The 287,661-nt window shown below is 43.8% G+C and overlaps 8 protein-coding genes and 1 long non-coding RNA gene across 27 annotated transcripts in view; 3 read left to right on the top strand and 6 right to left on the bottom strand.

Annotated features, from left to right (window-relative positions):
• The window catches only part of LOC310677835 (uncharacterized protein), a 22,991-nt gene extending 20,981 nt beyond the window's left edge, over positions 1–2,010 (bottom strand). The window contains exon 1 of the mRNA XM_083441023.1: positions 1,554–2,010. Within this exon, the coding sequence (XP_083297149.1) occupies positions 1,554–1,730 (177 nt within the window). The 5' untranslated portion in view covers positions 1,731–2,010. The remainder of the gene's footprint in view (positions 1–1,553) is intronic.
• An 11,025-nt stretch (positions 2,011–13,035) lies between these two features.
• LOC310678614 (glutathione hydrolase-like YwrD proenzyme) lies at positions 13,036–42,673 on the bottom strand. Of its 4 annotated transcripts, XM_083442768.1 has the most exons (12): positions 42,569–42,673; positions 39,623–39,720; positions 39,065–39,218; positions 34,554–34,707; positions 33,842–34,048; positions 26,995–27,147; positions 21,618–21,705; positions 20,302–20,473; positions 17,254–17,416; positions 15,646–15,816; positions 14,869–14,953; positions 13,036–14,284 (listed from the first exon to the last, which is right to left on the bottom strand). In XM_083442768.1, exons 2-12 carry the CDS (start codon positions 39,717–39,719, stop codon positions 14,046–14,048), a joined length of 1,683 nt encoding a protein of 560 aa, XP_083298894.1. In that variant the 5' UTR covers position 39,720; positions 42,569–42,673; the 3' UTR covers positions 13,036–14,045. The 4 variants fall into 4 exon arrangements, with proteins under 4 accessions (XP_083298894.1, XP_083298892.1, XP_083298893.1 ...); XM_083442766.1 differs by lacking the exon at positions 42,569–42,673 and having other exon boundaries at positions 26,995–27,177; positions 39,623–40,539; XM_083442767.1 differs by lacking the exon at positions 42,569–42,673 and having other exon boundaries at positions 39,623–40,537.
• Positions 42,674–48,530: 5,857 nt separating this feature from the next.
• Positions 48,531–56,615, top strand: TM4SF4 (transmembrane 4 L six family member 4). Its single transcript, XM_083443038.1, has 5 exons — positions 48,531–48,949; positions 50,023–50,112; positions 50,663–50,799; positions 52,207–52,393; positions 54,756–56,615. Exons 1-5 carry the CDS (start codon positions 48,779–48,781, stop codon positions 54,771–54,773), a joined length of 603 nt encoding a protein of 200 aa, XP_083299164.1. The 5' UTR covers positions 48,531–48,778; the 3' UTR covers positions 54,774–56,615.
• Positions 56,616–58,401: 1,786 nt separating this feature from the next.
• Positions 58,402–147,871, bottom strand: WWTR1 (WW domain containing transcription regulator 1). Its single transcript, XM_083442907.1, has 6 exons — positions 146,307–147,871; positions 93,017–93,153; positions 77,169–77,374; positions 68,022–68,158; positions 66,159–66,271; positions 58,402–65,084 (listed from the first exon to the last, which is right to left on the bottom strand). Exons 1-6 carry the CDS (start codon positions 146,729–146,731, stop codon positions 64,900–64,902), a joined length of 1,203 nt encoding a protein of 400 aa, XP_083299033.1. The 5' UTR covers positions 146,732–147,871; the 3' UTR covers positions 58,402–64,899.
• Positions 147,872–150,384: 2,513 nt separating this feature from the next.
• On the bottom strand, positions 150,385–160,055 carry COMMD2 (COMM domain containing 2). The gene is made up of 5 exons (XM_083443039.1): positions 159,640–160,055; positions 156,873–156,950; positions 155,424–155,506; positions 153,591–153,764; positions 150,385–150,890 (listed from the first exon to the last, which is right to left on the bottom strand). The coding sequence occupies exons 1-5, from the start codon at positions 159,704–159,706 to the stop codon at positions 150,693–150,695; spliced, it is 600 nt and encodes a 199-aa protein (XP_083299165.1). The 5' UTR covers positions 159,707–160,055; the 3' UTR covers positions 150,385–150,692.
• A 1,851-nt stretch (positions 160,056–161,906) lies between these two features.
• On the bottom strand, positions 161,907–183,607 carry ANKUB1 (ankyrin repeat and ubiquitin domain containing 1). 8 transcript variants are annotated; one of them, XM_083442772.1, is made up of 7 exons: positions 183,481–183,607; positions 176,526–176,702; positions 174,617–174,760; positions 171,700–171,916; positions 168,724–168,877; positions 166,853–167,782; positions 161,907–162,422 (listed from the first exon to the last, which is right to left on the bottom strand). In XM_083442772.1, exons 2-7 carry the CDS (start codon positions 176,613–176,615, stop codon positions 162,323–162,325), a joined length of 1,635 nt encoding a protein of 544 aa, XP_083298898.1. In that variant the 5' UTR covers positions 176,616–176,702; positions 183,481–183,607; the 3' UTR covers positions 161,907–162,322. The 8 variants fall into 8 exon arrangements, with proteins under 8 accessions (XP_083298898.1, XP_083298900.1, XP_083298903.1 ...); XM_083442774.1 differs by having other exon boundaries at positions 168,724–168,838; XM_083442777.1 differs by having other exon boundaries at positions 176,526–176,610; positions 183,481–183,515.
• On the top strand, positions 182,971–230,896 carry RNF13 (ring finger protein 13). Of its 7 annotated transcripts, XM_083442922.1 has the most exons (11): positions 183,549–183,638; positions 184,302–184,435; positions 193,498–193,624; positions 196,702–196,782; positions 202,455–202,580; positions 210,377–210,464; positions 212,324–212,411; positions 212,658–212,763; positions 217,975–218,068; positions 227,870–227,950; positions 229,426–230,896. In XM_083442922.1, the coding sequence occupies exons 3-11, from the start codon at positions 193,511–193,513 to the stop codon at positions 229,794–229,796; spliced, it is 1,149 nt and encodes a 382-aa protein (XP_083299048.1). In that variant the 5' UTR covers positions 183,549–183,638; positions 184,302–184,435; positions 193,498–193,510; the 3' UTR covers positions 229,797–230,896. The 7 variants fall into 7 exon arrangements, with proteins under 7 accessions (XP_083299045.1, XP_083299051.1, XP_083299050.1 ...); XM_083442919.1 differs by lacking the exons at positions 183,549–183,638; positions 184,302–184,435 and adding an exon at positions 182,971–183,166; XM_083442925.1 differs by lacking the exons at positions 183,549–183,638; positions 184,302–184,435 and adding an exon at positions 183,009–183,166 and having other exon boundaries at positions 210,377–210,474.
• A 7,969-nt stretch (positions 230,897–238,865) lies between these two features.
• PFN2 (profilin 2) lies at positions 238,866–246,579 on the bottom strand. 2 transcript variants are annotated; one of them, XR_014511882.1, is made up of 3 exons: positions 245,863–246,467; positions 241,962–242,926; positions 238,866–241,588 (listed from the first exon to the last, which is right to left on the bottom strand). XR_014511882.1 is itself a non-coding variant. In XM_083443056.1 (3 exons), the coding sequence occupies exons 1-3, from the start codon at positions 245,992–245,994 to the stop codon at positions 240,799–240,801; spliced, it is 423 nt and encodes a 140-aa protein (XP_083299182.1). In that variant the 5' UTR covers positions 245,995–246,579; the 3' UTR covers positions 238,866–240,798. The 2 variants fall into 2 exon arrangements, 1 of the variants encoding a protein (XP_083299182.1); XM_083443056.1 differs by having other exon boundaries at positions 238,866–240,896; positions 242,734–242,926; positions 245,863–246,579.
• A 4,657-nt stretch (positions 246,580–251,236) lies between these two features.
• On the top strand, positions 251,237–265,618 carry LOC310678764. 2 transcript variants are annotated; one of them, XR_014511948.1, is made up of 2 exons: positions 251,237–253,946; positions 265,384–265,618. It is a non-coding gene; the product is annotated as an uncharacterized lncRNA (long non-coding RNA). The 2 variants fall into 2 exon arrangements; XR_014511949.1 differs by lacking the exon at positions 251,237–253,946 and adding an exon at positions 264,134–264,680.
• The last annotated feature ends 22,043 nt before the right edge of the window (positions 265,619–287,661 follow it).

Raw genomic sequence — 287,661 nt, 5'->3', positions numbered from 1 at the left:
TGCTGCCACCAAGCTGCAACCCTCCCTGTGTCATGTGTAGTACTTCTGTTTCCATTGTAAAGACAGATAACCGGCTGTATTTATTTAAAAGTGTCAACGTACCAATTCAAGCTTGCTAGCCAATGGGCTACAGGCTAAATCAAATATGGCCTAATTTGAAATTAAACTATTCCACTTCTTCCACCTCCTTCATTTGCCCCTCTCCATCACTGCACAAGGGAGAGGTGGCTGCTGAAAAAACTATCCGGCTGAATCAGCTGAGAGGGGATGTTTAGGTCTTGTCATAACGATGTCATGAAATACAGTAGAAGGGATTATTAGCCGACACCATCCTAGGCACCTATAATTCTAGGACAGCAGGGAGGGGTGCCACCACAGACCTGGCGTCTTGGCAGCAGCGTCACCACCAGGGACAGTGGGAGGGCAAGGTTCAGGTGCATCAACAGGGGCATTGGATTGCCCCTTTTTTTGCCATGCCCAAACAGCCTTGACCTTGCTACTGCCCCATTCCTTGGCTGCTCCAGCACACAGCTGCCCGGAGGCCATGTCTGCAGGTGCATTCTTCCCCATTGCCAGCTCCTGTAGCAAACGAAGGTTGCATACCCTCCTCCAAATGTCCTGATTTTCCAGGAACAGAACAGTCCCAAAAAAGTGAAAGCTTCTGTTTTGATCCTGGAATGTCCCTATTTTTGTCAATTGACTCTAGAAAGGCACTGTGTGTGGGTGTGTGTCTAAAAGACATCACTTTTGAGATTTGGAATATTTGGAATATTTACGTGTCAGTTTTGAAAGTGAAAGGAAGGCAGGGGGGAAAAGGGAGAACAGAGGAAAAGAGCAACTTAATCTTCTCAATACTCTGACAATATATAGTAAGTATATAGTAAGTTTTATAGTAAGTATATAGTAAGTTTTATAGTAAGTATATAGTAAGTTTTACTATATACTTCCCGCCATAAAATAGAATTCGTGCTCAGCAGGAGAAGACATCAAGTGGGTGGGTGAAATATCTTTTATTCCACTCCTTATTTCTGAATCTCCCACAACCACCTCACAGAGGCCTTCAAGGATCCTGTTCTAGGCTGTCTGGAGATCTGAATTAGAGTGCTCCTCTCAGGAGGTGGGGATACACTGCAACATTTTGTTGCAGGCCCCACTAGTATCATTCTGGTTAAACTTTCTGGTTTAACTTCAATACTTCAGCAGATGTCTTGGTGGCTTCCAAGAGGTGCTAGCCAAGACACTTTGGTCTTGACTAGAGCAACATCAGTTTAGGAGTCTGAAAGGACAGCGAAAGGACAGATCGTTCCACAAGGTCAATTTTGAAAATGGGAAAAAAAACTTGCAGTTATTTTGTTGGTTTATTGTTCTGCAAAAACTCTGAATTTTTGAAACTTAAAAAAAAGTAAACATAAAAAATAAAAATATGGCAAAGATTCCAAATCCAGTGAGGCCATGTGGAAATTTTTCTGAAACATGAAATTCAGCAGCTGAGGGAAGAGAAGCATAAGAACATCCATTGTGAGAAAGGAAACATATAGTGATTTGTTACTCACCAAGATACCTCCTCCTACAATGCCATGAAGACAGCCGACGTATCTGCTGAGGTGATTGTGTGAAGCGTATCTTATTTCTCCATTGGGAAAATAAAGCAGGATGTTTGCTACGATGCAGAGCACAGCAAGAATCAGCAGCTTGTACCCAACGTATTTAATGCATCTCCCGTAACACATGTTGCTTGCAGTTTTGTAAATGTTCTGTCAGTCGTTAGATCTGCTTGCAAGTACCTATCCAAGAGCGAAAAGGGGGAGAGAGAGCTGTGCTCATTCCTTCTTAAATACCTTGGGCTACCTAGTTACCTGGATGATTATTACACATAAGCGATGAATGGACACTGGGACTGAAGAATGTAGGACCTGGGAGAAGCACAGTCTCATTGGCCATTTCCAATCAAGCAGTTGCCAAATTGCTACAGCGCTTCAGCTGGCCTGAATTTTAACCTTATAGGAATGACTAATGGCATAGGCAATCCCACATGAAGAACAGGTTTCTAGACATAAAGGCAGCTTAAAAAAAAACCTGGAAAGGGATGAGAGGAATAAAGAAGAAATGCAATGCTCTGCTAGGAACAATATAAAATTGTTGCTTTTATGTCGAAGTGGTTTACACAGTGCTTTTTTCTGGGGGAACGCAGACCCCTAAACATTTTGTGAATCTAAGTGTGGCCTCATTGAGGGGCAGTATGTCAATATGAGTAGGAAAATGAGAGTACCCCTAAACATTTTTTTTTAAAAAAAAGCAAAGCACTGGGTTTACGACACAAAAAGGCTGGAATCGTAAAATGCCACCAAATAAACCCATTGCTGAATTTTAAAACTACAGGTGAGTGAGAAACCTTTCAGAAGGAGGACATTTATAGAGCATTGGATAACTAAATTTAAGTGAAGACTAATCACATTGATTTCAGCTGGGTTTATTACTATTCTGTCAAAGAGTTAAGGACCACAGGTTGCCTTGCTCGGATCAGACCAAAGGTCAAGCACGCTGGCTCCTACAATTGCTACTATTCCCCTTGGAAACCCAAGCAGAACATAGTGAATAATGTCATCTGTGGTTGTTTCTTTCTAACATTATTTTAGTAGATTGTTTAGTCTACCCTTCACCACAAGGTTCAAGTAATCAAAGGTATTGATGGAGTCCTGTCATTATTACACTTATGTTTTGCCTTTCCTTCAAGGAGCTCAGGGATGGCATACCTTGCTTTCCTCCTCTCCATTTTATCTTCGTAACAAGGTTTTCGTTTGGTCACGTTGAAACAGACTGTGACCGACCTAAGGCCACCTGGTAACTTCGTGGCTGAGTGGGGATTTGAACCCTAGTCTCCCAAGTCCTAATGTAGAGCTCTAACCATTATATCACACTCGGTTTAGGCAGAGGAGGCCCAGAATGACTACAAAGGTTCTGTCGTGGCAGCAAAGCTTCCAAGCCCACATTTTGCTAAGGAAATTACAAGAAAACGACCCAAGAAGGCTTGCCAATGACTCATTCTTATGCCCACGGAGGCAGTCAGAGAGCGGGCAGCAAACTAGGTGCGAGTGGGAAAACAAGAGAAGCATTTTAGGACTTTGTAGTCATGAAATAGGCAGCTTTAGTTTGTCCTAAAATAAATTTATGGTTTAATTAAAGGTAAATGGGCTCTTGTAATGGGGAACACCAGGACATGAAAAGAGCCTTGCTGGATCAAGCCAATGGCCCATGTAGGCTAGCATCTTGCTCTCACAGTGGCCAACCAGTGGAAGCACCCAAGCAGACCATGAATGCGGCAGAAATCTCCCCACTTGGGATTTTCAGCAAGTGGCCTTCCAATGACAGAGGCAGGAGATAGTCACCATGTCTAGTAGCCGTGAACAGCCTTAAGCTCTGTGAATTAGTCTAAGCTTGCTTAAAGCCATCCAAGTTGGCCATCTCTACATCTTCTGGGAGTCAATGTTTAACCATGCACTGCATGAAGAAGTCCTTTGTTTTGTAGGTCCTGAATCTTCCAACATTCAGCTTCATTCAGTATTCGGAGTTGCTCCATCCCCTTGATCATTTTAGCTGCTCTTTTCTGAAACCTTTTTTTAAACTCTGCAATATCTTGTTCTGGGATGAGGAGACCAGAACTGTATAGGAAGAGTTGTAGGCCAACAGCCAAAAGAGACAACCTAAGATTTCTACCCAAGCCAAAGGGACCATTTGAAGTAAAAGTGTGATGAGGAACCTGTGACCCTTTAGCCTTGTTGGACTACAACTCCCATCATCCCTGACTTGTTGACCACACTGGCTGGGGCTAATGGGAGTTGGGGGTCCAGCAATATCTGCTGGGAACACAGTTTCTCCCTTCTCTGAAGTTAAAAAAAAAATCCCAAAAGAATACAGGCAGAACAGTCCTTTGCAGGGTGCGGCAGGGTGTGGGTGTGTGATCAATGATGGATCAAATGCCAGCTCCCAAGCCAGCTGGCTGCATCCTGGTGGGAAGGTAGAATGCATTGGCTTTTAAAATAATCATTCCCCCCCCCCCCTTCTGCTTTAGTTTCTTCTACCGTCACTTGCCACTCCCATAAATTGTATCAGGGAGGAAAAAGCTACACCAGCTCCAGGACAGGCATGGTCCTCCAGTTCTTTCAAAATCGCTAATATTAGAGCTGTTGGGTGAGGGCACTGTCTAGAAAAGACCTTGAAACCTGCAGCCAGACTAGTAATACAGAACTAGATGGACCAATGACCATTATAGAGCCTCTTTGTATGAATATACATCCTCACCTCTTTAGTATGAACCATCATTGTGAGTCAGTGGGCTTGCCCTATATAGCCCTGATTTATTGATCTGCAGTCTGATCTTACATTTACTCAAGTACAAGCTCCACTACAGTGGTACCTCGGGTTACAGACACTTCAGGTTACAGACTCCGCTAACCCAGAAATAGTACCTCGGGTTAAGAACTTTGCTTCAGGATGAGAATAGAAATCGCGCAGCGGCAGTGGGAGGCCCCATTAGCTAAAGTGGTGCTTCAGGTTAAGAACAGTTTCAGGTTAAGAATGGACCTCCAGAACGAATTAAGTTCTTAACCCGAGGTACCACCGTACATTTAAAGGACTGCCATTTTTAAGTTTGGCAGAACTTTAAAAATGGAAAGCATAATGCTGGTGGTCAACAAAAGAAGTTTAAACGCAAATCTAAAAAAAATGTAGTATAAACACCGACAACTGGGAAACACTGGCCTGCGAGCGCTCCAATTGGAGAACAGCCTTTGCCAAAGGTGTCATGGGCTTTGAAGATGTTCAAACTCAGGACCAAAGGGAGAAACATACTAAGAGGAAGGCACGCTTGGCAAACCCTCACTGTGATCAACTCCCACCCGGAAACCAGTGTCCCCACTGTGGAAGGACGTGTGGATCCAGAATTGGCCTCCACAGTCACTTATGGACTCATTGTTAAAACCGTGTTTATGGAAGACAATCTTACTCAGCTACAAGTGATCATCAAAGAAAGCAGAAAAGGTCTGCCTTCCAATATGTGCTTAGAATGGCAGCCTTCACTGGAAAAGGATTTATTTTATTTGAAGTCAGGTTTTGATCTTTCACCAAATGTTACGACAACACTTAGGAACATTTGTCTGTTCTGTTCTGTAGCTGTTGGCCTCGGCGATTTCCTCCAGAACATGACCATATCCTCCCAACCTTATCTGATTAAGCAGGATTTAAGTGACAGGGTTTGGGCTTTGATGAATTTAAGTCAAATGTAAACATAGCCACCGGGTTTCCTCCACAGAAGTGGAAGCTGATATTCTATCCAGCTGAATATCCAATTGGCGAGAATTTCCTTTATTATATTGTGTGTGCACTTTTTTAAAAAAAAAAACCAATCCCTTCAATTGCTGACGTCAGAAATAACTTGCTTCAGTATAAGATTTCAGTGACGTCTAAACATCAGAACTGGTTTTGTTTAGCTAGTTATAACAAGATCAGGCTTCAGTTACGTTGAACGAGGTGAAAACAGTGAAATGATTAGTTGTAAAAACAGATGAGAAACTGCAAGGTTTTGGTGGCTACCTACCTCTCATCCACTGCAAAGACAATCATGGTGAAGTATCAGGATGCTATTTGGGGAGGGAATTCTGATCGGGATTTCTAATATGCAGGGCTTCTGCATTACATATAAGTAGCAGAAACTATAAATCATGCTCAATAAGAAAAACATATGGAAGTAATTTATACAGGTTGCAGACTCTTGCATTTCTTGGTTAACAATTTAAAGTATAACATACTGTGCAATATTGTTTTCATTGGGACTTACTTCCAGGTACGGTGTGCATAGAAGTTCAGCCTAAATCATGGGTGAGCAAACTAAAGCCCAGGGACTGGATCCTGCCCAATCGCCTTCTAAATCCGGCCCACGGAAAGTCCGGGAAACAGCGTGTTTTTACACGAGTAGAATGTGTCCTTTTATTTAAAATGCATCTCTGGGTTATTTGTGGGGCATAAGGATTCGTTCATTTCCCCCCCTCAAAATATGGTCCGTCCTTCCCCCCCAAGGTCTGAGGGACAGTGGACCGGCCCCCTGCTGAAAAAGTTTGCTGACCCCTGGCCTAAATGTATAATATTGTTAGGTATTTGGCAGTAGCTGCCTGTTTTGTAAATCTTACTTTTACTTTGTGACAGCAGAGGGCACTCAGTCTGTGTAAAAAAAATAAAAGTCCTATAGACTGATTGCAGCATCATAAAATAAAAGCCAGAGCCAAGAAAAAAAAGATCGGTTGGAAAATGCAAGTAATAATAATAGTTCATTTTCTTGGCTAATTGGACATTAACAGCCACAAAAGCTCAATAGGACTATTTATTTATTGCAAGGTATTTTGAAGCCACTTTTCTGGGCAAGCCCATCCAAAGAGACTTACAATATTTAAACCCTCCTACAAAGGGACATGGGTGGCGCTGCGGGTTAAACCACAGAGCCTAGGACTTGCCTATCAGAAGGTCGGCGGTTCAAATCCCCGCAACGGGTGAGCTCCCATTGCTCGGTCCCTGCTCCTGCCAACCTAGCAGTTCAAAAGCACATCAAAGTGCAAGTAGATAAATAGGCACCACTCCGGCGGGAAGGTAAACGGCATTTCTGTGCACTGCTCTGGTTCGCCAGAAGCAGCTTAGTCATGCTGGCCACATGACCCAGAAGCTGTACGCTGGCTCCCTTGGCCAATAAAACAAGATGAGCGCCACAACCCTAGAGTCATCCGCAACTGGACATAACGGTCAGGGGTCCCTTTACCTTTACCTTTTTACAACCTAAGCATAGGATGGAAGGGTTGCCTCCTTGTTAGGTTTCTCAGAGACAGTGGCGTAGCGTGGGGGGTGCCAGGGGTGCGAGCCGCACCGGGCGCAACATTTGGGGGGGGCGCAAGTCCAGAGGGAAGGAGGTAGAAGGCGGACACCCTTGGGCGCCCCCAGCCGCGGGCGCGCTGCAGCCGCGCGCGGAGTTGGTGCTGCCACAGGATTCCCAGCGCCAACACGTTGCCCAGCAGGCCGGCCGCGAAGAGCAGCGAGCCCGGCAGCGCCGACTGGCCGCCCTCCAGGTGCCGGTTGGCGCGGCAGCGGTAAGCGCCGCCGCCGTCCATGGAGCCGGCGGCGGGCGAGAGCGTGCGCCTCGACGGGGCGGGCAGGGCGGGACGCGTGTGGGGCGGCGCGGCCGAACGAGCCGTGCCTATGAAGGGGCGCGGGGCGGGGAGGGTGGCCAGGAGGGTGGAGGGCCTCCCGCAGACGGGGCGGGGGCTAAGAGAAGGAAGCGCTGGCCTCGCCGGGAGGGCGGAGAAGGGGCCGTTTGTTCCCACGGGGAGCCGGGAAGGAAACGCGGCTGTCTGTGGGAAGGGGGCGGGCGGGAGCAAGCGAGAGGGATGGAGTCCTTTTCTAGACGGCAGGCGGCAAAGGGTCGAGGAAAGGAGAGGTACTGGGGCTTAGGGTTGCCTGGCAAGGCACCTCCTCTGCCCCAGAAACCCTCACCTGCAGCGCCGAGAAGGTTGGGTACAGTGGTCCTGCCGAAAGGTAAGACCTGGTTTATAATTACTTAGTCCACACTGAAAAAGACTCATTATTCTTAAGGCATGTGTGGTGAGACACAGCCAACCTCCTTACAACGCAGTCTGCTAGAGGCAGACTTTCAAATTTCAACGGCGCCCTGCGCAACACAACAAAAATTGGCACCCCCATCCACATCTCTCGACTTTCATTATAAGCCATTGTTGCAGCCCCCCTGCAGTGCCCTCTCACTAGTGTGATAACCAGTTGCGCGTCCCTTAATCCACCTCTGTCACTGCTCCATATTTGGACAGCGTTGGGACAGGGTGATAGTAGCGAGGTTGGGGTAGGGTGGTTGCACCAGTGGGAGCATCCAGTGGCGTAGCGTGGGGGGTGCAGGGGGGGCCGGCCGCACTGGGCGCAACATCTGGGGGTTAGGGTTAGGGGGCGCAAATCCACAGGTTAGGGGGCGCAAATTACTTGCCTTGCCCCGGGTGCTGACAACCCACGCTACGCCACTGCTCAGAGAAGCTCCACTCAGCTTTGGGTTCACCAAAGAGCAAGACATATCTCTTGTTTTTCTGGCTTCCAGCATCAGCAAAAATGCCCATACAAAACTCCCTGGCTATTGTTCTGCTACCTTGCAAGTTGATGTTGCTTCCAACTGGGTGAGAGGAGGTACCCTCACTTGTTTCTATTGCAACAGGGTCACTTCTTTCTAATGTAAATGTCAGTACAGTAATTAAGTGGCCAGCTAAGGCCATTACCATAGGAACTGGTTTGTCTGGTTTCCTCTTATATATTCTGTCTTCACCTACAGAGGATCATGGGTTTGGAAGGGACTCCTGCGTATCATCCAGGCCAACCCCCCCAAAAAAATATTTTGACAGCATAACCCCCTTTTTTGTTTTCTGGGTTCAACAACAACCAGCGCCAAGTTAATGGAGTCAAAAGAAAAACAGGGTGCTGTGATGAAGAACATTTTATCTGGACCATAGAAACCTGGGCTTGAATTCTTGCACAGTGCTACTGTATTTTTGCATGTGTTTGCACATCTCCATACAAACCCTGGGTCCTGCACATCCCAACTCTAAGGAAACAATGTTTTGTTCAGTAGCGAATAATGGCTTGGGCATTGTCAGTGCTGTTGTGGGAAGAGGATTTTTGCTACTGCTCAAACGTCTGTTTTACTTTTTTTACAAAAAAGCTGGATGGTTGCTCCCCAGCAGACAAGAAGTCCATCATTCATTTGCCAAATGAGATTTGCACAGGAGATGGAAATTAATTAGTGTCAAGGCGGTCTGGAATAGTTCCTTTCCAGTTCCTTCTTGGCAGCAACCTCTGCTAAAGTGTGGAGTCCTATGAGCCTGGTACCATGTCTGCAATGCACCCAATAACCAAACAATAGCTCAAGCAATCAATGTTCCTTCAGAGACTTCAGCCATGTAATAGACAGGTGGAGCAGTCAATACAGAAATGTGTTTTTTAAATAAATACAATAAAATAAAAATACTAGTTTCTCCCATGACGCATCTTAAGGGGTTTTTAACAGAGTTGTTCATATTTTGCAGTTCTGCGCAAGCAGCAATATTAGCCTTGGAGGCATAATTCAGCATCCTGAGAACCTCATGTTTCATTATTTACTTACACTAAATTAAAACAAGTTTCTAGCTCTTCATAAACCACATGCCCTTGGAGATAATGTGTTGGGGGCCTGCATTGTCATGGGCAGGGCCAGGGTTATGCTAATCATAATTTACAGCAACAGTAGAAATAGTCATAGTTCTTGCAGCAGCGTAGCATTGGTTGCTGGTGCCCAGAACAGACCAGCTGCCAATGCCACCGGAGCCCCCCCTCCTGAGTCAAGCTGCGTTGCCTTCCTGCACAGGGGGGAACCTGGCTGGCTGACGCCTTATCAAGTGATTCCCCGCAGTGCCTACACTGGGGTCACCCCTTGTCTCCTTCCTTCCCTGCCCACTCACTGTGCACCTGAACTGCTCTGCCATCTTCTCCAGGGCAGAGTAGGGATCCTGTGGAAGCCAGCTCCTGCCTGGGGGCACCTGGTTGCACCCCCTCAGAATTTTGTGCCCGGGGCCATGGCCCGCCTGCCCCCAATGCTACCCCATTATGTCCTTTCCATCCTCCCCACTCCTGAAAGCCTTTTGGCAATGCCTGCTTCTTGCTGCTGTGCTTTGACTTTAGATGGATTTATTAATTTTCCTAGCTGTTCCATGATTTTGCCTTCTGGTGTTAATGGCTAACTGTGATCTACCTTAAGTTTCAGAAAGGTGGGGTAGAAATAGTTTACATAAACAAATGGAACCCTATGCAAATAGTATGGACGGGAGGTGGGGCTCAATAGCAACTGATGCTCTTCGGTGACTGCAGCAATCTTATCATCTGGACCACCTGGGGTTGGATGCTGTACATGCCACATCTGGGCATAGAAAAGAAGAAGAATCAGGCAAGTTAGTGGCAAATCCAGAATATGGTCCATTGAAATAGACAACTCCTCAGCCCCAAATTCTTGGGAGCTTGTTATTCATTGCTAGAAGATATTATTGAGGTCAAAAAAGTAAGCAAGAAGTAATTATAATAAGAGGTCAAATGAATAAGCAGCTCTCTCTAGTTCATAGAGAGAGCCTATGCCTCCTATAAAAAAGGGAAGAAGCTAAATATAACCAATTCAGCAATTGACTAATTATTCCACAATTGCCCATCATAATACCAGCCTTTTAAGCATCTTTAAGTATGGACTAGCACCTATAAAACAATGATAGGATAATGATCGTGGGACTCAGTTGCTGACAGCTTGCAGCGGCTGGATGAATTTTGATCCTGAAAAAGTAATTGATGCATCCTAGCTGTAAACAGAAACAGAAAACAGAAACCAATACTGTGCAGAGAAGCCAATAAATCTAACTCCCTATAAACCTGATGCACTCACCTTTATTATTGATCGTTTTTCATCACTGGCCTGCCCAATATGAGTTAAGGCTGCATTCCCGCGTACACGTATTTGGTGTACGCATAATTGCAGTGAAACATATTTACATGTAAACAAGCATAGGAGCAGTTTGCAGATGTGTCTAGGAGGGTTCCCCCACCGCACCCCACCAGGATCTGTTTCCTAAACAGCTCCTAATGAAAATGTTAAAATGACTGGCTTGTACTGTGTCGTCAAATAGGAGATCCTGTTGCAGCTGCAGGCTAGCTACCTCAGTCAAGAGCTGAAATGCCACAATAATGGCCCAAAGGGCTCTGAAACCAGATTGACTTTCCCATATACAGTGGTACCTAGGCTTACAGATGCTTCAGGTTACAGACACTTCGGGTTACAAACTCCACTAACCAGAAAGTGGTTGCTCCAGGTTAAGAACTTTGCCCCAGGATAAGAACGGAAATCACACGCCAGCAGTGCAGCGGCAGCGGGAGGCCCCATTAGCGAAAGCACGCCTCAGGTTAAGAACCGTTTCAGGTTAAGAACGGACCTCTGGAACAAATTAAGTTCTTAACCCGTGGTACCACTGTATATTCAAACAATCTCCATTATGGATCCATTAGATCACTGAGATATTGGAGCAAGCCTTCTTAGTTGTGCCATGAGACCAGCAAAAAGCTACCAGTCAAATGTGCACTAATAACATTTTACACCTGTATCCAGAGACATTCATTTTTGCACATTTGTGGGGAAGTTATACATCACATTAAACAGCTGTTATTCCACACTTTCCAGCTAATTGTCCCATCACTTTCCTTGATGGAAAAAGTCCCATTTTTGGAGGGAGGTGGATTTATTGTGCAAGTGCACCAAATCAACTGTAATTCCACAACCTGAATTTGTCAGGTGACTGAATGCCACTCAAAAGCACTGACAGTCTGGAAGCACCCTCTGATACAGTGTAGCTCAGAGAGAGAGAGAGAGAGAGAGAGAGAGAGAGAGAGATTCTTTCAGGCTAATGCAACACTGTATTTTTTCCCATTCACTTACACTGATTTAAATAAATCTGTTCTTTTAATTTGATGTTTTTGTCTAGCCACAGTATCTGCAACCTAGCCATTTTCCCAGGCTCACAACTGAAAAGGAAATGACAGCTTGGACAGCTATAAACAAGCGGTTGTTTACAAAGACTCTTTCCACTCTTGTATATTGCGAAGGCAAAAATAAAATAAATAAATGTACAAATAAGGTGCTTTTAAAAGGGGAAGTGGTGGCGTAAATCACCTAGGTGTACATCATTTGAAAGGTTCCCTCCCAGCTTCAGCTTCCTCAAAAGCAGCCCACAGTTGTTGATTTTAAAAATAAATAAAACTGGATTTTAACCCTACTGGTGCTGTTCACCAAAGGCAGATCATTTCTGTGTCCATTAGTTTATTAAATTTATATCTCACCTTTCGTGGAGCTCTAGGGGGCATACGTAAAGTTCCCAGGCAATTTCCCATCTTGACACTGCTTAGTTTCAACAAAATTGTTGCACCATGTGCCTTCAGACATGGGAATACTTAATTATATTATTATTATTATTATTATGGTTTGGGGGAAGGTTCCTACTGTGGATGGTTGCAACTTGAGAATTTCAGGCCCCACACTCCTGTGGCTGCACAAAGCTGGTTAAGCTGTTCCATTGTTGTCATCCACACAAGCCCAACAAACTGCTTATTGCAATAATAACTAGATACACGCAGCACTATTAATAGAACGTTCTTTATTAAGTAACAATTGTGCCAAAACATGCTATGAAACAGAAAGGTTACGTTAAGAATCATGGACAAATCAATGCGGAAAGGTTTTGTAGCAGATTCATTATTATTATTATTATTATTTGACTGATTGGATGTGCCTTAGATATTAAAATTCATTAAGTTAAAACAGAACAAAACAAGGAGGGCTGTGTAATAATCAACAATACCAAAATTGTATCAAAATGCAATAGAAGTGCATGAACTGTTCAACAGTGTAATGGACTCGCTCAGGAGGTTGTGGACTGTCCTTCACTGGAGAGGCTGGATGGCCATCTGTCATGGATGCTTTAGTTGCGATTCCTGCATTGCAGGGGGTTGGACTAGATGACCCCTGAGAGTCCCTTCCAACTCTGATTCTATGAAATATATGTAAGCTGTAAACATGATTTTTTAAAGTTTAAGAAGTCGGGGGAAGAAATTGCCAGTCAGTATTAATAATGTCGGTATCAATAGAGGAGGGAGAAAGGTTGTTTTCTGCTGCTCCAGAGAAGCGGACACGGAGCAATGGATCCAAACTACAAGAAAGAAGATTCCACCTAAACATTAGGAAGAACTTCCTGACAGTAAGAGCTGTTTGACAGTGGAATTTGCTGCCAAGGAGTGTGGTGGAGTCTCCTTCTTTGGAGGTCTTTAAGCAGAGGCTTGACAACCATATGTCAGGAGTGCTCTGGTGGTGTTTCCTGCTTGGCAGGGGGTTGGACTCGATGGCCCTTGTGGTCTCTTCCAACTCTATGATTCTATGATTGCCCTTCCTCCTGTCTTTATTAAGAATTTTACACATTTGCCACGAGGGCAAAACTCGGGACTATTGTAAAAACAACAACAACAATAACACAAACTTTCTGCCCTAATTTTAGGTTTTAGGCATCGTTTTTAGCTGCCAGAGCAAACCATGCCAGAACAGGCACTTTCATAGCCAGCCTGCCCAAAGTGCTTTGTTCTGCAGGAAGGACAATCTTTTGGTCCTTCCTGGAGCTAGGGAGAAGGTGGGCAGGCAGCAGCACAGCCGGGTGATGGGAGGGCTGGGGGTGGGGAGTCAGCAATTCACTGCCACCCATGCCAACCATCGGACTGCCTCTGTTTGCCTAATGGTAGGAGCAGCCCTGGTTGCAGAGCTGTGTGACTGAGAGCCAGAATATAGACACCTGTAGGAGCCCCGTCCATAGCACCTTCGCCTCTGGCCAATCAGCTCCCCTGGAAGGCTGCCTATAAGGGAATGCAAACCTTGGCTACATCCCCCACCCTTCATCCAACTTGATTGGCAGCTGAACCATCTTCCACAGTCACAGGCAGAGATGCCTCTGACTATCCCTGAGAGAAGAAGAGGAGGAGGAGGAGGAGGAGGAAGAGGAGTTTGGATTTGATATCCCGCTTTATCACTACCCAAAGGAGTCTCAAGGCGGCTAACATTCTCCTTTCTCTTCCTCCCCCACAACAAACACTCTGTGAGGTGAGTGGGGCTGAGAGACTTCAGAGAAGTGTGACTAGCCCAAGGTCACCCAGCAGCTGCAAGTGGAGGAGCAGGGAATCGAACCCGGTTCACCAGATTACGAGTCTATCGCTCTTAACCACTACACCACACTGGCTCTCTACATGCGAAGAATTTGCTCTATTACCAAGCTATGGCTCAAGCAGATTTTGATCCATTTCCCCCTTGCCCATATTGTCATTGTTTATACCCTTTCAGATTTGAGCTTCGATTTGGAAATTGATTTTTTTTTAATCCACTTAAAACACAGCCAATTCTTTCTTCCGTGCTAATATCCTGATGCACAGCCATCAGCTCGAGGATCAGACCCTGCCCAGAATACATTGCTAGAAGAAGGCAGGATTCTCCAGTGCCTCCACCAATCTCCTTTGGTGATAATTTGGCCCCGTCCAAACATGCTCCTGTTGTGCCCAGTTACGGGTGCCACGACCCTATGTCCCTTGGCTATCAGTGCTTCTGTGATGTTCTGAGGGACGCCATCTTCCAAGGACACGAGCCATGCATCCACTGTATAAAAGAAACGCATTCAAGGATTTAACTGGACGTGCAATACTGCAGGAATACTATTCGATTTCATAAATGCCATTCAACCCAAAAGACTTGGATTGAACGAAAGCATTAATTCATAGCTCTAAATCAGGCTTCCTCAACCTCGGCCCTCCAGATGTTTTTGGCCTACAACTCCCATCATCCCTAGCTAGCAGGACCAGTGGTCAGGGATGATGGGAATTGTAGTCTCAAAACATCTGGAGGGCCGAGTCTGAGGAAGACTGCTCTAAACCATGGTCCCTTGAAAGGCAAAGAGAATATTCCAACCCATTTCCACAGGATGCAAAAAAAGAAATGTATCTATGTGTGAGAAAGAAAGAAAGAAAGAAAGAAAGAAAGAAAGAAAGAAAGACCATAGTGTGACATTTGTTATTTGTTGCATCTCTGTCCATGTGTGTACCAAACTAGATGCAGAATAAAGCACTTCCCTGTGTTCCTGATTCTGATGAACTACATATTTTAGATTTCCCACAGCTATTAAAATAAGATGAGGTTGTACGGTGTCCGTATGCTCATTATGTGCGTTTAAAAACATGTCTTACCCTTTTTGTCATATTCGACACAAAAACGAGGCACATCTAAAGCCTGTTGTGGGTTCATTCCAAATTCCAACATGTTGAGCAGTACCTACAAGGGGTACAGAATGGGGTAAGATGAACAAGGAAAGACAAGCTTCTTACATAAATTTGATACATCCTTAGGAAGTCACAGAGCAGCAACAGCCTGGGCAAAATAGGTTTTTTTTTTAATCCACATAAATGGTGGAAATCACAACATGACTGACAAAGCAACTGAAGATGAGTAATATTTTATCTTCATTATGAAAAACAAAGACAGTTTCACCGTACTGAAGCAGCACTGCAAGCTAGATCAGACGATACACGTACCCAATCATGGGGGAAGACGGCAACAGAAGGCTTGCCCTCTTCAACAAGTCAGATGCCCATTCATTGCCATAACATTTCAGTAGGGCACAATTGCATGAAATCGAGTACACCCAGATTGTGCAGCTGATTTCATCTAGGATGTCGATTGTGAAGTTCACTGGATTTTATGCCGGATATGCTGTATTCAGGTATTCTTGCATACCCACGTATGGGTCTCAGAGGTGAGACAGGTGTGTCAGGTGGAGAGGAAGGCATGCAGTCGGGCAAGCCGACAACAACAACAAAAACCAAGCAAATCCCAAACCCTGAAACAGCCTCAAACACATGAATTCTAAATGTTTGCAAAGACGCGTCTTGAACTGCAAAGGATCTTCTGTAGGGTTTGCAAATGGCACGCTTACAGAGAAGTAGTTAAAAGATGCAGAGGCTCACCTGAACATGCCCTTGTGGCTGCATGAATCCACCCATTACTCCAAAGGAGCACAGAAGCTCCCCTGAATCAGCGTCAGTAGCCAGAGCGGGTATAATTGTGTGATATGGCCTCTTCCTAGGTGCCAAGCAGTTTGGGTGACCAGGCTGTAGTGAAAAATTGGCTCCTCTGTTCTAAAAAACAAGTCAGTACAGTAAAAGGCAGAGGTTGGCAAAACTGCCCCGTGGGCATTAATAGGACAATTCCCTAACAATTTATGTACCGTATTTTTTGCTTTATAAGACTCACTTTTTCCCTCCTAAAAAGTAAGGGGAAGTGTGTGTGCGTCTTATGGAGCGAATGCAGGCTGCGCAGCTATCCCAGAAGCCAGAACAGCAAGAGGGATTGCTGCTTTCACTGCACAGCGATCCCTCTTGATGTTCTGGCTTCGGAGATTCAGAATATTTTTTTTTCTTGTTTTCCTCCTCCAAAAACTAGGTGCGTCTTGTGGTCTGGTGCGTCTTATAGAGCGAAAAATACGGTAGTTACCTAAGGCTGTTAATAAAGGCAATAGCAAAACAAACCCACATACACTGCTAAAATAGCAGCCAGTTACAAATTATGAAGACGCTACTGCAAAATGTACCAAATATACAGTTTTAAAATTAAGGTGAAAAATTGCCAAACTCTGAACCACCTCCCTAGTGTAACCTCCTAGGTAAATATACCTCCCCAAACTACTGCACAGCAAATAAATAAATGACTCCCTCCATTAATGTAGGGACAACCCTTCCCATATTCCACTTATTGTAACAAGATCTGATTTGATTTAATTTAATTTAATGTAAATAACATTTTAAAGCCAACCAGGATATGAAATAGCAATATTATATACTAGATAGCACTGTGTACCAATTAATATTAAAGCAATCTTCGCTCTCTCTCCACTATGGACGGAGGAGAAATTCGTTTCAATATGTATGTCAAGATGAATCTATCTACTTTGTACTTTCTGAAACAATGTGCAAACTGAAACACAGCTATTGCTTGTTATTTGCACTCATCCCTATTTGTCAATGCAGCTCTCCAATCAAACAATATTTAAAATGCATATACAGTGGTACCTCGGGTTATGAACAGTCCTGCTTATGAACGCTTTGGGTTACGAACTCCACAAACCCGTAAGTAGGTGTCCTGGGTTGTGAACTTTGCCCTGGGATACGAACGCAATCTGCTTCCGGGGCCGCGGGAGGCCGGTGTAGGCAATGCACGCCTCGGGTTAAGAACAGACTTCCGGAACGAATTAAGTTCGTAACCCGAGGTACCACTGCATCAGGGGCAAATGTGTATTAGTAAAAATTACATACAAAATGCATGGCATTAGGGGAAATTGCTTGTAAACATGTGTACCTTAGACAAAACAGCATATAAAAATGTGTTTATTATGAGAAATTCACGTTAAAATGCTCATGAATTTTCATGACGATCGTTAAAAAAAATTTTTTGCAGTTTGCTGCAAAATGTGGAGAACTGAATTTAAGAGGGGAAGAAGTAAAAGTGACAGATCTTTCCATTCCCACTCTCCACACGTGTGTACACGCATGCACACACGCTTGAAAGTATTTTCTCACTTGTAATGTAAATCCACAGCCATCTGGTACCAGCCCTGTGCCAAATCCCATATAGTTGCTGTTAATGAAAGAGCAGGCATTGCCTTGGGTATCCACCACTGTGAAGTAAACAGTGTCACTTCCAACCGGGAAAGGATTTCCTTGATTATATTTGGCAGTTGCCCTGAAGGAAACAACAACAACTCAATAACTTCACACAGGAAAAAAAAAACACCACAAACCCAAATATCTGATTTCATAGGGGGTTTTTCTGAGAAGGCCCACCCCAGAGCCCAAAGAGGATGTCAGTGAGGGCAGAGGAAGCCGCAAAAAGACTGGAGGTGCAGTGGGGCTCTGTTTCAGTTGCTCAGCCTCCCCACCTAACAGCTGACATGTGGGGTAGCGCAGCCGCAGCCGCCACTTCCTTGTGCTGCCTCCGGCTGGCCATTTTGGTTTGGATTGAAGACACAGCAGCAGGGGACGTGTTTAGAGGGTGCTCCCCATTTCACATAATTTTACTTATGCGTACGGGGCCCCAGAACATTAACCCCTGCACAAGTGGGGAGTTCGCCTGTAAGCCGGGTTAAACAAGGTGTGCTTATTTATAAAGAAGAAGAAGAGTTTGGATTTGATATCCCGCTTTATCACTACCCTAAGGAGTCTCAAAGCGGTTAACAATCTCCTTTCCCCTCCTCCTCCACAACAAACACTCTGTGAGGTGAGTGAGGCTGAGAGACTTCAAAGAAGTGTGACTGGCCCAAGATCACCCAGCAGCTGCATGTGGAGGAGCAGGGAATCAAACCCAGTTCACCAGATTACGAGTCTACCACTCTTAACCACTACACCACACAGGTGTACATTACATTACATCCTGTTGTGCTCATGTCACGTTTGTGGGCTTCACTTTTGAGCATCTGGTTGGCCTTTGTGAGAACAGAAGATGCTTCTTCTTACTTTCTTAATGAGCCCATATGCAGTAACGCATGCGACCGTGCGAGTTTTACGTTAGTAGGATAGAGATTGTAGGTTCCCCCCAAGCAGCCTTGCATAAAGTTCCTAGTGAAGTTCCCTGCTCCCTCCCCCTGGAAACAGCAAATAGCATGTTACAGAAAGATAAGGCAAAAGCAACACAGGAAAGGAACTTCCTAGTGAAGTTCCCTGCTCCCTCCCCCTGGAAACAGCAAATAGCATGTTACAGAAAGATAAGGCAAAAGCGACACAGGAAAGGAACAGTGCCTGTAAGTCTTTTTATGGTCAGGTAATACCAGATCAAATAAGGGGTTACCGCATTATTTTATGAGGTGAAACCCAAACACAACGCTGCCAACAAATTTAAACAAACATTTTTATCTAAAGTACACAATAGGAGGCTAACACACATGGGTACTTTAAAAATGCCACATACATATAATCAGGTGTGCCCTACTGTAGGTACTTAGTCCCTTGGGTTTTCAAGGCCTGTTGTTTTCTAAGTATATGATTGAAGACATGGCGGGACTTAGCTATACAGCTGCAAATAAGTGTGTTTTAAGTGCAATATACAATGTGACATTAGACGGCAATGGTGAGCCTTATGGAAAATTCAAAGTATTTTTTTAAAGCATTTTCTGAATTTTTTTTATATGTGTGTAGATTCCACCTTGCTGTTGTGGGCATGAAGGCTCACCAATTTACAACCGTGAGAAGTTTGTTTATCTAACATTAATCTCAGGGTCATGGGTTCGAGCCCCGCGTTGGGCAAAGGATACCATCCTGGCAACATTTTTTGCATGGATTTCTCAATAGGCATTCCTCCCTGCAACAGCATACTCAAGTGGCGAGTGCCAATATTTATGTAGCCAGGGTCGCTGAGAAGCAAGAAATAGGTTTTCGTATGCTTCATGGAAGAAGTAAAGAAAACGAAAAGAAATGACACAGAAGAGGCATAAAACCCCAAATAGCCCAATGAAGACAGTGCATGTGCAATAACTGTGAAATAACCACAGAATGTTGAGTGTTGGTTGGAAAGGGAAAATCGTGGTATTTAGAGTGGAATGCACCAGTTGGGAGGTAAGAAATAGCAGGCTTGAACCTCGATCAGAAGCAATTCTCCCCTCACACGTACATACACACTTCCACTTGCTTCCATACAAATAAACAAATGCCCACAAGCATTCTGCAGCTTTCGTCAGGCTCTCCTATAATAATTTATCTTTCGCCTGAATGCCTCACCCGAACTAGGTAATCCATGGCCATGACTTCATAGGCTGGGGTCCAAAGAACTGTGCAACTATTTCTGGATGCTTACAAAAGTTTGGGCTTGAGTTCCCCATTCCACAAAAGCCACTTTCAAACAGAACGGGTTTTCAAAAGCAAGCTTTTCATGCTGTGTTGCAGCCTGCTGTTCAAAGGAAAATGTCAAAAATCCCATTGGGCAAGCCCAAATGCCTGAACTAATTCTCTGGATCCTGGCCACTGCAAATAAAAGAGGGCTATAATCTGATGTGTAAACATCAAGAAGACAGCAGCTACTTTGAAAGAAAGGCAAGGCCACAGAAAACAACTGTTCCATATTTCAGGATCAGAACACTATAGAAGTATACAGGTTAGAGCTTCGTATTCTGACCGTGGAGGCCAGCGTTAAAATCTCCGCTCAGTCACGAAGCTCACTGGATAACATTGGGCCAGTCACCAACCCTCAGCTGAAGTTACCTCACTGAGTAGTTGTGAGGGTAGAGCCATTTAAGTCACCTTGAGAGCCTTGGAGGGGAGGTGGAAGATCAATGCAATAAGAAATACTGTATTTTTTGCTCTATAAGACTCACTTTTTCCCTCCTAAAAAGGAAGGGGAAATGTGTGTGCGTCTTATGGAGCAAATGCAGGCTGTGCAGCTATCCCAGAAGCCAGAACAGCAAGAGGGATTGTTGCTTTCACTGCATAGCGATCCCTCTTGATGTTCTGGCTTCTGAGATTCAGAATCCCCCCCCCCTTTTTTTTCCTCCTCCAAAAACTAGGTGCATCTTGTGGTCTGGTGCGTCTTATAGAGCGAAAAATACGGTAAATACAAGCAGTCAAGAGATGACCCCTTACCTCTGTAAATCTATCAGCTTCGAACGGTCTCTGGCATAAGGTTTGGAAAGGAGCTTTGTTGTGGGTACAGCTACCTTTTCTGGATCTGCACAGAACCATAAAGTATCGGCAAAGCTAACTTTGACAGCTTCGATGAGGACGTGCAAATAGTGAGCAGTATTATGGCCCATTTCTAGAAAAGTAAACCAGCACAAGCATCAGGTCAAAAGAATCACTCACCCATGAAAACTACAATTGACTACACAAGTAATAATTGCACTGAATTCATTCACAGACTATGTTCTAGATATAAGGGCCTAAGAGACATTGCAATATGTGGAGTGTGCCAAAGGGAGAAATATAACTTTTTTCCCCTGCCTCTATTCTCTTCCTCCTTCACCATCCACATTTGGCTATGTACACATTATTGGTTTAAAACGCAGTGAGGCTATTTTTTCACCTGTGTTTATAATCACTTTTGCACATTGTTGTGCATATCAGTTTGGCTGCATGTGCCTCCAAGTAGTCTACTGTCTGTTCACGCGGGTTTTGAAATCTACCGGTAATAGAACACATCAAAACGCAGTATTCCTCAATAAACTGCAGGATAGATGTGGAATATGGCAAATGTCATGTACAGAGTAAATGTGAGTGTGTACCAGTGGTGTAGCATGGGGGGTGCAGGGGGGGCCGGCCGCACCGGGCGCAACATCTGGGGGATAGGGTTAGGGGGCGCAAATCCACGGGTTAGGGGGCGCAAATTCACGGGTTAGGGGGCGCAAATTACTTGCCTTGCCCCGGGTGCTGACAACCCACGCTACGCCACTGGTGTGTACACAACCGCTGCCTTGCCCTCCCTCCCTCCCCCTGCCCCCACCCCTTTTCCTCCCCAAGCCAGTCTCCTTTCTGCACCCTGAACATGTTTCATCTCATGTGCTCCTGAGCAATGCCACCTCCAAGGCCCCTGGGACTCTTCCAGCAACCAGCGCTTCAAGCTAGAGGGCATGGACTCGAAACAATTGTTTGAGGGCTATTGTGTGACAAGTTTGCAGAGTTTGGATTGCTTGTCTAAAAGTGTCTTGAGACAAAATGGTGATGCAGAGTGAACAGAAAACATTCACACTTCCGACCCTGTTATTTATTTTGGTACATAAAAAAGGTAAAGTCACCTGCAATTTAAAAAATAACAACAATTAACAATTACTGCAGTGACTAACAGTAGTTTTGGTTTCAAATGGAGGCTTTTCTTCACCTAAAGCTGAAACAATTGGAATGTTTCTTCCCTATTTCCCCCCCCCCCCCCGAAGCAATAGGACTTTTTAAGATGCTGGTCATACCTTTCAAGTTGAAATTTTCTAAAATGTTCAGGGCTAATAATGCTGTTATTCCTTGCCCGTTCGGAGGGATCTCCCATACATTCAGACCCTGGAGAAGAAATAGTGGTTACTTCTCACACACTGAACACCAGCAAGGGAACAATAAAGAAAAGAGAAACTTTCCATGCAAGACACTGATGATTTTCAGTATAAAAGTCTTTCCTGCATTGCTGAATCAAGACCAAGACTGTGTACACACAAAACATTGAAAGCACCGTACATTTAAAGTTTGTTAAGGGTGCTGGGAGTTGTAGCTCTGTGAGGGGTCAGTGACTGTTCTCAGAATTCTTTTTTGGAGTATGATTTAAAAGGTAAAGGGGCCCCTGACCATTAGGTCCAGTCGTGACCGACTCTGGGGTTGTGGCGCACATCTTGCTTTATTGGCCGAGGGAGCCGGCGTACAGCTTCCGGATCATGTGGCCAGCATGACTAAGACGCTTCTGGCGAACCAGAGCAGCACATGGAAACGCCGTTTACCTTCCCGCCGGAGCGGTACCTATTTATCTACTTTTGCACTTTGACATGCTTTCGAACTGCTAGGTTGGCAGAAGCAGGGACCGAGCAACAGGAGCTCAGCCCATCGCAGGGATTCGAACTGCCGACCTTCTGATCGGCAAGTCCTAGGCTCTGTGGTTTAACCCACAGCACCACCCGCGTCCCTTGGGGTATGATTTAAATGCATGTAAATGCAGTAGCATATAGCAGAGGTGACTTCTGTAATTTGGCAAGCAACTTCACTTAAGTATGCAGTGGTTCAAAGCTCAGTTCCCAAATGCCTCTGTTATCATATGTTTCGGCTCCCGAACGCCGAAAACCCAGAAGTAAATGATCCAGTTTTCAACCATTTTTCGGAACCCGAACGTCTGACACGGCTTCCGCTTGAGTGCAAGAAGCTCTTGCAACCAATGAGAAGCCGCGCCTCAGTTGTCGAACATTTCGGAAGCTGAGCAGCCTTCCAGAACGGATTATGTTTGACATCCAAGGTTTGACTGTATACTATTTTAAATAAGTTTGATTTGCCCCCATACCTTCACCACACAAATCCTTTCTTATAACAACTGCCCTCGTCTACATCCAATTCTTAAAGCTAAAAAAAAAATTCCAGACCATTTCATACGCACAGTATATTTGCTGGTGGGAAACAATAAGGGGAAAGTCATAGTTCAATGATCAAGCATCTGTTTTGCATAAAGAAGAGGTAAAAGGTAAAGGTACCCCTGCCCGTACGGGCCAGTCTTGCCAGACTCTAGGGTTGTGCGCTCATCTCACTCTAGAGGCCGGGAGCCAGCGCTGTCCGCAGACACTTCCGGGTCACGTGGCCAGCGTGACAAGCTGCTTCTGGCGAGCCAGCGCAGCACACGGAACGCCGTTTACCTTCCCGCTAGTAAGCGGTCCCTATTTATCTACTTGCACCCGAAGGTGCTTTCGAACTGCTAGGTTGGCAGGCACTGGGACCGAGCGACGGGAGCGCACCCCGCCACGGGGATTCGAACCGCCGACCTTTCGATCGGCAAGTCCTAGGCGCTGAGGCTTTAAACCACAGCGCCACCCGCGTCCCATAAAGAAGAGACCCAGGTTCAAATCCTGCCCCAGAACTGAAATCTACGGCTGCCAGTCAGGGTTGACAAAAGCAGATCAATGGCCTGACTCAGCATACGGCAGCTTCCTACATTCCTAATATATCTTTCAAAAAACGTTTCAGAAATACTTAACTAGAGTGAAAGCAATGACACAAGATTTTCGAAGGACTATGGGTCTGAGTGAAGATACATAAATAACTCATGTATATTTAACTTTTGCTTCTTTGTTTAAACACATTACTCACTGTTCTCTCTGTGTGTGTGTACACATCCAATATGACTAATAGGTTTATTAGTAAGTATGGGCTTGGAAAGGCACTATTATTGGCAGTACTGGAATGGCACGAGTGCAAAACGTGACACACCTTCACTAATAATACGGTATCTGAGCTTCTCTTTTTCTTATGTGGGAACTCTGGCATCACAAGTTCCTCAGGCACAGACACTCTCAGAACTGCCCTGAGATTATTTGACACTCATTGAGTGTCACACAGGTATCAATACCTGATGACATTTTACTTGCAGTGTAAAGAGCTTTGACCAGGTTATATAAATGCAGGATTGCAATGTCTCTCCTTTCCCCGCTACCCAGTCAGAAAGGGGTTCCAGAGGTTTTGCCACTCAGTGATGTATGTCTATGTGCAAACATCTCTTGTTTGATCCATGCTCTCTTTCCATACCGCCGCTCACCTGTGCTGTGTGTTAAGAGATGGACTTCTTAACAACCAGGTAGAAGCTTGAAGAGGGTTAAACACCAGCTTCTGAATACTACAGGAGTTTTAGACTGCAATCATCTACTACAAACCTATCGGGGAGTAAAGACCCATTGAACTCAACATTTCACTTAAGTGGGTTGCCTTGGACTATACCAATTTTCTGAGCCCTGGGCCATGTGGCAGAGCTCCATTTATTTCAATTTCGACAGCAAGCATCAACCAGTTTTCCACATTTCTGCAGCAATTTGGTGTTTTTTTAAAAAAAATTCATTGGCATTTTGGTGCACTTTTCTCATAAATTTCTCTCTGTCTGCAGTTTTAACTAATATACATTTAGTATATCTGTCTGCAGTTTTAACTAATATACAACTAATTTCACATTTTTTGGAAGCAATTTTCCAAATACCGTATAATGCTTTTTTGTATATTATTTCCCCCAATATTTACATTTTATGTGCATTTCACTTTAATATATGTTTTTTTGTAAACACTGCTTGGTTGGAGAACTGCATCGCAAAATCTGAATAAGTGAAAATTTCAAAGGGTAGCTTTGCTTCTTCTTTTGGAAAGTGTGGGTTTGACTTTAAATGTGAACAGAACTGAAATTCTCCCTCCCTCCTAGTGCAGAGCATCTACAGAACTAACTAATTAAGCTTGTATTGGGGAAGTACAGTGGTGCCGCTTAAGACGAATGCCTCGCAAGACGGAAAACCCGCTAGACGAAAGGGTTTTCCGTTTTGGAGGTGCTTCGCAAAACGAATTTGCTATGGGCTTGCTTCGCAAGACGAAAATGTCTTGCGATTCCTGGGGTTTTTTTCCCCTCCCCCCCTTTTCCCCAAGCCCCTAAGCCGCTTAACAGCTGTTAGCTAAGCCGCTTGACAGCTGATGGCTAAGCCGCCTAACAGCTGATCTAAGCCGCTTATCAGCTGATCTAAGCCGCTAATAGCCTTTTAGCAGCTAATCCGCTAATCCCTTAAGCCTTTAATAGCCGCTAATAGCCTTTTAGCAGCTAATCCGCTAATCCATTAAACCTTTAATAGCCGCTAATAGCCGCTAAACCGCTAATAGCGCTAATCCGCTAATGGGCTTGCTTCGCAAGACGAAAAAAACCGCAAGACGAAGAGACTGGCGGAACGGATTCTTTTCGTCTTGCGAGGCACCACTGTACATGTTTCTATTGGTAGCTGCTACCGAAATTTGGCTCTCTCCCAAATCAAGCAGCTAGCAAGGGAAGGGGGCTTGGGGGGGGCGATAATTGCCAGAGGAAAAGTTAAGCATTGGTTTCCTTTCTCTATTCCAATTCAACTTGTCTTCTCCTTCCCACCCTCTCTCCAGTGCAAATGGCTCTCTTTCAAAGGAGTTTTGCAATAGTGAAAGGGCTTCCGTATAATGTGAACTTGTTTCCTTTGCATTTTAGGATGTACAAATGTAAAATAATCCAAATCTTTCTTTTTGTAATTGGGGTGCCTTGGACCATGATCGCTCCCAGACAGTATTTTGTGGCAAGAATTCACACAAGTACTGGAAATTTAGGTTTGTGCAACTGAAGTGGATCTGTTGCCCTTGCACAGCAGCAAATCCCCTTTTTTAAAAAATGAACTCTTTGCACTTAGGAAAGTGATGGGGAAAAGTGCTAAAAAGCAGGAGAGGAACAGATGATTAACGGGGAGTGTGTATAATTACTGCACAAGCAAATCAAGATGTATTCAAGATGAACATTCTTATCATATAACTCCCTGAAAACAAATAAGAACAAATGCTTAATAAGGACAGGACATAGTCTAACCTCCACATAAGCAAATCGAGAGGGAAGTGAAGTAAACAGGTTGTCTGTATGAACCAAATTTCAGAGGCCTAGCTCCCTGGGAAGTACCATGAATTTTAATAGACCTGTGATTCAGTCAACAAGCCCTAGGTGCCTTCATATTACCTACTGACTAGAAAAAAGAGGGGCAAAATTCACATGGTATGCCACCAGATTATACGGCACTTAAATTGAATTTGTTGAGGGTACACATAAAGAAAGTAACCACCTCATCAGATATTTCAATCATGAGCCCAATATGTTAGAGACACAAATTAGTGTTTAAGTCGACCTCTCAAGAACACTTCAACTGACCTCTTCTCTCTCGCTCTCTGCACACATTCCCTCAAAAAACTGATCACCCCTCAATGTATTTCCCATTATTTTCAAAGGAAACAACCACAGCCAAGTTCAGTTTTGAGAGCCTGTATTCATGGCATGGGTGGGTCTGGGAGGAAGGTAAGAGTCTGCCAGGCAATTTTATTACTGTATGAAAATTACAGGATGAAAAACAGAGGCTACAAAACAAAGGGGAGGGGGGGAAATCCCAAGAATGACCTGGCAAGGAAACCCCATTTTCTTTCCAACCTTGGCTGTGCCACTGGAAAGTACCGCTTTGAAGTATAAAGAGAAACACATTGAGTAAAAAGGCATTCCCGTTCACAGAAAATTGTGTGGGAGGGACAGAGAATGCAAAAGCTGGACCACCATTGTAGTGGATACTCCCAATTCTTCCATTACTGGAAGAATTCAACTGTGTGGCTGGACATGTGTCCAATTTTTAATATAAGCATTAGATATCAAAGGCTCAAAGCTTGTTAAAAGGTACTTTCAGATGCACTGGGAAATGGAACAGAGGCTTCTCAGCCATTGTTCCCTAGTTATGGGATGCTTTGTTTTGAAGGCTGCTGGAGCCTGATTCTTTTTTTAAATAAGGAGACTTAGGCTCAAGTAAGGTGTGTGTGTTTTAAGATGGCCATTTCCAGTGTGAGGTTGGACAGCAAGGCAAGAATATTTCTATGGTTCAGATTGAAACTCGGAGAAGAATTCAGAGTTCCTAATTATCACACTGAGGAGAGCCTTACAAACCTCGGAGGCTCTGAGCTCTCTGTATCTAGGTACCGTGTATCCAAGTTTCACCAATATCTCTGTTAGGGACTCACGAGACTGTGCTCTAGTTGCCCGTGATTAATTCCACAAACTCCATTCATTTTGGAACATTGCAATCACTGCCTTACCTTGTAATTTGTGACAATAGGTTTGACTTCTTCAGTGGCGTGGCTTTTCAGGTCCTCCAAATCCATCACTCCACCATTGCTCTGAATAACATCCACAACAGCTTTGGCCACACGGCCTTCGTAGAAGCCTCGTTTGCCAAGTTCTGCCAGCTCCTGGAAGAAGAAAATAATCTGGATTGGAAACTGCAAAAAAGGAAAAGCGTGTTTTTGGTGGGGGCAGAAATACTGTGCAATGTGACCTTGGATTCTGACAGTGACGCTTGCTTGCCTGGGTGGAGGGCAGAGCGGGGAGGGGGTGTCTATGAGTGTATATATAAACCAGGAAACAAGAACAAAGATAAAATTTACATTTGTTGCACTGTGCCATTTGCTGCTTATTAGCTGGGTAATTTGGCTCTCAGGTGTCTGGTTTGCCGAAGGAATGCACTACAGACTTGAACATCATCTTAGGTCACAGTTCAGTAGCGGAGGTTAATAAAAATAGTAGAGGCTTAGAAGAAATTCCGATGAAAGAAGAATGGCAGACAAAATTAATGGACTGTGCAGAATTAGATAAAATGACAGGAAGGATTTGAACCCTGCGGGACCAGAGATTTACAGAAAATTGGAATAAATATACGAACTATTTGAAGAGCACCTGTAATCAACAAATTACGCTGGTAGGACTACAAGAGGTTTTGTAAGGAGAAATATATGAAGCATTGCAAAGTAGAGAAAGAATAGAGATATTAGTTATGAGTTAAATGTAATTGTGGAAGTAAGAAATGTATATTTAGTATATGTATATGTATATTTAGTGAATAGATTGGAAAATTTTCAGATGTGATTGATGGAAGTCAAAAAAATGGTATAAGATATGAAAGTATGCTTAACTACTGTTGAAAATGATATGTTGAAAAACTAATAAAAATTATATTAAACACAAAAAACCACACAAAATAGTCAAGCCTTAAATCCACAAATAATTTGAGCCATTATTTAAGTAACTGAATGGAAAGCTTTGGTAGTTAAGAACATAAGAAGAAGAAGAAGAAGAAGAAGAAGAGGAGGAGGAGGAGGAGTTTGGATTTGATATCCCGCCTTTCACTCCCTTAAGGAGTCTCAAAGCAGCTAACATTCTCCTTTCCCTTCCTCCCCCACAACAAACACTCTGTGAGGTGAGTGGGGCTGAGAGACTTCACGGAAGTGTGACTAGCCCAAGGTCACCCAGCAGCTGCATGTGGAGGAGCGGAGACGCGAACCTGGTTCCCCAGATTACAAGACTACCGCTCTCAACCACTACACCACACTGGCTCTAAGAGTAGCCTGCTGGATCAGGCCAATGGTCCATCTAGCCCAGAATCCTGTTCTCACAGTGGTCAACCAGATACCTGAGGAAAACCAGGACAACAGAACATGAGCGCAAGAGTCCTGTCCCCTCCCAGGGCTTCCAGCCACTGTCATTCAGAATCATCACTGCATCTAGTTGTAGAGGTAGAGCACAGCCATCATGGTTAGTAGCCAGGTGTTTTTTTAAAAGCAATGTAGAAATAAGCAGAGGAATAAATAAGCCTCAAAAAATTGCTTATGCAGTCCTTTGTAGTCTTTTGGCAAAAGACAGCAAGAAGTTAACGGTGGTGGTATTGGTATCATAATTATTTCAAGAGTGTTTTCTGAAAAATCAATGGCTTTCATTAAAAGAGGGCAATGACTAACCAAGAATCTATGTAGATGGAAGCGGGAATTAGTAATCCTGATAGTGGAAAGGAGGGAGAAATCATTTTTCTCGATCCTTGTGCACTGTGTGTGTGTGCACGCACATGTAAGGCTGTTTCAGTTAGGCGCTTAAATAACTATGGATACCAAAATGACGAGATGTTCAAAAAGGGTGCCATGACTGTCTCGGCAAAGCCTTGGTCACTTGTAACACACATCAGCTGCACATTACACTCACAGCCTGCAAGTATATTCCTGCATTGTAGGGGATTGGAATAGAGGGCCCTCAGGGTTAAGCAATTTGCCCACCATGGAGCTACAATTCTCAGAGTTGTTTACCAATCAACCCCTCTTCCCAGGGAACCCTGGGAACCGAGAACAGAAGCTCTGTGAGGGGAATAGGGGTCTCCAAACAACTCTCAGCACCCTTAACAGCTTCCAGAATTCTTTGGGGGAAGCCGTAGCTACAAAAGTGGTATCGCAGGGTGGAATTCAGTGTCACATTATTATGGAAGTTCCATCTCCACAAGCGTTGCAGACTGCCGGACAGAACAACCCTGACCCCCATTCTCCCTCCCACAAGCTGTTCCTGCCCACCCACCCCCACAGTTTGGAGGGGCACAGGGCACATGGCAGAGGAGAAGGGCGAAGTCTTTGTGCTGATGGGCTGCATTAAATGAATGCTGCCCATTGTGCTCTGAACGTTTGGTGGCCCAAGCCATAGCTGGCAAGACCAACTATTCCAGAACCGTCCTTTCATGTGGTGGTAAAATGTAGTAACTTTATTAAAGCAAGGGTGAGCTGTCGCTTTAAAATTATAGCATGCACAGTAAATGAGTAGCTTCAGAAGTAAAGAGAGCACAATTAGGCACTTATGTACACAAAAGGAAACTGCCTGTCACTCCTGACGCGATTTCAAAGAAGAGCAACTTCAACGCCAGTCATTCAAAGGGGATATTAAGTTGTTGGTACCAGGCACCAACAAGACAAAAGGGCATGTGTCATTCCCCGTGTTTAAGCAAATAGTGTACCATCCTCTATGTACCAGGTTACCACCTGGCACCAATTTGTTAAATATTAACAGATGAAATTGGCAGGTCAAGAAAGGCTCATTCCTCAAGTGAGATAAACCCTGTAGGAGAGGGATCTCTCTCATCTAACGCACTGACTCTTGAAAGTCATATATCCTTTGTTGTTTATGTGTCATTTGTGCACTTATTATCATGTTAGATGTTTGTCTTTCGTTGTACTCAAGAGCCGTGGTTTCCAAAATTCCCAACAACAACAACAACATTGCTTATGTAGCAGAGAAATGCACTGTATTCCCTGCTGCACTTTTGAAACATCACCTCCTGTGACAGAAAGTAGATGCCTAAGACATTGTTGTTTACGCACACAACACCCCCTAGTGAAACAGAAATACCTGAAGTTATTGGCTAGAAACAAAGAGTTCTCTGCAGACTGCTTTGTATAATTATCTATTTCAGCATGCATAGACAATATGTTCGACACACATCACAATGCACAGTTTGTGTACTCCCAGCTTCATTTGGGAGGAAATTATCTCATGTGAAGTGTATCCAACAGAGGCTAATTTCATCATTTCTATACAGTTCTCTGTAAGAGATCCAAAATCGGCCTCAAAGATATTCAAAAACAGGGATGGAGGCCTGGACTCCCTTAGGTGACAGCTGACTTTTTCAGATGAAAACAGGGTTGTATACCAGGTTGCTCACTGTTCACAGCTTTCATCCTTTTGTGAGTGAATAGCATTTCTGAATTCAAGCAGTATCAAGCACCGCACACATCGATCTAAGCAAATGTGACCAAGGCTATGGCCGGCAAACAAGAAGCTCACAAATCATTTGCCATGGCAACAGCAATGTTGAACTTCTATTTCACATTTAGTTTCCAAAGGAGATTGTAACATGGAATTCTGTTCAAAGAGAAAATACCCCCCCCCCCCAAAAAAAAAAATTTCACTGGACATGCTCTTTGGATCTATGTCAATTCTCTTCACACATTCGCTGTTTTAGGGTCATGCATTTGTGGGATTTGAGTTTTTATTGAGCATAACATTTCATCTATCTGCTGGGTGACTCTGCTCACTGCAAGGCTCTGCAATGAAGTGGAATATTTGTACCAAGAACATATAATTCAAGGCCCATATGTGGTTTAAATTTGCTGAACGTAGAATTTATGTGCTAAGATCTTTTCATTTCCCCTTTACGTTCAGCTACCTGGCCCTGATCCCTCCCAGTTCTCCATGCCATCACAGCAGCTAAGTCAATAACAGCTACTGGGGCCATTTGCTATCACCAGTGAAAGCCCAAGGCGACATCAAAGTAGCTCAGCCAGTGGCATCAAGAGATACAGAAAGACAGAGGGAACTGTCTTTCAAAGGAGTGAACCGTTTTGAGGAGAGGACCAAATATACCTGCAACCCATGGTCTGTGCATATGTTCATCGTATATTAAATTATATTTGCATGTTTTAAAACTGTGGATAAATGTTATCCACAACTCTTGAGTGTAGGGAAATGAATACATTGTGGGTGGAGGAAACAACCCAAATTGGTTATGAAGTATAGGTTAAATGCGTTACATTAATCCAAGTTGAACAATGGAAGGGAATTAAGCATGACAAGTGATTAGTTTGAATCCATCTTCTCAGCCTATAGTGTTCTGTTTACTGATTTCTATGAGATTGGACTCTGAACAGCTTCTCAGCCTTACATTAGCTCCTCAGTAAGGTTAAGAGGCAGTATTTGTTAGCCCGCAGCATACTGACATTTATAACTATCAGAAAAAATGAAAAAGGGAGATGCTGCTGAAGAATATTCAGATACAGCCTCCAAATCTCTTATGCTTAGTGGAAACCAAGTTAACCTGGAAGCAAATTCAATTGCTGCGGAAATAAAATTAAATTTGATGTACATTACTGTCATTCCCCACTAACTTCCTTGCATAGCGTGAAACATTTCTCTTTGGATAAATACCAGCCTTCATCATTCCCATGGACAACACGTCTCACTTCCTCTCTAAAAGCACAGATGGAGAAGGGGGCAAGGGAAGGAGCATGGGGTCTAATCCCACAACGAGTACTGCCCTGATCTGATCCTGTCTCTGTTCAACATGTCAGCAAAATACCACTTCCTAGATGGCATGCGCCCAACATCCCTTCAAGATCAGAGCAGGAAAAGGATATGAGTCAATTACCTGCACCAGGGCAGAAACGAAGGGTCAAAGAAGACACAACATGAAATGCAGCATTGGAAAGATTGTATAGAATCGTAGAAACGTACAGTTGGAAGGGACCACGAGGGTCATCTAGTCCAATCCCCTGCAATGCAGGAATCCTTTTGTCCTCGAACCCACAACCCTCAGATGAAGAGCCTCATGCTCTACCAACTGAGCTATCAGATTAGGATTTAAAAAGAAAAATAGTAATAGGTGACAGAAGAGACTGATTCTTATTGGGGATGCAAGGTATGAGGAAGGAAGAATTAAACATCAATTTAATTGAGACCATAGAATGTAGGGAGGGGAGATTTAGTCCTTCCCTCACCCCCTTACTGCTCTTACCCCTCCTAGTGGTCCCGCCAGTGTCAGCTACAGCTTTCTTTCTAAGACTAATAGCAGTGTGGGTGGGGTGGTTTTTCCCCTTAAAATCATGGTTGGGGAAGAAAGGGTTGAATCTCACCTCGTGTGCTGCAGTCCCAATAAAACTGGCCCCTCTGTGCCAATCCTATATATATATGCAGTGTTTTCTAATTTTAAACCACTTTGAAGTTTTGTTTTTGTTTTTACAATCAATCAGTAGATGCATTTGGTATAACACCTAGTTTGACCCTTGATTTTCTCCTCCTTTTTTGAACCAATCGTGTACTTAAAATACTGAGATTTGAGGCAGAACACCTTGTAGGCTTTTGTATGGTAAGTTCCATGACACCAAACAGTTTTATTCCCTCTACACCACACTGAATTATATGGAATTCAAATTGCCATACAGTAAAACACAGTGTATATGAAATAGAAGGAGTAAAGATACAGTTAGAATTCATACAGCATCTAGCAAAGCACATTACAAGAGGCAGAAAATAATTAAGTAGTCTGCCAAGGCTCTTGGCACTTTTCAAAAGATCTGGGGCGGGGGGTAAGGCAGTTTGGAAATCACTGTTCTAGAAGAGCTTGGAAGAAAAGCTTCTTCGTGATCCCTGAAATCTCTCAAGTGATTGACCAAGAAATACTTCAGGCACCAAGAGTTCATCCACCAGCAGTTCCACACTTGCAAAGGGTTGCCAGTATAGTATCATAATACAGTGGTACCTCGGGTTAAGTACTTAATTCGTTCTGGAGATCCGTTCTTAACCTGAAACTGTTCTTAACCTGAAGCACCACTTTAGCTAATGGGGCCTCCTGCTGCTGCCGCGCCGCCGGAGAACAATTTCTGTTCTCATCCTGAAGCAAAGTTCTTAACCCGAGGTACTATTTCTGGGTTAGCAGAGTCTGTAACCTGAAGCGTATGTAACCTGAAGCATATGTAACCCGAGGTACCACTGTATCAGCCAGCCAGCATTGACATCAGAAGTTTCCACACTGCATGGCACCTGATATCTTCTTAGAACACATTTGCAGGACGTACAGCAATACGCATCCCATCTCATCCATGGATACAAGCAGTCACCTGAAAGCGATTCCTGAGATTGCAACAGCTGTAAAAATGGGCTGCTGCCACTGCCCTGGTTGCTGCCAGGGTTTCTGTGATTATGGCACTCAGGCTACATCTACATGGCAGTTTATTCAATTTTCCTGACATTTCCCTACCTGTTAATTTCTGCATCGTATCTGAGTTTCTGCACAACGTTAAAAACCACTTCTGGAAATATAGTGGAACATAGATCTGGTTTGGAACTCGTTTCCATGTTATTTCTGAACAGATCTTTTTCTGGAAGCAAATAACATGAAAACGAACGCTGAATTTGTGCTACATTCCGCTGTATTTCTATAAGCAGATTTTACACCGTGCGAGAGCTCATATATAATGCAGAAATGAACGGCTGGGGAAATGTTGGGAAAACCAAATAACCTGCTGTTTGAATGCAGCCATAGTTCTGAGCTGAGGACACTGGGCTCAAGAGAGTTCAGCTCACCTTAAAAGTGTCTGCCAAAAAGGGATTGCAGAAGACTTGTCCGTGATCAGGTGCTTGGCCATCAATCAGCAGGTCCTTCCCATGTGGGTTGCCAGGCGCCTGAAGAGCATGAGCATTTTTCTTCCAGCAGTAGGAAGCAATTTCTGAGACTGGGAAGCCCTTCTCAGCCAGGTCTATAGCTGGCTGCAGAATTTGCCGCATGGAAAGCTGGACCGGGAAATATGCCACAATTACTTTTCCATCTAGATGTAACATTTGAAATGTACGCGTGTCTGATTAAAAACATTCCCAAGGCCCTCCTCTTTACAAAAATTAACCCTATAAACAAAGCTGTTCAATAGACTATCGATAAATAGTAAAGTGGGAGAAAATATTAAACGACCAAAACACTCCCAGGTCTCTATGACTGTGAATATAAGTTTGAAAATAAGCTGACAATCTGGCAAAATCTCAGAAGTCAGGTGGGGAGGCAGAGTAACAATTCTAGTGATGGGGGAGGAGATTCCGTGGCCTGTATTTCTCCTTGCATTTCTGTATATCTGGAAGGAGTGGAAGAAATTGTGCATAATAAACTAAATCAGCAAATTCAGATTATTATTATTTTTTTAAAAAGCGCAAAATATAGTTGCTTTAAAAGAACAAAAAATCTGACAAAAAGAAACAGTTTGGGTTATGCTATATTCCTAAATCTGCATGTTCATTTGGGGTTCACCTTTTTGCTTCCATGCAGAGCAACAGCATCACACCAGCCAGCTGCCGCACCAGGTACGGTGACGTTGTGTGCATGTAGTGGAGGGGGACGGTTTGCCTCGCTGAAGCCGTGCTCTTTTAGCAGCTCAAGGGTCAGGGCCTGCGGAGACCGACCGCTGCAAAGCAAACAGAGATCCACATGGAAACCGAATTACAAGCATACTGAAAAGATAAAAGGGGGGAAAAGAGAATCCATTTGACCTTATTTTAAAAAGTTTGATGATGGTGCTACAGTTTCTAGGCACGGCACTGTAACAGTGCTTAGAAGCCTCCTGGCAACAGCCTGGAATAATGTTGAACATTTTCCAGGGCATTTTCACAGAAATGATTCATCAAAGGCTGAAATTCTGCCATCTTTATTTCCAGAAACTCTTATTAGATACACCAACCAATTGCTTTTCTTAAAATGGCCTGTTTCAAACCACTATTCTCAAGATATTACATTAATTCAGCAACACAGAAACAGATGTTCTTAACCCATACAATGCTCTTAACCCTACGAACTAGAATTGTTAGGTCCAAACCCTCGAAGAGCTTCTGTACCAGTAATATACGGGTCAGGAACTGCCAGCCTGTGGGCCAGACATTGCCCCTGGGACCTCCCAGTGTCCCCTCTAGACTTGGAAAAAAGAAGTCTTTGGCTGGAGCCAATAGATATTTTCAAGCCTAACAGTAGAGCATGGAGGCATTTTCAGAGTGTGTTTCACAGCTGGAAGGGGGGAAAGGTAATCGTTTTCCTATTACTCATGCTGCCAACAATGCCCCACCAAGTCCCCAAATGCCCTGTTGGCCTGAAAACAAATCTATTGGCTCCGATGGGCGGCTGCCTCCCCATGCCTCATTGTTGTGGGTTATGGGTGATTAAGTCTCCCTTCCGCAGCTACAGTCTCCAGGAAGATCACCCCTTCACCATGAAATAAGACTTGGGGATGAAACGAAGCTACTTTTCCCCAAAACCTAATTGCTGGGGGAGAAACGGTATTTACTTATGTATGCATGTGAGTTAAAGTGCAATGTGTATTCCCAGCACTTGCATGAGGCTCCCAGAAGGTTGGTCAAGATAGAATGCAGCCCTCTAGCTGGCCTGCTGTAAAAGCTACTCAAAAGGGTGGTATCTTCTGTCACCATAGTCCTTTGATCTGGCAACTGTGGCTATTGGCTGACTATTCCTGTCTTAGGCACATAGCCCAGTTTCGATGGCTGATAGAAGGCGGTTTGCTGATAAGTGGGAAATCTCTCCCATGTGTTTGAATGAGAAGCTTGAAGAAGGCAATACACATACACACACACACTCCAGCTAGCAGAGAGGAAGAGAATGTATGAGCTTTTAATAGAAAATGTGTCTGTCCCTGATGCACAGATCCCCACAAGTCAGGAGTGCTCTGATGGTGTTTCCTGCTTGGCAGGGGGTTGGACTCGATGGCCCTTGTGGTCTCTTCCAACTCTATGATTCTATGATTCTCTGCCCTTCACTGCCCCACCTTATAGCTCCTGTATACATTAAAAAAGCCACAATATGTCTTGTTGCACTACCCAAACCCAGATTGTGGTTTGTTTCAAACAAATCATGAGCGATAAGCCAGAAATAAACCAAGAAACGAACCTTCAGTTGAAGGTTCAGTTGAAACAAACAAGTCTTGGTCTGGGTTCGGACAACATGACAAGCCATACTATGGCTTGTTTGAGGTGCGTGAGTGCTGTGGGAGGAGGGAGGATTTGCATAGGGCCTGTGCAGCAGGAGGGAGGCACACTCATATTTGAAACATGGCTTAATACATAAACTGTCACAGCACATGAACCAAGGGTGGGAGTCAACTAAGTTATTGCATTTGCAAAATGAGGTCCGCTCACGCAACAAGACTTCTCCCTGCACTGCCTAAATCTGCTCTGCGAGTTTGAGGGAACCACCAGAACAGGTTTAGGGGTCATGTGGGGGAGAAGAGGGTGGAAAAGTCTTGTTGCAAAAGTTGACCTTGTTCCCCACATGCACGCGCCACTTAGTGCAATGTTGCTCTAAGGAGTTTCCTGTTTCTTTGTGAAAGGTTCCTGGGAGGGAAAAAAATAATCAGAGGAATTTCAGCATGTCCTGCTCTCTGCCCTTGGACTACAGCAACAGGAACTGAAGAGCACCTGGACCTGATACTATCCTTTTATAGCATCTTCCTATTAATATTCAACTTAGCCCTAAAGGGCAGCTATTCCTCTGCAGCGGCGAAAAGTTGAATAGCATATGAATGTAGGAAAATCAGAACAAAACGAAAAGGAAATGAGGTGCAAAGCTGGATTCTGACCTCCTGGTTAAAATGAAAGTCTTCCCCATATGAAACCAGAACTGCAGACACTCTGTCCACCAGGATGTTTGCACAAAATCATTATCAAGTTCAGCTTATGCACACAAGCCTGAAGGCACACACTAAAACTGGACAAACACCATTTGTAGACATTGCAAACAGGCTCGTGATAAGTGTGGCAAGCCTGAACAAAACCACTAAACTGAGCCCCGTTATATATGTGGAATTCCATTGAGAAATTCTGTCCAAGTAATCTGTATCTGCTTATTTTCCAGCAGTCGAGCTAGTGGCAACAAGCTGGTTTGCTGCGCTTTAATGACTCTCCATTTGCCACAGTTTCCAGCCACTCCCCTTCCCAAGCTTCCCATAGTTGCCAGTGTGATCCAGCAGATAGAAGGTTGAGCTTCAGTCCGGAAAACCTGGATTCAGACCTGTGCTTTGAATTCATTGTGTGTCATGAAGAAAGTCACATAATCTTGGCTGGCCAACTGTCCTACTTCAGTGGGACTTAACCCCAGGAAAGAGTACACAGGACTGCAGCCCTAGTCTAGCATTCTGTTTCCTGTAGTAATATCACCTACAATAAAATGTATGATGTCAGAAAAGGAAGTGGCATCTCTTCACTCTACAACCTGGCTGCCATTCACAGAGGAGTGCTCTTAGGACAGTGATGGCGAAACTTTTAGAGACCGAGTGCCCAAACTGCAACCCAAACCCCACTTCTTTATCACAAAGTGCCAACACAGCAATTTTACCTGTATATCTCATTTTTTCTGTGTGTTTCACGCTTCTTCTTTATGACTGATGTTGTAATAAATAATCCTTCAAAAATGTTATTGCATTACATTCTTCATTAAATTATCTTTTCATTGAGATATAATTTTATGGTATAACTCGGTGCTTTTTTTCTAAAAAAAATGTTTAGGGATACTCTTGTTTTGACTCAAGAAAATCACCACCAGGGGAAAAATAAATACAGTGAATTTCTTCTCCCATTAAATTCACAAACTGTTTAGGGGTATGCGTCCCCCTGTGTCCCCACAGGAAAAAAGGACTGTTATTACTCCAAAACAAAGTGGTGTTATGAGCCATCAAACCTCAGAAATACATTTTTTCTAGAAGGTTCCACAATTTTGGCCGCTAGTGTACACTGGAGGGCTGTACTAAGAGCCACCCTCTCCCAATTTTTAGTATGAGAAAATAATGGTTGTCTGTGTGTGCACATACAAACAAACAAACAAACCCAGACAGATGGGCAGGGTATAAATAATAATTCTTATTATTATTGTATTTTGCCTTTTCTTCGGATGCCGTTTGATTGCAGTCTCCACGAAATGAATTTCTCTGTTGGCTTCTGCGGCAAAGCCCAGCAAACATACAAACCAAGCAGCCCCTTCTTAGGCTACCATCTTTATATGCTTACTGACCCTGGGAGTTAAGCCCTGCTGAACTCAAGGTGGCTTACTCCCGAGTAGGAAAAACAGACTGGTGGGAGGCCCAGGCACATCAAAAGTCAATGACTGCTCAGCCCCTCGTTCACTTGCCAGGCCCTGGTGCCACAGGTTTTGAATGGTGCAAGCCCATTCTCCTGCTCCCCCCGCCCTGGCACAGAAGCTATGGCCCTGGTGCCACAGGCTTTGGGCAGTGCGCATGAGCCCTCCTCTCCTCCTCCCCTACCCCCGGAACAGAAGCGACGGTCCTGCATGCCCAGAGAGAGGGCTCTGAGTGCCCTCTCTGGCACACATGCCATAGATTCACCACCACTGTCTTAGGACTCAGCTACATTACGGGTTTTTTTAAAGCGTTTTAAATACTGTATGTCATAACACTGTTGACACCAGATGGCGCTGTGGAGTCCCATCTTTTGGCAATTATGAGGTTATAACACGTTTTCCTGAAATGTTTTTTTGATGTGTCTAGATCCAGCCTTGGTCCTCTCATTTCTCGGCCCCTACTCTCAAACCAGCAGCAAAAAGGTGGTTTTTGAGGGTGAGTGGGGGAGTAGAAATTACAAAGAGAGAAATCCTAGATGTACAGCTTACCCCAGCATGTAACTGAATACAACTATATTTTCTAATACGTAACACAATACAACAACTCTCTGCCCTAGTACATAGCAGAATACAACAACTGCTCATGTGCACGCACTCTCTCGCTCTCTCTTTCTCTCTCTGGTACTTACCTTCCATTGAGACCATGTACCTGTTTTGTGCTTGCGTCATAATAGAGGCAGAAGCAGTCTCCACCTATGCCGGTACTGCATGGTTCAGTAACATTTAAAGCAGCTGCTACTGCTACAGCGGCATCTGCAGCATTGCCACCATTCTTTAAGATATCTGCAACAGAGATATGCTCATTAAAAAGAACAACAACCAACAACAACAACTCTAAACTAATAGTGACTCGCAAACCAAAACAGGGTGTGTCACTTTAGGAAGTGTTAGAATCACAGGATCCTAAGAATTAAAGAAAGCCATGTGAATGCTCATTTTCAACTGTAATTGAAATGATTTCAGAATGGTTTTGTATGCCAGAAGAGAGGAAGCACGAGTGAGTTACACTTCCTAAATTGTGGAAACCTCAGCCAGGAGATCTTCAGTATAGCCCTGCAACCCAGATTAGTCATAGGGGTCTAAAGAGGCACTGACTTAAGTCTGGAGCCAACCCACTGAATGTCAGATACGACCCACAAAGGGAAAACCAACATTTCACCCATTAAAATAAGAGCGGAACTAATTACCGAGGCCTATATTTGTTGCGAGAGGCTGGCTTGACGCAACGCAAGCACTACTGCAAACCACCGGGGACCTCCGAGAACAGAAATTAAGATGTGGCATCCTTTTCGGAAGAATATACAACATACACAAAAAGAAATGGGTATTAAAAGGAAAACCTGAACTAATGAACAAAAATAAATGTGAACCCCAAAATCAAATGGATGCAAATGGACCCATATAAAACTTCACAGAGTGCTGCAAAACTCAAATTGTTGTGTCCAATATACCTTACACTTATATGTACTGAAGTTACATCATGTTACCATATTTTATGTAAATCCCTCGTTTTCATTTGGCAAGTGAAATTGAACTCCCCAAGCAATATCATTCTTACTCCCAAATTCCCTTGAATTCAACAATAAAACAACTGTTAATTAAATGAGTATAATCCCCCCCCCCCAGGTTCAAAATTCAAGTTGAGGAACAAACTTGATCCACAATTTCTCTCTCACACACACACGATTTTCACCAACCGAAGTTAGGCTGTGTCAGATTCAAAGCCATCCTGATGGCTTCTTATTCAAACCTGAGAATTCTGAACACGGGAATGCTGTTTTTTGTCTACCAAAATTGGACTTTAGCAGTAACACAGTGCAAACACAGTTGCTTATATGTGCTGATCCAAAGGCTCGGATTGTGGTTCTGTTGCTTGATATAGTGCAGCACATCTGTCCATGCAGAGGGAAAGCTCAGTGAGTACAGGATGAGACTCTTAATCTCAGGGTCAGGGTTCTGAGCCCCATGTTGGGTAAAAGATTTCTGTATTCCAGGGGGTTGACTTAGATGACCCTCATGGTCCCTTCCAACTCTACACTTCTACAAATCTGATTCTATAACAACAACAACTCCCATTGCAACAGTTTGTTAGAGCAGGCCCCACTTGTTCTGTAATAATGTGTGTATCCAGCAGAAAGGTGCAGGTACTTGCTGAGAAGCAATTGCAGCCCCTCCAATAATCCTTCATTTCAGGACAAGGAAGGTATCAGTGGTGCCATATGGACAGGACCTTGGGGGCAGAGGTCCACAGTCCCACTCAGCAGAATAGGGAGGGGCAGAATAAGGAGGGGCACATTATTACCTAAAGAAGAGAGAGAATAATAATAATGTAACAATGTAATAATGTAACAATGTAATAATGTAATAATGTAATAATGTAATAATGTAATAATAATTTATACCCCACCCATCTGGCTGGGTGGCTCCCAACAGAACACTAAAAACAGAAAAAACTTCAAACATTAAAAACTTCCCTAAACAGGGCTGCCTTCAGATGTCTTCTAAAAGTAAGATAGTTGTTTATTTCCTTGACATCTGATGGGAGGGCATTCCACAGGGCAGGCACCACTACTGAGACGGCCCTCTGCCTGGTTCCCTGTAGCAATGAGGGAACTGCCAGTAGGCCCTCGGAGCTGGACCTCAGTGTCCGGACTGACTGATGGGGGTGGAGACGCTCCTTCAGGTATACTGGGCCGAGGCCGTTTAGGGCTTTCAAGGTCAGCACCAACACTTTGAATTGTGTTCAGAAACGTACTGGGAGCCAATGTAGGTCTTTCAAGACCTGTGTTATGTGGTCTTGGCGGCCACTTCCAGTCACTAGCCTAGCTGCCACATTCAGGATTAGTTGTAGTTTCCAGGTCACCTTCAAAGGTAGCCCCACGTAGAGTGCATGGCGGCAGTCCAAGCAGGAGGTAACCAGAACATGCACCACTCTGGCGAGGCAGTCCACAGGCAGATAGGGTCTCAGACTGCATACCAGATGGTCCAGAGTCTACACACCACTCTTAGAAATTAGTCACTAGTGATTAGGCTCACAGGTGTGGGGAACCTTTGGTCCTCCAGATGTTGCTCAATAGCAACTCTAATCATCCCTAACCCTTGACTCATAGGAGTTGTAGCCTGGCAGCATCTGAGGCACCAAAGCTTCTCTTGCCCTGAAACAGTACCTCCTCCCTACTAGACAGTCCTGCCTGGGGACTTCTGCCAGAAGTGGAGTTTTGTGCATGAGAGATGCTGGATAAAGCATCTCAGTTGGATGGTACAACATGAATACAGTGGTACCTCTTGTTACGTATTTAATTTGTTCCGGAGGTCCGTTCTTAACCTGAAACTATTCTTAACCTGAAGCACCTCTTTAGCTAATGGGGCCTCCCGCTGCTGTCGCTGTGCCGCTGGAGCACGATTTCTGTTCTCATCCTGAAGCAAAGTTCTTAACCCGAGATACTATTTCTGGGTTAGTGGAGTCTGTAACATGAAGCGTATGTAATCTGAAGCGTATGTAACCCGAGGTACTCTTAATCTCAAGGTCATGGGTTGAAGCCCCACGTTGGGCAAAATATATATATATTAAAAACATCCTATACATTGCAGGAAGTTGGGAGTTGATGATCCTCGTGGTCCTCTCCAACTCTACAATTCTGCGAAGCGTTTTCGTTTTTGAAACGTCCAACTTCTCCGGCTTAAATAGCAGCTGTCCATCGCCTTCCGGGCACAAAAGGGGCGGGGGGGGGAGCGCGAAGGCAGCATTCCCCCGACAGGCTATATACTCAATTGGATATGCTGAGCTGCTGCTTTGGGGTTTTCTTTCTGCAGCTAAGTAAACGGAGGAGAAGCCTCAGGACTGGGCGGCGAGGAAGCGGAGGCGAGCAGCGCTCGGGTTTCCAAGGCGTGGCTCAGCTGAGCCTTGCCAGCTGCTGCTTAGCCGCTTCTCGCGCCCCGAGGGCAAAGGTTGCCCCTCCTTCTGTGCCTCGACGCCCAGGCAGCCCCAGCCACGCGCCCGTCTACTTTTTAACGGACCTACTTCTGACAGAAAACAGAAAGGGGTGAAAACAAAAACGGAGCCAGCCGCCAGGGATCACTTTCATGCGCGCGCGCGCGCTCTCTCTCCTCGCCCTCCCAGACGCCCCTCCTACCTGGAGCGCGCTTGGAGAGGAGAAGCAACAGCAGCAACGTCGTCCTGACGGAGACGAAGAAACAGCTTTGGCTCGCCTCACGTGACCGCGGAGCACGTGACTCCGAAGCCAAGGTCCCTTGGCACTTTTGGTACCATACGAGGAGAGGAGAGTTGTTCTGAATCCATTTGGTCCGTTCGCTAGATATTATTTGGGCGCAGGAATGGACGCTGCTTTGCAACATTTAGGGCTATTTGTGGGGTGGGGGCAGGGCCGGATTTAGATGAAGAGAGGCCCTAGGCTATTCCATTTGTGAGGCCCCTCCCAATCCCCCACCCTCACTACTAGAAGAAAATGAAACAAAATTGAGTGAAGCCAGGGATGATGATGGGTATTTAAAATTCTGCTATTCTCAATTTCTCCTCTAAAGGACATAAGATGTTATTGTTAAATACCATGGTGAATTTAAAAAATGCATAAAATTAACACTGAAAACTTTTGCAATAACTGAACTTTGTAAACCTTTTGTGGAATAAACATTAATTTTTAGGGGAATGAAGTTGTAATGTTATTCTTTAAAAAAAACCACACACAAAAATTGAGTTTACAAATTATATTTCCTGGGAAGTGTAAATAACATGACCATGATTACCTGGCAGTGTGGCACTTTTAGAATCTACTTTATGTTGTCATTAAAAAGTCAGTTTTAAAATACATATTAAGAAGTAAACTACAACCATCAAATACTGTAAGGCTAAAATGTTTTTTTCCTAGCCTTCCTCATAGCAAAATCATCCACAGCTTCAACACAATTCGTTTGTCTCAGTTTCTCACTTTCCGTGTACAGAATGCTCAGTGCAGACAACCTCTCTTGAGACATTGTGGCCCTTAATTCATTTTTAATTCTTTTGAGTCTTGAAAAACTCCTCTCTCCGAGCAGTTAGTGACCATAAGACTATGGGGTGTGGCGTTCATCTCACATTTCAGGCCAAGGGAGCCGGTGTTTGTCCATGTTCAGGTTGTGTGGCCATCATGACTAAATTGCTTCTGGTGCATAGAGGACCATAATACATCTCTACAGTTCTATGATCAGTCCAGAGTGTGTGCTTGGGGCAGGGAGAGGGTGTCTGAAAGGAGCATAGTTAAAAGGCACAGCTATGGCAATGGCTAACCTCTCCAAAAGCATACGGGTGAATGTGATGTTAACATCCAAGAACTAGATGAAGGTCTACCAGGCTTGCATGTTGAGCACACTACTTAGTCATGGGCAGCTTGCAGCTGTCAAGAGCAACACCTCAATGCCTTCCACTTGTTCTGTATCATTTGGGCATCACATGACAGGACAGTCTCAAACTAAGATATGCTCTCCCAAGCCCACATTCCATGTTCACACTCCTGTCTCAGCGAAGTCTACGATGACTTGCTGATGTCCACAGAATGGAAGATGACTGGATCCCCAAGGATGTGTTCTTTGGGGTGATGGCTTCAGGCACCAGGCCCGTTGGCAGACCAACTCTGCATTACAAAGACGTGTGCAAACGTGACATGAAGGCTGGCAACATCAACCCCACCATGTGGGAATTGCTTGCAGACAACCACATCACCTGGAGACAATGCGTCAGGTTGTGTATCTACAGCAGTGGCCAGAGGAGGAACAATGGCTGGGAAGAGTGCAGAAAGAAGTAACGTCACGGTACACCTACATCAGCACAACTGGATGCCTTCATTTACCCCAGCTGCAATGAAACACACCTCTCCTTTATTGGTCTCTACAACCATGGCAGGCACTGCAACTCTCCCAACCGCTTGACTTCACCCCCAAAGGTGCACTCTTCCACTGTCTCCTGAGACAGATGGATACCAACCGAGTGTAAGAAGCAGGGGCCTGAGAAGAAGAATGGACAGGAGAGACAGAGAAAAGGGTGGTGAAGTAAAAGAGGATCTAAAGAGAACGTAGGAATAAGGGTTCACACAGGAGCAAAGAACAGAGGGCAATGTGTTCTTTCAGCAGCTTTGGAGACTAGAAATTGTGAGCCATAGGGATGAAGAAAGCCACCATTATAACATAACCCACATTGGTGGTGTGGCTACTACCCTAGATAAAAGGTAAAGGGACCCCTGACCATTAGGTCCAGTTGTGGCCGACTCTGGGGTTGCAGCACTCATCTCGCTTTATTGGCCGAGGGAGCCGGCGTACAGCTTCCGGGTCATGTGGCCAGCACGACTAAGCCGCTTCTGGCGAACCAGAGCAGCACACGGAAACGCCGTTTACCTTCCTGCTGGAGCAGTACCTATTAATTTACTTGCACTTTGATGTTCTTTCGAACTGCTAGGTTGGCAGGAGCAGGGACTGAGCAACGGGAGCTCACCCCATTGCGGGGATTCAAACCGCCGACCTTCTGATCAAGTCCTGGGCTCTGTGGTTTAACCCACAGCGCCACCCGCGTCCCCACTACCCTAGATACTTCCATGCTTTTCCCAGGGCACTTTCAGGGGACCTTCTTATTGAGCATTCATCTTCATTTGTTCCCAGGGAGATCAGGTGATGTTTGCTATTTAAGGATGATTCACTCTGACTGTAGGAAGCTAGATGATGCTGCATCAAAGCAAATGTTTTCCCGCAGTTTCCAGTGCATTTCCCCATAGTTAATTGTAAGAAGTCCGGTCTTTTGGAAGCGGGTTTGTCCGTGCAAGACCTCAGCCACTATAATTGTGAGGCCTGAATTTGCTGGCGTGTGATTGAATCCCACCTGCAAATAACCCCAGTAAGGTCTCATTTTAACTTCCAGGGATGTGGTTAAGGGAACTGTGTCATACTGGCAATGTGTTTTTCCAGCAGGGTTTCTAAGCATGCATTCTGTCCTATGTCATTGGAAGTTTACAGGCATTCCCAGGCGTGGCCAGGGAGTCATCGCAGGCTATCAGCAACCATATCATTCCTCATCATTTATGTACAGGGTTAATGCTGGAAGTCCTTGGGAGGTTTCCTGTATTGATCGATGTCGGCTGCCAGGATGGGAAGACCACAGCAGCAGATTAAATATCTAATACACAGGGCAGGGAGTGTGCATCATGATTTCATTTATGAATCATAGCTTTCTAAATGCAGGCTTCTTGTACTGAAGTCTTCGTGGCCATTTACAGATCCCTTACGTTTTCAGTATAAACGTACCTGCTAATCTACTTTCCAAACCTCAGGAAAGTCTCCTTGGGCTTTGTTGCACTGAGGCCTGTGACCTTAAGAAAACGGTTGTATTCTTGGGAGCAAACACAATAAAATAGGAATCAACAGATGATATTTCCCTCATGTGTGTAAACATTGGTTGGAGTACTGAACCCCAAAATTCAGATACAGTGGTGCCTCGGGTTAAGTATTTAATTTGTTCCGGAGGTCCATTCTTAACCTGAAACTGTTCTTAACCTGAAGCACCGCTTTAGCTAATGGGGCCTCCTGCTGCCGCCGCGCCGCCGGAGCATGATTTCTGTTCTCATCCTGAAGCAAAGTTCTTATCCTGAAGCACTATTTCTGGGTTAGCGGAGCCTGTAACCTGAAGCGTATGTAACCTGAAGCGTATGTAACCCGAGGTACCATTGTATGTGGAAATTTCAAAGGATAACTCTTGTTTCTGCTTGCACAGTTTTGGAAAGTGCAAATTTGATAAATTTGCTTTTAAACACGAACTGGAACAAATTTCTCCCCCATCTCAACCAGCACAGCCATTGATGAAAGGTGACATAGAAAGTTCACCCAACCATTATTTAATGTTACCTAAAGAGCACTGATCTTCGACTTTCACTGTTGCTTGTTTGCTATCTTTTGAAGATACCTTTCTGCTTTATCAGAAAGCACTTATCCTTATCAGAGTATATATGCTTCATGCATTAATCAGTGGGTGTTTTCCATTTTGTCCTTATCTAATGTTTATAGTGGGTCACTATCCAGTATCATGTAACAAGGCCTTGGGTTTTAATATTCCACGCATTTCATACAGCCAGTGGAATTGATTCCCAAGTGCTTTTTTTTCCTAAAAAAAATGTTTAGGAGTACTCTTGTTTTCCTACTCACATTGAAATGCTGCCCCTCAATGAGGCCAAACTTAGATTCACAAAATGTTAAGAGGTATGCATACCCCTGCGTCATCGTCCCCTCCCCAGAAAAAAAACACTGCATGCAAGAGATAAAACCTTGCAAAGATTGAAACAACACATTGTTACCTCCCAATAATCACATTATGATTATGATTTACAGCAGACTCTTCCCCACACTGTTCCGAGACAGCAGAACTGATCGATATTGTCAGCTAGTATACAAAAAGGGAGACCTCTAACTTAAGGTTACCAGATGTCCCCGTTTCTTGGGGACAGTCCCCAGATTTACAAATCAGTCCCTATACAAAATCCATTGAAGTTGAAAAGTGTCCCTGGATTCATTGAAAAAAATCTGGCAACCTTACTCTAACTATATATGGTGATGTTTTGCTCTTTTCACATACCAAGGTGGTGAGAACAACATTGAGGGAGGGTGTGAAAGATAGGATGCAATTTGCTACTTTTGCCCCAGAGAGTTGAAGCACGTATGAAATGGGCATCATTTTTCATGGGGTGTATGCATTCAACCAGCCCTCACCTCTAGAAAACAGGTTTCACAGATCTCTGTATTGCTTCAAACACCTGTGGAACCCTTGACGAGGTGGCAGTGGAACAAAATAATGTAGGATGTACCCCGCAGGTGGTGATTTTTCTGTCTTTGCCCCATCAAGTCTGCTAAAAGCTGTCATCTGAAAGATTCACTACAGATTAGTCCACAGAATACGATGTCATGTCATGGGTGGGCAGCCTGTGGCCAGATGCAAGAGAAGGCAAGGTCCCTACACCTTTAATTTCAGCAGGTGTCGTTTGTGAAGCTGCCCCATGCTTCCATCCTACCTACATAACCCTGCTGGGACACGGGTGGCGCTGTGGGTTAAACCACAGAGCCTAGGACTTGCCGATCAGAAGGTCGGCGGTTCAAATTCCCGCGACGGGATGAGCTCCCATTGCTTGGTCTCTGCTCCTGCCAACTTAGCAGTTCGAAAGCACGTCAAAGGGCAAGTAGATAAATAGGTATCGCTCCAGCGGGAAGGTAAAAGGCATTTCTGTGCGCTGCTCTGGTTCACCAGAAGCGGCTTAGTCATGCTTGCCACATGACTGTACGCCGGCTCCCTCGGCCAATAAAGCGAGATGAGCGCCACAACCCCAGAGTCGGTCACGACTGGACCTAATGGTCAGGGGTCCCTTTACCTTTACCTCCCAAGAATATAATGGGTGACTTTGCCAAAATCCTTGCTGAAATCAAGACAAACTACATCTGCATCATTCCCCTGATCCACCAAGCATGAAACCCTTATGCCTATCAAAAAAAAGAAACTTGGCATGACTTTTATTGAGAAACCTATGCTGGGTTTTAGTAATCACAGCACCCTTTTCTGAATTAGTTATAGTTGTGCCTGGTTCTATCCATCGCCTCTAGCAGGTTGCCCTTGAGCGAATGCTTTCCAATAGAAAATGGCTATTGTACCCTGCAGAGATGATGATGACCAAACTTTGCTCTGCTTACACAATTTCCATGTTTCATCTGAAAGTCATGCATTGTTTGATTTACAGCTTTTATCTTGTTCTTACTCTCAAGGTAGCATAGATTCATTATCAGGGCACTCACCCATGCAAACGTATTGGGGACTCCCTATGAAATCACCTAGGCTGGGTGATGCAATGAAACACCAATGAATTGTTCATTTTTATTTCTGCCACGACGAAGCATTTAAAGGAGGGGGCGGAGGGTCAAAGTACATCACCCAAAAGAAGTCTGCATCCCTGGAAAGGGCATTTTCCAATAATCAAGCTCCAAACCACTGGCTGTCTTGTCCATGCTAGTAAAATATTAACAGACGTATCTGGTTGTCATGGCAAGATGAGAGGTGGTTCTGGACGTAATCTCATTTGGGGGGTGGAGGGGAGATGCAGAAAAATGAGATCATGACAATGTCGGCATATAAATGATCAGAGCACGAGTTAGCTGGCAGACTGCAACTTCTGTGAAGGAGACCGTACCAAGTGGGAATTGGAGACACAAGCGGATTGGGTTAAAATAAACCAAGAAGTTTTTGTCTTTCAATACTAAAGGGATCCAGGGAAAGTTTTATTTCTTTGCTCATTCTTCCCTAGTGGTGCCTGCGCTATAGTTTTGGAAACATGTGTTGTGGAGGGTGTGCAAAGTGCCTTGGAGGTACTCTCATTCCTCTGGCCGTGCTATGTACCCTTGCTAATATTTTGTTGTTTTTCCCCGGAGGAGAGGTCGAAACCAGTGACCATATTTCAGATGAAGTTTGGTACTTTGGAGGGATCTTGGGTTCTGGTGTACTGGTGAGTAGGACAACGCATTATGTTCTTCTCCTTTTTATTACTGCCTTGAGCTTTACAGTGAGCAGAAATCCGACTACACTATGGGTGTGGTGGACAGATTGCCAATGCGTTGAGTATGCAAGCTGGAAATTCAAACAGATTAACTTGAAAACTAATTGAATAGTCTATTACGAAAGTAGACCACTTGCCTATTATGTTAAAAACAAGACAGACATGTATTGCTGAGTTGCCTCTAATAAGTCCATAAGCATTGCTCTGCGAGATTAGACCAGTGTTTCAATTGATTGATGGATATTGATTGATTGATTGATTGATTGATAGCTTTTATATGTTTGTTTGTTTGTTTGATTGATTGATTGATAGCTTTTATATTTTTAAAGATCTTTCTAAGTGATGGAAAACATAAAAAATAATAAACAATATCATTAAAAGAAATGATACAAAATAAAACCAGTAAAACAGTAGTATAACAGCACATGAAAATAAATAAAAGCAAGAAATTGGGGTATTCAAATACAAATATCAGGGTCCGATCTTATGGGTCAGGCAAAAATATATGTTTTTCCTAGAGGTTTGAAGCAACGAATGGTTCTTTCTTTGTCTATGGCAGAGGGAAGGGTATTCCATAGTACAGGGACAATGACAGACTAATGCCTGTTTTTGGGTCACCACCCTACAATATTCTTGGACACAGAGTTGAATTTCCTGAGACAGTCTTCTAGGTGACCTGGTCTTACATTCCTACCAGTCCAACTTTACTTAGTTTACAGCAATAGCCAATACAGCTGAGGTTTCTTAATTAAAATTACTTCTTTGGGTGCTGGGACATTTGCAGCCGAGCTTTGTGCCTTGTAAAATTTGGAAGTAAGTCCCAGTGCATTCCATGGCACAGATATCTAAATGAAATTTGGTGAGGATTCCATTGTTGCGCTACAGTGATCCTGCTGCTTCCTCTGAGAGTAGACCTGCCAGATGCAAATGCTGGGTCTGGAAAAAGACGGTAGACATTTTAGAAGAAATACAGTGATCTTAGGAACGACCGAGCCTCAAAGTGCATTTTCTGTTGTCATCAGATGGTATTTCCTGCTTTAGTCTTCCTGGGTCTTAAGAATAACGATTGCTGCGGGTGCTGCGGTAATGAAGGTTGTGGAAAGAGGTTTGCGGTAAGTATAAAAGCAATGCCCTCCAACAACTCGCTGTCATTCCTCACCCCACCCCTAGCATTTGCCTCCTGAGTCGGCTGCCTTACTCTTATCTAATGATAGGGCTGGCCCTTAACATCACTGAAGCGACTCTCTCAAGGCCAAAGGGTTGAGAACCTCACTTGTGACTTCTGCCAGCGTAGGAAGCTGGCCTGGTGAGGTGGAGACACACAGCAAGAGTACTGGCACAAATGCAACTTACTGAGGGGGTGGGGGGAGCAGGGGTAAGATCAGGGTTGTGCGTGTGCCCAGGTGGTGCCACTCCTTTCGTTCCGCTCGCACAGTCCTGGCCTCGACACCATTTATCTCCTGATAAGCAGGAAAGACATTGGTGTTCCTGGCGCCAGGAGGTTGGTGCTTGAGCCACTCCTGCCCACAGGATCAGGAGAAGTCTGTGGATTTGAATAAGGTGACTCTCTGATGCACCATCTGTGAGTCATCAAAACTGCAAACATGCCAGATGGATTTTTAGGATGGACTTTGGCTTTGACCTTTTGCTCGTTCTTGGCAGATGTTTACTTCCGTAATATTTGCGGCAGTTGGAGTTGTGGGGGCTGGATACTGCTTTGTTGTGTCGGCTGTCGCCATGAACAGAGGCCCTAAGTGTCAGATAGCAAACAGCACCTGGACGTATCCCTTTGAAGGCGGGTAAGATGTTTTTTTTCAACCTCTGGATAGATTCTCCATCTCTGCTGGAAGGGTTCTTGCTTTCTCGTCTTGATCTATAACTCCTGCAGCAAAGTGCTTACCAAATATTATGAGCCCCTGGATGGCCTCCAACCATCAGTGTTTCAAAGAGCAACTTGTAAGGCTGAGCAATCACATTTCTGACTGGCGGTAGGAGTTTTCCTCATAGTCTGGGTGGACAAAGTCAGCAGAGCCTTTTCAGTGGTGGCACTCAAGATTATAAAAATGCTTCCATTAGATGTTTACTTGCACAATGGAACTTCTCCTCTCCTGTCCCCATGTGCCCTCTCCCCCCCCCCCCATAAGTCTGCTCCAGAAGGATGAGGACCAGACTGAAAGGGCACATGAGGAGAGGAAGGGAAAGTTCTGTCATGGGCTACTTTGTTAGAGACCACCCAATGCTTTTAAACATTTTAAGACAGCAAAACCTGTGTCTCTTCCATCCTTGTTTCATAAATTGTAGTGTTTGATGTTGTAAGGCACCTTGAGTGGCGTTTTTACAGTGCAAGGGTGAAACGAGCCATTCCTACAGGTGGCAAGAAGTTCCAGAGGAGCAGTGCTTACCCAGCTTTGGATACCTATGAGAGGAAATCATTGGAGCAGTACTCCCAATTAATATATATATATATATATTTCATTTACAAGTGTTCTGCTTGAGTATAGTTGAGGCACAGCTTAAACAGCCAAAGTTCACTGCTCCCAGGTCAGAGAGAGACAGCCAGCACCCCAAATCCTTCCAGAATCCAGAACTCACTTATTTGTGTGTCTCTCAGTCTCCGTTAGAAGTGCAACCTGCCTCTTATTTCCTTTAACCTACCTGAGACACATGACACACCACTGAATATTACAGGATAACAATTTGCTTGCATTTTAATGAGAAACTACTTAATTCTGCATTTCCTGAAACAATATGCAAACTAAAGCAGCTATCCTTCAAAATTCGCACTTCTCTCTCTCTCTCTTTATGCAGCACACTTCTCCAAGGCAAACAATGTGTACAAAAATGCATATCTTACAGGGAAGCGTGCATAAAAAGCATACGTGCTTGAAAATAACATATAGGAATGCATTATGGTACGGAAAGCGTATTGCCAAAATGTGTATATTAGGAGAAACTGAACAAAGATGTGTTTATCGGGGGAAATTTGCACTGAAACGCAGGAGTTTCATGAGGATTAAGAAAAAATTGCTGCAGAAATGTGGAGTGCTGAATTAAAGATTGACTGGGGGGGGGGAATATGAGAAACTGACAGTTAAATTGAGAGGTTTGTCCATTTCTGAAAGTGCTGGCCAGGTGTTCCCTCACAATGATAGCCTTACTGACAGAAATATAATAGAAAATCAATAAAACTTCTTTTTCGGGCACAGGGAGTATCTGACGGACCATAAGTTATGGGAAGACTGCACATTTCCAGAGTCCATCGTGCCCTGGAACTTGACTCTGTTCTCTCTACTGCTGATAATGAGCGGAGCTCAATTGGTGCTGTGTGGCATCCAAGTTATCAACGGACTCCTCGGAACGCTGTGCGGGGACTGTAAATGCGGATGCTGTGGGGTAAGATGCTTTCGTTGGTAGCAACATGTATGAGCATTCCTGGTTCCTTTCCCCCTTTGCCAATTGGGTTAACCAACTGCTTACAGTCAAGGCCAGCCTAAGACATTTTGCTGCACGAGGCAAAGTAGACATACTGAAGCTGACCCAACCAACAATTTGACCTTACTTCGCACTTCCCCCGCGGTAGGGAAACTCTAGCTTGCAGGCCAGTCTTGACCCATACGGAACCCCGTTTCACCTGCAGTGCCTTCCCCCCTTCAAAACATCACCCACTTGTCAATCAGCTGGCATCACTCTGAATGATGAGAGTCAACGAGCAGAGGGTGAGATTCAATTCTTAAGTTGTGCATGCCAGTTCCTCACAGGGAATTGACTCACGCAGCCAAGGCACCAGGATTTAACTCCCCCCCCCCCCACTTAACAGCTGATGAATGGGGGGATTAAATCCTGCTTCCTGGTTGAGGTGGTGGTGGTTTACATCCTGCTCAGTTCAACTAGGATTTAGTGAAATCCTTTTCCTGGAACAGGACGTTGTTTAATTCAGAGCCCATGATAAAACAATTTTCCTTCCTCCATTTTAGTGACATGTGATTGATGGCCCTGCAAAACTGTCAATATGGCCCGCAAGGGTTAAAATATGGCCCATGGAGCAAAAAAAGGGGGGGGGGCTCCCCACCCCTTTCTACTAATGATAGAGCCGGCCCTACCTATGGTGTTTGTTAGTATTAGCCATGCATTTTCCAATACAAACAAATGCACAAAATGTTCCCCATAGCCTTGAAATTGCAAGGAAGGAGGGGATGAACAAGCTGTTCTCTAATTCCCAGCATACTGTGGACCTTTATATGGGAAGCAGACTTATCCATCATTTAACAGTTGGAGGGGGTCTTGTCCATGTAGTCCAACCCCTTGTTTGATGGAGGAAACCCAGAGCTAGAGCCTCCCTAAGAAGCAATTGCCTGTCCTGTGCTTGAAGACCTCAAGCAACCACCTTGCTAGGAAATTTGTTCCAATGTCACACGGCTCTTACCGTCGAGATGTTTCTCCCTTCGTGAAGTCAATATGCATTCAGATAGAGGTGATCCATTCGATACACTGTATGCTTAAGATTTGGGCTGTGTATACATGGCTGGCTGGTTTAGGGGGAAACTCATCAAAATACAGAATTTTCATAAGGAACAACAACAAAAAAGATACAGAATAAATATGCACCAATGTCATGTGCACACCACTTTCCAAATCAGCTATGGGAGCATAGAGTAACCCCCCCCCCAAAAAAAAGCTTTAAATTAAAAAGCTATAAATTTAAGGCAACCTAGTATGAGAGCCCAAACTATGGAGAAGCTGGGAGCTTCAGCTGATGGATTCTCATCCTGAGTAAACTTAGCAGTCATGGAATAAGAAGCGAGGTCCTCTTATGGTGTAGTAAGTGGTTAAAGATCAAGAAGCAGAGAGCAGGAACATATGGGATAGTTCTCTCAAAGGAGAGAAGTGAGAAGTGGGGTCCTCCAAGGGTCAGTATTTGCAGCCATGCTTTTCACCTTGTTTCTAAATGACTTGGTGCTAGGGGTGAGCATTGAGATGGCCCCTGTTTGCTAATGGCACTAAAGTGTCCCAAGGTGGTAAGGACTAAAAAGGGATCACAAGGAGCTCCAAAAGGATCTTTCTAAAACAGTTGAATAGGCATTAAAATGCACGTGTGGTTTAGTCTCTCTGCAATCAAGTATAAGAGACGCGGGTGGCGCTGTGGGTTAAACCACAGAGCCTAGGACTTGCCGATCAGAAGGTCAGCGGTTCGAATCCCTGCAACAGGGTGAGCTCCCATTCCTCGGTCCCTGCTTCTGCCCAGCTAGCAGTTCAAAAGCATGTCAAAGTGCAAGTAGATAAATAGGTACCGCTCTGGCGGGAAGGTAAACAGCGTTTCCGTGCGCCGCTCTGGTTCGCCAGAAGCGGCTTAGTCATGCTGGCCACATGACCCGGAAGCTGTATGCTGGCTCCCTCGGCCAATAAAGCGAGATGAGCGCGCAACCCCAGAGTGGGCCACGACTGGACCTAATGGTCAGGGGTCCCTTTACCTTTACCTTTAATCAAGTATAAAGTGTAAGCTGGGGAGGAATAGAAAATATGCACAAGCAGGTTTGTTGCAAACTCTCAACAGTCATTTAAACAAAAAACAGAACCCTGCCGGAAGACTTAACAGCATGGGAGTATAACTGGAGGCTGACTGAGAAGTGTCAAAATAAGGCTCCTCCTAGCTTTGCCAAATAGAGAATGAAAGATATGACCAAATATCATGATGATTAGCCTTTACTCTTGTCAACCAGTGTATAAGAATTCATTTACCTCTTATCTTTTCTTTTAGGGAGATGGAGCAGTTTAAATATACAGAGACTGCAGAAATCACCTCTTACAAGGCCGAAAATGCCCTACCAGACCTTGATATGATGGGCCAAATCAAGTCCGCACAAAGCACATCTAGAATGAAGGGTGTTAGAAAGAACCCTGATGGCATTTTCCCTTCACATCTCCCAATGAGTTTTGCAACTGTTTGGGCTATATAGCAGGGGTGAGAAGAAAATGTCCAGCCCAAGGACTTCGTTCCCTCTTGGCCAACCCTACCAAACCACACACACATGCATGCAGACACATCAGCTGTCTGCCCGACCCTATAAAGACATTTTAGCCCTTTTCAGGTCTCATTGCTGGACCCGTGGCAGAAATCTTCCTGGAGACTGCCACTGGGGAAAGAGGTTTAATCTTTCCCAGCTGCCCCCAACTATGCCCTCCATACTGCAAGGAGGCTTTGTCCAAGCCTAATTGCAGTGAGGGAGAGGCAGTGGGAACGGGGGGTGCTGGGTGGGGTGCTTGCAAGAGCAGTGGTCTAATTAGGGTTGCTGTGTAAGGACCCGGGCAGCCTTTTTAAAAAATGAAAAGCCAGCCAGTTGATTTTTGTCTACTTTGATACAACCCCAAAATTAGAATTTATGGCCTTGAAATTTTGGCAGCCCAGAAGCATCTCTCTGCTCCTCTTTCTCCCCAGCTGGGGGAGTTGCTTTTACGTGAATACTGACCTCCCTATCACCACTTATAATATAAACCTGGGATGGGGAACATTGTTCAGCCTGAGGGCCGTGTTTTATTCTGTGTAACCTTGTGAGGGCCAAACGCCAATGGGTTGAGGGCCAGAGACAAAAGTGGGTGGGGTCAAGAATGTAAATGCCGTCTTTGTACAGTTTCTACAGCCACCCCTCTGTTCTCCACTCAGGCGAGGAAGAGACCTTGTCAAAGGTCCAGGGCACGTTCCAGCCAGGCACAAATAGTAAAGGAGGGTGTGAAGCTGGCCCAGTTGTGACCTGCAGAGTCCCAAGGGCCAGAGAAAGAGGTCTGAAGGGTTACGCTTGCCTCCTAGGTCTGAGGTTTCCCACCTCTGCTATAATTATGCTGAGTCTTGTTTGCCACGTGGAAAGATGACAACCTCCATGCTTCCAGAACTGAAGCATAACTGTAGACTTCCTGACTGGATTTGGGGTGGCCAAGAGAGCCAATATTTGTATACACCACATCCCAATGAGGCTTTTGTGCTCTTGATTACTACATGTCAGGAGAAGTTTAGCAGAGGCAGCTGTATTGCAGTGAGAAAAGCTGCTGCTCCTCCTCCTCCTTTTGGACATGTCTGTTATAGGCACAGAACCTTCCTTTGAACTGAATTTTTGCTCATAAGGTTGCCAGATAATTTCTGGGCTTGCTCCTGTGCTTCTAAAAGCAGCGTTGCAAAGAACTTCTAGAAATAGCACAGGGATTGGAAAGCTATGGTCCTTTGTTGTCTTCCCTGGCCATGGTCCATGCTGCCAGAAGTTGATGGGAGTTGCAGTCCAACAACATCTGGGGGGTCATAGGTTCCTCAGTCCTAAAGCAGAGGTCTTCTTTGGCATGATGGTTTAAGTGCTGAAGGAAAGCTTCAGCTTTCTGCATCTTTGAAGACACGGGAGCAAAACTAAGGGGGAAAGCTGTCCGCTCTGGCCAAACATATTTGTGAGCTCCTGTTGATTATTAGCAGCTAATACAAATTATGATGTTATTTTAATGATTGCCCCCGATTTATTTTATGCTCATGGAATTACAATTCTGTGACACAAATATTTCACTGTATATATTAAGACCTTTGTGCTGGGGTGGGGTTGTGTGCATGATATGCAAATAATTAAAGTGTTTTTCAATTTTCTTTTTCGGTATAAACTTTGTGTGTGTTCTGAATGTTGCGACTCGGGTTTCTTTTTCGCTGACATTCGGTATCCGTCTTTCTGAGAGCACCCCATACAGTGTCTTCATGGGATGATGACTTTGAGCCTGAAGTTCCATCAACCCTGGTTTCCCATTCAAATTAGTCAGTGTAGACAATACAGAACTAGCTGGTCCAATGATCTGAATCAGTGTAAGGCAGCTGCCTCTGTACCTGGGTCCCTAATTTTGTTGACACCACAGGCTCACTGAGCATGGAAAGTTCAATACAGATTTATTGCCAGCTGTTTCTCTCCATGGTAGGTCCCCAAAACTGGCTGATCTTGGAGTAGATTGGAGGTGGCCTTGCTGGATCTGAAACCCCTTCATTCACTCAAAAGGCTCCAGGGCTGAACCCACCATCTATGCCTAACCAGAGCTGGGATAGTTACCTTCCTCACACTGGTTTCATTGGGGGTGTAGTGTTTAAAACAAGTATCTGCTAGACCTTTTCCTGGGACCACACACACACACACACAATATTCTTGCCATGGCTAGTGCATGGCAGCATAGATTTGGGAGTAATGGGACTCTCTGCCACTTCACGCACATCCCCCCAACACAGGATTGCTCAGCCTAACATCAAAGTGGACCACAGAGATCTGATATCTTGAGAAAGCCCATCCTCCTTGTCTAGGGCTCAAGCGTGAATATCCAACATCTTCTACAGAAGAATGGGGAAAAGCAACCCATTTTTCAATCTGTTCCAGCATTCGTGTTATTCGGACAGCTATCCATGTTGGCAAGCAAAGCACAGAAACAGACCTGAACAGGAAGGTGAAAGCCCATTGCCTTCAAAAGCAGATTCCCTCAGGTCTCAGGTTTTCTTTGCATGGTTAAGAACTGGGTTATCTGAGGCCACGAACGTCTGTAGTCAAGTTCTCAAATCACAAAGGCAGCTAGCAAAACCATTTACAACAGCAGTGCCACAAGGCACATAACCTAGAGTCACCGAAATGCTCCCAGAAATATCATCTGAGCAATAATGATCTCAGAAATGCCACATTTCGAACATTTAATTGCAATACAGCTGGGAAGGAAGAAATGTACTGCCCTCTTGTGACTTGGCCCCATAAATAAAAATGAAGTCAGTTTTAGCTTGGCGGCATCTTCTGGTGCTTTTGGCTTTCCTGAGTGTTCTACCCCTGGGAACGTACCTTGTTGAGAGAGCACAGGAGTCGTTCCAGCTTGAACAAAGCCATCTCCAGGCATGTCTTGATGTATTAGGGAAACAGAAAATAGTATGAACAAGTTCGTCAAGTACATATTAGGTTGCCAACTCTTCTCTCCCAGTCTCATTTTCTGTGCCTGTATAATGGCAACCCGCCACGTACAAATTAACGAGATGCTTTCCCCCTCTGCCAGGAGAAACTTCGGACGATTGTTTTAATCGTCATGCTCTCGTTGCTAAAACAGAGGTATCAGACCTTCATGCCAAATGAAAGAACCATTATCTTCGTTTTCTTTCTAGTCACAATATACAAGCTCAATTAGAGAAAGGAAGGACTGGACCTCGTTGGCTTTGCATGCCGGACCTCTCTGGTAGGCATCACTAGGTAGTTAAGAAATACACCTGCCTGTAGCAATAGAGAGCAGCAGCTGCCGGTCAGTGTAAGGCAATACCAAGATAAATGGGCCAATGGTCTGATTTGATAGAAGGGAGTTTCCTATGAAGTTCTACCCCCATCCCCAAGAGTGACTGGACGCCATTACATCAACAAGTACATAGATTGGAAGTTTAAATCCATTTCTATTTTATTTTATTTTTTTTCTCGTACAATATTAAAAGAAATATTTTTTTTTTTAAAAAAAGAAAAACCAGAACCAAACTCTGGATACAACCGTTTGATCTGATTGAATTTTGAAGCATACGCTATGTATGCAAATCATTCTACATTGAAAAACAAATGCTCACACAAGATGGCATATAGCATAACAAACTGATGTAAATAAAATAAAAAAAGTATTAAAGTATTAGCACATAACATGGATGTAGTGTATTAAGAAAACCGAAACATGTGTTTCACCACCCATTTCCCTTACTGAAAACAGAGACTAGTCCCTCCCACCCAACTCTTAAAAAAACAACACAAAAAAACCGCATTTGTTTTCATGAAGCCTTCTTTCCCAATAGTTACCTTCTAGTACAGCGGTTTTCAAACTTCTGCCTTTAGGGAATCCTTTTTTTCATTGGCTGAGGGACTCTGGCAAACCTGCTACATAACCCCTAGTTGCTGCAGAGGATTTTGGGGAAACATTCTAGGGTGTAAACTCAGTGAACACGGGGCACAGACTAGGCCTGTTGGACCTCATTGCCACTTAACATGACCTGAGAACGAACCCTAAAACTCATCCAATACTCCTCTGTTACAGGGGGAGGGAAACGGAGGGTTAATTTTTTTACTACCCTTCCATCCCAGTTGTCTTTCAAGAAGCTTCCCTCATAATGACCCTGAGATGTAGGTTAGGCTGGCCCAAGGCCACCCCTGGTGCTTCACAGCTCACCAAAGACTCCTGAGCAAGCTTAGCAGTCAAGGAATAAGAGGCAAAATCCCCTTGTGGATCAGGAATTGGTTAAGTAACAGGAAGCTACTAGCCATGATGTCTGGGCTTTCTATCTGCACAGTCAGAGGCTGCGGTGCTTCTGAATACCAGTTGTCAGAAACCACAGGAAAGGAGAAGGCTCTCATTCTACTCCCTGGTTTCTCATAGGCATCTGGTCGGCCATTGTGAGAACAGGATGCTGGACTAGATGGGCCACTGACCTGATCCAGATGGCTATTATTAAGTTCTTATGAAGCAGGGAGAAAGAATAGATGGATAAGTTTTCCATATGGAAGGATGTAGGAAGTGGTGACCTTCAAAGACCATATACAATCTAGAGTTAGGAGTGAGCAAGTGAGATGGCCTAGTTTGCTGATGATATTTAAGTGTTCAGGGTGGTTAAAACAAACAAACAAAAAAGGGTGTGTGTGTGAAGAACTCCAAAAGGACCACTCCACACCAGTGTGGTGTAGTGGTTAAGAGCGGTAGACTCGCAATCTGGTGAACTGGGTTCGCGTCCCCGCTCTTCCACATGCAGCTGCTGGGTGACCTTGGGCTAGTCACACTTCTCTGAAGTCTCTCAGCCCCACTCACCTCACAGAGTGTTTGTTGTGGGGGAGGAAGGGAAAGGAGATTGTGAGCCGCTTTGAGACTCCTTTGGGTAGTGATAAGGTGGGATATCAAATCCAAACTCCTCCTCCTCCGTGGTAAGATGCCAAATGCAATTCAATGTAAACAAGTGGAAAGGCACAAAAACGTATTAATTTCACATATGTACTCATAGGGTCTGTACCGGAGCAGGACTATGGATTCATAGTGGATAGCTCCATGAAAATGTTGACCCAGTGTGTGGCAGCTGTGAAGAAAGCAAATTCCATGCCAATAGGTCAATAGGAAATGAAATGAAACCTGCCATTATAATAATGCTGCTACCTCAAAAAGGTTGGGAAAAGTTCGAAATACTTGGAAAAAGTTCAGAAAAGGGCAGACGGTACGATCAAGATGATGGAGCAAGAGCCCACCAGGAAAGGTTACAGCATTAGAGCCTTTTTAATTTGCAAGTAAGAGGCGACATGATAGAAGTGCACAGCATGGAGAAAGCAGATGGCGTCAAGTGTTTCTCCCTGTCTCCTAACATTAGAATTTGTGGACATACAACGAAGATGAATGTTGAAAGATAAGAGAAAGTTAAAACTATGAAATCCGCTCCCACATGAGGCAGTGATGCCCATCAACTTGGATGGCTTTAAAAATTTAGGCAAATTCATGGATAAAACTATCAGTGGCTACGAACCCCAATGTTCTGCCTCCGAATACCAGTTGCTGGAAATCCATGGAAGGGAGAGCACTGTTGCTGTCAAGATTTTGCTTTCCTGTGGACATCTAGTTGGCCACTGTGAAAACAGCTTTCTGGACAACATGGTCAACTGGACTGCTCCAGTAGGACAATTCTTCAGTTCTTATGGCTGAGTGGGGGTTTGAACCTTGGTCTCCCGAGTCCTAGTCCAACACTCTAACCTCTACGCTGCGCTGGCTCTACACGCAAGGTGGCAGGTCTTCTCTCTTTCATGCTGGGTCATCCACCATTACTTATGGTCTCATTGAGGAGCTCCTGAAAGGTACCCCAGGCTTCCCTTTAGCGCCGTTTGAAAACCACTGCTTTTAACAGCACAACTGGGTGACAAGTAATCAGCACCTCACCATTTGCATATAAATCAGCATTTACAAATGAAGTCACTCAACCTTTCTGATCGACTCGGTGCCACTCGCATATCCGTTCATTGTCGATACAAGTAGTGTAGTGTAAAAAAATTAAAATTGGGTTTCACAAGCCAAAAGTCACATGTCAACGTTTTGTCAAATAATTAACAATAGATTCCATTAGAACAAGGCTGCCTGTGTCTGCAAGCCTTTTTTAAAGTTAAAAAAAAGTATTTGAAAAGAGGGCTTCAATGAAAGCCCCTGTTCTCTCCCCCATCCCTAAAACACACACACACACACACACACTTCTCTGAATATTAGAACAACACCCCCCTCAAAATCTTCACTATCGTTTGGTTCATTACTTATTTTTTTTAAAAAAACAAGTTTCTGGCAGTTGTTTTACAATAGTAGTTAATGTTTTAACTGCAGCTTTCACCATAGCATAACACACACTGCCTTTTAAATCACAGTCACAGGGAACCAGAGGTTGTAGAAGCCCAGAAGGTCCCCCTCTCAGGCCTGATTCTTAGCTCTCACAGTATAGCTCTGAATGAGACTCCCCCACCCACTGGTGGCCTCCAGACATTGCAGGACTCCAGCTCCCATCAGCCTCAGCCAGCCTGGCTGATGCTCAGGGATGACTGGAGCAAACATCTGACAGCCCCGAGGATGGAGAAGGTTGCTCTAAACTCTCCAGTGGAGATACTCCTTATTCTACAATCCTAAGCGTGTCTACTGGAAAGTAAATAAGCCCCACTGAGTTCCACAGGACTTGCTTCCAGGTAAGTGTGCTTAGAACTGCAAACTTAAACCAAGCATACTTTCCTAATCAAAATGTGCCCCTCTTCACTTTAAGCTACTTCAGACAAGAGGGAAGTGGAGCAAAGAACAGCATAATTACTTTCTCCCAGGCTTTCCCATGTTCACAGCCCCCCGTCCAAAGATCTGGAGGTGCTCCAATAATAAAATGAACATCCCCATTGACTTCTATGGAGGAGTTCACTCTGCTGGGTCAAAGGGATGCAGGGATAGAATCATAGAATCATAGAATCATAGAGTTGGAAGATGTCCCTTCCACAGAAATGAATGGGAAAGACCTTGGTGCATACCATGTGGTTCACACACAGGATATGCTGCTTCTAAATCAGGTTTGTTCTAGAAATGGCACCACTTGCCCTGAATTTTGCCTCCCTCTTTGGGATGGTGTCCTTGGCACAAGGCAATACATTAATTATCCTTGCTGTTGCAACCTCTGACCCGGAATTTCTTGAGCACCTCTTCTGCCACCAAGTTCCTTCTCCAACCTGACCCCCACTTTATATAGATGTGAACACTTTCTGGGAAATGAGCGAAGGGGATTTCCCACTCCCTGAAACGAATTGTTGGTGGGTATTTTGGATGTACAAACCGGCACGTGAAGTCCTTTCCCCTTTTCCTATGGCTAATGAAAATTTGGAGCTGGTCTTTCAAGTCTAAACTTATGTGGTCAGATCCCCACCCCCCACGGATAAGCCAGACCCTCTTCATTCAAGCCTCAAATCTCAGATATGATCGTCCAAGTATGGCCAGATCTTATCTGGGATGCAGCAGGGAACCATGGGGTTGTTTTCACATATTGTAAGCAAGCACGAAGCCCCTAACTGGAGAACAATCATTTACATTAGATTTGGAGCTGGCCCTGGATATTGTCTGCTTTCTGAGCATTTTCAGGCCCCCCCCCAAAAAAAATACTAAGAGAATAAACACCTTAGGACTGCCTGATTTGCATTTTATGGCCGATATCTATAAATAATAGGAGAACCCAGGGTCACTGTTTGAAGATGTGCTTTCTACTTTGTTAATAACCAACTATATATGGTAAGCCAGCCAAGGAGAGAAAAGCCCTTTAAGAAAAGGGCACAGGGAATGCCCATTAACTGAAAATATACTCTGTGGGTGCAACGATCTGCTAAAATGAACGGAACTCACAAATGCCTAGCTTTCTACCTGTCTTCTCACCCACCCTGGCTCTATGAGTCAAATAATGAACTTTTTACCTTTCATCATCCACATCTTAAAATATTTATAATAATAATAGTAATAATAATAATAAACCTAACAAGCCTGGTGCTGTCAGATCAGCTACCTTCAAGCAACAATTCTCCCATAAGGTAGTATTCACAGGTATTGATTTGATCAGTGGTGGTTCCACGTATAGTCAGTTTCCACGACCTGCACTTCTTAAACACTCCAGCACTGCTATTTTCCATTACAACCAATCTCCTTCCAAGCCCAAATTCTGACGACTTCAACCTCCCCACCCATTTCACCTGCCTTTTTTCTTCAACTAGTCTAAAGAGAGGGGTGGGCAGAGGGGACCCATCCACTGTCCAACATTGTGCTGTAGCATCCCTTCGCCAAGCTGGTGCCCGCCAGGTGTTTTAGACTAAAATTCCCATTGGCCTCAGCCAGCATGAGTTGGCAAAGGTTAGTATGCTACAGCAATGGTTTCTTGCTCTTAAAACTAATGCACAGCAAAGTGCTATGCCTCTTGCCTGCCCTGCCTATTGTGTATTAAGAGGCTCGCACGAATTATAATGCCTTCTATAAAAAGATGATTTTTTTTTCAATATAAAAAAAGCTTAAAATTCATAATTATAAATAATATCAGTTAAAAATACTTAAAGATCTCAGGACGTCATTTGCATTTCAGGGGAAGTGGAGATTGAAGTCCTTGATGCATTCTCAGTCCCACATATCAAGCTGTTTTTAATAAAGCAACCCTATATATGAATATTATAGGTATGGAGTACAACATGTATAGTGCTTTGTGTCCCATTAAGTCAAGAATAAAAAAAGCCATTGGGTAAAGAATCCTCAGCAACTTTGCCAGGCTGACAAATAGATGCTGGCTTATCACCTATATGATAATGTGAGACTCCTGTTTCTAGCTTCTTTAAAAATTTCAACGACAAAATAATTACTAAAAATAATGAGGCTTTACAAAATTAATTCTTACTGCATTCAGAAGTGTCAAACTTGTGCCGTATTTTTATCCTGAATTTTGGAGGGGGAGGGGGAAGGTGTTTTGTTGAGGGTCCGCTTTGTGCAGACTAAAAGCTGCAAGAAAACCATGTACTGTTGCAGAATTGTAGTGAATATTAAGCAGCTACATATAAAGTGTACTTCTTAGGGGGAAAAACACTTTCATAATCACATTTTTAGTGTTTTATATATATATATATGTCTGTGCGTGTGTATATATAAAATGGCAGCAATTAGTACCAAACTGGTCTATTTTACAATATTGTAGTAGTGTAAAAAAAATAATTGTAATTAAAACATTTCACCTACAAACCATTCAATAATATATTGTGGGGGTGAGGTGGGGAGGAAATGCAAATAGTATTGTTTGTGGATTTGCAACAAATCTGGATCTGGAGCCTTGTGGCTAATTAGGATTTTTTAAAAAAAATCTGTTTTCCATACAGCCCAAGTTCACTTTTAAAAAATGCAATGATTTTTAAAGCTCAAGTTATATAAGATGAGAAGCATTTGGTACTATTGTCATAAATACAGCTGTAGAACTGCACTCAACCTGATAACGTGCAGGATTTTTGGAACTAAGCTGCCTTCTTACAATCTAAAGCTTCTTCTGGTCAGATTTATTTTATTTTCTTATTATTTGCTAAACTTTGTTGTGTGTAACTGATGGCTGTTAAGTTCAGCTATGCACCAAAAGACAAAGAGAACCGCTCATATGTAACTAAAGAGGAAAGGTTATAGATGCATGTATAAGCAGTTCTACTTTAAAAATATACATATATATCTATATATTTCATACTTAAGTTACTGTCAGTGAAATCTAGACCGAGATTCACTGATTAAAAGGGTCTCGCAGACGTCGGTAAGGCACCAAGGATGGCTAACTGAGAGGCTTGAGGATGCTCTGCCCTTATTTTTTGTTTTGCTAGGAGGAAAAGAAAACGTTGCATTATCAGTTACAGCCAGGTGAGAAAGGGCTCGTTTTTGTTGAGGACCGATTCTACATCGTTGAGGATGGGGATCAGGTCTTCAGATTCCAATGTCCCAAGGTCAACGTTTGTTCCTGGAAGACAGTCAAGGAAGTCGGGGAAACGGGTCTGTGGTGGGTTGATATTCAGGGGAGTCTGTGCTACATTATCTCCTGCAAAAAAAGAGAAGGAATCAGTGAGGTGGGAGCTTCTTAACCAGGAAACTATTCGGCCTTTGATGGCAAATCAGCCGCTGTTAGCTACTGGTAGACTTTGTTGCTCTCTCAGCTTCCATCTCCCAATCCAGACTCCCTGGGTACTTTAGTGTGGCTTAGTGGTCACAGTGTTCGACCTCTGCTCAAATCCCTACTCAGCCATGAAGCTCACTGGGTGATCATGTAGCTCAACCTACCTCACAAGGTTGTTGTGAGGATAAAATGGGGAGGGGGAGAACCATGTATGAGCTCTTTGGAGAAAAGGTGGAGTGCCAATGTAATAATAATAATAATAATAATAATAATAATAATAATAATAATAATATTTGGTGGGGCTCAACTTTCAAAATGATATAGCTCACACCCTAATCAGTGCTTGGATGGCAAAACCACACTTCACTTCTCACTAACACCAAATGTAGTTACAGGACAGAGGTTTCCCTGTGTCGGTATCTGTGAAGACCCGTCGGGGATCACATTTCCAAAAGACCATCACAACTTTTGTTTTCTAGTAGGCCGGAGAATACCTTCCAGAGGCAAACCCTCAAATCTGTTTCAGAAGTTCTTGTTGAACATGGAATCAGGTTCTCTCATGTAAACGACCAGCTGGAGAAGAGAGCACCTCTGATCATGTGCAGAGTACCTGTTCTGCACTCCTGCGTCGCCAGTGCCAGCCCCACCCATGCCAAGGGGTTAATGGAAGGACTGATAGCTCACATTACAGGTGGGGTCAGAATAGGGTTCCTTCACCTTTGCAATGGGCCCCATTGCTCTCAGTTTTAGAAGGGTGTAGGGAGCTATGGTTTGGTTAAAACTGGAGGGAGTCAAGGAGGGACACTTGTGGGTTTTATTAAGGGCCTCCCTACCTCCCCCCCCAATAATGAACCCCAGAACCCCACTCTTCTTGTGCCCACACGAAAGCATGTGCTCTGCGCAAATGCAAAAGTAACATTGACAGTCAAGCGGATCTCTTAGGGCGTTGCTAAGAAGTATATATATATTTTCAAAAATCAAAATGCTTCTCATTCCTACCTGTGTCCATCTCATCTACATTGCTGAGGTAGTCTTCAGGTGTAGTTGGTATGCTGTAACATCCTAAGCCTAGGCCACTGTCTGTGCTCTGCTCCCTGGAATGGTATGGCCCACTATGAATCGAAACATGAAGAAACCTCGGTCAAGGAAGCGCTCATCAGATATATGTCACCAGAATGGCTTTAGAGAAGGACAGCCTGCAGCTAGGCCTGAATGCCCTAGATAGGCCTGAATGTACTCCCATTTGTTTGTGGGTTCCAGCTCGCCAGCCTAAAATCTGCTACCTAGCGCAGAATAGGGCAATAAAAGCAAACCTTCTAACCCCTGTGGTTTAGGCAGGTGGGCAGAACATGGCGAGAGCTCAGAAGCCAAACGGAGCTACTGTAAGTATGCGTTAAGGAGAAGGATCGTAATTCGGTGCTTTGCATGCAAAAGGTTCCAGGTCTGATCCCTGTAATCTCTCTCGTTCCTGGCTCTCTTCAGCCTTTGCCAGCACAGTCAAAGGTCAGGGATGATGGGAGAGGCAGCCCAACAATGTCTGGAGTGCCACAGGAGATCCCCATCTCTGCAGTAGGCCATTCTGGGCCAGATGGACGTATATTCTGACCTGGCATAAGAAAGCTTCATATATTCATATACTGTACTTTGTGCACTGCACAGCTCCCTCTCCATACCTGCACTGTCCCAATTGCTCTGACCAGGCTCCCTCCTTCCCATCTGTCCTCCCCCTCCCACTCTTTGCCAAGAATTCCAAATTTATCAATTTATCTTGGGAGAAAGCTTATCCATAGAATAAGTAGGCATTGCAAGCAGAAGTGCATGGTGATTTGCAAGTAACCAAATCTGTTCCCAGCCATTCTCCTCTTGGCAGCAACAAAGGCTTTTTTGGGGGGCGGGGGACACGCCACACCCAGTACTTAAACTGGGAGTCAATAGCAATGATCTCCATGCTAGGGAATCACACCTCCACAAATACGAAATGATGCCAACTGTTGAAAAGCAGCCATGTTGGTCTGCTAAAGCAAAGTTCCCAGCAAGCTTATTAGGACCAGCCAAGGTTCTTAATACGGTGTACATGCTCCCCAGTTACACCAAAGTTGTCCTCAGAACGGATGCCAAACCTGTCCTGTCACACTGGAATGTTCCCAAATCACAAGGATCTTTGGCCAGTTTCTGGCTGATATTTATAAGGTGCAAGTCATACACAGTAAGATCGGAATTGGTCATAGAGGCCTGGTTTGTATGTAACGTCAAACCATAGTTAAAACTAAACTATGGTTTATTGTGAATGTGCAGCATGCTTGTAGACGCTGCTGAAAAGATCCCGCTCCACTCCATTCCTCACTTGCTGCTGGGGGAAAAGTCAGCCTAGCATGTTGTGATGCCAAAACGGCGGGTCATGGTTTGTATATTTCCAAACAAACCTTAAGTACTAAGCCACGAACAAGCCTTAGTTACTGCTTGTTTGGAGAAGAACACACCACAAACCCAGGTTTGAATGTCATGACACAAGCCGGACTCTGGCTTGCTTCTCAGTGGCCTGGCTGTAACAGGAGCTGGGAAGGATCAGAGCGGGAACTTTTCAGCACTGAGCACGAGCACACTGCACTGCCACACTAAACCGTGGTTTGTTTTTAACTATGGCTTAATGTGATGTGGGAACTGGATCAGAAGGATCAAACAGCTGCTTTATCAAAGGGTTTGCATCTTACAAGCAAAGCTGGTGGCTTCTGTCTCGGTCTACAACCCAAAAAGCTAAATGCTTTTGCTAAGAAATCACATGCCTTAGCAGGTATGAGAATTTCAAATGCGGCCTACGCTGCAGAATATAAAAAAATGTTTGTGAGCAAACAGTGTACTTGCCTGTTCAGGAAGGGATCCGACCCATTATTTGTAACAGACCTCATGTCTTGTGTCATGTTAGGAGGTGTGCTCACAGCAGTCTGAACTGGAGCCATGTTCTCAGACTCCATGGGAAGTTGTCTGTACAAATCAGCTTCCTAAAGTAGAAAACGAATACATAACTGTCAGTGCTGGGGCCGGGGGGGCCTGGAAAACAGGTTTCTAGAGGTACGAGTCCCATGGATGCCCCATCCATCCCTATTTACCAGGGATGGTGCCTATTTCCTGCAGCCTGGTCTAGTTTGCTTTGGGGAGGTATTTTGTGCATGTCTTTAAACAAAAAATTTTAAAAACTGCTGGCAGGCACACATGTGCTTGTAGAATTCTGCAGGGTTCGGCTTGCCCCACATCTCCAACCTCTAGAGGATAAAATGTCTAACTCAGGAACCAAGGCACCTTAGCTCTAGTGCAGGTGGTCTGTGGATCACCAGTGGTCCACAAACTTCTTTCAGGTGTTCAGCGGCATTGTCTGCAAAAGCACCATTTAAAATCATAGCACTGCACCTTACAATTGCTACAACAGGCAAAAATAATAATCAGTAAGCAGTCCATTAGAAATGTTCCAAGCGATCCGTGGGGACAGGGGGAGTTTGGGAACGACCGCTCAAGTGTACAAGGCATACACATGCATAGACACAAAATTGCCGTGACTTACTAACGGCCTGCAGATCACAAATGTTACAAGGCATTGCAAATATTTTAAGCGGCGATCCTTAACTGAATTTAATGGGCCCACTGAATTCAATGGGCCTTACTCCCACATAAACTGTGTTTAATGTTGCATTTTAAATCGTTGTGACCTTCCCTAAGACTGTGTGGCAAAAGGCGGGTAATAAATCAAATTAATAACAACAAACAAACATGCAACAACAAAATGAGGTTAGGATTGCTGGATGTGCCCAGTTTCTTTTTCCAAACCCTGGCCCCTTTTGCTGGAAACAAATACCCCCCCCCCCCCCCCGTTATTTCACAGGCTAGAAAAGGAAGGCAGAGGGGTTGGGGAAAGAGGTGATTCATTACATTACAGAATTTCACTAACACAGGCATAAGCTTCTCAACAGGCAGTCCCAAAGAAGCAGTTAAAAAATGTCCACATACTGATCTCAGTAGGTGCATCATTATTTCCTGGAGCGACTTCTGATTTGCAGTGATGTAAGACAATGCAGGAAGCCCATGATACGAAAGTTAAGACAGCATGCGGGCATCATTTGATTCAATACACGGAGTTTGCCGCTCATACCCAGGAACTAGCAAGTGGGTACAATTTGTGCCAGGATGACCTACAGTTAATGTGCAGCAGCACACCTTGTTTCCTTTCCTTTATTTGGAATATAATAACTAACTAAAAGAGGAAGTAAGCATGCAAAACTTCTATACAGGAAGTACATGAGAGAATGCCAGGAATGTCTGTGTTGTTGTTGTTTTTTGCAGTGTGACAGTGACACCAAGTGGGTGAAAAGATGATGGCACAGGGTGTGTTCCCATTTGTACTTGTATTCCCTAAGGAAAAATACAAGAGGAACTTCTATTACTGTAATAGGAAAGAGCAGAGAATCCCTATTCCTCTTGAGAGTCGTCTCTATACAACTGATTGCATACCGATCCAACTACAGATTGTAGCAAAACAATTATGAAAAGTTAAAAAATATAGCACATTGCAATTCTAAGTTTACAGGTCTGCAAATTTGTCTGTGGGCATAATCCACTGGGAATTTCTCCTGCATAAACTCACAATACCCAGAGTTCCCTGTGAATGGATGATGGGAATGTGGGCAATTGAATACTTGTTATTGCTTCACTCCAGATATAATCTTACGCTTGCACCCGTTGACTAACAGCAGCAACTGTCATGAAATAACAAAAAACCTGCCATGGGGGGGGGGCAGTTGCATGTGTCTCTGTACCTTTACATTCAAGCTCTTTGCCACTTCAGGACAAGGTAACTATCAAACAATTAAAACCCGCTTCCCCCTTCTTTTCTCCCAGCACAAAGGAATATCAGACGGCTCACATTTGCTCAAACCTGCTGTGTGTACTACACCTAATGAAGTGGCAGTAAGTATCACAGTATGTGTATGAAATATAATATCACTGGCTATTTCCTGTTGTCCAGCCGAGCAGATTTAATTACTTCTCACCCTGGAAATCTAATGACGCTGCTTCTGGAATGCAAATGGGAACCAAAGCTAGTTTGGGATGCTGATGCGGCACATGTGGCAGCCTCCTCTCGGATTGTTAAATTCAAACTGTGCCTGTCGTTTTCATGCTTTCACCAAAATCACTTAATGTATGTCAATAAGTGCTTGTGTTTTAATTGAAGGGGGCTAGGCGATATATCATCCAAACTGGTTTGAAGTCCACATCATGATATCGGTTTCATATTTTTTTGACCTGGCAATATATTGCGAATCATGATATGTGTGTGTGTGTGTGTGTGTTATGCAAAAGCCACAATGTGGGAAAAACCGTGAAGCCAGCCAATGCTTCTCTCGATTCCTGTAGCCCCTGTTAACTCTACCAGTTCAGTTCTCCCCTGCCTCCTTGCAGTGGGCAGCAAATCACAAGAGCAGGGACTGGCAAAAATCACGATACGGGGAAAAACTGAAGCCAGCCAATGCCTCTCCCACCCCCACCCCACACATTGATTTTCCCTTCCTTTGCTCTTCTCAGGAGCTCTTGGGGAAGCTGTGGCCTAGGATCTATGAGCAGGGCTGTTGCCTCCGTTGCACAGATTTGCAAAATTGGAGAACACACAAATAATTTGCAACTGAACACGTGGAATGTGGTGTAGGGCTGGGTTACTCGCTTGCATCGCTGGCAAGGCTAGTCTGTTTGCCTGGGGCTGCTTCACACAATGATGTTCAAAGGCTGCCACCTAAATTTCAGCTGGCAGACTTCCTTATTACGTGCTCCCCATTTAAAGTAAGGGTGGGAAATCTTTTTCCCTGCCAGTGGCCGCATTCTCTCAGGCGGCGATGTTTCAGGGGGTGGGCACATGCCAGAGATGGGTGGGGCCAGAGGAGAAAATAGGGCAGGGCACCCCCCCCCTTCTGCTAACCTTTTCCCCCTCCTCAACTGCCCACATGGAATTAGGTCATGGGCCACAGGTTGCCCACCCCTGTGGCTATAAAGCTCAGGTTAAAACACAGAGCCTAGGACTTGTCGATCAGAAGGTCGGCGGTTCAAATCCCCGTGACAGGGGTGAACTCCCATTGCTCGGTCCCTGCTCCTGCCAACCTAGCAGTTCAAAAGCACGTCAAAGTGCAAGTAGATAAATAGCTCTGGCAGGAAGGTAAATGATGTTTCCATGTGCTGCTCTGGTTTGCCAGAAGCGGCTTAGTCATGCTGGCCACATGACCTGGAAGCTGTACGCCGGCTCCCTCGGCCAATAAAGCGAGATGAGCGCCGCAACCCCAGAGTCGGTCACAATTGGACCTAATGGTCAGGGGTCCCTTTACCTTTACTACACTGACTGGCAGCAGTTCTCCAGGTTTTCAGGCACGATTCTCTCCCAGCCCTGTCTGAAGATGCCAGGGATTGAACCTGGGACCTTCTGCTTGCCAGACAAGATGCTCTACCCCTGAGCTAATTTACTCCCTGGCATAATTTACTCCGTGCAAAATGATTCTGGAAATCTCCAGCCACATTTCCTGGACCCTTTCCCTGCAGAAATAGCTGCAGATGCGCCAGCCGCTGAATTGCCCCTTTGAGAATGCGGGAAGGGTCTGGTTTCATGCTGCTCCTCACTGTACTTCCGTCTCACCCGGTCCTCTGATGGAGGGCAACAACAAAAAACATCCAGATCACACCCCACCTCCCCAGCATTTGTATTCCTCAAATTCCCCTGTTCTGTAGTGCAGCACTCTAAGTCACACCCACACCATACATTTGAAACTCATTCAGCGCACATTTATAGCAAATGGCTTACCCCAAAGAATCCTGGAAGGTGTAGTTTGCATGGGGTGCTGGGAACTGCAGCTCTGTTATGAAGTAAATCACAGTCCCCAGGATTCGTTTTTGGGAGGGTATGTGCTTTAACTGCAAACCATTCTTATGCTGCAATCCTACAGTCCCTGGACAGGGTCTCAGGAGCCCTAAGACAAACCAGATCTTTGATGCCAGAGAAAGAGAGACTGGATACCAGATTCCCCCTTGCCTGCTACTACAAAAATATTTGATGCTCTGACCCAGCCGACATTGGAGCTGCGATAGGTGTACAGATGAAAGTGGTGGTGGTGTGAATTGTCAGGGTAGTATTGGGAAACCGATTGGAGCCAAAGGATGCAAAATATTTCTGGTCCAGCAACACCCCACCATTACCACCACTGAACTGGGGCGAAAATTATACCAGCTGAGGAGCTGATCTGAATGTCTCCCTCAGATTTCCCTCCCATTGCTCCTAATGGGAGGGGGAAAGTCATTTAATATTAGAAATCCTGATGGGTTTTGGCTAGGTGGTTAAGCCGTCCTTTTGATTTACTCCAGGCTTAGGACTGCATGGTGAGATGACGATCTAAAAACATAGGAAGTTGCCTTATACTGAGCCAGACCATTGGTCCATCGAGCTCAATATTGTCCATACTGGTTGGCAGAGACTCTCCAGGGCTTCAAGCAGGGGGCATTCTGGGAATCACACCTGAGATCTTTGGCATGCAAAGGAAGCAGACGCTCTTCCCATTGCGAGCTTCATCAAGGAAACTGTTCGAAGCCCGTTTGCCCATTTTAGATCATGTTGGCTGCTGTCCTCAATGTACTTACTAGGGAGTAAACCCCATGGAGCAAGTCTTAAAATTCAGGGGAGACGTTCAGGGGATGACACTGTTCATTTCCGGAACAGATGGGGAGAGAGAGCAGAAATCAAATTAAGTTACAACTGTGCACATGAAATATGAATCACATGCTAACTGATGAAACTAAGGCAGCTCTCTCAGCTCACCAAACCTCTTTAGCTGACAGCGTTTCCCAAACTTGTTTTTGGACTACAACTCCCATCACCCTTAGCTAGCAGGACTAGTGGTCAGAGATGATGGGAACTGTAGTCCAAAAAACAGCGGAGTCCCAAGTTTGGGAAATGCTACTTGAACACATATGAAGAGCCTGAGAAGTCAGGTCAGCGGGCCACCTAGTCCCAACATCCTGTTCTCACAGTAGCCAACCAAATGCCTATGGCAACCCTGTAAACAAGACCTGAGCACAGCAATGCCCTACCAACTTGTTACTCCCAGCCAGCGGGCATTCCGAGGCATACTGTCTCCGACAGGGGAGGTAGACCACAGCCCCTGTGGCTAGCAGACATCCCTTAACCTCTGTGAATTTGTGTGATCCTCTTTTAATGCCATCCAAGTTGGGGGCTGTCACTGCTCTTCGGTGGAAACAAATTCCATAGTTTAACAATTAAGTGATTAGTGATCAAACATCGTCCCAACCTTCTAAAACTGCAGCGGGATATGGGGAAGGAGAAACCCCAGAGAGCTGCTGGGCGTATCTCTCCAGGCAGGGCAGCTGCCGAGTCGGAAATTTCTGCAGCGCAAGCCTGCTGTAAAATAGCCAGGCAACAGCAGCTGCTGTCAAGTTGGGGACTCGGTACTGGAGGAGAAATAATTCCACTCCCTTTCACCCAAACCCTTTCCCTCCTCCTTTCAGTCGCCTAGCAGCCAACCCCCCCCCCCCGCCCCCCAACACACATCATTTTTCCTCCCCTTAAATGGGTTGCATAATTCTACAATTCTATGAAAAGGCAACAGTAAAGGATTCAGGCAGCTGGGTGGGGTCTGCTACCTTGAGTCGACCATCAGTACCGCCCAGACTGCAGACAGGAAGTTCATAAAAGTTCCTGCTGATTAAAGGCTGCGGGCCAAGGATTGCACCACAATTTCTTTTTTTAAAGCTGCTGGCGGGGGCAAAAAAAAATCTGCTCCTCATTAAAATTAGCACGCACAACTGCGACACGGAAGAGCTCGTAAGGTTTGAACAGCTCCGTCCTCCCAAGATCAAGCGACTTGCCTTGCTCAGCTAAGGATTTTTCAGGGTGCAAAAGCCAACAAGCGACTGAACGCGGCACAGACCACGGAGTGTCAAGGAAACACAATTCTGGGTTACTGGAAGCAGTCTTGCCGAGCCAATAATCTAAGGCTTCCGAAGTCACATCCGTGCCATGCATTTAAAGCACACAACTTCCCCCAAAGCATCCTGGGAACTGTAGCTCGTTCAGTGCACTGGAAACTGTGGCTCTGGGAGGCATAAACAACAGTTCCCAGTGTTCTCTGGGGCAAGCCGTATGCTCCATAAACCATGGTTACAGCAACCAAAGCTTGCCATTTTGGGGCCAGATGGCTCCAAAGTTGTATTTTTCAATACAATCGTACCTTGGAACTCGAACGCCTTGCAAGACGAGTGTTTCAGCTCCCGTACGCCGCAAACTCGGAAGTGATCGTTCCGGTTTGGGAATGTTCTTCGGAACCCAAACGTCCGTTGCGACTTTTGCGGCTTCCAGTTGGAAGCCGTGCCTTGGTTCCCAAACGTTTTGGAAGTCAAACGGACTCTCGGAACAGATTCCGTTTGACTTCCAAGGTACGTCTTTTTGGTTTCTGAAATTCATTCTGATTATGCAGTTAAAATATAATGGATAGACTTCTACAGGATGCGTTGCTAGCGTGTGAAAACAGTCAAGACCCAAGGATCCCCAGGCGTGCTCCTCCAGATGGCGGAGAGGTCTGGCACCATCCTGGTGCCCAGGCACCTTCACTTGGTCGCAAGTGGCCAGACGCCAGGAACAAAATGCGCCTGGAGAATTTCAAATGCTGATATGAAGGGTACCCAGTTAGAGACTATGCCCTGCATCCTTTTTGCCATCTTGTGCATCATTTCATAAACAAAGAAGATGTTTACCGTATTTTTTGCTCTATAAGACTCACTTTTTCCCTCATAAAAAGTAAGGGGAAATGTGTGTGCGTCTTATGGAACAAATGCAGGCTGCGCAGCTATCCCAGAAGCCAGAACAGCAAGAGGGATTGCTGCTTTCGCTGCGCAGCGATCCCTCTTGCTGTTCTGGCTTCTGGGATTCAGAATATTTTTTTCCTTGTTTTCCTCCTCCGAAAACTAGGTGTGTCTTATAGAGCGAAAAATGCGGTGTATCAAAATGTAAGGCTCAGTATAAACTGATCAGAGGCAGTTAACTTCTCAACAACAAGACTGAGAAAGCCGCTCCATTGGGATAACTGCCTACAGAAGAACTTAACGTCACCAGCTTGCATTCATGTCAATGAAGATAAAACGGAATCCATTTTTATATTTAATTTTACTATTATTGGCCTTTGAATGGACACAGCTTTCCGATGAGGGAGATTTGACATAAACAGCTACATATATCTTGGGCTAGTTATTTTAAAAGCAAAAAAGATGGGGCTGTGCGGGGGAGGGGATTTTGCAGCCCACGCTTTGATATGTCCTGATAGGGTCAGTGGCATCCTTGGTACATCTGACGGAGCGTTAATAACCCGCCAGAAGCGACATGCCAACTGGTGTCACTGCACAAATAGAAACCATACCTCTGTTTGCTGCCAAGAAATTCGATACCGCCTTACTAAATACAGTATAAACAAATGTTACCCTGGAATAGCCAAAGGGGGTTAAGGCAGAAATCCCAAAGGCAAAAGGACACTGTAGGCAGGAGAATTCCAGTCCCACCCCCATTCTAGATCTTTTGCATCCCTGTCCCATGCATATTTACCCGGAAATAAACCCTGTCGAGTTCATTAGGATGAGCTCCTAAGAAAATGAGCACAGAATAGCAACCTAAGCTGGGTTTTTTTAAAGTGTAGACAGATCACCATAGGGAATTGGTGTGATGTGTTTGTAACTTCGCTTAACTGCGTATGCTGTTAGGGCAGGCAGCAATGTGGGTTTTCAATTTTTAAAAAAATGAATTAGAAAAATATCCCAGAATGTTTTGCCTATGCAAATTAGGATAATTTGGCTTGGCCCTCCAGATGATACTGAACTGCAACTGCAATCAATGTTAGGCAATAGGCATGCTAGCTGGTTGTTGGAAGCTGTAGATCTTCACCGTTGCCCTAGAGAGCGATCTAAATTCTTACGTTTATTATTTTGCTTGTATTTAGTAAGCAAAGCTAAAAACTTTGAAACTGCCAAGCTTATCTAATACTGTGTATTTACAGTTGGCATCCATTCATTCTTAGAAATGGACCTGCGCAACTGCAGGAAAATAAAGCACTGAAAAACATACGAAGACAACTTTCACTCAATGCCGAAATTGCCTTCATAAAACTAGACCATACTTAATTCCTACCCACATTGCTCCTTGGAGTAAGTGGTTAATTGTGTTAGCTAGGGAAACTGATTAATATTTGGGGCAAAATACAGTATCTTCTAAAGGGAGCTGCTCCCCAGTTTGTGAAAAGCATTCTTTGGTTCAGAATGCTTTCTTCCTTTGTGTATTTCGTGTTTTTATGTCGTGATTTTATCTTGTGAACCGCCCTAGGACCTGTGGGTATAGGGCTATATACAAGTTTAGTTAATAATAATAATAATAATAATAATAATAATAATAATTCCTTAAAGCCATGTAAAGGAAGCACCAGATGTGAGGCATTATAAAATCCAAATCTTGTATCATAAGTGAAGTCCAAAATTGTGCAACAAGTACATGATGAGGAAAGTCTCCAGGCAGTGTATAATTGCTAACAACATTAAGTCTAAGATATCTGTAAATGCAAAATGGCATCAGTTTCACAGCTGGCCGCAAACTGCTGAAACAGACTTAAGAACTAGCCCTTGGGAGTATTTGTAGCCTTTGTCACAGGGAGGCTCTCCATGTGATGGTCATGTGGGCAGTAGCCACCAATAAGAGCAAAGCACATGGGAATATTAGTGCCCCATATACATCCTGCCCCCTGCCTTCCTGTGAGTCTGTTCATACGCCATTTGGAGAAGCTAGGAACAAGTCTGCATGCTCCCTCACTGTGTGAGGGAGTGAACACCCAAGCCAGGACACTCCATGTGTTCACCCAACTCTGCAGAATTCAGACCTCTTTAATCTTCCGAAGAGCCAACAGCACTAACAAGGTGTGCCTAAAAACATAGCAATACCTGACGCATGAGTTCCTCCTGGCGCATGCGAATCCTCTCTCGTTCCATCTGGATCCTCTGAAGCCTCAGCTTCTGTTGCTGCTGCTGCTGGGAAGTCAAGGCATTCGGCATGTTCAATAAGGCGGCTTGAGGGTTTGGGGTAGGGTGGTTCTGCTGGGATATAGTTGTGCTGGGTGTCATTTGCGGCTGGTGCTGGTGATTCATTACTAAGGAGAAAACACAGTTTAGAAAATTATTTGTATATTATTATTATTAGCACCTGCCCTTCAACAGAATATTAATTACAGCTTTAAAAACCGTCCAAAATAAATTACAGGCCAAGGCAAAGAGGCATGTCCTCAGCATACACCTCCCTTCTAATCTAGGCTTTTAAACACCAGTGTTAACACTTTGAATTTGGCCCAGAAACATGCTGGAAAGCAATGCAGCTGTTTTAAAATCTGCAGCTTTGGAACAACACTGACAGGTCCTTACTACTGTATGCATGATACTTCCCCATTGATTGTTCTGAACATAGGAACAGAAGAATGGTTTCCTGGATCAGGCCAATAGTCCATCTTAGCCCAGCATCCTGTTCTCACCCAGATGCCAGTGGGATGGCGAGCAGGATCTGACCTCAAGAGCCCAGTTCTCCTCCTGTGGTTTCCAGAAACTGATGTTCGGAAGCATCACTGTATGCCATGATAGCCATCGTGGCAAGTAACTATTGATAGCCTTATGCTCCATGAATTTGTCCTTTAAAGCCCTCCAAGTTGCTGAGACCATCGCTGCCTCCTGTGGGAGCGAGTTTCATGGTTGAACTTGGTGGATCAGTGCCAGTGGATTTGCCCCGAGCTATCCATTCAGATTCATAACTGAACTGCGACTTCAAACCACGTTGAAAGCCAACGCTTTGTGAAAGCCATATTAAAAGTCATTGACAAGTTTTCAGTGGGGTGTTACAATCACCACCAACTTACCGTAAGTGACTCGGTCTTTTAATTTAAAGTCCCCCAAAGTGGTTAATTAAATCTGACAAACAATGTCCAAGTCAAAAATCCACAATGTCCAAGAACTCCTAATTTAATAGTTTAATAATAATAATAATAATATTAACAATAATAACAATAATAACTGAACATATTTTGCTCTCAGAGCTCAGGAATGCCCCTCTTTCTGAGGTCCTCCATGCTCCCCTTTCATGCTCAGCTGCCTCATAGATCCAACCACGACGTAAGAACAACAGTCTTGTAGGTAGGAGTGTGTGTCTTCAGCAAAATGCAATCATAGAATTTCAGAGTTGGAAGGGATCTTGAGGACCATCTAAGTCCAATCCCCTGCAATGCAGGAATATACAGGGACTGAACTTGCAACCTTGGTGTTATCAGCACCACGCTCTAGCCAACTGAGCAACCCAGGCAACTGAGTTTGTAGACACCTGGCTGATGGGCTTGCTTGGTGGGTGGTAGCGGTAAGCAGAGGACAGATTGCAAGAGTTAGGAGGTTCAAGGAGAAAAAGCAGATAATGGAAACACAGGCATCCATACCAGCAGGCGACAGGTAAACTAAGTGTTTTGGAGAAAGCTAGACAACTTTTCAATGCTTCTGTTTAATCTCTCTTACAGTTGACATATCAAAGTCGGTAAAACAATAATGAACTCGGAGTGAGGAAGTGACTCGGAATCTATAGGGCTTTCATAAATAACAAAGGAAGAAAAGGAAGCAAAGCAAAAGAAAGGAAAATCAACACAAGCTCTGTGGCTGACCCTTGCCAACTTTCCCCTGAGAAACTTGTCTATACCATCTGAACAAAGAGCGCCTTCCCTTCCAAATAGCCTCTACAAGGTTTACTTTGGGTTGCAGTCAGTGAAAATCTGCCCATCTGCGATTACAGCATGCAAACTGCATGAATAGCAGAATGGTGCGTTTGACAAACTGCTGGTATGCCATACCGATTCCTTTTCAGTAATGTCAGCAATTCCTTAGGTATCCGACTATTCCCCACCCACTCGTGTTAAAAGGTAAGTTTAGACTGGTCAATTTCCAGAGCCATCAGAGCCATCAGTTATAATAGCTGCAGATCCCTCTCTACGTGCCTACTGTGAAAGATTTGGCGTGGTTTTAAAATTTAGCTTAAAGTGTGGGATATCTGGCTGGTTTCAGTAACAGAAGTGTGGGACGCAAGAGCGGTCTGAAGTTATCCAGTGCAATTCGGTTTCTTAAGCTAAGCTGCAACCCGGATAGACCATCTGATATGAGCCACCGTGATCACCTTCGGACTACAAATGAGATGCAAATATTACCCCTCGAAAGCAACCATTCATGAGTTACCTTACCACTGGGTATCCTATTTTTGCAGCAGCTCAGACATTGCCCCAGGAGCAATTGGCTGAAGCAGTGCTGCTAATAATGAACAGCAGAGTGTTCCCTCTGATAATCATTCCACCTGGAAGGAGCAGAGAGCAGTTCAGGCCTTCATACAGCGAGAACAGCCTTCTTCTTTTTTAAAAAAGGGCCACATTTCCACACAACCCACAGATGTGTGCCTTATTATGAAATGGCCCAGATACACTCTGTGTGACACCATATGTGTACTGCATCCAACATGGTGCTCTCCAGATGTCGAACTACAACTCCCATGAGCCACAACCGGCACGGCAAATTGTTAATAGATGATGGAGGGCATCTCGCTGGCTGGCTGGCTACCAATGTCCTCCCCTTGCCTTTCTGCAGGCTACGAGGTGGAAAGGAAGAAGGCTGCCTTTTCTAAGTTTGGTGCATTCAGCAAATCTGCCCACATTTTTGCCCTTGTTTCTTGCTGGCTATGAAGCAGCACAGATGGCTTTAAACCCAACTTGAGACTTACAGGGGCTCAAAAGCCCCATGAGTTTCAAGTGTATTTTAAGAACGTCAGGAGATCCTGCAGGATCAGGCCAGTCACAGTGGCCCATCTTGTCCAGCATCCTGTTCTCACAGTGGCTAACCAGGTGCCAGCTGGAAACCAGCAATCAGGACCGAAGCACAAGAGCACCTTCCTTCCTGTGACTTCCAGCAACTGGTTTTCAGAAGCATTAACTGCCTCTGACCTTCCTGGCCCCCTGACTCATGAGCAAGGAAAAGAAACAGGGAAGTGATCTCATTTGGCACCAGCTGGAAAGCGACCTCACTTGGGCTACTTCCAGATAAGCTATTTATTTAGCATTCGTTCTGACTTGCTTACACAAAGCTTGTGGGGAAGTCAGACAACGTTGGCTATTTATCAGGCAATCGTTCCCACTGATTCGCAGGGAGGGTTGCACAATGCACAGAGCCTTTCCAGTGTGTTTTCTCATCACCTTCCTTATTGCAAAAAGTCCAGCTTTAGGATTCAAACCCTACTTGCACAATGGAGGAGCGGAGGAAGGAAAAGTAAGATGAACCTGAGCATTCAAAGGCATTCAGCGCCATCAGTAAGGGCATGCAAATGAGATCACAAGGCCACAACCACCTTCACACGAGACAACCTGGACCTCTCTAAGTCCCAGGATTAACGTGTGATTTGTGACCATCTTTGTTTTCGTTTTGCGCTGTAAACTGAAGCAAGATGATTTTTCTTCAGTCCACTGGGAAACTCAGCTACGCTTACTTTCCAACTAGGCCTCGCACAGGCCCTTGCTATATTCTTCGTAAGTTTCATGTACAAATTTACCACAGAGCAGGGTTAACAACTATTAGCAAGAATGGTCCTTTGGCAGCGGAAAGGGGCGATTTATTTGCTGGATATACGCAAAGCGGAGGCTACAGGCGGAGGAGACACCCATCACCACAGGTGTAAAACGTCAATGACGCATTTGTTAAAATGGCTGGCGCAGTTTTTATTCTTTTGGCCTCGGCAGAGTCTAAGTACAGTTGTGGGTTAGCCCCCATAGAAAAGGTACTCCACCCCACCCCCAGAATAGTTCATTACGAACTGGCCAGCGTCAAGTGTCATGCAGAGCTGTCTGATGAAAAACACATGTCTGCAGAAGCAAAACCCAGCCACATTACACTTTTGACTTAGTCACGACATTGTGAGGGGGGGGGGGGAGAGTCTCTCTCTCTCTCTCTCTCTCTCTCTGCTCTTGCCAACAAAGAACTGCCTGTTTCGTTTACTTCCCAGAAACAGCATTAGCCTTCCAACAAGGTCAGCAAAAATACTGCTTTTCAGTTTGGAGCATGCCATGGTCCAAAAATCTGTAAAGTATTAAATAAAAACACACTGCACTGTCCTACGTACACAGAGAACCTTCTCCTCTGGAGTTCTGGGTGGAGAATAATAACCATGCCGAAAACTCCCGTCCATTAGGAGCAGATACCTAGAGAGGTCTAGGGCAGCAAACACTCAGCATCCATTTCCTATCCTCATTGGTTGGTTGTTAAAACGATGCCGGTGCAATGCCACTCATTTGGATTAATTGCAAAACAGTTTTAACCAGGTGGTTTTTAGAGACTGCAGCCATATTACCTTTCACATCAAGGACTGGATGGATCCCATCAGTGTGCAAGTGTGCACCTTGGAGTTGCCCTTCTGCAGTACACCTGCTTCCTGCATATAGCAAACTGTGGTCTGACATCAAAATCCTACACATGTTTACTTAGATGTAACTTCCAGGGTGTTCAATCGGGCTTATAACAAGCATAGCTTTTTTAGGATTGTGGTCTTCATTGCACAGGTGGAGCTGTGGGATGTGGGGCGGGGGGCGGGGTAGAGACTAAGACACTGGCATGCAGTTTTATGAATGGTATTTTTGCACTCTCTGGATTGGACTTCGCAAACCCTATATAAGAGTCTGCATTGTGAGACAAGGTGACCTAGATTCTGTGCCAAACAAAGCTAAGTTTTGGAGCATGCGCATCTTTTGGAAATCTAGATAATTCTGCTCATACTGCACAACTTATTTTGATTCCACAAGCCATGGTGAAGGTGGAGACATAGAGGGTGTTGGAGCCCCACTCACAGAAAAAAAAAAAAAAACACCACTCAGTCCATTTCCCACCCTGGCTTCTAAATTTTCACCAGGCATTGACCACATGCTGTCATGCCTCTCTTTTCAGACTTATGAATCAACAGCCTGCTTTTAATATGTATTTCTAAAACCAAGGTGCTCAGGATGCTAAATGTCTCCCCAAAGAGCTTGAGGTCCAGCTGCAGAGTCACAGAATGCACACAGCCCTTCTAAGAGAAAACATGATTTTCCACATCAAGGTACATGCAGCATACATAGCTTCAAATGACTCAAGTAAATGAGCCAAGCGGGAAGATGGAAGCAGGAATTCCCTTCCAAACCTGAATGTGGCAGACACTAGAAATTACTACCCAAAATTACTCTAGACCTTACTTTGCCAAATTAGTGCCACCCAAAAACCTGTTCCCCACAAAAGTGATGTAATGTTCAATTCCTCCTTCCAACAGGGGCTGGTAGAAGTTTAGGGTTTTTTTTTGAAGAATCCACTGGTACATTTCTGGAAGATTTGAAGAAGATCAGTAAAAAGTTTCCTACTCCCAATTATTTAACACACAAAATTGAAAGGAGGGGAGGATTATCCATCATGGCCTTCTGCCAATCATTTACCTGTCAGCTTCTATGGCCCTCACCTGCAAAACATGCATATTAATATTGCTTTTGGCCAGGTCTGTGTGGTGCTCTGATGGTTGGTTTTAAGATTTGTGTTTTAAGTTGTGTTGTGTTGTGTTGAGTTTTCAGGTGCAGATCTGTATTTATAGATTTTGTATTTGTATGGCTCACTGAAGTGGGGTAGATAATTGGCTCTGTCCCCCGGGAGACCTTTTCTCGCCTGGTTCGTTGTTGGTGAATTTCCGGATTTCTAGTAATCAAGAAGGAAGTTCCCACAAGTCTAAAGTCTGTCCATCTCTGTTTTAACCTTCTAATTGTGTACACATTTGCCACCAGTTCTGGCCTGTCTCTGGTGACAGTTCTGACATGGATAGGCTTCATGTAATTGCTTGATGCTTACAGTATGGTGCGCTCAAATTTATGCAATTTGTTCTGCGCTCAAGGTGTCTCCACCCTGAGATGGGGTTAGGTCAAGAGAAAAGACGACTGGTCCAAGATAACTGAGTGGGGATTTGAACTCAGGCCTTTTTCTCTCGGGCTGTCTCTACCCACTAAACATCACACATATATTGCCGCTTACATCTGGAGGATCACATTTGAGAAAGTAGGTATGTCTAAAGCCAACCCTCTGATTGTGAAGCAAAATCTTTTCAGCCTGGTCTTCCATCAACTGGGTGAAAGGAAACACATTTCTACAATGGTCTCGTAAGGTAGCAAAAGCATACTGGGAAATGATATATATTAAGCTGGAAAAAATGTTGAAAATAATATTTGTTTAAAAAAAACAACAACCCAGAAGCTTTTTTCTTAGGAATAATAGGTTTGGAGATACCCAAAGAACAAAGGAAATTATTTATGGAACAAAGAAACAGTTCCAACTAAGGAAGACTGGCAACAAAAACTGATGGTATATGCAGAAATGGCATATGCAGAAGATTAAGAAACCAAGAAGAGAGATGTTTTAATATAGAATGGGGAAAATTTATTGATTATCTGGAGGATTACTGTAAACAACTGAAATCACTAGCAGGACTGATATAAAAATGTGCAGTGAGAATAACTTAAATAGAACATAAAGGATGATTAGCGGATAAGATATGAACTGAATATGATGTGGGGAAAGATGTAACAAAATTAACCACAGAAAGGGGGGTCATTGATGACTGGATATTTCAATTGGGTCTGCTAACTCAGATGTGGGATTATATTGTAAAATGTGAAAATGAAAAATAAAACATTTTTGAAAAGGAAAAGCCTTTCTACAAAATGGGGCAGAAGTTGATTCAGGTGCCTCAGTAATTATACATCCATCACCTGAAAACTGTATTATTCATCACAATCCCCATCTGGCACCTGCCAGTTCATTTCAGGATCTGCAGTGATCAAAGACAGCTTGAAACCGGAAGAGCTTTCACAGCGCAGGTGAAGCTACGATAGAGCTGAGGCTGCGGTGTGCTCTCTCAAAATCTCAGGTCTGTTGTAGCGAACACCAGCTTTGGCAAAGGTAAGTTCATTCTCCTTATTTCTGGAGGTTCCACATGACTAATGTACCCATATCTGAACAATCGCCACCTCTTGAAGGTCACATCCCATATTATCACAGCAGGATGTGGAAAGTGTGGTTCACCCACTCATTGTTGTTAAAAGCACTATGCTTTTATCTGTAGGATTTCCTGGTGACTTGAAGAAAGAGAAAAAAATAAGTCAGAATGGATGGAAAGTATTAATGGAGCCAAGCCTGAGAAAGCCTGCCCTATCTCCTCCACTCGAGGTGGGCACTTTCAAGGCAGTTTGGAGGGGCAGTAGCAGAGGCTTGTGTTTTCCTTGCCTCTCCTTTTTTCCCACCCGCTGTGAAAAATGCAGCATAGGCAATTGTAAAGTGTGCTTATGTGAAGCAATGATTCTTCAATACCAACTTCGTTGGACTGGTCATGTTGTGCGGATGCCTGATGATCGTCTTCCAAAGCAACTACTCTATACCGAACTTAAAAATGGAAAGCGTAATGCTGGTGGTCAACAAAAGAGGTTTAAAGACTCTATCCAGGCAAATCTTAAAAAATGTAGTATAAACACCGACAACTGGGAAACACTGGCCTGCGAGCGCTCCAGTTGGAGAACAGCCTTTACCAAAGGTGTCATGGGCTTTAAGACACTCAGGACGCAAGGGAGAAATGTGCTAGGAGGAAGGCACGCTTGGCAAATCCACATCGTGATCAGTTCCCGCCCGGGAACCAATGTCTCCGCTGTAGAAGGACGTGTGGATCCAGAATTGGCCTCCAATATCACTTACGGACTCATTGTTAAAACCGTGTTTATGGAAGACAATCTTACTTGGCTATGAGTGATGGCCAAAGAAAAAGAAGAAGATATATATCACATCATACATGCACACACACACAAATATATAGCACACGTATCTTGCACATGTGCGCGCGTACACACACACACACACAGCCTAATGTGAGCATGCTGCCTCCCAGAGAGGAGATGGCAGGAGTAGTCTTCTTCCTCCACTTCTCCTCCTGCTGTGCTGCTGCAAACCTGGTAATGGAGAGATTTCCATTTGTCTGCATTCATAAGAATGCTTTTTTTGCAAATTCAGTTCTTATTTATCAGCCAAGAATCAAGCACATCAAATCGTAATCCTAGCTGGGGGGGAAACCTCATACATGAATAGCAGTGTGGGTGGCCACTTGAAATGCAGCTGCATGAAGGCAGATCTATGTCATGATTGCATTTATGGGTGAAGCAGCTCCATGTGCGCCGATTCTCATTAAGATAATGCCAGCCATTTTTAATGCAGTTTGTGCTAGCATAACGCAGTTGCTTGAAAACACTGCTGCAGGGAGCTGCCAGAGAGGGTGCCCTTTGCATTTCATGGACTTCTGATTCCACTTACCCCACATACCTGTGAGTGTGTGGTTATGTGTATATAGGGTTGCCATATTTCAAAAAGTGACACAAAATCTCAAATAATAAATAATAATGAGGTTTTGAGCTTTTTTTAAAAAAACGAAATTCACCCGTCTACACTTTCTACATGGGCTGCCATACGTCCAGATTTCCCCGGCCATTTCAGCGATTTCCACCCGGACACTGTTTACAAGGGCCAAATACCGGCTATGTCTGGGAAACTCGGAACATATGCCAACCCTAGTGTATATCTATCTATCTCCATTCGCAAACAGTTTGGGCTGTATCCACAGAGCTGTGTCCTTCATGCAAGGATTCCAGCTTGCTCAATGGGACCTCCTTTATCTCTTCTTCCTCCACATGCCCCCAGATCTGTTCTGGGAGTTCCCCCAACTCTCTGGAGCAGATTTTGCAGGGAAGTACCATAGTGCTGGGATGCAGGTGGTGCTGTGGGTTAAACCACAGAGCCTAGGACTTGCCGATCAGAAGGTCGGCGGTTCGAATCCCCGCAACAGGGTGAGCTTCTGTTGCTTGGTTCCAGCTCCTGCCAACCTAGCAGTTCGAAAGCACGTCAAAGTGCAAGTAGATAAATAGGTACCGCTCCGGCGGCAAGGTAAACGGCGTTTCCGTGCGCTGCTCTAGTTCGCCAGAAGCGGCTTAGTCATGCTGGCCACATGACCTGGAAGCTGTACGCCAGCTCCCTTGGCCAATAAAGCGAGATGAGCGCCGCAACCCCAGAGTCGGTCACGACTGGACCTAATGATCAGGGGTCCCCTTTACCTTTACTCCTGTTTAACATGTGAACTGGGCAAACCCAAAGCGGCTTAGTCATGCTGGCCACATGACCCGGAAGCTGTACGCCGGCTCCCTTGGCCAATAAAGCAAGATGAGTGCCGCAACCCCAGAGTCGGTCACGACTGGACCTAGTGGTCAGGGGTTTCTTTACCTTTACCATAGTGCTAGAAGGTGTCCTTGCAACTTTATTGGTTACCACCCTTACTGTGTGTGTATGCAATCTGCCAACAGAGGGGAACACTTCATGCAACCGATACAGTGGGCTCTAGTCCATGGAAGCTTATGCTGCTAGTCCTGAAGATACCATAAGACTTTTCTTTTTAAAGGGGAGCTCACCAACCAGAGCTCTCTCCAAGTGGCTGCACTTCAAAGAGCCACTCTGCTGTCATTTGCACATGAGAACCAGGCCAAAAATTCTGCACTGCTGTGCCAAGAAGGCTGACAGAGAAAGAGTGGCCAATACATTAGTTCAACACTGCTGGCGGAAGCCAAAGGATAAAATACTTCGGATATGGAAAGCTGTCCCAGAGAACCGGTGTGGCATGGTTCTTGACTCAACGGCATCTCATCGGGCCTTTTCTCCTTTGACACTTCTACCCCTTGCATCCAGCTCAAACACCAGACCAGCTTTTCTACTTGCCGCCCATCAATCACGTCACAACAGCAATTGCAGAGGCCTACAGCCTGTCTGGCAAGCCAACGGTGCAGACTGCCAAGTAGGAAGGTCAGATCGGAATTCCTTTTCGGGTGGAAAGGATAGAAAGGGGAGAGGGAGCACCTTCTTCTTATTTTCTTGTGGAATTGCCAACTAGAAGGAAAGGCAAAGTAGCATTAACGGGAACAAGTTGGTGTCAGCAAGGCCTCTAGGAAAAGAAACCAGGAGGTACACAGAGGAAGGGCCATAGCTCAGCAGCAGAGAATCTGCTCTGCATTCGGAAGGTCTGCTTGGATGATACAGTGTAAAGGTAAAGGACCCCTGGACAGTTAAGTCCAGTCAAAGGCGGTGCTCATTTCGCTTTTCAGGCCAAGGGAGCCAGCGATTGTCCGGTGTGGTGTAGTGGTTAAGAGCAGTAGACTCATAATCTGGTGAACCGGGTTCGATTCCCCGCTCCTCCACATGCAGCTGCTGGGTGACCTTGGGCCAGTCACACTTCTTTGAAGTCTCTCAGCCCCACTCACCTCACAGAGTGTTTGTTGTGGGGGAGGAAGGGAAAGGAGAATGTTAGCCGCTTTGAGACTCCTTAGGGTAGTGATAAAGCGGGATATCAAGTCCAAACTCCTCCTCCTCCTCCTCCTCCTCCTCCACAGAAAGCTTTCCGGGTCATGTGGCCAGGATGACTAAACTGCTACTGGCCATTTACCTTCCTGCCACAGCGGTACCTATTTATCTACTTGCACTGATGTGCTTACAAACTGCTGGGTTGGCAAAAGCTGGGACAGAGCAACAGGAGCTTACCACCGTCATGCGGATTTGAACCGCCAACCTTCTGATCAGCAAGCCCAAGAGGCACAGTGGTTTAGACCACAGCGTCACCCGTGTCCTGGAGGATACAGAGGTGCATGTGGGTAGAAACTAGCTTATTGCACAAAGGTAACATTTACACTATTGGCTCCACCCACTTTAACCACTGGCGCCATCCACCATTAGCACGTGGCCCTTGGAAGGCTCTGTCATGAACTGGCTGGAGACAGAGGAGCAGTGGGAGGCACCCAGGGGAACCCCCAGGGGAAGACGGCTGAGAGCCAGGCGATTGTTGGTGGGATGACAATGAATGGTCATAGGGAGAGGAGTTAGCAGACTGGGAGGAGAAGGTATCAGAAGCTGAAGGCACAAGAGGGTTTGGTGAGCAGGAAGAGGCTGTGGCAGAGAGCAGTCCAGAATCAGAGGCAGAAGTGGAAGCTGGAGAGAAGGGGGGGCGGGCAAGAGACACAGATAAGGCAGGCTGCTGAAGGAGCCAAGGAGTCTCACTCTCCTGCCGCAACCAGCTCCCCTCCCACCAAATCTCCTAGAACATGCAGAGAAATGAAAAGAGCAGGGCAGAGATGGGTTGTGTGCAAACACAGTTTGTGACTATTTGGGAAAGGCCCTGGGGAGGAGGAGCCGAGGAGAGAGTGGTGGGAAGGTGGGGACCTTCAGCGCTTGCAACTGTTTCATTGGGGCAAGACCTACTGAGAAGAGTTGCTGGGATCACCAGGCCTGCGCTGTTGTGTTTCTCTGCATAAGGAGTTATTGCGGACTTGTCAAGTTTGTTCTCGTTTTCAAAGGAACAGACCATTCCATAGATAAACCATGGAATTTGCTCCCATAGGAAGTAGTGAGTGCCGCCATTTTGGATGGCTTTAAAAGAGGTTGAGACAAATTCAAGGAGGATAAGTATCAATGGCTACCAGCCAGTGTTCTCCCTTCACAGTCAGATGGGCCACTGACCTGATCTGGCAACTTCTTCTGGTGTTCTTATACCATTTTTCTCTTTAAGAAGGAATACTTTCACCACACAGGTGGGGTTTTTTTTTTAATAATAATTTAAAAAAACCCAAGACACACATCTTCTTGTAGTCTGGGAAACTGTTCTTTGCATATAACCATATTAGGTGAAGGAATCAATCTAGACCCAATGTAAGACAGTGACAGTATCAATACGGATTGTAAATTAAATGCACGCAGTTAAGAAGATGGTCCTGCCATAAGCACTAGACGTCAATACATCATGAAGAAATACAAGAGATAAACACACACCGGAAGGGATCTCAGAAATATTGAGCTGGGAATATGAGATCTTTAGCTCATAAATCTACAGCATGAGTCAGAGACTAGAAAGCAATGGGAGAAGCAAAACCAGGCAGAACAACTGTTAATTTCAATCATTTTTTACCTCAAGACTTATCTACGGGGTTACTACCGTTTAGTTGCATTATTGTTGATAGATCCTCCACAGGTACTTTTGTGTGCTTCCCTGCAAACATAGATGCAGGGGAGATATAAAGCAAAAGCAACATGCCGTATAGGAAGAGCCAAACTTTCCATCTCATCATCGGAAGCAGTGCAAGATAAACACACACAGACACACGTGTTTGTAATTGGAAGTGCAGGCCAGGACACAGACCTGGAAAAAAACCAGGCCCCCACCTTGTTCATGGCACAACTTCAAAAGAATTTTTTAATTCCTCTGGTGCTGAATAACGCGAGGGCAACAGACAGAGGTGTAGCCTGCTTTCACTAAAAGGTTTTGAACCAGCTATTGCCAGAAGGGTGGTTTTGACTTCTTATCCAGTTTCCATTCTGCTTGTGTTGTCTGGTGGGATGTTGGCACAAGAGAACTGGCTTCGGGGCTCAAGCAGCGTTCCAAAAAATCTGCTTGCTTAAATACCTGACATGAACTCAACGAAACAGATTTTACAGCGTTGGGATATGACCGGGGGGAAATGGGTCTTACTGCCACTGAACTGCAAACACCGGTGCTCTGAAAACCAGAATTTGCATATTAGGAGACAAAACATAATTCAGCAGTAGAGCACAAGCTCTACATACACAAGGTCCCAGGCTCAATCCCAGCATCTCCTGCTAGAGCTGGGAGTGTCCCCTATCTGTAGAGCCACCATCACTGAGAGTAGACCAATGGACCAATGGTCTGATTCAGTATAAGGCAGTTTTCAATGTCTGGGAATGTATGCTGTGGTCCCCCACTGCCAGCATGAATCTCCTCTTCCCTTGTCAGCTTTATCTCTAGCTTAGTAGTCACATCCATGTAGGTATTAACCATGGTTAATGCTAATCAAGTTCCCTCTTAACCAGGTTTTATAAATCCAGTTCGGATCCTGATTTTACATAGAATTACGATTCCCGAAAGAAAAGCGTGCAGTGGAATTATATGCATATCTACTCAAAGAAGCTCCAACTGGACTTACTCTGGGTAAATGTGAATGTTGTTGTAACTGCTATGATTAATAAAGAGAAAGTCACTTCTTTTTTCAAATAGCACGCTCATGTGATGAAATGCCATTGCACTCAGAAATTGCTTTTGGGCTTCCCATAGGCATTTGGTTGACCACTGGGAGATCATGTTGCTGAACTAGATGGGCCATTGGCTAATCCAGTAGGTTCTTCTCACATTCTCAATGACTACATTGGCCCAGGCTGCAATACAACAGGCAAACCATTCAGGAAGCATTCTCCATCAGGCTTTCTGTGCACTTGGAATCGCAGTTTGTAATTGCATTGTCTAACCTGAGTATGCATGGGACTATACATGCAACCAACCAACCAACCAACCAACCAACCAGAGCCCTATGTGAATTACAGCCTAGTCTTCCCCAATCTCATTTGCTCAGGTGCTGTATTAATATTCACTAATTCAAAATAACAACTTTGCATTTGTCTAAAAACTTGAATACCTCCTCATCTGCTTAGTTTGGTTAGTTTTGGCTCATATAATCTGAAGCATACTACATTCCACTTGCTAAAAAATACCCTGCGATTTTCTGTCATAATCTCTTAAAATGGTCTTAACACTTTGGTCAGTATTAGTTATTTATTAAAACAATCTCTGTACTGCTTTTCCTGTAAACATCACAAGGCAGTGTACAAAAAACATTAAAAGTACATTAAAACTTAAAGAATAAATACAATAGCAGCCAACATTAGGCCCAAATACCTGGGCACACCTAGGTTACAGCTTGTGGTTTATCTGGAGAGAGGTAAACCATGAGCCTTAATTCATATATACTGATATACTGAGCCAAACCATGGCTTCACTCAGTATAGCACAGCAAGAAAACCACTAAAGAAAAGAAAAACAGTTGCAATCTTCTTTCCACGAGTCTGTATATTTGCTAATTCATACTAAACCATGGTCTGGATTAGGGTTACATATAAGCAGGAGAATTATTACAGTCAACTGGCCTATGAAAAATTCATTTTTAGCAGACACCACAATGCCATCAATCTAATTCAAAGGGGAGGTGATTCTAAAGAGAACCACTTTGCAAAGAAGTATGCAAGTATCTTAAGTAAGTACATACACCAATCTGGTCAGGGAGGCCGAGAGGTGCATCTGAGGGGTGAGGATCTGTCAGTTATGGGCTCTCTCTTCCACTGGGGGCTTACCATTTTCACTATATTTTATTAGGCCAGTTCAAACCTCTGTATAGGCAGCTATGTCATGATTGGTGTGAAGCAATAAGAGTGTTAATTTCAGTTTTTAACAACGTATTACTCACTCTGATCCTTAGGATATTGCAGGAAGCAAGCTCACTATTACCATTTGGTATGACTCACTTAATTGTCCCCTAGCCTTCGGGGATTTGCTCAGGTTTATTCTTTATATTTAATTCTCATTATACATTTGCCACTGTCCAGTGACTCAGAGAGCAATCCCACACTCCCCCTTTATGCTCCAGATAAAAGTTGCTGAGAGAGTTGCCAGGAGAAAGCAAACAGAAAGGAAGTTTATCGTAGCACAAATAATACTGATTTGGTTCAGCATTGCAAACACAGATCCACAAAGTGAACTTGAAGAACTCCCAAGTTATCTGCATATGGTTATGCATACCATCCACTCACAAGTTAATGTGGTTTCTCTATCAAAGTAAAACATAGCACAAACTCAGACCCTCCAATTGTCCATATTTTCCAGGGACATCTCTGATTTACAGAAGTCGGGGCGGTTTCTGATTTGATCCCAGAATGTCCCGCTTTCCCTTAAAAAGGTAAAGGGACCCCTGACCATTGGGTCCAGTCGTGACCGACTCTGGGGTTGTAGCGCTCATCTCGCATTATTGGCCAAGGGAGCTGGCGTACAGCTTCTGGGTCATGTGGCCAGCATGACTAAGCCACATCTGGTGAACCAGAGGAGCACGGAAATGCCATTTACCTTCCCGGCGGAGCGGTACCTATTTATCTACTTGCACTTTGATGTGCTTTCAAACTACTAGGGTGGCAGGAGCAGGGACTGAGAAATGGGAGCTCACCCCGTCGCGGGGATTCGAACCGCCAACCTTCTGATCGGCAAGTCCTAGGCTCTGTGGTTTAACCCACAGCACCACCTGTGTCCCTTCCACTTTCCCTTAGGACATCCCTATTTTCATTGAAGAAATGTTGGAGTGTATGGAGTTATCTGACCCCCTGAGCAGCCCTGTATAGGAAAGTTTTTTTAATGTTTATGTTTTATTATGTGTTTTTATATGTTGGAACCTGCCCAGAATGGCAACCCAGTCTGATGGGTGAGGTATAAATAGTTTAAAATTATTATTATTATTAGATAGGTTGTCCCTATTTTCATCAGAAAACTGTTGGAGGGTGTGCACATTTACTATGACCTGATACCAAGAAAGACTTCCAGGAACAGCTATCAATGGGAGGGGGGCCCCTCTGATATCACCCTCACTGCCTCCCAATGTAGGCCTTAACCCAGAAGGGGAAATACATCAGTTTATGAATCACAAGAAGTTAGGCATCATCCCCCCACCTGTCATACTGAGTGTCCATCAAAGGGGAAGCTTTTTATTATTTGGAATAGTGCTGCTGTTTGCACAGAGTCCAATGCCCTTTCTAAACATCCTGTTACTCACCCAGGTTTGGCTGTGACATTGCCATGGATCTCTGCGATACAGGGGTGGAAGCGGCTGAAGGATGATGGCTCATGTGGTTCAATGGCTGGGTCATGGTCTTTCGAGGATCTTGCCACGTCGTAATCTTCTCTATATGGCTGCAAAACAGAAACACAGGCATTTTAGGCTGAGAGGAACTGAGGAGATTTCAGTCACAAATATGACCCAGAGCTCCGATTGTCCATCTGTGCACGTCAGCCATTCCCCCTAACTTTTGTTAGGCCTTACAACTGTAATATTTATCAGTATCCAAAAAATGCCCATCATCCCTGACCGCTGGTCCTGCTACCTTGGGATGATGGGAGTTGTAGTCCAAAAACAGCTGGAGAGAGACCCAAGTCTGGGACACCCCAGTTTAAACAATATGCCTTTGTTCTTCCCCCACTATCCTTCTCTCGTGTTATCTTCATTTCCCCTAATATTATGTTGGGTTGGTTTGTGTGCCCCCTAATGTAAATGTCTTATGAATAATAATAAGAAAAATAGAAGTCATTCGAATATGAAAAGATATACACTCTGTCAAACAGAGTGTCAAACATATACACTCGAATTACAAGTAATTTGAAGCTTGGTTTCACCTTTACCCTACATTTTCAAACTTGGAGCTCAAGGTCACTTTCACTTTGTACGTCTCACATGCCCTTCCTTCCAGCGACTGACTCACTTCCTCACTTCAAGGTTTCCTTCAATACTAATTCATTCTCCCTTTCTATGACACCATGCAATGTTTGCCTTTCCTGTATTCTTTAGGTTCCCAAGCCGCCCGCCCCCTTCCCTCTAATTTTGACTCATTTCAGAATAAAGACTTGAATAATATATTGGGCTGAAAGAGTTCCCTTGTGAAAATAACCTGAGAGCGATTCTTTCATTACAGTCGTACCTTGGATCCCGAACGCCTTGCGAGTGGAACGTTTTGGCTCCCGATCGCCGCAAACCCGGAAGCGAGTGTTCCGGTTTGCGAACGTTCTTTGGAACCCGAATGTCTGATGCAGCTTCCGATTGGCTGCAGGAGCTTCCTGCAGCCAATCGGCAGCCGTGCCGTTGTTTCCAAACGTTTTGGAAGTCGAATGGACTTCCGGAATGGATTCTATTCGACTTCCAAGGTACAACTGTATTAGGTAAAGGTAAAGGGACTCCTGACCATTAGGTCCAGTCGTGACCGACTCTGGGGTTGCGGCACTCATCTTGTTTTATTGGCCGAGGGAGCCAGCGTGCAGCTTCCGGGTCATGTGGCCAGCATGACTAAGCCGCTTCTGGCGAACCAAAGCAGCACACGGAAACGCTGTTTACCTTCCTGCCGGAGCAGTACCTATTTATCTACTTGCACTCTGACGTGCTTTCGAACTGCTAGGTTGGCAGGAGCAGGGACCGAGCAATGGGAGCTCACCCCGTCGCGGGGATTTGAACCGCCGACCTTCTGATCGGCAAGTCCTAGGCTCTGTGGTTTAACCCACAGCGCCACCTGTGTCCCAACAGGGTTATGTAGGTAGGATGGAAGCATGGGGCAGCTTCACAAACGACACCTGCTGAAATTAAAGGTGTAGGGACCTTGCCTTCTCTTGCATCTGGCCACAGGCTGCCCACCCATGTCATGACATCGTATTCTGTGGACCTTCTGATCAGCAAGTCCTAGGCTTTGTGGTTTAACCCATTGCGCCACCCACATTATGACCTTAAATGAGAATGCTTCTAGCAGAAATGAGAGTAGGTTAATATCTATTTGACTGCTGGGTAAAGTTTACAAATTTGGCAAAGGATAGGTTCCCAAAGGCATGTTTATGAGAATAATTGCGATGACGCTCTCCATGGTTGCCCATTTGGTCTTAGTGCCTTAAATTAGCCATGCCCATATTTTCCCCACAAACTATTTCTTAGAATCAGAAATCCAACTGTTAAATCGGAATGCGTATGCATGCACAGACTTTATCATCTAGCTCAGCAATGACTGACTGGCAGAAGCTCTCTTGATTCTTGAGAAGAGATCTTGCTCATATTTAAGTGCTCGCCCCCAAAACTGGGAATGCCAAGGATTGAACCTGGGAGCTCCTTTCCAAAAACCAAATTCTGAAATGAATGGATAAACTGGTAGTTTCAAAATGTAAATACAAGTTTACACTTAAATTCCATTCATTGAGGGCGGATGCACATACAACAGCTTCCATATTGCAGTGTTTCACCATATTCTTTTGCCATACTAGTTTTAGCCAGTAATTAAGCAGATATAAGTGTACTCTCCTTTCTGCTGCATAAAAAAGATAAAAGCTGCAGGTGGTGACACGCTTGGGATTTTAGGAGAAATTAGGAACGTTCCTGAAAACATACAACTTGGCTGCAAGTTGTAAATCACCAAACTCAGTTAGGGAAGCTGTCTAAAATCCAACTTAGCACCTCCATTCAAAACTCAGCTTTCTTCCTGAGGTCCAAAATGTAGCTGAACCTTTTACCACAAGGGCCGCCAACATGGTGCCCGTGTGCACAATGGTGCCCTTGAGGTCTTCCCATGGCGCCCGCAAAGGATCTAAACGCCCCCGTCCCCCCAAGAAAAGAACATAGAAATTAAGGAGGAAGCTGGAAGAGCAAGACTTTTCCTAGTTCCTCGTTCAGCTCCTACCTGTTCCCCAAGACTTAGATTAATTCTAGTAGATTTTACTTTCACCCCAATCTCTAGGGGGAAATAATGTGAGTATGCACATACTTTCTCTCTGTTGTTCAGGATGGGGCTGATCTGAGGGGATAAGTGACTAGAGGGTGTGGTGCCCAAAACCCAAATGTGCTGATGGGCCTTAAAAAAACGGTGAGCACTGTTTTACTGTTTCACCTGCCTATTTGCAATAAGACCTGCACCAGCTGTTGGTACTTCCAGGAGGCTGCGGAAAAGACTTGCCATCATTGCCCACCCTGCCATTTGAATTTTGCTGCAAATGGAGGAGAAATGTGAGAGCCTATGTCATCTAGCCTGTATGCCAGCTGTATAGCTCCCTCTGAACTGCATTTATGAAACATTCCTTGGCCAGTACCAAAAACTTTATTGTTGCTTAACTTTCATTTTTGCCTTGTATTTATGCAATTTAAGCCTAGATTTTTGTTGTTGTTATAATACTGGATTTATTCTGTGTTTGCTAAATGGCTGATTTTTGTTATTTTGAATTTACTAACATGCTCAGTGTTTTGTATATACAGTATGTATTTCCAGTGTTCTGATGTATTGAATGTTTGCTGTAGCACCGCTTGTTGTGGGAAAGCGACATACAGTATAAGTAAAATCAATCAATATTTGGGCAAGGTCCAAAATACTAGACCTACCTCCAATAAATGCTAGAGGGAGCAAACGCGAAGGCTTACTTTAACAACGCTGCCACTTTAAAAGCAGCCATTGTTTTCGGCAATAGCCTCTTCCTGCCCCCACCCCGGGTTGCTGGCATGCTGTAAATGTCACAGCGCCAAGTGATATCTACTCTTTTGGGAAACACATTTGTCACACAGCACTCCCTTGCTGCAGCATTTGCTTTCTTGCTCACCAATTGAGAATGAAAGGAACCGCAGAGCCTGGCGTTTTGTTTTGCTCCTCTTTGCTTTGCCAGCCAATACTCTAAGCCTTCATGTAATCTGGACCAAACCCACTGGAAATGCCCCTGTTTTCTGCAAAGGGATTTGAAAGGCTGAGCCCTGCCAGCTGCTTCCTGTCCCTCCTTAGCTACTGGGGGTGGGGGGAATAAGGAAGCAAAACAGCACAAAGTACAGTGGTACCTCAGGTTACAGACACTTCATGTTACAGACTCCGCTAACCCAGAAATAGTACTTTGGGTTAAGAACTTTGCTTCAGGATGAGAACAGAAATCGTGCTCCGGCGGTGCGGCGGCAGCAGGAGGCCCCATTAGCTAAAGTGGTACCTCAGGTTAAGAACTGTTTCAGGTTAAGAACAGACCTCCAGAACGAATTAAGTTCTTAACCCAAGGTACCACTGTACTGAAGCTGAGGTCACACAGAAAGGAAAAAGCAAGAGCGGACCCATGAAACACAGAGATAGATTTCAGGTTGTTGGAATGAGAGATGTTCCAACTTTGACTGTCATGGCTTCCCCCCAAAGACTCCTAGATTGTTAAGGCTGTTGAGTGGTTCCTTGACAAAATACAGTCCCTGGGATTCTTTGGGAGAAGCCATGCCTGTCTAAGTGGTGGGAGAAGGCTTTAAATGTGTGGTTTGGATGTGACCAACGCCACCCAGTGATCTTTGACGCTGATTCGGGATTTGAACTCTCATCTCCCAGCTTCTTGTCCAACACTCTCTGTCAGGTATATTGGGCTTCTCAGAACTTTAGTTTTCAAACACCCCACCTCGAACATGTAATTGCTGAGCTTCCAGTGGCCTCATGAAAAGTTTGAAAGCATGTAAGCAATGATTCTTGAAGTTTCACATGCACGGGCATCGCTCAATCTCTCCTCACTCGATTAGTCAACAGAGTGACTCATGGTTAAGCACATAAACTGCCTTCACTGAAAAGTCCTGAGAGGTGAAGAAAACTATCTGTAGTGTGGTGTTTGCGCCACAATGCCTCTTCCCAACATGAGAGTCATTACCTGGCGTTGCAGTCAATCAATCAATGACCACGCTTGCATCCACAGAGAGCGCTCACTTCCAACAGATTTGCACAACAGACAGAAACAAGTAACTGGGCATTGCTGCAGAGATTTCCAGATAAGATGCAGAGCTCAACTAGAGGGAACAGGGACTCAAATATGCCAAACGATGCAACAGAAGCTATTCGACGCTGCCTGGAAAACTGATCAAAAGGTGCAGGGTGCATAAATCTGAAACTCTGCAGCTGCACAAGAGAGAGAGGAATGTTCTATGCAAACATTAGATGTTCAAACTGCCTGAAGCTAGAAGCCAGGGAGTGCCCTGGATTGCCCTTCTGGTGCCATCCTGGCGAAGGAAAAGCATTTCAACTTCATTCAAGAGCATGGAGGTGGAATCTATTTGGAGGGGCGGCCTCACTCTGAGATACATCTAAATGTGCTCCGAGTTCAAGGAATTCAAGGGAAAGCTGCACTTAGCAAGCATGGCTTAACTTCATAAGGTGTGGAAAGCTGCTTATTTATTTTTAAAGACTGGTTTATAATTAGCCCCCAAATTTCAGCTATCCCTGGAAAAAAATGTCTAAGGCTTTTTATAGGCCAAGAAAGCTGAAGCTAGTATGAAAAAAAGGAGAGTCTTTTTATACTTGGATTCAAGAGAGTCATTCACTATCCATGTATTCAGACACGTAGAATAATTGCTCCTTGCTTTCTTTGGCGAAAGTAAGTATTCTATAGACGGCTATAAACAAAGTCGGTACATCGGGTAAAACCAACTTCAGTTTGTGAATGTACAGATTTTGACCCAAAATCTGACCATTATCATGCACACACCCTGAGTATTTCTGCCTAGCTGGAATATGTCCTTAAAGGCTGAAAATGCTTATTGCTTGCCTGGTTGTGCGAGTGCAAGGTCTAATGTACCAAGCTAAAATTCACATTTGTAACTCTGGCCACTTTTGCCTCTTATCCCTACAGCCACAGGAATGCGGCCTCTGTTAGCCTGCTCAGAGGGGAATGTGGCCCCGGGGCTGAGAAAGGTCCCCCACCCCTGATTCGAAGTCTCCTGGAACCAGGACATGCCAGTGTCTCTGAAAAAGAGAGGTCACTGAAGCAATACGAAACTGCCACATTATTGATTGAAAAAGAAGGCAAACATATGTAGGGATTAAATCCTTTACGGGGGTAAAAAGAGGAAGCGGGGAGTACGAACCCAGCATAATTCATGGCAAACTTTAAGAGAGAACAAAATATTCGCGTAAGCTTACGGAAAGCTTAAGACAGGTAAATCCTGAAGTTTGGTCGGTGACAGCAATCCGCAAGCATTGTGTCAGCAGCAGGTTAGGCAAACCTGCTCTGCAGGCGTGTCAGGCTTCTGTCGCAGTTCCTGGTTGCAAACAGGAGCATGTGGTTCTCAAAAAGGGGTTTCTAGGCCAGGTAAGTGAAGGCCAGTACAGTAAGGTCTCAAAACAACAATGACAGGATGCAAGAGTACCTTACTGCAAAGTTATTTACAGCTTCTGACATCCTTAAACTAGAATGTAGATTCTGAAAAACATCCTATTGTCATTTTATTTGTCACAAAAGAATATTCGGCGCTGCCTCTATTAGTGAGTTCATTCATTTATTTATCAAAACATTTCTGTACTACTCTTCATCCTATTTGGATTTCAGGGTAGCATACAAAATAATTTTGCAAACTAAATTGCATTGTAATGTAAATGTAATAATAATAATAATAATAATAATAATACCACCTCAGCAGACCAGGATTTGTAGAAGATTAAAATTCCTGGGTTAAATTAGAAAAATAAAAAATAAAATTTGGCCTGACTCCAAAAAACTTGCACCATACGCAGGCCTCTCCTTGGTAGTGGTGCCCGCCCTGCGGAACTCCCTCCCATCAGATGTCAAGGAAATAACTATCTGACTTTTAGAAGACCTCTGAAGGCAACCCTGTTTAGGGAAGTTTTTAATGTTTTGTGTTTTGTCATGTTTTTAATATTCTGTTGGGAGCCGCCCAGGGTGGCTGGGGAAACCCCACCTGTCTAGATGGGTGGAGTATGTATGTATGTATGTATGTATGTATAAATAAATAAATAAATATCATCATCGTTGTCTTTGGGAAGGACATTCCCTGATGAGGGGGTCACTACTGAAAAGGCCTTGCCTCTTGTACAACTTGTCGCTGATAAAGAAAGAGCCTGAGCAGATCTTAAAGCAGATATTATTACTATTATTATTATTATTAATTGAATTTATATACTGCCCTACACCTGGAGATCTCAGGGCAGTTACTGTTGTGCCAACAGGACCAGAACCCAAAGCGGGCTGCTGAAACCCTGACAGTAGGTGTAGTAGACCAATATACTTTAATGGTCCGACTTGGGATAAGGCAGCTCCCTATGTTTCCATGTAACTGGTGATAAAGGGGAGGTGGTGGAGACATGCCAAAACAGACTGAAGAGAACTGAGCATGCTCACTAGCCATGGAAAGTTGACTTTAGGTTGGAAAATGAAAATGGATAACAGTGAGACACGGGCCGCCTGGCTTGAGCTCTGAACAAGAGCACTCCTGTTGGGTCAGTCATACTTGTGTATATATTTTGGGAAAGTCAGTGTGTCACATTAGTCCCTAATGCACACTTAGTTGAATGTTCAACATAGCTGGGAGGGGGCCGTGGAGCAACAGCAGCACCCCTCTTTCTCTCCCTCACGCTATGGGGAGAGCCGAAGCTGCCCGGTCCCCCAATGCTTGGCTGAACAGCTGAGGGTTGGATAAGTGAAAGGCTAAATCTCTATCACCTCTCCCTCGGTCTCTTAGCCGTTCAACCAAACAGCTACAGTGACAGCTGTAAGGAGGGAAGGGGCAGCAACGATGGCTGACACTGCCTCTAGCCGGATGAGAATTTTTTCTCCGCCCTTCGACTCTGGTTAGTGCAAGTTAAGAGCAAGGGGTCTCCTGGTTGGACCACTTTGCAGAGCGAGCCTGAGAATCAGAATCGAGGCAGTTTGGGGCCAAAGTCTACATTCCCCCGCGGGGTTACGTTTCCTTTCGGAACTTCCCACTCGAAAAGATCGCATGTCCTCTAGCATTTTGTACTAATGACACACACGCGATATTTTAAAAGAGTGACTAGCTTCTAATCCCTCACTTCCACTGCATCCTAGCCAAGAGAGGGAGAAAAAGAACCAGGGCTGGTGTTTTTTCTCCCCACAACCAGCAGGCAGGCAGCAGCATGAAAAATATTGCCGGTCCTTTTCTACTGCTCGCCAGCTGTAATGATCCATCTCTCTGCACCAGTCTCTGTTTCCTGGATTTAATATTATACAGGCTCATGAAACCAGATAGGAATACATACTCAACACCTAAGCATTAATTGTTTTATAATAATAATAAAAAAGAAGCAGAAGAAGAAGAGGAAGAAAGGAAACGTAGAGATTTGCAAAAATCTCCTATTTTTGTTTAAGGGGCTATTATAAATGTACATATTGTACACAGCTATCACACGGGGGTTCCTTTATCAGGGCTCTGCCCTGTGTTCCTGGGACTGAAGGGAGAGTGGATTTTGCGGCTGGGCTACATCAAAGGAAAGCTGCTTTAGAGCAAGTGGGAAGTTGATGACTCATCAACTTCAGCAACCCACATGTTTTCACTCATTTACTGCTCTTCACAGGGTGACAGCTTACATTGTCCGGCACAATAACCCCGTCAAACAGCTTCCACCTCTACAGAGCCATTACTAAACATTGGGACATCTGTTTACAGAAAACCATTGCTCAACTGCTTTTGTTGTTCTTGTTGCCTTCTGAAAAAAAAAGAGGTGTTCGTCCCCCCCACTATTTCTCCCTCAGAATCATCAACACAAGCTTTCCTTTCTTCTATGGCAGGGGTGGCCAACTCCCAAGAGACTGCGATCTACTCGCAGCATTATAAATTGGAAGTGATCTACCCCCTTTTTTGACGTTCAGGTTGAGCTTTTTTCTAAGTTGTTGAGTGATCTACCTGTTGGACATGCCTGTTCTATGGTATTACTATGGTGATGGTTGGCAGGCAATTAAAGGCAACATCTCTGGAGCAGGTAATTGACCTTAAGGCCAAATGCTGTGAGTCAAAGGCCTCAACTCTATCAGACTTTCCAGCACTTGACAGATATATTAGGCAGAGTTGTGAGAAAAGCAAGAGGGAACAAGCTGGGATGAGAGAGGGAAGAAGAGGAGGGATCTTGTGGAATGGCCTTCCCTGGAAAATAGCATTTGGAAACATTTACTTTTCTGCATGCACAAGTCCACGTGAATATCGTTCTCACCCAGTCTCCCAGTCTCAAAAAATACTTTTAATGAAACAGCGGCATCAAATGAGGATACATCTGGGGTCTTTCCTTTGGTGGCGCTGTGGTCTAAAACACTAAGCCTCTTGGGCTTGCCGATCAGAAGGTCAGCAGTTCAAATCCCCGCGACGGGGTGAGCTCCCGTTGCTCGGTCCCAGCTCCTGCCAAACTAGCAGTTCAAAAGCACGCCAAAAAGTGCAAATAGATAAATAGGTACTGCTCCAGCAGGAAGGTAAACAGCATTTCTGTGCGCTGCTCTGGTTTGCTGCGCTGCTCTGGTTTCACCAGAAGCGGCTTAGTTGTGCTGGCCACATGACCTGGAAAGACTGTCTATGGACAGACGTCAGCTCCCTCGGCCTGTAAAGCGAGATGAGCGCCGCAACCCCAGAGTCGTCTGCGACTGGACTTAACTGTCAGGGGTCCTTTACCTTTTTTACATACCCTTCTGACCCTCTCTTTTCCCTCCAGGACTTTGTGATGAAAGACAAAGATGATGGTGAGGAAAGTGGTATTATCTTGCTTACTGTTGCTCTCAGTTTTGCAAGGCAAGCTCCAGCCTGCTCTGTATACAATGCCCTCCAGCCCTTGTGACCACTCCCTTGACTGAAAGGCATACAAACTCGCTCACCTCAAGTGCTAATCTCTGCCTCTTCACCTGCATATATCGGTATATCAGTGCCTCACTGGGCAGGAAAATGCAGCAATAGACCCCCTCCAAGTACCTCAGGAAAAAGACCAGCCCTTTTGCATTTGCAGCTCCACTAGAATTCTATTCACTGCATTTCTGAAATGCATGTTAAGTGGTTGCTTCTTTTTTTGGTTTTTTTTTTTTTTGGTATTTCATTTTAACAGCACTTCAGAGAGGTATATAGTATCACAGAAGGAAGTGAGACTGGAAATATATGTACATTGTTATTGGGACCAGTTCAGGTTACTTGCAGTGGTGGCATACCCTCCAACATTTCTCCGGTGAAAATAGGGACGTCCCATTCCATAATGATAATTTCACTATTTATATCCCACACATCTTAGGAGACGTGGGTGGCGCTGTGGGTAAAAGCCTCAGTGCCTAGGGCTTGTCGATCGAAAGTTAGGCGGTTCGAATCCCCGCGGCGGGGTGCGCTCCCATCGTTCGGTCCCAGCGCCTGCCAACCTAGCAGTTCGAAAGCACTCTCGGGTGCAAGTAGATAAATAGGGACCGCTTACTAGCGGGAAGGTAAACAGTGTTTCCGTGTGCGGCTCTGGCTCACCAGAGCAGCGAAGTCACGCTGGCCACGTGACCCGGAAGTGTCTCCGGACAGCGCTGGCCCTTGGCCTCTTTGAGTGAGATGGGCGCACAACCCTAGAGTCTGTCAAGACTGGCCCGTACGGGCAGGGGTACCTTTACCTTTACCTTTATCCCACACATCTTACTGGGTTGCCCCAACTACTCTGGGTGGCTTCCAACATACATACAGTGGTACCTCTGGTTACGTACTTAATTCCTTCCGGAAGTCTGTTCTTAACCTGAAACCGTTCTTAACCTAAGGTACCACTTTAGCTAATGGGGCCTTCTACTGTTGCCAAGCACCGCCTCATGATTTCTGTTCTCATCCTGAGGTAAAGTTCTTAACCCGACGTATTACTTCCAGGTTAGCGGAGTCTGTAACCCGGGGTGTTTGTAACCCGAGGTGTTTGTAACCTGAGGTACCACTGTAAAAACACAATAAAACATTAAACATTTTTTTTTAAAAAAAATCCCTGTACAGGATTGCCTTCAGATGGCTCGGGGTCGGATAACTCCATACCCTCTAACATTTCTCCAATGAAAATGGGGACATCCTAAGGAAAAGCGGGACATTCCAGGATCAAAACAGAAACCAGGACGACTCCTCTAAATCAGGGACGTCTCTGGAAAATAGGGACACTTGGAGGGACTGTGGTGGAAGTGTGCAGTAGATGACACAGCATAAGGGGCATTGTGGGAAATTTAAATGGTGGCTTGCTGGCCCAGACGTCAGGGCAGGTATCTGGGCCTGTGGGCACTGTCTGGGAGGCGGGGTCCCAGCAACCATCTAAGAGCAGAGATGGGGAATCTGTTGCCCCTCAGATGTTGTTGGGACTACAGTTCCCATCCTCCTTAACCATTGGCCATGCTGGCTGGGGCTGGTGGGACTTGGAGGCAAGCACCATTGGGAGGGTCACATGCTCCTCGCCCCCTGTGTTATATCCCTACATCTACAGTTCCCAAGATTCAGTGGGGAGAGGAAATGAATGTTCCGTGTGTTTAAAGCACTGGTGCAGATATTCCCTGAGAAAACTGGCTTTCCCAAGGCCAGCCAGTGTTCATGTGGATGAACTGGGGGTTCTCATCTAAAAGCTGAGGAAAGGGCACTAGTGACAATATAGTCAAGCGGTAAGACGGCACATCAGCCCTTTGAGAACAGATTAAAAAATTGCCAGAAAGACCAAGATCTATAGGATCCTAAGGCTACTCATCCCAGAATATTGCTGCGCCTTATACCACACAGTTAAACTTATTTAACGAAGCTACGAACATGAGTTTGACCAAACTGCGGGAGGCAGTGGAAGACAGGAGTGCCTGGCGTGCTCTGGTCCATGGGGTCACAAAGAGTCGGACATGACTAAATGACTCAACAACAACAAAACTTATTTATTACCACATTTAAGGGGCCTTTGACACAGCAGAACCAGCAATTCCTCTAAGACAGGCAAATAGCTTTCATGGTCTGTATCTGTATTGGAACTGTTTTTCAGATGTTTTTATTGTTTTATTGTTTGGTTTTTTGCTCTCCTGGGCTCCTTTGGGAGGAAGGTTAGGATAGAAACTATACTACTAATAATAATAATCATCATCATCATACAAATTTTCTGCCTGCTGCTATGAATACATAACCTCGATTCATTCATTACAAAAGCGGTGTTGGCTATAGAATGGGATGGTTGGTGTGGAAATAAAAATCCACCAAGGAAGTGGAAATAATAGAATTTTCTGCATTTCATTTAATCCGATCAGGGAAAGCATTCTGAGCCAATTTCACAATCGTACCCTTTTTGACAGCTGCTGAAACCAGCATAAGGCTCAAGTGGGTGGGGGCTTCCACTTTGGCTCAGAACGCTCCCCCGGACCGGATCAAATTCAGCCTATCACTCTTCAGAACAGTCCCTGCTTCTCCAGCATTTGCAGGGACATTTTATATCCTACACCTGTCTCTTTAAATCCACAGACTCTGGTCGGCACATCCATTATTGTCGTCATCGTCTTAATCCAGGCAGGGCCAAGGCTGTCTTATGTTCGTTTGAAAATATTTGTATTGTAAAAGTAGCTCTGTGATGATGGCGGTGGCGCACATCCAAGAATTATCAAGTTTTCCCGGGTATCAAGATCTGCTTCTTTCTTACCCGTGATCGAAAAACACAGTTCATTAGGCACGCAAGCTGACGGGAAAGTCCTCTGTGAAGGTGCCGCTGAAATAAACAGGGATGATGGAGGTGCACAGCCCATGCAAGAGCTGCAATTGTCCATAAACGAACACAAAGAGGAAACATCCATGTTTTCTCCTTTGCGAACTAGTCCAGCTCTCATTTGCATCCAACACCCTCCTCTGGGTGCTGCTGCCTTCAGAGATTAGGCAGCTGGCAACAGAGGAGAGAGAGTCTTTCAGTGGCAATGCCTTGCTTCTGAAATGGCCTTGCCAAACAAACATGGGAGATGCCAAGACTAGCAACATTTAGATGTCAAGTCGTGACTCTTTTGCTCTCTGGGGATTTTAATCGTTAGCGACGATGACTCGCTTCGTAAATGAGTTTTTACTATTTTGATTGGCTGCTTAATTGCTCGTTGACTGTTGCTTCTGTTTGTGTTTGGTTGGTTGGTTGTGCTATGTTTTATAGCTATTTATGTAAAACAATTTTTTTTCTGACATGGATTTTTATTGCTTTCGCTTCCTGCGAGCTGCTTCATGGACTGGAAAATGGGACAGTGGCAAATAACAGGGGTTGTGTAGGCGAATTCCGCTGGTGAACTTCCACCAGCAAGTCACAGCTTCTATTCTTGTCCTGCTTCTCAAGAGTGCTCGTGTGCTATTTCAATCGGGCCAGAGCGCTTGAGTTTTGGTAAAGTGACAATTTTGAATGCAATAGGGAACAACGAATATAAGGGGCCCGGAGATGTCCAGGTTTCAGGTATGTTTGATATGGACAACTAAGAACAAAACGAATGAAGTCAACACATCTTGGTTTGAACATTTCCAAATCAGAGTATGCATTTAAGAGAAAATACTTGCTTAAAGCTGAAATCCTAAAGCTGGCCAAGCGGCAGCTGGGTGGGGTGGGGGGGCTTAGGAAGAGGGCCATTCTGTGGACAGAAAGGAGAGGACTGGGAAAGCGCCATGTGTAGAGATATATTGCCTGTCGCTGGCAATAGGTCTTGGAAGATGATGTGTTAGGGTGAGTCATAGAAGACTTTGGGTCCACTGGGAAATTGGCCAGAGTGAGTTGGGAAGACTTGGGAAGTGGGGGCTCTTCTGCCACACCCACCAGTCCTGCAAAACCTTGGCATTGCTTGGTAAGTAATGTGACAACAGGATGGTGTAATTGTCACATCTTTGATCTAGGCCCTGGGAGGCCAGGGTTCAAACTCTACTCTGGCCATGAAGCTTACAGAGCGACCTTAGGTCAGGCACCATCACTCAGCACAACTTACTTCACAGGGTTATTGTGAAGAGAGAGAAAATAGGGAGAGGGAGAAGCATTTATGCCACCCTGATCTCCTTGGGGAAAAGGTGCAATATAAAATAAGATAAAAATAATCTCCAAAACAGGAAGAAAGATTTGTTATGAAGGCTGGCTTGGCCTTATCATTACGTCCAGCAAAAGAATGCTAATGACTTCTTTAATGGCTCAAGAGCTTGCCCCCCACAACCAGTAAAAAACAAAACAAAAAAACAGCTAATGGTTGAGGTGTACGAAGAATGCATGGAATGTGAGAGCCATTTTGAAGAAGGCTCTCATTCCCTCACTTCTTCCCTTCCCCTCTCATCTCACAGGAGCTGGGTGGTTGGGCTTGTCTGGTCTTACAAACCTGTTAAGAGTTCTTTGGGAATATCAACAAGCACACACACACACACACACACACACACACACACACACACATATATCTGGTTGCAGTATTAGAAACAAAGATGTAAAAGCCAAATGGCACCTTAAACCTAGGTTACAGTCGCAACAATGGTACGTCTAGCCACATTTTTTTACACGATTACAAAGGAAATGAAGACAAGAGGGGAGGGGATTTAGCTGAAGATGGGATAAACGCTGTGCACAAAAGACAAGTTTAAAAAAACAAAAACCAAAGACGAAATCAAGTGGAAACGCAGTCTAGAAGAGATGTGGCTGCAGTTTCATTCTAGCCAAAGTAAAAAAAAACCACCCCAAACCTCTTTTACTCAATTAGAGAGGATAGTTTGCCAAAACCTGTAACTTTATAAATTTGTGAACAACTTTGCATAGAGAATTTATTTGGTTGTTTTTGCAATTTGTGGTATTTGGAGGGTTGTAATCATAGGCCTTCAAACTGCTCACACACATTTAACTATCACCTAATAGTTATATCCAACCAAGTCATTCCATTTGCACAAGGACTTTCACTTGTGCAATGAAATTGCTCTCCCTTTCCTCCTCCTTATGTGCGCCCCCCCAAATCTATTCTGGGGGTTCCCACAACCCCCAAGAGCTGATCTGGGGGTGTATGGAAATAAAATGAAATGAAATTAAAGGGAAGGCAAGGTCCATCGTACAATCAAGAGTCCTTGCACTAATGGAACCACTTCATTAGATACAATCTTAGGAATCTCTTCATGCAACTGCATAGAATCATGAAATCTTAAGAGCTGGGGTCATCTAGTCCAACCCCCTACAATGCAGGAATCTCAGCTAAAGCATCTGTGAGATAGCTACCTAACCTCAGCTTTAAAACCACCAAGGACTAGAGTCCAGAGCGAGACGGTTCCACTGTCAAATAACCTTCGACAGTGAGACCTCAATTCCAGTCTCACATCCCTATGAATTCCTGGTCACAGAGGAACACCGGTTTGCCCTTCTGTACATGCCTGAAGCTTCATTGCCCCTTAAAGGAGCTGTCTGATTATGTCTATCCTTAACACATGATCACAAAATACTTGTCGGCCCCAGACAGGGTGTTATAGCAGACAGGGGACCGAGTTCAAATCCCTGCCCATCCTTAAAGCTTGCTGTGGTCACCACATCAGACTAATCCGTTGCTGCTTTGAGTTCTTTGGAGGAAGGTCAAGATAACAAATGTGATAATAAATACACACACACCAACGCTAACTACCTTCTCATGGTTCATAGTCACAGCTGCGGCAAAGCACTGTGGGTGGCTTGACTCAATACCGCGGAACAACTGATGGGAAACCAAGTCCCAAGCATTGAAGAAAAGAAGACAGCTGCTAGTTCTTATTATTTGCTAACTTTAGCCAGCTATTCATCTCCTGGTAACACATCACTCACAGTTAGGAGTGCAAGCTAGAACTTCCCAAAATAACAGTGCAATCCTATATGTGTCTACTCTGAATTAAGTCCCGTTCAGCTTTGTGAGCCTTACTCCCAAGTAAGCGGGTAAAGGATTTCAGGCAAAGACAAATGCTGTGGGGATGTGGCGTCCGTTATATCGAGTTTGATAAAACGGTTGCGTTCCGTGACAGGTTCTGCCCTTTATGCTTTTAGGAATTTGATCGTGAGCCGGTTGACTATATGGCCTTCCAAACAAGGGCCACCTGTCGAAATTATTCACATAGATAAATGGAAGAAAACTCAAAAGGAGCAGGAAAGGCTATTTATGTATGCAACCATGAGTGTACAGATGTTACTGGCCCAGAGATGAGAAGAAGATAAAGTTCCTACCAGAGAAGAACAGCAGATTAATTTAATGGACTATGCTAAAATGACTGGAAGAGTCAGAAATCACGAAGACCAAAATTTTAATAAGGAATGGGGAAAATTTATAACTTAAAGACCACTGTAAACACTTGAAATCATTAGTAGGATTGGAATAGAACTTGTAGTTTGATTTTGGACATAAGGGAAGAAGTAAAGGGTTTGGATAATCATAAAACATGCAGGAGGAACTGATTAATAATAGGACCCACATAGAAGAGGATGGAAGTCTAGGAGATTCCTTCAAATCTCGTTTTTGTGATTTATGCTTGAGATACCTCTGTAAAATTTGAAGCTGAAAAATCAAATAAAAATATTTTTTAAGAAAAGAAAACTCAAAGCAATTTAAAAGGAAAATATAACTGTATTTTACTGAAATTCGTTGCTCCGTATGAGGCATATTTAAGCAGAATAGAGAAAGGTGCCTGAGGAGAAACAATTGAACTTTTGGTATTTTCTGTCAGGAGCTGGTTGGACATAGAGGAACGGTGAGAGGAGCCAGCCAGGGAACCCCCAAGGCTTAAAGCCAGGGGATTGGGGGTGGGATGACTGTGAGTGGCCACAGGAAGGAGAGGAGGTGTCAGAAGCTGAAGAGGTAACAGGGCTCAGTGAGAAGGGAAAGTCTGTTGCAGAGAGAAATCCAGAAGCTGAAGCAGGAGAGGGCAATGAGGGAGGCCAAGAGGCAGGGATGGGTAAGGCTGGTGAACAAATGCAGGTGCCTCCCCCTTCTGCTGTGATAAGCTCTCCTCTCCCCTGGTCTCCCAGGACCAGGAGAGGCAGGAAATGGGAGGAGAAAATACAGGCATGCTGGTGTAGTCTCCAATTCCTTGGGGGGGAAATCCTGGAGAAGAGACATAGGAAACTGTGGGGGAAGGGGACCTTTAGTCTCAGCAACTGCTTCACAGGGGCAACATGGAAATGAGTTGCTGTGCTCATTAGGCCTCACACTCCTGTCTGCACCCCGTTTTGCTAATAAAGAGTTAACTACAACTCATTCAGAGCGATTTGCTGCTGCTCGCTCCTGCCATCTTCGCACTCTGAACGTCAGAGCCCCTTTTGTGTCACAAGAGGCTGGGCCTATTTAACCAACTGTGTCACAAGTCCAATTTCTCACTCAATTAACTGTCATGGCAAGTTCTTATTCTGAAGTGGAACATTACTGAATTGCTTCAGCATCTATTCTCCTACACAGACTACTAATTAAAACCATTGCTTTTCCAAAAGAAATGCTCTTTTCCTGAGCTAATTTTAAGTGCATCTGCAATTATGAACTTTTAAAGAATGCCTCAGTAATTTACTGGTTTCATTGTTGGTCAATGCTGTGGACTTAAAAACATTAAACTAGTTATACAAATGGAAACAAAACATTCTTTGAGTTCTATTGACAACTTAACCTTTAAAGTTTGGATGAAATCCCAATTTTTCAGAGAAGAGGAGGAAAAGGGTATTGAATGACACTATATAGCATTCTAGCAGGGGGGTTAAAAGTTAAATGCTCACAGCACATAAGTTTAATACATTTCTTTGGCCCACTGATTTTTGTGTAATACATGATGAATGAAGCTTTATTACCATCCTTAGAGCTGTCACTTGATTGACTAATCAATTAAAACTCATATAATTAATCCACACACATTATATAAACAAACAAACAAAATCCATCTGTGTACTCAAGTGTTCAGCGGCCTCTGATATTTCTTTATCTGCTTTCAGCCGTCCTTAGATCATTCCACTATTTATTGAAAAATATTATCAAAAGTATATTTGCAGGTCTCTATGTGCCTTTTTCAAACAGTAAATAAAATAATAATTTGCATGTGAACAAAACAATTGTTCTGAGGTAAAGAGAACCTGCTCTCTTTGTCTTTATGGCATGCATTCACATCTCGCAGCAAGAACCAGATTAAAAGATGGACCAATTGTGTGAAACCGACAAAGCACATGGCATACCCCTCAAAGAATCCCGGAAACTGTAATTTGATAATTGTAGCTCTGTGGTAGGTAAACTACATTTCCCAGGATGGGGGGGGGGGGGGAGAGTCATATGCTTTATATGTATGGTGCACACAAAGCGTTGATATAAGCCTTCTTATGTTCCTGCTGCACCTGAGAGAATCAGTAACACCTCTTTTTTTTGTAATGACAGTGGTGCCTTGCTTGTTGAACATCTCAGTTGACGAACATTTCGATTTTGAACGCCGTAAACCCGGAAGTAAATGCTTCGGTTTTCAAACACACCTCGGAAGTCGAACATGCCACATGGCTTCCTCTGAGTGCAAGATCCTGAGGCCTGGCTGTCAGCTATAGTGGAACCTCGGTTTATGAGTGTTTTGGGAGCTGGGCATTTTGGTTTTCGAGCTCCAAAAACCCGGAAGTAATTTATTCCGTTTTTGAACACGCCTCGAAAGTTGAACGGCTTCCGAGGCGCATTTCAAATTTTTTTCAATGGATTTTGCCGACCGCCCATGGTGCCTTGGTTGTCGAACGTTTCAGAAGTCGAACGGTTTTCCGGAACGGATTACGTTCGACAACCAAGGTTCCACTGTACTTGCCGACCAGCCCTTCAGGAAGGGTTGTGGGTGGGCCCATTGCACCTAAAGGTTGATGACCCCATGTAGACATTAACACAATCCTATGTTTACCAAATTCAGACTTCCGAATTTGCAGTACAGTGGTACCTCTGGATGTGAACGGGATCCATTCCAGAGCCCCATTCGCATCCTTAGTAGAACGCAACCTGCACCTGTGCGTCTGCGGGTCGCAATTCACCGCTTCTGCGCATGCACATGACGTCATTTTGAGCGTCTGCACATGTGCGAGCGGTGAAACCCGGAAGTAACCCGTTCCGTTACTTCTGGGTTGCCACAGAACGCAACCTGAAAACGCTCAACCTGAAGCGTATTTAACCCGAGGTATGGCTGTACAGTGCTACCTCGGGTTACAAACACCTCGGGTTACAGACTCCGCTAACCCAGAGGTAGTACCTCGGGTTGAGAACTTTACCTCAGGATGAGAACAGAAATTGTGCGTCGGCAGCGGGAGGCCCCATTAGCTAAAGTGGTACCTCAGGTTAAGAACGGTTTCAGGTTAAGAATGGACCTCCAGAACGAATTAAGTTCATACCCAGAGGTACCACTGTATATTTCGATTACGCCTGCAAAACGAAGGTTTGGAGGGGAGGCATGGCCTGCAAGAGTCTGTTTAAAGCTCCATCCTGAGGGTACATTTATCTTCACTTTGTTAGGAAAGCCACAGAGAAGGCTTGCTATACAACTTGTGAAGCAGCACCAAGCTCATGGCTGGTGGCAGCAACTTTCCTCTCCGGGCAGCTGCCATGGTCCTCTTGCCCTTTTTAACTGTGTGGGCTTTGGAGGAGGCTGCTTTTGTCAAGCCTTTGACAATACGTGACTTTGTTACTTGGCTCACAGGCTGCGCAGGCCTGGTCAGAGAGGGGCAATGATGAAACAGACTCCGGAGGATTCCACAATGCCGTTTCTGCAAGAAGGCTGCAGAGCGCTGGTCAGACTTTCCTGTGACAAAATCCTCCTTTCCTCCCCATTCTGCTCAGATTTTCCAAATGCCAACACAATGGGCTTTCAGGAATTCCATTTCTTTAACAAACAGTTTTGCTTCCTTAGATGATCAGCGCGATTGCTCCAGAGCCGTAGCAGCTGTGCAAAACAGGTCTTGGTACTAACCAGAGCTCCGCTTTTGCCAGCAAGTCCTTCTCATGCAGCTCCAGATTTCAGGATAATTAACTGAGAAAATGTGGGGCAAGGAGAAGGGGAGAGACCGCACTTCTACTCTGGACTGCTCTGAACTAGAAAAGCATTTTTCATGAGCTCTAACCGTGGTGTCAGCAAGAGAGTTAGGCATTTAAAAAACCTGAGCTGCAAAGCGTGCCTCCTTCCCCGACAAAATATATATTTTGCAACATGTTGACCTTTAGCAATCTGCACAGCAGTATTTAAACCGAGAGTGGGGAGCCTCTTTTCTATGAAGATCCATGGCAAGGGTGGGAAACCTTTTTTTCCGTCTGAGATCCACATTCCCTTCTGAGCTAGGTCACATGCCAGAGGGGCTGGGCTGAGGCAAAAGCAGATGGAGCAACTGAAGTAGTTTTTTTTAGCTTTGAACAGTTTACGCTCTCTGTCTTCCATCAGGGCAAGCGAAAGGTATTATCAGAGTCCAAGGAGGCTGTGAGAAAAGCAATGACAAACCTAGACAGCATCTTAAAAAGCAGAGACATCAGCTTGCCAACAAAGGTCTGTATAGTAAAAGCGATGGTTTTCCCTGTTGTGATGTATAGAAGTGAGAGCTGGACCATAAAGAAGGCTGATCACCGAAGAATTGATGCTTTTGAATTATGGTGCTGGAGGAGACTCTTGAAAGTCCCATGGACTGCAAGAAGATCAAACCTATCCATTCTTAAGGAGCCCTGAGTGCTCACTGGAAGGACAGATCCTGAAGCTGAGGCTCCAATACTTTGGCCACCTCATGAGAAGAGAAGACTCCCTGGAAAAGACCCTGATGTTGGGAAAGAGGAGGAGAAGCGGACAAGGCGAAGGGGACGACAGAGGACGAGATGGTTGGACAGTGTTCTCGAAGCTACCAGCATGAGTTTGACCAAACTGCGGGAGGCAGTGGAAGACAGGAGTGCCTGGCGTGCTCTGGCCTATGGGGTCACAAAGAGTCGGACACGACTAAACACCTAAACAACAACAACAAAAGGAGGCTGTGAAACAGAGCCCATGAAGAAGGGCATAGCCTGGGGACAGGGTGTGGGACTGGCATGGTATAGGGAGCGTCTCGAGAGTCAGATTGGGGGGCTTTGTAACGGCAGGTAAAGGAAGTGCACACCTGGCACATCCAGGTTGGGAATGTAGAAGCTGGAACTGCTCAGCTTGGGAAATGGAAACAGAGATGGGGTTGGCTCCAAAGTCTACCCTACAAGCTGGCAAAGTGAGAGGACCTGGCTGAGGGTTGCAGTTGCTAAGGAGGTGGCTGAGTTGGCAGAAGCAGCCCAGGCAACCAGTTTTTGCAAGGGGTAATGGGTCTAGTTCCCCATAGAAGAGCTGTGATGGCAGCTAGAGAAGAAGGGGCAAAGTAGCCCTAGGCTTTTCCTTGCATTACACATCTGCCTTCCCTGGCGATAAACTGATTGATTCCCATGTGGGGTGGGGTTGGGGGGGAGAGAGAAGAGGGAGTACAAATAACTAGACTAATCTGCGAAGTTCAGAATGTTAGCCTTTCACAATCTCAAAAACTACTGTGTATCCAGGAAATCCTGCCAGACAGTCACTGTTTGCAAACGGCTGGGAAATATGGTCTCTTGCCATCGAAAACAGATGAAAGGCAGGCTCTGGTTAAACGACCAAGCCTTTGCCCAAATGAAGCCTTTCCAAAATAAAGAGAGTGTCTGCTGGCTGCTAGCTGACCTCAAATGAAGGAGGGTGACGGGTCTGTGCCAACACGGAGCCTTACCTAATCAAAGCGTGAGGAGAAGGAGCTGAAGGAAGGCTTGTACCAAAGAGACGAGGACGCTCTTGCCAGCTTTGACACTGCGGTGGAGACCCAGCCCTAAACTGCCTCCTTCTAAAGAAGGGTTGGTGAATCCCCCACCAGTCTCTCTAGCCGACTACCACCCTTGTTCTAAAGCAAAGCCGTCTTTTACAGTGATACCTCAGGTTACATACGCTTCAGGTTACATACGCTTCAGATTATAGACTCCGCTAACCCAGAAATATTATCTTGGGTTAAGAACTTTACTTCAGGATGAGAACAGAAATCGTGCGGCGGCAGCAGGAGGCCCCATTAGCTAAAGTGGTGCTTCAGGTTAAGAACAGACCTCCAGAACAAATTAAGTTCTTAACCTGAGGTACCACTGTATTCTTATAAGGTAGGGTTTCCCAAGCCTGGGTCTCCAGCTGTTTTATGGACTACAAGTCCCATCATCCCTGACCACTGTTCCTGCTAGCTAGGGATGATGGGAGTTGTAGTTAACGACAAAAGGGACCCCACAAGCCTGAAATCTGCCCAGTCCCCGCCCTGAACTAAATTTTAATGGTTGTACAGGGGTACCACCAGAAAATCAAAGCTTGAGAAGTTTCAAAATGTCATGCGATGAAGGAAGATGGGAACAATCTTCTGAAGAGCAACGTGGCAGGTTACAGGCCTGTGGGTGGGGGCACAGACTGCAGTTTCTCAGTGGAGGGGGGGGGAGTGCTTTGTATATTGTTTTATATTTTTCATGACCAAAGTTGGAAAGCAGCACCATGAAGGGCCCCCCCAAAAAACCCAACAGAACATGAACATACACAATATGGAAGCCAGTAAGTCACACTGGGGCTATGTACACTCTCCTCCCCACCTCTCTCACACACTTGGAGCACACTCCTTCCCTCAAAGAATTCTGGGTACTGTAGTTTGTTAAGGGTTACTGGGAACTCTGAGGGGCAACATTAGAACGCCCAGAATTCTTTGAGGGAAAGAATGTGCTTTAAAGGTTATAGCGGATATGTACGCAGCCTAGGTAACAGTGAATTCATTTCAGTTTTTCAAAATCAAAGCAAACACTTGGTGGAAAAGGAAAACACAACACTCTGTTCCATTGAAATGATCCATCGGTTGGGGGGAGCTTTGGAGACTGCTTGTGCACCCTGATGGCAGAACTCAAAAAAAAGTTCTTGCTTTTCTCAATTTTCTCTTTAAAATGCCAGCTATATGCCATGGTAATTGAGGGCAGGATCCAAAAGACTGATCTGGTTTAAATCTCACCTCTGTCATTTGGAGGTCAGTCTCTCTCTCTCTCTCTCTCTCTCTCTCTCTCTCTCTCTCTTTCCCAGCACACCTCGCATCCTGCAATCTATAGTCACACTGACCTGGTTATATACAGATTGCTGAGATAATAATGTATGTGAAGTTCTGCAAATGCTCTAAAGGAGGGATGAAGGAGTTCGTGCCTGAGGGCCAAAGGCAGCCCTCCACACCTATGTGACCACACCTCAAGCTGCACCTTTCCCCCCACCCCCAACCAAACTTATTCCATGCCCTCCTTAAGAGCTTTCGCCTGACTGAAATGTGCCTAACTGCAATAGCACCCCTTACTTCCTTGGCTGTAGGGTGGAGGGTTGTCCCCACCTACTTTTGCCTCGGCTCACCTCTGCTCATCAGCATTATGTCAAATACTAAATAGTAAATGTAATACTTCCGCCCTGGTATCCGTATAAATGAACATCAGGTTATAAATTACTTTTAATAATAATTTCTAACAGATCAACACAGAGCAGCCATTCTACGAGCCATTCTGCTATTGGTTTTTTTGTTTGTTTGTTTAAAGGAAGGGCAATTTGCCTTTGCCAAGCAGGGTTAAGAATATAAAGTCTCTCTTTTTCAAGCTGTTAGAGTGCCATGACCTCCAATCTATATCATTTCTATGCCCTGGAGGCCATGACCTACATTACAGATGAAGTCAGAAGTGAACTTTTATTTAAAACATATTCCACACAGGCAGCATTATATTATGCAGTTTTTCTGGTTTACTTTGTCAGGGGTGTGGAACAATAACTGGCATTTTATGCGTATGTCAAGAGATAAAATATCTATATATAACATCTCTCTCTCTCTCTCTCTCTCTCTCACACACACACACACACACAAAAAAAAAACAGTCCACAGCTACAGATTTTGACATATTTAAGGCATTTTTTGAAATACAGAGACTTGTTCACATGCTATTTTAAACAGTTTCAATAACCCATGGCAACAACCACCCAAATATTTGTGCTTTCAAGTAGGTATAGTTAATTACTGCCCATGTCTTGTTGCACATGTACTGCATTGGTCTTTAGGAACTGGACTTTCCAAAGATTCAGTTTAAGTTGGAACATTATTTCCTGTATCCTGTTTTGTTCACTTAGAACAGCCTTGCCCAACTTGGTATTTTTGAACTACAAGTACCATCAGCTCCAGGCTTCCCTGTGAGTCAACCCAATTTCACGCAGGCACAGAGGACCTTGCCTTGCCACTGTCCCACCTGGAAATGCACCCCGGCGATCATTTGCTTGGAAAAGTGGCCACATCAAGATCTTCTTGCATACATAAAGCTTGCACACCAGCAGGAAAACATGTGTGGCCGTGTGTCTTCCAGGTAAAATTGCCAGCATTTGCCGGCAAGAAATAAAATTTAAAAAATATAGCAACAAAATCATTCTTCCATCAGTTGGTGTGTCTTTTTTTTCCTTTGCAGTTGGGTCTGGAAGCAGCAGTACAACTGCAAACAGCATATTATACCTCTGCACAAAGATCTGTACTGGCTGTCATTTTCCCATCAGGCCAAGTCGAAGGTTTCTTGTTGGCACTTAAATCCCTTAACACCTTGGAACCAGTTGATGTGCGGGATCACTTTGCCCAATATGGGCCAATCTGACCGTTTCAACACACGGGGCTTGTACTCTTGCAAACACCCTATGACGTTCGCTCCACATCTGTGAGACATCAAGCTTTCCGTGTGCTTTGGAACTCCCTGTCTATTAACATGAGGGAGGCACCCTTGTGGTGCCGTTCCAGGAGCCTAAAAATCATTTCATTTTAGCAGGCCCGTAAACATGTAAACCAGTGATGCATTCTCTGTTTTTAAACACGGCTGATTTTATTTGTGTGTCAATAATTGTTTTATATTGCTCCACATACGCCACGGAACTGCTCTCCTCCCTCTGTGCACCCCACTAAATCTGTTCTGGGGGTTTCCCCCAGCCCTCCACAGCATATACGGGGAGGGCACAAAGGGAGGAGAGGGCGGGGAATTTCTGTAGCCGAAGCATCTTTGGGCTAACGGAGCAGTGGCATTGGCTACCGCTGCCTGCAATTAAGTGGCTTGAGCAATCTTCTTAATACAGTAAGTATTACTACAGAAGGATGCACTGAGGCAATAATGGTGTTCCCCTGCCACAACTGGGTGTGAAAGTGCTTTGACATCGGACCAATAGTTGCCCAATTGCAAAATATTTAGTGCTTTAAGCACAAACCAGCAAAGAATCATCAGGGGTTTGCAAACTCTCATGATTCTACAACGAACTTTACAATTCTATGATGATTCAAGAATTTCACCCAATCTTTTATATTCAGCACTCTTATTCTCTGGAATCAGCATGGCAACTGCCTGTACTGTACACCACATCTAAAAAAGAACATTAAATTTTTTATTTAAATGAGAAAGCTTCAGATTTTCCAGCTTTCCTCCTTCTTCCCCAGTATCACCTTAAAGGTGACTTTTATTCGTTTGTGTCCAGGGCAGCTGCTCCTGATGCTGCCACTCAAATTACACCACACCACCTTGCATTGCACTGGAAGAATGTTTGCTGAAACCAGTAAATCTGCCCTCAGTTCAAATGCTAGCTAGAGATGTCCAAACTCCCAAAGACTAAATGGATACAGAGAGTTTCTTCACATCTCCGACAACAGGCTGTTTGAAGCAGGAAAATGCAACACCTTTGTCAGAAGAGTCTTTTCCATGTGCAGACTTATCCGATCTGTATTTTTCCAGAAGGAATCCCACCAAGTGCAGGGGGGCTGTCAGCAGTCGGAGTCAGGAACAGGTCAGCAATAAAACACCCAGTGTCAGTGAAGTGAACTCTTTATTCAAAGAAACCCTAGCGATCACAGCAACTCTTCCCAGTAGGTCTTGCCCCCATGAGACAGTTTCAAGGCCTAAGGTCCCTGTCTTCCACTGCTCTCCTTCCCTGGCAGCCTAATGCTCTGTGTCTTTTCTCTCTTTGCTCCACCTTCTTCATTTCTGTGTGTGTTCTGGGAGACCAGGGGAGCTGGTCACAGCAGGAGGGAGAAATTCCCTGGCTTCTTCAGCAGCCTGCCTCATCTCTGCCTCCTGGCCTGCCTCCTCTCCTGCCTCTAAATTTAGACAGCCCTCTGCCACAGCCTCTTCCTGCTCACTAAATCCTGTTGCCTCTTCAGCTTCTGATAGCTCCTCCTCCCAGTCTTCTCCCTCTCATCGTGGTCCCACCACCAATTCCCTGGCTCTGAGCCTTCTTCCCCAGCTGGTACCCCACCCCACCACTCCTCTGCAACCAGCCAGTCCATGACAGGGACTTGCCTCCAAAGGAGGGCATTTGTGGGTTGTATATAAAATGAAGGCATCCTAGAAGTTCAAGGACTTCTGCTTGCACAATGGGTGTCCCTCTCTGTCTTCTCTCTCCGTGTGCTCACCCCCAAAATATTTTCTGGGTTTAACCCAAACTTTCTGGAGCAGATGGGGGGGGGCAGCGTGAGGAGAGGAGAGGGAGGGGAAACACTGCTGTGTGAATTAGATTGTTTCATTGGATGCAACCTTTGTGAGGGTGTAGATTGTGTGTGTGTGCATGATACTATTTGAGACCAAAATGTATTACATTATTCATATTGAGAGCATCTGTGGAGAAGCACATCGATACACAGCTGTGCAAAACCAAGCACACAACTGATTTGAGACTGCCTAGTCTGAAACACCAGTAAGACTTTGGCAAAGACACATTTCTTTGCACCACAGTAAGGAAACACTCTGTGTGTATTGATGTTTACTCAACAACACACAAATACACACAAAGCATCCACAGAGCTACAGAATGGCATTTCAATTCCCGAGCGAATCTGACAAACCTTAAAAAGGTGGCTTCAAATTTTAGATTCAGTGGCAGAAACCAACTGGTTAAACAATTTGCAATGCCATTACTTAGAGCCAACAAAAACATCTGATGAATGTCCCTGGGTATTCTCACTAAAGGGTGGGCAGTAGGTAGGTCTGGATCTGCTGGCATATCTCCAGGTGGTTTGCAGTAGATCAGCAAGGCTTTCCTCACTTTGAACAATGGTGGCAGTTAAATAACCCTCCTTGCCAAAATTAAGAAAGCTCAGGGGAATAACCAGGAGAGTGTTTTTGTGTGTGGAAGAACTGTGAACTCATGGCACTCAAAAAGTCTAATTCCTGGACTTACAATCCTTTTATTTTAAGGTAAGCCTTTTCCACCAGGTGATAGCTGTGAAACAAAGTAGACCTCACAAGCCTGAAGTTTCCCCGACTCCTGCTCTAGATAGGTACAACTTAGAATCTGGCTTGTTAGCTCAATGGATCTTCAACGTCATTCCTTCAGGTAGGACCTCCCTGACCTTCTGTCCCTTAGTCTTGCCTTACCTGTCTCACCTGCTCTACACTCAAAGCACATGACACTTTCTGCCTCTAGCTCTGTGAGGGGCTTTCCCACAGCTCCTGTTTTCCATTAGCCCTTGCTTTCCTCAGTTCTTTGTTTCCTCTGTTTGTCTTTATATCGGCCCTCTGCCTGCTTTAACTCTCTATTCCCATTGGGCCAGTGCTAGTCAAGACTATTGTTGGTTTTGCCCAGCACTTCAGCCCTCCCTGTTTCCTCAACCCTCAGCCCTCATCTGCGTCAACATCTCTGCCTGCTTCCAATTCCTGTCAGTAGCTTACAGCCATTCTTTCCCAGAAACTCTGGGTGGCATTCAATTAAGTTTTACTCAAGAGTAGATCCATTAAAACTCACAGGCACATCTAAGTTAGGTCCATTGATTTCAGTGGGTCTGCTCTGAGTAAAATTTAGTTATATACCATCCATCTCCAGCCAAACAGACCTTTCCCCTTCCCTCACAGAACCTGTATTGTCTGTCAACATTCCGTCCACACGGCTGTCCCTTCAGAATATTCATGGGCAAGCCATACTATCGACACAGCTTGGCCAATGATAGAGCAGAAAAATTGTTCCAAGGCAGGCAAAACAGGCCTCCCTTCTTAGCTGTGGCCAAGCCGAGATCAGCCACATTTCAAAGACAGAACTGCATCAGGAACCACAAGTATATTTCATTTTCATCCATTCGATGCTAGTTCTTACTGCCTTTGTGCAATACATTTTAAAGCAGAACAAAACTGGAGAACTGCACCGAGGATAAATATTTGCATTTTAAGTTGTTCTAATGATGTGTTTTAATATTCAAGTTGTGTTTTAATTATTGTAACCTGCCCTGACGCTTTAGTGCATGGGTAGGCAAACTAAGGCCTGGGGGCCGGATCTGGCCCTGTCGCCTTCTAAATCCGGCCCACGGACGGTCTGGGAATCAGTGTGTTTTTACATGAGTAGAATGTGTCCTTTTATTTAAAATGCATCTCTGGGTTATTTGCCTGGTGTTTTTAAATGAGTAGAATGTGTCCTTTTGTTTAATATGCATCTCTGGGTTATTTGTGGGACATAAGCATTCATTGCCCCCCAAAAAAATATAGTCCGGCCCCCCACAAGGTCTGAGAGACAGTGGACCGGCCCCCTGCTGAAAAAGATTGCTGACCCCTGCCTTAGGTGTGAAGGGCGGATAATAAATTTTAATAATAACAAGTGTTCAGAAAACACATGGAGAAAAAGGAGGCCACTGCATCATTGCGTATTATGATTAGGCTACTTTCATTCCCTCATTGTTCGGTACTTTTAGAAATATTACTGTCAGTAACAGCCATTGTCACTTGGGGTGCTTTACAGCATCCTGTTTTTCCTAGGAAAATGAACCAGACATCTGTGTTTCGCGGAGATAAAGAGAGAGAAGCCCGATAACAATATTGTTATAATAGCAGCCATCCTGATACAAAGAGGAAATGTATATGAGACAACATCCTCAGCGGGCAAGACGTCCACTTAGAACTGGCCGCTTTGGCCTTTGCTAGAACTGCCCATATATATGCAGAACACACTGATCTGTGTGCGTGTTCTTCAAATGGATAAAAATGACAATCTTGTAGGCATTTCGTGCATTTTTATTTTAAACCACTTTTTTTTTTTGCGGTGCCTTCGCTGCAGAAGCTTCCACCGAGTTTGTTCCATCAATACAGCAGAGGCCAAACTTGTACAAGAACACTGGCTAAGAAAGGAGCAGGGAACTCGCAAGAGATCACCTGCTCCCTTTGGAAAACCAGCCAATGTGGTGTGTGGTGGTTGGGCAGCTATTATACATTAAGTGGGTTCATATGTTGTTGTTGTTTAGTCGTTTAGTCATGTCTGACTCTTCGTGACCCCATGGACCAGAGCATGCCAGGCACTCCTATCTTCCATTGCCTCCCGCAGTTTGGTCAAACTCATGTTAGTAGCTTTGAGAACACTGTCCAACCATCTCGTCCTCTGTCGTCCCCTTCTCCTTGTGCCCTCCATCTTTCCCAACATCAGGGTCTTTTCCAGGGAGTCTTCTCTTCTCATGAGGTGGCCAAAGTATTGGAGCCTCAGCTTCAGGATCTGTCCCTCCAGTGAGCACTCAGGGCTGATTTCCTTAAGAATGGATAGGTTTGATCTTCTTGCAGTCCATGGGACTCTCAAGAGTCTCCTCCAGCACCATAATTCAAAAGCATCAATTCTTCGGCGATCAGCTTTCTTTATGGTCCAGCTCTCACTTCCATACATCACTACTGGGAAAACCATAGCTTTAACTATATGGACCTTTGTCGGCAAGGTGATGTCTCTGCTTTATAAGATGCTGTCTAGGTTTGTCATTGTCTTTTAATTTCGTGACTGCTGTCACCATCTGCAGTGATCATGGAACCCAAGAAAGTAAAATCTCTCACTGCCTCCATTTCTTCCCCTTCTATTTGCCAGGAGGTGATGGGCCCAGTGGCCATGATCTTGGTTTTTTTTGATGTTGAGCTTCAAACCATATTTTGCGCTCTCCTCTTTCACCCTCATTAAGAGGTTCTTTAATTCCTCCTCACTTTCTGCCATCAAAGTTGTGTCATCTGCATATCTGAGGTTGTTGATATTTCTTCCAGCAATCTTAATTTCGGCTTGGGATTCATCCATTCCAGCCTTTCGCATGATGAATTCTGCATATAAGTTAAATAAGCAGGGAGACAATATACAGCCTTGTCGTATTCCTTTCCCAATTTAGAACCAATCAGTTGTTCCATATCCAGTTCTAACTGTAGCTTCTTGTCCCACATAGAGATTTCTCAGGAGACAGATGAGGTGATCAGGCACTCCCATTTCTTTAAGAACTTGCCATAGTTTGCTGTGGTTGACGCAGTCAAAGGCTTTTGCATAGTCAATGAAGCAGTAGTAGACGTTTTTCTGGAACTCTCTAGCTTTCTCGCTCATATGTTAGATATGCACAAATTCTTAGGTTCTAGCCAATGGTGTCTCCTCCACAGTGGGAAGACTTTTGGATGTACCAAAGACTTCCATTTGGAAAAGAAAAGGAGACAATTTCCATCAATTCCCCCTTTCCCCACCCAAATCAACTTCCAGGCTGTTTTCAAAAGGTCCTCCAACCCCTTTCAGCATAATTGGAGGAGAGAGATGAGGGGCAGAGAGAGTCAGACAGAATTCTCTCCCCATTTCATTGACAGAATCTTCCACTAGAGATCATGGCACTTTCCATTGGCTGAGGAGCACCAGCAAATTCTGCTTAAGAGAAGTGTGCCTCATTATCTTGCACTGGAAACACTGCTGTAGGACTGCTTCTGGCAACCCTGTTATCATTGCATGGAGTAATGTTTTCCACTGAAACTGCTTTTGGAATGTTCTTCACTGTTTCAGAATGTTTTGATTTGTTTTTTAAGTTGTGGGTCTACTTGCTGTTTGGGGCTCCTTAGGGGAGAAGGGCAGAAAATAAATTCAACAAGCCAATTCAACAAATAAATAATAATTATGAAGCACAGAAGTGCATAAAAATGCTTTTTAAAATTACGAGTGGCCATGTGTCCTGCTTTACAGAGGACAGTCCTCTGTGTGAAGGACTGCCTAGCACAAGTCCTGTTTAAACATATGCATAAGAGAAAGAGGCAAAGGCCTTGCCTATCGAGCACAGTAGACTGAGCAGCATGTCCCCATTATGGTGGTGAGATGCATCATCTTCCTAATTAAATCCTAATAATGTTTCGCCTGCACATTTTAGATTTAGCACACACACGTTTTATGCAAATCTATGCCCTCTTTTGTTCTCTTGCTTGGCAATGCAAAAGCGGCTACCCTATTGAAAATCCATTGTTTTTTGAGTTCCACATGTTAACTATTAATGTATTATATGGCTGACTTCTCTCCTCCCTCCTTGCCTCCATTATTTGAAATGAGACTCTTGGTCTCTGAACGCCCTCCAGCTTGAAATGCACAGCAAAACTGTTGGAGAAACATATTGTTTGCTGTACACAGCGCAGCTTCGCCTATCAAACACTTAATCTAGACTTCATGTTATGACTCAAGCGCTCCCTCTCGTATTCCCTGTACGTTGCCGACACAAGATTTGCAGAACACTTTGGTAATGGTTATGAAATGGGGCAAGGGGATAGCTTTCCAAGAAGTTTCAGTTCAAACGTACTTTAGTGTTTTATAAGCATGTGGACAATTTATCTTGGGATCAGTCGAATCCGCCACTCAAGGGGATTTGCTATCACAACAGCAACCTGGTCTTTGTTCATTGGGGTTCCGTGTGAAATCAGAAGAATTTTTAAGATCTCCTCTCCTTCCCCGACCACACCACACACACACACACACACACACAGCATCCAAATTTGCAGGGGCACTCACAGATTATAATGCGCTAAGAGCTAGTGGCCTGCCATTAAACTCTCCACATTCCTGGACTTCTGTTTCAACATGCTGTTGGCACGAATCCAGCACCTCTCTTCACCATTCCTCCACAGTGCTATGATGATTACAGGGAACCTGGCAAACAGAAACCTTATACATAATGCAGCGTCTCGTTTACATGCACATTTTAACCAGTCGATCCCCAGTTCCCAGGAAGAGCACTGCAGGTCTCAATGGACTAGCATACACATCTTGTGGCTTCCATCTGGCAACCAATGCATGCTTTGGCTACAGATAGTACATGGGTAAAGGTAAAGGGACCCCTGACCATTAGGTCCAGTCGTGGCCGACTCTGGGGTTGCGGTGCTCATCTCGCTTTATTGGCCGAGGGAGCCGGCGTACAGCTTCCGGGTCATGTGGCCAGCATGACTAAGCCGCTTCTGGCAAACCAGAGCAGTGCACAGAAACGCTGTTTACCTTCCCGCCGGAATGGTACCTATTTATCTACTTGCACTTGACGTGCTTTCGAACTGCTAGGTTGGCAGGAGCAGGGACCGAGCAACGGGAGCTCACCCCGTCGTGGGGATTTGAACCGCCGACCTTCTGATCGGCAAGTCCTAGGCTAGACGAGTCTAAAAAGCCCAGAGCAAAAAAATCCACAGCCCTCTTGTAACAATGGTGGCTCAGATACCAGAAGTAATGTATTTAGTGTTAACTCTGGAAGTGTGCACTCGATTCTGACCAAACTAAGCCTCCTGGTGTATATTTTGCTCAAGGAGGCTCAATTTGGTCAGAATCGAGTATACATTTCCAGAGTTAACACTAAACACATTACTTCTGGTAAATGAGCCACCATAGTCACTAGAGGGCCATGAAAATTTGTGTCCCGGATTATTTAGACTCATCTACCCATGTACTATCTGAAACCCAAGCAGCACATTGGTTGCCAAATGTGAAATATTTTGGCATTATTTTCAGCTCTCCTGCCTTATCAACAAGGTCCACTTCTATGCTATCTCAGGCCCCAGCCATACCTCGGCTTCATGTGGACCGCAAATCTCTTGTGCTTTCTTTAATTTCCCCTCGTCCTGAATAGGAGAGCTATTGAGTCATTATTTACACACTGGGAATCTTTCTTCCCAATACATTTTCAGCACGCGGGAAGGAAACACAACTGCTGCTTTGCAGATTATGCTAAGCAAGTGTTGCAGGTCAGCGTCACACACGTTCCGTGAGGCAAGCTTTAAAGTTATTCAATTCAGGTGCCTTAAATAGATCTCTCGACCTTCAGGTCTTCTTCTCTAAGGCCTTGTTACTTGAGTTGAAGGAGCAACTGCTGAGCATCCATTCCCCCACAGTTAAAGCCAATTGTTCCCTAGCTTGTTGCAGTATATTTAAAGGGGCTAGGCTGAGATACCTTGCAAATAATTTCTCAAAGAGCAGAATTTTCTAGGAAAGGCAAAGTACTCTACACCAGTTTTAGACTGGTTGCCTACATATACCTTCATCCTTAAAGACACATCTTGGTTTTTGTTCTGACCCAACATTTTCACAGATCTTTATACAGGGTGGGTCTTTTAAAAGGAACATGTGTACTCTGTATGCGCAGGGCCTCTTTTAAAGGACTCTCCCTGTATATGGGAATTCCTCTTAAGAATGTGCCCAAGTCTTCCAAACTTAACAAGTGGTCCTCATTCACACTCATGATTTACACCAGCCTCCTCCAGCTGGTGCCCTCCAGATGTTTTGGACTTGAACTCTCATCTGGCTCAACCCACCCTTTTGTAATTACGTTTCTGAAGAAGACTGGCTTGTCTAAAAAGAGGATAACAGCCAAGAGAATACGGATAGGATGGAATGTGGCACACACATGCATTTAAAAAGATAAATTAAAAAGAAGAAGACTGTGCGCAGAAGACTATAAAACTTCATCCTGTTTTTTAAAACAACACAATCCTTTTATAATTAATATTAATCCTCCTTTGTACCAGGAAATTCTCCAGCAGAGCTTTTAGCAGTACTTTCATAAGATTGTAGGTATGATAAATGAAAGTTTAAAGCCTACGCAAGTAATTTGTCAGGCAGTATATTTTATTGCATGCTTTTGCTATTTTCCAGTGCCTTTTTGAACCACCAACAACTGGGGGAATTAAACCACTGAGCTAACAAAGGCCCCCTACTGACATTTATTTTTTTTAATCAGCTCTGCACATTTGTCCTGGCATATTTGCCTGTAGTGTTATCATAATGCCATTGCAGTGCTAATGCAGTATTTTTCACTGCGACGTTGGGCTGGCAACACAGTTAAGACTTGCTCTCTGTAAGTGCTTATTTGCTTGGTGGAGCCAATCTAAGAAATGGCCCCAAAACGTTCTCAGTTTAACTTGTTTTGAAAAGTAAGTCGTCTTGCTAATGAATAAGTGAGAAGCCAGTAAAGGTTTCAGAAACTCGCTTTATCACGTGATGTCTTAAACATATCACATATCCTGACAGAATATTTAAATTTAAGGCAAGGAACAATAAAGAACAACTCCTCCGGGTATAAGACAGCAGTTATCTTGCTGTACACAATATTCCTACTGATTCAGATGCAACAGACTCTCTTGTTGGGGTGACGTCAATGCTCCTTGAGCTTACAATTCTCTGAGAAGCCTTGACGGAAAAAAAATCAGAATGGCTTTCAAACCAAGACTCCCAGACTTAACTCTAAACATTCTGAAGATGTTTTTTTAAAGCTGCTCACAAGTACTGAGGAATACATACAGTGGCCTGCAAGGGGGGGAAATTAATGAAAAGTTCTCAGCAATGATAAGTAATAGAAACTCACAGCTTTAAAGAAGATTGCTTAAAAATGTTTCGTGGATGTTTGGGGGGGGGCTTAAATTGGATCTGCTTGCAGACCTTTTTGGGGGGGAAATATTAGCAAGAGGTTCTTTCTGAATCTTCACCCTGAAAACATCGGGAATCACAAATACGATCTTCTGCTTCTGTTAGGGATAATGTTTCATTTTTTCCAACTGAACATTCCAGTAGATTTATTGTGTAGCAAACATTACCAAAACTAAACAAGAGGCAGTAAAAACTGTTAAAAGCTTATCTCTGTTTGGCAGCCATTGTTTTTAAGACAGAAACTGCATTATAACGTACAGGTTTTTCAAGGTTGGCAAAGCTACAAGATTCTGTCAAGGATCTATTTTTCCCCCTGCTTTATTTTTTTTAAAGCATTTTAATATTACTTTTAACAGCAACAAGAGACACAACAAGAATGCATATTGAGAAGTGTTCTGCTGTAGTAAAAGACCTGCATTTGACACAGTTGGTGTTTTGTATGCTATTTCAAAGCCTATCATTCACATGAGCATAAAGAAGTGTCTTAACGAAGTTGCATATGGTTAAAAGGTTTACATTACAGTCCAATACATGTTTGTTCAGAAGTAAGTCCACCTGTTAGTCCTGGAAGACCTGCTCCCTGCCTTGCATATCTTTTTCCACCTGGCCTAAGCAGGGGCCCGCACTGACTCCAACTACAAAAGCTGAGACTACAAAAGTTGAACAAAATCTTGGACTGGGGTATTGATTAGTGGGGGTTTGTTGGGGGGGGGAGTTGTTGATGTTACTTTTTTGTATCATGATTTATGTGGAAATTGCCTTGTTTTGTTGTGTACTTGCTGATGTTTTGTTTATGACTACTTTTGTAATATTGTTGTAAGCCACCTTGAGAATGGTTTTAACTTGGGAAAGGTGGCATACAAATAAAATGATTGATTGATTGAAGTCCCATTGTGTAAACGAATAAGGATAGCAGCCTAAAACCACAACTCTGCGTCAAGACAAGCCTGATCCTGTATAACAGTGGTGGGGGAACCTTGAGGTTTGATGGCCTTTTACAAATTGTCCTAACACAACGGATCAGTAAAACGTATCTTTACTGGGATTGCCTTCTGCAGAGCCTTGGTCTCTCGCATTACTTACGTAAAACTTATTATGGAAGACAGAGCTGGCCTCACCAGCAATAAATGAACTTACACCATTGCATAGCCGGTGCTGAATGGTTTGAACTGTGAACCGTTGTCTGAGAATATTGTTAAAGGTCAACATTTCCAAGCCAAGAGGACCAGAAATCTAGTGTGGGAGTTTCTCTACAAAAGATCTTATTCTTCACAGTGCTAATTGTTTCTGAGGTTCCACTTACCCTGTTGCCTCCTTATTGAAAGCAAGTACGATTTAGCCCAGTGGAGTCAATTTCAGAGTAAAACACACTTAGGATTTCTCCTTTGGGTGAATCATGCAAACTCTTTAACACTTGCAGGAGCCAGCAATTTCCAACATGTGAAAGATCTGGGCTACAGCAGCTGCTGCTAATCTGAAGCCCTCTTAGCCTTTCTGCAGACCCTCACATCCTCTTTCCCCGCTAACTCAAACATGGCTGGAGACAGAGGCCATCTTGCAATAGTGCAGCCGTGATGCAACTGTCCCAACTCTAACCAAACAGAAGGGCTTGTGGGAAATTATAATTAATTTTCTGGTGTCAATACTTTGGCCCAAAAGCAAAACCAGTACAGTCGTACATTGGTTCACTCAAGCCTTGGTGACTCAAATGCTTTGGCTCCTGAACGTCGCAAACCCAGAAGTGTTCTGGTTTGTGAACGCTTTTTGGAAGCCAAACGTCTGACGCAGCTCCCACGGCTTCTGATTGAGTGCAGGAAGCTCCTGCAGCCAATCAGAAGCCGCGCCTTGGTTTTTGAACATTTTTGGAAGTCGAACAGACTTACAGAACGGATTCCGTTCGAGAACCAAGGAACAACTGTACTGTACTAGAGAGGTTTATCCAGAGATTAAAGCCTCAAGTTCAATATGGGATCAACTTCCTGGAACTCTGAGAATCTCTCTCTCTTGCTCTCCACTAACCCACACCCACCCAGAGCATATTATACACAGCCTTAGCTCTTCAGAGGCCTCAGGAGGTTGCCACTGCATGCAGATTTGTTTTTCTTAAATAAGACTGGGTAGTTGCTTCCTTTACCAATTCCAGTTGTACAAGTTCATGCTCTAATATAGGTCTGTCAAAACTAGAGTATCAAAACTCCTTCATCCGAGGACACAGGTATCTGCTGATCCACTGGGGGTAAAGAATGAACGGAACCACAAATCACTTTGAATCTGAAACAAGAAATGACTTGGGAGCGAGGCGCATTAGTTGACTGCAAGGTTACAGTTCTATTATTCTCTCTGTCAAACTCCAGGTCATGCCTTCTCTTCAGCTCTGCTCCCCTTTGAGAGCTTTGCCTGGCTGAAACGTGTCTTCAAACTGTGATAACACACTTTGCTTGCCAGGATGGAGAGATGTGCATGAGTCTGGGTGCCTAGAAATCTCCGAGTTTTGCGTGGCTAGAATGTAGTCCATTGTGCTCTGCCCCACTTTGCCTCTGGGGCTCACCTACCCCTGGCATGCCACCCCAGGAAGGAAGCCCATGAGGTAATGCAGTCCTCTGACTCCTTTAAAAGCAGCCTCCCCAGTATGTAAAAGCAAAGTAAAGATGGAATCAGGATCTGACCTAGGCTCGAAGAATATAACAAGGAATTCTGTGAGAATTCCCCATAGCTGCTAGGCTGAAGGACTTTTCCCTCTTCTTGTTATTTTCTTCAAAGATCCCTCCCTCCCTCTTTTTACTCTTTCTATTGCCATTCTTTCTTCATTTCAGGATAAATATAATCGCTCCGGGGAATTATCTTACTGGATATTCTATGAGAACGGCATAATATTTGATCAGTTTGGATGGAACATTAAAAAAAAAAAATAGTCATTATCTCTTTCTATAAAAACGAGGAGGGAGGGAATCAATGCCACAAGCCTGTACATTTAAATTCCGCCTGTATGACATTTCCTTCTACTTTAATTGCTTCCATACAGTTTATATCTGCTAGTCACGCTAGGCCTCAGAGTGCTCCATGCACCCTGCTACAAAGGCGCTCTTGTCCTATAATAACCTCGGCAATCAAAGTGAAGGAATTATGGGTAAGGCAGAACAGCCAGAGTTATTGAAATAAACAGGTTTCCAACTGCATTCAAAAGCACATTTCTGTCAGGAAGCAAGTCCGCCCTAACAGCTAGTTCTTCTGTCAGGATCTAGAGAGAAGTTAGAAGAAAACTGGGCAACAGCATTAACTGCACACTGTCTAGTCTACACCCGCCTTTGGCAAACCTGGTTCCCCTCCTCATGTTTTGGACTACAACTCCCATCAGCCCCAGCTATGCTGGGCAAAACAAACAAAGACTTAATTAATTTTACTCCATGCCTTCCTAACTTCATTTCAACTGCTGTTACCACATCAGGCAGGTTGCTAAGAAAGCCTTCTGAAACTTTTTTTTGAAAAACTGCCATGTTTCTTTAAGGAAATAGCAGCAACAACAACACCTGAATTATCTAGTTAGCCCACTTACTTGTCTATTTCTCAAGTGAATAAAACTGATTCTGAAATTACCTGTTCCAAGTGTCTCCTGAGGACCTACCGTATTTTTCGCTCTATAACACGCACCAGACCATAACACGCATGTAGTTTTTAGAGGAGGAAAACAAGGAAAAAAATATTCTAAACGAAATAGTGGATATATGATTTTTGTGGTTCATGCTGTGGCCACAGACATGTGATCTGACAGTGAGTTTGGAGTAGCCCAATGCAAAAATCCTGAGGATCCATGTGGATCCATGCTTTGTAACCACGGAGGAGGGAAGGAAGGGGAACCATGGATCCTCTGCTCACGACTGCAGCAGATCCCCACCACCACCCGCAGGCATTTACTCCGTAACACGCACAGACATTTCCCCTTACTTTCTAGGAGGAAAAAAGTGAGTGTTATGGTGCAAAAAATACGGTAGTATTTTAATGGAACCGAGCATTGTTACACATATTCCTCACTCCGCCACCCTAGCCGCCTTTCATTTTACTCTAAAATTGTAATTACGTTTTAAGCCTCACACTTGGCAGACCTCCTTCTTCATATACAAAACAGACATTGTTAAAACAGCCCGTTGGAAATCATCATAAATACGATCTATCGTTTCAGCTGCAGCAGCTCGAGAGAATCGGTTTACAACACACCAACTTAGAAGTGCCTACTATGCTCTTTTCAGACACTCTCAAGCCAAGGCCCGAAATAGATACCCATCAGTCCAAGCAAGTCTCGAACGGGCCTTCTCAGAACTCCAGAAATTGTTTCTTCACTTCCAGCCTAGTTTCTGCTGGATTAGAATAGCCACCCTAATTAAAACTCTCCTACTTATCTGGGCTCATAGATAACACTCCACAGGGTGCAAAAACTATGTAATACTTCCCTACCCCATCAAAAAAAAACCCACCCCCAAAACTCTATGCCATTTCATTCAGCATGTAGAATATGGTCACCAACTCGGATGGCTTAAAAAGAGGATTAGACAAGAAAAATGTATTCCTCTATGCAACAGCAGCAGCCAGAATATTGATTGCAAGGAATTGGAAGGGGGAGAAAATGCCATCACTATTAGAATGGCAAAACAAACTCTGTGAGTTTGTAGAAATGGCAAAATTGATGGCAATTATTAGAGGCCACTCAAAACAAAGAATAATTAAAGAGAGGGATGGAGTGAAGGAATACATGAAGAAATATGGTTCCGGAATTGAAATACAAATAGATAATGTGTAAAACGTGCAGGGGTAAGCAAGAAAATAACAACAGAATTAATTGGACAATTATTAAATTATAACAACACAACAAGACGGAAGAAGGAAAAATGGAGACCACGCATGGGTGAAGGGAAGTGGGGGGTATAGGGGAATTTATAATATTATTTATAATATGATCTTTCCAATTGCGTTGTATTTATATACAGCAAAGGGAAGTTTAGAGTAATTAGGTATATTTCAATTTAGGTAAATTATGTAATAGGTTTATGTTAGAAAACGAATATGGATTTTGAATTTGATGCTTGTAATTCTCTTTGGTTTTGAAAGAAAAAAAGAAAAGAGGATTAGACAAATTCATAAAGCTATCAATGGCCACTTCCCTGGAAAAGACCCTAATGCTGGGAAAGATGGAGGGCACAAGGAGAAGGGGACGACAGAGGACGAGATGGTTAGACAGTGTTCTCGAAGTACAAACATGAGTCTGACCAAACTGCGGGAGGCAGTGGAAGACAGGAGTGCCTGGCGTGCTCTGGTCCATGGGGTCACGAAGAGTCGGACACGACTGAACGACTAAACAACAACAAATCAATGGCCACTAGCCAGGATGACTTTTGTTCTACCTCCACTGTCAGACTGCACCATGCATCTGTATGTCATCAATTACTGAGAATCACAAATGGAGAGGGTGCTCTCTAACTCTAGTCTTGCTTGCGGGTTTCCCACAGGCATCTGAGAACAGGATGCTGGACTAGACATGCCTTTTGTCTGCTGCAGCAGGGATCTTCATATGTACTTACTGTTCTGTTCTGCACAATTGATTTGACTGTTCTTCCACATAGCTACCCCTTGGCAGCAACTGGAAGTAACAAGAAGTCCCTTAGCCAACAAGTCTGTGCTTTGCTCCTCCCATTGTTGAGCCCAGAAACAAACCATGGAGTAGCTCAGTGAGGGGTTGCCGTTACATCTGACCCTGGGGCCATCGTTTGTTTCTTCCAAACAAACCACAACCAGGAAGCCAAGAACGAACCAAAGCATTTGTAGGGCACCGGTTGGAGAAAGCTAACCCAAACCTTCCCTCCCGCACTCCTCGCTTGGGTACCTGGGCTGTGTTCCAGAGCGGGTAACAGTTTAATTGAAAAAGGAGAGCTACTTTTAATAATGAGCAGTGCAAAATGAGCGGCCATTACTCAGGAGTCAATTTGCGGTCATTAATAAGGCATTCTTGGTCCGCAGAAATCCTTCTGATTTCTTCCATCCATGTTGAGCAGTGCAATGAGAAGGCAAAATTTACACAGATAGAGAAATGCTAATCTTACAACCTAGCAATGGTCTCTTGTCGCAAGGAATATAAACCTGGAAGCCAGGAGCCTACAGTACATGTGTCATTTCTGCACAGAAACTATGGAACTGCTACAATGGCTGCTAATAATGGGGTGTAAATGAGCTATATCCAAGTTTCAGAAAAATCCTACAAAGTTTTCTCCAAAGTTCTCCAAATGGAGCCATTCATAGAGGATAAATTCATAGAGGATTTATCTATAAAGGCTATGTTGAGGGCTACTAAATTCATAGAGGATTTATCTATGAAGGCTATGTCGAGGGCTACTAAATTCATAGAGGATTTATCTATGAAGGCTATATCGAGGGCTACTAGGTCATCTAAATACTTGCCATGGAACACAAGTATTTGTGGGCTTCCCATAGGTATCTGAGTGGCCAGTATGAGATCAGAAAGCTGACTGGATTGGCCCTTAGTTTCATTCAGTAAGTTTCTCCTTATGTTTAGGATATATATATATCCCCCATTTTCCATTAGGGTTGACATATTTCAAAAGGTACAAATCCAGACACAAAAAGTTGTTGAGCTTTTGTAGGGCAATTGCCTGATAGCCCCACAGCCACCGCCGAGCGCGCACCAGACCCAGAGACTGAACCGAGCTGCCCACGCCCTCCAAAAATTATTATTTAACCCAAAATCCAGGATATTTGCTTTAAAATGTACAATCCCCCCAATGGGCATGTAGGACCCCCAAAAGAGGACATGTCCAGGAATTCCTGGATATATGGCAACCCTGTTTTCCATACCGTCTTCCATACATTCCTACCCACGATCATGAATGCCACCATTCAATCTGTTGCCAGGCACAAAGCAGCTTAAGTTAATAATCACCCATAATCAATGATTACTTAAGTATAAGTGAAAAGCAAATACAAAACACAATTGCTTTACTATACGAAGTCCTGATTATATTTGCCTCAACAGGTTGCTGCATATACAGCTTTTTCCAAGGTTCGCACGTATGATTGGATGCTGGGAGGTGCCCTGCATTGTATTATCGCAACATGTCCAAGCGCCGGCAATTGGATTTAGCAAGAGCCTCAAGAGAAATTAGAAGCATCTCATTTTATGGAGTCTTCATCAGGATCAGGTGAAGCCTACTTTGTAGTAATAATAATAACCATTTACCATTTGTTTGCGTCTGGCTGACACTCAAGGATCACTGAAATGTATGTGCTCTGAAGGCCCGAAGTATATGTTAAGGATAGACAATATACATCTGGGGACCCAATTTTGAGAAACACTGTGTTAAAGGGTATAACAAGAAAGAGTAGAGTGTTTTGAAAACTGAAGTACGGTACCAATATTTTTTTTGTAAACACCAAATTAAACATGTATGAACAATTTCTGTTAAAAATGTGATATTAACAACATGTCACTTATGTGTATTGTGGATTAATTCATGCTTATCAAATTAATAAATAAAAAGTGTTGCTGACCACCCCAACCCCCCCTGTGACGGCCTGGCATTCTGTTTTGGCGCCCACAGCCCAGGTCCCAGAAGCCATTTGGCTCCTAGCTTTTCTATCCCAGTTGCTAATACTGCTTTGAACATACCTTTAAAAAAAAAAACACATTTATCAAAAATTGGCCTCTTTACGACAACACTCAATAGCAAATGTGCAGTGCAATCCCACGAGTAGCTACACAGGACGCAATGGGGCTTACATGTGAGTAAACATACACAGACACTGTACACTGTTTCAAAGACTTGCCTTGGGATTTGCAGGTAAAGCAAGGAAATGAGATGAGGCTGTTAAAAGTTGTGTGTTTGCTCACCCTCAGTATTACAACCGCTACCCCAAGTTAAAACATGCCTTTAGGAAACCGAGCTAAGCTGAATTAGTGCCTCATCTGCTCTATTATTCTTGACCACTCCTGCTGAAGCTACATGTTTATACAAGCCCTGAATGCAACCAAGGCAATGTACTCCTGCTAGTTTGCAAGATATATCAAGATGACCTTTAAACGCCAGTGTAAGATGGGAAGAGTACTCAAGACTACCAGAAAAGCAGCTTTTCAGGGACAAAATACTTTTAAAGTACCAGAAAGTCAACTTTTCTTTAAGGTGCAATAACAAGAAGTTCAAGGACCTTGGAAGTAATTTTTAAAAAGGGGGACAAAGGCCTCTTAACAGTATGCAATCAGCTTTTCTTATTGGAGATTCTGGTTCCTCACAATGCAAAAATGTGTGTGTCTGACAGCGGAATGGACTCTCTTTCAAAGTGGTGTACTCTTTGGAAGTCTTTAAACAGAGGTTGGATGGCCATCTGCTAGGAATGTTTTGATTGTGATTCCTGCATTGTAGAGGGCGGGCTAGATAATGGATCCCTTCCAACTCTACCATTCTGTAATTCCAAGTCTAGGCCTTGCTTCTACAGGCCTTCTAAAGAACCCAGTACAGTGGTACCTCGGGTGACATACGCTTCAGGTTACATACGCTTCAGGTTACATACGCTTCAGGTTACAGACTCCGCTAACCCAGAAATAGTGCTTCAGGTTAAGAACTTTGCTTCAGGATGAGAACACAAATTGTGCTCCGGCGGCGCGGCGGCAGCAGGAGGCCCCATTAGCTAAAGTGGTGCTTCAGGTTAAGAACAGTTTCAGCTTAAGAACAGACCTCAGGAACGAATTAAGTACTTAACCTGAGGTACCACTGTAGATCTGCAGTACAGACTGACTCAAGCCCTCTGCTACATGAGATCTCGTATAGAGAGACTGGCAGAATTTAAGCAAACAGGCCGAGCCTCTGAACTGCAACCAAAGGCCATTTCCAGACTTTATACTGGCAAGCATTTCTGCAGTTCCGGCGGTCATACCAAGCTCTACATTCACAGGAGCAGCACAGCAGCGGGCAAGCTGCTCGGTCACAAAACTCAGCTGCCAACATTTCCAGAAGCATGGAAGCCGCTGTGGCAGAAATCCACAAGCCACGGACTCCTTTGCCAAGCTGCCCTGCAGATTCAGACAGAGGGACAACTCCCAACCACAGGAGCAGCAATGTCTGGAAACTGCTTGAGGCAAAACCGGGACATTTCTGCTGCTTCACACCCTTCCTTGTCACAGGAAGGTAAAATTGGGGGGGGGGGGACAAAACAAACTCCTACACGGACCCACAGAAAAAGATTTCAAGCAACCAAAGGGGAATAAAAATTCGCCTCCCCGCTTCTTGCAATATTATGTTCCTTCTTGCAACATTATGAATAGATTTTTGTCGGTTATTAAACACATGCATTGTTTAAATGTAAATAGCTGTCCATCAATAAGTATCCCCTGGGCATCTTACAAACAAAAGAATATTAAAAGCACAGTGCATGATCATGAAACCAATATGCAGTCCTTGGAAATGGGGAAGGGCTTTCTTTGCACAGAGGCAGCAAAACAGTTTACAGATCAGATTAGGCTACTTTAAATTCACCTCGGGCTGTTGTGGCCTAACATACAATTAGAAGGCGGGGGTGAAGAAAAAGGTATTCGACTGGTGCCCCAAAGACCAGAGAGAAATACTAGGTGCCGCGGCGGAGCAAGCCGATTGGGCGCCTGGGGAGGCATGTGTCCAGGGGCAGGGCCAGCTGCCCGTAGGGGCGGGGCCACCGGCCCGTGGGACCTCCGAGGAATCTGCCTGGCTCCTCCCACTCAGCCGCCCTACAGCTGAGGATGAGGCAGTGGGCGGACAGTTTGGGACAACGCCAACCCTGCGCGCGCCTGAGCCAGGAGAGATGTGTGGCTCGGTCGCGCTGCAGGCCCTGCGGTGAGTGCTGCCCAGCATTTTGTCACCCCCCTCAGTGGTGACACCCGGAGTGGATCCCCCCCCCAACGCACCCCCCCTTCCTCCGCCCCTGACTAGGTGAGCCTCTCTGGGGTATTCCATTGTTGGGGGTGCCACTAGCCAGACTATGCAGAGCTAGATATATTAACAGCAAGGATTCGAAACCTGCGGGACCAGAGATTCTCAGAAGACTGGAGTAAATACACAAACTATTTGAAAAGTAATTGTAATGAACAGATTACGCTAGTAGGATTGCAAGAAGTTTTGTAAGGAGTATTATTTGAAATATTGCAAAAAAGACTATGAAGAAAATGATTAGTTAATGATAATTAAGAGTAATAGAAAAATTAGGAAATTCACAATATCACCAGAGGAGCTGACGGAAGTCAAAAATATTGTATAAGATAAGAAATTGATAAGATAAGAAATTATGTTATATGAATGTTGGAAACGATTTGTTAAAAAAACTAATAAAAATATTTTTTTTTTTAAAAAAAGGGGGTGTCACTAGCCAAACAGCCCTTGTAGCTACCTGGCTCACCACGTGGTAAGGCAGGGCTTCCAAAATGGATCTTAAGGTCAGAACACACACAAGTGGGAGGAGATGATCTTCCAGGCCACTTGCTGGCTACCAAGCAGTTTCAGTCTTTATAGCTTAAAACCAGTACAGTGGTACCTTGGTTCTCGAACGTAACCCATTCCGGGAGTCCGTTTGACTCCCGAAACCGTTCGAAAACCAAGGCGTGGCTTCCAATTGGATGCAAGAGCTTCCTGCACTCAAGCGGAAGAAGCGTTGGACGTTCGGCTTCTAAAAAACGTTTGCAAACCGGAACACTAACTTCTGGGTTTGCGGCTTTTGGGAGCCGATTTGTTCGAGAGCCAAGTTGTTTGAGTACCAAGGTACCTCAGTACTTCAAACCAAAACAGATTAAGCAAAACAATGTTAAAAGGAACTGTGTTCAATTTGCAACATTTATACAGGCCACAAAATCTGAGTAAGATGTCATTCTGAGGCTATTCTAATGTATAGATGTTTACTATAATTTGAGACTAACTATACAATGATGTTTTTGTTTTATTGACTGGCAAACACTCTGATGAAATGCACACATAGTAGTCAATTAAAATACAGAGGTGCACTATCAATTTCTTTTTTCGCTGTACAAGGCTGTTTTCACACTCTTATGAACCAGAAACTTGCTTTTAAAAGAAAAGAAAACTGAAATTCTCAGGAAGCAAAAATTCTGTGACCTTGCAGAATGCTTTAAATATATAAAATACACTCTGACAGTGATTTCCTTCTACTGAAAACTTGTGTAAATATTTTGGGCTGGCACAAGAAAGCATCTGGATCAATTATGTCTTTAATAAAGTTGGGATGGGAAATTTTAATCCAACCATTCCTAGATCTTCCGGGTCTCCTTTCTTCAGGTGTATTAACCACCCCTTTCCAAGTTTCCCATGTTCAAAAGGGGGCCAGAGGCAATACTGAGCTCCTAGCCCTCGAACGTAAAAAAAGTTGCACCTTTTGGAGTTGCGCCAGGTAAGCCAAACGTAATGACAAACTTGTTTTCCTCCAGTTCTTGCCGGTCACTATTGTTTTACCAGTGACTGTTCAAGGTTTGTTAAATATCTAAACATCTCCAGCCAAGTACAGCCAATACCAATGGAGAATCGTTCCTGGTAAATACATGCAGCTTTGTTGTAAGTCTGTTTTCCACCCCCCACTTTTGAGACCCGGTGTTGCGTTACAGTTTAGGGTGGTCCTGGGGCTACTTAAGTTTCTTACAGTCATCGCCAAAAAATCTGCACAGGGACCGACATGCAAAACTGTGATTTCTATAAGTCACAGCTGGTCCCGGGTAAACAAAGCAAAGCAAGACTTATTGTCAGTACAAAGTTCCAGCTCCACTTTCTTCTATTTGCAAGTGGAAATATATACCATTTGAGAACTAACCAGTGTCCTAATATAAACACAAATTGCTTTACAAGCCTTTAAAACCTTTGTCAAGGCCAATGGGTTGGATCTTATGCACACAGACTTGAGAACAGGTCCCACGGGACACAATGGAGCTTACTTCTGAGTAGACCTGCACTGGTGAGTTCAGCAAAATTGACGCCTATAGATTTCAGAGGGGACCGAGACTGCGAACCTAACCCCACTTGATGGAGCCAGCCTCAATGAATTCAATAGGACCTACTTCTGAGTAGACACAGTTAGGACTGTGCTGTTAGTCAGATCTAGCTTGATTCATTCATTTCAACTAACTTAGGCTCAAGTCCTAAACACACTTACTAGGAAGTCAGATTCATTAAACACAGAGGAATTTACTACTGAGTAAGCATGCAAATGATTATGCTGCACCGCTGGATCTACCCCAATGTGTTGTACGCCGACCATTTCAAACAGCATCAGTTCATGTTTTATATGTTGGAGGCCGTCCAGAATGGCTGATGTTGTTATTGTTGTTGTTGTTTCCACCACTTCTTGATTCTTCCAGTAGGAGCTTGTCTCCCATTGGAGAAAACATCCAGAATGGTAGCAGAATTATTCTATTGCAACAAAAATAAGTAAGAGTCTTGCAGCACCTTAAAGACTAACACATTTCCAATGGTGCAAATCCACTTTGTTAGATGCCTGAGGCCTTATTCTCAGCCAGAAGAAATGTATATATACAGTGGTGCTAGGGCATGGGGGAAAGTGAACAGGGAAGTCGAATGCTCTCTGTGCTTTATTTTGCACACTTTTTGTGCTCTGATAGATACCACGTACTTTTTGGATTTCATTACCATCTGATGAAGCAGCCACTGGTCTATGCCACAATAAATTTCTTACAGTACAGTCATATACATTTTTGAACCAATGATGCTTACTCTCAGGAAAGTGCATATACTGCACTTACCAGGGAGTAAGCTCTGCGGAAGTCAACAGGAGAAACATTTCTTGAATGACACTATAAATATTATTTTTTGGATAGAAAACAACAATAACCAATGAATCCTCCTTATATTTACTTGGAATTGAATCCCACTGTGCACAATGGCCCTAATTTCCAGGTAACAATGCATAGGATTGCATCTTAGCCAACACTTTCTACTCAAGAGGCCAGACGTCATTGTATTCTACTCCCACACGGTCTTTCAAGCACCCAATGCAGCCCTGGAGGACAAGGTGTGGCTGTCACATGTAGCAAACACAACATTAAACATGTATTTTAATTTAATGTGCACTTAAAATGCAAATGGCAGCTGCACTGAGGGGAGATTTCCCAATACAAATAGCAGCTCCGGAGAGACAATTTCTCCCAGGACCACAGCAGGGGAGGGAATAGTTAAACTTCATCTCCCTGCCAGCTGCAACTTTGATCATCATCTCATCATCAGTTCCCCAGTGGCTGCCATTTGTATTTTTAAAAATATGCACAGCAAATGCAAAAGACACTTTTAACGTTACAATCCAGTTTGGGAGATACAACAAGAAAACACTCTCGACGGCACACTTGGGAGTTAGCAAATGTGTTCCTGAAATATCACGCTCAGGATATTTGTTTCCAGAGTTTGAAATCATCCCCTCGCAAAGCACTGACGAATGCTGACAGACTACCACAAATGCCCACCATCTGGCAAGAGCGATGCACAGGCGGAAAGCAGATTTCCTCAACACATCCTCTGCTTGGAAAGGAGCTGCACAAGTAAAAAAAAAAGCATGCTGTGTGGTACTGGGTATGTATCTGGGTCACTTAGAAGTGCACACACAGATCCCAGCACAAATCTGGGGCCATGTACAAAGGTAAAGGGACCCCTGACTGTTAGGTCCAGTTGTGTACGACTCTGGGGTTGCGGTGCTCATCTCGCTTTACTGGCCGAGGGAGCCGGCGTACAGCTTCCAGGTCATGTGGCCAGCATGACTAAGCCGCTTCTGGCAAACCAGAGCAGCGCATGGAAATGCCGTTTACCTTCCTGCCAGAGCGGTACCTATTTATCTACTTGCACTTTGACGTGCTTTTGAACTGGTAGGTTGGCAGGAGCAGGGACCGAGCAACGGGAGCTCACCCCGTTGCGGGGATTCGAACCGCCGACCTTCTGATCGGCAAGCCCTAGGCTCTGTGGTTTAACCCACAGCGCCACCCGCGTCCCTCTGGGACCATGTATGCAGCACCAAACAGGGAGCTGGTGCTGTCAAATCTGACAAGAATGGCCATATTATGAGCAGTCACTGATCTGTGTGCACCAGCATAGGCTCATCTTGTTACTCCAGAGGTTCAGAGCAACTGCTAGAGAAATCTCACCCAATAAATCTCACTGCAACACCCTATTTCAGTTTATCCGGAATTCACAATCAAGATGATTGGAAAATCAAAAAGAAAGGGAGGAGGGAACCAACAGTGCAAACATTTCAGTAATTTCCAATCTACCCCTCCTATTCAGTCTCCTAAGTGGTAGCGCCCTTCTTTAAGAAGCTTTGTCTACTAACATCCAGATTTCCTTGCACTGCATAAATCCTTAATGGCCGGTAGCATTTGTCTTTAGTACAGAAATACAGGAAGCAGGGCTGGCCCATGACATTTGGGGGGGGGACAAAATGGCACCCCGCTTCCTGCCAGGAAAGAAGGGGCGAGTGAAGATCTACATCAGGAACAAGGCGGGAATAAATATCTACATCAGAATCTGCTGCGCCTGGAACTTGCCACCTGAGGCAGCTGCTTCACCCGGCCTCATGGCAGCTGTTTTATATGAATCCATTTAGCCAAGTTACTGAACCAGCCTTCTCCAAACTGGAGCCCTCTTGGTGTTTGTGGACTACAACTCACATCCGTTCCAGCTAGCAAGGTCAGGGATGATGGGAGTTGTAGTCCGAAAAATAAGAAGCGGCTTGTTTGCTCAGGCCAAAGGGTCATCTTGTCTAGCTTCCTCTTCCCCCAGTGACCAACCAGATGAATGTGGGAAGTGCACAAGCAGCACCCAAGTGCAAGATTATGCGCCACGCTTGTGATGCACAGCGACTGGCGTTGAAAGGAATACCTCCGCTAACAGTGAAGGCAGAAGAAAGCCATCATGCCTGGTAAGCCACTGACAGCCTTATCCTCCATGAATTTGTCAAACCCTCTTTTAAAGGGACGCAGGTGGCGTTGTGGGTTAAACCACAGAGCCTAGGACTTGCCGATCAGAAGGTCGGCAGTTCGAATCCCCGCAACAGGGTGAGCTTCCGTTGCTCGGTCCCAGCTCCTGCCAACCTAGCAGTTCAAAAGCACGTCAAAGTGCAAGTAGATAAATAGGTACCGCTCTGGCGGGAAGGTAAATGGCGTTTCCGTGCGCTGCTCTGGTTCGCCAGAAGTGGCTTAGTCATGCTGGCCACATGACCTGGAAGCTGTACACCGGCTCCCTAGGCCAATAAAGCGAGATGAGCACCGCAACCCCAGAGTCGGCCATGACTGGACCTAATGGTCAGGGGTCCCTTTACCTTTTAAAGCCATCCAAGTTGGCGGCCATTACTACAACTTGTGAGTGAGCTCCATATCTTTACATGTGGTGTGGGAACTAGCTCAGACTAGCAGTGGCTCTCCAGCCTTTCCCATCATTGGCTTCCCAGTGTCCTTTGAACTGGGAAGGCCAGCAACTGAACTGGGACCCACCGCATACACAGCATGGGCTCTACCGCTGATTTATGGTGTGCATCCCCCTAGCCCAGAAGGATCCTTGATTTCACAAGGATCCTGTGATTCTTCTGCTGCATTCGTCGGCAGTCTGTTGCTCCATGATGGAATTCAAAGCAACTTACTTCTGAGTAATGTGTTAGCATCGAGGGTGCGATTCAAGCTGTACTCCTCTCATCCCTTCCCTATCTCACCCTTCTTTTCCCTCACTGCAGCATAGCGATGCTCTCTATAAACATGTTCCTCCCATGTTTGTTTATCTCAATGTGTAAACTGACTTTGGGGCCCACACAGGCCCTGAAGGCCATACAGATTGCCCATGTTTTAGATTCCTGTTTCTCTACCCACACACAGATGGCTTTGGGAAAGGCCCCTTCGTCCATTTTCCCATCACACTGTGGCCTTGTTTGCAGGTGATGCTAGGGGAAAACTGCAGGCATACAGTCTCTGGGAGAGCAGCTTGCATGCAGCTGCTTTGCTCTGCCCTGGTTATTTTGGTGCTGTGCTGAGCCAAGCCATGGATTGGCCTAGCCTGTCATCCGAACCTGGGCTGGTGGAAGAAGTGGCTCTCCAGGTGGGAAAGAGCCATCACACTAGCATCCAGACAGGTGGGTCGCTGTTGCTTACTGGCACAGAGAGCAGTAAGGAAATGGGATGGTTGGTGCAGCACAAATGCACCAGCAGAGCCAACCCAGTGCTCCTGCCAGTGCCGCTGCACTGCACTGACCTACCTCCCCCTCCCTCCTGATAAGCAACATCAACTCTCCTGCCAGAAAGCCAGGATAGCAACTCCACTCCACCTAGCAAGCCAATTCTAGCTGAAGGGTTAACTCTCTCCAGACTAACCACACACTATAGCCAAAGTATGCCCTATGGTTAACAGCTTATGGTTTGTCCAGGTTGCACTAAACCACGGCTTAGCACACAGTTAGAAACAGGCCTGGAGCTCCTAGGGTTACCCTTAGCCCCTTCTTTGGTATATATCGGAATATAATTTAAAGCCTCTTCTCCTTTATCAAAAATAATTTATCTGGAATAACAGCAATAGTGTTGTTCTCTCTTTATTCCTTTTTTTTAATCCACAGATTTAAAAAAAAATCCTTTTAAATATTATTTTTGCAATCTTCCTGGTTGCCTTTACAAAGTAGTGGAGAACCTGTACTGAGCAAAGAATTCTTTCTATTTAATAATACTGATTTGAGCCATCTGGTGTTCATGTAAGGAAGACTGGACAATTTATGCAAAAGTGACAATTATCAGCAGACTGAAGATAACCCCGAAATGCATATGAGAAAATTTGCAAGGGGGGGAAACAAATCCATAACAACTGTAGCATAGACATTTGAGAGACAGGAGGTTTCAGGGTGGGAAGGAAAACATCCCTGCCAGCTGGGTGGGGAGTGAGAACAGAATAGAGTGTCTGGAACAGGAAGATAGGGACACAAACATATATATATACACACACATATAAAGTGTAAAATAAAACCATTGTCTGGATAGGCCACTTCCTGTTTCACTCTGAGAAGCTATTTTTAAGACATTCCCAGGAGCAGGAATAGTTGCCCATCAACATCAACAGGGAAATTAAAGAATTGAACAAGCTTGTTCACCATTACCCCACTCCCCCAAACAGCAACGGTGGTGGCAGGTGGGGGAAAGGAAACCCCACTCAAAAAAGAAGTCTAGTGAGAACTGAACAACTCAAGTGGGTATGGAATGCTGGCTTGACTGCTGGGAGGCAGGGCAAGGAAATAACATGAGAGGAAGGGGAATGGAATAGAGTGGAGCCACTGGAGACATCAACATGAACACACGATTTTGTTGTAGCACCTCAACTTATATTGGCGGTAAAATCAAATGTACTGTTTCCGTTGACTTGCTTCCAAAGAGGTTAAACTCCAGTGGGCTACTCTGCGGCATTTGATTTGTTCCAGGGCTCACCCCCAAGGACTCAAGCCCAGAATTAATTTTCAGTGGTACAACTCAGCCAAAGTGTCCCTAAGTATGCACTAAGCAGCAGCATCTAGTCCTAGTCCTCACACACCTGAGACCCCCTAGCGGGGAAAGAGGCCTTCGCTTGCACATCACATCCCAGCAGGGCCTACCAGTGCCGATGCCCACCGGAGCTGTGGCCGTTGTAAAGCCATTATTTTCATGTTCCCACAATGCCCCAGAGGCACATTACACAAGGACATGAAAATGGAAGGTGACTCACAAGCATCCATACCAGAGGCTGCCTCTTGCTTGCTCCTAGTAAACCCGCCATATGAATGGCCCTGCAGGCAACGGAGGGGGCTCACAGGAGGGCATCTTCTCAGGGGGTCCTTCACTCCCGGTTTCAACTTTGCACACCTGCTCAAGTTCATGTGTGCAGAGGAATTAAAAGAAGCACGAAGAGGTTCATGAAGAGTTGATTCAAGTCTGGCCCTAGGGGGATGAGCCCTGTTTTCTGTGCCAAGGTTGAAGTATCAAAGATATTGCACTGACAACCAGGGCAGTGTAGCAGTCAAGCATGTCAGACATGGCCCCGAGAAACCCGGGTTCAAATTCCCACTCAGCCATGAAGCTCACTGGGTGACCTGGGGCCAGTTATACCATTGTAGCCTAACCTATCACACGGGGTTGTAGCTTGGATAAAATTGGGAGGTGTTTGAATGAGGCTGGGTGGTGGAAGAATGATGCACACTACCTTGAGCTCCTTGAAGGAAAGGAAGGAAAATAAATGATAAAGGTAAGCTCCTCTGAGCGGATGCAAACTCCTTCACCAACAATGGTCACTTTTGTGTATTTTTATATATTTTTTAAAAAAAACTGAGGTCATATCCCACCTTCTTCCCCATAGAGCTCAGGATTGCTTGCATAGTTCTCCCCCTCCTCATTTAATCCCCACAACAACCCTGTGAGGTAGGTCAGGCTGCGAGTGAGTGACCGGCCCAGTGAGCTTCATGGCCGTGTGGGGATTCGAATCCTGGTCCCCGAAGTCCTAGTCCATGAAACACACATGGATTTGTGTGATGTAATTTCCATGCAGGAAATAGCATAAAACTCTACACCGGATGAGAGTGCTCAGATGTACTGGTTAGTCTTTGTATATCTTAACAGACCCACCTGTATTTCTCAACACTGGACTACACTCAGAAACTGCCTTATAGCAAGTCAAAGCTTTGGCCCCACTAAGTCAGTATTGTCTGCGCTGACTGGTAGCAACTCTCTGGGGCTTCGGGCTGAAGGGGGGGGGTGTCTTCTCCCAGACCCGTCCTTTTCCCCCACCAGTGATCTTACACGTCCCAGCCAGGCCTAGCGTTGCCCCTGACTCTTTTGAGTCGCCTCCCTGCACTCAAGAGCAGCCCCCAAGCCTTCATTCTGATCGCTTCGCCTCCCCCCAAGCTATTTCCTCCCCAGACTTACTTGAGGAAGTATCTCTGGCCCGTGTGCGTGAGTGCCATCTCCCAGCCGGGAGGCAGCGGCAGCTCGTCCGTCACGTCGTAGGATTGCTGGCGGAGGTGCGCATGTTGCTGGGCCTGGCTCGGGGTGGCCCCGGCCCCGGCGCCCAGCTGCAGGGAGGCGGGCGACGAGTGGGAGCGGACGTGGTGGGCTCCGACGGCAGCGCTGCTGAGCCGCGGCGGGTGGCTGCCTGAGTCGGTGCTGGACTGCCGGGAGTGGGAGCCCGAATCGGGCTCCTTGAAGAAGGACTCTGGCAGGATCTTTTTCCTCCACGAGCTGGGCTTGGGGTTCATGACCGAGTTGAAGAGAGCCTCCAGGTCGGTGTCCAGATCTTGCGTGACATGGATCACCTGCTGCCCCGGCGGGGGAGGGACGCCAGCAGGGTTCATCTTCGCCACCTTTTCCCGAACTTTTCTTTCCCGAACTTTGGGCGGGGAAGTCGAGTCTCTGGAGCAAATCTCTGGGGTTTCGCCCTCTTAAATCGCCAGTTTCCAACCCCCGTCGCACAAAATAAGTATTTTGCAGTGAGGGTCCGAAAGAGACCCGAAAGTCATCCGAGACACGAGATGCAAATAATGATGATGATGATGATAAGCTTCTTCAAACCCTTCCAAAGCTAAACTTAGCCGAGCGCCCCTTTTTTTCCCCTTTCCCCTTCTCCCCAGAGGCCCCGGCGGCTCCAAGGCAGCCGTCCCCTCCCTCCCAAAACTTTTTATCTCGCAGGATCTTCCAGAGTACACATGAAGCACGTCCAAGTCAGGCCCCGGCGGAAAGTTATGCAACTTTTCTTTTCTTTGCTGTCCCTCCCCGCTGCAACTGCAGAGATTTGTTACAATTCCCTCTTAAGAAAGCAGCTCCTTTAAAGGACTAGTTGATGTGTGTGTTGGGGAGGTGGGGGTAGATCTGCAGCCGCGGCTGTCACGGGAGGGAGGAAAGGAGGGCTCAGCCTCGCCGCCCGGAATTCCAGAGGAGGCCTGAGGCTCGAGTGAAAGCTTCGGAGGGGCTTGAACGTTCTGATTTGGAACGCTGGCGCTCCCGCGAACGTTCCGATTTCGAACGCCGGGGTTTCCAGGGGGGGTCTTGCCAGCGTTCGGTTCCCAGGCCTGACCGAAGATTCCTCCCTCTCCCTGGCCGAGCGCAAAAAAAAAGTTTTGGATTTTTCTTAAAGGGTGGGCGGGCAGAAAACCGATCTTTTGCGGGGGAGAAAGAGGGGAAGGGGGTCCCCTTTCCCGTTCACATACCCATGGTCCGGATCTTGAAGAGCTGAGTACTTCCCGCCGTGGTAGTGGCGGCAGCGGCGGCTGCTTTGGGACTATCCCAAACAAAGTTACCCAAAACTCTCAGGGCGGCGCAGAAAGTTTGGCAGCTGCATTATTCATGAGCTCAGTGTCTGGGACCAGCCCGATTACACGGTACACCCACTGAGAGTCCTCCCACGGCTCAGCTGAGAGCCGGACCCTGCTGGATTATTTTTTTTCCAGCTGGGATAGAGGAGCCTCCTGGGGGTGGGTTTAGGGAGTTTTACGGGGATCTTGGACGGAAATCCAGCGGGGTTATGACTAATACATCGGGCGAAGGAAGCGTGCCACCGCTTCCTGCGGGACTCTCCCTAATAAGGAATCGTACAAAGGGGGGGGGGAGGGGGAGGGGGTACCGTGCAGAAAACCAGTTCGTCCCTGTCGCTCGTTTGGGGGCGGCCTCGCCTTTATCAGACTGGCCGAAACTACCATTAAATACTTCCCTGAAGCCACTTAGCCGCTTTTTCTCAGATATTCAGTGGGACTTTCATATGCAAAAAGGAGTTTGAGCACAGCTCAGGGTTAGGCTCTGACAGATCCTGCTTTGAGAGTCGCATCGCAAACGGCATGGTAGGAATGTGTCCGCCCCCCGTCCCCGGTTGCAGGTTCCCACAGGTGCCTGGTGACTGTGAGAGGAAGAGATATGTGGAGGGTTTCTATAGCTCCTCAGTGCTGATGCTTCGATTGGGAGCCTCTCCCCTTCTTTCCCCTGCCCGTTGCAAAGATACTGCCGTGCTTAATCAGTCCATTGGATTTCATCTACTAAAACTGTAATCCAAACCCCATTTACCTGGAAGTAAATTCCATTGAATTAAATAGGGCATTGAATGGTTAAGATTGTGCCTTTTAAAAACTGCAACGGTAAGCATTCTCTCAAGTCCAAAATAGCTGTGTTGGCCCATGAAACATATTCTTTTATTTATTTGACTCAAGTCTCTCATGTTACCTGTGGTGCTGGTCTTAACACAAAGAGCAAAGTCATGCAACCCACAATACACAGTATAATGCAGTACAGCTTCTGCTTATTTTCCTCTAGAGCTCTTGAATATTACAGTGGTACCTCAGGTTACAGACGCTTCAGGTTACATACTCCGCTAACCCAGAAATAGTACCTCAGGTTAAGAACTTTGCTTCAGGATGAGAACAGAAATCGTGCGGCGGCCGCAGCAGCAGTGGGAGGCCCCATTAGCTAAAGTGGTGCTTCAGGTTAAGAACAGTTTCAGGTTAAGAATGGACCTCTGGAACGAATTACGTAAGTACTTAACCCGAGGTACCACTGTAGTTGAGGATATCCATAGCTAACAAATAGAAACTGCACTGCTTCTTTGCTTTCTGTCCCGAGCAACTTTGCATAGAAAAATCTTGTGGCCTGCCTTCAGCCAATCAAACAGTAGAACTAACTTTTCTCCCCAAGAAAAGGATTGCTGTAACTACCCATTTCCTGAGAACTTTGTCAACCCCTCTGGTTTCTATCCTTCTGGGTTCAGGTACTGTTTTGGGATAGAAACCAGCCTTAGCCTTCAGGAGTGGGCTGTGTATGACCTTGTAGCTCTTACTTGATCTTTTGGGAATGTTTAATACCACTGACCATGCGGGGCCAGATTAAGACCTTTAGAGGCTGTAAGCACCTAAAAGATTTTGGTGCCCCCAAATTAAAAATATAAACAAGAATAAACCGTAAAATTAACTTTTGTTTTTAGAAATTAAACAAAACCTATAGCAAGATGGGAAATGATCTTTATTTTGTGTATACCTCCACTTTATTTTATTTTTGTGTGTGGGGGGGGAATTCTCCCAATTTGTCTAAATGCATAGTCTTTGATCAGATCCTCAAAGCAAATCTTATGTAACACATCTGCTTCTATACTTAATAGAGTTAAGGCATCCAGCCTGCCTTGTTGCATAGTTGTTCTGTTGGGGTTTTCAATATACCTCAACTGAGAAAATGAATACTCTGCTGAGCAATTTGTGATTATTAATGTTAAAAAAAATACGAAAGCAAATTTCTACATTTTGTTGTGTTCCCAAGTTCAAGGTATATCATTAATCTCTATTATTACTATTTTTAGTATTACTATCTTAGTATTTTTATTATTACATATATATGTATGCAATTTTCCCATTTATTATGGGAGCCTTTATTTGTGGAGCCTGGTTTAGCTGTGCCATATGGTCCATGGTAAATCCAGCAATGGAAAACTTCTGTACCTTCCCTAGATGCCCTAAGCACATGCTTATTTTGCTTAATGGTTAATCCAGCCCTGTGACCATAGTATCCTCCTGAACAATCTGTGCAAGTTGGTGGCACTTTTTTTGTTAAGTGCTTTGATTCATAACAATGCATTTCCCTGTACATGTGAGCAGTCCCAGTTGCCTTGCCTGTGCGCTTCCATGAATAACGTAGTGTTTGAACCATAGATAAAGCTAGCAAATCCCACACCACAATATTTTTCGGTATAGTGATATTTTTTCAGGTTTCCAGTTGCAATGTTATGCTATCCAAGGGCATCCTTCTCAAGTCAGCTCGCGCACAGGAGGTGACATCCTGTATGAACCAAACATGGTTGCTTATTTCAAGCACAACAACAATTTTGACCATAGGTTGGTGCTATTTCCTTTTGTGTAGTAACATCAGCCAGCATTTAGGGGATGGAGAATTTCTCCTCTGTATGAGTAGCGGCTGGCCCAAAAATAAAAAAAAGTAATTACAAGAAATTAGCCTGAATACAAATACATATAAAATATTACTGTATATGTTTCTTTATTCAGATCAGAAAAGATGAGAAGGAAAAATGTTTGGTCATTATACCAATAAGCTGTACAGCACATTATGCAAAAGGCAGCTGTACATAAAATTAGAAAAGCTTACATGTTCAACTAATATTGATGTCTGGTTAGATTATGATGATTATTCCAACTTGCATCTGACATTATTACTAGATTAGCACCCAAGCAAATTCAGCCCTTAAATGCAGTCTCAAGAACTTGGCTGAGAAAAAGCTTTTGACTGGTCCAGACGCAATGTTGTTTGGTGACACTGAGATGGCAAGTGCTACTTGATGTTACGCACTATTCGTCTACAATGATTTGTTTTCATTTCTCCCAAAGCTTGTTCCAGTTGCTGAATCAGGTGAAGCAACGTCGCAGGGTCGGTCTGTAATATTTGAGTAGTTTGGTTTCCATTCTGAGTAAGGTGGAGCTTCAGAGTCACAATAGGCTTAATTTGCTGTCTCAGACTTCTGCTAGCAAGCTATGTAAATAGTGAGGTGAGGAAAAGAAAAGTCAGTAAGATTTAAAACGAAGAGATGTGCTAAGAATAAAGGTAAAGGTAGCCCTGCCCGTACGGGCCAGTCTTGCCAGACTCTAGGGTTGTGCGCTCATCTCACTCTATAGGCCCGGAGCCAGCACTGTCTGCAGACACTTCCGGGTCACGTGGCCAGCGTGACAAGCTGCATCTGGTGAGCCAGCGCAGCACACGGAACGCCGTTTACCTTCCCGCTGGTAAGCGGTCCCTATTTATCTACTTGCACCCGGGGGTGCTTTCGAACTGCTAGGTTGGCAGGCACTGGGACCGAACGACGGGAGCGCACCCCATCGTGGGGATTCGAACCGCCGACCATGCGATCGGCAAGTCCTAGGCGCTGAGGTTTTACCCACAGCGCCACCTGTGTCCCATGTGCTAAGAATAGCCATTAACAAAAGCATTCTAATTCTCAGCATTCATAATTCAACAAGGAACTGTAGATATATTTTACAGTGTGTACCTACTACATTAAGATATCCACCCCTTGATTCAGAAGGACAATTGGATATACTGGGTTAAGAACTAAAATAAGAACCAAACACTATTATCTTCATTGTTGTAATTTTGGCCTTTTAACGTAAGAGTATAACAAAACCCATGAACAATCAAATGTATCTTAAAAATAAATTTAAAATACCAACAATTTTGATTCCTAACTCACCTTTACTTTAACAGTTGTGGCCTAGTTTTGGAGTTCCCCAAGTGTAAGGGAAATACTGGAGAAATAAATCAGGGCCTTATATTCCTATAAACATTACATGGGATAATGTTTCAACTGAGCCACTTTTGCAAAGTCAAATTCTTAAATGCCAAGGCAGCCAGGTAAATAGAACTTCCATAACAGCTGGTGGCAAAGCACTGAACCTAACTGCTGAAAAGACACTTCTGTGTCTAGAAGAAAATCAATGCTAGGTTGTAGACCCAAGGTACAGTGGTGAAGAAATCCCTTTTGCCCAAGCTAATGAAATTTATAAACTGAGATCTAGAAATCTCTGTTTAATGCTACTAGTTGCATGCATTTTCTAATCCCAGTGGCAGAAGATGGGGTAGTAAATAGCCAAAGGTGTTAAATTTTTCATAAACAAATTTTAGCCAAAAGCAGCATATTTATCGAGCAAAGCCAGGGGCAGCTGAAATTGCTGAAAGTAAATAAGCTTTGCCTACATTGAAGACTTCCTTCTATATTGTAATGTTTCTAGAAATATAAGATCCTGATTTTCTTCCCCAGTACTTTCCTTATATTTGGGGAATTCAGATTAATTTTATGTTTCAATGGCAGACTCCAACCCCATGCTTACTGAAAATATAGTCAAGTTCCTTGCTGTAGCCATCAAAACTAGGCCACAAAGAGAGAATGAATTTTGAGTCAAATTGCCTGCATTTTAAAAATATTACTTTTTGATTGTACATGGATTTTGTAACACTCTTGTTTTAAAAGGCACAACTGGTGTACATGCAAATAGTCTCCCACCCCACTGCAGCTGTCTTGATAACCCAATGCTGTATCTGAAGTTTATGGTCTGTAGACCAAATAAACTAACCTGGGGGGGGGGGGGAATTCCAGGAACTAGTGTTATTTTTTGAGCTTGACTAACCACATGAAATGCTCCCTATTAGGCCTCTTCTGGTGTGGGAGGAACAAGATGAAATGGATATACATTTCAAAAACAGATCAGTGCCTTTGGTTGGCAATTTCTGGCTTAAGACTAAACTCAGCCCAGGGAAGGTTGGAACACGGATCACTAAAGATGTGCTCCCCTCACCTACCTGGCCAGCTACAGTTGCCACAGGTTCATAACAGACTGCATACTAGCATGGAGTCAGTAACATAAAGGAGGTGGGAAGGAGGATAAGGAAGATGAGAAGATTTGAGGAAAATCACAAGCCCTTTCATAGGGTTGGGGGACTTGTTTGAGAGGGTGGGAACCTTCTTGCTTTTACTGACCTTATGTAAGATATTCTGGAAGATTTTCAGCTAAAGTGCAGGGTAAAATGCTTAAGGTGGTAGTGAACATTTAAGGTGTGTGTGCACACCTATGTGCTTGCACATGTATGCGAGTCACCCTTGCACTCAGCTCACAAATAGCTTTCCACACAATTTTTTGCTGATTTTTATTATACAGACTAATTTGCATACTTGACCTCTTACTGGCTCTGTTAAAGTCGACATTTTTCCTCGTTTCTTAATTCTGTTTTAATTTTTTTTGTTAAGCTACATTTTCAATAGCTTATTAAATGTCCTCTGATTCAATTTTTCAATTTTTTAAATGGCAAATTTTAGCAACAAGCTGCTGCTTTCAAAATCAATGTTCCAGTTCCATAAAATGTCAATGCAATTGTCTGTAACCAGACAGAACACTGGCGTACAGTCTGAGCTAGTTCTGATACAGAGATGGGAAATTCTGTCTTAATATTAAAGTACAGCTTCAAAGTACATGGAAGCCTAAGTAGGCTGCGTTGTGTTGGCAAATCACTGGGCAACTAACTGTGCAGGTTGCTTTCTACTGTTCTATCATGAATAACTGTATGCAAAAATGTGTATGAATAATACTACTGCTACCGCTGTAATTTTGAAACCATTGCCTTTAGCAGCTTGTGTCATGCCAAATGTAAACAGCACCATAAACTAAAGATTTTCACCCTTACCTGCACATCTAGTCTCCATTCAAGACTGTGATAACTAGGCAGCTTCGGTGCTAGTTCAGTAAGAATACTTCTGATCTCCTTCCTATTGTCAAGATACAGCTGAAGCAATACGGCATTCAGTTCTTCAGAGAATCCTAGTACAAGTATAGAGTCTTGGAAATCTATCTCCGATATCTAAAAATTACAAATAGAATGTTTGAGTTCCTGATTGCTTCTATTGCTGTTTTACCTACGAACATAGGAAACTCCCATATACTGAGTTGCACCATTGGTCCATCTGCCTCCAGATAGCCTACACTGTCTGGCAGCAGCTCACCAGGGTTCAGGCAGTAGTAGCCTTTTCCCAGCCCTGCTTGGAAATGCCTGGGATTAAGCCTGTATGCAAAACAGATGCTCTGCCCCTGAGCGTTGGCCCTTCCTCTGCTCACAGTCTTTGTAAATTTGTGTAAGGACTGCATTTCCAACTGTGAAATATGTGTGAAAGGAAATCGTTCAGTAAGAATTGATTAACTGCAGTCTATTGATACCAAATAGAAAAAGGAAGCAGAGGCCAACATAGAAAGTAATTCTCAACATTCATAATGCAACACCATTTACAGAAATATTGGGCGGTATCCAATTAAAGCATATTCTAAGGTTACTTATGTCCACTGATTTGAATGCAGGGTGGATAAAAATCAAGGATTTTTAAAAAAATCAGATTTTTTAAAATTTAAATCGGATTTTTAAAATAAAATGCTTTTGGAGGGAAAATCTTTCTAAAGATAGTTTTCTATTTAAGTTACATTTTGGTCCAAAGGCTATTCATCAGGAAATAAGGATTTGTTTTAAGTTTTTTATGTGTGCTAAAACTCAATTTAAAAAACAACAACAATTTAACCACATCAGTTAACAAACATGGATACATATGCTATAATGTTAATTGTTTTAGTTAAATAAATTGTATAAATTGTTATTAAGGATATGATTATTCTTCTGCTTCCAGTAAAGTACAGCAGATAAGTTGTCCAAATATAAACAATAATTTCATAATTACCTGTCTTTGTATTTCTAATAGTATAACCAAATAAGTAATTTTTGATATAACTGTAAAAGCTACGCTGAAAATTTATCATTCCAAAAATGAAACCTTCATCTGGCTGTAAATATTAAGATTATACCAGCAAAAATGAGTCTTTCTGTAAAAAAAATGATTTAAATCAAGTCTTACTGACTAGTGATTTAAATCGATTTGATTTAAATCAAATCCACCCTGTTTGAATGGCTCTATTCTATATCTAACACTGGATATTACCCATAGTTTACCATGTGTACATGCCCTCCTATTCCAAATGTGTATATGGTGCATCTCATTTATGACACCCATGGTCAGATGATCATTTTGATACACTGGGCAGAAACTAGAATAAAAACTAAACCTAATCATACAGAAGAAACTGACTGAATTTTTTCAGATTTAATCATTTTAAGATACATAAGATTTTATAAAATGGCTTTTATCTTTTTGAAAGCTGGTATCCAAGGTAGCACTAAGTCTTGGTCGTGTCAGCGTTTCTTTCTCTCACTGCTTCCACCCCACATCGGTAGAAATCAGCAGGTGAAGTTTTCACAATGTGGAGATAAGCATTAACGCCTGCTGATAAGCAGCAGAAGCAGAAAAATAGGAATTTGCACTAATTTTTCTGAACTTTCATCTAAAGCACCACATCTTGTAACTGTGACCTTTATTTACCACCACCACCCCGCCACCGCCCCCAACCCACATATCCAAGAAAGTACTGTAAGTTCAAAGCATCTGCCTAGCTCACTAAGAGCACTGTGAGTTACACTTACCATGAGTTTTGAGCTCTCAGTGAGAAGGTATGTTAATCCTTCTACACCATGCTGAATTGTTTCACTACTAACATTAAGTTTTCCTGAAAAAGGGAATGAGAAAACATCAAACAGGGATCTGATCCAATACAATATACATGCAAATAAATCTCAAATAAAAATAGGTTGCAAATCTAAGCACACTTAGTCTGCATATCCTTGTACTATATATGGTATATAATAATGGAAAGTAGAGGCAAAAAGAGGCCTCTAGCTTAGAATATTCTACTTGTGTACATGACGATTATGGGAGATCTGAGGCCTTAGTAAATAGTGCTTGTATTCTAGACTTAACTAATCTTTGATGCATTTTGTACTACAGCTGCTGTCTCTTCAGAATCTATTAGGGGGGGAAATGTAAACAAGCATCATCTTAACAAATATTTGAGAAAAACAACATAGACCCCGGACCAACCTATATGTTCAGAAAAGTAAGTGACCCAGTGCTCCAAGGACTGTGCCACTTAAGAATGCCACTTGGAGACAGCATAATTCCATGTTTCCCTCTGTCAAAATTCCACACCTGTGGAAAACTTGTGCCTGGGATAAGGAGTCTAAAAGAAAAAAATTCACATAGAAGCATTCAAACATGCCACTATTCCTCCTCTACATTCTCATGGCAAACAGGGCTAGGACGGCACCATTTGTTTTCTAAAGGCACAGATCGACTTGTACATTAGCAACCCGCAAACTGTTGCATCTGCACCAATGAAAGCTCAGTTCATTTCAGTTGAGCTTACACAGGTACTACAGCCTGACAAATCTGCAGGGAATTATTTCAATGTTGTCGCTGCTTTGTAATAACTGGAGGAAGCTACAGGTGCCATCATGTTCCATTCAAATCAAAGATGATGATTTATTTGACTCCAGAGAAATGCTTAATCAGTAAGCCCTCAACAAGGCAAATTGCTTTCTGAAGTGCTTCTCACCTGCCTCATTTTAACATCACTCCAGGAAGGGATTTTGACTGCCCATCTGTCAACCATGTGACATCATAATGACACAGTGTAACTGACAGGTGGGTGGCCCTGCTCACCTTTCAAATTTGGTCACTGAGGCTGAAGCTGAAAAAGATCTGGCCCATGGAGCCAAAAAGATTTCCCAACCCTGCTTTAAACAAACCACAATGTCAGGCATGGCTAAAGCAGTAAGCTATTCCCCTCCTGGTTTATATACATGCTCTTACCGGGGGAGGAGCGAAGCAAGCCATTAGGAGCAACGCACACAGTTTGGTTAACTGAGTCAACTACCTTAGTTTACCTTTGTGTGAAAACACAGCTATTCTTGGTCCAACATATAATTTTTGCAGGACCAACATTGTTACCTCTGAATTGGCCCGATGTCTAGCAGTGTATTGATTCAAGGCCCTTGGAAAATACTGCCCTTTAACCACACTTCTCAAATTCTTACTTGCTGCTCCTTCGTAGATTTTTGGGTTTGTGCCTTTTCTTAGGAACTCCAGTGCAATACGGCCAAATTCATTGACAACTGAAAAGAAAGATTTGTTTGCAGAATTCATTGACGACTGAAAAGAAAAAAAGATTTGTTTGCAGAACCAGGAAACTAGATGATGGCTTGGTTGTAGAAAACCAGACTTCATTAGGAGTAGCTCAACTTAATACGGCTTATCTCAGCCTACTGTAAATTGTGAATCCATTTTTTAAATTTCCACAGGGCAGTTTTTATGATAGTAAAAGTCAGCAGGAATGGGCACAGTACTAAAGCGTGCATCCTAAATTTCTGATCCTTGTGAATGTAAAGAAATGCATTTTTTTGTTATTACAGTTGTGAGATTTCCATTGTGTAGCAGCTAAGGATTAATGGTTTTACCTATATTTGGATAATTTTATTATGTGTTTTTAATCTCTATTTTAAAAATTAGTATTTTACAATATTTTACGTAAACCACTTATTTATTTATTTATTGGCACATAGGTTTTGCTTACTAAAAATATATAAATACCTAGTTGCTGTTACAGGGGACATGGGGCTGCTGAAGACCCCCATCTCTAAATATTTGCCTGAGAAGATATGATGTCACCACGTTCGACATCTCCCCACTACCAGGCAGGAGGAGCTAGTGAATTGTGGCAGGGAAATACCAAGTGAGATGATGTCTCAGCATGTTTTAACAGGGAGATACATGCCAGTGACAGCCACACCTGCCTGCCCAATAACGTCTAGTTAAGAATCTGAGAATGTGAACGGAGAAGTTACTAACTGAAATGTTACCTCTGCTCTATGAATGTGGGGGTCACAGCCCAGCTGCGTGTTTGCTGCCTTGGGCTTCCTCCACCACATGGAGCGTAATAATAAAGACCTATGTTATAGGGCTACTGTAAATACTACTAAGATAAAGTATGTGAAGCACTTAGAAAGCTCCAAAGTCCTACTTAAATATTTACTATTAAAAGCTGTAGCTAATCATAAGTTCACACAGAAAATGCATAAAGCAAACATATAGAGGTGGGGAGGAAGCGAGTCTCAGCTCCACGCAGGCCCAAACCTGAAACATCTTGTAAAGTGAACAAATTTATTCACAAATCAGTGCTGATTTCTATTACATACAACTGCAATACTGTAGGGGAAATGAAGCTAGATTTATTGTGCAAACTGTATCAGTTTGGCATAACTACACTTAAGTGCTGTATAGGACAACAGAGGCGGATTTAGGGAAGCATGACCAGTTTCCCACAGTTGGTGATGAACCAAGAGGGCACCACAAGGGGTACCACAATGATATAATCAGGACGCGAGTGGCACTGTGGTCTAAACCACTGAGCTTCTTGGGCTTGCTGATCAGAAGGTTGGTGGTTACCTTTGCCACAATGATGCCAGATGGAGCGGGGGGGGGGGGGGGGGAGAGAGACGCCGAATTCTGGCATCACCCAGGATGCCCCTAAAATTTGAAAGACCGAAGTCCGCCACTGAGGATAATGCTGCAATGCCAACCATGTCTTCTAAGACAGCAAATCCCACCGAATTCAATGGCCTGAACTCGGCCCAGCGCTTTGGAGTGAGGCTCTTCCAAGAGAGATTCTTCTCTCAACCTTGCAGGGTTGGCTGAAAACTTTTCCTATGCCAACCATTCAAGAAAAGCATTTTCAGTCATGGCGGGCTACCTGCTTTAATTTCTTTAAGTGGTTTTTACAGTGTGCGTGTTTGTGTATGCATGCAGTTGACCTACACAAATATTTTTAAATAAATAAATAAAATGATAATGATAATTTATTTATACCCCGCCCACCTGGGTGGGTTTCCCCAGCCACTCTGGGTGGCTTCCAACAAAATATTAAACTTTCAACTCAACTGCATGTTAATAGCACATCTAAAAATGAATGTCAGGTAGTCAACATTCACAACATGTTTAACACCGATTAAAATATACATATTACTGAAAGTTACAATTTCACTACGAGGCAGGCATGTATGTTTTCTCTCTTACTTGTATAGCACCATCAAAATTACAGTCTCGTTTGTTTAAAACTATGCTGAAAAACAATAAAAAGTAGCCAATGGTAAAATACTGCTTTAACTTAAAGGTCTCTCTAAGTAAACAAAAATAAAAGTTAAAACTACCCTCTCTCTTCTTTTTTCCTCTTCATGTTTGCAATGTTTATAAGTACTGTACGTTTTCTTCTACAATAAGATTATTGAACTGCCCGATATTTAGTGGCACAAGTAAAAAATAAAATAAACCCAACAGCAAATAAATTAAAAAGCATAGGCCAACCACTGGACATAAAGGTTTAGACATTGGGAACAATTCGCCAAGCACAGTCGCTGGGGTTAGGGCTGCAGCGTTTTATCTACTGTATCAAATTCGATGTAATTTGGCGTTGGCTTATCAAAAATTTGGAAAACTACTATTATTTGCCGCCACAACCCCTAAAAAGAAAGGAAGAAAAGTACGGCAGCTTTTATCCCCTAATCTCGAAGAGTTGGGGTTTTTTTTTTACTTTTTAGGGTTCGATCCCCTAAACGCTTGCCTGGGAGCAAATCCCGCTGAAAGAAACGGGGCTTAACACCGACAGGGCAATCCTGACCCGTGTCTAACTCACGTCAGAAGCAAGCCCCGTCGACTTCGGTGGGATTTGTCTCTAGGTAAATGCGCGCATCCCAAAAAAGGGGGTAGGTTTGGGCTGCAATCCTAACCCGATGGTCTCTTAGCTCGTACCAGAGCTCTCCACCTGGAGAAGGAAGCCCAGGTGCTCCTTATGCTCCTCCGACAGGACCAGCAACATCTTCCGCAGCTTGGCGCCCCCCGCCGACCGAAACCGACGCCGACCGTAACCCCGGCGCCGCAGCTGCGCGTCAGGCGGAAGCTTCCCCCGCAGCCACTGCGGCGCCTCAGCCAAAGCTGCCCGGCCGGGAATCAACTCCCGCGCCGAAACGTTCCGCCTCCTGATTCTGTCCCCACGCAGTACTGTACTGTACTTCAATCCATCCCCTCGCGGGGCGTTTGGGAATCGCTAGGCGGTTGTCAAGCGGCCTCCTGCAGCTGACAGCTGCCTTAATTGCATTCATTAAGGCATAAGCTTTCGTGGAGGTCGCTTCACCAGACGCATGAAGCAGTAGAGAGATGCCTGCTGTGAGTAACACGTGAATATGGGCGTAGCCAGGATTTATGTTGCGCGCGCGGGGGGAGGGGACTTCAGGTATGCATTTTTTTATTAACTTGATTTTGGGTGCTGTTATGTACTGAGTTGAATAGGATCCAAAATGCAGCAGTCTGACTGGTCCTAGAACAATAGGATCCAGAATGCAGCAGTCTGATTGGTCCTAGAACAATAGGATCCAAAATGCAGCAGTCTGATTGGTCCTAGAACAATAGGATCCAAAATGCAGCAGTCTGATTGGTCCTAGAACAATAGGATCCAAAATGCAGCAGTCTGATTGGTCCTAGAACAATAGGCTTCAGAATGCAGCAGTCTGATTGGTCCTAGAACAATAGGCTTCAGAATGCAGCAGTCTGATTGGTCCACAGGAGCCACCCAATCCAGCTCCAGGTGGAAGTGAATCCACAACCTGATTGGCCTACAGGAGAATCCCGGAACTAGCCAATCACGCAGGGCCCATTGTGTAAATAATGTGTATAAAGCAGACATTCTTGGGGGAACTTCCATTCCTCCTCACCACTATGAGCTGAATAAAGAGCATGAAATCCACTCTCAACTCCACGTATATTTCAGGTGTCCCCCTGCACTCCCTTGGCTATGCCTATGCATCTGCAGAGGATTTGGGGCCCCTTCTAGAACAGGGTTTCCCAAACTTGTGTCTCCAGCTGTTTTTGGACTACAGGTTTGGGAAACCCTGCTTTAGAATGGCCGTGGTGGTGGTTTTTCGCAGGTGCATTCTGCAACATGCAGTTGAAGGTCAGAGACCTTCAACAAAATGGTGCATTAAGAGGTGTATTTATAGTGGACCACACATCATTCCCCTTTAGAAGTTGTTCTGTGATACATCTGCAGTGTTGCTGCACTGCTGCCTTCTGAAGAGCAACAAACGTGGGGCAAACACCCCGCCCCGGACATTTGTGGCATAGAAAGTTGCAGCTATTTTGTTGCAAGTTGTAGGATATGCACCAGTTGGAAAATGAAGCGGCACATGCCTGCCCTGAAGCTTTCGCGGGTACAAACGATATTGAAAGCGGGATCAGAAGTTCCCTGATATCATTGGCACATTGGGAGGGCTTTTGGTCGCATGGGTTGCCAAGGGAACAAGTAGGCCAAAATGGCAGCTTGGCCCATGGAATCAGAACTGTAGAGTTGGGACACAGAGGATCATCTAATCCAACTCCCTGCAGTGTAAGAATCCTGCCCACAGCTGCCCCTAGGTGAGCTCCATGCAGGAACCATATTTCTGTTGATTGGCTCAGCTGTGGCTAAGTGTGGAGACACCCACAACCCCCAAGAAATATTTTCTTTGGGGTTGTACCTTGGATTCAAACCTAGGACTCCTGCATGTGAGACCTAAATTCTTCCACCAAGCTTGGGCTCCTTCTGTAGCCAAATGTGACCTTTTTTGTTTGTCTTACTATACATGTGCGGTTCATTCTCTACAACAGTCGTTAAGAGGGGAAGGTCAGAGACAACAAAAAAAGGAGATAAAAAGGCACAACTGCTTAATTTCTAAGATTCAGTAAGCTGCAAAATGTGCAAGTGCTTTTACTCTTTACTGGAAAGGTTTCACTGGAAAGGTTACCCTTTACTGGAAAGGTTTCACAGCCCGTTTACTTTTTGTATTTCTCCCACACATGAGACAGGAGGTTTCAATTTTAATCTACAAATTTAACCCTCAATCCAATTCTCCAAAGACAGCACCTATTGTACACGTTGAGTACTGCATAGTCTGAAAATAGTCCTCATTACCCAAAGGCTCCATCTCTCTTGAGGCTTCACTTCAGTTTTTAACTAATTTTGTTTTTATATAAGCAAGTCTTCGTCAGCTTTGTATAGGTTTATTTGCTGCATTAAAAAAAACCTACAATTCGGTTTTTTTAAAAAAAACAACAGACTTCAGTCCACAGGGCGGAAAAGTCCATCTGTCAGTTCCAACTTACTAGCCTTCAAAAATGATTCCCTCTCAATGTACTCCCCTCAGATGAAATTTATGTAAAGTAGCATGCTGACTGCTTACAAGGCCTGTCAATTTACAGTGCCTGACACTAAAAGCCAAAAATACACAGTCACAAATTATATATTACATTTTGAATATATCTGTCTTATGAATATTCCATGATGTAATCCTCTTTGTATGTAGTTGGTGGGCTGGGAAATCTAGCTTAACATTTTCAGCAAATGTGTCAGGATCTCCGAACACAACTTTTCAAGATGGATCATCTCCAGCAAATGCTCGTTTCAAATGGAGGTTGGTAAGCACACAGGTTTGTATATGCTTTTTTTAGCCAGGGTTCTTGCAATGCCAAGTTGTTCGAGCCAAGGTTTCTCTTTAAATGCACTGCAATAGAAGATTTAGATATGATGTCTGTTACTTTTCACTGTCAAAGAAAAAGCAGAGAATAAGTACATATCACACCTAGTTTTAAATATATATAAAAGCAAACAGACAAACCCAAACACCCTGTTTTAAATCAAGGAAACATAAATATGTAGTAATGCTATTGTTGGTTGATGCATTTCCATCTCGTACTATTTTTATTTATGTAGTAATGTAGGTGTACGTAGAGCTTTGCAGATTAACATAAGCAAAATTAGAATTTCTTGCCCCAAAGGGAATGCAATTGGAATTTATCCAGAGGGAGAGATACCAGGGGGGAAAGCGGAAAAAAGAGGCAAGGTGATAAAGGGATAAATGTGAATATTTACATTCAGATGTATTTAGGGTTTGTTTCTGCAAGAGACAGAGTGATTAAACCAAAGGCTTAATGCTGAGGTGGCTAGTCTGCAGCCCTCCTGCTGGTGTTGGACTACAGCTCCCATCATCCCTGATTGTAGACTGTACTGCTTAGGGCTGATGGGAACTGGAGCCTACATTGCCTCAAAACTTACCGAACACAGAATGTGCCTAGGAGCAACCTCTATGCTGTTGGTTTCCTGTGTGCAGGATTCCACCCCATTTCCAACAGGGAAAACATTCAGACATATTAATTCCCCACTTGCAGCTTGGGTTGGCGCAGTCCAGGAACAGTTTTGCTACGTGATGTGCTATGAGATGCTCAACTCCCATCAGCCCCAGCCAGCATGACCAACGATCAGGAATGTGGAAGCTGCAGGCAAACAACATCTGGAGGGCCACAGGATCCCCACTCCTAATCTATACAACTCTAAATACGGTGGTCAGATAGGGACGGATTATCATGTGAAGACTATTTCAGGAAACTTCCATGGCAAACATTAGCCTGTTTCAGCTTCACGCATCCTCAAAGAGAGACCACAGCAGTGATCATAGTTTTTACCTTTCGCCTAAGATGGGCACAGGTTATGCTGCAGAAATCTCCAGTCACTTAAACTAGGGCAAAACATATATTCATGGAGGACATCAAATGACTACTAGTCATAATAGCTATATTGCCTCCAGTATCAGAAGCAATATACCTCTGCATAACAATTATTGGTGACCATAACCCAGAAGAGGGCAATTACATTCATGTCATGCTTGTAGACTTCTCATAGGTATATGGTTGTATGCTGGACTAGATGGGCCTTTTGGTTTGACCCATCAGGGCTCTGCTATTGCTCTTAACCACTGGCTGCCTAGGAATGTCACAAAGCATCTGCCTCTGGCCCTCCTTCCCCTTGCTAATAAAGATCCCTGTGTTGGTCTGGAAAATCCACTGGTGAATGGTTATGGCTCTTAAAAAGTCCATCATGGAAATGTAGGTAGATATGTCCTCAGTAAGTAAACAATCCAGGAACTGAAATCACAGTATGATTCTTGCTTGGTTTTAACTCCCTTTGGTTAGAACAAGCCACCGTTCCCAGACTTCAGATGTTATGCACAAGCAAAGGTACATGATAGTTGGTTCCCAATCAGCCTAACCTAAAACCATGGTTTTGGGTCATCATTTGATGCAGATCAGTCTCTTCCATTTTATATGTTGTCTACGCTTATTACCTAGTTCTTTGCTTGTTTTATTTCCCTGCACAGTTTAGCAACTGTCAGCTTACTCAGCAGTTTCCTGCTGTTTCCTACCATCCTTTAGCTTGCAGCTGCATTTTTCTTCAGATGGAAACACCAGGGTTACTATTGCTTAAATCACTACCACCACATGGTGGCAGTATGCATTCATCAGCGAGAGTCTCACTCTCAAGTCTATCCAAGACACCCTTTTGTAGGAGTATCCCCCAAATAAATATTACAGCTAATAAAGAAGATTCAGTTACTGCATCTGCACTTCTTTCTTGCATATGCACTTAAAAATAAAATCTTTAAGAGAGGGAGATTATGTATTCTGTGTTTTTTCTCAGAGTAAAGTAGCCTACCCAGACCCTAAGTCAGATCCAGCTGTCATGCATTTGTTAAATAAGCTGCAGACTTAATTTACAGTGGTACCTTGGTTCTCAAACGCCTTGATTCCCAAATGCCGAAAACCTGGAAGTAAGTGTTCTGGTTTTCAAATGTTTTTCAGAAGCTGAACATCCAATGCGGTTGTCGGCTATTGTTTCTGGGGCGCCTGCACAAATCAGAGGATGCACCTTGATTTTTGAACATTTTGGAAGTCAAATGGACTTCCGAGACAGATTAAGGTTGGCACTTTTGTTTTTGGTATTTATTTTGCGTTTTTGTTTTTGAGGCTTTTTTGATTAATTTGTTTTTGTGACTGTGTGGAACCCAGTTCAGCTACTGATTGATTGATTGTGTGGTTGTGGAAATGGATAAAAGCCCCCCCCCCCCCCATCCAAACAATGGCTATCATCAGTGCAGGTAAGAAAAAAAATAATTTTAATTTTTATCATTTACAATAATGTCTTATTTATTTTATAGTAGAGTACATTGATTATTGCTTTCATTTTATGGGTCAATGGCCTCGTTAGATAGTAAAATTCATGTTAAATTGCTGTTTTAGGGGTTGTTTTTAAAAGTCTGGAACGGATTAATCCGTTTTTTATTACTTTCTATGGGAAAGCACGCCTTGGTTTTGGAACACTTTGGATTTGGAACGGACTTCCGGAACGGATGAAGTTTGAGAATCAAGGTACCGTACCACTGTATTTGGTTTTTTAAAAACAAGAGAAAAAAAACATTCAGTCCTGCATTGTATCGGCTGTTTTCAGGGCAGGGTACATACTCCAAAAAATAAGGCCAGGGGTGTAGAGGTGAGGCACCCCTGAGATGGGGCTGCTCAGGCTACTTTTAACCTACTGCGGGTCCCTCCAGGTGTTCAGATGAACAGAGTTCTCTGTGAGACCTCAAGCTTCTTTCGTTGAACAGCTCTCCCTAGGATCTGAGTTGGATGAGATCCTGACAGTACAGCCTTTTCAGTTGTGGTGCCTTAGCTGTAGAACACCCTGCCAAATCAGGTGTATCTGGCCCCCTCTTTTCTCACTTTTAAGAAGATTCTTAAGATCAAGCACATTTTATGTTGACAGGTGTTTTCAATTCACGGTCCAGGCTGGCATGTTTTCTCTGCTGGATGCTGTGCTGTTTTTATGATATTTCACTGCTGTATGGTTGATAGTATCTCGCTTTTTCTAGTGCTTTTGTTTTATGATTTAGGTCCCAATCTTACAATTATCTATTGAGAAGTATGTCCCATTGTTTCCAATGGGCGATATCCTACTATGACTAATGGCTAGATGGAACTTCTTTCCAGGAAAATTTTTATTTTCTTAAGTTGACTGCTGTGCTCACCATAGAAATATGGGAGGTAAATGTTAAATAAAACTGTAAAGAAGATCATTGCAGTTTGTTACAGCGGTACCTCGGGTTAAGTACTTAATTCGTTCTGGAGGTCCATTCGTAATCTGAAGCTGTTCTTAACCTGAAGCACCACTTTAGCTAATGGGGGCCTCCTGCTGCCACTGTGCCACCGGAGCACGATTTCTGTTCTCATCCTGAAGCAAAGTTCTTAACCTGAAGCACTATTTCTGGGTTAGGGGAGTCTGTAACCTGAAGCATATGTAACCCGGGATACCACTGTACTAGAAAGATACATAGAATTGGGTGAATCGATGGGATAAAATAGCTTGTGGCAGATCAGGAAAATGCATAAAACATATGCCTTTAAAGCACACCTAAAACGTAAAGGTAAAGGGACCCCTGAGAGTTAAGTCCAGTCGCGAATGACTCTGGGGTTGTGGCGCTCATCTCGTTTTACAGGCTGAGGGAGCCGGCCTTGGTCCACTCTGCAGTTTTTCTGGGTCATGTGGCCAGCATGACCAAGCCGCTTCTGGCACAACGGAACACGGACACCAGAGCAGCGCACAGAAATGCTGTTTACCTTCCCGCCGGAGCAGTACCTATTTATTTACTTGCACTTTGACGTGCTTTCGAACTGCTAGGTTGGCAGGAGCCGAGACTGAGTAACGGGAGCTCACCCCATCACGGGGATTTGAACCGCCGACCTTTTGATCGGCAAGCCCAAGGCTCAGTGGTTTAGACCACGGCGCCACCCACGTCCTCAAAAGCACACCTAACACACACTTAAAGAAGATGTTTCACCCAAAGAACCCTGGGGATTGTATTTTATTACAGGTGCTGAGATTTATAGCCCTGCAAGGGGTAAAGTACAGTTCTCAGGATTCTTTTGGGGAAGCCAAAGTAAAAATGTCACTTTTTATTTATTTATATTTTATTCAGTCTTGACGGTGGGGTGGGGGCAGAATTAAAAAGGATACAACACCAATAGTGTGATTAGCTGCTGCCTTTCAAACTGGGGTGATTCTGGGTGCACTGCCCACCCTTGGTAAGAACAAAGATAAACATACCTGGCTATAGCTAAGCAGTAGATTGCATTCTCCCTTGGTGATCTTCCACTGTGTTCTGAAAAAGACTTGACAGAAGAATTGAGCAGAATTTTTGCATTGGAGATGGAATAACGAGAAACAGGCTTGACAACAGAGGCAGCGGGTAGAGGAACTCTTGCTAAACACATATTTTGGTCCATATTTTCTTCACTGCTAATGTGCAGAATCTTCCTCCTGGCGTTATTTTTCTGTGTCAGTCTGCCCGCATTAGCATGGTTGTATGCATCTGCTACCAGGGGCAATTTGACATTTGTCCCTAGGTACCCCTTTGAAATTGTCAAGCACCAGTCACCCTGCCCTTGCCGGAACTGAGAGTTTATGTTTGGTAGTTCATAGCCTCTGCGGCCTGTGCCCTTGACTGCGGCCGAATAAAAACTTTTGGAAGTCATTTTGGGTTCTGTGAAACCATCCACAAGGACAGTGTCCCCAACCCTAGTCCTGAAGACTGATGTCTGCTTGCGCAGCTTCTTCGTACAGATCTTATTTTGAGCCTTAAGCAGCCACAGTTTTAACTTGATGTAGATTTTCATGGGAAGGGAGGAATTAGGGTAAGAAACCACGGACCACATCTTGGTGACTAAATACAGCACACAGTTCTTGTGCCTGTGTTGGATACATAGCTGCAAGGGGGTTTGTCCTCCAGAGTTCTGGCATTCGAGGCATAAGACACTGTAATTGACAAAGGCTTTCAGAACCATGAGCTGGCCTGCTTCCGCAGCTGCATGAACTGGACAACTGGTGACATCCGGCTGGCTGCTTTCGTGACACCACTCTCGATAGGGATGTATGCCAACTGGTTCAGTGGGTTTCACACCCTGCTTCAGGAGCCACGCCAAAAGCTGAAGGTGCCCGAAAAAGGCTGCCATATAGAGAGCTACCCTCTTTTGATATCTGAGAGAGAGAACATGAATGAATAGTGAAAAGTAAAACAAGTCCTTTGCAAAAATCATAGTTAGGCACACAGTAGAGAGAAGATAATGCAACAAGTTTTTTTTAAGTCATGAGTCTGAAAATCCGTGAATAAAAGTAATAATAATAATAATAATAATAATAATAATAATAATAATAATAATTTATTTGTACCCCGTCCATCTGGCTGGGTTTCCCCAGCCACTCTGGGCGGCTTCCAACAAAGATTAAAAATACATTAAAATGTCACACATTAAAAACTTCCCTGAACCTTCAGCCTTCAGGTGTCTTCTAAATGTCAGGTAGTTGTTTCTCTCTTTGACATCTGATGGGAGGGCATTCCACAGGGCGGGTGCCACTACTGAGAAGCCCCTCTGCCTGGTTCCCTGTAGCTTTGCTTCTCGCAGTGAGGGAACTGCCAGAAGGCCCTCGGCGCTGGACCTCAGCGTCCAGGCAGATTGCTTCTGACTGTAAAAGCAACTACTCACTAGGGCTGTGCAGATCAAGCTCCATCTAAGGCTGGATCTAGACACACCAAAGAAGCGTTTCAGTTTAAAGCGTTGTGAATTTCAACAGGGAAAACGGGTAGAGAAAAATGGGACTCCACATCTTCATCTGGTGGCACAATGTTATATCGCATATACAACGCATATAAAACACATTTTCTTTACCAGTCTAGCTGAGTCCTAAGTACTTTGGGGTTTGCATTTTGTTTTTGTTTCTCTCCCTGTCTCCATTTGCAATCTATGGAGGCACCTAATTTGCCTAAGAAGCACCTTTCATAAAGGTGTCAAAGCAAGATTAGAACCTAGACCAAATAAAGTTTTTTTTCTTTAAGGCGAGGGGCATTTTGAAACTGACCATTTGGGTCTCAAATGGAAAACCTCTTTATAAAGTTAACTATTATTTTAAATTGATTGTACCTTAGCACTGGTTCTTCCTTTGAAAGATAGCGCTGGACCTTGGGCTTGTTTCCTAAGAGACATCCAGTCAGGAATTCTTTCCACCCATCCCAAACATCCAGGTGAAGAGTTGTGCCTGCCAATAGAAAGTTCCAGTCCTTTGCTCTGCTTCTAGCTTTTTCATGAAAATTTTAAAATCTCAGATGTTATAATAGACTTTTCACAAGGTCATTTGCTGGCGGGAACTGTTGTTAGATGCCATCACAACCAAAGTGTGCTATTTGAGTTCTATACAGTTCTGCTTTCCCCAACCTGCAAGTCCTCCAGATGCTTTGAACTACAACTCCCATCAGCCCCAGCCAGCATAGCCAATGAGAGCTTTAGTCCAAACAAGGAGAGAGCATCAGGTTGGGAAACGCTAATACCGTATTGGCCTGAGTATAAGCTGTATCCAAAGATAAGCCGCACCTTTAAAATTCAAGGGGGGAGGGGAGAGACAATACCCAAATATAAGCCACCCCCTTAAAATCCCACAGACACTCACACCCGTTCCATTTTACCATATGTCTGTTTCAGCAGCAATATCGTAAAAGCCAATTTTTGTAAGATCGCGAACTTAAGCCACACTTTAACTTTTCAGAGTCAGAATTTGGAAAAAAGTGAGGCTTATATTCAGGCCAGTATGGTATATTCTTTGTGTTAGTTTGCATTTCTTAGTACAGAAAGTATTGATCTGATGTGCAGAGATCTTTCCTGTAGTCTGCTTAATTTATGAGGGTTCTGGAAGGTTTCTTTCTGTGTCAAAGAAACAAGCAGAAGGTTCTTGTTTAGGTTATTCCCTCAGAGAAGCTGAGCACAGCTGGCTTAGTAAACTGGCTCTCTTATCTCTTTCTGTCAGGGTCATGCTGACTATAAAAGTAGGGCTAGAAGTAGCCTGGGTTTCACTTTCTCTTTCTATCTCTCTTCTGTCTGGTGTGGTGTTATGTACATAGTATGCTTAGTGTGAAGGTTTAGACTTATTATAAGTTCTTGTAAGTTTAAGTTAAGTCTGCTGCAACTGGATTTCTTATAAACAGTGCCAATCCTGAATGTATTGGATTTGTGACCAATAAAGCTCTGCTGGATGAAATATTAATTGCCTCTGGTCTATTTCTGGTAACCCTGCAACATGTTTAAGTTGTTACTGTGCTAACTATACAATGGAATCTACTCTGGATCAATACTGAGTAGAATTCCATGACACTTTGTACATCTTGCGGCCAGTTTACGTGCAGGTTTCTGTGGAAGTAACTATGTTTAATGAGGTTCTCTGTTGAGTATGCACTGGCATACATTCCCCAAATTCTGGGAGGGCAAAGCAGGACACCCCTGCCCCCACCATCCCACCTGTCCCACCTTTGTACTCCTTCGCTTGCTCACCAACCCAGTCTCGCAGCTACCTGCCCAAGCCATCTCTGCTCTCCTTCGCTCACGCTGCTCCTACTCCCTGCCCTCCTCCCTTGGCCTGCCACCTCTTCCTCCTCTGCCAGCACTGCAGACGTACTTCCAGAAACTGGCTTCCAGAAGTGTCAGGTCAGAAGATGTGAGAAGAGCAGAGACGTGCAGGGGAAAAGGTGGGTTTTGCTTCTGGGTTGTTGTTTTTTGGCCCCATGCTCAGGTGTGAGCCAATTGACTCGCACCACAGCACGGAAGCAAAAAACACACCAGTGTTTTGGTCCTGCACTCTGGCACGGCCAGAGCATGGGACTGGGGCATCCAGGATTGGGATCAAAAGCCAGGAAGGCTTCTGTCAATCTGGAATGCCCCGCTTAAAATGGGATAGTTGAGTGATATGCACTGGACTATAGCCTTACACCCTCGTATTTACGGGACCGCCTCTCCTGCTATGCCCCGCAGAGGACCTTAAGGTCCATGAATAATCATAGTTTAGAGGTCCTGGGCCCTAAGGAAGTCAGATTATCCTCCACCAGGGCCAGGGCCGTCTCAGTGATGGATCCAACCTGGTGGAATGCTCTGTCCCATGAGATCAGGGCCCTGCAGGATTTAACTTTCTTCCACAGGGCCTGTAAGACAGAGCTATTCCGCCTGGATTTCAATTTGAACTTAGCCTGATCTTTTATTCCCCTTCCTTCCCTCCTCCTCCCCTTTTTATGAAGATTACCCACTCTGGGATCCCACAGCTAATTCTCTCCTGGTCTCCTCACTGGCCCAAATAGGACCAATTTAGCCAGCTAGCCCTGGTGATCATCTAAAGTTTATTGGATGGATTTCCCCCCTAAATTGATTTTTGAATTCTGAATTTATTGTTATTCACGTTTTATACTGTATTTTATGCTGTTTTTTGTTGCATTAATTAAGTGTTTTAAATTTGTTGTTAGCCGCCCTGAGCCCGGTTTTCTGAACTGGGAAGGGCAGGATATAAATAAAAAAATATTATTTATTAATTCTATACATATATCTTTACTCAGAATTACACCCCGAGTTCAATGGGCTTTACAGCCTGGTAGGTGAGCATAGGCTTGCAGCCTTACTCTATGACTACTTATTTTGCTTTTCTATGAGGCAAACCAGTGTATCAACAATGCTTCCTTTCAAGTTGTCTTCGTCATTTCATAGGCTACTTAGATATAGATTGCTTACTACAAAGTGTTGTTGCTGTTTTATAATGTGCACATTGCATCAGCAGTATCTCTGAACAAAGGCTGAATTATCTGACTGCATGGTTCTAAAAAGTTAAACTTAATTAGCTTTTTATTAGCTTTGTTCGTTTTAACATTTCCAAATACTCTGTATCACTTGCAGATGTTAAACAGGCCCTCGTGGGAAGGCCCAATAATATTGCAAAATATGGTGTTGTCCAACATACACAAAAATATTTTTATTCAGGGAAACAGTCCAAAATGATACCTATTTCTTAAACTCAGATATTTCTAGAAAAGTCTGGAGAGCTATGTTATCACGTGGGAGTAGATAAAAACCCACAAACAGTCTTAATACCTATATCTAACTGATAATCACTCAAGGTATTGCAGTCGTACATCTCTCTGCCCTCTGGCGTCCTGAGACAATAAATGCTGTTTGGAAAGCCGCACTTCAGGGTTACCAGGCTTTTGAGCTGGGAAACCTTTAACCCCAGGAGATAAATCTTCCCCATGATGGGCACTTTTTCACCAGTGACAGCATTGTAAACATAGAAAACTGGCTTATCTTCTTCCTGGAAAGGAAACCCAACAATGAGATCAGTATTCCAGTGGTAAATTGTGCTTATAGCCCATGTAGAATTCTGACTATAAGACATGGGGACTAGTGGCGTAGCGTGGGGGGTGCAGGGGGGGCCGGCCGCACCGGGCGCAACATCTGGGGGTTAGGGTTAGGGGGCGCAAATCCATGGGTTAGGGGGCACAAATTACTTGCCTTGCCCCGGGTGCTGACAACCCACGCTACGCCACTGATGGGGACATCCATTGCCCATGCATAGAATGTGGTCTTGTGGTTGATGCTGCAGCCCACAACAGCAGCAATCAGTTTTGTTTTAAAATTCAATTCAGTTTAATTTACAATCTCTACAGTGGGGAGATACAGGAAGATATGAAGACCTAGCACTGTCCTATATACAAAGAGCTGGATTTGCATTCCACATCAGCCTGGTTACAACTTAGTGCAAGTCCTTCTTTTGCAACCTTCATTCCCATCTGTGAAATAGGAATAACCACTGACCTACCTCACAAAGTAGAGGTGTTCAGAGAGAAGACGAAACAGGACTTGTAGAACACTTGTCACAATTAAAGGTCCTGTTGAATGGAAATAGTGGTTTCTAATATAGGATTTCCAGGCCAAGAGAACAATGTCTGGCTCTGTTTCTCCATCTCTGTAGATGCCCCAATATGAGCGCAGTCCTTTTTCAGTTCAATTCTGTTTACTCCAACTGAGATCAGAGAACTGCATTCCGAGGTAACTGGGCAGAGAATTGCAGCTCTCAATGTTCTACGCTTTGTTCTCATCTTCAGTGATCTTAGTAATGCTGTGCCAGGAACAATAAAAATTCTGGCAAACTAACTCTCAAACTGAGAAAACAAAGTGACCTGGGATAAATTGTTCCAGGATTCTCAAACCATAGCCAAGCTGAATTCAGAAATTCTCTCTGTTTGCATATCAGCTTCAAAGGGGGCGGGATTGCTCTGGCCATTGGGGAAAATCTAAATGGCGGGTTTCAAGTCACCTGGTACTGATTCAGGGCACTGCTGCTGCTGCTGCTGTTGCTGCCACCGCCACCAGGTAAGTCCACCTGGTGTCACTAAGGGCCCCTTCCAACTTTGCCAAGAGGCTGGCTGTCCTCAAGCCTAGAGCTAGTACTGCAGCCAGCCAGCCCATTAGCACCTGAGATTTGTGTTTCTGGGACTTACTCTACTCTTGTGACTGTAAGATGTTTCAACTCTTTTTAATTCTCAATTTTTAAATTGTTTTAACTAGCTCTGGGACCTGCTGATGATGGGTGGGTAAATAATAATAGTAGTAGTAGTAGCAGTAGCAGCAACACCACCACCCTGCTCCTCTGCCTCCCTTAGGGCAAAACTAGCATCCTGCTAAAAGACCCTGATGTTGGGAAAGATTGAGGGCACAAGGAGAAGGGGACGACAGAGGACGAGATGGTTGGACAGTGTTCTCGAAGCTACCAGCATGAGTTTGACCAAACTGCGGGAGGCAGTGGAAGACAGGAGTGCCTGGCATGCTCTGGTCCATTGGGTCACGAAGAGTCGGACACCACTAAACGACTAAACAACAACAACAAGAAGCATCCTGCTGGATGCAGCAGGTAGGGGCAAAGAGGAACTGTGTTTGAGGCAGAACATCCTTTCACATATCACAGGCACTGGCATCCAGGCAAGGAGCTGGCTACCATATTAATGTGCTTTCTGTACAGCTCTATCTTTCCCCAGTTTCCATTTTTCTGAAGAACTACAGAATGTGATAAGATACGGGATATTAAGCAATACGGAATATTCAGGGTTTTGCATTTTAAAAGAGAGCCTTGAGATCTTTCAAAGGCTGTGCTCATATACCATACATCCAAATCACAGGACTCCGCCCCCCCCAAAGAATCCTGGGAACTGTAGTGCTGGAAATGATAGCTCTGCGAAGAGTATACTACAGTCCCCATGATTCTTTGCAGGAATTGAAGTGTATGGTGTGTGTGTTGTGCAGTCAAAGTTCCTTACAAATCAGTGTGAGGCTAAAGTCTGTGTACGTGTGGCATTTTATTCTAGAATCAGTGGAGACTGAGTATTCCCCCCCCCCCCCCAAGTAGGCCATGCCCCTGGAAAGCATGCATTGAGAAACTGGTTTAATTCCAAAAGGTCACCATAGATTACCCCACACAGTGTTCTTTTGAAAACAAGTGTCGACAGCCCTGGCGACAGGGTGTGTATACATAGCTGCCCAATGACATAGCGGGTGGGCATCTAACTAGGTCACAATCGCCACCTCCTTCCTCTTTCACCTAGAACATGTGTAGGGAGGACTAGGTGTGGATAATAACCCAATCAAAGGGGAGGATTTTCAAAGGAATATCAAGAAACCACACCCATGCTTGTGGATGGCAGGGTCTAGAAGCAATCCAGATTGAAAGCAAAACGCTGAGGATAAGCATGTACAATTCCAGGTAGAAAAGGCATATTTTTGTGCTACGAACACGTTGCTGTGTACACAGCCTAAGGTTTAACTCTCCTTGCATTAGCGCTTTCCTGCCATCATTTTCTGAAGGTGACTGCATCTCATTGGAAGATCAGGTGCTTTTTGATTCCTGCTGTGTGATCCTAGCCCAAGATCTATAATTTAGCGAGGAAATCAGCATGCATGGATACTTTCCGTGCTAATTAGGCAGCCTAGGTTTGTTTGTTTTAAAACCGTACTATACCTTAACAACACATTTGATGGTCGAAGAAACTGATATGCCCACATCAGCAAGTATCCAGCTGTCCTTTAACACGGCTCCTGCATAAATTAGCTCCAAATACCGCCTGCCTTGCTTATCTTCCGAGAGAGGAACGTGAAAATAATCCTTAAAGGGGGAGGAAATAATTATTTTAGAGCAAGTCGTAAACACTTCCATCGAGGGCAAATAACCTGTTAGCGTTCAAGTCAATACCCACCACCGAGGGAGCTACAGGGAAGGCCTATTACGAAGTGACAAAGTACCTTTCCCAGGCTCAGTTCCTGGCATCTCTGTCTAAAAAATCAGAGGCTCACTGACAGTCAGTGTAGACAAGGGCCACCTTCCCTGGAAGGCAACTTTCCGGGGGCTGCATTGCGGCAGTGGGCAGGGCGAGAGGCAGAAGTGGGTGGAGCCATGGATGTGACTTGGACCTTTGCACAGCAGACTTGCATCCTAACCCTTGCAAACAAGGGGTTGTCACAGCCCGGAGGGCCAAACAGAAAGGTCTGGAGGAACACAGTTGGTCGCCGGACCCGAGGTTCTCCACCTTGGTGTAGATGATGCTGAGCTAAATGGACCACTGTGTGACTCCATATAATGCCAGCTTCCTATTAAAATGGGAATTAATTGTTTATGTGGATCCCACCCCCTCACCATCCTTGCCTCCTCCGCAGCCATGTGGACTAGCCACATAGGCATTTGACGATGACTTGTTGCTTCAGTACAGGAGGCAGGGCCTGAGCCCAGTACTAGAGACTGGAAGGCAGTGTTTTCCAAACTTGGGTCCCCAGCTCTTCATTGAACTACAATTCCCATCATCCCTGACCACTGGTCCTGCTGGCTAAGGATGATGGGAGTTGTAGCCCAAAACCAGCAGCAGATCCAAGTTTGAGAAACACTGGTGTAAGGGGTCCCATTGCATTAGGGGGACACTTAGTGTGGGGTGGGCAGCCGGCAACCTTCCCGACGCCAGTGGACTCCAACTCCCATCAGCCCCAGCTAGCATGGTCAACAGTCAGTGAAGATGGTAGTTGTAGCCCGATAACATCTGGGAGGCCACAAGCTGCAGTCCTATGCATACTTACTTGAGGATAAGTGCCTTATAATTCAATGGGACATACTTAATAGTAAAAATGAATAAAAACTCTGGTAAATTAAAGCATATTGAACTGTATTTTTATTTTGTGTTGTTTCATATCGACTTACGGTGCCCTGGAGTGAATCTGAAGCCCCCCTCAAATGTGTTTGGTGGCTGTGCCAAAATACATAAATCCTTGTACACAAATTAAAATTTTCTCTTTTGCATACTGCAACTGGAAGGGTTTAGCTGAACCTTACAAGACAGCAAAGCACTTAGTTATTTAAGTTTGTCTACTCAGCTTTCATCACTCAAAGAGACTATGCTAACCATCTCTCATGAAAATATATGCAGATTCAAAACGACCTAGTGAAGCTGAGGTCACATTGACACCATATATTTAATGCACATCTATAGCACATAACTTCTTCCAAAAAGAATTATGGGAACTGTAGTTAACCCCTCAGGGATAAATTCCCAGCACCCTTAAAAACTACAGTTCTCAATATTTTAAAGTCATGTGCTTTAAATGTATGGTGTATATGCAGCCTAATCAGATGGATTAAAATGTAAAATATTATACTCTAATATAAAAACTGATAATATAAATTTAAACCAGAGGCTTGAAATGAAATACAACGATGACAATTCCATTAAATTTGAACTCTCCTTTTTTTTAAAGAACCCAGCGCAGGTAGTAGGAAGATGTTCCTTAGAAGTTTCATTTTGGCAATGAATATTATCTGATTCAGATTCTCACAAGCACTTAAAATCAAAATAATAGAGAACAAAGCAACTTGGCCAAGCCTTTACCTTTATCATCAGTTTTAGATCTTTCACTGTGTTCTCTGATGAAATGTCGAAGGATTCCCAAAGTCCTTCAAAAGCGATGAAAATCCTCATTTTGGGGGGGAAAAGGCTTTTTAGAAACGCCTCCAACGTCTTTCTACTCCATCAAATTCCATGTCAGATGCAAATCTTATCTCCACACTGGAGGCAAAAGAAAAACTATTTAAAGCAGGCTGTAAACATCCAAGCAAAATGCGCACATCCCACCCTGCCCCCGCTTCCCAAAAGGCAGCCTGGAAAACCCAGGCTCAAGCAGGCAGTGTAGACCCTGCAGGAAACAATGAGCGGAATTTGTTTCCCAGGCTGCACTGAACAGCAAAAAAAAAATGTTCCCTTCTCCAACCCGTAAACTTAATTAAACCAGCAAAGCACGTATTGATCAAGGCATGTGCATGCATGTTCCAAGCTAATCACACCCGTCGTATTTGCTCAACAAGCACTACCCAAACCACAGAGTGCCAGAACATAAGTGAGTCTGGTGTTTATTTTATTGCTTATAGTAGGCTTTGCACTTTCTGTAAATAAGTCTAATCTCAGCACTCATGTTACCATAACAAACTTTATAAGCCAGCTCCACCGGTTTGGACCAGAAGCCAACTGTACTCTCCCACCCCCCACCCCCCTTTACAAGAATCATACAGCTTAATAGCTTGAAACTATAGGTATCTGAAAAGCAAGTGCATGAGAACTGAGTAAAGAACCATTTAATATCCCTGTGTTATTTCATACGCTTTCAAGCTTGGGAAAGGCATGTCTTAATGGCACCATGTTTGTTTGTTTAGTCGTGTCCGACTCTTCGGGACCCCATGGACCAGAGCACGCCAGGCACTCCTGTCTTCCACTGCCTCCCGCAGCTTGGTCAAACTCATGTTCGTAGCTTCGAGAACACTGTCCAACCATCTCGTCCTCTGTCGTCCCCTTCTCCTTGTGCCCTCCATCTTTCCCAACATCAGGGTCTTTTCCAGGGAGTCTTCTCTTCTCATGAGGTGGCCAAAGTATTGGAGCCTCAGCTTCAGAATCTGTCCTTCCAGTGAGCACTCAGGGCTGATTTCCTTAAGAATGGATAGATTTGACCTTCTTGCAGTTCATGGGACTCTCAAGAGTCTCCTCCAGCAAAAGCATCAATTCTTTGGTGAACAGCCTTCTTTATGGTCCAGCTCTCACTGCCATACATCACTTATGGCACCGTAAAGGTAAAGGGACCCCTGACCATTAGGTCCAGTTGTGGCTGACTCTGGGGTTGCAGCGCTCATCTCGTTTTATTGGCTGAGGGAGCCGGCGTACAGCTTCCGGGTCATGTGGCCAGCATGACTAAGCCGCTTCTGGCGAACTAGAGCAGCACATGGAAACGCCGTTTACCTTCCCGCTGGAGTGGTACCTATTTATCTACTTGCACTTTGACGTGCTTTTGAACTGCTAGGTTGGCAGAAGCAGGGACCGAGCAATGGGACCTCATCCCGTCGCGGGGATTTGAACCGCCGACCTTCTGATCAGCAAGCCCTAGGCTCTGTGGTTTAACCCACAGCACCACCCGCGTCCCTTATGGCACCATGAATACTAACAAATCTTTTGTGGCAAAAGCTTTCATGGACTAGAGCCATGGACTAGGTGTGTGACATGTTATCCCTAGTTGGATGCTTGCAGATGCACTTATGGGACTAGAAGGCCACTCAAAGGAGATGCAGAGGTAGCTGCATAAAAATGGGCTTTCTTTAGTAGAGCCCTTCAACCCTGAATGTGGAATGTTCTCTCCAGGGAGAAGCACCTGGTGCCATCCTTGTCAGTCCTCAGGTGCCATTCTAAGACCTTTTTGCTTGCTCAGGCTTCCGGTCATTAGGCTAACTCCTATGGTGGTACCCGTCTTTTTGTGGGGTAGAAAGGACATGTCCTTATTAATGTCACTAGATCAGCATTTTATGTATTTTGTATTGTTCATTGCTTTAATTTTTTTCTTGTTTTAAATTGCTTTTATTTGCTGCATGTTATCCTGTCAAGTCGCTTTGAGACTTTTTTTTGGTATAAAGTGACTGATAACTGTAATAAATCAGTGTCGTTGTCATCATCAGATAGCCAAATGACAATGGAATTAAAGAGACATGCATATGTTTAAATTTTAAATGTATAAAATATAATCAGAGCCAATTGAAATGCTTGACAACTTGTCTGTACACCAGACTCTTAGTTGGTTTTCCTGCAACAGGGCAACACAGCAAATCCTCTGTTCTGTATCTTAAATTAAAAATATCTTTGTGGCTAACAATTCCTGCAATAGTAAGCTAGCTGGTACTTCGAGAGCAGCCTTCCTCCACCTGATATCTAATGTTCCTTTTGTATTGCAGTAAGTTGTTGTGTTATGGAATGGTGGCTTTTTGATCACTCCATGTTCTGCTAAATTTTAAATGGCAGGAAAAACTGTATGGCAATATTCTGACCCAAATTTAATCAATGCAACATTCCAGCATTTTTCTGAGCCAATGGGGTTGCCACTGGATTTTTGTCTAGTAACAGTTAGCACAGAAATGAGCAATGCACATTGACTAGATGCCAGTAGATTCCCAGAGGCGGCTTTTATTTGTCTGAAAAATCATGTGAAATGTGAATATGAACAGGTACAAAAACATTGTGAAGATGGAATAAAATGCCATCTGAACACAGACACACGCACACCACAGATACGACACATTATTTTGTTACGAGGCTCTATTTGTTTGTTTTTATGCTTTTTTTAACAGATGGGCCACTGAGAATGTTGCCTTTCCATATATATATATACTATATGCCACGGCATTTCTCCTTTTCTAGGACTGAATTCAGATCTTCTACGTTCAAGCATAGTACTCTTTCGCTATTAAAGTTCTGCCCAATGTAGGTTTTGCCTCCAAGAACCGAATCAGAAAGTGTAAATGCTGTACTGACACACCTCTGTTTATGCCAAAAACCTATGCAACAATCAAGGAGTAGTCAGATAACCTTCACACAACTTTATTATCACTGCCAGGATCAAGAACAGCCTACATCTGTCACCTGTTAGTCTCTTTCTGCGATTCCTGGTGGTGCAAGAATCGGGCCCTAACCACACAGTTACACCCTGAATCACCAATGGCATTTAAAATGTCATCAGGCTGGTTTGCACAGGTTTGCTTTATCATCTGACGACTGTAACACCAAGTGAGAACTTCTATGCATACTACTACTTTCTTTACCAAAACTGAACAATCACCGATATATCCAACAGAATTATAAATTGCTGTCATACCAAGCACAATGTCTTCAATGGAAAAAAAATGCTTTGGCAAAAACAGAAAACACATCTGCTCACACAAGGCTGGCTTCCCCATTTTCACCAATCCACCTGTCTACTGCTGCCTCCGCACCACTATTTGCAGTATGGTAGCGCTGCAGAGAGCTTGCTGGGGAGACCATGCATTAAAAAAGGACTCAAAAATAACTTAAACAAGGTTTTAATAACAAAAACAAAAACTCCTTATACACTAAATACATCAACAACAAACCAGACCCAACCACCAACCCATCCCCCAGGGTAATGGCAGAGCTAGGTGCTGCTCCTTATATACTACACCCAAATGCTGACACAGATTAATCAATACAACTCAGCAGCACCTGCTATGTTTCACAGCTGTAAAACTGGGTCTCGTTATTTTGCTCTGGCCCTTGCTCTGGCCCCTTAAAGACATACACATCGAGTGGAACAATGATGAACCTTTACATTTAAAGAAACCATTCAATATATGCCACGGCGTTTCTCCTTTTCTAGGACTGAATTCAGATCTTCTACATTCAAGCATAGTACTCTTTCGCTATTAAAAGTTCTGCCCAATGTAGGTTTTGCCTCTAAGAACCAAATCAGAAAATGTAAATGCTGTACTGACACACCTCTATTTATGCCGAAAACCTATGTAACAATCAAGGAGTAGTCAGATAACCTTCACACAACTTTGTTATCACTGTCAGGATCAATAACAGCCTACATCTGTTACCTGTTAGTCTCTTTCTGCGATTCCTGGTGGTGCAAGAATCAGGCCCTAACCACACAGTCACACCCTGAATCACCAATGGCATTAAAAATGTCATCAGGCTGGTTTGCACAGGTTTGCTTTATCATCTGACGACTGTAACACCAAGTGAGAACTTCTATGCATACTATTACTTTCTTTATCAAATCTGAACAATCACTTAAAGATGTCGATGGGCAGCACCGATATATCCAACAGGATTATAAATTGCTGTCATACCAAGCACAATGTCTTGAATAGAAAAAAAAAATGCTTTGGCAAAAACAGAAAACACATCTGCTCACACAAGGCTGGCTTCCCTATTTTCACCAATCCACCTGTCTACTGCTGCCTCCGCACCACTTTGCACAATGTACCAGAGGATCTCCCCCTCCCGCAACATCAACTTTTTAGTGGGTGCTGTGGCTCAAGGAGCTTAGTGTAAATTTGGAGGCTCCAACTTTTAGGGATGGAAACACGCTTTACTTGCAGAAGAATACCTCTGGGTACAAGCCATCCTATCTGCATAATGTAAGGCCCTTTTCAACTGAGCTGTTACTTTTCTGTGAAATCAGTTCACACCACGGGGAAGTCAGAGGACTAAGGAGTGATATGGTAATAACAATGGCATGTGATCTTTTACTCAGAATGTACTTCAACTGTTCTGCAGTCACACGGCAACTGGCAACCGGAGCAGAGTTATATCTGGCAGTGAAAGAGGAAGGAAGCTCCCTTCCTTGATTCAAGCAATAGATGGGGCAAAGCCGGTCTTCCCCTTCCTGAGGTCTGAACTGATTTCATAGAGACAGCTGCGTTGAAAAGGGCCTCACATTATGCAGATATAGTGGCTTGTATCCAGAGGTATTTTTCTGCAAGTGAAATGCTGGACAACCCCTTGCCCCTCAACTTGAGCATCTACATTGCTATGTTACATGTGAGACCAGGTTGATTTGCAAGTAGCTACTACTGTACAGGCAAAATAGACTAAAAACATTTTCTTTATTATTTTCCTGAAGCGACATTTTGTCGCTTCCATTTGTCTTTTTACTGTCTTTAATTCTTAATAAGTTTCATAAAATTGGTCTTGGGTGCATTTGTACCAGCCTCAAAGGGTTATTTTAATCCTTTGTGTGCCTAGACTATTTGGGAGCTATTTTGGATTTGGAGAAAGCCAAGGTAAGCTATATGTTCTCTGGTCTCCAAAGTATGTACCTTGGATCCCCAGAAATCACTCCCATCTAGGGGTGAGAGAGAACCTAAGGAAGTTTAGTAACAGTTTGCCTAAAAGCTTCTTGTATGACTGGTAGGCATGGAAAGAAAAGAACAAGTCATTTATCCCCTCCTGCTACATTTCGTACATCATTTCTAAGGGCTTCATATGGAAAAGTGCTAGCATGAGAATCATAGACTATTCCAGAGAAATGTTATTCAGTCAAGTCTACATCCAGCCGGGGTGGATGTAGATGTATAATAGTAAAGGTAAAGGTACCCCTGCCCGTAGATGTATAATAGATGTATAATAATAATGTATAATAATATAATAATAATAATAATGTATAATAGATGTATAATAGAAGTCTTAATTTTGCAGCATCTTTTCTCTCTTTCCTACTCCCAAACCACACGGAGCTTCTTTCCTTTTGCTTCCCACCCTGCATAATATGTGTATCTTCCATCTTGCAGAGATCTGTTTCCTCTTATCAGAAGCTCTCATTGGCTTGTTTTCCTTTATATTATCAGCGCTTAGCATTTTCCCCCGGCACAAAACTCTACCAGTACTCCCATCCCTTATTCGGGACTTCAAGCAATTGCCTCTTTCACTTCTTTCTTTGCCTTGTCACTTATCACCTCTGTTCTATGTCCCCTTTCCTTGGTGCATCTTTCTCTTTCTTTCTTTCTTTGCATCTTAATCCACCTTTTCGCACCTGCAAGAAGGGCTTCCATCCCATGCATTGTCGAGGGACCAGCGTGGCTTCCTGATGGTTTTCTTCATGAGGGCAAAACCAAACCAAAACCACTCTGCACATGCTCAAAGGCTCTGCTACCGCTGGCAACTGGTTCATTCCAGCACATAATATCGTATATAGAACAAATGACCTAAGTATATTTTATGCCATCCTTTTGCTTTAATACAGGCTCCTGAGCATAGCTGTCAACGTTTCCCTTTTTTAAAGGGAAATTCCCTTATTCCGAATAGGATTCCTCGCAAGAAAAGGGAAAAGTTGACAGCTATGCTCCTGAGGCCACCCACCCTCAACCCCATTTCGCCTCCTGCCAGGACCAGCCGCCGCATCCTCCCTCCTCCTCTCTGCGGGCCCCGCCCCCTCCGGCGGCCGTCACGTGCGAGCATCCGTGCGCAAAACACCGTCCGCCCCCCTGCGACGGGCACCCGGGAGCGGCCAATCCCCGCCGCCCGCTTCTCCCTCTCCGCCTATGCGTGGGCCCGTTCTCCGCCCGGGGCGGGATTTCCGCCGCTGCTTCGTCTGAGGGGTCGAGAGAGATGGGTCTTTAGACTATGGATTCCGCCTGAAGCTCTTCCCTCCCTGGGCAAACCCCGCTCGCCCCTCGCCGGCTTCTGCCTCCGGATTCCGGGTAAGCGAGAGGCGGGCGTCGTCGCCGCCACTGCCGGGCTGAGAGGAAGCGGGCGCCGGAGGCTCGGGGCTCTGCCGGCTCCGGCGTCTGCTGCGCGGGGTCGTTCGGAGAGCCCAACGGACCCTCTCGCCCTTTACGGCGCGGGCCTTTGCCGCCTCTTTCCCCCCTCACCGAGGGCCCACTTTCGCGAGGGGAAAAAAAGAAACGCGTCACACGCGCACGTCTGAATGGGGCGAAGGGCGGGCGCGTGTTGACAATGCAGGAATCGGGAGGAGCCAAGTTGGCAAGTTGCACTTCACTTTCTAAAGCCTTACTTTCAACTTCTCGTTTCCCTCCTCTTCCTTTTTTTTTGCGCTTTGGGTCGAAACTCGCGCAACGCAGCGTCTGGTTTCGAGACGCTCATCTGCGCAAAAGAGCGTCTGATGCGCCGGCCTTAAAATCTCCCCCCTTGTTTAACGCGGCCCCGTGCCAGGTATGCTGCATTTGCCTTGGTTCTTAACCTGGCGTGGAACTGGGCTCGCGGTGGCGGCTTGTGGTTTTGTCACCTGGGTTTTGTGATGTAGCCGGTGCTTGTGATGACACGACTTAGGTTTTTCAGAGCCTCTGTTGGGGTTGAGCTGGAGGCGCAGGGATGTCTATATCCCTCTTAGTCGTTGCTAAATGGGGGAGCAGACATGGGGTAGCTGCTGCTTGCGCGGCACTCAGCTGTGCGAGTCTCGTTTGCTGCCCGGTTCTGTGCTTTGGTCGTACTGAATCATGAAGTGGGTTAGAAATTCAATATGGGTCTCTTCCTCCTGTAAATGTCATTTGTTTCCAGCATGCTGGGTAGGTGTACCCCCCCAAATCTCACCCACATGGCCTGATTCTGGTGCTAGTGGCCTAAGCCGGCATTGTATATGTATGAGTGGCCGTGCTCAAGGCTGGGGTGTGTTCCACAATTGTGTAATACTTTGTGAGGCTTCCCTTGATGATTTCAAGGAACATTAGCTAGCATTGAGTGCATCCAAATTGATGTGCAGCCTAATAGATGATGGGATTATACTGCAGTGTTTACCTTCACATCCTGTTATCTGCTAGAGATAGGTCATAAATGGCTTGGGACCAATTTATGAGGGCTTTTCCTTCCTCTGTGTAGCCAAGAATGCCTTCTTTGGACAGCAAGGATATGCGGGGAAGCGTTTTAAAGTGACTGCTCTGCAACTATCAAGCTTCCTGGAAATCTGGTAAAAGCTGAGCATGCCTTTACAAGTGTGTTGTAGGCTTACTTGGGTAGGTAGTTTTCCAACTGCACTAAGACATTGGGTTTTACCATTTATTAATGTGCTAGCTGTACTGGGACAAGTTGACTTCTAATTTTGTCACTTGTCCTGAGTTTTTGTTGTTTAGCAGCTAAGACTGCATCCTGGAAGCAGTTCCCATTCTACTCAGAATTGCATTGTAATTTTGCTTCTAAAAACATCTATTTAATATACTTACTGTTTGTGTGCTTTCTGCACCTGCCTGTACTATTATAGCAGTAGCTGTGAGATATTACAACCAATAATATATTGGCTGCTTATACTGGTAGTGATTGCACCAACCTCTCCCTTTCCCAGGTCATTGGATAAATTTAAGAGCCTTATTTGTGATGTTATTGTGATGTTATGATTATCTTAAACACAGTGATCCCACTATGTGGCCACTGAAGGCTATATCTATAGCTGCTTTTGTTTCTGTGCTGTAGCAGATAGCTGCTGGCACAGCAGATTTTTCTGTTCAATTTGAAATTTGCTGGTGGCACTGATATAGCTGAAACAGTCATTGTGATGGCATATCCTAAAAACATTATTTGATTGTGCAGCTTGAGAATAGGCTTTAAAAACATTCATTGATAAAGTGCCTAAAGTTTACTTAAATGCTGCACACAGGCCTGCAAGTATCGGAGATAACACATGTGGTAAATATATGGTGAGGGAAGATGAAAGCAAGGAAACACTGGTGCTATCTCTTGGAAGAGTCAAAAGGCAGCCTGAGCCATTGAGTGGGCCCTGCTGTTCTGTTTTTCTAATTCCCAAATGGTAATTGCCATGATAAGAACTCAAAGCCTTGAAGAAATCATCTGCTGAATATCAGACTTCAGCTGTCCCCCAGTAGAAGGGACTTGTTCAAGAGAATCAAGAAATGGTAAGAATATAATCAGAATAATTTTGAATTCTCTTCTTAGTTTAGAAAATAAATTACAGAATTTGTAAGCAATAGAATAGGATTCAAAACCTGTTTGAATTCTTTTTTTAAAAAATAGTAGAATTATGCTAGGTATAGTAGACATAGGATAGTTGGACTATATTACCCTTGTGGTCCCTTCCAACTCTACAATTCAGATTCTGTGCAGTGCTAGAAATTAGCCAGGCGTATTTTGCTCCTGGCATGGGTCAAATTGCGACCATGTGGAGATCTCTGGATGCCAGGCTGGTGACTGGGAAAAGCATAATGTCACGTAGAGAAGAATCTGAACTATTTCCCTTAAAGCTTGAAATTGTTTTATTCTGGATTGTTTTATTTGTTGTTTTAATGTGTTGTAAACTGCTTTGAGATTTGTTCTTTAAAATATAAAGCAGTATAGAAGCGACATGAAGAATGATGATGATAAATCCCATTGGGGGGAAACCTCTGGTACCTAAACATTCCATTGTGTCTACTGGAACCCAGGTTTAAGGTGCAATTTGGTGATTAGATTATATATCTGAGTTTCTAACATCTGAGATTCTGTGATAATGTACTGGTCTCTTTGGTGTTATCTGTTGTTTTCATTTCATATCATTTCATTTTCAGAAAGGCAGGATGTTAACTGTTATAATAAACAACAGTAGACTACATCTGTTTCTAACAAAATGGGATCATATTATTTTCACTGCATCCTTTCTTTTCTAAAGAATGATTATATAGTCCTTCCCAATCACCTGGCATTGCTGTTACTTAGATGGAAATGTGATACTGAGAAGATACTTTTATTTTTATTTGCATTTAATGCACTTTAGAATTAAGAGAGCACTGAGCTCTTAGTTCTTACAGATTGCCAGGGACGTGCTTGGTAGACTGCTGTCAGTTCAACACACTGCTGATCAACTTGTGTTGTCTGATAAAGCAGTCAGTATATTTGCGTATGGATTATGTCTGTGTTAATGGTGAAGAAGCTACAGATCTCTCACACAGTAGGTCAGCTGTTCAGTATCACTTTGTTTTCAACTAAATCTGTCAGAGCAAAAGTAAAGAAGTTCTGGATGTGCTCTTTTCATACTTTCCAGATTAAACTTCCTCTATTAGATAAGTAGTATAGCTGATGTGTTTCTCAAAAAATAAGCTTAAGTGTTATTTCTACTGTTAAATGTGTATTGGGTGACTAGCTCCTCCTCCTTATGTGTTAATGGAACATTGACCAAACCAAGGAAGATCCCTGCCCAGCTATGACCTAATTTGTTGTAGGCACTTGGGTCTCAGGGAGTTGGTCAACAGCTTGAGAGGATTATCACTTGCTAGAAGAGCAGGGAATTCCAATCTGGAAAAGCACCCTGTGGGAGACTGTGAAGAATAAAAAGACAAAATCTGAGAAACAGATTAAAGCTCACCCATCAGATGCACAGGAAGAGAGAAGGTTTCTGGGACAGCTGTCAGGCACTTGGAGAATTAAGACTGGATCTTTTATTCAACTACATAACTTCTAAAATGAGAAATGTCTCTGTACTGGAGCTTGTGAGTCAACTGATCTTCTGACTTGGCAGATTGAAGCTACAAGTTTTCTAGCTAGAGCTCCAAGCTGCATTGGACCAGTTTGGGTGTATATATTGCCTGAAGCAAGGATTCAAGGCCCCTAACACTTCCATCTCCCCAACAGTCCACCCTATTGCTTTGTTGCCTGTTCAATAGGCAACCCTGAAGCAGCCTAACATGAACCAGGAGAGTATGGAATAAGGCCAGGGCATTTATCTTATATAAAAACCTTTTGAAGAAGAGTTCAGTAACGATCAATCCCTTAAAGGTATATGTAAATTGCACTAGAGGCATGGGCAGTTCTTAGCCTCAAATATGACTCTCCATTTCTGAGTCCCCAACAGTCTGAAGACCTGTGTTCCCGTGTCACACATAATTGTTCCTTGGTAAGAACGATTCTTGGAACTCGGAGCTTTTGATAGGGTTGGGAATGACCGCTGTCTGAAACCCTTGACATCTGATTCTCGGTTGCTGTAGAGAATACTGAGTTGATGGACCAATGATCTGGCTTTGTATAAGGCAGCTTCCTGTGTTTTCACAGGTGCTCAGGAAAATTCTGAGAGCAAAATGATTAAGCTGTTTCCCTAGTTATGGTATTGAGCAGCCTGATCTTCCAGTTGCTTTCATCATGTCCTAACCTAATTTGCAGTCTTCTTGGATTGCTCTAATTTCAGGAGCCAGTGACTTGGCTTCTGAGTGGGTATCGTGAAGCTACCTGGCCTTCTAAATGGGGTGTAGGCACAGTATCTGTTTCTGTTGCTTTGCCTTAGGGAAAGGTATACTAAGAAGCAAAATACAGCACCCCTGTATTTAGGCGGCGTGTACATGCAGTTCCTGTAGCTTCACAAATATTGCAGAATGTCCCTTCCATTGGTACACTTAAGTCTTGGGGTGGAAAAGACAGGACCAAAATACTTGGTCCACCTTTCCTTTCAGGTGGAAGGTGCCTGGCCCAGTGAACCGAAACATGCTCTAATACCTGGATTCAAATATCCCTGGTAGGTGCTCACTAAGTCACATTGAGTCATATTGAAGCGTAAGTCAGGGAATGTCTATGCAGTCAGAATGAGACTCTGTAGACAAGGGATGGGTCTGTTTTTAGTTCTGTAGGGCAGGGTAAACAAGCTTCCATCTGGGTTACAATCAAGAGGAAGGAGAGCCTGCTGTTGGTCTAGGCATTGGGTTAGGGGGTAGGTTAAGTGTTCCTGAGTATGTGCCTTTTATTTTCTCCCATACAAGAGGTGCTGAGATGTTCTCTGGAGGAAAATAAAGCCCTGCTCTCAAAAATTAGGTATTGACTGCTCTATCTGGGTGTAAAGTGGAGTGTCAAGTTTCTAAACTGCCCCCTGCCCCAACAAAACAGTGCCCAGTAAGGGTAGCAAAAACAAGCCAATATAGAGCTGGATGGGGAGGGGAACTAATTGGAAGAAGGAGGTGTGGTTGTGGGGGAGAGAATATTTTCCAGTCTTCATCTGGCCTTCCTGATTATGATGCCACTTGCTAACTCTCTAATCTTTTCTCAAAAACTCACTTTTCCACGAACGTTTGATATGCCCTGTAGTCTACATATCCCATTGTAACTAACCTGAAGTATATATAACTCAAATAATACATATTCTCCCGCTGTTTACACTGCCTCTATCATACTCTGACTCCTTTGTGTTGTATTTTAGATTGTAACTCCTTTGGGCAGGAATTTGACTTTTATGCTTTGTAAAGTGCTATTCATACTCAAGGATAGCAGTACTCTCCCACATATCATAAAGATGCTTGCTTTCCTACTAAATATAGTAAAAGGTATACCATTGAATTATTGAGGACTGACAGGGTTGGTGGCTTTATGGAATATAGATATAGCTTATTTTAAATTGCTGAGATGTTCTTATTTATTCTAATGTTCTTGCTTTTGGTTATTAGCCACCTTTGAGGTTTTAAAAAGGCATGCATGCATTTTTAATAAATATAAAAAAAGATCCAAAATGAGTTTGTATAACTATTCCTACTGGGCCTCTCCAGTTTTAATACTAATCGCGAATTAAAAATTGTATGCACAGCCCATTCTTCCCTACCACCAGTGACTTTTTTTTTTACCCAAAGCTAGCAGATATGCCAACTACTTCTTTTCTGTCCCAAATTTGATTTTTTTTTTTTTAAGTAAAATGTGGGCTGCCTTACCTTTGAGACCAAAGATAGCTGTTATCTTTCACAGGTGAAACTGCTGTGGCTTTTTCTCTCTCATTTATTTAGCAAGAAAGTCAACTAATAGTGTCCTATTGAAATCTTGTCAGTACTTCTTTTACCTGTACATCTTTAATCTATCTTTCATATTTCCAACAGGATAGGAACTCTTCTATGCTGCTGTGTTATTGAAAGATGGGTTGAGAATTGTTTATCAACTTGAGGGCCACTTTCCCTAGTAGGCAACATTTTGGGAGCCACATGCCCAGTGGTGGTGGTACAATAAATATGATTCTTATCTTTGTAGTCCAGTCACACAGGTCAGAGTTTTGTATGTATGCATCTGCCCATCCAGGCAAGCAGTTGAAGGTCACATTCCAGCCAGGCCAAAAAACTGGAGGAAGGAGCAGAAAAGGGCCAGTGAGTCCTGGCGGCTGTGGAGAAATAGAAGGTCCCCAGTCCTGAAATTCCTCATTCCTGCTGCAAGATTTGTGTTGGAGAATATTCTATACTTTGATTTCCAAAACTAATAAACATTAAAAGCTACCATTGTTTTCAAAATGAGTGGTAGCGTTTGTAAAATGGGAAGTTGGATCTGTCACATTCATGAAGTCCTTATAGTCTTTTATTTTCTTGTTCCTTGTATCTATTTCTTTCTTTTACTGGAATAGGAATACATCATCAGATTGCCCAGACACTTGCAATAGCATATATTCCTTAATACAGAAAACTGTTGTTCTGCAGTCAAAGTTCTTGTGATTTCAGTTTACCCTTTTTCTCTCACGCTCTACAAGTTAGTTCAGAACCTTCAGAGATCTGTCAGTTTTATGTATTTAAAAGCATTTATAAACAATGTAAGTGGTTTTTAAAAATGGGAAAGTGGAGTCATTAAACTATTGACTTTGCTTGTGTTCAACGTTTCATGAGGAAGCACATCTGGCTGCAGCCTCAATTATATTCTGTAACGACTAGGGTTCAGAAAAGTAACCTACAGAAGTATGTGAGAAGGAGTATTGGAGAAGGTGAATGCTTTGGGGCTCTTTCAGAATATTAATTAGGCTTGATTTTTGTTTCAGAGGCAACTGGGATTTGAAAATAGGTTGCATCTGATAGTTGATAGCTGTCAAAAGTGAAGAAGCTTGCCCTACTTTAAAAGAAGAATTGCACCAGTATAGGAAGAAATAAGGTGGCAAGATCAGTGACCTGGCAATTTGTTCAGTTGTCTCAGGGCGAGGAGATCTGTTAAGCTACTGCTGGATAGAAAGCTTAAGGGAAGATGATGGAAAGGAAGTGAGGTTCAGATGGGCCAATTAGACAGTTTGTGAATTAACTGTCCATTCCAGGTCTGCTGTGATGCTAATGATGACAGCTGAGGTTGGGACTTCAACAGCCATGGGTGCTAACAGGTGTGTCGTGGAGCAAATAGATACTGCTGTGGCGGGAAGGTAAACAGCATTTCTGTGTTCTCTGGCTTCTGTCACGGTGTCCCGTTGCACCGTTGCACCAGAAGCGGTTTAGTCGTGCAGGCCACATGACCCTGGAAAGCTGTCTGCAGACAAACGCTGGCTCCCTTGGCCTGCAAGCAGAGATGAACGTTGCACCCCAAAGTCACCTTTGACTGGACTTAACCGTCCAGGGGTCCTTTACCTTTTTGCCTTACCTATTTCTGGTGCAGTACTTCATGTATGTGATGACTCTGTCCCATTTCCAAAGAGAGATTTTTCTACAGGCAGGATAGTTGGAACATCTGTGAGACCAGTGCATGAAGCCTTGACAAATGGGAAATGCAGATTTTCGGCTTTCAAAAGCTAGGGCTCTCTAGACTTGGTGAAGTGTAAGGATAATGGACACTGTAGTATTTGAGGTGGTTAACGCATCTAAAGGATCTTTGCATTGTTGAGCAGTAGATTCTGGCCTGAAATTCGTTTTTGGAAAATAGCCAAAAAAGTGAGTATGTATTGTGTGAATGATTCAACTGCTCAGAGTGTAACTTCTTCCTGAAAGTCAGACTTTGCCTTTGGACATTAATAAGAAATGATAAGAAATTAATGCTATTAACTATGCATTCCAACCCAGCATAGTACTGTACTACTGAAACTCTCAGCCGCCATCTCTTGCCAAGTGGATAGCTAGGCAGTGTTGATGATTCCAGACACCTCTTGAAAATCAGGGATGGTGGGACTCTGCTAATATTTCCACAATTCATACAGAGGTGTGTTTTAGCAGCCCCCCCCCAAAAAAATGTCCAGTGTACCTCTGTGACTTTGCATTATAGGGGAAGATCAGTAGTGGTGGGCAAAGTACTCTTCAGGGAAGCTTAACAGAAAAAGATCCTGCAAGATTAAGCTAGTGTCCCATCTAGTCCAGCATCCTGTTCTCATCATGGCCATCCAGATGTCTGTGGGAAGCCTGAAAGTGGGACCTGAGGAAATTTCTGCAGTTTTCTGCAACTGAAAATTTGACAGCCATTGCTGTTCTTCTCACTGATGAAGAATGCCGCCTCATTCTCCAAGGAATCAAAGAACCTACTCCACCAATGACCAGTTTATTTTGTGGGAGAATTAAGGCAGAACAGAACACCAGAGGCAAATGACATCTGTGAAGTTAATGGTATTGTCCCAAATTGGAATGCCCTCCCCAAGAAGTACAGCTAGTGCTAATATTAGTCCTTGCAGTCACAAATTAAACATTTCTGTTTACCCTGGCATTTTAGGGTTTTCTTTTATTCATTTAACAGTTGTTTATTGCTGCCTCCAAGCTTTAATTTATTGATGTTTTTAATTGTTTTAATCTTATTTATTTGAGTGATTTTATATCACTTAATCATAGTTGTCTCTTAAGTGGCATATAGGAACTACAAAACATTAAGACTGAAATAAGTAAAAATTATAAAATTTCTCAGTTTAAAAGCCTGCTGGAATTAAAAAGTATTCAGTAGGCACCGGAAGTTCAACTGGGAGGCAATCTATTTGACCTCAACTGGAAGGAAATTCCACAAAATACTGAACACGTGGCCCCTTGTGGATACAGACTGTACATCAGAGCCATGGGGTACAACTAGCAGTGATTCCCTAAGGAAAGATGGTGATCAAACAGGTATATAATAGATTAGGTGGTCCCTGAGGTATCCTGGACCTAAGTTGTGTAAATTCCATTTGGATAAAGGGAGGTTTAGAAATATTTAAAAAAATAAAAACATTTAAAACTCAAAAGCACCTATGTATCTAGTCAGAAATGTTGGAATTTGTGTGCATTCAGTTTCTCTAATGTGAATCAAGAGTGAGACCATAATAAAGCCCAGCGAAGTTTATCTTTGGATCCATCATCTGTTTTTGGAATTTTTCACTTGTGTAAGGCACAATCCAATTAAGCAAGAGCCTGTAGTCCCTGAAGGATGTGCTAAAATTCAATACTTTTGTATGCTCTGTTGGCCTGCATGTGACTGCTTCTGTGTACTAGGCTAGCGCCTGGAAGTTAGCGCAAGCTTTAGTTAGCACAAGGTTTTCAGGTGTGAAGCAGATTGTAAGTGAGCATTTCAGTTTCAGTATGATTTAGTAGTGCCTTCTGATTCTATTAGTACAAGTAGATTTCAATTAATAAATCAGTGTTTGGAAGACTGAAACCATTAATGTAAATGAAAGCAGAAGGCTGGAGGAGTGTGTGTCACTTGATTGATAGAACTTGTAAATGACTTAGTAGATTTGTTTTAGAAGCCATTGTGCTTCATGTGCAGAGAGCAATTATCTCACCTACCTGCCAAAGTCTGGTACAACTCCTTAGCAACTTTTAGCGATTCTAAGTAAATAATAAAGGAGTTGAAATTCAAAGTAAGTTATTCTTGCATATTAATAAAGCAAAATATTTCAGCATAGTCAGTGGGTGACTGGCTCTGTTTATGATCTTGTTTCTACAAGCCATTGGACTGGTAGAACAATGTTTGGGGTGCAGCTTAGTGTCTGCTGCGCTAGCAACTCACCACAGCATTCATCTTTGCACTTGTTGTGTGCTTTGGCTTAGGATTAGCACTTTGCATTAACTCAGAGGACAGAATGGCACTCCTCTGCTGCCTGTCACTGCACCCATCCCCAAGTATGATATAACTATGTGATATGAAGCCACAGAGCAGAAAGTGTATGTATTGAAGATGAGGAAAATGCAGAATGGGGTAGGATAAAGTACAACATGCTTTCTATCTGACCATTTCATCAGAACAAACCTGTGTGCCTGATGAACAGAACAAGCTTTTGGGGTTGGGTGAGGTAGAATCTGGCAGAAGAGCTGCCAAATCCTTGATTGAGCTGCACTTGCTTAAGTAACTTTATGTGCAGTAGCAGCTATGTGTATTTATTGGATCAGAGTGTTAATGCCTTCTGCCAGTCTTGACTTTCTTTGTTTTTGTCTTGCAGGAATTTAATTAAAATGCTGCTGTCAATAGGAATGTTAATGTTGTCTGCCACTCAAATCTACACCATTCTCACAGTTCAGCTGTTTGCTTTCTTAAACCTATTGCCTGTGGAAGCAGATATTTTAGCCGTAAGTATTATTTATTTATTTTCCCCTGTGGTTGGGATTCACCCAAAGGGCCCCCATCAGTGGAAGCATGGAACAAGGACTTCTGCTTGTACAGCAGGGCTGTCCCTCCCCCCCAAAGCACCCCAAAATTGGCTGAGAGAGGGGCTGGATAAGCATCACAGCAATGCATGGAGAGGCGAAAGGGGGGCTTCTTCCATCTGGCAAGCCGAAATACTTTTGCAGATGGAGTGTTCATCATAGTGCAGCATTAAATTACACCGTGTGTGTAAAGCATTCCTAAAGAGACAATGAGGTTGTCAAAGGATCCAAGGGGCTCTCAACCCTTAAACTGACATAGGAATATCTTTGAAAAATCTGAGCTAGCTTTTAGGTAATAGGGACACGAGTGGCGCTGTGGTCTAAACCACTGAGCCTAGGGCTTGCCGATCAGAAGGTTGGCAGTTCGAATCCCCGCGATGGGGTGAGCTACCGTTGTTTGGTCCCAGCTCCTGCCAACCTAGCAGTTCGAAAGCACGTCAAAGTGCAAGTAGATAAATAGGTACCACTCCGGCGGGAAGGTAAACGGCATTTCCGCGCACTGCTCTGGTTTCACCAGAAGCGGCTTAGTCATGCTGGCCACGTGACCTGGAAAAACTGTCTGCGGACAAACGTCGGCTCCCTTGGCCTGTAAAGCAAGATGAGCGCCGCAACCCCAGAGTTGTTTGCGACTGGACTTAATTGTCAGGGGTCCTTTACCTTTTTTTAAATAGGTGGAAACTGATTTGGGATGTAATAGGTTACAAGCAGTAATAGGTTACAAGCAGTGGGTGCAAAAAATGCAAATTTGTATGCATTTCCTGTTTTCTTTCACATGCTTACTTATGAATATGGGGTTAGGCAGTTTACGCTTATTTTAAGATAGTAAAACTCTAATCAAGGGACTTCACTACATTAGTTCATCTACTTGCAATAGTCTCCACTTAGAACTTGTAAACATGCATTATTTAGCATAGAAGGTAGTAAAATGTCTCCAATGCAAAAAGGAATTGCTGTAGGAATGCCTGCATGGGGTGATATATTGCTTTTGATCTGCTGTTTCCATTTGATAAAGTTACTGTGTATAGTGACCTAGTCTGTTGGGGCTGATCAGTTCTAGTCAGGGGCCCAGTTTGTATCTCAATTCAACCATAGTTTATGTTAAACAATGGTTTAATGTGAATTCAAGGTTCTGATATATAAAGCCCTAAATGGTTAGTACCTGGTTACCGGCAGAATGCCTCTCCTATACCATCCAGCCTGGGGCACGAGAACTCCTGTGGAAGCACTGCTGGTAGTTCCAGGCTTAAGTAGAATCTGGTGATCACTGACCTGTCGGAGAGCCTTCTCAGCAGTAACACCATGGTTTTGGAACATACTTCCTCTGGAGGTTACTTTGGCACCAACATTCTATATCTTCAGGCACCTCCTGAGCCCGTGCGTTTTTGAACAGGCCTTTTAAAGCTGCAAGATTGGCTTGTGTAGTAAGAACTGTTGCTACTATTGGTTTTATTACCTTGTTCTATGTGTTTGCAATTCACACTGGGGTCTTTTGACGAGGGAAGGATATAAGTTTTAAATATAAACAATATGTTGCTTGTTCACATTAAAGCATAGTTTAAACAAACTATGGTTTAACATGATGGTGGTCCCTGCTTTTGGCCATTTCTAAGTGTTCTCTAATATACAGTCTCCCACACCTCCCTTTGTACGACCATTGCACTCCATTCACTTGTGGCAAGAAATTCATGAATGTGAAACGTCCGTTCTTTTGTCAGTCTTGAAACTCCTGCCAATCAACTTCATTGGAACGCCCTTAGTTCCTGTACTGAGAAAGAAGGGAGGGGGAATCTCTCATTGCTTTCTCTCCAACATATACACTCCAATAAAGCTTTCTCCTCTCCTAGGTCATTCAGACTTACAGGACTGGATATAACATTACTGTCATGCAAGCTTGAGCTGTAGTGCCTCTCTTGATTTATAAAGAAAAGAAATCTTCTTTACCAGCAATAATGTGTGGTTGCAGAACTTACTCCTTCCCCTCTGTTTTTCCCCTATCCCCCTTTTACTAGCTTCTTACAAAAGCGTTTTTTTCTCTGATAGCTGTTCTCTCCTAGCAAATTCTCCATTCTTCGTTCTTCCCACATCTGCATTAAGCCTGTGGTCAACCCAGGAATCTGTATTTAATAAAAGAGTCCCTTATTTCTTTTGACCAGAAAGTCTTCCGCTTATGAAAAGGATTCACTATCACAAACACACTTGGCTCTAGTTGGCTCTAGTTCAGTTTTCACAAATGGTACATTTTCTTCCTTGCAGTATGTTGGGAACATAACTTTTATTTTACTTAATTGGATTTAAAATGGCCCCTTTTTTTTTACTCTGGTCAGAAGCATAAAAAGAGCTCAGGCAAAAGAATGCAGATTACATCATTTTAGTGGGTTTCTGCAATCTGACGGTTGTAGATTCTGAACTTCCATAAAGAAAGCATTTTACAATGTCTAATTTAAGTTCAAAACACACACTGCCTGTTTTGTCTATTTTAAAGACATAGTCTTGATTTTGCTTTGTAACAATTTCCAGGGGCTTGTCGTGTTAGTCTGTTGTAGAAAAATTAGCAAAGACTGTTTAGGATTAAAAACTTTTTAATGTTAAAACATTTTGCAAACCGCTCTTTGCTGTTTACTGCGCATTCTTTTTACAGTAAAAGCAGACTTTACAGTGAAATTTAAGGAACTGGAACACTTCCAAAGAGTTGTTCAGCATTTAACTCATTGCAAAAATGTTTGAAGGTGGAAGAACCTTGGGAATTAAAATATTGCTGAGCTATGTTATAAACTGAAACTGAAGCAGGTCAATAGGTGAAGAAAGGAACTTCAGGGGCTGGTCCTGGGCACAATGTGGGGCACATGACAAGATTTTGTTGAGATAGTTGAACTGTACTTTGAGAAATGAATGATTTGTGCTATTGGTATCTTATTTCTTAGTAGTATGACAATGGTTTTATATGGTCCCTTTTCCAGTTTAGTACATAATATAATCCTTCACTTTCCTTTTGCTTTTAGTTTAATTTTGAAAATGTAACACAAACATTTGATGACCTGCCAGCAAGGTTTGGCTACAGACTCCCGACGGAAGGCTTGAAGGTAAGAAGCAACAGCCTGCAACAGCAAGTAACAAAATAGGAGCAAATAAAGAAAATTTAACATGGTGCTTTGTGAGTTCTTAATATGTAGCTTAGTCTCAATTGGCTCTATGGATTTTACAACTGCAGGACAGACTTAATCCAAAATCAGCTGGAAAAGGTGGTAGGCATGACTGTGTCCCAACATTAAGAAAAGAAAAGAAAGAACTTTCTGCCAATAGTGTTGCCTAGAGCAACGGAAGACAATGCAAAGACTTTTCTTTCTAGTGTGGAGAATTTAAAGAATATAATCCCTGGTGATTAATTAACAGACAGGGTGTTGAGAAATAAAGCTTTGAGATATAAACCCTTAGATAAACTTGCAGAAAAGCCTTTATGACAACCACTGGACTTCCATGTGAAGATGTTATTAGAGAGCAGTCAAGTAAAAGACTGAGCCCAGAACATTTAAACTAAGGTTTGGCTTTAGAGTGATACTAATCTAGTATCTGGCTCTCTAAAATAACAGAGTTGGAAGGAGTGTCGGAGGTCAGCCCTTGCTCAATGTTGGATCTGCAGTGCAGGATACAACTGCAGCATCTCTGACATCTGTGACCTAAAATGAAGGCGATTCCACCACCTTCCAAGGCAGCCTCTTACATTGCTAAACATCTCCTACAGTTAGGAAGCTTCTACTAATGTTTAATCAAAATCTGCTTTCCTGCAGTTTTCACCCAATGAATTTAGATCTTCCCTCTGGAGCAATCACCTTTCCTTCCTTCTGTGGCAAACAGTAGGTCTTCCTTTCATCAAGGACCCAACCCTAAACCTACCTGAAATAAATGTCCTCCTATTAACTTCACAGGCTTTATTTCTTGTCCTGCGATCGTCCTGTGCTTAGCTGCTTGACAGTAACTCAGTGGGATTGAATCCTGAGGAAATCTGCACAAAATTGACCTGTTAGGAAATGTTTTTATTGCTCCTGCTTTTGCTTATAATACTTCTGATATGCAACTATTCCTCAAATGAAGTTGGTCTAAGCTATCAGTTAGTTAGCTTTAAAACTGATAAAATGTAAAAGCCACGTTTGATCCTGTCTAAAACAAACCTTAGCATAAATAACCGTACTATATTTTAATGCATGCTTGCAGTTCTTATCTTATTTGATTGTCCCATAACAATTGTACACTTGTTGCAATACCCCAGTATCTCTTGCAGTTTGATTCAGGGTTTCTGCTGTAGCCAGTGACTCTTAGTCAAATATAAGTGACTTCTGCATTTTGAACACTTTCTTTAGTTAGACATTCTTGGACACTATGACCTTGTCCAACAATGGCCGTGAGTCATCTTTTGTGTTTCTTTCAGTTAATTCTAAACATTTACAGCCTTAATGAATGTGTATGCTCAAGGACCTCTACAAAATACAAAAACTTAGCAAAAAGGTTTTTTTTAACAATGCTGCCAAACAATGTTCTTGGAACAATTTGGTTTAAGGGTTGTAGTAGCCTTCCACCCAAACCCTGGCAATTCGAATTATGAAAGCACCAAGGAAAATCATACTTTAGTTTATTTCAGCTGTTGTTTAGAATTGTGGTGACACATGTTCTGGCCATATATCCTTGTGAAGCAGGTTGTTCTTGATAGACATGAGCACAACCATATGTACCTGGAAAGGGGGGCCTGTAGTCCAGCAGCATCTGAGGGCCATAGGGTCTCCTCTTCTGATGTTGTCTTCTCCAGAATTTGTGGTACTCTTGACTTAGGGCAGAGAATAGCGGGCAGTAGATTGCAGTATTGAACTCACTTGTACATCTCCTCAAAGACAGTATTGTTTGTTCTGAGAATAAGTGGTTTGGGGATTGTAAGAACACTACCCACAACTTTGATCTTCCTCAGATGTCTCTGCAACACCTAGAGCTGATTTACTGTTGAATTTAATACAGTGGTGCCTCGCAAGACGAAAAGAATCCGTTCCGCGGGTCTTTTCGTCTTGTGGTTTTTTCGTCTTGCAAAGCAAGCCCATTGGCGGATTAGCACTATTGACAATTTAAGGGCTAAAAACGGCTTTTTAAGGCTTGGGGGATTAGCGGTTTTGCTGCTAAAATGCTTTTAGCAGCTTAGCGCTTCAGGAAAAGGGGTTTTGGAGCGGGGGGAAAAATTCAAATTTTTTCGTCATTTTTCGTCTTGCGAAGCAAGCCCATAGGGAAATTCGTCTTGCGAAGTGCCTCTGCAGACGGAAAACCCTTTCGTCTTGCGGGTTTTCCGTCTTGCGAGGCATTCGTCTTGCGGGGCACCACTGTACAAGGACTTTCAGGATTTGATGAGTATCTTTAACTTGATACCACCGTATATATGATACCATCTAGCCCTTCACAGTTTCTGATGTGTAACAGTACGTAAGGGAACTAGGAAGCAGCAGTATGTTGTACTGCTGTTTGTAGTGCAACATATTCCAAGAGCATTTTGGTTTCTTTGGATATTGACTGAGGTCTGCCGCCTCTGCCTGCTAATGTAATTGCAGCAAGCCACAGCATTCAGTGTCTCAAGGTTAAAATCAGTACATGATCGTTGCAAACACCAGATTGTGTCAGTATTAATGCCGTGGTATGAATGCTAAATGCTAGCAGTGTTTTTCAAACCTCGGCTACTGAGAGTCTTGTACATATATTTTCTAATAGTGATTTTTTAAAAGTAACTTTACAAAATATAGGGGTTTTGCTGAAGAAATCTAAAATCCAGAAATATCTGAAAAAAGCTTTTATCATGTGCCCTAATAGTCAGGAAGGTGATAGAAATACAGTTGCAGTAATTTTATTTTGTTTTCATTTTATTTTTGAGGCAAGAAATAAGAATTGCAAGAAAAAATAGAGGTGTTGGGATAATTGCCATTTTGCTATTATGAGAAGATTCTATTTATATTAATTTCAAAACAACATACCACGCAACAGCCAAATGGTATTCATTTTTTTTTCATATATCAGTAGAGCATTTGCTTTAGTGCCAGTCTTTATTCAGATTTGCAGTTCAGGAAAGCAACACAGAAAATTCTGCTATTAATAGGAAGCAGTGGAGAATGGTAAGATGTATATTGATATTAAATTCATTGAGAGCAGCTGAACTTCAGAATGTACAACAGACTGGATAGAAGTATTCAAATTTATAGGAATTCCTTGCCCTATTATGAAATAGTCATACACCTGGAAGACATGTTCCTTCTTTTTGGAAGTATGGTTGTAGGTATCCATTGTATCTTAGCCTATAGTGAATACGAAACTTGATACAAAGCACAGTAGATAAATAAAATGGGGATTTTAGGATATCCTCGGAAACAGTTGCTTGCTGAAGTAGTGACACGTGGAAGTGGGTGCTCTGATGCACACTTAGAACTTCCTCTCTGTTGGTGTTCATATTGGTAGAGGAGATGGCTCCATCTGCTTTGCTAAAGGTCAGACATCCCCAAACTCGGCCCTCCAGCTGTTTTGGGATCCCTAGCTAACAGCATAAAGTTTTCTGGTCACACTATTTCAGAACTGCTGAAAAGTGAAACGGGTGAAGACAATGTTCAAACAAAGCTAAATGCACTGCTTGCTTTTTATTCCTATAACCATAATGCTGTTCCTAATATATTGATTCACAATAGCAATTGTCACCAAATAGTTAATAAGAGAAGATTTCTAAACCTGTGTTGAGGAGAGAGAGCAAGTTGTGACATCATCTTTTTTAATTCCAGCTGCTTTGATCTGTGTATACAGAAGATTGGTTACATTTATTTGGTGAAATAGCTCATCCTTGTTAAGTGACCTTGGGTGTTCTGAATATTTAATTTCCTGGCTTTCCTTTGTTGGGGTGGGCGGGCGGGGAATCACTTGAAAGTGATTCCTTTAAAAATCCAGCAATTATTCCAGATTTGAAAGGCTTGCTTGAACAAGGTGATAGAAATGAATGCTACCCAGTACCTGCCATGTTTTAAATGCAGATTGCAATAAAAATCCTACCATCATGCTGCCCATGAAAGTACCTGAAAGCTACATTAGTGGAGTTCTGCTTTTAAAACACTGAAGTTGGCAGGCTTCACTCCAGTAGAGCACTTCAGCATATGCTTAACTTTAAACTTTAGCTTTCATGAGACAGTGTGCATGTTTAAAACGAAGTAAACACTTAAGTGCTTTGTTGGATTAATGCCCAGGTGAAGTGGTACTAGAAACATATCTCTTTCATACTTGACAAGTTGTCATTACAAGTTATACCATACTTTGACTTTTGATGATTTTTAGGTTTTGCTAAACTTAAAGCCCCCCCTTACTACTTTATTTAAATTATAAACTCTTCGTTTCCTGGTGTCACAGAATGATCTACCATGTTTCTAATCATTGTGGCGAGAACTTTCTAAAAATAGGCATATGTAAGAGGGCCAATGTCGTGTAAGGGTTAGAGGATTGGCCTATGTCCTGAGAGACCAGGGTTCAAATCTCCACTTAGCCATGAAGCTCCCTGGATGACCTTGTGCCAGCCACTGTCCCTCAGCCTTTCCCTACCTCACAACATTCTTAGGAGGATAAAATGGAGAGACGACAACAATTTGCACCACCCTGAACTCGGAAAATCTAAGAAACTACCAGCCAGTTGCCAATCTCCTCTTCCTCCCTTTCTGTTTGGTCAGTTCCTTTTGAATAGCTTATACTTCTCAATTTCTACATTATTATTTATTATTAAAAAGTTGTATACCTCGCTGTGTTCTGAGGTCTGCAACTGCTGTCCTTGTTCCTCTGGCCCAGAATTGGTATCCGAGGTGAGGGCATGGAATCGATTTTGCAGCTCCAGTGACACAGCATGGCCCCTGACAGTCCTGCTTCTGTGCGTCATGTTCCTCCAGGAGTTTGTCTCCTACAGTGGGCGAACTTCTCCTTCTCTAGGGGCATCCCCACCCCGCATCACTGTTCCAGGACAGTCCACTCTGCTCTAGCGAGAAATTCCTCATCTTGTCCGATAACTCCAAGTGTGGAGAGGTGGGCCTTAAGTTGCTGTACCTTCCAGCAAGGCAACCATCTTGCACTTGCTGTAGGTATAGTTTTGCACTTTCTCTGGCACAGGTGTTGCAGGTCACTGCAGCAGCTCCCTCACCACCAGTGTATCTTGGTCATATGTACACTGTGAGTCAGCATTCCTGTTTACAAGTCCTGGCCATGAGCTCCCAAAGGCTGCAATCAGCTAAACAGAACTGGTCTGGCTGCTAACCTCTTCCCCAGCTTACTTCCTACTTTAAATTTGAAACCAAATGGGTGCTGATCCCGTCTTCTAATCAGAGGATATGGAGAACAGCATATAAAGGTTCTAAAACACACCCTAATATAGTTTCTTAATGCTCACCCGGGAAAAACCAACTACTTGTGGATACAAAACCAGCATATAATATGTTTTTCCCTCCATACCAGTTTTCTAGTTAAAGGAATTGTCTTTAAAATAAATACAGGGGCATTGAGAAAATGTGATGCTGTCACCAGCATCTTAAAATAGTATAGTCTGTTCTACCACTGCTACATGTATCAATCTGGTCAAAATTATTTTCACTAGCTGCAGTGTTAAGAATTTTCACAACTTGCATTGGAGTTCAATGATATGAGGCAAGTAGCTTCTACTTATGCAGCCATTTTGTGACTGAGAACTGATTGATTTGCTTTTGAAAATGTCTTTCAGGGTTTTCTAATAAATTCAAAACCCGAGAATGCATGCGAGCCCATAACTCCTCCACCTCTGAAGGACAACACATCTCATGAATTCATTGTATTAATCAGAAGACTTGATTGCAACTTTGATATAAAGGTAGGTAATTTCTCATATGTAAGGATTCTGAACAGTGTTAATTCAGAATAATTAAGTTTGTTCTTTTAAAAAGAATCGTGTAGATCTGGTGTATACATACACATTTCTTAAGGAACGTGTTACCAATTTTCACCACTTGTGGTAGTTGCTTGGGTTCTACACAGATATTCTTTTAGTCATTTTCTGCATCATTGATTAATGTTCTGAATGTCATTTAAAGTGTAACATTTTGTGCTTTACTTTGATCGGCTCTATTTTTCTTAATTTTGCAAGATTTATATACCACTTGATTGTAATAAAACCTCAAAGTGGCTTGTGTCCTAAAAAAGACTGCATGCAGATACTTACCCTCAGCAAAATCAGTATTATCAGTGTTGCTGTTGTGGACCCCACATTTCTGTTCTGTAAAGAAGGAACAGTGCTGTGGGCGGGTTTTGTGGGCGGTTGACTTGTATTAGAGGGTAGGATCATATGATTTCCCAAGAAGCACATTTATGAGGGCATACTTGATGGAGTGTAGCCTACTGTACATAGGAAAGAGTTATATCTGGTTGTTCTGGTTCCACCCACCACTGGCATGTGACGCCTTGAAGTTGTTCATAAGGCAGTGTGGCCCTCGGACTGAAAGAGATCCTCCAGCCCTGATGTAGCAGGAAACAATGGGTTCCCCTTATGCCTGTCTGATCTGAATAGGTTCTTATATAATATATAAAATGTTTTTCTTATATAATATATAAAATGTTATTGTATAGCTTTCACCTCATCTGTAGTATTGGGAGTATGGGTGGAAATATTACATTATTATTTTTTGTGGACAAAGTTGAACCTAATGAAAAATTGTGCACGCCCAAATGGAAAAAATAAAACGAGAGTACCATATTTGAGTGGAGTGCCCCTAGCAGTCCATTTAAATGACTTACTGTTGGCATACACTGATTAAAAACCAAATCACCTGAAGTTATGCTGCCATTGTAGGGATGTTATTGTAGCCAACGAGGTGCCCTCCATATACAGTGGTACCTTGGGATGCGAACGGGATCTGTTCCAGAGCCCCGTTCGCATCCTGAATGGAACGTAAGACGTGACGGTGCATCTGTGCGTGCGTGGGTCGCGCTTTGCCATTTCCGCGCATGTGCATGACGTCATTTTGAGCGTTTGTGCATGCATGAGCGGCGAAACTGGGAAGTAATGCGCTCTGTTACTTCCGGGTTGCCGCGGAGTGCAACCCGAAAGCGCTCAACCTGAAGCACATTCAACCCGAGGTATGACTATACTGGTTTCCCAACTTCCCTCAGCTCCAGCCAGCATGGCCAATGGTAAGGGATGATGGGGATTAAAATTCAGAAACGCTTGAAGGGCATCCCATTGTGTGGCAGTATACAACACTGTTTAGGATAAAAGATAAAATGTAACATTATCTGAAGATTCCACTTTAAGATACATGGAATGAAACTTTGTTGCTTAGTTCACCTTGAATACAGTTTAAGGCAGTATGCCTCTGAATGCCAGTTGCTGGGGAGCACTCATGCTTAGAGTTCTCTTGCACTCTGGTCCTGCTTGTGTGCTTCCCATAGGCATCTGGTTGGCTACTGTGAGAACCAGATGTTGAGAGTGGGTGGACCTTTGGTCCGATACAGTAGAGCTCTTCTCATGTTTTTAGACATGCTCTTATCATCTGCCCATCCTTGCAGTTGCAAGATGGAAAACTAAAGCATCTCGGTATTCTAGAAATAATTTAAACTGAAATAAACACTTTGCATTAGGTACTGGTGGCTATAATTCCAACAGATGCAATGTATTAGGAGAAGGATGATCCTAATTTACAAAAACTTTAATGACAGCAGAGAAATGTCTCACAGGAAAGTAACTTTCCCCCTTTCTTTTAGTTTTGTGTAGTATTATCCTTTCCCTTCTGGGGCTGAATACCATTAACACTATGGCATGCTATTCATTATTCAATAGGTTTCTGATTCCCATACTCCTTTTATTTTTGTTATAAGACCAAGCCACTTTGAAGCTGGAGCAATCTTGGAATAAATTTTCACAAGTAGATGAAGGAATGGTATGCATTTTTACAGCAGGAGCTTTGACAGCCTTAGGGTTGCTTTTGTTAGATGGGACGGAATACTATAATGCTGCATTGCTAATGTCACCTCTGAAAGTGAGAGCAGGAAAGCAAAACAGCATTGTCAAATCAAAGCCTGAAATGTTGGGCTTGAGCAGGAGTGGCTAACTTGTGGCCCACCACTGCCTTTTAATTTTCAGTGCTTAAAATCCTGGGTAAATTACCTAGGTGTTCTGGGATTATAGTACTACTACGTACACCATAGTACACAAAACTTTCTGTGGACCTCCAAGGTGTGCATGCACATCTCCCTAAAACAGAATAAATGTGTATAAACAAACTTAGCTGCAAACAACCCATATAGACACACTGCACATATTTTCTCTTCTATTATCATTGTCTGTACTGTTCTAGTTACTTGGGCAAAAAAACTTGTTAATTGAAAGTACTTACTAAATAGTAGCTACGTTTGAACGAGCCTTGCACATTCACACAGTTGATTTGTTCTTCCATTCTCATGAGCCAGGAAGTGTTAGTTAAGAATAGTTTCCTGCTGCACCAAAACTGGTTATTGATGGTTCTAAACTATCCAGAATATTAAGCCATGCTTTAAAGTTGGCTTCATATTGTAGCTTTTTTGGAAACCATTCCCCATTGATGCCTAGTTCAGACTTAATGGGAAGCTGTGGTTAATGGAGATGTCCCAAGGTGCCAGCTCCTTCTCATCAAGCTATGTGAGGCATGTTCATATTTATTTATTTCATTAAATTTATATACCACTTGATTGTGGTTTACAACAATAAAATGACCACTACAAAATTTACAGCCATAATTTAAAGCATTTGTTGTTGTTTAGTCGTTTAGTCGTGTCCGACTCTTCGTGACCCCATGGACCAGAGCACGCCAGGCGCTCCTGTCTTCCACTGCCTCCCGCAGTTTGGTCAGACTCATGTTTGTAGCTTTAAATTTAAAGCATACAGAAAGTTAAAACCTCAATAGAATAGACTAAAACTCATACAAGCTTTCTAAACATACGGGTAGACACATCTACGTAAGAAGGCACCGAAAATAATACAGTGAAGGTCAATGGGCGGGGAGTTCCAAAGTGTCAGTGCTGCCACTAAATTATTGAGTTTTTATAGATGCAGTGCAGGTACTATGTGGCACCTGTAAAAGTGCCAGTTCTGCCAATATCTCAGCTTGACTATGCTGAGGTGTGATTGCTTGCCCAAATGGGGCCAGTGAGTTGCATCTAAACGGTTCCCATTATCCAGCGGAAAGGAGCCAGTCTTGGATGGAGGATTGATCTAACCCTGTGTGTTCTGTATAGCTGTGTTAAAATATTCTGTGTTGTACAAAATGAATAATATATTATATTCCTGTAATACAGTGGTGCCCCGCAAGACGAATGCCTCGCAAGACGAAAAACTCGCTAGACGAAAGAGTTTTCCGTTTTTTGAGTCGTTCCGCAAGACGAATTTCCCTATGGGCTTGCTTTGCAAGACGAAATGTCTTGCGAGTTCTTGCGAGTTTGTTTCCTTTTTCTTAAAGCCGCTAAGCCGTTAATAGCCGCTAAGCCACTAAGCCGTTAATAGCCGCTAAGCCGCTAATAGCCGTGCTTCGCAAGACGAAAAAACCGCAAGACGAAGAGACTCGCGGAACGGATTAATTTCGTCTTGCGAGGCACCACTGTAGTTTATCCTACAATTAGCTCAACTTAAAATGTTCTGCGGTACGCAAATCAGAAAAAGTATGAAGCATATCTTGTGTGCTTTCTGATCCTGTGACATCAGCATAGAACAGATCTCGCCTCAAAACTTCACAGTTGAATGCAGTAATGAGAACTGCCTGTAGCTCATTCATTTGATCTCTTGCTGCAGTGGAAAAGCAAGCCGTGGGAACAGATGACAGCTTTCTCTGTGCAGCATCCAGAAGTGTAACCTATGCATCTCCCAAAGGATTTGGATGCCTGTAGCAACAAGAGCTGTAGGAATGTAAATGCCAGTTTCCTTTAGGGAAGATAATTGCTGTGACCTGGTGGTAAAAAGTGCAGTATGGTTAACCTACTGCAACAGACGAGGCGCCAATGTAGGACAGATTCTACTGATGGATCCAGTTAGACAGCCCACGCCTAAAGAAATGCTATTGACTTTGCAGAGCACAGTTGCCAGGAGAGTTGGGTTATTTGTGCTTGAGAAATGCCTACTGAGCCCCAGGCAGGTTGTAAATTATCCACTAATAGAATAAGTAGCAGGCAATTGGGGATGACACAGAACTTGGGCATGGGCAAAGTCTGCTGAAGTTGTGTGTGTAATAACTGAAACAATAGACTGAAAACAACTGCAATCAATTCTGATTCCTGAATGGAAAACCTGCATTATTTGTTGTTTTTTAAAGGCAGCACATTTCCACAAAGTTTTGTTTTTAGAGCTCTTTCAATCTATTGAGAGGAAATATTCAGAAAACAAATCTGGGAATTAAGTTGAATAAACAGTAAGTGAACTTGTGAGTTTTCGGCATATTTTGCTGGCTCCTTTTGTGTGTGTTTCCTCTTTTGTAGATCAGCAGGTTATGAATATCCATGAATGTCTGCCTGGTAGATCAAATGGTTGTTTAGACATCAAAATCTAAGCAGTTCAGTTTTGTGTTTATGTATTTACTTGTGAGGACTTTGGAAACAAAGTGTTCCAATCTTATCCCCAGCCCCTACCAAGAGTGCTTCTGTTTCTGCTCTAGCTAGATTGAAGCAGGAGCCTTGGAGTGCTGTTTAGGGTTCACAGAAAACTGCTGAAAGCTTCCTTCGCTGTGCTTAATGATGCTAAAGGCTTCATGGTTTGGGCAGGCTGCCAGCCCTGAACCTTAATACTTTTATTTGTGGTATAGCAGAGGTGGAGAACCCCAAGGTCAGGGGGCCCTTAATCTCCCCAGATTGTACTCCCCTGACCACACCCCTCACATGTTCTGCTCCTTGGCTGCCTTGAATTGGCCTTCAACTGAAAATATATCTTGTTTGCCTGGATGGAGAGAGGTGATGGTGAAGGTGGTAGAGATGGAGTGTAGAAACCTCCACCTTTTTGCATTGTGGGATACAAATTGCCCACTTTTGCCTCCGGTCCTGTCCACTACTGGTAAGCGATATCCTCCAGAAGGTTGCCCACAAGTTAACGTCGTTCTGTGGCTGGAAAAGGTTTTCCACTCCTGCTGTATAAATTAAGTTAGTGAGCTAACCTCATGATGCATCTTTCCTCTCTGGCTCAAATGCTTACCATAAGAATATACTGTTGGGGGTGGAAACAGGGCCATCCCCCCCTTGCATTGGTGTTTAATGGGCACCTTCAGCATCCCTTAACTTAGCTGGCCTATAAACCTAGACCAGCTAGGTTGTTGTTGTTGTGGGGTTTTTTTTTGGGGGGGGGGAGTGTTGCAAGTGCAACCACAGCTCTGTACAGCATATATTTAACCTGTGTTGTCCTTGTGAGAGACATCACTATAACTGCTGAGTAAGAGAGGGTGGTTTATCCAGAACACATTTTCCCCTGTTTTGCGGGATGTGATGGAGACACATTATGTGGCCGTGGCTCAGAATGAGAGATGGTTTCATGTGTAGAGAGATTCCTCTGCTCTCTTAGAGGCACAAGCCTTACTGAACATGTTTTGATATGGAATTTGGGGTCAGCCTTGGTATCAGTTGTCACTTGCAGTATAATGCATTGGAGCTGCGAGAGCATTTTAAAACCCTGAAAGGAAAACAGAAATTATTTAAAAGCATCATTGCCTTCCGGGAGCTCTGTTCTAGCACAGTGAGCATTACACACTGCAATTGTTATTTTTTTTAAATTTTACTATGCTGCTACATTGAATCCTTATAGTTCCAATTCAGATCACCACATGTGATGAAGATTTAGGACTAGATTTTGAGGAGGCTTGGAGGGATTTTCAACCCATTTATCACTGTGCACATGAAAGAGGAGGAAATAATCTACAGTTTGAGAGTGTGAGGTTTGACATGAATGTGCAAGCTTCCAAGGAAGAGATTACAGCTATTTTGCACTTCCCCTGGACCTGCTACACTGCTGTAGGCTAAGCCATGCTTTGACTTAGTATGTTGTCCGAGCCAGGACTCATGGCTTGTCTGAAGGAGACAAACCATGAGCCTGGGTATGGATGACACGCTAAATTAAACTGTAGCTTAGCTTGGAGCAGCAGGTGAACTGTGGGAAGAACTCAGTGGTGACTCCAGGAACCCCGACACAATTGTGCTAAGCCATAGCTTGGCTACGCTTATGTTTTAACCAGCTTATTTTATTTGGTTATGTCTGTGATTAAATTAGGGAGTTCCCCCTCCCTTCCTACACCAGTGGAAAGCTCTTAACAGAAGAATGTGATCAAGCCTAACGTTTTTGCATGCTTATGCAGAAACAGACTGTTACTAGGATCACTGTTAGCTATTTTTAGTTCAGTAGTATAAAAGTAGGACACCAAATTCTGTTGACAGTGTAACATACTGTATTTTGCGCCCCATAGGACGCACCGGCCCATAGGACGCACCTAGTTTTTTTTGGGGGGGAAATAAATTATTTCCCCCCCAGGTGCGGGGCTGGAAGAACGAGGTCGGGGAACAGCGGGAAGGCGCGCTCTGCCTCCCCGCTGTCCCCCGAGCTTGTGGGGCTGGCGATGGGGAGAAGTGTGCTGAGCCCGGGACTGGAGGCAGCTCTGCGCAGCCATCGGGAGCCGGGTGGGACTTTGTGCCCAGCTCCCGATGGCCGCGCAGAGCTGCGCTGAGCCCGGGACCGGAGGCAGTTCTGCGCAGCCATCGGGAGCCGGGCGGGACTTCGTGCCCGGCTCCCGATGGCCGCACAGAGCTGCGCTGAGCCCGGGACCGGAGGCAGCTCTGTGCAGCCATCGGGAGCCGGGCGGGACTTCGCGCCCCGCTCCTGATGGCCGCACAGAGCTGCGCTGAGCCTGGGACTGCAGGCAGCTCCGCGCAACCCTCGGAGCCGGTCTCCCGAGGGTTGTGCAGAGCTTCCTGAAGCCTGGAGAGCAAGAGGGGCTGGTGTGCACCAACCCCTCTTGCTCTCCAGGCTTCAGCGAAAGCCTGCATTCGCCCCATAGGACGCACACACATTTCCCCTTCATTTTTGGAGGGGGAAAAGTGTGTCCTATAGGGCGAAAAATACAGTACCTCATGAAGTTCCTGGAAGTATTCTACAGAGTTAACAAATTGATATATAAACTATATACTTAGTCAACTTCAGTTGGAAATGCAGGGTACTGAATAGTGTACATTATTAACGGTTCTAGTTAAAGGTAGGTAGCCGTGTTGGTCTGCCATAGTCGGAACAAAATAAAAAAATTCCTTTCAGTAGCACCCTAGAGACCAACTAGTGCACAAAGGACAGTATACTTCCGGTGTGGTGGTGTGATTAGAATGCTGGACTGAGACCAGAGTTCAAATTCCCTCCTTACTCATAAACTCACTGGGTGATATTGAGCCTGTTACTATCTTTCAGCCCAACTTATCTATTTTACAAGCTTGTAGTGATGATAAAATGGGAGAAGGGAAGGTGAATATATGGATATATTTTGTGTAGCAATTTGAATACTGCATGAATGAAAGGGAACTTGCTAATATCTTTAATATTTGCTAATGTTCTTATGCACAAAATGTTCTGAGTTATTTTCTCAGTTCTGTGCAGTTTTTTTGTTGACAGGCATTTTGTTTGGCTCACAGGTTCTGAACGCACAAAGAGCTGGCTATAAGGCAGCCATAGTTCACAATGTTGATTCCGATGACCTCATTAGCATGGGATCTCAAGACAGTAAGTACAGGTATCTTGCTTGATGACATTCTCCCACTCTTTGCAACATCAAAAACAGAAGCTTCAGAATGTGTACAATTCAAATGAAAATTCATTTACTTCCAACTCAGCCAGTTGAAGGAACATTTTCGGGCCTGCTAATGTTTTGAAGATTGTAAGCCTGTCAGACGTTTAGTCCTCCTCCTTAAAAAGGACTGAAATCAGTAAAGGCGGTCAAGATATAACAGTATGACAAGAGGGCATAATAGACGGAGTGGTATATAAATGCCAAAGATAGATATATATTCCATATGCTATTTTTGTTGCAATACTCTTTATAGTGCTGTGTTCTCCTGAGGGCCATTTTCCATAACTTATTTTCCTCCTTTCATGTTTTTAAAACTTTTTTTGTTTTGTTCTCAGAGTGTTTTTTTAAAATCGCAATAAAATTCAACGGGGTGGAGGGAACTAATTGACATGAATTTCTTGAAAGTAGTGGTGGTTATAGAGTACAAACGTGTAAAGTGTGGAATCCAGCTTCTGCAGTAAGAAGGCTAGTTCGGAGACAGTAACTTGTCAAAGCCAAATACCAAGCATTTTACATAGCCAAAGTGCTCCAGCAGATGCATAATAAAAATGCTGCTAAAACTTTTAGGCCTGGAATGTCAGTTCTGTTTTGCTTTAGTGAAGGTCATAAAGGACACCCACATTTCCAACAATAGTCCTTGTAACTGGGGTTCTGTCAAATACTAGAACCTCTCACACCCTGACACGCTGCTATAAATGGAGATTTAATGCTCTTTCATTATGCAGTGATCAATACTTTTGCTCTTATAAGCCCATGAGCTTGCAGAGCAGGTGTAAGTCAACTAGCAATACCACTAGAGGGCATACTAGCATAGCCTGTAATGGACATAATAAAATGAGCAAATCTTAGAAACCTGGGAACCACTTGGCCACAGAACCTCCGTCTTGCCAGGATTCAGACTCATTCAGCCTACCACTGCATCCAGACACCAGTCCAGTATTGGGCAGCCATTTCCAGTTCGGATGTTACAGAGAATTAAGAGTTGAGTATCATTGGACACCTTGCTCCAAAATTTCTTATGACCACTCCCAACTGTGTTTGTATTTGGAAGTATTGAAGCAAGGGACGAACAAGATACTCCGTCTTAGATTGTAACTCTGCATTTGGTGTATCACGTCATCAAATCTTGCATTCCTAAAATGTGGTTTTGTAAGTGGTTGGAAAATGGCTGCATAGGAACAAGAAAAGCAGTTGTGAGCAGCAGACTTGTATTTGCACATGACATTAGAGCTTTTTGCAAGATATGAAAGCACACTATTTCACACGTAACAGAGGTGGTGAGGAGTAGGAAACATGAGAGACATGTTTGTTGTGCAGCCCCTCCCTGCTGCATCTCCCATCACACTTGGAGTCACTTTTGATCGAGGTCAGAAATTACTGTACCTACTTGCACACCACCAGAAAGTTCTTTCTTATTGTCGCTGTTCACACAGAAGCAATTACACCTGGGTGTTCATTACTCACTGCAAGGCACAGTTGTATGCAGGCTATCGCTAGGATATTCCAGACAAGAGAGGAGACATGCATTCTTATTATGTGGTCATGTGGGGTAAGGATCATTTACATGTTACTGTGTCCATGTGAAATACTATTGAAGGAAATGGATTTTTCACAGCACACCCACGCAAAAAGTACCTGAACAATTATTTTATTAAAGGTGCCTTTGCACAGTGATTTGCTTATATTCACCAATTGTCACTAGTATTATACCCATGTATAGAAGTATACAGCACTTGTAAACTGTATATTGTTGCTCATCTTTTCTCTCTTTCTGTCCTCTCTCTTTGAACAGTTGAAGTTTTAAAGAAGATTGACATTCCATCTGTCTTTATTGGTGAAACATCAGCTAAGTCTCTTAAAGAATTCACCTATGAGAAAGGGTATGCAAAGATTTACTTTTATTTTAGTTGTTTGTGAACTGTTATTATCTAGTGATTTTTAAAACTTTATATGGGTTTTTAAATCAATAAAGTGTGATTCAGATTTAAATACTTCAAAAAAATGTGGCACAACCTTTTTTGTCGGGGGAAGAATGTGGATATAGGACGTAGGCAAGAATGATTTATATTTAGCTACCTTAACATGAATTTCATTATCAATCCTTCTCCTTTTTCCCCCTTTAACAGAGGCCATATTTTGTTAATCCCAGAGTTCAGCCTTCCTTTGGAGTACTACCTAATACCATTCCTAATTATTGTGGGAATCTGTCTCATCCTTATTGTTATTTTTATGGTAAGTATTACCTTCTCTCCTGCTCCCCTTCCTCAAGTGATAAAAACATACTGCTGTTGTATTGCTAGAATCAGTTTAGCCTACGACTTACTTGATAGGGTGCTTCTTCTTTTTTAAAATGAAATCAGACTTTATGTTGTTGTGCACACTAAAGCTCTTAAGACATACACTAAGAAATGTCTAAAAATGGGTTTGAAGCTATCAGCCAATTGAGATCCCCAACATGTATACACCAGTTCAGTGAGAGATTCTGCGGGAATGGGTATTCATATGTATTCAATGAGCTGCAGACATGAAAAGGGAAGCTGGTGTTGGTCTGGAGGTTCTTTGTATGCATCTGCTTCGGTGCCCACAAGAGATCAAAACTGCATGTGCTTCTTTCCCTCTTACTGAAAGTTTAAATGGTGCCGTTCTCAAAATTCTAAGCTGTCACTCCCACCACTCAGTGCTTATCAGTTTGGAAGTGAAACAGTGCTGCTCCAGAATAAAGTAATGATTTATTTGGGGGACACTGTAGGTTGGAGTAAGGTCATACATAGGTACCGTATTTTTCGCTCTATAGGACGCACCGGACCATAGGAGGGGGAGAACAGGGGGAAAAAATGTTTTTCTTGTTCTCCCCCTCTAAAACAAGGTGCGTTCAAGGTGCATTCACCCAAAGCCTCCGGAGCGCAGCAGGAGTTACCGCTGCTCTCTGGAGGCTTCAGGCGGCTACCTTGGAAGCCTGGAGAGCGAGAGGGGTCGGTGCGCACTGACCCCTCTCGCTCTCCAGGCTTCAGTGAAGGCAAGCCGAAGCCTCTGGAGCTCAGTGGGAGTTCCCGCTGGGCTCCAGAGGATTCGGGTTCCTTTTGACCTGCTCTTTGGGGCTGACGGGGGGGGGGAGCGCTGCTTTCCCCCACCGCCAGCCTCAAAGACCAGGTCGGGGAGCAGCGCAAAGGCTGCGTGCAGCCTTGCCGCTGCCGCCCGAGCTAGTGGAGCTGGAGGGAAGCGCTGCTTTCCTCCACCACCAGCCTCAAAGATCCCTGAAGCCTTTGGAGTGCAGCGCGAGGTCCCGCTGCACTCCAGAAGCTTCAGGGATAGCCGCCTGAAGCCTTTGGAGCGCAGCAGGACCTCGCACTGCGCTCCAGAGGCTTCAGGGATCCCCAAGCTAGAACAGCGAGACGGAGCGCTCCGCAGCGCTCCATCTTGCTGTTCTGGCTTTGGGGACAGCCTTTGCAGCCTCTGCAGGGCAGTGGGGTGAAGGCACCCCGCTGCCCTGCGGAGGCTTTGCACAGCTAACCCCAAGCTGCGCAGCGCTCCGTCTCCCTGTTCTAGCTTTGGGCTTAGCCGTGCAGCCTGCATTCGCTCTATAGGACGCACACACATTTCCACTTAACTTTTGGAGGGGAAAAGGTGCATCCTATAGAGCGAAAAATACTGTAAATTAAAATGTTAAAGAATTAGAAACCCAGAACAACAAGGACATGTGAGCTTCTAGAACTTAGGGATTGTTATTGCAGTTGATCCTGTAGAGCAGAAATGGAGAACCTCCAGCACATGGGCCTGTCATGACCCATCAATGGGTGTACTTTGGCCCACGAGGAATTTCCCCCCAAAGTACACCTACCTGCCCATCTGTTGACCTCGCTGCTGAGGGATCTGACTGCTGAGGCAATCCCTCCATAAAGCCAGTTGGAGTTGTATATTTTATTCTGCATCACAGTTGACACTAGCATGTTACTTTGATGCCATGCTTGAGAGCCAGTGTGGTGTAGTGGTTAAGAGCGGTAGTCTCCTAATCTGGGGAACCGGGTTCGCGTCTCCGCTCCTCCACATGCAGCTGCTGGGTGACCTTGGGCCAGTCACACACTCTCAGCCCCACTCACCTCACAGAGTGTTTGTTGTGGGGGAGGAAGGGAAAGGAGAATGTTAGCCGCTTTGAGACTCCTTAAAGGGAGTGAAAGGCGGGATATCAAATCCAAACTCTTCTCTTCTTCTTCTTTGCAAGTTTCATGGATGAGATGACAGCAGATGCTCAAGAGACAAAACTCTTTTACTCGTTTTAGACCTAACTTTTTTTATAAAATTCTTTGAAGATACCATGTTTTATGCTATACCCAGTGATTTTTTTCTGCTGTTATGTTGAAGACACAGCAGCTTTAATTAGATTGATTCCTTGCAGGTTCAGTGTCTTCCTTGTATGTAATTTTGAAAAAAAGAAGGAACCTTTACAACTCTCCTAATTGTCCTTCATCAAAAGAGAATTTCCAAAGAAGCTGCATGTGGTCCCTAAAGTGCTTGCAGCTCTTGTTATGCTCTTGTTATGCTTTTATTTTAAAAACAATGTAAAAAATCCTTCCCTTTTTAGCCTTGCTGAGGTAGCTTAGAAATTAATGCCAGAATAACAGCAAAATGCTAGAAACAAATAGGTTTTTAAAAAGCCTAAAGAACATATCCCCAGTTAAGAGAATTATGTGAGTGCAGATGCTCACACATATATGTAGCCCATGCCTGGGTTCTTGTTCATTTCATTGGGGGGAAACATCTGTTTGTACAAAGGAAGACACTTTAGATCTTCTTTTTTGATTTTACAATGTCATAGTTACTTTTTTTTCAAATTTATTTCATCTATAGAAGGAAAAAAGTAGGCTGTGTACTCATTTACTCGCTTAAAATGCAGCTAGGTCATTCTTTTTTTCAATTCAGATCAAAGCTGGGTTGGGAAAAACACACATCAAAATGCAGTATTTAATAAGAAACAGCAGGATAGATTTGGATTGTGGCTAGCGTCATGTGTACACCACTTCCCAAACCAGTGGTGGGAGTGTACTGGATGTAAGCGTTAAACACAATCCTCAACTTTCTGGGGACTTCTTGAAGCAGAGCTGGCCATCTGAAGTTGAATGGACAAAGATGTTTTCACCTTAGAAATTACACTTTCAGTTCTTCTAACATACATTAAAGAACAACAACCAGAAACAATGCTGACCTCAAAGGGTAATACCATAGAACATAGAATAGAGCTGCTAGGAGACAACTGGTCAAATACAATGGAATTCAAACTCCCTAGGGAAGAAGTACCACATGTTATTTAAAAACAATTGTATCCCTGGGGACGCTGCCTTTGATAAGCTTACTGTATGTGCAATTAAAGGAAGACACTGAATTGCAAACCTCTGGAGAATTTTTCTGTGGAATACACAGCTATGTACTATGTCTAGTTTCTCTAATGTACGTATCAGTCTGAATCATAGAAAAGAGGCAAAGCAAGAGGAGGTGATACCCAAAGATGATAAACCCAGGGTTGAACTTTCAGTAAAGAATATGCAGGCTCCATCTCTCAACTTTTTTCCACGGCCACAGCTGAGCCCAGAGCATGAGATGTAGCAGAGAAGGGCAGTTTCCCAGCCTCCTCTTTGGCATCTTTCCACAAAGGATGGGTGCACATTCTCATTTTCAGTATAAGTAGCCACTTAAAAACTCAGCGCATAGCAACTCTAAGCACATGGGAGCGACAGTCATTTGTCGCATCTGGCCACAGCACAGTGGCTCTATTTTCCTGCAACCATAGCTAAAGGCTATAAAGCAGATGGGGAGATGGCTTGAATACAAACTTGCAATGAATCTGATGGAACACAGGTGAGAGCTGTTTATTGAACCTGCTCTGTGGCAGTGATGAGGGTGAAGGGTCATTATTTTTCTATTGCCATTTCATCTTCATAGTTCTGTCCAGCTGAGCTTTTCTTAGTGGCTTTAGGTCCTTCCTCTTTTTTTTAAAAAAATATTGCATTTCTATCCCACCATTTTTTTTGGGACGTGGGTGGCGCTGTTGGTTAAAGCCTCAGCGCCTAGGGCTTGCCGATCGAAAGGTCGGTGGTTCGAATCCCCGCGGCGGGGTGCGCTCCCGTTGTTCGGTCCCAGCGTCTGCCAACCTAGCAGTTCGAAAGCACTCTCGGGTGCAAGTAGATAAATAGGGACCGCTTACTAGCGGGAAGGTCAACGGCGTTTCTGTGTACGGCTCTGGCTCGCCAGAGCAGCGTTGTCACGCTGGCCACGTGACCCAGAAGTGTCTTCGGACAGCGCTGGCCCCTGGCCTCTTAAGTGAGATGGGCGCACAACCCTAGAGTCTGGCAAGACTGGCCCGTACGGGCAGGGGTACCTTTACCTTTACCTTTATCCCACCATTTTATCTAGGGAGCTCAAGGTGTTGTACATGGTTTCTCCCCCCAACCCTTTTAATCCCCACAACAACCCTGTGATGTAAGTTAGGCTGAGAGGGAGTTGCCGAACGTCACCCAGATAGCCTAGTGGAGAGTTGAACCTTGCTTTCTCAGGTCTTAGTTTGACATTGTAACCACTACACAACACCAGCATTTTGACCCAGCAGAAGAAGTGAAAGACTCCTCATAGGATATGCACTTTGAGGGTGGAATTGCTCACATCAGCCGCAGCCTGGAGGCCACTATTGAGGCAGTTCAGTCTGTGATTTATCCACAGAGCATCTGGTTCTGATGGATTATTTTGTTGAGGCCTGAGGATATGGGCAAAGTTAGATCTTTCCTACATGACATTGTGTAGGTAAGAGCTGACCAGCTTGGTTCAAGAAATAAATGCTTTGTTTTGAGGGAGGCGGGTCAGTCCCATCTGCATTAAAGGAGGTAGGAGTGCAAACACTCCTGGGAAAAGTCATCCCTGGGCATAAAAGATTGTAACAGCTTGGCTAGTGGGTAAGAACCATTCACTAGGCAAGGTGCTTGAGCAGATGGTTGCTGTACAACCCCCTAACTCTCAAATTATAGTAATTGTGTAGATCTGTGTCAATCAGGTTTCAAGCCTGGGTTTGGTCCAGAGATTGCTTTGGTCGCCTGATGGTAGGAGGGAGACTGGGGAGCGTGACCCTGTTGGTTCTTCTAAATGCACTAGGTAGACTTCTTTAGAGCTTGTCACTTGTCCAATAGCTATACTAGAGCTGCTTTGGTCTTATAGTAGCCTTGAGTAGTGGCCACTATGATGACTTCAGAGAAGATGAAGCAATATAACCTTGTGGAGGTGTTGGTGTGCAGGATAAGGATATGTACATAGGTTTTTCATTCCCACTATTGAGTCATGTTTTCTGTGTGGCTGATTTTGTCTTTCTTCTTTTGAACAACTGTTCTCAGAATGAAAGGAGACTTGAGTTGTGTGGTGTATTACTCTTAAAAGTTTCCATCTTCTATTTCTGTCTCTTTCAAGATCACAAAATTTGTCCAGGACAGACACAGAGCAAGAAGGAATCGGCTTCAAAAAGATCAGCTTAAGAAGCTTCCGGTACATAAGTTCAAGAAAGGTAAGTGTGGCTTTTTAGAATTGATTGAATAATCTATGCCATTTTAGAGCTACAGATGACACAGGCTAATTTTGCCAAGGCTGCAATTTTATACATATTTACCATGGAGTAAGTCCCATTGAATTCAGTAGGGCTTGCTTCTGAGCAGAACGGTATAGGATTGCAATGAAGAACTCTGCATTGAGTTTTCAAACCTGAGCAGATTTGATGTAGATTGAATGGCATCACATGATTAATATTACAAAGACATTGTGTTCTATCCCCAGCTTCTCTGGTTAAGGCACTCAGGACTGGAAAAGATCTCTGTGTAGTTGAACTGGCATTATAGGTCATTACTACTGAACCAGGTCATATATTGCTGGAGTTGGCTAAATCTTTTCATTAACTACTCATAACCAAGTTCCACAGTGGAAAAAAGCAGGCTATAAAGGTACTTAAAAAAAAATTGTACATGATACAGTTTGTGAGGACAGTGCATGCTGAAATGCTAAATTACAACATGAACCAATAGACATTACAGTGCAACTATCCTTGTTATCCATATTGGTAAAGGTAAAAGGTAAAGGACCCCTGGACAGTTAAGTCCAGTCAAAGGCAGCTGTGGGTTGTGGCGCTCAGGATGAGGGAGCTGGCGTTTGTCCATAGACCGCTTTCTGGGTCATGTGGCCAGCATGACTAAACTGCTGCTGGCGCACAGAGGACTATGACAAGTGCCAAAGCGCACAGAAACACTGTTCACCTTCCCACCACAGCAGTACCTATTTATCTACTTGCACTGGCATGCTTTTGAACTGCTGTGTTGGCAGGAGCAGGGACAGAGCAATGGGAGCTTACCCCGTCGTGGGGATTCAAACCACGACCTTCTAGTTGGCAAGCCTAAGAGGCTTGGTGGTTTAGACCATAGGGCTACCCGCATCCTATCCAATATGGATAGGCCAAATGAGGACATTAAAATGAAGGACTTACTAAGGTTTTTGTAAGCGGTGGCAATGCTGTCTGGCATATAGCCATAGTAGAAATAAGCAACTGGGGCAGGGGACAAAAAGTTTTATGCCATATGGTAGAAATGCAATGGCACAGGGTTGAAAAACACTCTGCCAGCTGAATCTTTACAAATATGATCTTCGGGATTCTGTATATACTAATTGTGCTCCTGATCATCTGTATAGACAGATTGAATCACCTCTGGAGTCTCCTGGACTGTACTTACACATTATGTTGCATTACTGTTGGGAGGGGAAAGGAAAGAATAACATAATTATCACCTTAATACTAGCAACTGGTTTATGTGGGTTGGGCAAGTTCGTTGGTTGCAGATCAGTGTTGTGTATTTTAAAACTAATTAAAAAATTAAAATTAAAACTTGTGCAAGTAGCCTGTTCACATGAGCTTCTTTGGTGATCACTTGTAGCCGAGTAAGAGCAATGAGCAGTGTGATATTAAAAAAGGAAACTTTTGTGTGATTGCGCTTCCTCTTCCGTGAGTCTGTGACTTACAACAGCACGACCATGATCGCTTGCAAGTCCCAGACTCCCACAGAGCATTGTTTGCATGAGTAGCTTGCATAAGCAGTTATTTGTGTGTGAGCCAGTTGCAGTATGACCTGACTGCTAATGTAGCCTAATAGTTTGGACACATGAGGACACGGGAGTCTTGATTTTTTGCTTTTGAAAAAAGGAAATATGTTTAATCATTGTATACGCACTGTTGTATGTGTTTTACAAATCAGTTATTAGGTCAAGAACTGAAGGCTTATGCTTGAATTGGCTCATGTTTCCCTTCAGTCTCTCCTTTCCATTACAACTGTGATAACTGTATTAGTCAGGCACAATCTGCAACCCTTTCCCCAACTCCAACATTCAATGAACCAATATGAAGCCCTTCAGTTCTTGGGGAGGAAGAGTATGTATCTTTTTGCCAATGTTTTTGCCCTACCTGTTTTGCCTAATTCATTGGACTTTCATCCTTAACCTGTAGCATGCAAACAACTGAGGGGGAGATTTTCACTGACATTAAGATAACTACAACATTGTCATTGGCAACATGAAGAATATATGAGGCTTACACATGGGCTTGGATTTCGGGGCAGAGCTGCACCCTATTTGCTGTTCGCCCTTGATTGCCGTCTTCCATTATTGAGGACATTGCAAAGCAGATGTTCAGCTGAAAAGAGTGCACAGTGTCATATACAAAGTTAGTTTCTCATAAAAAAATAATGAGGCTGATATTTGCTGAATATTTTTGTTTCTCGGGCTTAAAATTTAATAGAAAGGAGTGTTAATTTATTTTCCTGATAAGGATTTCTGATGGAGATGAATTAAAGAGGACAAATATGCAAGGAGAATTATTTTCTTCTTGTTGTATTGCATGTTATTTTACTGGGTTTGCCAGTATGCCTTGCTTATGGAGCATGGGAGGGGTGTGGTAGAATTGTGGTATCCATGTATGTGTTTAGTAAGCATGTTGCTTTTTGCTTTGCTTCATAAAAGTGGAAGAGATCTAATAGGCCACAATATCATACCCAAGGCTGATGTCAGCAGGTGACATGTTTGGACGATTGCTGAGGCTGACTTCTGCTGACCCAGGCCTTGTTTTCCAGTCAGCCCCCACTGCAATTGCTCAAAGTTGCCCACCATAATGCTATTTCACTGCAGGGCATTGTGAGTGATGATAATGGCAGCTTGCCTTATGCTCTTTAGAGGAGTGCAGTCATTGTCCTTTCATTTATATGCCTGCCCATCTGCCACTGTGTCATGGTGGAAATGAATAGGAGCAGGGTCACCCACTAATGTTTAGGAGGCCACATTGACATAGGGAGCCCCATGCTGAGGGTCCCCTCAAACCTGGAGACTGCTCTGATCAAACCTTTGCTCTAAGGTATTGCCAGTTTTTAATTGACCTCCTCCATTAGCAGAGATCTGACAACTAGAGTCAACTTGCCTGTGTTGCTGCCATGTGGAGGTACCTCAAAATGTGAAGTGGTATAGAAATGTCATGAGAACATACCTTTTCCAAAATTTGGGAGGCATGGAGATGAAAGATTCCTCTTTCTGAGAAGTGTACCGTTTGTTTGTTTATTTATTTATTTATTTCACAAAATTTATATGTCACTTGATTGTAGAAAAAACCTCAAATTGCTGTCACGAGTTTGCACATATAACTGTAACAGGTCTATATATAGAATTGAGTTCTAGAGTAAGTGCTGATTTTGACAGCCAGGCAAGTCTGTTAAATCTTTAAAGCTGTTGCTGGGTGCTTAGAATAGGAAGTCAACCCTTTGCCTAAGAACTGATTGAGGAGGAAAGCAATGGGGGAAGGAAGACAAGGTGTAAGGCTCTTCAAGTTAAAAAATCTGGTACTTTATATTGCTGGAGGCACACATACGAACACTTGAAATATGAGTGGAATAACACTGCTTATCGTGGAAGAAGCACATTCTCCTAAGCACTTCTGAAGAATAACATCCACGGGGCTTAATGGAGGGGCACACTGCAAATGCTCAGCCTTTGGGGGCGGGGGGAGAGAATATTTCTGATGAAAATAGTCCCACAAAGCTATTTGCCACACAGGTGCCCATATGGTATTTTTCTCTCTACGGGGCAAATGCTGACTTAATAGCGCTGTAAATACTTGCATGTTTTGCCCTACATGGCAAATAGTAGCTTTGGAGTGTTGTGATTTTAATCAGAAAAGTGGCATAGAATAATGTGTTACATACCCCTCCTGGTGCTGCAGTCCTGATCAGGTGACCTTTAAACTTTAAAAAAAAATAAAAAATGCAGGAGATCCCATGACACACTTCCCAATGTCACATCTCGTTTGGCCCTGAACAGCCAGAGCTGCTGCGAGGGTATTTGGAGGGCACAACTCTTCCCTGTCTAACCATTGACAAGAGTAGTGCTCCTTTCAAGGTGACAGGTCTGCCACCAGTTAATGGCTAGATTCCAGGCAGTTCTTGTTTTATGTACTAATTTCAGGCACATATAAGCTGCTGTATTAGCTGTCCCCATGAACACAGCCACAGGCTTCTGAGATGGGTGCCAGCTGAACGTCCTCAGGCACATACTATTTTTATTTGTTTCCACTTTATTTGAATATTTGCACTCTCCTAATGGAAAGCACATTCCAAATTACTATAAAAAAAATAAATCCCAATGCCAATTGATTTTTTAAAACAGCAAATAGACTAGGCTTTACAACACTGATATTTTGTGTTCTTTGGAGGCAAGACGACAACCCAGAAATCTTCTGTAACTCTAAGGAAAGCTTTTGGATTATTCTGTTGCTTTCCCTTGCTCATCTTTTCCTGAAGTCTTGTAAACAACTGCATTTTTTTTTTATTGTAAAGGCTATTACTAACTGCTAATGCTAATTAATTACACTGGAGCTCTCCAATGCATGACATTTAAGGTGCAGTCCATTTATACTCAAACACACTGCCAAATTATTGTTTAACTGTACAAACCGCTGGAAAGGTGATAAATATTTGATCAAGGGGCCTTTGTGGAATCAACTGAGTGGGTGCTGTATTGAATCTATTATTGATGGAGACAGTAGCATAGAGCTCTTCGTTCTGGTCTTCCATGATAGGCAGAATCACATCTAACTCAATTCATTCAGTCTCTCACAGGTTTGGAAGAGCATCTGAATCTTAAAGATGAATTAGCACCCCCCCCCCCGGGGGGGGGGCACTCTTTTCCATCAAGGTAAAAGCCAGAGAAACCACAAATATCTTTTTCAATATGAAATGTTAACTTCCTGAGGGTGAAATGAGTAGAGAGAGTGTGTGAAAAATAGAGTAGATCTCCACTTAGACCAGCAGTTCTCAAATGGCAGGATTTGGTATGGGTCTTAGTAGACCGCCACATTCATTAATTCATTTTACAAATCAAAGCACATATATATATGGAAGTCATATTTTGATAAATGTAGTCTTGTCTTTCTAATGTAATGTGCTTGTGAGCAAAGTTCTGTGAAATCAGATGTTAAAAGTTTCAGCTCAGATTCAGCATTCATCCCACTTGCTGGCATTAATTCCCCATCTCCTATAACCAGTACATACTATTACAATCACATAATGGCCATTACTTCTCAAATAATGGTTGCATACTTTATATTTCCCTAATCTGCCAGGTTAGAGGTGCAGAATACATGCATTTATTATTTCATATTATTCATCATCTAGAACACATGGACCAAACATCTACTAAATTAATACACTGGGCAATTCCAGCGTGGCTTCTGCAAGAATAAGACCCATCTAACCAGCATCTTAAGAGTTATTTGAGAATGTCAATAAGCACATGTACAGCATGTATACTTAAGACTCTCAATGTGCTTTCTATACAGTCTCTTAAAGATTCCTAAGTGAGCTTAGGAGTTATGGATCAGTAACTGCTTGAAGAGCAAGAAGCAGAGAGCAGGGATGGACAGTTCTTACAACAGAGGGATGTAAGACATGGGTTCGTCCAAAAATCAGTTTAGGAACCTCTGCTTTTTAACTTGTTCATAAATAGTGTGGAGTTAGAAGTGATCTGTAAGGTGGCCAAGCTTGCTGATGACACCATATTGTTCAAGGTGATTGGGGGGGGGGGATGATTGCAAGGAACTCCAAAAGGATCTCTCCAAATTGGCTGAAATGGGCATTAAAATCACAAATGCAATTCAGAAAAAGCAATGGTTAAGTGGTGTACATTGGGGCAAAAAATCGTAACTTCAAGGAAATGCTAATGGGGCCTGAATTGACCATGACTGAGCAGGAATGAGACCTTGGAATTGTAGTAGATTGCTCAATGCAACTAATGTGCAACAGCTGTGAAAAAGAAAATTCCCTGTGAGGCATCATTAGGAAAGAGATTGAGAACAGAACTTCCAGTAGCATGATTCTGTTACTCAAATCTATGGTTGAGCTGCAATACTGGGTAGCATTCTGGTCATGTACCTCAAAAAGGTTACTGAAGAGCTGGAAAATGTGAAGAAAAGGGCAACAAAAAATAGAATGTGGATTGAGTTGGCTTCTAAATGGCAGGCAGAGTCTCCAGGGGTGGAGGAGGCTTCCTGCTATAGACCTTCGCCCTCAAAACTATTAAGACTTGGCAGTGCCCTTCCTCCCTGCTTCTCCTTGCATATTTGCTTGCGCTTGAGTGAGCCATACCCCTGCCCGCCCCCCCGTGCATGTTGTTAAGGAACACAACGTTTTTAGTATGTACAGGCAGACATATTTCTTGCCACTTTTCAGTGTGTGCAAGGTTTCTTATAGATATTTTGGAAAACAGCCATCTTTAGTGTGACCCCCTCCCCGCTCAAACTGCTTTAGTTCAAAAGCATCAAGGTAGAAGCTAATATTTCACTGCTTGTTAATGCCATTTGCTAAGTTGCATATAAACTGTATCAACTTCCCGTAGGAAGACCAAAGGAAAAAACCTCTAAGCCTGTTGGGGGAGGTGGGGAATAGGGCACATTTCAGTCTTAATTATTCTTCAAAGCTCCTTGAAACAATGTGGTAGCTCTGAGTATGCTGGCGTCTAGACAGAGCAAGCCTGAGTTATCCCTGGTGTTGCCTACAGAGGGAAACTTGTGTGATGGCCAACTCTAGCCCCATATTGGCTCTTTGTCAGGTTTGGCAAGAGAGGAATAAAAATGGCTTGATTGTTGCTAGATAAGATTTCCCAGGACAGTAATGCAAAATCCATTAGCACCAATAACAACAGCTTCAGCCCTGTTGATGCTAAAGGATTAACCTTTCAGGGCTTTCCTAGTACTTATTTGGATGGGAAGTAAAGCAGCAGCTCCAGAGGATTGTAATCTTGGTATTAGGCATTCCTGGGTTTTCTTTCAACTGCAGCCTACTCTGCTTGCAGAAAAAGCATTGTGTGATTCCTTGCATTCAGATGAGGCTAATTAGTCAAACTTTTTAGAAAGGGAGAGAGATCCAGCTATTCCTTCGCTGGATGTTTGCTTTAATTCTGAGCCAACAGTTCTTGGCTGTTCTTGGTCGCTTGCATTTGGCATGAGAGGTATTGTGCAGGGATGGCCTTACACCTGTCTCACAGTAGTAAGGGAAGAGAATCAGACCTTTCTTTTATTATATGTGCTGCATTTCTTAGCATTTAGGATGTAGAGCCTGATGACTTGGTCAGGCATTTTCTGTTGAAGCCAGCTTTTCCTATCGAGACAGAGCTTGTGGAGTCTTTGTAGAGACTGCTGTTGCTGTTGTTAGTTGCTTTTTTTGAAACTCAGAGACTTGCAAAAAAATGAACCCTAAAAACAAGGATAAAACAAGTTAAAATACACAAGTAATATAGGAAAATTAAGATAAAGAAGCCTGGGATAATAAGAATGTTTTGCCTGGCACCTAAAAACACATAGTGATGGTACCAGGTGGGCCTTCTTGGGGAGAGCATTCAGTAAGCTGAGAGACCCATTTTTGTGTTGCCATCCTCTGTGCTTTGCTTGGAGTGAGCACTTTGAGACGGGTCTCAGGTAAAGACCGTAGGTTCTGGGTAGGTTCATGTGTTGAGAGGCAGTCCCTGAAGTGTTAGGATCCTGAGCTGCAGAAGGTTTTATAAGCCAAAGCCAGTAGTACTTTGACTTTGGTCTAGAAACCAATTGGTAGGCAGTGCATTCAGGCCAGGATTGGTGTTAAGTGCTAGGCAATTTTGTCTCAGTGAGCAGCCTGGCTGCTGAGTTCTGTACCAGGTGTCTCCATCGCATGCCCACCTTTTTAACAGAAGGCTCTGTCTGTACAAGTAAAAGAAGAGAGACACTGATCATGTCTGTTGGATTCAGTAGGGAAGCCATTCTGAGGGGGTTCATGGTTTTGAGACCTACAACTAATTTTGGGAGAAGGTGGTGTTTGAAGGTGCCTAGGGTAGGCTGAAAATTCTACGCTAAGTAAACCTTATGTGGCAAGATTGGGAAGAATTCCATAAATTCATATAACTGGTTTAACAGGTATAGTTAAACCAGAAGAAATGTTGAACATAGTTTATCATGGAAGTCATATTAAGGATGCTGACAAAGAAGAAAACAGTGGTTTGTGTTATTATAAACTAAAGTAATATAAGTACAATTCTGTCATTTAGAAATTGTGTTATTCTTTCAAATGGGATTGTCCTTTATCCTGTTACTGTCCATTACTGGCCCATCTGCCTGACTTCACAATACTGTATAACTCCTCATATGGTTCAAGTCTTAGTAATTTTATTTTCATGGCTTCCATTGTTAGTATCTTAAAACACTTCAACTGTACAGGTATTTAGCAATATAAGGTTTACTAGGGGCTGCTGCCCCTGCTTGTGTTGCTCAGATAGCTTAGTTGGTGGAACTTGAGACTCTTAATCTCAGGGTTGTGGGTTCAAGCCCCATGTTGGACAAAAGAGTTTTGCATTGCAGGCGGTTGTACTAGATGACCCTCATGGTCCCTCCCAACTCTACAATTCTGATTCTAACCAGTGCTCTCTTCTTTGAAGCAGTATGTGCCGGCACACCATACAGTTGCAACTCTTTTACGATTGCCAGACAAGTTTCTGGAAGGTGCTTTGGCGTTTCCATCCCATGTTACACAAAACATTGCAAAATACAAAACCACACCCAATGCAAAGTGTTGTGTGCACTTTGATGCACACACAAAGCTTCTGAACAAGTCCATGCATGTATTTGTCAGGTGCACATCCGTTGAAATAAATAGGGAAAGGAGAACTATTGTATACAGAGGAATTGTGTATGTGTGTCTGAGCTTGGATGTTTATAACAAATGCTGGCTTGGGGTACAAGGATGTATACTTCCTGGTCTTACCATGTTAAAAGAATCAGAACTATTCCCATTAACAATTAGTAAACTCCAAAGGGTAATCATCTAACCTGATAAATTAATATCTAAGCAAACATAAATTCACCATAGGTATCTTCCCTTTCAAATTGTGTATTTTCATCATATTGTTGCTTTTTATATTTATGTATATATTATATACTCTCTCTCTCTCTCTCTCTCTCTCTCTCACACACACACACACACACACACACAGTCATGTTGTTATTATTTATTAATAATTTTAAGAATCATGACTCCAACAATTAACAAATTACTATTCTGTTGTAAAAATATTAAGATGTCTTAGATTGCTTAACCTCTCTACAATTATAGTTTCTCTCCAGGACTAGAAATGATACACGTTGCTCTTTCTGAGAAAAGATCAAAAATAATTTTGGTATTGTAGGCAGCTCGGAAACATCGTCTAATGAAACAAGAGCTCTAGTTTCCTTGCAGCCTAGTGTTATGCAGATCTCAGTACAGGGCTCTCTTCATGACTATTCTCTACTGCATTTTGGGCCCATCCTCGCCCATTTTTCTTACACCTTACCATAATTGGGGTAGCAGCACTGGAAGCTACCTTAAACCCACTTGAAACATTGCTTTATTATTATACTGACTGGCTGTGGCTCCAGCATTTCATACAGAGATTTCAGCACTCTCTGGAAGTTCCAAGGACAATACAAAGGTTCAGCATTCTCAGTATTACTCTATGAGAGAAGCCTGCATTTAGCAGTATTTGAAAATGTTATGGAAAGTGACCCTGTAAGAATGTGAGAAAACAGCATTAATAGCTTAACATGAAGAAGAGATGAGACACAGTAATAGAATAAAAACAAAAGAGACAACATTTCATCAAATTAATTGTCCTGCATTCTAAAACAGCCTTGCAGGATTGAGAAGAAATTCCCCGTAGAGCCAGTTTTCTATCTTATACTTGAGTTTCCATTTTTGTAATGCAACTTTTATTCCATTTTTTTCCGCTGCAGGAGATGAATATGATGTTTGTGCCATTTGCCTGGATGAATATGAGGATGGAGACAAGCTCAGAATCCTTCCTTGTTCTCATGGCAAGTAACTTCATTTGGGCTTGATGTAAAAATGCAACGAATAAGAAATCAAAACCTGTGTTGTTGTTAACAAATCCTTTTAGTTGTCCAAGATGCACAGTGAAATACAAGGGTATTGTTGGGACTTCCGAAAATAATAAAACTGGAAAAAACCATCCCTTCCTACTTTCATCTACTCAACAGGTTGTTTAGTATGTGGAGTTAAGCAAGAGAATAGTTTAAAGTACTATAACGGACAAATAAAATTGTATTTGTTCAGCAGACTGCTGCAAAAGCACAGATGGAATGGCAACTTTTCCAGGCAGCCCAGTGCTAATGGCAGTCAACACTATCCAAAGAAGCAGGTGGTTCCCCTCCCCTGGAGTCTGTACCACTGCCAAATGCATATGCCAGATCATGCATATGCTCTGTTTGACTGCTCTCCCATGTCAAAACCCTTTCCTATGAAAAAACTGGCATGCCAGGAAAGTCATGTAGCAAATTCAAGGAGTGCATACAACAATGGCCAACAGCAATAGCCAGATAGAAGTCCTGTCTAGTGAGGTTTCTTTTTAATATGGGAATGGAGCCACATTCAAATATGCTATTTCCTACTTGCATTTGGAAATGCTAATCTGAGGAAATCTATGCATGCTTACTTATTTGAACAGGTAGGTCAGCTAAAAGTTAGGAAGTGTTACACACACCAATGCCTTGATTGCAGCTAGAAAGTGGTGTTTGCATAATTTGCTCCCTCCCTGATTAATTCTGCTACCTGAGAGACTGACAGTGTTATGTCTGCCTTAATCCAGAATAACTTTTCTCAGTAATAGGCTGAAGTATACATCTAAATGAGGGCAGTACATGCATTTGATTAGATTGAGAGCTGCAGACAGGGCCCCTTTCACTTTTAATTTTATACAGCACTTTGTGCTTTTAAGCAGTCTGACAAAAGTATTTTCCTGATACCCAGTGCCACCTAGAATTCTGTACAGGAACAATCAGGGATTTCCAGAGGGCTTCTAAAAGTAGCAGCAATGCTGAGCTAGATGGACTAATTATTTGATTTGGTACAAGGGAGCTTATACCAAGTCAGACCTTTGGTCCATCCAGTTCAGTATTATCCACACTGACTGGCAGCAGCTCTCCAGAATTTCTGAAATGAGATATTCCCAGTCTTACCCACTGATGCCAAAACTTGAACCCAAAATCTTCTGCTTGTAAATGTCCTCTAATATTCAGCTTTAGCCCCTTATTTTCAAAATTAATTGAAGCTTGACAAATGTTCTATTGCTGTTCCTCCATTGAGGATAACACCTAAGCAGCACATGGTTGATTTTTTTTGGGGGGGGGGGAGTGGACCCCACTAAGCTACCTGCTATAGAACAGGTAGGGGTTTTGGGGCAGTGTTGTGTATGTTTTATCATGAAATATAAACCACCCTCTTTCTAAAACTACTGATGAAGTTAAGTGATTCTCTCTTTCCCCCCAAATAGCATACCACTGCAAGTGTGTGGATCCCTGGTTGACTAAAACCAAGAAAACATGCCCAGTCTGTAAACAGAAAGTGGTCCCTTCCCAGGGAGATTCAGACTCTGAAACGGACAGCCAGGAAGAAAATGAAGTCTCCGAGAACACTCCTTTGCTTAGGCCGCTTGCTTCCGTCAGCACTCAGTCCTTTGGGGCACTGTCAGAGTCTTATTCTCACCCAAACATGACCGAGTCTTCAGACTATGAGGACGAAGACGACGACGACAATGAAGATATCGACAGTAGCGATGCAGAGAATGGAATGACTGAAGAGAGTATAGTAGTCCAGCTACAGCCCAATGATGAACAGGATTACAGAATGGCAAATACCGTTTGAACTTCAGAACAAATGGTGTTAACTGAACTCCTCTGTCCAGAGAGCTCTACTTTTATGTACACATACATAGGGAAGCACATTGTGACCCTGCTGTTGCTTCAGTAGAAGCAGCTGTTCATATAGTGTTCTATATAGTTTGATCTCATTACAGGTTTCTTTGTTGTTGTTGTTTTGTTCCCATTTGTCTTTTGAAGACAAGCGTTTTAACTGGACTTCACAATGGTAATGAGTAACATGGGGCACTCCCATCACTAGAGACGACAATGCACACAGAAAGAGATGTTATTTCAGCACCTTGTTAAAATGGAGTTTAGCCAGGACAGTAAATATTTTTTCTTGCTTACAGTGTGTTGGTAAGCAGAGGTTATATTGACAACGTTATTTATTACATGTATGGTACGTTCTACCCTGCAAATCCAACCAAAAAAAGTATATGGGTATGTGTCTGAGGGCTTTTCCTAGAACAGCTAGTTCTCAATGAAAGAACAAGGTAGGCTTGTTTTAGTATTCATTTATCAAGAGCTTCTCCAACAGATGAGGGAGATGGGCTTTGATCTCCGTAGAAAAGCAATTTGCCTGCCCTTCCCATTATCCTATTGTGCTTGCAAGAACTGCTGGAAGTAGTGAAAGAAGTTTCAGCATCACTTAGGCTTAAACATCTCCTGAGGAAAATAATCAGGATACAAATGTATTCATGTGGCACACTTCGCTAAAAGCAACTCAGTTTATTCTTAAGACAGGGGTGGGGACCAATGCAGAAAGGCACCATCAGGCCACACCACATATAGAAATATGGAATTTTGTGTGTGTGCTATTGATTCTCAAAGCATATATACCTCTATACAGAGCATTTGAAGATCCATTAGTCTGCTACAACTATGCACATAGAAAAATTAAGTATTGGATTTGAAAAATGAGTGCTTATAAATATCTAACAGAATTCTACTTACAGTATATCATGGAAAAAGATAAATTATATACAATTGTAACTATGTAGAAAGTAGCCACACTTCTGTATAATTAAACTGCAGAGATTTTTTTATATGGCCTTGTATAGGAAAGTTTGAAAGGATGTTAATAAAACATGTTTTCCACTTTAATACTGTATGTGAAAGAACTACATAACCGAGTGTTTAAAAACTGCAGTTGAACCAAAATGTAGTGGAATGCTGTGAACACAGAACCACAAAAGCAATCTTCCCAGAGGATATGCAAAAGGGGGGTGGGGGAGGCGCGAGAAACTGTGTTCATGCAGTAAGAAAAGCCCTCCCTGCCTCTATGTGGCATTCAGGCAGCAGCATTCCAGGAACAGACACTTTCCCATTATCACTTTGCCATCTCTGAGTAGTTACAACAGTAATGGGGAAACTGTGGCCTTCCAGGTGTTGCTGGACTCCAACTCCCATCATGGGCAGGGTTAAGGGGTGATGGAGCAGCAGTTCTGCAACATCTGGAGTCTCCACCTCCTGTTTTTAGTGAGTGTCACATAGCTGTTCTGTGTTATTTTCAAGCAAGAAATGGTGCAGAGGCTGCAGTCAGTGGGAGCTGTGAGCCAGGATAATAAAGTAAACTTTTGGGAAATGCTTGTGGGCATCAACCATATTACCTGCTGAAGATTTAACCTAGTTCAACTGTTGAATGCATAAGTATTCACTCACATTGCAGCAAATAGATTTTAGGGCACAACACATCAAGAATTACTTGTGCAAGCCTGTTGAAATCAAGAGCCCTATTGAAAAGCATATTTTGCTTTTCATGTCCAGTGACCAATATAAAACCAAGAAAATGAACAGTATATGTTTGTCACTTATAATATGCTCAGTTCTAAATTACTCGTTGCAGTTTCTGTGTTAGGCATTGTGCAGTTTTTTTAAAAAACAACACATAAATATAAGTCTCTCTTTAGCCTTAGTGCATCAATGCCCTCATCATATTCAAATATCCTGTCTTAGGGAAGCCTCTGTCAACTTAAAAGAAATGCAAACGCTGTCAGTAGTCTTCTCACAGCAGCTGAGAAATCATTTCTGCAAGTTGTGTTACTGTGGTAGCTGAGGAAAGGTCACTCAATGTGACTGGAGGAAAATTAAGATAGTGGGGGTGGGGTGGGGGGACGACGACACACAAATGAGTCAACAATCATTAGATGAAGGACTCTTCTCTCCCCCACCACACATGCATACACACTCAACCTGCTTACAAAATATACGATATCACTAAAGTCCTAAAGCTTTCAGTGCACAGTATCCCTATTAAAGCTAATGGGCAGTAATAATATAGATTGTAGCCCTTAATTTCAAAAGTCTTGTGGCATTTCAAAGACTTACATTCATAAACTAGAGCCTGCTTCTTCACCATGAAAGCTTATGGCAGCCCATCTTGACATGCCTTCCAGATTTTTGGACTATAATGCCTATCAGCTCCAGCCAGCATGGCAAATAGTGAGGGATTATGGAAGGGGTAGTCCAAAACAGCTGGAGGGCACCAGTAGCTCTGCACTGCATCTTTCACTGCATATAAACTTTAAATGTTTTTAAATATCTTAGTTTTATCACTCGTGCTTTTGTCGCCCCGGGCTCCTCTGGGAGGCAGGGTGGGATATAAAGTTAACCAATAATAACCCTCCCTGGCCCAGTGGTTCTAACAGGTTCTATAGTAAAGTCATTACTGATAACTTCATTTAGACAGGGAAAAAAATTCAATAGTTCATCATGTGCATGTTGCATCAACCATTGCATTGGGTCAAATGTCTTGCAGGGGATGCTTTCCTGGACCTTGAGTGATCATTTGGAGTGGCAAAAAGCTTAACAGTGGGGGAGCATATCCCCAATTCATTTTTTAAAAAGCATATTTTGGCAAATGGCACAGGTGAGGTTCAATACTATCTCATAGGAGGGCAGACTCACAGGTGTGTGGGTGGTTTAATTCCTTACGATGTTCAATGCATTTTGGCTATTACTGGTACGGTATATAGGCACATGAAAGTAGCAGACAGCTAGCTACATGTGATTCAACACCATCTCACAGCAGAGATACTCCTGGAACTCTGATGATTCAAAGTTTATTTTGGAATGTTTGTTATCTGTTACACATGTTCTGGCTAATATTTACATCATTTCATTATGTTGGCTGTTAATGAGACATCAAAAACTTTGACAAAATTCATAGGTGTGGGTGCCATGGTTCATGAGATAGAAGCTGTATGCCAGGTGACAATTTTGGGAAGTGGCTTTTGCAGTCTTTTACCAACTTGTACATGTCTTCCCAATCTTCCTGCACCCCCGTTGCAGTCTAACTGGAAACTGCAAACCGTAACAGGACTCTTTTGTAAGGACAGCAACAGAAGTGCATGAGGAGCTGAATAACCATCAATCTGGTTCCTTCCTCATGACCATGGGTAGGCAAACTAAGGCCCGAGGACTGGATTCAGCCCAATTGCCTTCTAAATCCAGCCCCCGGACAGTCTGGGAATCAGCATGTTTTTACATGAGTAGAATGTGTCCTTTTATTCAAAATGCACCTCTGGGTTATTTGTGAGGCATAGGAATTCGTTCATTTCCCCCCGCCCCCCAAAAATATAGTCTGGCCCCCGAAAAGGTCTGAGGGACAGTGGACCGGCCCCCTGCTGAAAAAGTTTAACTGCTGCTCAGGACAGCTTAACTATGAGCTGAAAACCACTTTTTACCCAGCAAGAACCCTCTGTAGAGATTTGGAAGTTTTATCAAGGTCAATCAGTACACAACCCAGTCATAAGCAGAAGTCAAAGCATCAAACTAAAGTGTACGCACTAGAGAGAATGTTGATCTACTTTATCACTGAAGGTGCCTACTTTGAATACACCCATCAGAAGCTGTTTATCAGTTACATTAAATGAAGATAATACACCAATGGTTTGACAGCAGCCACTGCCCCAAGGGAATGTGTGGAATATTCAACAGAGCACACCAGCTAGTACAACATAGTTGGTGGACTGTAATAGGGTTCGATGGAGGGGCAGGGAAGGAGTTTTAGCTTTATGACTCTTTGAGAGGATCTCTATGCAGTCAAAGAGTATGAGCTATGAGAAACCACAAAAAGGGCAGGAGAAAATATGGTAGATGGTCACACACTTAAAGAGTGCATACTGAACATGGCAGAACAGCACCAAACCTTGAGCTATAGGAGAGCAAGATTGCAGGAGGTGGTGCTGTATAGGGTGATGGCTGATACAGACTAAAGAGAAAACCAGGAAAACAATGAATGTAAGATCAGAACAGCAGAAACTACTTAAGTTTAAGAATGCTTAGGGTTATGGTGGTTTTAACTCGAGAGATCTGCAACAAATAGAGTGGCTGCAAAAGCAAGTTTTTATACTAAATGTACATATGGAGAGCTACTAAAAATGTTGTAGAGCAGGTCTCCTGCCCCATAGCTTCTCTGTACATCCTTCTCCTTTCCACTTTCAGCCTTTTTAACATTTTCCCCACAACAAACATGCACATGGCCCTTGTTACACTCACGTTAAAAAAACCTTACTACTCAGAAGCAATTACAGTGGTACCTCGGGTTAAGAACTTAATTCGTTCCGGAGGTCCGTTCTTAACCTGAAACTGTTCTTAACCTGAAGCACCACTTTAGCTAATGGGGCCTCCCGCTGCACAATTTCTGTTCTCATCCTGAAGCAAAGTTCTTAACCCGAGGTACTATTTCTGGGTTAGCAGAGTCTGTAACCTGAAGTATCTGTAACCCCAGGTACCACTGTAGTAAGTTCAATGGAGCTTACTTCTAGGTAAATGGATCTAAGATTGCACTCACTCTCTCATATGCATGCACATAGTCCCTTGTTCACTGCCATTACCGACTTCTTCACAATGGCAATGCAGTAATATTTTTGGTTTCTGTCCTGACCCCTAAGGGGTTTTTTAAAGAGCCGTTTCAAGCACTTCAACTTACAGAAAATTGATCAGAAAGTGGTAAATCTATTGCTGACACAGGAATGATGAAAGTGCTACAGTTGGGGCTTTAACACCTTGTGCTACGCAGATTTGACTTCTGCAGTCATTTCCAAGGCTCTCACTCACTCCCAAGCTGCTGCTTTGCTACAATCCTGTCTGCCCTATCCCACACATTTTCTCATGCAGAAACCAACCATACAGAAGCTGCTTCAACTGCCCTTTTCAACATTCATCACTCAGACTGCCAGTCAGGTCACGCCTGTCATATGCCAGCATGGTGGGGTCCCTGTCATTAGATGCATTAGCTAAAATGCACACACAAGTTCTTCCACTCCAGGCATTATTGTGGACAAATGGCTTCCCTCCCTCCATATTTGTTTTGTCTGAGAAAAGGGTAAGTGAAGACGGCTGACCAGCAGTTCTATGAACCACTGCTAAGTACTGAGGTGGCTGCTTAGTGCAAATTTAAAGGTAAATGCATCTCCCCCACTGGAATTATTTTGGAGGAAAGCAACCTGATGGATCCTTTCAGAGAATCGCTGAATTCCTTCCAAAACCAGCATGATTTCTTCATTTAGCACTATTTGTACCCAGTGGCCATCCCAGTAATATAGAAGAGTCAGACCATTGGCCCATCTACTTCAGCACTGACTATATGATGACTGGGAACAGCTCTGCAAGATTCCAGAAAGAAGTCTTTCCTAGCCTTATCTGGAGATACCAAGATTGAAACTGGGGTCTTCTGCATACAACGCTGGTGTTCCACCACTGAGCTGCTGCCCTTCTCCTTGCTATGGATTAGCTATCCCATTTCATTTTCTTTAGTATAGTCAAACAAGTTTAAGAAAATGGCAGTTCATTGAGAACAGAAAATATCCCTGATACTATACAACAGCAAATTCAACCAGTTTGGATACAGCTTTCTATTCTATAACCTGTTCCATAGTGAAGGCACACTAGGAACACTAGCCAGAACCATCCAGGACTTTTTGTATCAGGGTGTATCAGGGCGCCTTAATGCGAGGATCTGAGCCCAACATTTTTGCATGTATTCTGTAGAAGTAACAGACTGGTGGAAGAATGACGAATGTTCACAATTTAGCCCACATTTTGTAAAGGGGGTGTGGAGGGAGAGGAACGTTCAAGCATGCAGAAATATCCAAGATTAACCTGAACCCACTGATAGATGCACCATCCAGTTATATCTTTCCAAATCAGTCAACACAATAGCTGACCAATAAGCAATAACAGAATCATATGAACTATTAGAATTCCAATGTACAACTTCTTGTTAAGACCCAAGGATCACTGGGCAATAGGGGTAGTCTATTCATGGGGTGAAATGAGAAACTGTCTTAGGTGGCAGGGGCCAGGAAGCAGTGCTCAGCCACCCTGCTTGCCTTTCTACCCAGGCCTGCCACCCACTACCTCTGCAGCCCACCCACCTGCCAAATCCCTGGTCAGCGTCCCCCCCCCCCCCCAAAGGTTCGAATCCCTGTGACGGGATGAGCTCCCGTTGCTCAGTCCCAGCCCCTGCCAATCTAGCAGTTCAAAAGCATTTCAAAAAGTGCAAGTAGATAAATAGGTAACCACTCCGGCGGGAAGGTAAACAGCGTTTCTGTGCGCTGCTCTGGTTTGGGAGTTCCGTTGCACCAGAAGCGGCTTAGTCTTGCTGGCCACATGACCCGGAAGAACTGTCTGTGGAAAAATGCCGGTTCCCTCGGCCTGTAAAGCGAGATGAGCGCCGCAACCCCAGAGTCGTTCGCAACTGGACTTAACTGTCAGGGGTTCCTTTACCTTTTTACTTTAGTTACTTTACTTTTTTTAAAAAAAAAGGTTTTCTAGATGCTTTGGCAAAGCAGCAGCAGCACAAGCACTCTCTCAGGTCACCTCACCTTCTTTTAAGAGAGTGAGGGAGCACCAGCGCTGCTGCCATGGTAGTAGCATCAAATCGGAAGGGGCACCCACTTCAGGCAGTGCCGTGCCTGGCACCAGTCCTGATGGAAATTTTGCAGTCCCTCCATCCAAGAGCAGCTTGTAAAAGCAAAAGAAGATCGGAGGAGAGAGAAGACTAGCTAAAGAATATTTGTACAGATGTACGTTGGATCCCAAATGCCAGAAACCCGGAAGTGAGCATTCTGGTTTGCGAAAATTCTTTGGAACCCGAACATCTGATGCGGATTCCAATTGGCTGTAGGAGCTTCCTGCAATCAATCAGAAGCCGCACCTTACTTTCCGAACATTTTGGAAGTCGAATGGACTTCTGGAACGGATTCCGTTCGCCTTCCGAGGTATGACTATCAATTGCTTTCTTCCAAAAGTGCTGGAGCCTCTACTACCTGGTTCATATATACCTCACAGAAGAGCTTGAGAAGCATCTGCACAAAAGAAAACATCTGAGACCTCCTGAAGTCATCATCTATTTCTATTTATGAAGGAAGAGTGAATAATATTAAAAATACCAATAAAGGGAATGCTATTAACAGAATAAAGATTGCGAAGTTAAAAGAACGAAAGTGTCTATAAAACTTCTATTCTTCGCCAGACCAACCTTTCACCCAGCTTAAAAGAATCAACTCGTTTTGATCAGTTAGACAAAATCAGACTCATTTCTTGAAAAGACAGGCAGACTTCAAACAAGGATTGCAAGGGCTCATTCATATCCTTGAGAGGAAGGGGGGGGAGTATTATAGCTGTTCCCCATGCTGACTCACCTCTCACCACTCGTATTTCAACTTGCTTCTCATAAAAACAGCATTTGTGATGAAACAGTTCATATATACCACCAGGAACTTTCTAAAAACAAAGCTTTAGCTAAGTTTTTAAACTAGGACTGCAATATTTAATTAAGAGTAATTAACTAAAACGGTTCCCTGGTATTGAAAAATCCCCTTTTCCCCCCTCAGGAAGCAATACCACTTTCATGATAATGCTAACCACAGCACATGTGTATATCTAAAAACAAAGTATGCTTTCCACTTCAGAACTATTTTTATATGCAAATATTACACAACTGTCAATTAAGGTTCTTAATCGGGCGGCAGCCTTTTAAAAAGGATAAAAAACACACATCACGTGGCTGATTCCTAAGCCCATTTCAAGAATATTTAAGCTGTGGCAATTTCCCTAACCCAGCTGTAACATGCATTGTGAAGTGGTTCCAGATTTTCCATGCCACACAAGGCTGTGATCAGGATAGGTAATGGCAGTCTTAGACAGTATGCATATGTTCAGTCCAAGCTGACAAATCACCATGGAGAAAATTATGTAGGAAGGTGGGGGTAGAGAAAAGTTGTAACACACCACAAATGATAATTTAGCTCTTGCCTATGGTATGTTACCTTCAGATACTCTTCTGCTCTGGAAAGAAACATTATTCACAATCTCTAAGTGCCATATCCCTATAGGACTGCAATATGGTGATTCCATGTGCAACTCTTAACTCTCCCTTCCAAACTAAGAGCTGCTGGCTACAAGGGAAAAGGATCTCCACATGCAGATATAATAACCACTTAAGACTGAAGAGACGCACAGGCTAAATAAGTGCTTGCTGCAGTGGAAAGATATCTATAGCAGCCTTACAGCAATTTGGGGGAAGCAATAAGAGAAAGAGGAAAATCTACATAATTTTACTTTTTAAAAATGGTACATCCTTTAAGAAGGAATAGCTTGAGGGGTGCAAGACCATAGTTCTCTCATTTGTAACAGAAGTAGAATTCAGCAGAGCAACACCATCCTAGGCTATACTCAGTCTCTAAAAAGAACCTTGTTTAAAATAAGTTTTTGTATAGTACCAGAGGTGTTGCCTCAGGGTGCCCCACCCCCACAAATGCATCTTAACTTGTATAGGAACGTCTCATTTTATTACTAAAAGCTAGTGCAACAGTTTTATAGTTCAAGAAGTAATCTTTATAGGTTCAGGTCCATAAAGAACTATACTCAAATTTTACACCAGAGTGACTCCATTACAATGAATGGGCTGCACTTTATTAATAAAAGACATGACCCAGGTAAATGTAATACAACATTAAACCCACCCTTAACAGTCAGGTCGCCACAAGGGCACTGCAATATGACACACCTTCATAAGGGGTGGGGTAAGGGGCAGATCAGAACCACATAACACACTAACTCATACTTTATTTGGTTGGAATAAATTTATTTCATCTGTCTGTAAACAAGGTGTTTAATAGTTATGGCATTTTTTGAAATGCATATTAAATCAGATGAGTTAGACTGTATCCCAGATGTAACAAAGTGCAGGGAAATAAATGGACAAATCAGCAACAAGAATTTGTTTTAAGTCTGTACATTATCCACAAAGGCCCGAACAATAGAAGCAAATACTAGTGTCCCTAAAGTAGTGCCATTCAGAAGAAATCTTTCTTGTCAGTTAAAATCCATCTCACAATAGCAACAGTTCATTTTTTTAAAACATTAGTATGGCACAGAATACATTAAAAATTCATCACAAGACAGCCAACTCAGTTATTCCAACCAAGACCATCTTCCATTTTCTCTTTTGTATACAGAGTTCTGCAGTTCTCTTTTAAATGGACATACAAGTTAGTACTGTGCTCAAACTGACAATTTGGTTACACATGTTTCGGATGACTAGTGCACAAGGCAGTTCACTCCACAATTTCTGCAGCAAGGGCATAACAGGCCAAATGAAGATTAGATTTGAAATGGTATCCGTTTGGACCGTTTTATCTTACAACTACCAACCTTCAAAACATACACTGATATCAGAGCAGCAAATCTTATTTCTCAGTTGATGATCTGACAGACTGATCTCAGACTAGGCTATAGGTGTATAGCTGGAGGTGGTAGTTTGTTGACAATGACAATGCAGTTTCATATAAAAACCCAAGCTGCAAATCAAATTGGTCCTATGAAAAAATGAAACCGGACACACTCCAGATGGTTACACTGGGATATCTAAAGTCCATGATGGCAGCCTTTTTACATTTCAACTACAGAACAGGAGCTGGCAAAAACAAAAACAAAATTACGTGCCTGAGCTATTGCGGTGATGGAATGTCCCTGGGGATTCATTCAAGATGGGGATGGTGGTGAAGGGGAGGGGAGAAGAGCATCGGCACCTTTTCATAGTTTTGCAGTTACCCTTTTAAAAGCAGGATGCGCTTCAGACACCATGAAGAGTTTTGCAAGTCTACACAGAAGAGCAACAACAAAACTAAAGCAACACTTGTGACAGCTTTCAAGCAGCAAATTGGTTAAACAAACCAGGCACTGTATTTAAAAATGTATATATATAGATAGAGATGGAAGCAAACAAACAAAAAAGAAGAGTGGATTAAAGGTAAGGACAAGGGGGAGGAAAGTAGAGATATGCATGCACTTTTTCCCTCCCAACCATGCTCTACAAAAGGAAGACTAATGAGCTGTGTAAATGCTCAAAGTGCTGAGGAGGCATTGATCAATCTGGATTGTACAATCGGCACCTTATTTAGTTTAATTTAAATTGGTTCAGTTCTCAATGTCACACTAATTGCTAAGACAAGTAACGCCTGGACTTGGCATGATTCCCTCCCAAGGCTTCAACGTATCATGCATATCATCTTTTGTGTTGCAATAGATGGTGCCAGATACAGAACATGGGTACAACAGTGATTAACATACAAACGAAAAGGGTAACTGGAGCCATGACAATAGGGAAATGTGTAAATAAAACCGCCATCTATAGGCTGGTAGTACTTTTAACACAAGAGGTGGTGGTGAAAACAGTTGCTATGTGGATGGGGAGAGGCTGCTTAGACGTCAGGCCTCCTCAGGTATAAAGCCAGTTCATAAGCTTTCTTGTTGAGTGTCCCTCCATGGACACCTTCCCTTTCCCATGGCCATAACCAATGCTGGAGTACACAAGGAAACAAGGATGAACAGAATTAAAGAAAGAATAACACCTTTCCCCACCAATAGAGGGATACAAAGGAGACACAGGTTCATACCCCATCACCCTGCATTGCTAATAAAGTTTCCACAATGTAGCTTGAGGCCAGGAAAGTTTAATAGCAATTTCCCCTAATACTTAACAGTCTGCCTAGCAACTAGAACCCAGAGTCTCTCAAGTATTTTGCCATTGAGTATGCCTTCTTATTCAATCCGCCTCCATGGACCCCTTCTTTGCCCATTACAAAGACCAAGACTGAAAGAGAAAAGAAAAGAAGTTTTACAAAGGAGTGTGTTAGACAAGGAAATATTCCAAGTTTTAATAAAGCAGTACAATAAGCATATTCAAATATTGGCATATCAGAATAGTTACCTGCACAGCGTTACTATATTGTTTTGAACATTTACCTTGTTTAATTGAAAAGAATGTTCGGCAGACGCAGATGTTAATTTAGTATGACCAAGCTTTTTAAATGTGATACATGGGGTATACTGTGGGGTCAAGAAGCTTTGGCTACATTTTCTTGCAAGGTAAATAAAGCAGATGTGGGGTAATATGAATTGGAATAACTGGAATGAACCTACTGTATCATATTCACTTGCTCTAGTAGTTCATAAGTCAAAAGTTGTCCACAGTACAAAAAGAATCCAATTGTGTTTATGCCAAAACAGCAGAGTCCTGAAGACCTTTAGCAATGCAAGTACTGTTATATGCCAGTAGGTGTCACTAAAATGTGTTATAGTTCTGTGCGCAAAACAATCTTACATTCTCACTGTCCTCTCACTTTTGATGCTTCTACTTCTATACTAGTTGATTTGCCTCAAAGTAACTTGTAATTAGTCCAACAGGCCAACGTTTTATGTAAATTTTAAAAAAGAAATCAAACAGCACAATCCTATAGATGTCAACAGAGAAGTAAACTCTGCAGAATTTAATGAGTCTTACTCCTACATAATAGGACGCGGGTGGCGCTGTGGGTTAAAGCCTCAGCGCCTAGGGCTTGCCGATCAAGAGGTCGGCGGTTCGAATCCCCGCAGCGGGGTGCGCTCTCGTTGTTCGGTCCCAGCGCCTGCCAACCTAGCAGTTCGAAAGCACCCTCGGGTGCAAGTAGATAAATAGGGACCGCTTACTAGCGGGAAGGTAAACGGCGTTTCCATGTGCGGCTCTGGCTCGCCAGAGCAGCGATGTCATGCTGGCCACGTGACCCGGAAGTGTCTTCGGACAGCGCTGGCCCTCGGCCTCTTTGAGTGAGATGGGCGCACAACCCTAGAGTCTGTCAAGACTGGCCCGTACGGGCAGGGGTACCTTTACCTTTTTTACTCCTACATAAATAGGTACAGGACTGCAGTTTTAGAGCATATGAAGTTGAACAAGCTGAATGATGATCAGTACCATATATCAAATTAAAAATAAAATCCTAAGCACTGGGTTTTTAATAGACCAGTATGCAGCATTTGTGGGAAACCTGTGGCACTCAGCTGTTGCCAACTACAACGCCCATCATCTCTGACTACTGGCCATGCTGACGAAGATGGATGGGAGCTGGGAGTCCAAAAGCAACTGGAAGGCCACAAGTTCCCCACACCTGTTGTATAGGATCAGGTTGTTAGAAGTTCCTTTTGGAACACCATCCAACATGCATTTCTTATTTAGTGGAAGGTTTATATGAGAAGTCTGCATGGACTGGCATCCTGAAGTATTGAGGATGTCTTGGGAATGTAAAGCAACAGATATTCCATATTTATAAACTGATACATGCATAAATCATCTATGAACTACTTAGCTAAGCAACCAGGTACATGTGCTCTTTGTCATAAACTTTTGCTGTACAATAAATAACCTCCAAAATTAGAAGCCTGAACTTGCATTTTTATTCTACCTGAAGCAATTAATTTCAAATGCCAAAACATTAACATCCTGGGTGCATAGTCTTAAGAATATGGTCTTATTCTCCACAAAGCTATTTTGACAGCCAGTCACCTAATCCAGATCTTGTTGGACAGATCAATTGAGATAATTTAAAGCCTACATGTTTTTAAAGCAGTAGAAAACAAAACACCAGATCAAACGCTAGTGAAAGTTCCAAGCTTACCTCGACCAGCTCTGCCTACAGCAACATTATATGTTGGCTCGCCACCTTGGCTCTTTGTCCTGATGTCCATTGTACAGTCACCATCCACATAGAGGCTATCTCTGATCACAGAGCACTTCTTTGCACCCAGAGTTAGACCATTGGTGAAGAAACCCTCGCGGTCTTTTCCTACAATCATATCTATTTCTACAGGCTGTCAAAAAGAGAAGTCCATAGAATTTTAGAGCAAGCTCTCATACCTGGATTCTGAAGAGTCAATGTACACACTGAATGTACTAATTTAATAGCAAAAAGAGAACATAACTCTAGCAAAAACAACTGTAGCTTCTAAAGTCTAACACTGTATGAAGTTAATGAAGTAGTTCTGAGTGCTACAAAGTAAGATGATACCCAAGTAGAGTCTTCAAATATGTTTTTCATTAAGTATGCAATTAATAATGAGACCCTGATTTTAGATTGTGCATATACATCTATGGGAGAGAAGATCAAAAAAAGTTATATTAGAGCTTCATGCTGTCTACAGGACCACTCCCTGCAATGTGCCAAATAACTAAAGCACTATGGCAGAAGCAGAAGCACAAAGGGCCTATGTTCTACATGCAACATAGGCACAAAATGCAGAATAGCCTCCATTACTTATAGCTACATGGCTGTCAATAAGTTTCAGGGATGCTATTAAACCATATTTTTAAAATAGTGTTCTCAATGTTATTGTTTCTAACACCGTGCATTTCTGTTCTTTCCCACACAGATTACAAAGTTTACATTACAGCTTCTCCAATACTAATAAGGCCATTCAGGTGGAAAATGCACGTGCTTTGCAGAACCCTCAAAAACTGGGTATGGTAGCTCAATCTTAGACAAGCAGGGGGGGAATTAATTTTTAAATTAAAATTTTTATGCCACCCTTCATCCGATGATTGCAGAGCAATTTGCAATAGAAATACCAAAAATGTGTAACATAGTAACAAGAGCATGGTGGCTACATATCAGCCCTCTTTTATCAGGAATAGTGCACGGTGTGTGTATTCATATAGCAAAATGGAAAAAGGCAGTCCAGCAAGAAAACATGCTCCCGCGGCACTGTATGATGGAATAGGCATCTTGTTCCAGTAGAACTGCAGAGTCATAGCAGGCCCCAGCCATTCCCAAAGCATAAGCCAAGATTCTACCCATAAACATCTTAGCAGCAAAGAGACTGGCTCAGCAGCTACCAAGGGCACCACTTCTTTTAACCCATTCCTATGCCTCCTACAGACAGGACAGGGCTAAGCCATGCTTTAATACTGCTGACAGAGCCCTCAGTATTATTCTCAATAAGGGGCACTGACAAGAGGGGCGAGGAGTGCTGTTTAGAATAAGGGAGCTCGCTTTTCATGACATTTGCCTGCATAGACAGGCAGCCAGCCAAAATGGCATTTTGGAGTGGAAGGGGATGAAGCTGGCCGGCCACCACCCCTGTTGTAATGCAAGATCACATTGCACACCTAATGCACGGGTAAATAAAGGGGGAAGCGCCAACAGAATCTATATAATTTCAATATACATTTCAACACTCTCAGCCTGCAGATACCATGTCGGTGAGTTAAGCAGGCAAGCACACAACCTTCTCACGGAAATTCCCCCCTCCCCTTTCTTTTTATAAACTCTTATCTCGAATGATCAGAAAACTTTATGGCAAGAGAAAGATGAGAGATGGAAAAAAACTGAGGAGATAGAAAGACTGCAGTGCAGAAACGGGGTGATTAATATCTCGGGAGAGAAGAGAAAAGGAGGGGTTAAAAAAAATCAGCGGCAGTGCGCCATCTTGGAGGTGAAAAAACATGGAACCAGTGGCGAGGAATGGATTCACAAAAGCCTCCTACGCTGGATTCGCAAGTCTCTCCCCAGCAGTGCGGACCAGAGACGAGGGAATCCTACGCAAAGCCTCTCCAAGAATCATCGCCTCCCTTCCCCGCGCCCGGCCTTTTCCCTCCTCCTCCTCCCGCCGCCGCCGTATTGCCGGCTATTGCTCCAGCCCAATTGCCGTGGCAATTAAGGAGCCCCGCAGCCTGGCATACAAAATGGTCCCCCGAGAAGCCCGAGGCTATTCCCGTCCCAACCTGGCCCCGCATGCCTTAGAGGCTAGGGAGGGCGAGCGGCAAGGTAGCCCAGCAGCAGGGGATCTCAAAACGCCAGGCTGCCCCCTCCTCCCTCCCTCGCCCGCCCAGCCACCAGATAAAGGGCCCTTTTCTCCCACTGCCTCAAATCACTACTTGGGGAGAGGAGCCTTAGATCCGAGGGGAAAAGGCAATGCCCGGGGCCTAACTGGCGCGGGCTGCTGCTTTCTTCCCATTAAAGGCGCTTTTACGGCCATCGTAAGCTGCGGGTGGGCGGGAAGGAGAGGCGACACCGCAAGGAGGGAAACTCGCTGCCATTTACACCTTCACCCAGCTGGGCCTCTCCTGCTATTCCCTTTTCTCGCACCCCCCTGTGTGTTTCTTTTTTGGGGGGTGGGGGCGCTACGGCCGTGGCCCAAAGCTGGGAAGGGGGCGCGCGCGCACACACATAATGCAAGCTAGCAAAAGGGCAGAAAGCGTTTTGCACGAGGGCGCTCCCCGCCCCCAGATTTCTCGCCTAGCCTCGGCTCCACCACCACTGGACCAAGGTGGGGGGCCAAGAGATAAATAATTATTATTTTTAGTTGGGTGGCAGAGGAAGAAGAGGGAGAGATGCAGGAAACACAGAAAGCCCCCTTTCCCCATTCCCTAGTTGTGGGAGAGAAAAGGACAGTCGCCTCCGCCGCACGCGGCGCTCCTTTTTCTTCCCTCGCCTGCGCGCGCGCTATGCATGAAAAAAAGAAAAAAGGCTGCACTTTGCAATCCGCCCCTCGTGGGATTAGGTGCAACTCCGTGGGGCTCATCCGCCTCCCCCCCCAAAGCCCAAGCCTAGCCGACACCCCCCGCCCGCCCGCCATCCCTTCTCCTCCAAGGGCCGAAATATGCCCGCCCGGGTTTGGTGTTTTTAAAAGGGGGGTTACAAATCATGGGTTAGCCTTCCATCCATCCCTCTTTCTCCCCCCCCCCCCGGCCACTTGCTTCTCTCCGTGACCGGGACCCCCCCAACCTACCTACCCCCGGCCGCCCTTACCGTAATGCTCTGAAAGATGCCCCCGGCCGTCGCTGCCCAGACGTACTTGGCGTCACAGTAGCCGACAATGGCGGCCTCCTGGCAGCAGCCATCGCACATCAGGTTATCCACGTAGCTCTGCCAGCCTGCCATCTTCGGCTCGCGCCTGGCGGATGGGGGGTTGGCGGGGAAGGAGGGAAGAAGGAAGGAAAGGAAAGGGAGGGGGGAAGAGAGAGAGAGGAAGCCGGGACTCGAGGCGGGAGGGAGGGAAAGGCGGCGAGGGCGAGAGGAAGCGGGGGAAAGAGACACACGGAGGGAGAGAGAGAAAAGGCAGAGAGGGAGAGCAGCCCCGCAGCGGACGAGACTCTCTGACGGACGGGAAGGCGGCGGCGGCGGTTGAGGAGAAGGCAGGCGGGGGAGGGGACCGAGGGGGTGGGTCCACCTGAGGCGCTTGCGGCGGCAACCACTGCCGCGATGGCCGCCCTCCCGCTTTTCTCCCTTTATTATTATTACTATTATCGTTATTATTATTATTAAATGGCAGCTTCCCCCACAGGGAGGCGAGGAAGAGGAAGGAGGCGGCCACTGGGCAGCGCCCAACCGACCCGCAGCGACGAACGGCGCGTGTGGAGGCGTCGAGAGGGAGGAGGAGGAGGGGGAAGGGCAAGCCAAAGAGTGCGGGTGGCCGCTGCCGCCGCCTCCTCCACCGCTCGCTCAATGCCGGGGACGCTTCTCTTCGCGGCAGGATCCCTCCGCTGCCGCCGCCGCCTATTGGCATTGTGGGTCCTCCCGGCGGAGGGATACGCTGCGCTGCCGCGTGCTGAGGCCCAAGCACGAGGGGGAGGAGGGGGCCGCTCCGCTGCTGCTGCTGCTGTTCTCCTTCGCGGGGGCTGCTGGACACCAGCTGGCGCCTTCTTCTTCGCCGTGGCTGCTCTGGTGGGCTCAGGCGGGGCGAGGCGTCGTGGCAGCTGCAGAGCAAGGGTATGTGCGGGGGCCCGCGGGGGTGTGGGCAGGAGGGAAGGGAAGAGAGGGGAGAAACGCTAGGCGCCCCCATCCCACTTTTGCGGTCTGCTGCAGCTTCGTTAAGTTTTTTTTTCTTTAAAAAGATGGGGCAAGTCAAAAGTCAACGCTTTGCAGCTGTTCCCTGCGTGGCGATGCAGTGGCGGAGGCGAGTGAAGCTTCACCTGTTGGCTTTTCCGCCTGCAATGTAGGTGTTGGGGTAGAGGAGAGGTGCGGGAAGGGGACAAGACGTGTGAATCGTTATTTCTGGTGGTTCACAGGCGACTGGTACCCAGGCTGAGATGCTGCACGTGTTTTCTTGGGAGTTCTTTCAAGTTTAGTGACACAGTGCAGTCCTAACCACGGTCTACTGGGAAGTAGGTTTTGTGGAGTTAATAGGGCTTACTCCCAGATATGTGGGGTTAAGGTTGCAGCCCTGCTAAAGATCCTGCTGCCTAGAGTCCTGTAGAAAGAAGGTGTTTCTTCCTCGCCATGCTACAAGCTTATGTGTGGAACAAGAATTCCCCCCCACCATTTGCTAAGTTAGTTGCCCTGCAGGCTGATGCCCTAGCTTTAACTGGTTTTAGTGAAGAGTTGAAATTCAGGTCAGGATCCCGGCCCTTCACTGCAAATCCCAAACATGTCTACTCAGTTCAGTTAATTTCAATAAAAAGAATTCCTTCCAAGCAAGAGCATCTAGGGTTTGCTGCCTTGGGCACTGAATCTAGATTCATCTCTGAGAGATTTCAAGGAGGTGGCTGCAAGAGTAAGTAGTTTGTAAATTGGAGCCTCTGTCATATTCTTGGCTGGGATCACCAGATGGTTATCTGACCATACTGTAATAAAAGAGAAAAGGTTGCAGGCTTAATAAGTTTTGAGTGTTTGCTTACTTCCCTTCAGCACCTCTTAGTTGGGAGGAGAGCAGAGGCTTGGCACATGCAATTTTATCACTTCTGCTGCAGGTTAAACTTTTCGGTCTGTATAAGAACCAGCCCAGAATTCTGGGTGTTTGTAAGACTTAAATTTATGCAGTTTTTGTTATGTGCCTGCATTTGAAAAGGAGCATCCATTGAATTCCCTGAGAGTAAATTATGACTTTCTTTTCCCGCTTACTCAGTGAAAATCGTGGGTGTGGGTGTGTCACTTTTTGTTGCACTTGGACTCAATTTTTCTTCAGAGCAGTCCCACAAGTGACTACTCTCAGGTAATGCCAGAGAAGACCATAGCCGTCAATGAAACTTGAGCAGGCTGCTTTATAGACTACAGTGGAACCTCGGGTTGCGAACATGATCCGTGCAGGAGGCACGTTCACAACCTACGCCTGCGCACGTGCGGGTTGCAATTTGGGCGCTTCTACGCATGCGTGATTTAGCACAGACACACATTCCTGGAAGTAAGGTTAGCATTATTGGGTGTGTTTTCCAGCTACCGTATTTTTTGCTCTATAAGACTCACTTTTTCCCTCCTAAAAAGTTAGGGGAAATGTTTGTGCGTCTTATGGAGTGAATGCAGGCTCACAGCTATCCCAGAAGCCAGAACAGCAAGAGGGATTTCTGCTTTTGCTGTGCAGCGATCCCTCTTGTTGTTCTGGCTTCTGAGATTCAGAATATTTTTTTTCTTGTTTTCCTCCTCCAAAAATTAGGTGCGTCTTGTGGTCTGGTGCGTCTTATAGAGCGAAAAATACGGTAATCTAGAATGCTGTTGCCTCATTTTTAAATGTTCTGTGCTATCTCTAGATTGATCTTACTATTAGGCAATGTGAGGTGATCCACCCCAGGCAGCACCCATGAAAGGGTATCCTTTCATTCATTCATTTATTTTTGCCACCATGTGAGGCCTCTCACTTGGTTGTTTTGCTTGAAGCATCAAAATGTCTTAAACTCCCTCCTCAGCATCTCACAAATCTGTTTCAAGTATTGTGCAATTAGTGCATTTACATGTAGTAAGCCACCTGCTTGTAAATGAGCGTCTTCGGTGTGTTCTATGTAATTTCTCATCATAACAGCAGAATTTTAAAGCTGAGTTTTGTTATTTGTTTTTTTTTAAAAAAATCATTGCCTTCCAAACCAAGAGGCAAGAAAGTGGGAGAAAACGCAAAAGAGACAGCAACCCCGAGAACATGCTGCATCTGAAAATGGCCATCAGGCTACCCTGTTCCCATACATATAAGTGTTTAGTAAAGGTAAAAGGACCCCCGACCATTAGGTCCAGTCATGGCCGACTCTGGGGTTGCGGCGCTCATCTTGCTTTATTGGCCGAGGGAGCTGGCGTACAGCTTCCGGGTCATGTGGCCAGCATGACTATGCCACTTCTGGCGAACCAAAGCAGCGTACGGAAACGCCATTTACCTTCCCGCCGTTTACCTTCCCTTATCTACTTGCACTTTTGGGTGTTCTTTCGAACTGCTAGGTTGGCAGGAGCTGGGACTGAGCAACGGTAGCTCACCCCGTCACGGGGATTCAAACTGCCAACTTTCTGATCGACAAGTCCTAGGCTCTGTGGTTTAGACCACAGCACCACCCACATCCCATCATAAGTGTTTAGTAGATCACATTAAAACTGAGCAGCTTGCCCCGCTTCAGATCTACTGTTTGCAGCATGGTGCATGTACACAGATGTGCCCAGATGATAACAATAAAGGGCAGCCTCAAACTGCCCTGACCTATGGCAACCAAGGATAAATATGTCCCAACTGAGATTTATCCAATTGATAACTGATATCTTGTATTGTTAGTTTATGGATTAATGCCCAGCTCCAACAAAGGTACGTGACACACGAACAGAACCATTTACATAGATGACACTTCACTTGCTGTTTTCACTAGTCCTAGAAATTATCCCTACCAAAGAGACATCTTCCTGTCCTGTTTAAAAAATGTCTAAGCTCTACAATCCTGCAGCAAAACAGGAAGTGATGCTTAAGCCACCTATGTAGTTTTCTCTCAGACACACCAGTGTGGTTCCTTTGCCAATCAGTACTCTCACAGCAAGCCCTTTGGAAGTCAGTCTGCAAGTGTGGCTTGCATTCAAGTTATACCTGCAAGTAGACATTTTCCCTCCATAGACTGCCAGGCTGCTGGCAAAGGAAGAATGCCTGTTTAAATCCAGGCATGGCTTAAATCCAGGTAAGCCTCTTTGAAGGCATGCCTGGTGCAGTTGATCAGATTGGGGCTTGCAGTCACCGCCAGTCAGCTGATCAGGGCTGTCAGTGAGCCCCACTTGCAAAGGAGCAATTAGGAGCTGACTTGGAGCTTCCAACTCTTTATTTGGAGCCATGTTCTTACCTGCCCTACACATAAGTCAGGTGTGGGACAAGAAGGCATGGTTTGGGGGGTGGGAATGTCCTTCTGGGCCCAAGGTTTCCTACCCCTTCATTAAACTTAGATGCCTATAATCCGACACAAACACTTGGGCATTCACGACCCTTTTGTTTTCGCCCTCGCTGCCGAACAAGTTGATGTGGCCTTTCAGCAGCTCTCTCACATTCAAGCAGAAGGAACTGCAGAGGATGGAGCGGATGAAGGCAGACTGCTACTAGTGCCAAAGTCAAACGCACCATTGCGTTACCCCCAGATGAGTCCCAAAAGCTCATCAGGGCATGCACACAAGCAGCGCAAAGGAGCATTATGGGAAATCCTTGAGCCCTTTATACACCCTCATCCTGCCATGTGTCATGCAAGTCACTCATGTTCCAGAGGATGTGTAACCTGCAGGGCTCCAGATTTTGACGTGGGAGGGGTGTGTGGGCATCCCATTCCTTGCATCGCTTCTTTTAGCACAGGCGCTCACAGTGCTGGGAGGGGGAGAAAGAAGATGGGGGTAAAGAAAGCCTCTGGTCCCTAGTGTCTCTTGATTGGGCCGGGAAATATGTATGAACCTCTGGAGAGTGGCTGATCTGGGTCAGGCTTCCTCAACCTCGGCCCTCCAGATGTTTTGAGAGTATAATTCCCATCATCCCTGACCACTGGTCCTGCTAGCTAGGGATCATGGGAGTTGTAGGCCAAAAACATCTGGAGGGCCAAGGTTGAGGAAGCCTGATCTAGGTGGATCTACTCTGACTTGGAATAAAGCAGTCTCTGTTGAGCCCTGTGGGCTCTGGGTCCCATATCCATAATCAACTGGATCGAATGATAGTCACTTATATCTTGCCTTTTTCATCAGGACAAAAAACCCCCTCAAAGCTAAGAACAAATGGTGACAACAGGCCAGCTGGAAAGGGTCTCACCAGTGGCGTAGCGTGGGTTGTCAGCACCCGGGGCAAGGCAAGTAATTTGCGTCCCCTAACCCGTGGATTTTAGCAGGGGGCAGAGAGCTGCGAGTGCGAGCACCCCCCCCCCAGATGTTGCGCCCGGTGCGGCCGGCCCCCCTGCACCCCCCACGCTACGCCACTGGGTCTCACTCATCCTCTTGTCTCCTGAAGTGTAACTGGCATGACAGTAATATATCTGTCTGCCTCCCCCCATCCACCCTGATAGAGGGTGACAGACAGAGGCAGGAGCTGCAGCCACAGTGCTGTTCCCTGCAGCAGAATTGACAAGAGATCCTATCCCACCTACAAGCAGAACTGAGGGAGACCCAGAATTTCATGCACAGACCTGTGGAGTCCATGATGATATTTATAATCCTGAACAAGGAGTCACCTAAAATGGAACAGGTGAGAGTGAAGACAACCACACACAGAGACCAAGTAAAGCATTATTCATTAAAAATGTGGTGTGAGCCCATCCTGCAGGAAAATGGAAGGAGTAGGGGAAGAGGCTATATACTGGTGCCAGTGCCTCAGGATTTCTTTCTAATGTTGACACAGTTATTTGAGCTGTACTTTTGGAAACGTTGCATGAGTAGATTAACATAATTTTAAATCATGTCCATGCCAAAGATACATTTATAGTAGCTGTGTTGTAATTTAGGGTACATTTAAAAACAACAACTTGGAATTGTGGTGTTTTAATTCCTGACCATGTATTAAAGTCTTTGTAAAAAAAACTTTCCACAGTGCCTTTAAATAAAAGCATGCTTTTGCAAATGTGCTGTTCAAGTAACCTAATTCAGGGAGAATGAAAGCCAGGCCTTGAAGAGAATGCACAGAAGTGTTTGCCTACAGTGAGAGAGAGAGAAGGATAAAGGAGCACTTCCCCCAAAGTAGCTTTTGTGATGGTGCCAAAACTCTGTGTTCAGTGCAATGAGCTATGTTCAAAATGTCATTGATGCTCAAAAGCAAACTTGAATCGGGGCAAGATACATTTCTGCAAACTTGAATTTTACACATGTGTTCTAACTCTGGAAGGGCACTGTGGGGATTTTTCAAACTGATCTTTTTTTCTTTCTTTTTTCTTTAAAAAAGTATTTTGTTTGAAAGAGAACCATAGATTCCAACAACTGATACAGAGACTCTTAACACAAAGGAATGCAGGAAATTCCACACTCTTTAGAGTTGTTTTGGTTACTGCTTTTGATTTAATGATATGGTGCCTTTAAGCCAGGGTTAGGGAAACTATTTTAGATAAGGAAACCTCGTTGCCAATTTTAAATTGCCCGGCAAGGCTAACAGAAAATAACAACCATGCAAATCTGTGCTCAGTTTCGACGGTTTCATGTTTTCTTCTTTGCACACATGGATTCACATTCACGAATGATGACTTAAGCATCTCAGTGCTTCCTTATATGCACGCTCTGTCCCACCCAAACACACACAAAGTAATGGTTAAAAAAAGAAGCTTCTATTCCTTTGCTCTGGGTAGCCAAGAACAGGAGCCTGTCCTGTGCTTGTTTATTTCCAGCAGCAGTTTTCTCTCTGGAGAGCTTCGTTTCAAAATGCCCTTGAGGCTTAAAGCCAGTTCATACATTTCCCAGTTGTGGAGCTTCTAGAAACAGAAGCAACCTGCACTTCTGATTCCCTTCTTCCAATGCAACACTCGTAACCCTTACAGGTCTCTGCCAGATCATATCCAAAAGACCCTATGCATCCCCAGTGGGGGTCAGCAGTATGAATGGCAGGGCTGCTCCCCTGCCTGAGGCAAGGCCAGCTCCTTGCCTCCAGCAGCAAGATCCACAGGTGTAGCAGATCTGGCTGCCAAGGAATTGATAAACCATTGTAGATCTTCATTCACCCCTTTTTCCCTGGTGGGGGAAGGGTGCCGTTTTGTGGTTTGCCTCAGGTACCAAAATGTCTTGGGCCAGCCCTGGTAAGTGGGATGTGCCTCTACAGGCCCTGGAACTAAAGAATACGTGAATTGGCCACTGACTAAAAAAAATAGTGGCGCCGAGTGGAATTCATTCCAGCATCAGGGCCAACCTTGAAGTTTCAGGGGTCTCTTGGCAACGCTTGGTCCTCTTTCTCTGTAGTCATTCTGCCAACTGTGGAGGTCAAATCAAGCACAGCAGTTCAGATGGTTGTGTCTTCCCACCCTGCTCCTTTTCATTTAGCTGGCGCGGAACTTGTTGAGTTGCTTTGAACTTGAGCTTGGAGCCGAGCCCCCCCAGAACAAAACCTAGTAACCAGTTCAAAATAAGTGCTTCCCCAATAGTCCGAAGGATCCTTTTGAGGGGGGTGAATAGGGCCTTTCTCTTCTCTCACGTTAGACAGGCAGGCCAAACTGAGGAGGAGGAACAAAAATAAGAGTTTGGGGATTGTAGTTCTCCTGTATCTTGCATATGCTTTGACCTGGTGTATGAGGGCAAACAGTAAAGCTGTGTATGCACCATATTTATTTCTTTTGACTAATAATAGGGAAAGAGGCCAGAAGGGAGAGCCACACTATACATTTAAAACACGTCCCTTCTCTTAAAAAGAATCCTAGGAGCTGTAGTTTGTTAAGGGTGCTGGGAATTGTAGTTCTGTGAGGTAAATACAGCATCGTGAGAAAGCATTCAGAGAAGTGGTTCCCTATTTCTGTGTAAGCATTCCAATCCCATAAGCCCTCACATAACAGTGTTATGCGCCCAACAATGTATAGTTTTTAAAGCTTCTGTCTTGTCTCCAGTTGTGCTAGGTAAAGCTCCCCCCCGCCCCCGTTTTAATTGCTTTTCTGTATGTTTCTTAGAATAGGTAGGGTGATTGGAACTACAATAGCATTACAGAAGCCAACAAATAAAAGATGCCCGAAGTAAGCTAAAAATAACATATATATATTTTTCTGGGATGGAAGTCAATCTAAAAAGTATGTTTGGAGAGTGAACTTCATAAAGTTCTGGTATGGATTCATGTGTTTAGGGAAGAAAGCAACCATTTTCCTGCATTAAATATCCCTGTAGTCATGTTGTAAGAGTCACACTGCAATTATATAGTGTGTGTGTGTGTGTGTGAGAGAGAGAGAGAGAGAGAGAGAACTGGTGCCAAACAATTGCACAGGACAGAATCACAGAGTTTAGAAATGCTGATGAACCTGAGCCAGAATTGAATCAAGTTTTAAAAATAGTTTGACTCCCTGCTTTTTACCACTGTAACTCTCCCCCTTAAGTCAAGCCTCCCAGATCACTTTGAAACCCCACCCTTGAGGAACTTGGCCCATGGAGATAGGTTAGAAACTGACGGATGACATGGTGATACCAAATTAATGGGGATAGTTAAATTTCCAAGGAGCCAGAAGACATTTGGAGGAGCTGATTTGGCCCATGGTCTTGAGGTTTCTCACCCCTGCCTTTAAGCCAACATACTTTCAATTTTTCCCTCATTATTTCCTGTGTGAGTTGTGGTGATGCTTTTAAATACTTCTTTCTAAACCACATTGTGTTTCCTGTTTCCTATCTATTCTTTACCACAAGTGGTTTATAGAAATACGGTGGTTGAAACAGCTTCAAGTGACTGTAGTTGTTTATGCTTTAACTTGGGAAGATTTTGCTTTGTTGTGGTTGTAATCCCATGTAAGAATTAAGACTGACAGTATTTTAAGGCTCTTCAGGATGTCTCTTCACATCTAATTTCATAATTAAGGGTTATTACGCTAGGACTGGAAGCAAAACCTGGGGGAAGAAATCATCTGACACACCAAACCTAATATAAAAATATTAAATTGGAATGTTTAAGAAGCTTTGCTTCAGATACCACATTACAGTGAGTGATATCAAGAGTTAGTCATAGTCAGAATAGGTCTCCTCTGAGCATGCCTTAGTTGGATATCACCCAACATGTTTTTAATCTTTTATCTCAGAAAACAGATGCATACACTTCCCAAGTTTTATTTCTCAAAACCCAAGGAGATTTTGCTTTATAGCAGCTATAAATGTAATGGCAAACCATAGTTTGTTTTATGAGCATGAGAAGCCTTGATCTCATGCACCTTTTCCTGCACGTGAACGGAATAGCTTAGAAGTTCCCATTCCTGGCTTTGTGGCAAACTGTGGTTTCTCCTTTTGTCTGAACAAGAAGTGATGGTTTGCCACAAACCGGCTTCTAGACTTATTCTTACACGCACAGGAGAAGGAGAGGAAAGAATGTATGAACTCGAGGCTGCTCATGCTCATAATGGCGAATGGTTTGTTTTGTTACATTTAAATCTGGCTAGTATGTGTGTCAAAGCTTTCCTGACTCCCTTAAAAGTATGTGAAGGCATCAAAGTCGAGTTCAAACTTGAAGCATAGAATTGGGTCCTGAATGTGCATGCTATTCTTCATTCCGGTATATCATTAAAAAAGGTAAAGGTACCCCTGACCATTAGGTCCAGTTGTGGCCAACTCTGGGGTTGCGGCGCTCATCTCGCTTTATTGGCCGAGGGAGCCGGCGTACAGCTTCCGGGTCATGTCGCCAGCATGACTAAGCCGCTTCTGGCAAACCAGAGCAGCGCACAGAAATGCTGTTTACCTTCCCACTCTGTCGCGGGGATTCGAACTGCCAACCTTCTGATCGGCAAGTCCTAGGCTCTGTGGTTTAACCCACAACGCCACCCTTGTCCCTTGGTATATCATTACAATATAATTATTGTGCCCCTGTCCCCTTCTTCTTTAAATCAGACATGGATGGGATTTGGGTTGATGTTCAGACATGGAAAACAGAATCTAGATATACTGTATTGGAGTTCAAGCAAAAGACTGTAACAAACAAGCACACTAATACAAGCAAATTAAACCAAACAACTCGTTTCTCTTGAAGTGTTTGATGGTGGCTGGTGGGTACCTATGCTGAAAGTGTACTTTTTGCTCTCTCGCCCTGCTGAGAATGCATATTCAGGCATGTCATAGATGCAAATAGACCCTTGTTCCTTGTATGCATCATCTTAACAAGAAAGGATTCCCTTAATTGAAACCCACCCACCCATCCACCTTCTACTGGGGATAATGTAGAGCACCCATTTGCAGTCTCTCACTCTCTCAACCAAATTGTAAGGTTTTGAAAATGAGATAGATGCTAAAGCATTTTGCTTATTAAAAGGTCTACATAAAACACTATTCTTTAATTCCCACTGAAGGGAAAGTTAAGGCTAACGTTACTCTGGCTTACAAAAAGCACTTAAACAAAACACTGTGTTACGTTCCCCACCCCACATTCTGAAGTGATAACATTGCAGGTCATCTAACTTGTGATGTCGAAGAGTAAGACGCAGCTCACCTTTTGGTATGAGCAATTGTCCATAGTAAGTACATATGGAGGTAATAAGAATTCAGAACCTTATTACTATGATTGCTGTTGAGCAAAATACATTAGCTAATATATGAACCGTCGCTTGGCAGGATGCACACACTTGCAGAGCGCTTCATAGGCGGTAACTAAAACACCCATTTTAATTAGGGAAATAGGTTGTAGCTGGTGGTGGCACTAAATACCTTCTGCTGGAAAAGAGGAGAAACTGGCGCACAAATTTATCCATTCAGATATTTGATACGTTGTTATTTTAAATGGGAGGCATCGGAGCAGGATTGTGTGCCTTCCAAGTGGAGTTGTTTTGTTAGGGTCAAATTCTGTTGTCGGTTTCTCTCCCAGAAACCTTGCTGATGTCAACAGAACGGCAGAAGTATTGAAAATAAAGCGGAGACTGTGTCAACATTCATTTCGCAATACATTGTTGAACAATGCCATCGCTAGAGGAAATCTCCCGTTTCTTTGAACCATGTCGCTGAGCAATATTTTTTGTAGGAACCATGATAATTCAGAACACACTGTTAACAGTGACAAGTCATATGTCTCTACTCTCCTTCTCCCTTAGCCTAGACACCTACTCATGGCCTATTGGCTCTTGCTAGAAAGCAACATTCTTAGGCTTTCTTTCTTTCTAAAAGCAGGTTTTGAGACCTCACAGAAAAACATATAGGCAATAGGCCTGAAAGTAAAAAAAAAAAAAATGTTATAAAATCGCTTTCACATTTATCATTTTCAAATCTCATTATTTTGAGGAGCCCATCAACAAAACTGAAAATAATAATAATAATAATAATAATAATAATAATAATAATAATAATAATAATTTATTATTCGTACCCAGCCACTCTGGGTAGCTTCCAACAAAGATTAAGAATACATTAAAATGCCACACATTAAAAACTTCCCTGAACAGGCAACAAGAGAAGTGTGTTGGCCCCAAGTATGTTGGGGTTCAAATCCCCAAATAATAATCCTGTGAAAGAGGGCAAAGAGAGCCATACCCTTGAGGACTGGTGTGAGGTTGCATGGGCAGACATGGATTCTAATCCTTACTCACCATGAGGCACGCTGGTGATCTTGTGCCGGTCACGATCTCTTTACCTGACCTACCTCACAGGGTTATTGTATAACGATAAAGCATAGGACCCATTCTAGAGAGTGAAGAGGCTGGCCTTCAATCCCAGCAGCAGTGCTTCTCATGTATGGAGTACCTAGGAAGTGGGTAGCATGAGAAAATTCTCAGTTTGCATACAAAAAGTCAGTTTGGAACTCCAGGTTAGGCGGGAAAAGACCCCTGTTTGGAAACCTAGAAAGCCTCTCCAGATCAATGTAGGTGGTACTGAACTTGAAGGAGCAATAATGTAGCTTGGGGCAAGACAGCTTCCTATATTCCAGCCTCTTGTCTTAAAGATGCCTGCTCTGGGTTCCTTTAAGGAGCCTCCAAAATTCTAGAGCAAGGATGTTTTTTTTAAAAAAGATGTCTTCCCATATGGCTGCTCTTATCTCCTTAGTAGAAAATATAAGGTAAAGGTAAAGGGACCCCTGACCATTAGGTCCCGTCGTGGCCCACTCTGGGGTTGCGGCGCTCATCTTGCTTTATTGGCCAAGGGAGCCGGCGTACAGCTTCCGGGTCACGTGGCCAGCATGACTGAGCCACTTCTGGCGAGCCAGAGCAGCGCACGGAAACGCTGTTTACTTTCCCGCTGGAGCGGTACCTATTTATCTACTTGCACTTTGATGTGCTTTCGAACTGCTAGGTTGGCAGGAGCAGGGACTGAGCAATGGGAGCTCACCCCGTCGCGGGATTCGAACCGCCGACCTTCTGATCGGCAAATCCTAGGCTCAGTGGTTTAACTCACAGTGCCACCCGCGTCCCAGTAGAAGATATAATCTTGATTAAAGTATACCAAGTTTCGGTAGATGGGGAACCATGTAGAACAGAAAGGGAGAACCTGTGGCCTTCGAGGTGCTGTTGGACTCCCATCTGCTCCAGCCAGCATAGCCCAAGGTCAGGCACGATGGGAGTTTGAAGCTCAACTTCTGGAGATCACCAGTTTCCTCATCCCTGATGCAGAGGAAGGGAGGGAGGTTATTTATGAAGTGGCACCAAAATATTTCCTTAACAGGAAGATCCTAGTGTTAACCAGCCCAGAGTTGTATAAAATGCATTGCATTTGCCTGAGCTTTCAAACCAAGGTCAAATGGCACACACATCTTTCTTCTGTTTAAGCATTTGGGAGGGTTTTGCCAACAAGCAGCATAGGTGTGAAATTCACTTCACTTCAGGTGATACACTTGCCTGGTTCATCATGGCACCTAGCTGGGTTTTTTCTCCCTCGGTCCTCCATGCTCACGAGAGGCGTTTGCTGTATACCTCCGGTGAATGAAAGGCGCTGTGAGTGTGTTCTTGGATATGTAATTAAGCTTTATTGAACAAAGATAATGTCAAATTCCAATCGGAATTTCTGCTTGCAGTTCAGAGTTAAAGGTCTGAGGCAGCTCTGCAGATCATTATGCTTATCTCCCATGGCTAATGCAGTTCTGCTCAGCCTCCAGCAATTCATCTCTTAATCAGTCAGTCAACATTCCCAACACGCGTTCAGCATAAAGAACAACAATAACAATACATTTTTATGGCTGCTCGGGTGCTGAGTGCTGCTCAATCACTGTCCCCCTCTTATGCAGAAGGGATGGAAAGTGCTAGTAAAGTGAGCAGAGGTATATTGTTGCATATAATTTCAAGCGACAAAAGCTAGCCCCGCTGTAGCCATGGTTCAAATTGCTGGAGTATTGAAAGCTTAGCCTGCTGCTGATGCCCTGTTTCCTTCTTGCTGCTTTCCCATTTGATTAAAACCTAGCCTGCAAGAAAAGGACTGTACTTGGGAGAAAACCACAAGGTATATTCTCCAGTGCCCAGAATAAAATGAAGCTTAATAATAAGGAGCACATGTTGCACCCACACAATCTTCTCCAAAGTGAGTGCCTGAGCCAGCAATTTGTTGAGTGCTCAAGGTCCTGTTGTGCAAATTCTCCTCCCCAAGCTGATATTAAGGCTGGTTCCGTACATGTTTACTTGGGCTGGGGGGAGAGGAATCTTTCTAAACTCAATGAGGAATATTCCTAGGTACGGTTGCAGTCCCTTGCATGCTTACCTGGGATGTAGGTATGTATGTATTATTGCATTTCTAGCCCATCTTCAAGGAGCTCAAGGAGATTCTCACGCTCTACCAACTAATGTTTTGGCTGGATCCATTCTCAACAAACCTGAATTCTCAAATTCCCTTTAAATAATAATTACTATTATTCTGGAAGAAGTTATCAGCAATGAGGTTGAGTAAGAACTAAATGAAAGTGGTTTGGGGAATACAGTGGTACCTTGGTTTGCGAACTTATTCCGTTCCGGAAGTCCGTTCTCAAACCAAAGCGTTCTTAAACCAAGGTGTGCTTTCCCATAGCAGCGGGGGACTCAATTTACAAATGGAACACACTCAACAGGAAGTGGAACATGTTCTGCTTCCAAGGCAAAGTTCACAAACCGGAACACCTACTTCCAGGTTTGCAGCATTCTTAATCCAAGTTATTCATAAACTAAGCTGTTCTTAAACCAAGGTACCACTGTACTCTTCCACTGGCAAAACAGTCTTACCACATGGATAATATACCACACAGATAATGAAAAAATAAAAAATAAACAACTTTCCTCCTCCTCGGCTAAGCTATTCTGCCATAACCAGTTCACCTGGAAATTCCATCTCCTCTTAAGGATCCACCTTCCTGTATCTTGACAGATCTAGGCTTCATTTGCCCAAATGTCAGCAAAATCGTCCTTCTGAAAGGATGGTTCTAACACTTGAGAGTGTGTATTGCTACTTGGTATAGCGACCAGGGTTCAAATTCCACTCAGCCATGAAGCCCACCGTGGGCCAGTCACTTAGCTTGATCAGGGTTGTTATGAGGATAAAATGGTGAAAGAAGCTTATACATCTCCTGGAGCCCTTTAGAAGGTAGATGGGGCATAAATTTAATTTTTTTAAAAAATTAATGCCTAGGGGAAAGGGGATGTGGTTCAGTATTAGAAATCATGCTTTTGCATGCAAAAGATGCTGTACTCTGATTAGTCCTTGGGGTCTCTAGGCAAGGCTAGGGAATATTCTTATCTCAAACTCTGGATGGCACCAGTTAGGGTTGGAAGGAAGAGAGGTCTGACTTGGTATACTACAGCTGCTTCCTATGTCCCTATATGCACTTAAAAAAAAAATCAAGAAAATCACAGTTTGTGGATGTGCAAAAGGTATTCATTCTTGGCACTACTTCTTACAATACAAGTAGCCATCTTCTGTGAAGACAGAGATTCTAGGAAGGTGAGCAGCTGGTTCTGTTTTGGTAAGGTTTTCATGAGCAAATCAGGGATTACAAGCTACTTTGTCCTTCTCTACTCCCTCTCTGAAGTGTACTTTGCATATGACAGTAGTGTTTGGGGACATTCTCAGGGAAACCAAAATGCTTGTTTACAAAGCTATTGTACTACCAGCCTTACTGTATGCTTGTGAAACATAGCCACTTATAAACACCATCTCCAACTTCTCGAAAGATCCCATCAACAGTGTTTCCAAAAAATCTTACACATCATTTGGGAAGACTAGCGAACTAATATAAGTATACTGGATGAAGCAAAGATCACCAGTGTTGAAGCAATGATTCTTCAACATCAACTTTGTTGGACTGGTCATGTTGTGTGGATGCCTGATGACTGTCTTCCAAAGCAACTACTCTGTTCCGAACTTAAAAATGGAAAGTGTAATGCTGGTGGTCAACAAAAGAGGTTTAAAGACTGTCAAGGCAAATCTTAAAAAATGTAGTATAAACATCGACAACTGGGAAACACTGGCTCCATTTGGAGAACAGCCTTTACCAAAGGTCTCATGGGCTTTGAAGACACTCAGACTCAGAACGCAAGGGAGAAACGTGCTAAGAGGAAGGCACGCTTGACAAATCCACACCGTGATCAACTCCCGCCCGGTAACTACCGGTAATCTCCCCACTGTGGAAGGACATGTGGATCCAGAATTGGCCTCCACAAGACATAGGGAAAGGTAAAGATTATTAAGATAATAACATTAATCTGAACCAAAGATACGCCAGAGGGAAAGAGCTTACTATCAGAATATAAGACCTAGAATACAGAGTGGGAAGGCATGGGGAAGTCATAGATCTAAGTTAATGCTGAAGAACACAATGACACAATATTTGTTTTTAATCTTTTTATTTTTACCCTTTTTATTTTTTATTTTTGTCTTTGTATAATGTATGCATTGTTTTTTCTTTCTTCTTTTTTCTCTTTGATGTGTTTGTTGATTTGTATTTTTTGTTTATTGAATGTGGAAAATAAAATATCATTTAAAAAAAAAAAACAGAATTGGCCTCCACAGTCACTTACGGACTCATTGTTAAAACTGGAAGACAATCTTACTCGGCTATGAGTGATCGCCAAAGAAGAATATTTTGTAGTGGAGTCACATATCATTTGCTCTGTGCACATGCAGTATATTTAGTGCTAGTCCAGTTACACTCCTCACTTTGTTTCTAGTATTTAGACAGAAGGGGTCGTAGCTCAGTGATGACGCATAAGTTTTGCATGCAAAAGGGCCCTGATTCAATCATTGCAGTTAAAAGGATGAAAGGGAAAGTGGGGGAATAGGCCACACTGGGTTGTCCTTGGAAAAACCTGTTGGAGGCCCGCCTAATAGATAGTACTTGATCAAATGAACCAATGACCTGGCAGTATAAGGCATCTTTTTATATTCATATTTGCAGTGCTGTCAGAGGAAGCACCCCCTGTTTTATCCCGTGCTGCAGTAAAATGGCAAACCATTTTGAGTTGAAAATAAAGCGGGAGAACAGCAACTGGCCCAAGTTTCAGACCTGCAAAAGGGAAACCCGGCTTTGGATATTCAGAGACTTGGTGGGAGGGGAAGGAAGAGCACTTGCCCCCTGCAATTCATTTTCCGCATCTGAAGTGGTCCTTGTATCTTCCCCTCCTGCCCTTCTTCATGGTGAGATGTGGATATTTCTAATGTGGGAACCCTCTGCACACAAAGCGACGGGACTGCTCCGCTTTGTGCGTTATGGGGAAGCATAGGAGCAAGGAAGTAAAGGGGCATTTCGTTTGCTATTCATTCCACATCTTTAAAGCGTCCAAAGTGGTGCAGACATGTCTCTCCTGCAATTAATATCAGACGTTATCTCACGTTGACAATTCAATAAATCCATCCAGCACAATCCATAAAATAATTCTGTGGTTCATCCTTCTTCCCTTGTTTGATGCTAAGGAGTTCCATAGTCCTTTTCTGTTTCATGCCACATTGCGACATGAAGTTGAAGCAACTGTTTAAATGGGAACCGCATGTGAAAATCATTCAGTATCCCTTGCTGTAAAGAGATCCCCCTTTACAAATTAGGTGTTTCATATAAAGGATGCTCATCACTAAGATGTATGTTAGAAACAGGTAATTAGACCTTCCTCTTGGTGGAATGGTGTAATACATTGGGACTGCATTTTGTTCAACTTCCGGTACTAATCATACAAATTAATTTGTTGACATCATTAGCATATGTTTGTAACTATAACCATAATCTATACAGTGGTACCTCGGGCTAAGTACTTAATTCGTTCCGGAGGTCCGTTCTTAGAATCATAGAATCATAGAATCATAGAGTTGGAAGAGACCACAAGGGCCATCGAGTCCAACCCCCTGCCAAGCAGGAAACACCATCAGAGCACTCCTGACATATGGTTGTCAAGCCTCTGCTTAAAGACCTCCAAAGAAGGAGACTCCACCACACTCCTTGGCAGCAAATTCCACTGTCGAACAGCTCTTACTGTCAGGAAGTTCTTCCTAATGTTTAGGTGGAATCTTCTTTCTTGTAGTTTGGATCCATTGCTCCGTGTCCGCTTCTCTGGAGCAGCAGAAAACAACCTTTCTCCCTCCTCTATGTGACATCCTTTTATATATTTGAACATGGCTATCATATCACCCCTTAACCTCCTCTTCTCCAGGCTAAACATGCCCAGCTCCCTTAGCCGTTCCTCATAAGGCATCGTTTCCAGGCCTTTGACCATTTTGGTTGCCCTCCTCTGGACACGTTCCAGTTTGTCAGTGTCCTTCTTGAACTGTGGTGCCCAGAACTGGACACAGTACTCCAGGTGAGGTCTGACCAGAGCAGAATACAGTGGCACTATAACTTCCCTTGATCTAGATGCTATACTCCTATTGATGCAGCCCAGAATTGCATTGGCTTTTTTAGCTGCCGTGTCACACTGTTGGCTCCTGTCAAGTTTGTGGTCAACCAAGACTCCTAGATCCTTTTCACATGTACTGCTCTCAAGCCAGGTGTCACCCATCTTGTATTTGTGCCTCTCATTTTTTTTGCCCAAGTGCAATACTTTACATTTCTCTCTGTTAAAATTCATCTTGTTTGTTTTGGCCCAGTTCTCTAATCTGTCAAGGTCATTTTGAAGTGTGATCCTGTCCTCTGGGGTGTTAGCCACCCCTCCCAGTTTGGTGTCATCTGCAAATTTGATCAGGATGCCCTTGAGTCCATCATCCAAGTCGTTGATAAAGATGTTGAATAAGACCGGGCCCAAGACAGAACCCTGTGGCACCCCACTAGTCACTCTTCTTAACCTGAAACTGTTCTTAACCTGAAGCACCACTTTAGCTAATGGGGCCTCCTGTTGCTGCTGCACCGCCGGAGCACGATTTCTGTTCTCATCCTGAAGCAAAGTTCTTAACCCGAGGTACTATTTCTGGGTTAGGGGAGTCTGTAACCTGAAGCATATGTAACCTGAAGTGTCTGTAACCCGAGGCACCACTGTACTATAGATTGGGGACATCCAACTCCCAAGAGACTATGATCTACTCACAGATTAAAAAAACCTAGAAGTGATCTACCCATTTTTTTGGGGGGGCAAACTTGTTGAGCTTTTTCTGGGGGTGGGGTAGGCCAAAGCTGTTGAGCTTTCTTTTAGGGGGCCAAGCCGCTTCTTGGGGACGCTTACCAAGTAGAAAACTCCGCATCAGTAACTCTGTCTTCCGTTTTTGCGGTCGTGCACGAATGAAGGGAAGAGTGAGGGGGCGGGGCCAGATGCCCTCCCCCCCCCCACGAAAGTGACCCTGCGATTGACCACAATCTACCACTATCACCCAGGGATCAAACTGTCGATCGTGGTTGACCAGTTGGACATCCCTACTATAGATTATCTCTGGTAAACTATAATTGCAGGTTATGTTTATACAGTGGTACCTCGGGTTACATACGCTTCAGGTTACACACTCCACTAACCCAGAAATAGTGCTTCAGGTTAAGAACTTTGCTTCAGGATGAGAACAGAAATCGGCTTTGGCGGCGTGGCAGCAGCAGGAGGCCCCATTAGCTAAAGTGGTGCTTCAGGTTAAGAACAGTTTCAGATTAAGAACGGACCTCCGGAACGAATTAAGTTCTTAACCCGAGGTACCACTGTATTCCTTTCTGCCTGAACCTTTGGTGACCTTATTTAGATGTGCAGTCACTATTTTAAGACATACATCTTTTCTGCCTTTTTACAATGTACCCCCATACTGTATATGTTTGCTGAGGAGTAAATGCCACTGAATTGAACTTACTCCTAGGGAAGTGGCTATAGGGGTGCAGCTGTCAAGTTGTTGATTTTAACCTATGCAGAATCTGTGAGGAGGTTCAAGATTTTGGTATGTAAGATACAATGTAAGGAAAGACCATTTTTCATCTTACAGAAGCTTATTAAGTAGGTTATGCTGTAACCCGGCGAAGCCGGATGTGTCGCTTGGTTGTTTAAAGCAAAAATGTCCTCTGCCAAACACTGTTGTGACAAACTTGCTGAAAATGTTAAATATGTTCTGCTAAATGAAACAATTGGCTCACTTTGCTCCTCTTTTGTTTCTTCTTTTTAGATTTTCTCCTTTCTCGGAGAACATAACAAAATCCTAAAAATTTCAAGAAGGACTTGGCAATGCAATGAGCGATCTCCGTGTTCCTTGGAAATCTGTTGCAGTGTGTGCTGCCGATTCTTTCTCTCTGTTTCTGGAATTGTGTTGTAAGATGGCTCCTTGTTCTAAACCAGTTTTTAATCCAGTTCAATGCTAGCTTGATCTCACCTGCTTGCATACAATAAAATATTTCCATTTATGTTTTCCTTGTAGAATGACCAAAAATTGTTAAGTGGGAGGAGAACTAAAAGTAGGACTCCTATGATTTGAATCAAGGCACCTGCCTATGACACCACCGGCACACTGGCGCATGAGACTAGTAGGTTGCTTATGCTATACCTGCTGGTTCATCATGATTCATAAACAACAGAAAGCATAATATTTGATGTGGAACTAGATGTGACGAGGGGAATTTGGTGTTTCACTCCTAAGACTAATGTGAAGCTGGGTGGGGGGGTATACTTGCAGGACAAAATAAACAGGAGGAAGATAATGCCTAATTCTTCCTCTATCTGCATACTCTCACCTGCAAATGCCACCAAACCTCACCCTCACTTTGCACTGACTTTATGTTTCCTTGCCACTGCCAGGCTCAAAAATTCTCAAGTTAGCCAGTTTGACAGGGGAAATGATGGGGAGGGGGTGGACATTAGTATGGGAGAAATGGGAGGGGTTTGCTGATTCTGTCCTGCAGCTGCCCCCCCCCCCAATGCAAAGAAACCCTCAGAGTTTCAATCTCTTGGCAGACATGGGTTTAGAAGCACATTTTCCAAGATAATGTGCTTAGAAAATAGACACTAACTCAGCTATGGACTGAAGCTTCATATTGTTTCTTTTTCTGGCCATAGTTTTGCCTCTTTAATTCCTCATTCTGACAACATTAAAGAAGAATGGTGAATATGTCACATTGCATTTATTTACTAATTGGTTTTAGGATAGGCTAAGCCTATATATTTCATGCCCTGGGAACTTAGTTGCCTCATTATCTAGTCTCAAGCATTTTGCCCTCTCCCACCAAGTGCAGCGCATCTCAATTATCAGAGCATCCCTGGCTGCAGTTGTGCGCATTCAGCATTTAGCCCTTGTCAGCTTTCGAACTGGCCACTGTAACTGTCCCTTTAAGAGCAGTTTGATCTGCAGTAATTAGCAAGCAATAAACGTTTACCTCAGTGCCACTGAAAAGCTTCCTGGGCGGATTTTTCCTGCAGGGCAAACCTCTGTTTAAAAGGGAAAGTGGGGGAATAAGCCACACTGGGTTGTTGCTGCTGTTTTTTTCTTCTTGGCAACACTATCAGTATCTATTGCAAGGGGTAAAATGTTTAGCAACTGAGCCGGTCGTTCCTAGACGTGGAAGAATTGTGTGTATGTCAAATGCACCAAGATATTTTTTTTTTCCAGGACAAGGAGGGATAGAACTGAAATGGGACAGAGGACACACCAGATAAGCACTCAAGGTAGAAGTAGCAATAGCAACAGCAGACGTCTAAAGAAAGAAGCTTATAACTAAAAGCTTAGTTCTCCACTTTTGGTGGAAAACTCCTTTTTATGTGTCAGCTTTCGGTTTTCCTCCCAGTTAAGCTCTTACTAACAGGCTATGGGTGAGGCAGAAGGTGAAAAGGTCATGGTATCTGTACTGAGCAATATTTCAGTGGTACCTTGGTTTACAAACTTAATCCATTCCAGAAGTCCGTTCTTAAACCAAAGCGTTCTTAAACCAAGGCATGCTTTCCCATAGCAGCAGAGGACCCAATTTACAAATGGAACACACTCAACAGGAAGCGAAGCATGTTCTTATTCCAAGGCAAAGTTCACAAACCAAAACACCTACTTCTGGGTTTGCAGCGTTCTTAATCCAAGTTGTTCATAAACTGAGCTGTTCTTAAACCAAGGTACCACTGTACATTGGTGGTTTGGGTTTTTTAAAACCAGACTTATTTGTAAGAGAAGAAAAAATAAGAATAGCAAAAGAGCATAAGAAGGTCAAATGCCCATCTAGACCAGCAACCTGTGAATTGGGCAACCTAACGTAACAAAAGACTCTGCTCAGCAGTTGGTAGCCCCTGGCCGAAGCATGAGTGATAAATCACACAGACGTAATGCTGTCTTTTATGCTTCTTTAATCAAGGTAGACGTGATTGGCAGATGATGTCATCATTCAACTGCTGGCCAATGAGGGGAAGTCCACATAAGCTGTGGGTGCTTGAGAAAACCCTGTGGTGTACATTTGAGAAAACTTGAGAATTGGCAAGGGTGCAGCCAGTCTCTTCCTGGATTAAAAGGGGGTTATAGTTGGGACATGGGTTGCAGTCATGAAATGGGGCTGTTTTCCCAGCCGTTACATGGGGAAGAAAATTAATGCCAGGGTTGTCAGCTTCATGGACTTCGGATACAAATGAACTACAACAAAATGTTGCAGTGCGGAGTGCTTCTTTTCAGGATTCTATCCATTTTACATTCCGCCACCACCACCACTCAGTTCTTTTACAGTGGTGCCCCGCAAGACGAATGCCTCGCAAGACGGAAAACCCGCAAGACGAAAGGGTTTTCCGTTTTCAGAGGTGCTTCGCAGGACAAATTTCCCTATGGGCTTGCTTTGCAAGACGAAAATGTCTTGCGATTTTTGAGGGGGTTTTTCCGCTCCCCAACCCCTTTATCTAAAGCGTTAAGCTGTTAATAGCCTTTTAGCAGCTAATCCGCTAATCCCTTAAGCCTTTAATAGCCGTTTATAGCCCTTAAACTGCTAATAGCGCTAATCCGCTAATGGGCTTGCTTCGCAAGATGAAAAAACCGCAAGACGAAGAGACTCACGGAACGGATTCTTTTCGTCTTGCGAGGCACCACTGTACTTTCTTCCAGGCAGTCAACATTCTGTAGCCACTGCAAACTTTCGTTCCTCTATGAGCTTTTTTTTTGGGGGGGGGGGTCCGCCCTTAGGTGTATTCCCCCAAAAATACTTTTGGTATTTCTTCAAATCTTCAGGTTTTGCAAGCCTGGCAAAAATACCTCATCTGTGTGGGTGGCAGCGCTCTGGCTAAGTAAACAATAGCACTCACAGCCTGAATATCAAAAACAGGGAACAATCTGTACACTAATACACCCAGGCTTATTTATCAGCTTACCAAACAATAACTGTCCTGACAGATACCTGTATATATATATTCAGAGAGAGTTGAATGATGTTAGGCCAGTTTCAACTAGACTTTTTGGCCCCTTTGCCATTCCTCTGGTTTTTCAGTGGTATGTTGGTTAACCCATTACCGACTGGAAAAAAAACAACTGCATCAGATTGACTCTGTCCCATCTGAGATGACAACATTGCACTTGTTCAAAGAACTTTGCCCCAGAAAAATAGTAGGTATTTTGATAGGGCCAGCAAGCAAAAACAAAACTAAGGTCAAACTGGATTTGCTTGCTGGCTCACCCATTCCCACAATATATTGCCTGAGGAGCAGGGAGAATTCCACAGGCGTTTGGCTGGCCCTTGTAAGAAGAGCCTGCAGGATCAGGCCAGTTGGCCCATCTAGTTCAGCATCCTATACTCAAAAGTGGCCAGCTGGATGCCAGGACATTCGCAGGGAAACCAAAATGCTTCTTTACAAAGCTGTTGTACTACCAACCTTACTATATGCTTGTGAAACATGGACCACTTACATTTCATTAGTTTTACAATCAATTTAACATTTCAAAGTTTGACTCCCTTCCCTCTCTTTCTGCGGTTCCTTAAATTTATTTTTTAATATCCTTTTTGCTCATTTAATTACCTACATTATGAAACTGCAGGGTATTACAATAATCCTGCCAATGTTTTTAACTGTTTGCAATTTATCTGCAAATATTAAATAAACCATTTCCCCTTCTTTTAAGTTTGTTCTCTTGATTTCTTATTCTTCCGGTGAATTTCACTATTTCTGCATATTCCATAAGTCTTCATTTCCATTCTTCCTTTGCTGGGACTTCTGCGTCTTCCCATTTTGGGGCAAGCTGTATTCTTGCTGCTGTAGTAGCATACATAAATAAATTTCTATACAATTTAGGTAGTTCTGTCTCTATAATTCCCAAAAGAAAATACTTTCTTCTAACCATCCAGAATCTTCCAATATTCAGCTTCATTGGAGGCCTTGCTCTCCAAGAAAGGATTTAATACAAGAAACTTTTTCAATTTTTGCTACTAGCACTAGCTACATTGTGCCAGCATATTATTCAAACAGCTTTTTTCTTCCTTAAAAAAAATAATCAGTAATTATTGTATTCTGAAAGGAAAGACACATTCCTGTTCTCCAGGAGCTAGCAACCCAAACAGTTGTGTGTCGCACAAAAAGGACCGCCTCTCTGACCTCTTCTGGCAAGTTCCTTCCTGTCTCAAGGGAGGAGCCTTAGGACACAGAAGCGTTGCCTGTTTCAGAGGGTTGGGAGTGGGATAAGAGAGAAAAAGGGATTCTTTCACCAGATTAAACAATGCGCCCACCAGCGATGCACACATTTGGGACCGCATGTTGATACAAGACACAGGGGTCAGCAAACTTTTTCAGCAGGGGGCCGGTCCACTGTCCCTCAGACCTTGTGGGGGGCCGGATTATATTTTGAAAAATAAATTAAAAAATGAATGAATTCCTATGCCCCATAAATAACCCAGAGATGCATTTTAAATAAAAGGACACATTCTACTCATGTAAAAACACACTGATTCCTGGACCATCCACGGGCCGGATTTAGAAGGCCATTGGGCCAGATTCGGCTCCCAGGCCTTAGTTTGCCTACCCATGATACAGTGGTACCTCAGGTTAAGTACTTAATTCATTCCGGAGTTCTGTTCTTAACCTGAAACTGTTCTTAACCTGAAGCACCACTTTAGCTAATGGGGCCTGCTGCTGCTGCCGCGCTGCCGGAGCCCGATTTCTGTTCTTATCCTGAAGCAAAGTTCTTAACCTGAAGCACTATTTCTGGGTTAGCGGAGTGTGTAACCTTGAAGCGTATGTAACCTGAAGCGTATGTAACCTGAAGCGTACGTAACCCGAGGTGCCACTGTATAAGATATTCCAGACCAGGCTAGAATGGACACTTCTCTTTTCAGAAGTTAATTAGTTCCTGATGCTAGTACAATTCTAGTACAAAAGCAGCTCCATCTCCTGGGCTCAACCTACTTTTCCATATGGGGTATGGCGCAGTCAGAACAGGGCTTCAAAGCTTCTCCATTGGCTTGAGGTGCCACTTGTGAGTGAACGGACCCTCTGATCTGATTCAACTCCTTCCTGAGGGAGAGCCCTACTGGAATAGTTTGAAGGCCTATCTAGTCCAGCATCCTGCATTGCAACATTGGCCAGCCAGATACATATGGGAAGACCATTCATATTTAGGCATGAGGACACTTGCCCTCTCCTGCTGTTCTTCCCCAGCAACTGGTACCCTGCTCCTGATAAACATAGTAGATACCCATCATGTCTGATAGCCATTGATAGCTTTATCCTCTGTGAATTTGTCCAGTCCTGTTTCAAAGTCACCTTAGCTGGTGAACGTATCTTGGGTCAGTTCCATACTGAACTATGTGGTGTGTGATGAATGACTTCCATTTATTTATCTTACTGCCTTTATAATATTCCACCTTTCCTCCAAGGAGCTCAAAGTGGCATACATAGCTCTTCTCCTCCCCGCTTTATCCTCACAACAACCCTGTGAGGTAGGTTAGGCTGAGAGTGAGTGACTAGCCCAGGGTCGTCTGGTGATATCCGTGACTCAGTGGGGCTTTGAACCCTGGTCTCCCAGGTCCTAGTCCAGCACTCTAACCACTGCACCACGTTGTCTCACCATACCTTCTCTCTGTTCTTAACCGCTTTCCATTGAGCGTCATTGGGTGACCCTGGATGTCAGAGGTTGGGTGCATAATTGAAATACTTTATTGTCACTTGTACAACTTGTATAAGTGAGATTACACGAGCACCTCCCACTCAGCTCTCTTAGTCTTAATTCCCCTCGTTTACTGACGCACACCCACCAAACCCGAAAGTCATTTGCCCTGTTGTTATCTTTTCATTCAGCAGCCTAACAGCCCATGGATAGAAGCTGTTCTTTACCCTGTTGGTGCGACTAATCATGCTTCTATATCTTCTGCCTGAAGGCAGAATAGTAGTAGTTATAATGATGATGATGATGATGATGATGATGATGTTAGGGGCTGGCCAACAGGTGCAGTTCTATCCCTGCCCCAATGCACAGACAAGACTACAAGAGTAGAGGTTAGACTCTGGAAATGAAGAGCTGACCTCTCAGAACTGGAACTCCTTGCTTTGCCTAGAGAACACACCCTCTTCCAGGGCCAGGAATAGAACCTACCAGCCCTGAAATCCTGTTTTCTCCTGTAAAACCGTAGTCTATAATTTACGTGTCACAATTTCGAGAAGCAGCAGTGAAGGGTTGTTCCTTGCTCAAGTAAAGCTCTCGGTAATTTGTCTTTCTCCAGGTTTAGACCGGTTTAGCTCAATTAACTTCACTGGGTTTCCCTTTGCATTTACACTGGAGTGGGAAGAAGAATCAATCCTGGCGTGAGGTTTGCCAGAGAATGACGTAAGCAGAGTTCAAACAGAGCTTAAAGAAGAAGAAAAGGTCCTGAAAGGAAAACGTTCCCCTCAAATAGAAACAACTTCTCTTTTAAAGCAGCGATCCACTTTAAATAACAAGCAGTCTAGAGTTATTTAATTGAGTGTTCTCTGGGTCAAGAGAAACTTCTACCTATTAAGCAAAGCAGCCAAGATCTACTCTCCATAAGTACAAAAGGGTTTTGAACGGAGTCCATTTTAGAGCAAACTTTACAAGAGTCTTTGCATAGAACATTCAGTGGGAAGAAAAGATTCGTCATGGAGCCAGCAGAAACTGTACAAAGAATAAAGGGAGAAGGTTTACCAATACAAATTAAATATTCTGCCTTGGGCTGTGTACACACCGAGTATCCAAAGCATATTCAAAACTGCCTGCAAGGATCCTGGGGATTGAAGTTTTCCCTCATCAGAACTACAAACAGCAGTTCCTAGGATTCTTGGGTTGGGGGGGGGTTGCTTTTAATGTATGGTGTTTTTGCAGCCTTGCCCCTCTGATTTACAAGGACAGAGAGTTATTCAAAGCTTCTTATAACAGCCCTGTGTTCAACAAGTACAGTCTTCCTTGCACTGAGATGCAATGAGCTGTACTGTTTCACCTGTTGAATTTCGGGCTACTGTGCAGCTCGTAAGGGCCCAGCAAAAAAACCCCTAAAAAGTGACAATTTTTTTTACTTATTTTTACGAATGGTATTCATTACATCAGTCAGTCTGCCTCATGAGTCATTACTCTTTGCCAAGTTTTTCCTTTCCTGTGGGTCTCATGTGTTACGGCCCCTTCAGATTTTACGGTACTCCCTTGTGACTTTCCAGTCTTAGCACATCTTGCTGCTCTTTACAGAGGAAAAAGTAGCAGTCCTGCACCGAGGGGAATATTGCCAGTCATGGGATCATCTTTTATTTGTAAATCATAGGGCAGTGGTTGGCAACGCAGTCTTTCTTTCTTTCTTTCTTAGCTTATATGTGTGTGTGTGCGTGCGCGCGCGCACACACACACACACACACACACTACTCAGCCAGACTAAAAGGCTGAATCATCAGTTCAGCAGATACCAGGGGTGTTCAGGATTTTGGAGTGTCTTTATTCATTTTAAATTGGATCTAATACAAGTTTGAAGTGCCAGGAGGGAGATGTATTTCTTCTTTTCTGGGTTGTTGTTTTTAACCATTTGCTTGGGCATGTCGAATTGAGGGAAGATTAACTGTGTAGTCAAGAGGCCCTGATCTACATGCTTACTCTACAACCATCAAAACTGGTCCAAAAGGAAGCTTAGCAACCAGGTCACAAACAGCAAATAAAACCCATTTAACCGGGCACTTTTATTTCTCCTAGGTTTGCTTCATTGCAGTAGGTCATCTTTCTCCATGTACTGCAGTTGAGTATTTGCTTTCCCCTTTTTCTTGCTTCTCATAGAAAATGTGGCACAGGTTGCAAGCTTGTATAATGCAAACGTCAGTGTGGGATATTGCCTCACTTAAAAACACTTACAAATTTTGGTATCTGGTTACCACCAACCAAGTTCTCTTATGGTGTCATCCTATAATATCATATCATTTAATCACATCCTGGAGTATGTAATAAGAAATATAAGAATTAAAAGAAAATTATTATAAATTAGTTTGGAGATGGTATTTAACACCAGTTAGGTTAAATCAAATAAACAAGGAATATTCGGTGTTATGTTAGAGGGGATGCCAGGAAACAGGGAATTAAGTTCACATGTGGTTGGAATGTATATATGTACAATTTTTTGGGCAAAGGTTGTTTAAGGAGATAACAGAAATCACTGGGTTAAAGCTGGCCAAAAGTCCAGAGGTAGCATTATTATCAATTTACGATGAGGTGGAAGGTTCACAGGCTATGAAGGACTTGTTCACAAGTTTATTGACAGCAGCACAAATTATTATAGCTAGGAAGTGGAAGGGGCAAGCAGAATATAAAATGGAAGAATGGTATAAAGAGGTGTGAGAAATAGTTGTTAATGATAAATTAATACGTGCCATTAAGGTAAGATGGGGAATAGGTAGCAGAAATTATTTTGAGGATATACGGAGTGTGTTTGTGGAATTTGTACTGTTAAAATGGAAAGGGGTCAAACCAGTGCGAGAGGTGTTGATATTTTGGGAGGTTGGATAGTTACAATGGAATGGTCTCGGTGTTGGGCTGCACATTTTTATCCTTATTTATGTATGGTTACTTTCTCAAAATAAAAAATAAAATAAAGAAAAGACAGTGAAGTGTGCTGTGTCATAAAACCAACCAACCATGTTGTGACGATGCCTAAAACAGTGTCACCTTTTCTGTAGCCAAGGGGGAAGATTCAGCTGCTGCAGGAATAAATCAGCCACCTGTCTTTGCATTTCAAGCTCACCCAGCCATGCTCTTATAGCAGGCTTGTTTCACTTCTTACCGCTGGGACACAATAAGCAAAGCTCTGGTGACAAACTCTTCGGATCTTAAGTTATTCCTTAAAGACTCTTCGTTCTTGTGAAATGGAACCAGTTATCTGTAGGGATAGTGGGATCTGCTTTGCCAGGGATACTGGCAGTCCCAATCCTGTGAAAGCCCTCCACCACGGAGGGGTATCATCTGGCCCTCCAAACCTTTCTATCTGGCCCTCAGGACTCTCTGTAGGCCACAGCCCTCACCAACCCAGCTTTGCACCCTCCTTGAGTGTCTTTGCCTGGCATAGAAATATGACAAATCAAATCAACCCCTGATATTGTGTCATGGAGTGGCTGGATCTAGAGGAGGGTTGAGAGGCACCAGCCATGGAGTCCCCATGGGAAGAAGAGCCTGGGGATTGGTGGTAGCAGGATGACGGGTGGTCAGAGAAGGGAAGAGAAGACTGGGAGGCAGAGGTGGTGCCATAAGCAAGGGAGGTAACAGGGTTTAGTGAGCAAGCAGAGTTGGTGGCAGAGGACAGTTCAAGCTCTGAGGCAGAAGAGGGGGGTGGAGAGGTGTGGTGCCAGGAGACACAGAGAGAGAAGAAGCCAGGGAGTCACCCCCTCCTGCTGCACCCAGCTCCCCTCCCTGGTGATCTCCTAGAACAGGCATAGAAATGAAGAGGGCAGAACAGAAGTCAGTTATGTGCAGGCGCCTCTTTCTCTAGCATGGGAAAAGACCACAAGTTTGGTAAGTTAGAAATGGATTACTTACAAATTCTCCCAAAGTTAGGTTCATGTGCTTTTCCATATGGCATTCAGAAAACACAGGCATTTGCAACTTGGGGGAAGTTCCTAAATTATTGGTATAGAACACAAGAATGGCAGCTAAGCTGGAGAAGGCTGGAGGAAAACAAAATGCTTGATTACCTAGTTCCTCCCAAGATGAGGCAAGTGGACATAGCTGAGCCTGGCAAGACAGCTTACTCAGTGGTATCATCCCCTTCATGTGTTAATCAGACTTAAGCATGTTCGTTATTATGAAGCTGGTTATTCCACAAAGATCACTGCAGCTTTTATAGGTAAAGGTAAATGGATCCCTCAAAAACAGATGCTAAAAAATGCTACATATCTAGGTAAGGTAAAGGTAAAGGGACCCCTGACCATTAGGTCCAGTCGCAGGCGACTCAGGGGTTGCGGCACTCATCTCGCTTTATTGGCCAAGGGAGCCGGTATACAGCTTCCAGGTCATGTGGCCAGCGCATGGAAAAGCCGTTTACCTTCCCGCTGGAGCGGTACCTATTTATCTACTTGCACTTTGACGTGCTTTCAAACTGCTAGGTTGGCAGGAGGAGGGACCGAGCAACGGGAGCTCGCCCCGTCATGGGGATTCGAACCGCCGACCTTCTGATTGGCAAGCCCTAGGCTCTGTGGTTTAACCCACAGCGCCACCCACGTCCCGCAGCTTTTATAACATGGGTTAAAATCAGTGCAGTTTTGAAAGATCCAGTCTATTATGTATTATCTTTATTCAAAATTGCATCCATTTGTAACCAGACACAGACAAAAGCCTGCTCCTTGATCTCAGGAAGTACCATGCAAAGTTTGGTTAAGATTGCTATGCATCTGGACATCACTTAAGCGAACAGACAAGCCCATCCCCCAAACACTAGTACAGTTGTGCCCCGCAAGACGAATGCCTCACAAGACGGAAAACCCGCTAGACGAAAGGGTTTTCCGTTTTTCGATGCGCTTCACAGGACGAATTTCTCTATGGGCTTGCTTCGCAAGACGAAAATGTCTTGCGAGTCTTGAGATTTTTTTTCGCTCCCCACCCCCTTTTTCTAAGCCGCTAAACCGCTAATAGCGCTAATCCGCTAAGCCGCTAATAGGGTTGCTTCGCAAGACGAAAAAACCGCTAGACGAAGAGACTCGCGGAACGAATTAATTTCGTCTTGCGAGGCACCACTGTAGCTGATTTTGAGAGCCTGTTTAATTTCTGTGAACTACTTTGAGCACAGATGCGTTTATGTAAAATGTAGGATAAATATAAACCTGACCGTGTCTTTGCTTCCCTACATCAAGAAGAAGACTGGACTTGATGTCCTACAAGATCCTCTCTGTGATACTATGCTTCTGTTATGCGCTGTAATTCATTTTATCTAGCTTTAGGCTATTGATATGCTGCTGCACTGACAATTACTCACATGCCTTCAGCTCTAACAGCAGCCTCCCTCTTTCTAGCGGCATTTTTAAAGGATGAAACCAATTCACCCTTACAGCTGCACTCACGGGCATATGGTGGGTTCCTCCAGATAACCTATTTATTGAGCATCCATCCTGATTTGCTTACACAGCGCTTAGATTCTATCTGGTCTTTATTGAGACCGTTCTGATTTGTTTGCAGAACCCGGCATTTACCCAAACCCTATGAAAAAGAAATGATGTGCATGTACTCTCTCTGTGTGCGCATGCGCACGCATGCACACATGAGAGAGGGAGACCTTGCATGTCAAGCTGTCACTGGTCCTTATTTTGCCATGCTTTCACTAGTACATGCATACCTAATTTTATTTGTAGACCTCCCTTTCCATAGTTCAAACCATGCTTAAGGCACATAAAAAGCACATGATTATAACATAACAAAAGTAGTATTGAACAATAAAGAAAACAGCAAAAAGTGCATAACCAAATTGAACAATTTTCACATAAATCATAATAACTAAAATAAAGAGTAAAAGAATAATTTCAATAACAGCAACAACAAAAACCCCTAACGACACCGCAGCCCAAGAGCCTGTTCATCAGCCTCAGCTTTTGTAGCTGGAGTCAGTGAGGGCCCCGCTCTCCCAGCCCAGGTGGGAAAAGGCCTGCAAGGCAGGGAGCAGGTCTTTCAAGACTTGTAGCCTGCAGTGTAAGAATAATAGAAAACACTGATTTGGCCAAGGCGCTACATTGCAGTTCCACATTGGAGAAATGTGATAGACCTTAGGTGTCTAACAGTCCATCCATTAAAAACAAACAAACCCCAGTATTAGCACAGGATGGGAATGGATATTTATCCTTCTCAAATAATGCTGGTATATATCTTTCTTCAACCCAGCTTCCAAGATCCTGGATAGGAGCTTTCTAAACCTTAATTATAAAAGCTTTCTAATTTCTGTGGCTGCCAACTTCTATATTTGGCAAACAGCATGCTGAGAGGCAGGAACTAAGAAAATGAGATCACTGAATTTTAAATGATATACAGTTGTATTAAGAGTGTCAATATTTAATTTAATGAAAGCTTCTGTGACAGATTGTTCCCTACCTTCCAGGTTGCCAAGTTCCTCATTTGCTGCAGATTCTAGCACTGGTTGCGTTGAGAAAACTAGATTTTATATTCTGTGACATAGGGTTCACGGAGTGGTACGCTCTTTGCTTCTGTTAATGGCAAAATATTTCAGGGACAGCAAAACCCAGGTTTTGCATGGAGACTTGTGACATTTTGCAATATTTGCTTTGTTTACACATACACAAAGAGAGCCCAAGTTAGCAAGAGGCAGATCTTTCAGGAAGCAGATCCACTACTCTACATCAGGGACTCAGCTAGGTAAAGGTAAAAGGACCCCTGACCATTAGGTCCAGTCGTGGCCGACTCTGGGGTTGCGGCGCTCATCTCGCTTTACTGGCCAAGGGAGCCATTGTACAGCCTCTGGGTCATGTGGCCAGCATGACTAAGCTGCTTCTGGCGAACCAGAGCAGCACACGGAAACGCCATTTACCTTCCCGCCGGAGCGGTACCTATTAATCTACTTGCACTTTGACGTGCTTTTGAACTGCTAGGTTGGCGGGAGCAGGGACCGATCAACGGGAACTCACCCAGTCTCAGGGATTCGAACCGCCAACCTTCTGATCGGCAAGCCCTAGGCTCTGTGGTTTAACCCACAGTGCCACCTGCGTCCCTAGGGACTTAGCTATACAGCTGCAAATATAATGTTTCAAGTGCATTATACCCTAGAGGGCACTGGTGAGCTAATGACAAATTCCATATATATATTACAACGTTGTTGTGTTGTTGTTTTTTTAAAAAAGCATTTTCACAGTGTTTTTTTATATATCTATCTGTGTAGATCCACTCCAAATCCCCAGAGAGCGAGATGTCTGAACTTCCCCTAACCTGGTGCTCTCCAAGAGTTTTGGACTACAACTCCCATCTGCCCTATCCATCATGACTCATGGTGAAGGGTCATGGGAGCTGTAGTTGAGGCAGGCTGCTGCATCACTGAGATGCTCCCAGTTTTCAGCTCTCATCTGTGAGCTGCAGTTTAGCCATCACAGTTCTCAAGGTTCTTTGGGAGAAACCGCATGCTTTGAATGCGACTTAAATGTACAGGTGGATGGCACCTTTCTCTAGTTTCTGACTTCTCCTCCTGCTCCGAAAATTGCTGTTTCTTCTTCACACATGGTCTGCCAAGCGCAGCACACAGCCACAGATTAACTGCGAATCCATGAGCGATCCACAGCCATGAAGAAACATTCACCAGCTTTTGCCTAAACCCCAGAGTCCGGTTAGGCATTAGGACAGCAAAGCAACAACCACCAGTTCCACCTCCTATACGGAAATAGATAGGAGATTGTTGGGAGAAGAATGAGTTCTGCCTCTCTTGTTTGGTTGCGGGGTTACAAGGGGGGGAGGAGACCAAAAAGAAAGATGCCAAAGGACAACGGTGTGTATGCGTATAATTAAATGGAGGAGGAGGAGGAGGAGGAGGAGGAGGAGGAGGAGGAGAAGAAGAAGAAGAAGAAGAAGAGGAGGAGGAGGAGGAGGAGAAGAAGAAGAGGAGGAGGAAGAGGAGGAGGAGGAGAAGAAGAAGAAGAAGAGGAGGAGGAGGAGGAGGAGAAGAAGAAGAAGAAGAGGAGGAGGAGGAGGAGGAGAAGAAGAAGAGGAGAAGAAGAAGAGGAGGAGGAGGAGGAGTTTGGATTTGATATCCTGTTTTAACACTACCCTAAGGAGTCTCAAAGTGACTAACAATCTCCTTTTCCCTTCCTCGCCAGCAACAAACACTCTGTGAGGTGAGTGAGACTGAGAGATTTCAGAGAGAAGTGTGACTAGCCCAAGGTCACCCAGCAGTTGCATGTGGAGGAGTGGGGAATCGAGCCCGGTTCACCAGATTACGAGTCCACTGCTCTTAACCACTACACCACACCAGTTGAAAAATTTGGGGCAGAAGTCAAGAACCCTGTTCAGCAAAATGAGCCGGAGGGCCCAACAAAGACTTCATGGCTGGCTTGCTACATTTTAAAAGTGAATTAATACACATAAAACACCCTTCCTCAATAAGAGGATTAAGTAAGATAAAAAACAAATAAATAAAACCTACATACAGCAACAGTGTTTTGTGTTCTGTAGGCTCCTATGACGTAAGTCATGGGCCCCGCCTGCTAGGCTGCTCCCTAAAATATCACTGGTTTGCTCATTTCTATATATAGGGTGCCTACATTCTGCATGTGCAAATAGCTTTAGATACCTATTAGGTCTATATGTTACCATATAGCATATATTCAACACAAAAAACAGTGAGAATTTGTTGTTGACAAAGGACAGCTGGACATATAAAGGGCCCCATTACCATCAGTAGCTTAGGGCCTCATCAAACCTAAATCCAGCCCTGAACCTGACATTATCTAACTGCATCATTGGTTAGGTGCCAGCACTGGCGTTTTCACAGTGCAACTCTGAGCACGTGCAAGAAGTGTGCCCTACTTGTATTATGTGCGGTGGGATTTACTCTCAAGTAAGCAAATTTAGGATTGCAGCCCTAATCTACAGGTAGGCATGAGTACTACTGCTCAGGGCTTTCAGAAGGTGGTGAAAGAGACTTTGGGTCAGAGTTGACCTTAACACAAGGGCTCTTAATTTTTGTCATAGGCTGGATCTAGACACATCAAAGAAGTGTTACAGTTAAATGCATTGCAAACTTTGCATGAGAAATCGAGTTAGCAAAAGCAGAACTCCACAGCGCCATCTGGTGTCACGGTGTTAGAATGCACAAACAACGCATATAAAGTGCTTTTTCTTTGCCAATGTAGCTGAGTCTATAGTGAGGCTTCCTAAAGATGCATCCTGTGCTTTGATTGGAGGATAGAGGGGGACCCTGGGAATTGCATAATTTGCTGAGAGTAGTCCCCACCACTTTTCTGCCTGCAATAGTTTAATGACAGGCTTGTCAAGTCCACCTCCCTCCAAACTGTCATAGCTCTACACAACATGCCAGTAAAAGATAGGTAAAAGTGTTTGAAACTGATCCTTTGCTGTTGTCAATCATTCTGTGGATTCTTGAAGCATGAGTAGTCCTGTTTTTCTTTTCTGTATTGGATTGTTTTCCTGCCCGTGACATAATTGCACTGGGGATGTAGCAGCGCTGGGTGCAAGGATTTAGAGGCAGAAAAGAAAGACTAGCCAAGCTGGCTGGATAATGTAAAATTTACAAGCTGGTCAGTTTAATGTTACTACTAAGTATTAGGCTCAATGAAAACTACAGTGGTACATCAGGTTAAGTACTTAATTCGTTCCGGAGGTCTGTTCTTAAGCTGAAACTGTTCTTAACCTGAAGCACCACTTCAGCTAATGGGGCCTCCTGCTGCCGCCGTGCCGCCAGAGCACGATTTCTGTTCTCATCCTGAAGCAAAGTTCTTAACCTGAAGCACTATTTCTGGGTTAGCGGAGGCTGTAACCTGAAGCGTCTGTAACCCGAGGTACCACTGTACTTTGGAGGCAACAAAACAAGAGCTTGAAGACTGACCTGCTGTCGGTTTCTCCTCTTTCTGCCTGCTTGGTTGATCTGCTTGTTCTCTGTGAACATATGGAAGGGAGCTCGCTAGCAGACCATACAAGCAATAAAACAACTCATTATAAGCTGCTGCACCTGCCTGAACACTAAACCAAAAGGGGTACAATGGCACTTTCAGTAAATGTGAAAATGTGTCCCTAATTGAGGTAACAGACCAAGAGTGATTCCACAGGGCAGTTTATTGTGGGCTCAGTGCTACTCATGACAGGAAGATATATTTTTCAGGGTCCACATGTTGTCATCATCATAGAAACACCAGCCCATACATTTTCTTCGCTTAATCTAGATTTTCCCTTACCATGGAAAGTCTGATAAGTAAAAACCTGCTTTACTCACTGCTAGTCTGGAAGCTCCTTAGTTCTCCTGTCCTGTAATAAAAGAGCTCATTTTTGTTTTTGACTTGAGACAAGCATGCAAACCCTGCCAACCTAGCAGTTCGAAAGCACCTCCGGGTGCAAGTAGATAAATAGGGACCGCTTACCAGTGGGAAGGTAAACGGCGTTCTGTGTGCTGCACTGGCTCGCCAGATGCAGCTTGTCACTCTGGCCACGTGACCCGGAAGTGTCTGCGGACAGCGCTGGCTTCCGGCCTATAGAGTGAGATGAGCGCACAACCCTAGAGTCTGGCAAGACTGGCCCGTACGGGCAGGGTACCTTTACCTTTACCTTTTTTTAAGCATGCAAACAAACACAAGAAAACCTTGATTGTTGCCTTGTTGGCCTTCAAAATGAGCAGTTGCAACCATGTGAGTAAGGAAATGGGCTAGATCTCTATCACTTGCCCAAGTCAAGAGTGTCAGCCTTATACTGGAATCCTAAATATGCGGTACTTTTACTAGGGATTGAGCCCTATTGAGCTAAGTGAGGCTTCAGAGTAAACCTGCTTACAATTCCAATATTAGACATTTTTGGAAGACCTGAAATTATGCCCTGTTGCCAGGAATGCCGCTCATCTGAAAAGAAAGCAAAACAAAATGAACGAATGAGTGACAGGCAACAGATGAAGACATCCTGCCTGTGGGACATCTCTCTTATTCCATCCCCCAATCTTCATTAAGGTTGTGTCTTCACTGTCAACCAGGCTGTTCTTTTTCACAATTCAGATCTAAGCCGGTTTGGTGGGGGAAACACATCAAAATGCAATAATACATGAGAAGCAACAGGATAGATGTGGATTGTGGTTAACATTGTGCCTACATTGCTTCCCAAACCAATGGTGGAAGGGCCCTGGAATACAAAATAAACAGGAGTTTATTATCCCTCTGAATGTGAGCCGTCTACAATCATTATGCCGGCATGTTTCAGAAATGGAGCTACTTTCTCCAAATATACCCTCAACAGTCCATTTGGATTCTGCTAGCTGTTTAGCACTGCCAGCGCCAAAAGGTATAGAAATAAAATAATAATAATAATAATAATAATAATAATAATAATAATAATAATAATCAGGCTTTGCTCTTTCGTCGCTACAAGTTTAAAAATGAACAAGCTGGATACTTCCAGCAGCCAGTTCTTTTGTATTCCCATTTTGTGGGGCCGTGGGGAGGAGTCGCTATGAAAAACTTCGGCAACTGTTTCATCTTTACTCATTTTGCATTCTTTCTGGGGTGGGGGTGGGGTTTGCACAGCAGGGCTATGAATAGATTGGTACGTGGTTGCAGAATTGACTCAAAAATCCCTTTATTAGAACAAAGGTCTGTCTATTCTGGTTCTCTGGCTTCAGCAGTGACTGCTACACAGATGCCCCACGGTGACTTGCTCTTTGCCCCAGCCATTTATATCCCAGCTCTGTCACTGAGATGATCTGAAGGGGCCCAGTTACCATATTTTTCTGTGTATAACAGGCCTCCGTGTATAAGACGCCCCCTATTTTGGGAGACTCCAATTTAAGAAAATGGGGGAAGATTGCCCAGAGTTGCTGAGCTATTTTGGGGGAGGATTGCACATAGTTGTTGAGCTTTCTTTAGGGGGGATTGCCAAAAATCGCTCCCCCGCACACGCTGCTAAGACCACTTATCGTCTGTCCCCTCACCGGCAGAAGCTGCCAATCACCTGCCCAATTGCCGCAGAAACAGCCTATCAGCACCACTCCTTGCTGCAGCCACCAATAACACGCACAATAGCCACTGGCAATCTCCAGCTCACAGCAGCAACCAATCACATGTCCCCCCTATGCACTATCCGTGTATAAGACAAGCCCCAATTTTTAAATTAAAAAAAATCTCATCTTATATACAGAAAAGTACGGTAGTTTCCCACTGCATTAAAGAAGCCCAGTTGGCCTCAAGTAGAAGTTGCATATTTAGGGCTGGTCCACACTTCTGCAAATTGACTTGTGTTCCAACTCAGCATTGAACAGTGGGTTTTCCCAGGGGAAAGCGGTGGGACAAAAGAAAAACCACTCCGACCTGTACCTAGAAAATATGGGCCAAGCGGAAAACCTCTTAGACCCATGATTTCTAGGCCAAGCACAATCTTGATTCCCAAACGCCTCTGTTTTGGAACGTTTTGGCTCCCAAACACTGAAAACCCGGAAGTAAGTGTTCTGGTTTCCATACGTTTTTCGGAAGCTGAATGTCCAACGCAGCTTCCACTTGAGTGCAGGAAGCTCCTGCAACCAATCGGAAGCCGCGCCTCGGTTGCCAAACATTTTGGAAGCCGAACAGGCTTCCGGAATGGATTATGTTTGACAACTGAGGTTTGACTGTACTCTAATTTACCAGAACATTTAGGGAGACTAGCCTAGTCCCCTAGTCCACTGACCACACGCCACTGGTGTTGCTAGCCCCATGTGGAACACTCTTTCAGCCAAGGTTAGGCAGGCAACATCACTTTGGACTTGCCAGCATCTCCTGAGTTTCTTTTTACGCCTGTGCAGTTGCTGAAAAAATTCTTGGATATCCAGTCATTTTAATGATGGTTTAGTACTGTTTCTAATGGTTCTTACATTGCTGTATGCTGATATTTTATATTTATATTGCTGTATGCTGATATTTTATGAGAAATCAGCGTATCAATACTTTTTCTGAAGCAATCAGAGCTTTTGAGCTAATGCCAGTGGCTCCATTTGGTTTGTGATAGACATATTTATTAATAGACATATTTTCCATGAATTTGTCCTGATCGTTTTATTTTGAAACATGCCATCTGATGGTGGTCATCACTCTGAAAGTGAATTTTGAAAAGCTTGTTACACATTATTTGCGATGAATCATGTATGAGCACTTTTAGGGCTAACATTTGATTACAAATGTTTTAGACGATTCATCATCTGCTCTTTAAATTTAAGCAAGTAGGCATTGCATCAATTTCTCAATACAGAGGGTGGGTTTTGGGGGTGGGGTGGGGTGGGGAGAACCTGAGATATAACTTCCAGTGTAATTACCTAAAGCTGTGTAATTAACCAAAACAAACAGACATGGACCACTCATGGTTTGAAGGTGGAGAAATGCTCTCAGGATAGTACCTTCCAGATACGCCAGGAATAAGCCATGGGGTACATGTTCCATGAATGTATGTTACATTAATTAGCATTGTTATGCTTCTCAATTGTTTCATGCTAGTGAAGTACTTAATTTAATGAAAATTGATCCTTAATGAATTAGATAGGCATGATCTCTGGTGTTAAATTAGATTCTGCCCCCAGTGACTGCTGCTGGGTTGCAACCCACACTGTTAGATGAAGAGAGTCTGAGCTATTCTAATTTAACGAAGCAATTAGAGGTGGCAGACAGAGGCAGTAAGGGTGATGAATGACACCCTTCCAATGCCTAGCAAAGGCTATGGTCAAGTCCGTCATTTCTAATCTACCTTGGTTGTATTGCCTTCCATTGCTCAACAGTTTCTATGCCGCAGCAGCTGGCATGTTTGCCAAAAGGCAACGTACGTGCAACTTAAGATGAAAATAATAATTTCAAACCATTTGAGCCGAATATAGAACATCCTTGTGAAAATAAACTCAGCTGCGCTAGAGTCCCAAAGAGACTAGTGCATAGGAATTTATAGAGGTGTCCCTGTCTAGAAAACTACACTGGAATCTAAACAGCGGTGATGCCTACGAACAGTGATGACTGGTTCTCATTGAGACCGGTAAGGCAGAAGGCAGGGAGAACCAACTAATTCTAGTTTCGTCCAATCATGATATTGATGACACCCAACTCCACATCCTCATATGACCTTAGTTAGTGGCTTCTTATCTCTCTCTCTTTTTTGCCAATTAATGTATATTCATTTTCAAATCAAAATTATTTTAATACATTTTTTCCCCAAAACAGGTTTCCCACTCTCTCAGATATATTCCAATCCTTCCCCTTTTAGGTAAAGGTACAGGGACCCCCTGACCATTAGATCCAGTCGTGACCGACTCTGGGGCTGCGGCGCTCATCTCGCTTTATTGGCCAAGGGAGCTGGCATACAGCTTCCGGGTCATGTGGCCAGCATGACTAAGCCACTCCTGGTGGACCAGAGCAGTGCACGGAAACACTGTTTATGTTCCCACCAGAGCGGTAACTATTTATCTACTTGCACTGTGTGCTTTCGAACTGGTAGCTTGGCAGGAGCTGGGACTGAACAACAGGAGCTCACTGCGTCGGGGGGATTGGAACCGCCAACCTTCTGATCAATGATCAAGATGTCCTAGGCTCTGTGGTTTAACCCACAGTGCCACCCGCGTCCCTTCCCCTTTTACATGCTGCTTATTTTACAGATTTATCTCTAATAAACATCCTTTTTTCTTTTTTCTTTTAGCGAATTCCCCATCCTTTGTTGGTGGCACTGTCAGTATTGAGCAACATAATGGGAGGGACAGAATGGATCCTTGAGGAATGCCACAAGATGGCTTTCAGAGATCAAGAGGTGAGACAGGCCCCCTCATTTGCCATGTAATCAACTGCTCACTCAAACCTCTTTTGCATCTATTGCCCCAGTGTTCCATAACACAAACATTTAATTCCAAGAAGTTAAGCAAAGGTGTGCAAGTAATCGTGTGTCAGCTTATCAAAGGCACCCAGATCTGATGGGGACAAACTATTCTAGCTGTACAAGCTTAATGCCCCTGTTCTATTTTATACGGAAGGATCCTTGATTAAGAGTATTAGCTGCAATACGGAGAGCATAAATGAAATCCAGCATCAGAAAACTAGGAGTAGCCAGGCTTGGGGTGTGAATTCACTCTCTGAAGATGCTTTGCCAAGTGCACTTAAAAGCTGAATACAGACAAAGCTCCCTGAGTGCAACTTGTTAGTATTCAAACTTTTGCAGAACTATTAAGCTAGCGAAAGTTGTCTTCTCCCTTCATTCTACTGACCTGTTTGCCCAGTAGTGAATTGGGTTACTATTGCCCTCTGCTGGTTAGAATGCCAAGCTGGCTCAGTAATAATTCCAAGTGTTGCTGCCATGTTAAAATGGGGGAAAAAATCATAGAAGCAAAGATAGGTCAAACTAATCAATATCTCAAATCCGTTTTGTCCATTGTCTATGACTATCCAAAAGGTATTTATTTACTTGGTACTCGGATATTATTATCTACTGCTAAGGAATAACTTTGCAGAAGAACCAGATATGCAAACTGGAGTAATAGCTGTTTGTTACAATAACACAGTTTGATCATTTCTGTTATTTTACTCAAACCCTGGAGAAGTGGTCCATACTGTAACTTACTTGGATGTCTTGGTGGCAGCAGTGCTATTTGTTTCTTCCCCCTGACTTTTCAGCATATTGACTAGTAGTCATTTGCTACTAGTTTGTATGCTAGTGGTCTATTGCCCCAAACCACCCCAAACCCATAGGATGATAGGCAGTTGAAAAATACCATAAAGAAATGAAAATCCATCTGAGTTAGAGTGACCAGATGGAAAAGAGGACAGGGCTCTCGCACCTGTATAAACCCCTGAAATTATCACTTCCACACAAATATTTAAGGTGTGGGACACAAATGGCTCTGTGGTCTAAACTACTGAGCCTCTTGGGCTTGCCAATCAGAAGGTCGGCAGTTCGAATCCCCACGATGGGGTGAGCTCCCATTGCTCTGTCCCAGCTCCTGCCAGCCTAGCAGTTCGAAAGCAGGCCAGTGCAAGTACATAAATAGATACCGTTCTGGCAGGAAGGTAAACAGCATTTCCATGCATTCGGGCACTTATCACAGTCCTCTGTGCACCAGTAGTGGTTTAGTCATGCTAGCCACATGGCCCAGAATGTTGTCTGTGGACAAATGCCGGCTCCCTTGGCCTGAAAAGAGAGGCAAGTGCTGCACCCCATAATTGCCTTTGACTGGACCTAGCCGTCCAGGGGTCCTTTACCTTTACCTGTTAAATGTCCTCTTTTTTACCTGCCACTTTATTCTGAATGCCAGTGGCTGCCTGAGAGCACGAGTGCTAGCCAAGGGCCTGTTTGTCCCAAAGCAAACTGCTGGTTTGGCAACTGCTGCTCAGTTAGATTCAT

The sequence above is a fragment of the Podarcis tiliguerta genome, assembly GCF_965153285.1.
Source record: "Podarcis tiliguerta genome assembly, chromosome: 5".
Classification (NCBI taxonomy): Eukaryota; Metazoa; Chordata; class Lepidosauria; order Squamata; family Lacertidae; genus Podarcis; species Podarcis tiliguerta.
This window is presented reverse-complemented; position numbering and strand designations above follow the sequence as displayed.

What these genes read in the sequence shown, in the direction of transcription:
- COMMD2 (XM_083443039.1), bottom strand. Translation starts at nt 159,706, where the DNA reads ATGTTGCTGGTCCTGTCGGAGGAGCATAAGGAGCACCTGGGCTTCCTT. An exon ending in TCTCCAGGTGGAGAGCTCTG is followed by an intron (nt 156,951 to 159,639) that starts GTACGAGCTAAG and finishes CTTTCTTTTCAG; the next exon opens with TTGTCAATGAATTTGGCCGT. An exon ending in CTGAGAGCTCAAAACTCATG is followed by an intron (nt 153,765 to 155,423) that starts GTAAGTGTAACT and finishes TGTAATTTTTAG; the next exon opens with ATATCGGAGATAGATTTCCA.
- WWTR1 (XM_083442907.1), bottom strand. Translation starts at nt 146,731, where the DNA reads ATGAACCCTGCTGGCGTCCCTCCCCCGCCGGGGCAGCAGGTGATCCAT. An exon ending in AGGAGGAACTCATGCGTCAG is followed by an intron (nt 68,159 to 77,168) that starts GTATTGCTATGT and finishes TTTCTACTTTAG; the next exon opens with GAAGCTGATTTGTACAGACA. An exon ending in TGTAGATGAGATGGACACAG is followed by an intron (nt 65,085 to 66,158) that starts GTAGGAATGAGA and finishes CTTTTTTTGCAG; the next exon opens with GAGATAATGTAGCACAGACT.
- RNF13 (XM_083442919.1), top strand. Translation starts at nt 193,511, where the DNA reads ATGCTGCTGTCAATAGGAATGTTAATGTTGTCTGCCACTCAAATCTAC. An exon ending in ATTGCAACTTTGATATAAAG is followed by an intron (nt 202,581 to 210,376) that starts GTAGGTAATTTC and finishes TTTGGCTCACAG; the next exon opens with GTTCTGAACGCACAAAGAGC. An exon ending in GAATTCACCTATGAGAAAGG is followed by an intron (nt 212,412 to 212,657) that starts GTATGCAAAGAT and finishes CCCCTTTAACAG; the next exon opens with AGGCCATATTTTGTTAATCC.
- LOC310678614 (XM_083442766.1), bottom strand. Translation starts at nt 39,743, where the DNA reads ATGTTGTATATTCTTCCGAAAAGGATGCCACATCTTAATTTCTGTTCT. An exon ending in CTATTGTCACAAATTACAAG is followed by an intron (nt 21,706 to 26,994) that starts GTAAGGCAGTGA and finishes TTTCTTCTCCAG; the next exon opens with GGTCTGAATGTATGGGAGAT. An exon ending in TGTCGAATATGACAAAAAGG is followed by an intron (nt 14,285 to 14,868) that starts GTAAGACATGTT and finishes TCTTTTATACAG; the next exon opens with TGGATGCATGGCTCGTGTCC.
- ANKUB1 (XM_083442770.1), bottom strand. Translation starts at nt 182,567, where the DNA reads ATGAAGAAAACCATCAGGAAGCCACGCTGGTCCCTCGACAATGCATGG. An exon ending in TGATTATCAGTTAGATATAG is followed by an intron (nt 168,878 to 171,699) that starts GTATTAAGACTG and finishes TTCATGAAAAAG; the next exon opens with CTAGAAGCAGAGCAAAGGAC. An exon ending in TACTGCTTAGCTATAGCCAG is followed by an intron (nt 162,423 to 166,852) that starts GTATGTTTATCT and finishes CTTCTATTGCAG; the next exon opens with TGCATTTAAAGAGAAACCTT.
- PFN2 (XM_083443056.1), bottom strand. Translation starts at nt 245,994, where the DNA reads ATGGCAGGCTGGCAGAGCTACGTGGATAACCTGATGTGCGATGGCTGC. An exon ending in GCATCTTTCAGAGCATTACG is followed by an intron (nt 242,927 to 245,862) that starts GTAAGGGCGGCC and finishes TCTTTTTGACAG; the next exon opens with CCTGTAGAAATAGATATGAT. An exon ending in TGTAGGCAGAGCTGGTCGAG is followed by an intron (nt 240,897 to 242,733) that starts GTAAGCTTGGAA and finishes TTTCTCTTTCAG; the next exon opens with TCTTGGTCTTTGTAATGGGC.
- TM4SF4 (XM_083443038.1), top strand. Translation starts at nt 48,779, where the DNA reads ATGTGTTGTGGAGGGTGTGCAAAGTGCCTTGGAGGTACTCTCATTCCT. An exon ending in TCTTGGGTTCTGGTGTACTG is followed by an intron (nt 48,950 to 50,022) that starts GTGAGTAGGACA and finishes TGTTGTCATCAG; the next exon opens with ATGGTATTTCCTGCTTTAGT. An exon ending in ACGTATCCCTTTGAAGGCGG is followed by an intron (nt 50,800 to 52,206) that starts GTAAGATGTTTT and finishes TTTCGGGCACAG; the next exon opens with GGAGTATCTGACGGACCATA.